General features: G+C 53.3%; 8 protein-coding genes and 1 pseudogene across 19 annotated transcripts; 5 read left to right on the top strand and 4 right to left on the bottom strand.

The window, feature by feature from the left end:
* Window positions 1-7,920: 7,920 nt before the first annotated feature.
* Padi3 (peptidyl arginine deiminase 3) lies at window positions 7,921-30,761 on the bottom strand. The gene is made up of 16 exons (XM_021631279.2): window positions 30,649-30,761; window positions 23,912-24,092; window positions 22,810-22,882; window positions 21,427-21,488; window positions 20,718-20,835; window positions 19,942-20,067; window positions 18,317-18,495; window positions 17,868-17,971; window positions 17,668-17,779; window positions 16,001-16,108; window positions 14,635-14,786; window positions 13,333-13,477; window positions 13,134-13,236; window positions 12,062-12,141; window positions 11,192-11,317; window positions 7,921-9,540 (listed from the first exon to the last, which is right to left on the bottom strand). The coding sequence occupies exons 1-16, from the start codon at window positions 30,738-30,740 to the stop codon at window positions 9,307-9,309; spliced, it is 1,995 nt and encodes a 664-aa protein (XP_021486954.1). The 5' UTR covers window positions 30,741-30,761; the 3' UTR covers window positions 7,921-9,306.
* A 3,735-nt stretch (window positions 30,762-34,496) lies between these two features.
* On the bottom strand, window positions 34,497-66,019 carry Padi1 (peptidyl arginine deiminase 1). Its single transcript, XM_021631203.2, has 16 exons — window positions 65,809-66,019; window positions 53,350-53,530; window positions 52,467-52,539; window positions 51,800-51,861; window positions 50,583-50,700; window positions 50,369-50,494; window positions 49,297-49,469; window positions 49,105-49,208; window positions 48,052-48,175; window positions 47,691-47,798; window positions 46,454-46,605; window positions 40,966-41,110; window positions 40,033-40,126; window positions 39,410-39,489; window positions 37,826-37,951; window positions 34,497-35,394 (listed from the first exon to the last, which is right to left on the bottom strand). The coding sequence occupies exons 1-16, from the start codon at window positions 65,898-65,900 to the stop codon at window positions 35,161-35,163; spliced, it is 1,992 nt and encodes a 663-aa protein (XP_021486878.1). The 5' UTR covers window positions 65,901-66,019; the 3' UTR covers window positions 34,497-35,160.
* Window positions 66,020-113,868: 47,849 nt separating this feature from the next.
* Padi2 (peptidyl arginine deiminase 2) lies at window positions 113,869-154,363 on the top strand (the record flags this gene model as incomplete). Its single annotated transcript, XM_060379169.1, has 17 exons — window positions 113,869-114,068; window positions 124,307-124,490; window positions 125,744-125,816; window positions 131,608-131,669; window positions 133,642-133,759; window positions 134,397-134,522; window positions 138,304-138,369; window positions 139,411-139,589; window positions 140,116-140,219; window positions 140,980-141,091; window positions 142,905-143,012; window positions 145,278-145,429; window positions 146,248-146,392; window positions 147,146-147,239; window positions 149,357-149,442; window positions 151,244-151,372; window positions 151,714-154,363. Coding segments are annotated over 17 exons (2,172 nt in total), but the record flags the coding sequence as incomplete, so codon positions are not given.
* Window positions 154,364-166,155: 11,792 nt separating this feature from the next.
* On the top strand, window positions 166,156-183,900 carry Sdhb (succinate dehydrogenase complex iron sulfur subunit B). The gene is made up of 8 exons (XM_021628780.2): window positions 166,156-166,323; window positions 172,083-172,216; window positions 175,718-175,803; window positions 177,700-177,836; window positions 178,516-178,632; window positions 180,707-180,808; window positions 181,985-182,107; window positions 183,721-183,900. Exons 1-8 carry the CDS (start codon window positions 166,252-166,254, stop codon window positions 183,772-183,774), a joined length of 825 nt encoding a protein of 274 aa, XP_021484455.1. The 5' UTR covers window positions 166,156-166,251; the 3' UTR covers window positions 183,775-183,900.
* Window positions 183,901-189,142: 5,242 nt separating this feature from the next.
* Window positions 189,143-208,526, top strand: Atp13a2 (ATPase cation transporting 13A2). 4 transcript variants are annotated; one of them, XM_021628923.2, is made up of 29 exons: window positions 189,143-189,337; window positions 193,968-194,062; window positions 194,161-194,343; window positions 195,159-195,217; window positions 195,305-195,419; window positions 195,662-195,735; window positions 196,660-196,737; window positions 196,876-196,945; window positions 197,644-197,778; window positions 197,866-197,932; window positions 198,053-198,184; window positions 200,769-200,924; window positions 201,970-202,080; window positions 202,159-202,205; window positions 202,290-202,478; window positions 203,104-203,310; window positions 203,732-203,827; window positions 203,908-204,067; window positions 204,174-204,294; window positions 204,417-204,541; window positions 205,133-205,293; window positions 205,409-205,525; window positions 205,608-205,687; window positions 206,257-206,409; window positions 206,507-206,603; window positions 207,252-207,475; window positions 207,562-207,713; window positions 207,876-208,045; window positions 208,128-208,526. In XM_021628923.2, the coding sequence occupies exons 1-29, from the start codon at window positions 189,328-189,330 to the stop codon at window positions 208,263-208,265; spliced, it is 3,522 nt and encodes a 1,173-aa protein (XP_021484598.1). In that variant the 5' UTR covers window positions 189,143-189,327; the 3' UTR covers window positions 208,266-208,526. The 4 variants fall into 4 exon arrangements, with proteins under 4 accessions (XP_021484598.1, XP_021484701.1, XP_021484541.1 ...); XM_021629026.2 differs by having other exon boundaries at window positions 195,659-195,735; window positions 207,950-208,045; XM_021628866.2 differs by having other exon boundaries at window positions 195,659-195,735.
* A 2,220-nt stretch (window positions 208,527-210,746) lies between these two features.
* Window positions 210,747-215,866, top strand: Mfap2 (microfibril associated protein 2). 3 transcript variants are annotated; one of them, XM_021629494.2, is made up of 9 exons: window positions 210,747-210,875; window positions 212,870-212,933; window positions 213,618-213,704; window positions 213,900-213,926; window positions 214,039-214,119; window positions 214,220-214,273; window positions 214,855-214,942; window positions 215,101-215,174; window positions 215,361-215,866. In XM_021629494.2, exons 2-9 carry the CDS (start codon window positions 212,891-212,893, stop codon window positions 215,462-215,464), a joined length of 558 nt encoding a protein of 185 aa, XP_021485169.1. In that variant the 5' UTR covers window positions 210,747-210,875; window positions 212,870-212,890; the 3' UTR covers window positions 215,465-215,866. The 3 variants fall into 3 exon arrangements, with proteins under 3 accessions (XP_021485169.1, XP_060235150.1, XP_060235151.1); XM_060379167.1 differs by lacking the exon at window positions 210,747-210,875 and adding an exon at window positions 210,912-212,402; XM_060379168.1 differs by lacking the exons at window positions 210,747-210,875; window positions 212,870-212,933 and having other exon boundaries at window positions 213,639-213,704; window positions 213,900-213,939.
* A 720-nt stretch (window positions 215,867-216,586) lies between these two features.
* Window positions 216,587-260,395, bottom strand: Crocc (ciliary rootlet coiled-coil, rootletin). 7 transcript variants are annotated; one of them, XM_021629310.2, is made up of 38 exons: window positions 260,118-260,251; window positions 253,706-253,727; window positions 252,754-252,895; window positions 250,818-250,972; window positions 246,660-246,845; window positions 246,489-246,572; window positions 246,354-246,415; window positions 246,108-246,273; window positions 245,690-245,796; window positions 243,591-243,827; window positions 243,129-243,225; window positions 242,587-242,670; window positions 242,072-242,305; window positions 241,412-241,611; window positions 239,523-239,705; window positions 238,340-238,484; window positions 237,298-237,444; window positions 236,762-236,992; window positions 235,931-236,124; window positions 235,541-235,668; window positions 234,382-234,551; window positions 232,451-232,630; window positions 231,727-231,861; window positions 231,272-231,415; window positions 230,627-230,865; window positions 229,204-229,363; window positions 226,612-226,779; window positions 225,352-225,718; window positions 222,378-222,547; window positions 222,154-222,274; window positions 221,762-221,925; window positions 220,356-220,571; window positions 219,777-220,001; window positions 219,231-219,380; window positions 218,818-219,018; window positions 218,559-218,690; window positions 217,836-218,012; window positions 216,587-217,129 (listed from the first exon to the last, which is right to left on the bottom strand). In XM_021629310.2, the coding sequence occupies exons 4-38, from the start codon at window positions 250,950-250,952 to the stop codon at window positions 217,043-217,045; spliced, it is 5,826 nt and encodes a 1,941-aa protein (XP_021484985.1). In that variant the 5' UTR covers window positions 250,953-250,972; window positions 252,754-252,895; window positions 253,706-253,727; window positions 260,118-260,251; the 3' UTR covers window positions 216,587-217,042. The 7 variants fall into 7 exon arrangements, with proteins under 7 accessions (XP_021484985.1, XP_060235148.1, XP_021485089.1 ...); XM_060379165.1 differs by lacking the exon at window positions 260,118-260,251 and adding an exon at window positions 255,804-259,176; XM_021629414.2 differs by lacking the exons at window positions 253,706-253,727; window positions 260,118-260,251 and adding an exon at window positions 260,280-260,395.
* On the top strand, window positions 229,644-230,246 carry LOC110543113 (interferon-induced transmembrane protein 2-like; annotated as a pseudogene).
* Window positions 260,396-264,293: 3,898 nt separating the features above from the next.
* Window positions 264,294-276,910, bottom strand: Necap2 (NECAP endocytosis associated 2). Its single transcript, XM_021629632.2, has 8 exons — window positions 276,776-276,910; window positions 273,432-273,532; window positions 272,000-272,104; window positions 271,828-271,909; window positions 270,699-270,807; window positions 268,256-268,433; window positions 266,030-266,114; window positions 264,294-265,430 (listed from the first exon to the last, which is right to left on the bottom strand). Exons 1-8 carry the CDS (start codon window positions 276,865-276,867, stop codon window positions 265,382-265,384), a joined length of 801 nt encoding a protein of 266 aa, XP_021485307.1. The 5' UTR covers window positions 276,868-276,910; the 3' UTR covers window positions 264,294-265,381.
* Between the last annotated feature and the right edge of the window lie 2,316 nt (window positions 276,911-279,226).

The raw sequence follows: 279,226 nt of genomic DNA, 5'->3' as shown, positions 1-279,226 counted from the left end.
CGGCGGGTGGCTGGGGCGGGGTGGACAAGTTCTAACAGGGAGCACCCCAAGAAGGTGTGTCCCCGGAGCACAGGGTGTCTGAGGGGCTGTAGAACTGGGGTTTTCATCTTCTCCTCTGGCTTCAAATCAAAGGCTTTGCCTGAGTGAGGAGCCGGCTGCAGGATTAGGCAGACCTGAGCACTCGGCCTTCCTCCAGCGTCCCCAGTGCTAGGTCCCAGGATGTGTGCATGGCGGAGATCACAGGCGGGGCCAAGAAAGGCTCCCAGGTCCAGCCAGCTCTACACAGGAGCTAGGACCAGGGCCGCTTCCTGGCCTTCTGGACTCGCTTCCTGAACCATACTGGCCTCGAACTCACAGAGGTTCACCTGCCTCTGCTTCCCCCAGTGCTGGGATTACAGCGCACCACCGAGCCCCGCTGGGTCCGTGTTTCTAATGGCAGGAGGGAGCCCTCCCAGAACCCGAGACACAGAGAGTGAGCACAGAGAGGCTCAGGGTCACACAGCAAGTCAGAGGGACGGCTAGAATCTACCTGAAGTCTTTCCAGGAATCGTTTTTTCGATTCCTCGTTCTTTCCCTCTGCCTCTCCTTGTCAGTGGGGTGAGCAGAGCAGATGGCCTTTGAGCAGGTGTGAGGGTGCTGACGGCATTGCCCATAGTAGGCTGTTTTCTGCGGAGGGCCAGTACAGCTGTAGTATAACCCCCTGCAGGAGTCAGTCTGTCCTTCCACCACATGGTCGCCGGGCTCTGTGGCAGACACCTTTGTCTGTTGAACGATCTCCCTGGCATGATTTCTGAGCTAGCTTCTCTCATTGGCCAGCATCCTCTAAGAATGCTCTGCTGCCTTCCAGCGAGTCCCAGAACATGTCTCTGCCTCCCGAGTGCTGGCATTCAAGCGCCTCCCTCCACCCTTGGCCTTTCCTTCACATTATGGACCTGTGTGAACCGGCAAGGGGTGTGCGAGCCTGTCCGCACACGGCTGGAAGTCTCAGGGCAATGTTGGTCATCTTCTACTTTATACTGACACAGGCTCTGTCCTCAAACCCGGAGCTTGCTGATTGGCCAGCAAACCCTACGTATCCTCCTGTTGCTGATTCCCCAGGGCTGGGGTCACAGGCCGGCTTTTAATGTGGGTGCTCAGAATCCAAACCCAGGTCCTCAGGCCCGGAAGGCAAGAGCTTTATTGATTGAAGTGTCATCCCAGACTTACCCACTGGTTATTGAGAAGCACGTGTATTTAAGAAGCAGTGTGCTGGGCAAGGGTTTTGTTGTTGTTAAATAATAATAATAATAATAATAATAATAATAATAATAATAGTATTATTATTATGTGATGGAGGCAGGCATGGAGGCCAAAGGACAAATTTGTGGACTTATTCTCCCCTCCCACCTCTACACAGGTTCTGGGGATCAAACTCAGGTCGTCAGGCTTGGCCACAAGCTCTTTTTCTCACTGAGCTGTCTTGCTGACCCATTGTCAGATGGTGGCTGCAATCTCTCTGTCTCCTCACACAGGGGGACTGTGTTCTTTAGCCTGTCCCTTTTGATGGAGACTTCAGATTTACAGCCACTCTTCCAAATACCGATTTGTTCATCTCCACTCCTGGAAGTGGGATCGCACAGTCAGGCGTTTGCTTTCCAGATGATTCTATCAAACCACACGCACCTGCCTGAGCCCACTCTCAGCCATCCCTGTTTGTTTGGTTTCTGTCTCCAAGGTGTCATTTGCCACTGCTGTCTCTGCTGATGAGACGGATAGATGCTTCAGACACTGGGCTTCCGGCGTTAATCAGGGCAGGCCTGGCGACTTTGAAGATTCACCCCTGCTCTTTGGCTGTCAGGACGGAGATTGCATCTCTCCAAAGACAACTTGAGGGCTGAGCCAGCAGCCTTCAGAAATAACATTGGCACCTGAGCTCGAACTAGGGGCGGGTTTTCAGGCAAACATAGACACCTGGACTTTCCTCAGTCATGCGTGGGTGATCCTCTTCCTGGATGTATTTATTTCCCTAGTGGGTTCACGCCCAGCGGAAGGCTGCCGGGCAGGGCTGGGCTGCACAGTGGCCGGGTGTGGCTGCCACTGACCCCCAGCTCCTTGGGTGCTGCTGGCTCTTCAGAGCTTCCGCTCCATCTCCCAGACCTCACCAAGTGCCCCATGGTTGAAGCAGGATCACTTGGCATCTGCAGCTGTCAATCGAGGGGTAGAACGAGCAAGCTTCTGGTAGTTACAGAACTCCTGAGTCGTGCGTGCTCACACCCTTGACTGCCGTCCTGCTCTCCCAGGGGCAGGAGCAGGCTGTTTGTACGCTGTCCTCCCGTCTTCCAGGTCTCAAGGATCCAGGCCTTGGCTTCTTTGTCATGTAGTTGTTACTGAACTTGGGGTCATAGTCTATGTGACCCAAGAAGCCAGGCTGAGCGCTGTCCCCACCCCACCCCGCCCCATCTCAAGAAGTCAATTAAAACAACCACATAAATAGCAAAATGCAAGAAAAAGAGATTTAGTCAATGTGGCTACATTGGGAAGGAGGCCAGTGAGAGGCAGTGACCCTCTCAAGTCCATCTTCGGGGTCCTAAAGTGAGACCGAAACTTAAATAGAGGGCTGAAGGAGTTGGCTGAGTAGATAAGGGCGCTGGCTGCTCTTACAGAGGACCTGAGTTCAGTTCCCAGTACCCACAAGGAAGTTCACAATCATCTGTAACCCCAGCGGCAGGGGATCTGATGCCCCTTTTTGGCCACCTTGGGCACTGCACACAGACACACAAACATAAATAGAAATAAAATTGAAAGGATCTTTAATGTTTAAATAGAGGGCCAGGAATCCACACAGCTAAGCATGGCATGGCAAGGCATGGTCCTGCCCACAGCTACTCTGTGGTTGCCTGGGCTCCCATTCCTTGGTCTAGAAACTGCTTGGCACTGTGTGAAGTCTGTTACTGGGAAACAAGGTATGCCTCTGGCTGCTGCCAGCTTTTAGGTTTTTCCTCCCATCATCATGAGATACCCAGGGTGAGGAAGCGGGGGAGGGACCAGGGGTGGATTCCAGTGTTGGGGTAGTCCACTGTTTCAATAATCTGATAGTCATATTGAGGGACACAAGTGCCTCTTTAATTTTTTTTTTTCTTGCAGGCCAGTTACATGTTGATGGCTGATATGCAGTCCCCGAGTGCAGAGAACATTCCAGGGCGATTGGCTGTGTCCTGAGCTCCAGGTGACCCTCTCAGCTGCCGGAAAGGTTTGACTGTAACAACGCCCAGCGAGAATCCAGCTGCTGCTCAGATCTGATGGTGGAGACAGAGCAGCAAGGCCTTGTTCAAGCAAGGCCTCATTCATACAGCGCTCTTACCTCAAAGGGTGATTATTCTCAAAGGGAGATTATTCTGGGCTGAGCATGGTGGTGCACAGCTTTAATCCCAGCACTTGAAAGGCAGAGGCAGGCAGATATCTCTGAGTTTAAAGTCAGCCTGGTCTACAGAGAGAGTTTGAGGACAGCCAGGGATACCCAGAGAAACCCTGTCTCAAAAAAAACAAAAAACAAAAAAAAAGACAAATTTATAAATCAAGGTATCTTTCAAATACGCTGGCGGTGCGAACATAGGGTGGCCGGTTATAGAAGAGGGGGAGCTCTGCCACAGGCTTCAGATGCTGTCCCACGGCATTCTGAGTGCTGCGCTGGTGGAGGCTGGTGGTTTGTCCCCAAAGGCTTCAGCAATGGTCACGTAGGTGGGTCACATCAGACGGTAGCGGATGAGGAGTGGCCGCCCTGAGCAATAAAGGTAGCCCCAAGATAATTTTGCTCCAGACGCGTTACTCCAGGGGAACTGACACGCTCTAGCCTCCACGGACACTTGCAATCGTGTGGTGTGTGTAAGCTCACGCAGGCACACTGTGCCGGCTGGTTTTAGGTCAACTTGACACAATATAGAGGTGTCTGAAAGGAGGCAGCCTCAGTTGAGAAACTGCCTCCATACAATCAAGCTGTGGGGAATATTTTAAGTCAGTGATTGATGGGGAGGGCCCAGCCCATTGTGGGGCGTGTCATGCTGGGGGGGGGGTCCTGGATTCTATGAGAAAGCAGGCTGAGTGAGCCATGGGAAACAAGCCAGCAAGCAGCACCCCTCTAGGCCGCCTCTGCATCAGCTCCTGCCTCCAGCTTCCTCCCCCGTTTGAGTTCCTGTCCTGACTTCTTTCACTGGTGCACAGCGAGTGATGTGGAAGTGTAAGCCCAATAAAACCTTTCCTCCCCAACTTGATTTTTGGTCATGGTGTTCCATCGCAGCAATAGAAACCCTTGTGCGTGCACACACACACACAATTTTAAAAAATTAAATTAATTTTATTTTATGGTCATTGGTGTCTTATCTGCATGTATCTGTGTGAAGGTGTCGGATCTTCCGGAACTTACAGACAGTTGTGAGCTGCCTTGTCGGTGCTGGGACTTGAACCTGGGTTCTCTGGAAGAACAGCCAGCGCTTTTAACCACTGAGCTGTCTCTCCAGCCCCTACATATATATTTTAAGAAATAAAAAAAATTAAGATTTATTTATTTTGGGTGTGTGTGTGTGCACGCATACACGTGCACACACTCAACGCTTCTGGGGGCCAGAAGAGGGTGTCGGGTCCCCCTAGAACTGGAATGACCAACGGTTACGAGCTGCCTGATGCTGGGAAGTGAATCTGGGTCCTCTGCAAGAGCAGCAAGGGCTCTTAACCACTGAGCCATCTCTCCAGCCCCAAAGGAGGAGGAGGAGAGCTGGGAGAACATGGCCGTGGAGAGAGAGAGAGAGAGAGAGAGATGGGGAGTCCAGCGTGACTCACCCACCGTCCCTCTTCCCCTCTCCAGTGCACTTGCTGTCACCAGGGGAGAAGTTTATTGACACAGCTGTCTTCTACCCACACACGAGGGACTCTTCCAGCCTTGGTATGGCTGGGATTGTTAGTATGTATTCTTGCTCTGCTGGGAGGTTCAGGCAGATGGCCCTCTGCCAGCCCAATCCCAGAACCTCTCTCTGTCAGCTGCCCAGTTGCCCACTGCCTGCCCCAGGCGAGGCTTGATCTGCTCACATGTGCACTCCATCTTCTTATCAGTCACCATCTCTTAAAATTGCACAGTGCATCAGGAGGATGTGTCAACACATGGGAACCTTAAAGGATATTAAAGTGAAGTCTGTGCAAATGCCGCTCAGCTAAAGAAACAAACAGCCTTTAGGGCTGGAGAGATGGCTCAGAGGTTAGCAGCCCTGGTTGCTCTTCCAGAGGACCTGAGTTCAATTCCCAGCAACCACATGGTGCCTCACAACCATCTGTAATGAGATCTGGCGTCCTCTTCTGGTGTGCAGGTGTACATGCAGATAAAGCACTGAACACATAATAAATAAATAACCCCCCCATGGTTATCTCCCAGACTATACCCTTCCACCCCCAACACAACTGTGCACGCTTTGAAGCTATTATGCCCTTGTTTTTTTGTTTGTTTGTTTGTCTACGGATTATAGGTTATTCTTTGGATATGCCTTTGCATTGAAGAATGGATACTGTAAGACTCTCTGACTTGTGTCTTTAATGCCAGGCTGTTAAGGGGATTCATCCATGTCACTGTGTGGGGTCATTACCACCTGGCATTTCAGCCCATGAGTGTGTAGCAATGTCGTTACGAGCTCTACAGGTAGTAGGAATTCAAGTTTTTGGTTAACGTGACCACTGTGCTGGGTTTAGTCACGTGTCCTGGGGAACAAGTTTAGAGTTTTTCTAGTTACTCACATGAATTGCCTTTTTAGAGCAAAGTGTGGCCACTGCCAACTTCACTGGGTAGCAACAGGCCAATTTTCATGGTTGTAGCATCTCCTGTCTCAGCAGCCATGAGACCACAGCTGCCCCACGTTCTTGCGTAACCTCTGCCGCTGTGTGTGGCTGCTTGTCTTCTCTGCAACTGTGGTTGCATTCCTTGCTCATTTATCTGTCTATCTCTGTCTGTCTGTCTGTCTGTCTGTGTCTCTTCCTGGTGTGTGGGAGGGTTGGGGGTGGGTATGAGTGTGACGGTGAGAAGACAGTCTTCAGGAGTGGATTCTCTCCTTTGCTCATGTAGGTTCTGGGGATTGAACTCAGGTCACCAGGCTTGGTGGCAAGTGCCTTGACACCTCGCCAGCCCCCTTTGGGCCCTCCTGAGCAGTGAGTAAATGGACTCAGGCCTGGTAACAGTGTGGTTTCTTGGAGAACAGTGGTTCTCAAACACTGGCATGCTTTTAGAGGACCCGTCAGAATACAAACAGGGGCTCAGTGGCTAGAGTGCTGACCTGACATGTACAAAGCCCTGGTCCATGCCCAGGACTTGGTAAAATCCCAGCACTAGGGAGGTAGAGGCCAGAAGATCAGAAGTCAAAGGTTATCCTCAGCTACACAGCAAGTTGCTGGGGTCCAGCAGATCCTGGGTCCAAGTAAATCAATAAATCCCCAGGCTTTCTCACTGAGCTGTCAGAGTGGAAAACTGTGTCCATGACAGTTATGAGGTGGGATAGCCTGGGAGGGAAGGGACAGGGCCCTCATCCAGCTGGGCATAGGAAACTAAGAAACAGATATGTTGGGTTTTTGCTGTCTGCCAGGCTGCCATACTCCTTAAAGAACACAGACGACCAGTGTCCCTCCCACCTTTAGAGGAAGTGAGGCCAGACCATGAGCAGTATCTCAAAGCCACAGCTATAGAGTCATTAGAGTCATAGCTGAGGACCTTTCCCTGCTGGAAGTCTCCCCTCGCTGAGACTCCTTGCATGACTGTGCAGAAGAGTGAACAGCCTTTGGAGCCAACTACATCTGATTTTGTGTTTTGTTTTGTTTTGTTTTGTTTTGTTTTTGTTGTTTTGTTTTGTTTTTTTACTTAATTAATTTTTTAGGATTTCAAAATTTTATGTGTGTGCTTGCCAGCATGTGTGTGCAGCACATGTGTGCAGTGCCCAGATAGGCCAAAAGAGGGCAACAGATCCCCTGGGACTGGATTTACAGAGGATTTGCGAGCATGGTGTGGGTGCTGGGAACCAAACCCAGGTCTTTTGCCAAAGCTGTGAATGCTTTTAACTGCCAAGTCATCTCTTCAGCCCTGGCAAACTGTGTTTATGGCTTTGTTTGGTTTGGGTTTTTTGTTGGTTGGTTGGTTTTTGCTGTTGCTTTTTTTTTTTTTTTTTTATGACAAGCTCTCTCAGTTAAGCAGCCCTGGCTAGCCTGGAACCCACTATGTAGACAAGCCTAACTTTGAAATCATGGAGCTCTGTCTGCTTCTGTCTCCTGAGTGCTGGGTTTAAAGGTGTAGGTCACCATGTCTTCCTCCTCCTCCTTCTCCTCTTCTTCCTCCTCCTCCTCTTGCTCCTTCTTCTCCTCTTTTTCCTCCTCCGGTTCCTCTGTTACTTCACGTTTCATCCTTCCCCCCACATAGCAGCAGTTCCCTGGGTGGGTGCGAGGGGACCTCTTAGATGCTCCCAGCAGTCCCTGGAGACAGACACCAGCACTGTCTCCATTCTACTGAGGAGAGAAAACTCCAGAGAGGACTTAAGTTACATAACTTGCCCCAGGTCACACAGGTAGCGAACAGCATGGCTAGGATGTGTATCTGGCACCGTCTGATCTGTTGGCCTGCGTCACAGGCAGGGCCACTCACTGTCTGGGACACCTACAGTATGTCTTCCGTACATAGCTAATGAATTAAGGGAGTGAGGACCAGAGGCTCCTGGTTCTTCCCCATCCACAGAGCTCTCCTGAGCAGGGAGCAGAGAATGAGTGGCAAACAGAACCTCAGCCTGGGGCATTGGCACATCGGCCATTTCCTCCCTCGTAAACAGGAAGGAAGAAGAGATGGAAAGAACCGATTCCCCACACAGGACAGCTTCTGTCTTCAAGCTGAAGAATACATATTTTTTAAGATTTATTTATTTACTGTGTATAGAGTGTTCTGTCTGCACGTGTGCCTGCACACCAGAAGAGGGCAGCAGATCTCATTATAGATGGTTCTGAGTCACCATGTAGTTGCTGGGAATTGAACTCAGGACCTTTTGGAAGAGCAGACAGTGCTCTTAACCTCTGAGCCACCTCTTCAGACCCCTGTCCTCAGGGGTTATTGAGCCTCAGATTCCAGAGGAGTATCTAGGCAAGGGACCCTCTCATTTTAATCACCAAAGAAAGGCAAAGGTTAGACGCACGGCATTTGTGCTACTGTTTACTGGCCAGCTGGACCCACAGAACACACATCTTGAGACAGCCAAGCCCCTCCCCTCTCCCTGTATGTGGAAAGGTTCAACTGTCCCACTGAGTCCTGCCTTCGAGGAGCCTGGGGTGGGGTTGCCTGGGGTGGGATTGCCTGGGCCTCTACTGCGGGGCCGGGAGTTTAGGCAGAAGGCACAGGGCTAAGTCAGCCAGTGGCCTCTTCTCTCACACAGCTCCCAGGCCAGCTGACCCTCCTCCTCCAGATGGCGGGACTCCCGGGATCAGTCTCATGTCTTATGAAAGACACTCCCGTCTTCCTAAGCTTCAACAGCCATCCAGTCACATCACTTCCAAGAGGGTTTGGACAACCAGATACCCAGGCCTCAGATGATGGGGAGCTTGGAAGGCTAAGAGATAGCTGCCATTCCAAAAGCATGGACAGGCACCCACTGTGTGGCAGCTCACAGAGGCACCTACTGTGTGATAGCTCACAGAAGCACCCACTGTGTGATAGCTCACAGAAGCACCCACTGTGTGGCAGCTCAGGCTGGGTGGGGCAGAGCTCCGGTCCTTGCCAGGAGCTTATATGGGGAATGGTGGTCACACTTTGACCTGAATGGACCCCGGGGGTGTTTCCTGGGGGTGGGAGGGGTAGACTCTCTTGTCCATGTGGAACACAATGACTTTACAACCAAAAGCTTCAACTGGCCAAAACAGAACCCCCAGACTTTCCGCCACAGGAAGTACAGGTCAAGGCGCTGATGAGATAATGTAGCAACCCTTCTAGACTCCCAAGTGGATTTACCCATAGACAGAAGCATTTTGGACTGTGTGGGGATGTTATTTTGGGGTGTCCCCACCAGTAACATTCATCCACATGAGAGATCTTTAGACACAAGGCCCTTCTTTGAGGGGCACCAAGAGGATTCATGTCTGGGAACAGGACGGGCTGCAGAAGAATTCGGGCACCTTGAGAGAGGCTTCTGAGGGGCATGGGTCACCCTGGGCACTCAGTCTAGAGACTGGCAATCTCTTAGTGTTAGTTGCTCTGGGGTCTGTCTCAGTCTCCATCTGCCACTGGGCCCACGCCCCATCCCAGGGGAAGGGTGGGGGATGGGTGGTGGCTCAGGGCTCCATGTGCCACCACTTGAAGGCGAAGGGCTCCCGGCGCACGTTGGTGCCGCAGTGGACCTCCCCGTGCAGCATGTGGTAGGGTGTGAAGTCATCAATGAAGGTGCAGTGCAGGCCCAGCGGCTCCAGCAGGGAGCGCACCTTCTCCTCCAGGCAGCAGCGGCCATTGACGATGGGCCCGAAGGGCTTGGGGATGCCCAGGTGCTTGCCCAGCACCAGCATGTTCACCTGCGGGAAAGCGGGCACCCAGGTCAGAATCAGGACGGCAACATCACCTTCCCACCCCGGAGGCCCCAGGACAGCTTGTCTCCAGGTGGCCCGGAACACCTCTGCACGCTGGCTGGAGAGCAGCAGGGGATCAGACGCCTGCCGACCACATCTGCCCAGCCCAGCCCTGCGACTTCAGCCACCGCGCTCCTCACTGGTGGCCTGTTGGTGGCTGCCGTGTTTGTGCAACGGAACCCTGACCTCCTAGGCTATCTCTGATTGGACCAAGTTGAACAGCTGGCCAGGACGAATTGATCAGATTCTGTCTCCCAGGAAGTTAGAGTTGACCTGGGAGGAGTTTCAGTTTTTGTCTATACAGGACCTGCCTCTCATGCCCGTGTTCACTGTGGTCATTTGAATGAGCATGGGCTCCATAGGCTCACATATATGAATGCTTGGTCCCCGGCTGGTAGAACTGTTTGGGAAAGGGTAGGAGGCGTGGCCTTGTTGGAGAAGGTGTGTCACTGGGGGTGGGCTGTGAGGTTTCAAAAGGCCCACACGGTTAACTATCTGCCTCGCGCTTGCGGTTCAGATGTAAACACTTAGCTACTGCTCCAACGCCATGCCTGCCTGCCTGCTACCATGCTCCTTGTCATGGAGGCCACGGACCCACCCTCGAAAACCGTAAGCCTCCATTGAATGTTTTCTTCTAGACCCTGCCTTGGTCAGGGTGCTTTGTTACAGCAGCAGGAAAGTAACCAAGAACAGCAAAGGGGAGACAGAGGTGGGGGAGGGGAAACAAGCCGAGGAAATGGTGTGGACACAGAAACGGGAGAGCTCCAGGCCATGCTAAAGGCTTGCCACAGCTGTCCCCACCCTCAGATGTCACAGTGGCCTTGTGTCAAAGCTGCAGCTGGCCGAGCCAGCTTGGGTGGGCCAACACAAGAACCTCAGCCCTTGCACAAACTTCCGGGAGCACAGAGCATTAATTACACAGCTGCCCCAAGTGTGCAGGAAGGAAGGGGAGCAGAGAAAGGCTTTGCAAGCAAGGGCAAAAAGCCAGAGAGGGAAGGAAAGGAGGGCTGGGTCAGGGTTAGGATACAGTGGATATGAGCCCTGCGGATGGTGAGCAGAGAGGCCAGCTGAAGACCAGGCAGCAATGGTGACCTACCCCCAGCAGTATGTTAGAAGGCAGCCATGACCCTCCCTGTCAGTCAGGATTCTTGAGGGGAGCTCCAAGTGTTGGGGTGTCTGAGATGCACAATTAAGGTTTACAGACAGCAGAGAGATAACTGGGACATATCCTCAGAGTCAGGAGGAGACGGTCCCCTCACTGGAGAACAGGGACCGCTCCCAGCCATCTCTGTTCCCCATGGGACACATGCTTGTGTGTGTTGTGGGCAGCAGAGAGCTGGGAGGACCAAATCAGGGCAGAACCCCTTCAGCTCCTGGGTGAAGTCACGTGATCTGCACACATGATCACATGCAACCTTTCTTCATGCCCTCAGATGTCAAGTGGGTCCCTTCCCTGCACAGCCTGGGACCCTGATCTTCCCCACCACCATCCCTGGTCACCGCAATTCCACACACGAAGGCAATCAAATGCCCTCCCTTGGAAGTGAGACTCAACAGCCTTGTCTGAGAAAGCCCAGGTGCTGGGTGAGGACCTCACCAAGTCGGGGAAGAACGCCACGGCCTTCCTCCTCTCCGCCTTGAAGAGTTGCGGGATGTCGATGATGTCACAGTCGGCCAGACCCAGCTCCCGCTTCAGCACCTCACGGTTCCAGTCAATGCAGCTCTGCAGGTAGGCCAGGGACCACACTGGAGAGACCTCGGCAGCATGGCTGAGGCAGGTGCTCAAGCGCCCACCACCAACTCTACAAACCCTACCTGCCTAGATCCCACCCTCCATGTCCTGTCTCACTAGCTATCCCTGAGCCAACACTGAGAACATGCTATCCGAGACCCTGACTTAGTGACTGCATTCCACGCATGGTGGCTTAAGATAGGTTACCAGTAAGTGTGTGTATATGTGCGTGTGTGCGCAGTAACCACAGAGGCCACCAGAGGGCATTGGATCCCCAGGCCAAAGGTAACGTCATAATGTTGACTTCCCCAAGTTCTTCAGGTCTATGACCACTCTGCACTGGGCTGTTGGCCACAGCCTCACTGTTATTCCCCATCTGCCCCCTTCTCGCCACCTCCCCTGCCACCCTCTGGCTTCGTGGGTTGCAGTGCCTTTGCCACTGGTTTTCCCCGATCCTTTCCTCATTTGTGTCTTCACACCGTCCCAACTGCAGGGGCATGACAGTCAATACCCTCACTGCAGACTCTGACATCCTTCCTGGGGACGAGTTACATCTATCTCAGTGCTTACAGCTGCCTGTGTTTCTCAGATGCAGACAGGCTCACCCCCTTACTTCTCCCAGGTTAAAGGAGGGTCTGTTTCCGCATGACCGACCTTTGGTGGACTGTGGGTCCTGGCCTGGACCCCAGCCCCATCCACACCCACCTCCTACCTACGGCCCCATGACCTTTGTACCTGTGCAAACTTATTAAAGTTGATAAGGTTCTGGTTGGAAAGGACCTGATTGATGGAGATGGTCTTGACACGCCTGTCACCTGTGAAAGAGACGGAGAGGCCTGGGGGCTAGCACAAGGGTCCCTCTGGGGCGATGGCTTAGGGAACACAGCTGCTGGTTTATTTTCTGGCCCCTGTGCTGTGCTGGGGGCAGGGGAATTGGGAGCAGACTGGAGCGAGGGCGTCCTCCGCCTCCCATGTGGCCGAGAGAATCTAGGACTTTGGTGCCAAAAAGGACTTTATTTTATTTATTTTTGGTTTAACGAGCCAGGCTCTCACTGTGTAACACAGGCTAGCCTCACACCTGCATTTCTCCTGACTATCCTGAGGGTTGGGGTTTCAGGCCTGCACCATGCCCAGCTGTAGCCCAGCCCACCCTGCCCATCAAACTGCTCCACTGAACAGTGAAACACAGGCTTTTCATTCAAACAACAAAACAAACAACCACAGAACAAAAACCAAAAAACAATCTCCCACCAAGTTGCCCTTCAGCTGCCCCCGAAAGGGCTGTGGACGCCTCCCCAAGCCAGGTCTCTATCGCAGGTGAGGACAGCAACTACACTTTATGATGGCCGGGGATAGAAGGCATGGCAGCTGGGGCTTCAGAGAGCAAGGCAGAGGGTGGCAGAGAGCCCGTTCTAGGGGGACAGAAGGCCGGCAATGGAGGTTCATAGATCTGTTAGACTCCACTTAATAACTCATCCACACTCCAAACCAGCCACCAAAGAACACTGACCCTGGGCTCCGGGACCTTCTGAGCAGAGGCCTGATGGGACATCCCTGGCCACACCCGGGCACACCTGGCTCTCACCTTCTCCACACCCCTTGCCCTGCACCTGCCACAGCCCTGTGCCCATCATAGCCGGTGGTCACCAGTGACACAGGGTGTCACATCAGGAGGAAGCAGTCCTGAATTTTTGGGGTACCATCTAGTTTTAGAATGCTCGTTCCTTTTGGAAGTCATGGTGTGCTCACTTCAGGAAAGAGACAATACATTGCTTTTTTGGGGGAGTGACTTGACACTTTTACTCACCAATGACCCCCTCGAAAAGGAGGGCCCTGCCATGGCCCCATTTCTGTTTTTCCTGGAACAGCCTGAAGCAGGCAGCGGGGCTGGCCAGGAGGAGCCGGAAGCCCTGTGTGTGGAGAGCAGGCACAGCTGAGCTCACGGCCTTGCGTGCCCACGGGCCCCAAACTCTCAAAGCTGCCCAGGCAGGCCCACAGGTCCTTACCTTCCCATCCGGAGCAGGAACAAAGCTCAGAAACTCATCCACGTGGCCCACGGCCAGCCAGTCCACGAAGAGCTCCACCAGGGGCTGCACCTTCTGGGCATGCAGGAAGTTTCGCACCACCTGGGTGACCCTGCGGCCTCTCGACCTGGGCAGGGGTTAGGAAAAGACACCAAACTGAACAGGCGCTCCAGAAGAAATGGATGTCCGGAGGGCAGCTCTCCGCAGCACTTGCCGCCTGAACGCACTCCCAGGCGGAGTGGCACAGACCTCACCTTCCAGGCTGGAGGCTGAGGCGGGAAGACTGCAAATTCAAGGCCGGCCCTGGATAGACAGTGACTTCCACGCCAGCCTGAGCTACATGGCAAGACTTTAATCTCAAGACCTCAAAACAAAACACTCTACAAACAGGAAAGGACAGTGAGTGTATTTAATATTCCACCCAGGGAGACTTCCGAGTAAGCGCAGGCTGCTTACAGTGAGTCCTCAGAACTGTGCTCTCCAGGAAACGGCTCACCCCACACCACCCTTGCTCTGTATCTCACATAGCTGAGTAGTTCTTCCCAGAGCTAGCTCACACCTCTCTCGCTGCAGCCTCAGTTTCCCAGATGCCAGTGGGAGAGTGGCTTTCACGGCCCTGCCATTTTCCGTTCACGTCCTTGCAGCCCACCCACCCTTCTTCTGCCTTGTGGAACAGAACCAGTGGTGCGGCCCCAACATCCTCTCTCTAGCCGGGCTCTGGGTCCATAATTATTTTAGCTCATCCGTTCTAGCGGCTTCGTTCAGCTTGAGTGTAAAACTGGACTCCCCTTATCTATCAGCAACTTGTGTCAGGTGCAGAAAACCCTACCTCTGCGTGCGCGTGCGTGTGCGTGTGTGCATGTGTGTGTATGTGTGTGTGTGTGTGTGTGTGTGTGTGTGTACAACAGGGCTACTGTTGTCTCAACCCACATTTCACTCAATTCCTCTCCTGCTCTCAGAAAAAGACCTAACAGTAGTAATTTCCACTATAGTACAAACAAGCTTTAACCTAAATGATTTTTTTCCTTCTATGTTCTCAGGTGATAACCCTCTCTTATCAGTTCCATATATTTATTTCACAATCAGAGGACTTGTCTAGCCTCTCTGGGCCCCTTGAAAAAGGAAAGGGTTGGATTTAATGACATCCTAGGTCCCTGCAGGCTCTGGCCTGCTTCGCAGGTCCTATCTGATATCCTAGAGGAAGCTCAGGCAGTCTGGAGAGCAGCCTGCCCAGGCGGATCTCCCCCAGGCCCACCACCACCATCACCACCCAGAGCCTCTTACCCAGGCAGGTTGCCCCCAATGAGGATTCTCCCCAAGGGGTACTCCTTCCCATTGGCCACCACAGGTGGGCTGACCTCCAGGTTGCCGAAAGAGTCCAGGCCACTCACAGAACTGTCTCGAGGTTCCCGAGTCACGTAGCCGAAATCTGGACCCTGGTGGGGAAAACTGAGTCAGGCAGCGGCAAGTACCAGGAAGAGCCTGAACTCATGTGATGGGCTCTGAGCTCTTAAAAGACGGCACGGGAGCAGCCTCCCATTCTTCAGGTGGGAATACTGGGTCAGACATGGGCTCTGATCTATTTTTTTTTTTAATATTTATTTGTTTATTATTTATATAGCATTCTGCCTGCACGCCAGAAGAGGGCACCAGATCTCATTATAGATGATTGTGAGCCACTATGTGGTTGCTGGGAATTGAACTCAGGACCTTTGGTAGAACAGTCAGTGCATTTAACCTCTGAGCCACTCTCCAGCCCATGGATCTGGTTTTTATGTCACATGTGCAAAGGACCAAAGTTGGGAAGCAGTCAGTCCCCAGGGCCGTGGTGGACCTGACAGGCCAGTGTCATTTTGCCTGTCACAAGCTCTACTCCCCCCCCACCCATTAGACATGGAACCTGAGGCAACAGGCTCCTTGAACTCCACAGGCCCTCCTGTCAAGTCCAGCCCAAGGGGACCAGAGACTGGTGAGGAACCTCATGGTCTCTCTGAAGGAATTCAGACATCACTGAGGGCCAAAGAGTGCCTGATGCCATGTGATCCAGTGACCCAGTGAGGAACCCATCCCTTATGGAGCTAAAGGAGTCTCCCCTCTGTGCTCAGGGCTCCTCTGCGTTCACCCTCAGTCTGTTTATCCTAAGAGCCAGCACACGCTCACAGAACTCCAGGCTCCCTCCTCGGCAGGCAGCCATCACCGTGACAATGCCAGGCTTCCTTCATAAATGCCTGTGAAGCTATTACTGCAGTTGAGGAAATAGAGGCCCTGAGAGGGACGTTAAGTCTGACAGTATCACACAGCCTGGGAATGACAGCCAGATGCTCTGATATCAGGGCCCTCAGGTTCTGCCAGCTGTGCGACCCGCCTCCCCCCCTCACCAGCAAATAAAAACACACAGTACTCTGTCTCATTGGAGGCACAGATAAATGGACATATCAGCATAAGTCTATCCCATATAAAGTGTGGGATAGGCTTATGCCGTAAGACCCTCCTCACCTCTTCACAAACGCCACTGGCCCTCTCTCCGACAGTCACTGGCCAGCCTGCTCTCGCCCACAGAACAAGCTTCCGAGGGCTATTCCCTGTTCACCTCGGTGTCCCCTGGGGATGTGTGCTCTCCGTCTCCAGGGACGCCATGCCCCCCACTCACCAGAATCCTTTTGTAAGGGAAGCCCTGCAGCTCCCCATTCCTTGGGGAATCAAAGACCACCGGCAAGGTCTTGTGCGGTGCCTGCACGTAGCCCAGCTCCATCTCATCCTGCCGATGGGGAGAGAGACCATAGCTGTGGACGGCCAGCAGCGCCCCCTAGTGCTGGGCACTGAGGCTCTCAGGGAGGCTGGCTCCTAGGGGTGGAGCATTCTCGGGCCTTGGATGTGGGGAGCCAGCGAAGAGAATGGGCTGGGGTTTGGTTGCCTATGAGACTACGGGAGTCACATGGGAACACAGGAGACTACAGACTCTGGGGTGTGCCCGTGCTGGGACAGGCCAGGGTGGGTACAGAGATAGATGCAGAGTGGCCGACACACGGGGCCACCCACTGAGCATGCGTCCGCTCCCATGGCCTCCAGGCTAGCCATGAAGTTAGCAGTGCTGATGGACCTCAGAGACAGGGATGTCTCCTCCTCAGAATGCATAAGGAAACAACAGCCCGGAATGCATGATGGCACAGCGAGACAGCAGCCTGCTGTGTGCCAGGCCCTGAGCTCTTTATGAACACTGATTCCTCTAATCTCTATGACTCACCCATAGAACACCCTGTTATCACTCAGACGGTGAGGGTCGAGAGAAATAGAGAAGGCCAGCTCTTTCTTCAAGGGCACGCAGCCTGGCAACAGCAAGAACCTAAACTCCAGCTGCGTCACTCCAGGATCCTTCCCCGAATCACCTCACCTCACGGGGCTAACCCTAACCTCTCGGAGCTAGAGTCTAGCCGAACGGGAAACTCCATTCACCCCAGCGCTTGTCCCTTCCCAGAACCACTGCCCTGCCCCAGGGAGCAAAGAGGCTCTGCCTTCTGCCTCCTCCTCCTCCTCCTACCTATCCCTGGGCCTTCGCACATGCTGGTCCTCTGCAGGACTCCCCTCCCCCTCCCATCCCACCGGGTGACTGGCAGTTCTGAGGTCCAGCACTGCCTTTGTCAGCACAGTGGGTGTTCATTGCATGAGCTCATCAGCAAACACCCAGGGATGCTTACAAGAGGCCAGAGAAGATGAAGTGACGCTGTGCAGGGCCTGGGGGTGGGGTGGGGAGCGCCTGGGAAACAGCAGGGAATAGTCCCCACATTCCCGGGACCATCAAGTCCAGCTCACAAGAGGCCCCTTCCCAGCCTCTCCGTCCTCCCGCCTTTTCCTTTGAGGATCCTCCCTTAGGGCTTTCCACTAGAAGTCCCACACCCTGACCTCCTCCCCCCCATCCATTTCCTTCGCAGGACAGTAAGGCCTCCTCCAGTCCCCTGTGGGACGCTGCTAATCCTTCGCATCCCGGACTCCGGGGTCCTGGAGCAGTTATTCGGCACAGCGGGGCTTCCCAGCCCCTTGCTGTGGATACACTGGAGCAGACTGTACCCTGTGGGGTTTACCGAAGTTCTGGTGACACTATGGGACTGTAGGTGCTAACGGCCAGTCCTTCCCCCTCAACCACAACGTCTCCAGACGCTGCCTAACGTCCCCTCTTAGCTCGGCTGCTGCATGGCGGGAGTGCATGGCCTCTGTCACCTCACTCAGCAGCCTGAGGGATTCTGGGATGAGGACTCTGTCTGGGGTCAGGGAGCCTCGGTATCTCCTTGCAGGATGGTGTGGCTGGGGGCTGCCCGTTACCTGGATCCAGCGGTCGTTTCTGTTCTCTGCCTGAGGACAGATGGTGAGCCTGCAGCCCGCCTTCCTGGCCAGCTCCTCCACGGCTTCCACGAAGCACGTGTTATTCCTCACCCTGCGAGCAGTCGGGGAGGAGGGGGGCACTCAGAGCCAGGGCCCAGGAACGGCGACGACTCCAGGGCGAGGACGCCACCCACACTCACCGGCACACGTACACCTCCAGGGGCGGCAGGGTGCTGGGCGTCATGATCCAGGGCGCCACTCGGAACACCACCGTGTCAGTGAAGATCGGGGTCTCGGAGAAGTCCTTCGAAGGAGGGTCAAGATAAAGAGAGCCGGACTCGCGAGTCCAGTGGCTGGACGGGACTTCGGGTACTCTGAAGCCCCTCCCCCAGGGTCCTCAAGAACCACCCTGGTTTGGGCTGTGGCTGAAGCTCATCTGGTAGAGTGCTTGCCTAGCATTCGAAAAGTCATGGGTTCTGTCCCCACCACTGCATAGAGAGGGCATGGAGGTATATGCCAATAATCCCTTGGCTTTTCTAAAGGATGGAGATGCCCTGTAGGGTCATGAGAGAGAGTGAGGCCTTTAATTCCAGCTGTGCCCACATCTTCCTGGAACAGAACATTCGCCTCACCCTCTGCCTACCCTTACCTCATTGGAGTCATCCAGCAGGGTGACATGGAAGGAGATGAGCCCCGAGAAGCCAGCATCAGGGAAGGAGAGGCCCTCCACGAAGAAGCGCTCCTCATAGCCGCTCAGGCGGGGTACCTCGTATGACATCCTGTCCGGGCCCAGAGCACACCTATAGGCCTCACAGGAATCCTCTGGACCTACGGGAAGAGGAAACGGCCCTGACGCTTGGGCCGCTCAGGAGATGTGAACGTCTCGGGAGAGCTGAGCCCTTTCACCCAGCCACAAGGCAAACAGCCCTTGGTCTCCTACCCCCAGCAAGGAGGAAAAGGGCACAGTGGGGAAGGGCACTCTTTTCTAAGGGACAAGGTTCACCCTAATGCATCATGTACCTCCAGACATCTTCCCTATGGGAACATGCAGACAGGAGCTGGAGAAACAGCTCAGTGGCTAAGAGGGCTTGCTGCTCGCGGGCCCTGCGCCCATGCTGGAAGGCTCCAACCACCTGTAACTCCAGCTCCAGTGGACCTGATCCCCTCTCCTGGCCTCCATGAACACCTGCGCCTGTATACAAGGATGTCCACAGGCACCACTACTTAGCCACTTCCTCCTCCTGACGCTGACTCCTAAGATCCAGCTATGGAAGTACTGAAGTCCAGCAATCAAAAGCCTCCTTTGGCTCACCTAATTAACATACCCAATCAAAATTAAACATGTCACCAGGCCTGGTGGTGAGCCTTTAATACCAGCACTTGGTAGGCAGAAGCAGGCGGATCTCTGAGTTTGAGGATAGCCTGGTCTACAAAGTAAGTTATAGAACAGCCAGGGCTACACAGAGAAACATTGTCTGTGTGTGTGGTGGTGGTGGGAATAGAGAAAGAAAGAAAGGAAAGAAAGAAAGAAAGAGAAAGAAAGAAAGAAAGAAAGAAAGAAAGAAAGAAAGAAAGAAAGAAAGAAAGAAAGAAAGAAAGAAAGAAAGAAGAAAGCCCACTTCCGGGGTGGGAGTGCAGAAACCCATTCTACCAGCTACAGGGATGACGGCACAGTCAAAAAAGTGCTTGATGTACAAGCTTGAGGACCCACCCAACTTCTGTGCCCAGAGCTCATGCTTAAAAAGCTGGTGAGGGACTCTGTCTCAAACAGAATAAAACAACAACAAAAAGACAGTGCCTGAGGAGTGACAGCTGAGGTTTCAAACTATATGCATATACACAATAAGGGAAGGAAGGAAGGAAGGAAGGAAGGGAGGGAGGGAGGGAAGGAGGGAGGGAGGGAGGGAGGGAGGGAGGGAGGGAGGGAGGGAAGGAGGGAGGGAGGAAGGAAGGAAGAAAGAAGGAGAGGGAGGAAGGAAGGAAGAAAGGAAGGGAGGGAGGGAGGGAGGGAGGGAGGGAGGGAGGGAGGGAGGGAGGGAGAGAGAGAGAGAGAGGGAGAGAGACCAACTGGTCCCCACCTCTGACTGCATTGATGCCCAGGGCATCAGCCGAACCCGGATGATGAGAAGATGAAGTGACGCTGTGACAGGGATGCTGGAATCTCCCCAGCACACCACTCAGAAGAGCAGGTGCCGAGGGATTTGAGACACGGACACCTGACAGACGACACACATCTGCCCATGGCCCCTGGTTGGGTGCTCGGCATGCACTTACCACAGACATGGAAAACCCGTGCCCGCTCTGCATCACAGCTGGAGGCGTGCAGGATAAGTTTGTGGTCGTCAAAGAGGGCTTCAGGGCCCTGGGTCCGAAGGACCATGAGGGACATATCTTCCAGATCTGTGAAGCCAGACAGAGGGTGCTGACTGACAGCTGCTCCACAAGGGTGTCAGGGGCCGGGACTCCCAGCCTCAGCTCACGGAGAGGCTAGAGCCCAGTGGTGTGGACGAGAGAGGCGTGTGCACACGGGACACTGCCCTGGTTCCTGTCCTCTATGTGGCCCAGGCATCCTCATCCCGGAGCAGAGTTGAGGGCCACCTGGGCGCCTCACTGAGCAAGCCACACAGGTCAGAGATCCAGTGGGAAGGGGTTGGCAGCCCACAGAGTGGATGTGCGATTCGGGGGACCCTCCTGACCTGTGAGCCTCAGCACCCTCCTCTCTGAACTGGGGTAACAACACGTACCCCCTTGCACGACTAAAGATCTTGGGAGGGAAAGGCTTTGCACACAGTAGGTACTCAAACAGTGCTAGCAGCCCCTCCTCTCCTGTAGGAAGAGAATGCTGGGGCGAGCGCCACAAGCGCTGGGGATGCCAGGAGAGGCAGCTGCCAGCCTGGGCTGTACCCTGAGGAGTCTCACGGTGCCCCTCCCTGCCCTCATTCTGCCCCTCCCCTGCCCGCCTTCAGAGCCCCACTTTTTGTGGGGACCCCTGTGGGGTAACTGAGGAGGGACCCCGGGTGCCTGCAGATGCGCCGCCCCAGCATGCTCACCTTGCAGGCAGCGCACATGTTCATCACAGTTATCTTGGGTGTTAGAGCTCACATCGTCCCGGTCACAGTTCACCAGCAGGATAGCTCCATACCCGTCAGGGCCCCACACCCACTGCCTCTGTCGGTGAGAAAACACAGCTGGCAACAGGCTCCGGCCAGGCTCCCGCTCAGTACTCGCTGGCCAGCCTCCTGAGCCCTCACACTGTCCTGTGAGGAGTCCACCCTTCGCTGAAGCAGCCCTGCTCAAGAAACATCGGTGGCACCAAGGCCGCACGAAAGACCTTCAATCATGTCTTGAACAGTAAGCTGCTCTTTCCGCCCAGATCTGGGTCCTCACATTCATTACCTGTGAGAGGAATCTGCTTGCTACCTGTATTTATCAGTAAAGTTTTCTTGGGACACAGTCTCATGATTAGTTTATGCATTAAGTGGCTGCTTCAAAGAAGCATAGGTCACAAGGCCTAAGACATTTACAATGTGGCATTTATTTATTTATTTAGGTTTTTTTTGAGACAGGGTTTCTCTGTGTAGCCCTGGCTGTCCTAGAACTCGCTCTATAGACCAGGCTGGCCTGGAACTCAGAGATCCACCGTCCTCTGCCTCCTGAGTTCTGGGATTAAAGGCATGCGCCACCAACGCCCAGCAAGACTTTTATTTTATTTTACTTTACCACCTGCCGCCTCTGTCTGAGGCGCAGTAGAAAGCCCACCTTATCCACGAAGCTCCTGTCCTGTCGGTCCTCACAATTCATGTCACAGTCCAGGGTGATGTCTGTTGGGGAGGCAGCAGGAGGTGAGTCTCCATGATAGACCATGCATTCACCTCAGCCATCTGGGCCAGTCAGGTGGGTGCCATCCCCAGGAGACACCCAGAGGTTGGGGTCCTGGAGTTTCCCATCCTTGGGCAAGGGGGAAAGGCTGGTGGGGGGGAGGGTAAGACGAAGAATGAACCAAAGGCTTGCTCCCTCAGGAAGCTCCTCTTGATGGTTCCTGTTCTGAAGCCCCCCGGCCCTTGCTGTGTGGGACACAGCGGCACCGCCCCCAGGTGTTTGAGGACTGTATCAGTAAGCTTGGATGTGGGTGTCGGAAGGACACAGGTGTGAGGGTGGCCTCAGCCACCTCGCTGCCCAGCCTGGGAAAGCCCTGCCTCCGCATCTACTCTCCTGCCCCTGACTTTCCCGCTGGAATCCCTTACAAACGCCAACAGTGCAGTGCTTAGAGTGCCTACGGGGTCAGAGCCAGCCTATAAAATGGGCTTAGTTCTTAAAGGGGGCAGGGAGAGAGCTCAGATGATTTTTTTCACCTCCCTTGTGACAGGGATGCTGGAATCTCCCCAGCACACCACTCAGAGGAGCAGGTGCAGAGGGACTTGAGACATGGACACCTAACCGACTACACACACGCTTTGCCCCTCGGGCTCAGTTAGAAGCCGTATAGAAGGTAGAGGGAATAGTCAGCGTCAGGGCCACTGGGCGGGGTGGCTCGGATCCCGGACTCAGCGATTGCTGCGTCAAGCGCTTCTTTGTAGTTATTCATCTAACGTGCACGGTTGGGCGTGTGTAGCGATTTTTGTTTTTATTTTTAAGACAGAGTCTCACTATGCAGCCCAGGCTGGCCTGGAACTCACAGAGATCCTCTTGCCTCTGCCTCCCAGGGGTGGGGTTGAAGGCTTGTGTCACCACACCTGGCTTCCATCTTACCTTTCCTGGAGCTCAAAGATTCAGCTAGCCTGGTTAGCCAGCAAGACTCCAGGGTCCTCCTGATTCCCCTCCCAGTGCTGGGATTACAAACGTAGGCCACCCTGCACCGCTCTTACCTGGGAGCTGGGGGTTTGAACTCAGATCCTCTCACTTGTTCAGCAACCACCTTACCCTCTGAGCCATCTCCCCGGGCCTTTCATCACACATATTTGCCTGAGTGTGTTTGTGTGTGTGTGTTTTTATGTGTGTCTCTGTGAATGTGTGTGTGTTCATGTTTGTGGGCAAAGGCCAGGATGTTATTCTACTGCAGATCTGCATGCCCTGCTCCTAACTGCTTTCATCCCCAACCCTGGCAGGGCTCCCTGGCCACACCCTCAGCCCGGCCCGGCTTACCCACACAGGTGAGGTAGAGTACCGCATAGGCCAGGGGCAAATGCTCGTGGCTGGAGTGGTAGGCTATTTGCACCTGCAGAGAGACATGCCCAGTGTCACATATGGACAGGCCCGTGGTGGGCAGGGACAGGACCCTCACAAGCCTGTGTCAGCTCCCCTTTAAGCTCCCCAGGGTCACGGTTTCCCATACCTTGGTGCATCTGTAAAGCAGGCACCATTCGTCCTGCACCCATGCAGACCTGGGTTCTAGTCCTACCAACAACGACCTGGACCTGAGCCCAGCATCTCTTAGCCAAGGCCCTGTGCCTGTCTGAGCTGGGGGCTCATCACAGCTGGTCCGGGCTCGGTTCCCAGCCACCATTAAGGGTGAGGACAGCGGTGGTGGCATTGAGAAGGCGGTGCAGGCAGTTTAATCACTGACCCTTTGATCTGTTCCTCGCCCTGGGACATGCCCTGCAGACACCCGTGCCAAGCCGTCCAGGCTCTGACATGCCCCTTCATCTGGGTCACGGTGTCAGGGCCCTGTGGAGGCCACCTAACCCTCAGTATGGGAGCCCCAAAGTTCTGCACCAATATTTCAAAGGTGAGGAGGGGAGGGGAGGAGCGCCTACAGCCTTCCTCAGTCCTACGGGAGCCCAAGAGCTCAGGATGAGAGCCCTAATTTTCAGAGCAGCGCGAAGGGCCTCCGAAGGCTGGCAGGTCCCGTTGCCCAGCCCCAGGGACTCTGTGATCCTCACTGACTCAGCTCCTCACCAGGACTTGTGACTTCAGATAAGCTATATCTTCTCTCAGCCTAAGTTTCTTCCTCTGAAAAAATGGGCTCATTGAGCTCGGGGCAGACACCAGATTCAGAGGGCCACAGAGGTCCGACCCAGAAGGACTACAGTAACTCCTCCCTTCATGGGAGCTGGTTAAACGGAAGATGCTCAGGGTCCATCCCCCCTTCCCTGGGAAGTAGGGCAGGAGCGGCCCCATTCTTCAGACTGATATACAGAGGTCTGAGGACGTACAGCCAGGACAGGGATTCACACCCAGCACTGTGGCCCTCAGGCCGAGTGCTCCCCACCCCCCGCCGGAGCTGGGCCAGGGGTGATGAGCTCACGTGACTGTCGTTGAGGTCGTTGCTAGGGGAGTTCATGACCACGATGATTTCCAGCCCTTCGTTGAAGCACCACCGCTGGGTGTCAGCTCGCTCTCGGCTCCTCTCCATGCTGGCAGACACGTAGATGTCCACGCCAGGAGTCCCGTACACCTCAAACATGTCTGTGCCCTCAGGAACCGACCTGAGAGGACAGGGGAGCGTGGGCCATGTGAGGGGGCTCAAGACCTATGCCTCCTCCAGGAAGCCTTCCCCAGCTACCCTGGCCGCTCATCCCAAGCTATGGGAAGCAGAGCCCGGGGACCACGCAAACCCGTGTGCACTCTTGCGTCTAAGTGCTGAGATTCCAATATCCCATCACCATCCAGCTCATTTGGGGCCGGTAATCATACACACACACACACACACATACACACACACACACACACACACACACACACACACACATACGTGTACGTGTGTGAATCAAAGGATGGAGGAGTCAGATATGGAGTCAGAAAGACAGACATGGGTTGGGCATAGCGACACATGCCTATAATACCAGCACTTGGAAGGCAGAGACAGATAGATCTATCGTGAGTTCAAGGCGAGCCTGATCTACATAGAGAGTTCCCAGGACAGCCAGAGCTACATAGTAAGACAAAACAACAAAGGAAGGAAGAAAGGAAGGAAGGAAGAAAGGAAGGAAGGAAGGAAGGAAGGAAGGAAGGAAGGAAGGAAGGAAGGAAGGAAAGAAGCCAGAAAGACAGACGTGGGAGCCTGAGCCAGGGAGGAAGTGCTCTCTCTTGGACTCCAGGGAGCACCTCAGCCCCACTTTCAGAGGCATCTGGCTTCCAGTAACCCAGGAAGCTGGTCAGATTCCCACAGCAGACCCAGCGCCATGCTTTCCTTCAGTCCCGAGTCCACCACAGAGGGCCAACGAGCCTTGACAATTTCCTGATGAGCAGCTCTTTGGCTCCGAGGCCCCAGTCACTCCCTGGCCCCTCCCTAGGCCACGCTAGGAGTTGCTGGGAGTCCCTCGGGAAGCTGGAGACCAATTGGCCAGGAGGAACAGGCAGAATACACTACAGCCTTGGGAGAGTCAAGGGCTCAGTGACGCTGGGGCCCAGTCAGCAGTCAGGTGAACTTGGAGCTGGGTCCCCTTTCAGCCAGGTGACCTTGACTAAATCACAGAGAGTGTGGGATAATGACACCCACTTGGCCAGGCTCTTGGGAAACCAGGAGGCTCAAGTGTATTAATAGCCGCGAGAAAGCTTGGAACACTCCTGCCCGGGATAAGGAAGGTGCTATTAAAATGAATTATGGTGCAGGCTGCAGGCGGATGGAGACAGCTCTGACGGCGAGCTGGGGCGGCTGAGATGCATGTGAGGAAAAGGGGTTTCCCGCCGGAGACTTAGGAGTTCAACCTTGGTGACTTGTTTTCCATTTTATCCTAATGAAGCGGGGGAACCAGCGATGGTTCTTGAGTGGGAAGGGGGGTGATGCAAAGTGATTAAACTCGTGTTCGACGCACTCAGGAAGCCCGGGTTCAAATCCTGGCCTTGCCCTCAGTCCTGGAGGGTAGGACACAGCCTCCTCAGGGCTGCAGTCTGGAGTGACAAGGAGATGGAAGGAGAGGGTGTAGGTGTGAGGCACTCCCAATGAGTGAAGGTCACAACCTTATTTTCCTGCCGGGGAAACTGAGGCAGTCAGAAGGCACCCAGACCCCCTATCCATGATGCCCCAACATAAAAGCTGTGTATAGACTGGAGAGATGGCTTAGAGGTTAGGAGCACTGGCTGCTCTTCCAAAGGTCCTGAGTTCAATTCCCAGCAACCGCATGGTGACTCACAACCATCTCTAATGAGATCTGGTGCCCTCTTCTGGTGTACAGGCACACATGCAGGCAGAACATGGTATATGTAATCAATAAATAAGTCTTTAGAAAGCTGTGTGTGGGGATGGCCAAGGTGTCTACTTGGAGGAAGAACCTGGGTCAGAAGCAGCAGATCCCCATTTCCTGGAAGTTAGGCAATGCTCTTCCTTAGTCAGGCCACCACTGATCACCTGAGTTTGATTCCCAGGACAACATGGTAGAAAGAGAGACCCAACTCTTGAACCTTGTCCTTTGACCTCTACATGCACAAATAAATAAATAATGGAATTTTTTTTTTTTTAAGTGGGCAGCCATTGAAAATGGAGACAGCTCATTTATCTTACAGGTGTCTAGTGCCCGGAACCTGTGGACCAAACTCCCGGTGCCGGTGGCACTGCAGGGACCTGGCCATCAGTCAAGGCTTTCTGACGGTTACTGGTGCCCAAGCCTCACGGCAAAGGGGCTGCTTAGAAATGCTGGCCCTGAGTTCCCACTGGGAGTGCAAGGATGACTTGGGGGTGAGACTACCCCATCCCGGGTCCCGTCAGCCCGCTCTTCCCCTGCCCACTGTGGAAAGGACACTGGTGATCTTGTTAAATGAAGCCGTCCCGGTAGGAGGGCCACACTATCGTCTCACTTTGGGGGAAACTGAGGCTCAGGAGGCCCGAGGTCAAGCAGGTGCTAATCGGCAATTCCGGGTCTTGCAGCTGAGCTCTTTCCTTACTCCCATGCAAAGCCGGCCTGACGCTTCCCTTTTTAGGCTACTGTTCAATGCCATCCTCACTTCCCAGGCAAAGCTGACCTGACGCCTCCCTTCTCTGGCTGCAGTTCTGGCCTCCACAACAAAACTGATGAGAGGTTCCGATAGTTAAAACAGAAAAACAAACAAACAAAAAAAACAGACAACGTCCCCTCAGCGCTGGCCTGTGGGGACAGAGCCCACAGTCTAAACAGCACAGGCTCTGAGAGGTAGTTTCAAGGAGAACCCTAGATCTCCCTTCCTTGTCGGCTTTGCTCACACAACTAGGCCCAGGAAACCCTGGGCCCACTGGACCCCACATCTACCGACTCTGCTCTGGCCCGGGAAACTGGTGACCACCCTGATACTTCTCCAAAGACTGAGTGGCTCTAAGACCCCCTAACCAGGTCCATGCACAGGATGGTCAGAGGAGCGGGCCCTGTTGTCCAGGAGGCTCTAAGGCTCTGAGGCTCTGAGGCCTAAGAGCAAGCAGTTTCTATGCTAACCCATTAAGTTACCTTCCAGGAAACTGAGGCCCAGGGAGGAGGAGCCGGTGTCTCAGGATGGCCCAGCCCTGGAGACACCAGGACCCAAACTCAAGGCTTTTTCCTGGCTCCATCAGACATGTCATGGGTTCCTTGAGTTGTCTGCCCTCCCAGCTGGGGAAGCGGTGTCCAAGGGCCTCAGCGAATGAGCTGGGCCAGGTTTTTTTTGTCTGTTTTTGAGGGAGACCCAAGCCGCAGTGAGGGAGATACTGGTGATGAGCCCCCCAACCTCAAACATAATCGTGTGCTTCACCACTGCAAGGCACCCCAGCCACACCCACCTGAGATTCAGAGCTAGCCTGGTCATACTTTTGGGGGGGCGTGGGGGGGCAGGAACAGGGTCTCATTTTTTGATAGGGTCTCATGTAACCCAGGCTGGCCTTGAAGTTTTTAATGTATCTAAGGATGACCTTGAACTTCTGATTCTCCAGCCTCTACCTCATTTGCCAGCATATCTGGTTTTTATAGTCCTAGGAATCAAACCCACGGCCTTCACCAGACGTGTGAAGGAAGCCCTCTATCAACTGAGCCCAGAGGTATACTCCCACAAGACTCAGAGGTGCCACATCAGTGGAGACAGTTCAGAGCCGGTGGGTGTGACAGCTCACCACCAGGTGTGTCAAGGGACAGCCACCTGCTCCCTGAGGAAAGCTTCCACGGGGAAGCTATGGCAGCTTCCCATTGATGAAGACCTCCCTAGTGCACCTCAGTCATGGCCTCCCCTTCCGGCTTTTCCAAGGGCTGTTTCTGGGTCTCCCTCCTCAAGGCCAAGGCACCCGGGCTGATTCAAGAGAGCTAAGAAGCATGCAAACACCCGTGACCTCTGCAGCCACCCCGTGACCTCTGCCCCACTGCAGCCAGGCAGACCAGACCCAACTCTTCCGGCCTTTCCCGTATATACGTCTGAATACACATAAGTTCCTGGTGTTCCACCAGCCCCACAGGACCTTTGGAATTGGGTCCCCATCACCGGACATCACGGGCTGTTTAGGTCTCAAGGCCTGGTTTCTCTCTTAGCTCATCTCTGGACCTGGGTAAGTCCTTGCCCCCACCAGGCCTAAGTTTCCTTATTCAGAATAAGGGGTGGGTGAGCCCCAGAGGGCACTGCCGGGCCAGCCTGGTTCCCAAGTTCCAAGAAGCAAACTTTCTTTCTCTGCCTCCAAGGCTGAAGTTTCAGCCCCGAGAATGGTTCGTTTGGAGCTGGCGGAAGCTCCTGTGTCTCACAGACAGACCAGGCTTGCCTTCAATCCCCTGAGCATCACCGTGCACGTGAGAAGTAAAGATGACTAAGTACTTCCAGGAGCACAGATGAGGCCTGGCATCTCCCCTTCCTTCCCTGGCTGCTCAGAAGCTGCTCCTGGTTGCCTCTCACCACGGCCAGTCAGGCTCTGCTGAGGGTTCTCGCTCCTGCCTCCTCCTTCAAGGCTCCTCTTCCAGGAAGCCTACTCTGATCGCTCGGCTCATGCTGACTCCTCTTATCATTTAGTCCTCCATCTCCTGGTGGGGCTCAGGGGCTGTGCCCTAGCCAGCTGGTGCATGGAAGGTTTGGGAACACTTGAGACTCTGCGCAGGCTAGGTGCAGACCCGTAAAATGATGGTGATGGTAATGGTAATGATGGTGATGGTAATGGTAATGATGGTGGTGATGGATACCACAACAGAATGCTTTCCATATTGTAAGCATTGGTTTATATTCTACGTACCATCTACATCCTCCTCCTAAGTGTCCCTGAAGGAAGGACCAAACAGTTCCATGTCCCCCTGCCTCTCTAAGGTGCTAAGGGCTGTGTGAGCTTTGACACCTTGGCTGACCTCTCTGGGTCATGCTTTCCTCATCTATGAAATGGTGAGGATGCCCTCACCCTTTGGCTGTGGGAAGCTCGCTTAGCTGGGTAAAGAAGCAAAGATGCTGCAGGCCACTGACAGCCTGGTGCACCATCACGTCACTGGCCCACCACCTCGCAGAGCTAGAAGCGGAGAGTATAGGGCAAGTGCTTGCCAAGATGAACCAGCCAGAAGCAGGGCTGAGCCCCTGGTTTGTAGGCCAAGGCCGGGCTCCAGGAAGAGCCCTCCAAGATGTCCATTTTCGCTCTCCCTTTCTAAGACATAAGTCATTTCTGCAGCCCCACTGGACAGCCAGCCCCCTGTAACAACCATCTTCCTTCCACTTCTGAGAGTCCCCAGGGCTGGGCATACACTAACCCTCAAAAAGCCCATGACGAGTGCGTAAATAAATAAATGACTGAGACACTCCATTTCCCAGGGTGACTGGCCATCGGGGTGTGTGGACATCCTTCTAGAAGACCCCAGAGCCCTATCACCATCCACGGCTGTCCCATCCCCAATCTTCTGGGTAAACACCCACCATGGCCCTAGTCAATCAAGTCAGCCCCAAACAGCTGCTTGCCTCTCACCAGCCCATCCTCCATCCTCAAAGGCACCACCTCTGAGAGGAAGAGGAGGAAGAAGAGAAGGAGGGGGAGAGGAGCAGGAGAGGGAGGAGGAGGAGCTATCCCCAGCTCCCTGGACGGGTCAAACCAGAGCCATATCTACCCAATGCACACAAAGGCACCTGGGCAGTGAGTCACTCTCGTGGGCATGCAGTCCCGGAGCGGGCCATGGCGCCAGGCAGTGTCCACCCCCTCCCATCCTACCTGCTTCTTTGGAAGCCACAAACTGCCCCCTGCACAGCCCACAGCCCACCTACCCCCAGCCAGGCACCAGCTCCTGGTATGCAGCTCATCCCAGACTTGCTGGTTTCCCGTGATGGGCAGCTCACTTTCTGTCCTCCACACCTCAGGCCTCAAACCTCTGTGCTTCCAGCCAGGTTCACTCCACTTTTTAAATGCTTACTTCTGGAAGCTTGTAGTCAAAGGGTTTCAAACTTTGGCCCCTCAGGCACATCTGACGATATCCTGAGACGGTTTCCTTTCGGCTGACCCAGGAGGGGTAGGGGCATTATTGGCCAAGGACGACTCAGTCCCATGGGAACTTCTGGTGTCCTGGTGCTGAAGCCACATCCAAGAAGCGGGCAGGAGGGTCTGAGGGGTGGCACCCTGACCCCAACATCCTTGGACTCTGTCCCCTTCTCAGCCTCAGTGCTGGGACTCAAAAGCCTAAGGAACCAGCCTCATTCCTACACCCCCTCCACCCAAACCACCCTGTGCCATAGAGGCTCAGCCTGGCATAAAGCAGGCACAGTACAGAGGTGGTGAGCAGCTGGTGAAGATGGAACGGAAGCCCGGGGGTCCAGTGGTTGAGCAGCTGGACATGGCGTTCCGAGGAAGTCTGCAGTGGGCTCAGAGCCCAGCTTTGCCTCCTGGTGACTGTATGACCTGGGCTGATGGCTCACCCCCTCTGTGCCTCCTTTGCACTTTGTGACCAACATCGTGTGAACCCGGCTGACTACAGCAAAGGACCCACTCTTGGGCACTTGGGCCCATGAGACACACTTGGAACACCAGTGAATTCCAAGGTTAAGACCTCAGACTAAGCACCCAGACCCAACCCGTCCCCTGAGGAACAGCTACACAGCTCCTAGGGGGGGAAGGCCCAGGGGCTCGGCATGAAGAACCCCAGACCCTCCAGGGCCAACTCTTACCCATAAATGTCCACGATGGTCTCAACGCCCACCACACACACAGCGCTGGTGGGGTGTTCCAGGGACACACGTACAATCCTCTGCAGGGACATACCGGCCTAGGATGGGGGCTCTGGCCACCAAACCCAGCACTAGCCAGAGGTCCCCCTGGAGGTGGTTTAAAAGTCCCCAGCCCCACCCCTCCAGCCCAAGGTGCAAGCCCATTGGCTCTAGCGCTAGAAGTCTAGCCTCTTCTCAGAGGCCGAAGAGCCAATCCCCTCTTCAGGATTGGCTGGAAGGGCTCTGATATTTGCATAGGGAACCCGTAGCTCCCACCCCAGGGTACCCAGGGAGCTAATTTCTAGCTGGAAAGAAAGCGAGTCCCTACAGGCGCTTGGCCAGCACATCAGGGATGGATGGGGTGGGGTGGGGGTGGGGCGCTGGAGATGGGCCGTGCGGAGGAACACAGGGCTTTGTCCAGGCCCTTCTCTGCTCTCTGGCCTCACCTCTTTCCATACTGCTGGAAGGGCTGCTAAGAATGCAGGTTCCCAGTAGTTCCAACCTGCTGCAGGCAACTGGATTCTTCATGCAAGCCTGTGAGAGATACTGGTCATACTCCTTTTCCTCCTCCACTTCTCCTCACCTACCTGCCTCTCTTTTCTTTTCTTTCTTTCTTTCTTTCTTTCTTTCTTTCTTTCTTTCTTTCTTTCTTTCTTTCTTTCTTTCGAGTCTTAGATGTTCCAAAGTCACTATGAGGCCTAGGACAGTCTCGCACTTCTGACCCTCCTGCCCCCGGAGTGCTGGGATGGCAGGTCTGCACTAGCTTACTCCGTTGTGTCCAGTGCTAGGGATCAAATCCTGAGATTTGTGCTTGCTAGGCATGAGCCACGTCCTTGGCTCCCACTGGCCTTCTTCCCCCCACCCCCCGCCTCCTTTTTCTTTAAAAATGTTGTCTCTGCATGCATATTGATAATTTTTACATTTATGGAGGTGGCAGTGTGCATGTGTACCACGGTGCCTGGATGGAGGCCAGAGGAGTCGGTTCTCTCCTTCCACTGGGTGCACGCCAGGGTAGAGCTCAGGCTGACAGGCTTGGTGGCAAGCACCTCTACCCATGGGGCCATTGTGTTGATCCCCTGACTGCCTTAATTAAAAGCCTGGGTTGTAAGACAGGACCGGGCTTCCTCCCTGCCTCAGGGGCTTCCTGGCAGCACGTCACTCCCCCCCCCCCCCCCATTGAGCAATGGCTGCCATGAGGCTGATGGAATCGCGGCTGGGCAGGACTGACATGGATCTGGGCTCACTCTCCTGCAGGCTGTTGCTGCTGATGTTGGCGGTCAAAACCTCCCGAGGGGCAAGATGATACAGAAGTGAACGGTGGTCAGGAGCCAAGAATGTCGAGGCCCTCTTGTAGGTGGGGAAACTGAGGCTAAGGGGTGTGTGGACAGCAAGCAAGAATGAGGACTCTGGGAAGAGGAGGCTGGGTTCAGGTCAGGCTGCACCATGATGAGGTCGCATCTCTTATCCTGGGGCCTCAGTTTCCTCACGTGTAGAAAATGTGGCCAGTCACCTGCCCTGGCAGAGATAATGGCTGTGGAGGCTCAGAAGTGCTGAGCAGAGGCCCTTTCTTCCTCCCTGTGGCTGCTGTCCCCCCAGGGCAGGGCAGGGACCAGGATCTGCTTCCCAGGGTCCCCCATTTGTACCAGCTGGAGGATTTGAAGCCTATGACCATCCCTCTGCAGTAGTTCAGTGTCTGGGAAGGACATTCCCCAAAGCAGCCAGGGCCCAGGGAAGCTTGTTTATAGCTGTTAAGTGGCTGAGTTGTGGACTCAGCTTTAGGTAAGAACCAGCTTTATCTATCTATCTATCTATCTATCTATCTATCTATCTATCTATCTATTCATTTTTGTGGTTTTTTTTTTGAGTCAGGGTTTCTCTGTGTAGCCTCTGTCCTAGACTCACTTTGTAGACCAGGCTGGCCTCGAACTCAGAGATACTCCTGCCTCTGCCTCCCTGAGTTCGGGGATTACAGGCAGGCGCGGTGTTCTTGATAAAGTCCCATACAGTGGGGAATGGGTGGGGAGAGTGGGGAACCCCCTCCAAAATGCTGACACGTCATGCTGGGGACATGATGAGCCTCGTGCCAGAGCCTAATCCTCCCTTTGGAAGTAGATTCTTTCCATCACATCTCTCCAGCTTGGTACCAGCTTTTAAACTGCGTTTTATTTTTGTACACATACTCATTGGTTTTGTGTATGTGGACATATTCATGCCAACGGGCATACATGGAAGTCAGAGGCCAGTTTATGGGAGTCTGTTCTCCCCTTCCACCATGTGGGTCCTGGGAATTGAACTCAGGCCATCAGGATTGGTACCAAACACCTTTACCCAATGGGCCATCTTGCTAGCCCAGTACCGACTTATAGAAACAGCCCCATGGTTCATCCAGGCTTTTACGTGTCGACTGGAAACAGCTTTAGTCCATAAATGAAGTTAAGGTAAGTGTGTGTCCAAGAATACCATCTGAGGTCATAGCAAGGCATTTCCAGGCTCCTGAGATCGGACCACCAAGGCTGGTTCGTTTCGTCCCCCTCTGCTAGCAGGACCCAGGGCCTCCCTGCCTCTTTTCATCCTCCCCGACAGATGGAAGATAAAAGCCAAGGGAGGAGGAGAGGAAGAGGCGGCTCCCTCTTCCCAGATAGCATCTCAGGCACAAAACTGGAGAGAGAGTGTACAAGTGCCAAGCATTCTGTTGAATCAGCTGCTGCCCGGCACTCACCTGCCTCAGCCCAGGAAGCTGCTCAGCTGACAGGGGCTGCCTGTGGCCTGCTGACACTGAGCCTAGGGGCTAGGCTTGCCTCTCCCTTCATCAGCCCAGAAACAAATAAGGCAGCCACTTAAAGAATGCACAATGATATTTTTATTGACCAGAAAGAGTGGGGCCAATCACCCAGGACCCCAAACAGCCTGGGCAGCAGCTCCGGAGCACCCATCATGTGACCCTGAAGGCCTGCTTACATGCTCACCAGGGCTCTGCAGTCTCCTCTCCTTTTCAGAGATCAGGCCCTGCCCCCAACCCTTCTCTCCCACTTCCTTCTTTTTCTCCTTCTCCTCCATGGCTCAGCCTCGGCTGGATCATGACCATAGAGGAAGGTGTTGCTGTCGGGAGTCTACAAGTGGGGTTTCCGGTCTGTAGAACCTTCTGGAGGGGAAGAGCCAATTCTTATCTGGCCACGTCCATCCTAACAGTTCCACAGAAGCCTTTGCTCACTGAGTGTCCACTGGCTGCAGAGTGACAATAGCTGCCTCAAGTCTGGGGTCACAGCGTGCCAGAAGTTACTGAAAAGTACACAGGCAGAATCCAGCGGCCTGTGGCGGCTCCTTGATCAGAGGAGGAAGACGGGACGGCAGGCCTCGGCCAGCCATGCCCTGCAGCCGGATCTGCCTGCCTGCTTGCCTCCACATGCCTCTGTGACCTCACCCACTGCCTATGAGCCTCCAGGGCAGCTGTCTGTCCAACCGTGGGAGGGGGACACAGGCCTGCCATGGGGTTTACTGGGGCAGTGCAAGTGTTGGGCAGGGTCCCAGGCTGGGCAGGAGTGTGGGCCCGCCCCTCCCACTGCCTGCAGCAGGTTAGGGAGTAATTGGAGACTATTAGAGGAAATTAAGCCCCACCTCCAGATGTAACTTAATGGCCTGCCCCACCCTCTCCTAACACCTGGGGCCCCACCCCCTTCACATCTGGACCAGCAGCCTTCAGGTTCAGGGGCCCCAAACGTCCAGCTAGGAGTCTCAGGCTTCCGGGTCTCCCACCCCCAAGATGGGCAACCTCTTTGCCTTCCTGGTTCGACTTTCCTGCCCACCCCTCCCCAACCCCACCCCCACTTGCAGACTTCCAAGGGCCTCCCTATGCCTCTCAGCGGCTTCCAACCGGAAGCACCAGGTCTTATAATTAAAGGCTCCCCGGACAAATAACAAGCGTCCAGCAGAGGACCTCGAGGATGGAGTTGGCCATTAGAGGGGCTTTTGTGCCTGCTCCTGTTCAAGGACTGAGCTTTCCTGTCCTTACTTGCCTACCTAGAGCTGGCTGATCGGGCCAGAGGGTCATAGCCTGAGGTCCCTTAGGGAAAAGGACACCCCAAATCTTCCTTTTCATGTCACGCAATTCAGGAGTCATATGGAACCATGGTGCCCTCACCCCAGGGTCCAGGCATGGTGGGCATTTCTCAAACAGCTCCAAAGCCATTTTTTCACAGGCTCCAGCAAGGTGTCCAAAGAGAGGGAAGCAACTCAAAGTGAGGCGAGCCTGTGGGGGCCATGCCGTGAACAGTCTCAGCTGCCAAACTTGACCCTCTGGGGGCCGTGGCTGGGAAAGGGAGAGGGAAGAGTGATGCAGAAGGATGGAGTCCTCCTGGAGCTCAGCTGACCACAATAGCCAGCCAGCTTTCAGGCCCCAGGAGGCTGGAGGCTGGTCCGTGTCCTTTGCCCTGGGACTCTCATCAACAGGGCAGCAAGGGTGGTGGCCCAGCAGGCTCAGGGAGCCGAGTTCCACCACCTAAAGGTAAAAGGTTTTCTTCGAACGTTAGTGCCGCAGTGAATCTCCCCCAGCAGCTGGTGGTAAAACAGGAAGTCATCAATAAAGACGCAGCGCAGGCCCAGCGGTTCCAGCAGGGAGCGAACCTTCTCCTCCAAACAGCAGCGGCCATTGATGAGAGGGCCAAAGGGCTTCGGGATGCCCAGGTACTTGCCTAGGACCACCATGTTGACCTGAGAGAGAGGGGGGGGGATGAAAAGCCCTGCTGGCTGTGAATGCACCACTCCCCTGGCTTCCTTCTGGGCTTTGGCTCTGCTGATCCATCCTCACCAGAACCAGGGATTGGTCAGGAACTGGCATCTAAATGGGGGTGGGGTATGTGCCCATCATAATTTGGGAGTTGTAAGCAGGAAGATGGTGATTTTAATTAGGGCCAGCCTGGGCTACATAACTAAAACATATACATATCTTTAAAAAAATGTTAAAGGTGGGCTGGGGTTGTAGCTCAGTGGTGGAGCAGTTCCTTGGTTCCTCATAACTGGTGCTTGGTGAACGCTGTACCAATGGCAGTCACCCCCTCCTCTCACACCTCTTACACCTCTCTCTCTCTCTCTCTCTCTCTCTCTCTCTCTCTCTCTCTGGTTTTTTAAGACAGAGGGCCTCTGTGTAGCCTTGACTGTCCTGGAACTCACTCTTTAGACCAGGTTGGCCTTGAACTCACAGAGATCTGCGGGCCTCTGCCTCCTGAGTGCTGGGGTTAAAGGGGTGGGCTACCACCCGCCCAGCTTCTTCCATCTCTCAGACAGTTGTCATATTGTAACACGTTTGTTACCTTCAGAGTTTAAATGTACAGAACTAAATGTCTTCACTGTGAAGACTCAAACCCAGGACAGATGGCTAACTGAGGTGCCTATTTAACGTATCAAAGTGGACTTGGCCATCAGGTTCTCCCAGCCTCCTCCAGGCCCTACCTCTTACAGGATCCTTCTGACTGGCACACCCTTGTCCCCTACCCTGAACTCTCCAGCCTAGGGCCTAGGCTACTCTTCCCTATATAATCCAGCCATTTTGGTTACCCAGCTCCTTTTAAAAAAATCTACCTTTTACTCTCCCCTCCCCCTCTCCTCAGAGAGCGCTGCTCAGGGTCATGTCCACTCTGGGATGTTCCTGCCTCTTGCTATGCTCTCCCTCCCCCATATCTACAATAAACTTTCTTTCCACCATTACCTCGGAGCAGTCGTGTCCTTCCTTTTTATTTCTTTTTTTATCTATTTCATTACCCAGCTTGCTCAGCTCCTCCTAGCAGTCCTGTTAGTCCTCAGCACTTACTGAGAGTCTGTGCATGCCATAAACATTGTCCCTACGCCTCATAGCCCCCCCCCCCCCCGGCCCAGGCTGTGGTTCAGACAGGGTAACTAACATTAAGGGAGGTCACAAAGGTTTGTTGCCCACTAGATGCGCTGGAATGTGCATGTGTGGGCGGTGGGGAATGCAGGGGGTCAAGGGGCAGGGAAAGAAATAAGAAGCCACGTTTATTGCCATGGGCAGGCCTCCCTTCTAGGAGTCAAGAGTCACAGCCCAAGGTCATGGGCTTTAACCTTAGCCATGTCCCTCCTACGACAGGAACCAAAGTCCAGAGGTCAGTCCCTCAGTGTTCAGATGTGAGCAGCTATTAGCCTCATGTGGCTGTGTAGGTTAAAACCACTTCCTGTCTCTAGTTGTCCTCTGCAGGCCACACGTGGCACACCATGTCGTCCCGATGGCTTAGAGGATGCCATGTTACGCTGCAGACTGCCAGAGTGCTTTCCCAGCAGGGAAAGCCATAGCAGAAGGCAGAGCTTCAAGCCGCGCTGTTCAGGAAGAAGGATTTTACTCCCTGGCTCTACCAGTTGTTAGAGGGAGCCAGAGATGCCGTGAAACACCCTGCCGTGCCCAGCAGCTGGAGGCTCATGGGAAAAGCTCCCATTTCTGGGGAATGGTTCCCTGCCAGCCCGGAGGCTGGACCTCAGGGACAGACAGGAACTTGGGTACCCCCCACTCCAGCCTGCACATCCTCTCCCTACCTCGGTTCTACTCTTGTTTCAGGAGAAGCACCCAAGCTCAAGGCACTTCCCACTCCAGAGCACACGTGTTCCTGAGGGCCTCACCCCATATCCTTTGCTGGCAGGAAATGGGCTGGCGAGACGGCTACCTTGGTAGCATCACTCAGGCCTCTCCCAACTGTGGGTGTGGGCTGTTGGCCTTATCTGGGTGTCAGTTGCCTAGTGGCTACTGTTTGTTCTGCCTGCAAGGAAGTGCCTACAGAGAAGCCCCTTGTAGGAGCCTCAAGTGAATTCTAGAGTGAGCCTTCAGACAGAAGGCAGAAACATCCATGTCTGGGATCACAGACGTACATGCAGGCAAAACAGCAACGCACACAAAATACATACGTACGTAGGTAAATAAATCCTTTTGGAAAATGAAAGCCCCTTGGGGGTGGGGCTGGCCTCCCCATTGTGGGGTGCCTAGCAGCCCTCCTGGCTGCTGCCCACCAGGTGCCATAGGCACCAGGTCACTGTGGCTGTCAGAGGCACCCCAGGGCATGCACCTGCCCCACATAGGAACTGCTGACCCAGCTGTCCCTGGGGCAGCCCCTGTGTCCACCCGTCCACCTCGGACTCTCACCATGTCGGGGAAGAAGGCTTCGGCATAGGCTCCCTTCAAGAAGAAGAGCTGTGGGATGTCCACGATGTCGCTCTCCGACAGGCCCAGCTCCCGCTTTAGCACCACCCGGTTCCAGTCGATGCATTCCTGGGCAGGAGGGATGCCGCGCCCCAGGACAGAAGAGTCTAAGTGCCTTGTGCTTGCCCGCAGCCCTCAGCACCTGTGGGCACCCCGGGCCCCTCAAAGGTTTTTCGAGAAAGAACTCAGAGCTGCCCGAAGTGGGGAAACTGAGGCTCAAGCATGCCCTACTGCACAGAGTTAACAAAAGTTGAGGCGTGGTTCCAAATGATCCTGCCACTTATTACAATTTTTAAAAATTATTTTTATGTATATGGGTGTTTCGCCGGCATGCGTGCCTGTGTGCTATGTGCAGAGCTGGGGCCAACAGAGTCCAGAAGAGGGTGCTGGGTCTCCTGGAACTGGAGTTATAGATGGTTGTGAGCTGCCAAGTGGTTGCTGGGAATTGAACCTGGGTCCTCTGGAGGAGCAGCCAGTGCTCTGAACTGCTGACTCCACTCTTTAGCCCTTGGTTGCATTTTTTTTTTAATTTAATGTATAAGGGCCTTATCAGCATGTACACCTGCACACGAGAAGAGGGCACCAGATCTCACTATAGATGGTTGTAAGCCACCATGCGGTTGCTAGGAATTAAATTCAGGACCTCAGGAAGAGCAGACAGTGCTCTCGGCCACTGAGCCATCTCTTCAGTCCTTGGTTACATTTTTAAAAAAGATTTATTTATTTATTATATATAAATGAACACTGTTTTTATGCACAGCAGAAGAGGGAATCAGACTCCATTACAGATAGTTGAAAGCCACCATGTGGTTGCTGGGAATTGAACTCAGGACCTCCAGAAGAACAGCCAGTGCTCTTAACCAATGATCCATCTCTCCAGCCCCCTTGGCTACATTTTAAAATTGTGGTGTGTATGTGTGTGTGTGTGTGTGTGTGTGTGTGTAGGCATATGTGGAGTTCAGTTAATTCTTTCCATTATGTGGATTCCTGGGATCAAACTCAGCTCATTAGGCTTGCCACTAGGAGCCTTTACCTACGAGCCACTTTGATGACCCCTGTCATTTTAGCATACTATCCCAACCACCGTGAGCTGATACTGCCGACCCACCGTAGCCATCTAGGTAAAGTCCGTGGCTTGGTGCAGAGGGACGGAGGGGACTCTTCCCTTCACTGAGCCAAGCACACACACAGGGCAGGCACTGTCTTTGGTGAGCCCCGCCCCTTCCCAGACCTGTCCCACCTACTCTCTGCACAGGGTCCCTCAAGACCCCATATCTCTGCCTCTCACATTTACGCTTCTGGGGTGAGGCCTTGGATTCACTTCCGTGGAAGTAGACTGTACCCCAGAGGCAGGCAACTCCACGAGTCTGCTGCGGCCTGACGGAGGCTAGCCTATCCCTGACTCTGCCAGCCCCTGAGGACAAGGCCCCGTCCCACACTCTCAGAAACCTGCAGGGCAAACCGGGGCTGGGTCCTGTCCCCGACACCCTGGACCTTGCCACCACCTGGCCACAGACCTGTCCTCACCTGTACGTGTATGCTGTCCCTCTTGAGGTGCTTGTCGGCTAAGATATCGTTGATGCTTCTCTTCATCTTATGCTTGAGGCCTGTGAAGGACAGACTGTGACTTCAGGGGCACAGACAGTGTGTGACTTCAGGGACACTGCCCGGAGCCTCCCTGCCTCACCAGTTCAGGCCTGCAAAGCTAACAGAAGTAGGAAGGAAGAAGAGAAAGGCCGGACACTTGAGAGGCTGTTTCCAGCGGCAGCCAAGGCCTGTCGAAGGTTCAGAAATGCTGGGCAAAGGGCTCCCCAGTAGCTCCCAATGGGAGGCCGGCTTGCTTCCTTGTTGATCTTTAAAACCACAATAGGAAGCGTGATTGTCATTTTCAATTAAGAGAAGGGAGCCGGAGGCAAGAACTCACCCTCTGTTGACTCTGCCTCCAGCAAGTGTTGAGCCCAGGATTTGAACCCAGGGAGGCCCCCTGTACCTCTCCCGAGGTCCAGCCTAGGAGCTACACCACCATCCAAGGATCTGGGGTGACCCTGTGGCCCCTCAATTTCCCTCCTTGCCCTGGGGCAGCGGTAGGAAAATGCCCACGGATGGTTAGGTGGCATGAGGTGGCGGGTGACAGAGTCGCTGGCACTCACCTTCAAACTGCAGGGCCTCGCCATAGCCCTCCTCCTTCTTCTCCTGGAACAGCTGAAGGCAGGCACTGGGGCTAGCCAGGAGCAGCCGGAAACCCTGCCACAGAGCACAATACATGGCTCAAGGCATGGATTTGTTCGAGGCCAGAGACCTCCAAGGACTCAGTTCAGGAGCCTGATGTGCTTTGGGCTTTATTCTCCCCCCTCCCTGTCCACCCCACTCACCACCCAAGTGGTCCCGCTCACAGGCCATTTTTGCACAAGGGTCTCCCTGCCTGGAATCCTGCTCACTTTGCTCCCAGGAGGCTCAAAAGATTCCTGCCTTCCACCTAATCCAGGTCTCTCCCTGCTCCAGCTGCTCACTGTTCCTACCCTCCTCAGAGCTCCTCTTGCTGGACCAGAATCACTGCACGTGCGCGCACCCCCCCCCCACACACACACCTGGCAGTTCTGCTCATGAGGTCTGAGGGCTGCTTTCTTCCTACCCCTCTCTACAAGGCAGTGGAACTCTGTGGCCAGTGTAGAGACCGGAGCCCACACCTGTTTAAAGTCCTCCCCAGCCACCCATAGGTTGTATGGACCTGAGTGAAGCTGGGTTTCCTTATCTGTAAAATGGAGGCAGTAATGGCCCTGTTGGAGGGTTACATGGGTAAAAAGTGTGTATGAGTCCAGCATACAGTAGGTACTAGAGTCATATCTCCAACTCTAACTGGTGTCATTTCTGATTCTTAGGACCAGCAGGAAGCACACAGTGTCCTCCTGGCCAGAGGCTTTTACTCCTCAGGGAAGCACAGCCTAAGCCTCAGGCCATGCTGAACCCACAGGACTGAGCTGGCGGCATTACCGGTGCCCTGAGGTCCGCCCCCCCCCCATCAGGCTGGATGGGGCAGAGGTGACTCAGTTGGAAGTCCGTGGGCTGGTGAAGCAGGGGCACACCTTTTGGTCAGAAGTGGGGACGAAGGTCATAAACTCATCCACGTGGCCCACAGAAAGCCAGTCGGAGTAGAGTTCCACAGGCGCCTGCACCTGCTGGGCCTGCAGGAAGTCACGGACCACCCTGGCCATCCGACGCCCGCTGGACCTGCGGGGGAGAGACTTGGTCAATCTCCCTGTGCCCCTCTGTGCATCGCGCATGCCCTCACAACCAGAGGGGAAACCGAGGCTCAGGGAGCTATGGTGACTTAGTCTTGGCCACACTGCTGAGAGAGGCCAGGGCTAGACTCCACCGATTACAGGCCCAGAGATTTGAAGCCCAAGCTGAGGCCACTGGGAGTGAGGGTGGAAGGACATCCCAGGAGGAGAGAGGCAGACACCAGTGGCCAGGGGACAGGTGGGGCATGGCAGACGCAGGCCAGGCCAGGGTCAGGGGTCAGGCTTGGCAAGAGGTGGAGCTTGTTTGAGTGAGCCCAGCCAATCACCCTGTGGAGTCTGAAGACTGCATGTTGACGGAGTCTTACTCATTCCAGAGTGTGGGGATTACACACTGCCTCTGGCATCTGGGTTCCCTACTAACCAACCCCCAGAAGTTCCTGAGGCAAGATCCAGCATTTCCTAACCACCCTTTAGCCAAGGAGAGTGCAGCAGGAACCCTCCTCCAGAACCTCCTCACGTAACGGAGGATGGCTTTGAACTACTGACCTTCCTACTTCTACCTCCCAAGTGCTGAGGTTACAAGCATGCAAGACTGCAACTGGTTTCTATGGGGCTAGGGATTTTACTTAATGATTCAGGATGTTACCAACTGAGCTACATCCCTAGGCCCTGGTCTCGGCTTGGGCTTCAAATCTCTGGACTAGGATCATTAATGTCTGGCCTTGGCCTTTCTCAGCAGTGTAGACCAGGCTGCCTTCTCAGCTCTCCAAGCCTTACTTTCCCCTCTGGGAAGGAGGACCCACTCAAAGGGTTATTTTATATAAAAAGATCCTGTCCCCAACCAACCTTCCAGCTTAAGGTCATGTCACCCACAAGCTCGCTGACCTGCTTCCACTGTGGAGGCTCTACCCTAAGTAAGAATCGATGTGGCCCTTCTTTGTTCTCAGCAACTGGAAGCCTTCTTCCCTGGGTGGCCAGTGGCCTTGTCCTATTCTTGATGCCTGTCTCAAACTTGATCCTTTATGCTGTATCCAAAGGGAGGCTTTTAAAAGTCAGACTATGGACCTGGAGAGATGGCTCAGTGGTTAAGAGCACTCTCTTCCAAAGGTCCTGAGTTCAATTCCCAAGAACCACATGGTGGCTCACAACCATCTATAGTGAGATCTGGTGCCCTCTTCTGGCACACAGGTGTATGTGCAGGCAGAATACTGTACACATAGTAAGTAAATAAATTGTTTTTTTTTTTAAGTCAGACTGTCTCTCTTCTGGTTGAAACCCTGGCACCACTCCTATCTCACCTCCAGATGGCTCCTAAGTACCTCCTTCTGATTTCCCCATTGCCCACTCTCTACCCAGCCCCACCCTGGCCCTGACTCTCTTCTCTCATACTCATTCTGGTTTCCTGCTGTCCTCTGAACTTCCTAGACACATTCCTCCCTCAGGACCTTTGTACCTACTCTGCCTTTCCTCTGGAGTCACAGCCTTCTCCCAGCATCTCATGGCTCCCCTCTTGCCTATTCCAGGTGTAACTCAAATCTTGCCATCTTTCTCTGAGGTTTTGACGAATGGCGGTCACATCCCAACCCCCCTCACAGCTTCATTTTTCTCCATGGCACTGGTTACCACCTAAAATACTTATTTGCCTAGGTCTCAGTCCTTGCTTGGATGCGTACTCTACCGGACCTTAGCCTAGGGGTCTAAGCGGTTTCCTGCTCAAGCCCCAGCCTCTCTCATAGAACATTGTTTCAAAAACACTGGCAAACTAGGCAAACGCTTTGGAGCAGCTGCCTAATAGACAGTCTAGAGGCTTCAGAGGCAGCTCAGTTTGCACAGTGCTTGCCTGCCATGCATGAGGTCCTGGGTTCAATCCCTGATACCACATCTACGGGATGTGGTAGCACACAACTGCCTCCTGAGAGGAAAGAAAGAAAGAAAGAAAGAAAGAAAGAAAGAAAGGAAGGAAGGAAGGAAGGAAGGAAGAAAGAAAGAAAGAAAGAAAGAAAGAAAGAAAGAAAGAAAGAAAGAAAGAAAGAAAGAAAGAAATTGAAATTGGAGCCTGGCACAGACAGGCTTGACAAGGGCACAAATGAAGCTCCTGGTTGGAATTGTGGGTAGAAGGCAGGAACCACATTCTTCTGGCCGTTAGTTTAATATAGCATGGGCTGTTTTGAAGGCTGAACAATGAGAAACAGTCCAGCAGGTGTAGGGCCAGGCCTCTGCACTCTCCTCCAGGCCTCTCCCACCCTCCTTTCTGGAGGCTGGGGCAGAGGAGGCGGTCCCCGCCCCGGAATCGGCAGATTGGGCTCTGCAGCATCACCAAAGCCAACACCAGGGGGCGGAATTGTTCAATGCTCTGAGCTCAGGAGTGGAGAAAGTTTGTTGGGTACCTACTGTGGGCTTAGCTTAGGCTCCTCCACTGCTACATCCTTTAGTCCTCAAGATCATCTTGAAGCTGGGAGGTGGTGGCACATGCCTTTAATCCCAGCACTGAGGAGGCAGAGGCAATCGGATCTCTGAGTTCAAGGCCAGCCTGGTCTTCAGAGTAAGTTCCAGGACAGGCAGGGCTACACAGAGAATTGCTGTCTGGACAAACCGACCAAACAACAACAACAAAAAGATCATCCTGGGATGCACATACGAAAGCAATGTCACCATCTGAGGGTCACCTTACTCTCTTTCTCATCTCGTGCCTCATGGGCCTCTCTTTTCTCTCTCACCTTCATCCCCTATGTCCTCCTGGCCCTGTAAACCCTCTGGCGCATTCCTACCTCAGGGCCTTTGTAACAGCTGCTGTCTTTCCCTGGAACCTTCTCCTTCTGAGCTGTCAGGCCTGGAACTCTCTTCCTTCAAGACTTCATCTCCCTGTTGGATTCTTACCAAGGTTGAGGAGACAGGTACTAACTACTGTGTGCCATCCATAGAGTCCTCTCCCAGGGCCGAGTCTAATCACAAGGCAGCTCCATGAGGCTGGGGCTGGCACTGTCCCCATTTTACAGATGCTGTGGCTCACTGGGACTTATTTTGTTTTTAATGGCAGGGTCTCACTGTGTAGCCCTAGCTAGTCTGAAACTCACAGAGACCAGGCTGGCCTGGAATTCACAAGAGATCTGCCTGCCTCCACCTCCCGGGTGCTGGGATCAAGGGTGTGCGCCACCTGCTGGGATCTTGAAGGTGGCCTGCTCTGGTCTGCCAAGGACAGATGTCAGGGAGGACACAGGACAGCAGCCTAACTTGTCAAATCCTACATCAGGACCCAAAGAGGATGCCTGGATTTGCGCTGTTCTCTAACCCTGTGGCTTCACACCAGTAGCCTTCCCTCTCTGAACACCAAGGTCTCATTTGTCCACCAGGGGCCTTATTCCTGTTTTTGTTTGTTTGCTTGTTTGTTTAAACTGTTCACAGACTGATGTACAGCTCCTGGGTTAGTCACAGCCAATGGGCACCTGGAGACGCCTGTCTCCCTTGCAGGCCCTTGATGAGAACCTAGAAGCCCCAGAAACAGTCTCTGCAGCTTGAATGGGGAAGAGCCCCTGACTGGGACAGATGTGTTTCCTCCACCCCGACTCCAAATCTGTGTGTGTGTGTGTGTGTGTGTGTGTGTGTGAGGTGTCTTCCTCTATGGCTCTCCATCTTGTTTTGGGAGACAGTGTCTCTCACTGAACTTGGGGCTCACTGTTTCTGCCAGCTTGGTTGGCCAGGGAGCCCCAGGGGTCCTCTTGTCTCTGCCTCTCCTCCAGTGCTGAGATTACAGATGTGGGCTGCAATGTCGGCTCATTACCACGGTGCTGAGGATACAAACTCACCCTTGCAGAGCAGGCACCTTACCCACTGGGCAATCTGGCCAGCCCCAAGGGAGAGGGCCTTTATGAGGCCCATTCTGGAGCTGAATAAAATGAGGCATGGCACATAAAAGAAATCATTTGTCTAAAGCACATGAGCATTGCCCACTCGTCCTGAGAACTGCCTTTTCTGGGTGCTGGTTTTTGTTGTTGTTTTGCTTAGTCGCCCCCCCGCCTTTAGTTTGTTGGTTTTGTCTCATTTGTTTGGGTTTTGGGTTTTGGAGACAGAGCCTCACTCTGCAGCCAAGGCTGGCCTTGAACTCATAATCTTGCCACTTTAGCCCCCTGAGTGCTGGGGTCATAGGGTTGTACCACCATGCTCTGCACCCATAGTACTTTCACCCGTGTCTGGCATGTGACCCTAAATTCACCACTGACTATTTGCCGGACCTCATGGTGAGCACTGGCTGAGCGGCACTGTGGGCATGGGACCCCGAAGACTCACAGATTCCTCCCTGAGGACCTCCAGGCCTGAAGCCCAAGCTTTGGCAGGACCAGCCCTAGGACACCCTCTGAGGTGGGTGTCCAGCAGGGCCTCTGTCCATCTCCAGGTATCCTCAGCCCAGTGCAGCAGGTCCAGGCACCTAGCTTTGTGCCTCACGTGGTACCAGCAAACCCCACCTCGTCTGATTTAGCAGCCGCAGGCTCTCTGCCTCAGGCTTTGTGGCCTTCCCATAGCCAGGGGTCAGCTGGGGCTCAGAGGGCAAGTTGAGGCACACCCCAGGATCCACACCAACCTCCACAAATGAAAGGGGCATCCAAGGTTTGTGGTGGGGTGAAACCCCTGTGGGCTTTAAGGAGCACACCTCCTCTAGTCATGCGGGGGCAGGGAGGGGCCCCACTCCGCATGGTGAGCAGACATCTCCATTTGTCTCAGCGTCAAACCAGGCCCTAAACTCCTTGTTCTCCACCACAGTTGGCCACCAACATGTTCTGCCATGAGGGTACCGGGCCAGCTGCTCGCTCAGTTCCAGCTACCTGTTCTGCCTTGGGGCCCTGCCAAGGTAGGACAGGAGAAATTTTGCCTTCCCTATGTCTGTCCCTGTTTAAATGGCAGAGGGTAATGTCACCGCCCAGCTTGGCTGACCTCAGGCAGGTTAGCCGAGGATGGCCTTGAGCTTCTGGTCCTTCTGCCTCCACTCACCCCAGTCTTAGGACCACATCTTGTGACACCTCTCTTGGCTTACTTCCTTCAAGCTGGAGATCAAACCCGGGGACTCATGCACGTTAGGCGAGCCCTGTCATCGGGGCTCACCCCCAGCCTCTGACATGCTGCTTTATTGTGGTAATTACGCTTATCAGACTCTGGGCCACTAATTTGACCCTGAGACCTTATGAGCCTTAGGACAGTCATTCCCATGGGCTAGAGAACACCTTCCAGTCTGGGTTCGGTGACAGTCACTCCATGGCTCTGGAGAGAGCCTCCCAGTCTGGAGAGCCTCGTGGGTGAGCTCATTGCACCCTCCCACACGGGCACCCCCCAGGCCACTCACTTGGGGAAGCTGCCACCGATGAGGATTCTGCCGAGGGGGTACTCCCTGTTACCCACCGTCACCGGCGGGCTCACGTCCAGGTTGCCGAAGGAATCCAGGCCAGAAGCGCCTGCGTACTCGATCTCCCGGGTCACATATCCGAAGTCAGGACCCTGGGAAGATGGCTCAGGAGGTAAAGAAAGCCTCTCAAGTTTGATCCCCAGCACCCACGTAAAAGCCTGGCGTGGTAGCACACACTTGCAACTCCAGGGACGAGAGGTGGGGTAGACATGGGGGAACCCTGGCACCTACTGGTCAGCTAGCTTAGCCTGACTGGCCAGCCCCTGTCTCAAAAAAACAAGATAAGCGGCTCTTGAGGCGTGACATCCAAGGATGACCTCTGGCCTCCACGTGTGTGTGTGTGTGTGTGTGTGTGTGTGCGCGCACACACGCACATGCACACACACACACACACACACACTCAGAGAGAGAGAGAAGGGGGGAAATACACCACACATTAAAACTTGTGAGTTGCTCAGGAGTCGGGGGGCTCAGGACTCCAGATCCACCCAGCAGCAGCTTCAGCCTAGTAAGCCAAGAAGAAAGGAGCAGCCTGAACCCAAAGTGGACGGAGGCCGAGGCTCACAGAGCCAGGAGCCAGGGTCCTCCAGCCCCCCAGCCCCCGCTCACCCTGGAGGAGGGGACACATGTCCCACATACTCACAGGAGAGAGTGCGGCCAGCTGCCAGGTACAGGGGCTGGGCGGGCACCCGTTAGGATTTGTGCACGAGTGCCAAATTGGCCCACTACTTGGGCAGGTGCTTAACCTCTCAGAGCCTCAGTTTCCTCAGTAGTGAAAGTCAGAGGGCGATGTTGACAGCAGCACCCATGGCTCAGGGCTCAGGGCTCAGGAAGCGGCACAGGCCCTGGTAAGGTGTGCTCACATTGCCCCTCAAGGTCAGGGCTGGCATTTCTGTTGACTCCCCACTGAGAATGAGCCCCTGACCAAGAACATTCCTGTTCTGTCTCTCCCAGGATGAAGAAGGTGTAATGGAGTGGGTGTCTATTTGCATGTGATTTGCATTCTATTTGCATCCTCAGATGGACCCTTCCACCCACTCTCCAGTTTGCTGCCACCACCCCCATCAGTCTCTGGACTCTAAAAGACCAGTTGAGGCTCTCCCAGGGTTCCCAGGAGAGGAGCCACCACACCCAACCTCCACAGCCACCCCCCATGCCTGTGTACTTGGCCACACACCAGAATCTTTTTAAGGGCGAAGTCCCTCAGACCTCTGTTTCTCGGGGAGTCAAAGACTACAGGGAAGGATTTATGAGGGGCGTCGATGTAGCCAAACTCCATCTCATCCTGTGTAAGGAAGAAAGATCTACAGTAGGCTTCCTCTTCAGGGGCTTTCAGAAAAGACAACCCAGATTGGGGGGGAGGGGGCGGGACTCCATCTAGAAGAGCCAGCCAGAGCCAGGACTTCTGGAGGAGCCTACTTCTGGAGAATGGCCCCCAGTCCTGAGTCAGGCAGGCCCATGTCCCCAGGCTTGGCTCCCGTCCTCCCAGGCGCCCATCACCCACTCACAGTCTTTTTCTGGGTCAGCCTGGTACCTACCTGGATCCAGCGATCGTTGCGATTCTCTATCCGGGGAACGACCACAAGTTTGCAGTTGGCCTTCAGGGCCAGGTGGGCCATATCCTCTAGAAACTTGTCATTGTGGCCATGAGCGTCTGTCACGCTGCAAGGACAGCGGCAGCAACTGGGACCAGAATCCAGCTGTGTCGGGCCCTGTGTCCCTGAGTGCTGAGCTTCAGATCCATTCCTACCCTGGAGAGCCTGGGGGCTCGGGGGTTGTGGGTGGGGATTCGTGGCCTAAATCACATCAGGTGACCAGCATGAACAGGGCAAGGCCAGGCTATGGCGCCCAGGGGCAGGGTGTCTGAACCAACCTAGGTGGTCTAGGGTGGCTATGGGGGTGACCTGGGGTTGATGTCACGGATGCAACGGGCAGAGCAGCTTGGTGAGGACTCTGAGCAGATGGGCCGGGATGCTCCTGGCTCCAGGCAGAAAAGTAACCCTGCTTGAGCACATTGGCCACATCTTGCTTCACATCTTTGCATTTAGCTCAGAGGAGCCTGTCTTCACTCCTACGTGTGATATCTCAAGGGCTGACCAGCAGAGGCCACCAGACACCAGTACATGGCAGAAGGACCAGGACAGCCAGAATAGGCAAGGCTCACAGTGGACCCTGTGGCTGGGTCCTTAGGTCCTCAGAAGACACAGAAGTGTTTTCAAAAGGTTGAGGCCAGGTCCCCATGGTCCCTGGCACATACCCCTTGAGGCCCCGCCAACCAGATTCTGTTTTGATTTGTTTTTAAGACAGGGCCTCATGTAGCAGAGGCTGGATTTGAACTCCCAGTCTTCCTCCTTGTGCCTCCCAAATGAGGGATCACAGGCCTGCATCACCACACCTGGCCCCACTACCCAGATTAAATTCAAGGTGTCTGAGCCTGTATAGCAGCCGACTTAGAGCTGCTGCTGTTGGCAGAGGTGACATCCCCTGTGGCCCCATGGCAGCTCAGGGCTATATGACAGCATCCCCGAGAAAGGCCAGCCTCACAGCGTTATCACTTATTGGTTTTGGCAAGGCAGGGCCGGGGGGCTCACCTGCACACATACAGCTCCAGCGGCGGCTGGGTGTTGGGGGTCATGATCCAGGGGGCCACTCGGAAGGTCACACTGTCTGTGAAGAGTGACGCCTCGGAGAGGGCCTGGGGGAGAGGAGTGCTCAGAGCCTTTGTGGGTTCCCGGCTGCCCTCTGTCCCCGACCCCACCTCCCAGCCACAAAATTGTACCCACCTCCGTGTCTACTAGGCTGGCACTCAGAGAGACCAGCCCTGAGAAGTTGGTGTCGGGGAAGGTGAGTCCTTCCACGTAAAACTTGATGTCTCTCTCCCCGGGACGCCGCTCCACCTCATAGGACTGATGGTGGGGGCCTAGCACCTGTTTGTAGTTGGAGAGGGAGGTCCCACCTAAGGAGAACAGGGTCAGGCCAACGTGGGGACAGGGTCAGACTGGTGGGACAGGAGGACAGGAAGCCTGTGGCTGGAACCTGGGCCTGAAGCATCTCTTGGGGGGGGCGGGGGGTTCTGCTTGAGTACCATTCTAGCTCTGTGACGCAGAAGCTGTGTGGCCTCGGATCAATGCCGCAGCCTCTCTGAGCCTCAGTTGAACTGCGTAGCAGATAAATAGAGAAAAGCATCTGGCCCAAAAGGTGATGATGATCCAAGCACCTGTCCATGGCGCTTATGAACAAATTATGCTAAATAAGGGACATCCATCGATTGACAATTACGTAGCCACAAAAAGCAAGGAAGTGACCGGTGCGTACCACACAATGGGTGAGTCTCATTTGTGGTGACAGATGATGGGAGTGGCTTCTCACGGGTTTGGTTTTTACTTGAGGTGATTGAATACACCACCACTGAACTGCACACCAGGCCCCTGAGGCTGCAGTTCTGATGAGTAAACTCTAGCAATTCAGCCAGGATTTGAAGCCAGGACCTGGGCCCCAGCCTGTAAGGTCCCTGACCCTCCCTGCCTACTCGGATGGGGCCATCAGACAGCAAGAGTTCGGTGCAGGCAGACTGGCTTGAGGAGCCAACAAGTCATGTGGGGTCAGGGAGGACCTTGGTGCCCGGGAAGCCTGGCTTGGAACTCTTGCTCTACCCCCCGTAGCCCTGTGACAGTGACTGCATGTCTGGGCTTCCATTTCTCCCTCTGCGCAATGGGACCAGCAGTCCGGGGCACCCATGCTTGGCTGTCATACTGTTCCCTGACAGAGTAGGCATGACAGCCACAATGAGTTACCAAAGGGTGACAGAGGCAGAGAGCCATGGAAGGACAGATGTGACAGGCCGCCACCGCTCACCCCGGGCACAGAAGACCCTCAGCCTTCTGGAATCGGGCAAAGACGTCTTCAAGAACAGCTTGTGGCTCTCAAAGAGCTCGTCGGGGCCACGGCAGCTCAGCACCATTGGGGACATATCCTGCAGGTCTGGGAGAGTGGCTTGTGAGACAAAGGCCCCAACCAAGACCCCCCTCCTTTCCCTCCCTCCTCGCCTCCCATGCCTGTCATCGCTCACCCTCCAGTGACCTCAGATGGCTGGCATGCAGGTCTTCCCTGGACCCACGGACAGCGTCTCTGTCACAGTTCACCAACAGGATGGCCCCGGAGCCCCCGGAGCCCCAGCGCCAGGTTTTCTGTGGCACACGGGAAGGCTTGGGTTAGTCAAGCCTGGGGATTCTGGGAAGGGGACTAGACATGGCATGAGTTGGCTCAGTGGTTAGCTCAGAAACTTTTATATTCTGGTTTCGTGTAACGATTTCAAGAGGGACCATGGGCACAAAGAACAGAACTCTCAGTGAGGCTTGGATTCAGAGACATCCACCTGTGGGCCGTGGTGCTGCCTAAGACCCACTCTGACCTCCATGAAGAAGACTCCCTCATCCCAGCATTCTCCGGGGCCTGACAGCCACCAGCGTCATACCAGTCCTTCCAGGCTGTGAACAGAGCTTTCTTGACTCTGGGTCACTACTGTCTCCAACACCCTAAATCTTTTCTCCATTTTTGCAAGAAAGCAAAGAGAAACTCCGAGACCGAACAGTTAATATTCAAACCCAGGACATCGTAGGACCTCACGGGTCCATGGTTTGCTTCCATGGCACTCTGTGGGGGCACTCTTGCCCACCCCACTGAGCAGACACCCCCTTGTGCTAGGGCCCAAGACATGGTTTCGTTGTAGCCCTCAACTACAATCTCCTCCATCAACCTCGTGGGGTCAGTGACCCACACAGACGTTCAGGTGCCTGGTTCTGCCTTGTCCACAGAGCCTTGAGATCCAGGCTGCCTCTCCGAGTCTTTCCCTGAACACGGTAGCTCCTGTCCCTGTGTGAGCTGCTACACGCTTCCTGTTGGACAAAACCATTCTCCTCTTTATTCTCCGTGGCCTAGCTGTAGCCGAACACCGTAGCCCCCTCTACCAGAGGGAGACCAACCAGTTATGCAGCAACCTTCCATGAAGCACCTGCCATGTACAGAGGTCCAGATCAAGCCCCCTGAACAGAAACGGCAGCAGGCAGAATAAGACAGACCAGGAAGGGTACGTGTTTTCCCAGCAGTCACACAGCATGTCTGTCACACGGCCTAAGCCACTGCTCACTTGAGCCAGTTTGGCTATCCTTCCACGGACAGAACGGATCCTGGGGTTGGCTGCTCTTCCAGAGGGAGGGCTGTCTGCTGCCAAGATCACCCAGGTCTCTGCCTGTCAGCGCCATACTCTTGGGGTGTCCGGGGTCTCACCTTGTCAACCGAGCCTTTCTTCGCCTTGCCTGTGCGGCCTGTGTCGGCATCGAGGGACACATCTGTGAAGGACATGCGGGTCAGCTGTCTCTGTGATGGTGGCCCCGCCAGCTTGACTCCCACCTCGGCTGATGAGGACCCGCAGGCCCAGCTCTGGAGACCTGACATTCGGGCACCCATGTGCTGGTCCCTGGGGCTCTGGCTAGAGTGGCAGTGGCGGTTCCGGTGTTGGAAGGACCCAAGTCACTGGCTTGGCCATGTGCACTGGGTGGCTATGTCTTGGTGACCCTGGGTTTCTATGTCACATGGAGGGGATCCTGTAGCCACTGGGAACCTATGATCAGGATCTGTCATCAGAGGAGGCTGCCATGGGCTCTGGGTGAAAGAGGCACATGGCTTTTCATGGTTCTAGGTTGGGTGTCGGGGATCCAGAGACGTGTGGGAGCCCCTCCCATGAGGAAGCCATTGTGGCCCAAGCCCATAGCAGTGACATTTCTAGACCCGGCTGGCCCTAAGCATCTCAATCCGTAGGTCCTGGAGACGTTTGGTGTTCCCAGGAGGCAGAGGGGAGAGGCGGCTGGCTGAGGCCTTCCCCTCTGAGGCCCTACAACCTTCAGTCACCTTCACCACCGTCCAATAGCTACCACAGCCAGGCAGAAGGACTCACCAACACCAGTGAGGTACAGCACGCTGTGGCCCAGGGCTCCAGCCTCCTGTGACTCGAAATATGATACTTTCACCTGGAGGAGAAAGTCAACCCTGAGGAGGCAGGATAGGGAATAAGAGAGACACACCTACAGCCCCCCCCCTTTAAGCTAGAGGCTTTGGGCCCAGGGTGGAGGCAAAGCTATTTGGCAATTATGTCCTGGGGTACTGTTCCAAGGCCCCAAGCAGTCTGAGGAGAAAGGGGGGCTACAAAGCTGGATATGGTGACTCCAGGACATTCCAGAATATGAGAAGGACAGACAGAGAGGGACCACTGTCCCTACTGGCCTAGGCAGCTTGAGACCTTTCTTGGCACCGTTCATTCTCTGTTCGGAGGGAATGACAGCCCTGATCCTATTGTCATAGTGAATTTCAGGACTTTTGCCAAAGTGCAGATGCCCACCCCTACCCCACCTGCCCCATGTGACAGGATTCCTTCCAGGGAAGTGTGTCACAGGCAGCCATGTGCAGAGCCACACACAGGCTCTTGGCTCATCTCATCCCGGAGAAAGCTGTGGGCCAGCAGCTGAGGGGACACTGTGTGGGGGAGACGCCAGGGCCAGCAGGGAGCTGCCAGGCAGAGGTGGCTTCTGATAGCTGTGGAGGCTTGACTGGGTGTGCTGGGCCCCTGCATGAGTACGGGTGAGTGTGGCCATGGAGTCCTGACTGGGGAGCACAGACATCATGGGCAGCTGGAGGTATGTGGATCTGAAGGGTGGCCAGGTTGTCCCCATGTGCTGTGTGGTGTTGGGGTGCATGAGGTGGGTCTGTGACTCTGTGGAGCTGTGTCAGGAGATGATAGGACATGTGACATCATCCAGGCCCAGACTCTGAGTGGGGCTTACCCTGAGGTCATTTAAGTCCTTGCTGACTGTGTCCACCACCACCACCACATCCACGTTGGCATCCAGTGGCCAGTGGGCCCGGCCTGCAGGCTCTGGCACCCGTGCAGGGTCGTAGACCATGTAGATCTTCACCTCTGAGCTCCCAGACACCCCAAAGGTCTTGGCACCCTTGGGGACATCACTGTGGAAAGGGAGGGAGGAAGAGACCGAGGGTCTCAGAGACTGGCCGTGTGAGGTCACTGGAATGCCAGCTGTTCAGAAGGCATCCCTCACCAGTGGGGTGGGAGAGGGCCCTGCCTCCAAGTCTCTCTCTGCCCCCACATGGTCCTTCCTGCTGGTTCATGAAGACACCTGGCTGCCCTGTCTCAGAACCTTCATATGGCTGAATGTCCCCCCGAACCTCCATCTCACACGCACGTCCACAAGGCTCACAGCCCCAGACTTTAGGGCTCTGTTTAAATGTCCCCTTGTCAACAACCCTGCTCAGGTGGTTAGGGTTAACTGTCAGCTTGACACATCTGGGAATCTGGACCTTAGAGCATGCCTACGGGGGATTGCCTTGATTCATTAATTGACACAAACAGGTTAGTGAGATGGTTCAGCAGGTGTTTGCAGCCAAGCCGGATGATCTGAGTTCGATCCCCAAGGCCCAAAAGGTAGAGCGAAAGAACTGACTAAAGGGAGGAGGGACTTATTCGGGGTCAAAGTTCAAGGTGCAGCCAATCATAGTGGGGAAGTCAAGGCAGCAGGAGCTTGCAGCAGCTGGCCACATCTGTCCAGTCAGAAGAAGCGAGCTCAGGCCCTCCTCCCTGCAGTTGGTTCATCAGCCCCGTTGTTTTATCACAGCAATGGCAAAAGAAACTAACACACACCCACCCCTGCCAGCTAAGGCCAGTCACCTTCTGCCCTTCCCTGCTTTATCATGTCCAGCTGCCCTGCTCACTCAGTTCCACAGGACAGCCAGTTTGCCGAGCCAGCTGCTAGATCCTCAGAGTGTGGACAGGGCCCTCAGCAGCCATGTGGGGAGGAACGAACAGACTCCCACTTTCTGCCAACCCTCAGGGGTCCCCCAGGGCCATCGCACTGGAGTGGGGTGACAGTACCCACGGATGTGGGCCCCACAGAGCAGCTTCTCTCTGTCTGCCTGGCACCCCATACTCAGCTGGAGCCCCAGATCTCTTGGCTCGGGAGAGACAGGGAGCCGTCAACCTGCTGGGCCCCTCAGCTGCTGGGCTACCTGCTTGGGGTCCTTCCCCAGCCACTGCTTCAGATGGGGCAGACTCGGGCTATGGGGGACCCAGAGTCAAGCCAGCAGGGCCCTGGGGAGAAGTGTTGCCCATGGACTTGACAAACGCTAGCTGCCTGCCTCTGTGTCAGGTACTAGCTGGGCGTCAGGCTATGCAAAGCCCTCCTCCCTGAGGAGTCATCAGAACAGGGGGCCACATGTGCATGTCTCCCGCCCAACCCATCAGTGCTCCGGGGTCGACCACAGCGTCTCACGGCTGAAGACAAGTGCACTTACTGAGGTTCCCCCCGCCCTGGCCACACAGACAAGGTGCAAGGTCTTTCCTCTTCTTCTCCTGCCTCTCCCCTTTCTTGGACCCCTGAGAATCCATGCAAGCAAGCCTCTGGGAAAAACCCTTCCACAGCCCCCTTCATAGTCACCCTGTCTCCACCATGTAACTGTCTTCACTGACAATAATGACGATGGCCACAATCCAGTCACGCTCTATGGATCGCCACAGCCCCACTCTACTGATGAGGCAGAAGCAGAGGGGAGAGCCAGAACACCTGAAGCCTCCCCTGACCACCCCAGAGCTTTCTTCACTCTGCACATCCATCGCCATGGAAACATCCCATTCCCTCTGCTTCTTCCAGGTGTCCTCATCTTTTGATTTAGAGTGGCATTGACCATCAGGGACCCACCCACCCCCATCCATTTAGAGTGGCTACATCCTTCTGAAGCCTTATCCCCATGGCTACTGCCATTCTGCCCACGTGGCTTGGGTCCCCGGCTGTTCCTCCTCATCCCAAACTGGCCTTGAGGTCACTAGAGAACCAAGGATGACCTTGAATTCCTGAGCCTCCAGCCCTTGAAGTGAATTTGTTCAGATATCGGCATGTACAAGACGCTGTCCCCTCCCTGCTGGCTGTCACTCTGACCTTGCCCCTGGAGGGTGCCAGCTCCCAGCCCTCCGCAGTCTGCCATCCCCAGGTTTTCTTTGTTGTCAATGGCACTAGCATCCTTGACAGCTCCTTACCCACCCACCTCCCCACCCACCCATGCTTCCAATGCAGCTGCCTCCACCAGGCCTCAGCCATCTCTCTGGATAGGTCCACTGTGTCATTAAAGACCAACCAGCCATGAACTGCCCTGCCAGTACCCACAGGGACCTCTTCTGAATGCTCCCATGCCAAGCGCCCATCCCCTGGGCCTTCTGCACCTGGTCCCCTCGGCCTTCGAAGCTTTGGTCCCAGGCATATTTGGCTCAGCCTTCCCTCTGCCAGCTGCCTGGCAACTCCAGCAGCTGCCAAGGCCAACTCCCCACTCGGTTTCAGAGCCATGTAGTGGAGACAGTGGATTGTCTGGATCTGTGGCCACTGACCTTGAGTGTGACCTTTGACACTACCTGACTATTGAGTGTTCTCTCTCTCTCTTTCTGCAAACTATTGCCACCTTCACCTTCTCCCTCAGGGCAGGTTGCCTGTCCATCACGTGTATTCTATCACACCTAGCCCTACCCAAGCTTGTCCCTGGCCTGGGCCAGGGGTGTCACCTGCATCCCCACCTTCCCTTCTCCCTCACACCCAACTCATGCACCTTCGAATGTCACCCATTCTCATAACCACTGCTCCCTTCACTCTCACCCATCTGTTGAGCACCCTCTACAAGACAGTTCTTACCTCCTTACCCCATGGCCTCTGGAATACACCTCCTCCCAGGCCTCAGCCCTCCTTCCATACCCAGGCCACTAGGTTGCTCCAGACCCAGTGCCCTTTCCCCTCTTGCTTCAAACATCCCCAGCTGGCTGTGAGCTCCCAGGCTCTGCTCGCTTTCCTCCAACCCAGCCTCACCAATGTATTGTTTGCTGCCCCACTCCCAGGCCCGGGGTTAACAGCCTTCAGGGGACACGTAAACGTTTATTCTAAAATTTATGAACATAAACAAGGTACAGTCTACAGCCATCACATTGTATGACACTCCCCATTAGTGAGTGCCTTGTCAAGTCTGGAGAACCCATTTCTCCTCACTGTGGCTGACTGTGGCTGCAGCTCCTACCATAATTTGACAAGGCTGTGGTGTCTGTCCCAGACTGAACATTATCTCACCACTCTGATGGGTGACTTGACTATGGGTTGAGATGTGTGTGAAACAAAGGTGTCTCCCTTCCATTTGAGGCTCGCGCAGTTTAGCAGAATCAGAGCTGAAAGGTCCGGTGGTTTAAATGAGAATGCCCCCATAGGGTCATATATTCAAATGCTTGAGCCCCGGCTGGTGGAAGGATTAGGAGGTGTGGCCTTTGGGGAGATGTGTCATGGGGCTGGGCTTGGAGGCTTCCAAAATCCAGGCCGTTCCCAATTAGCTCTCACTCTGTGTTCTGCTTAAGGATCAGGATGTGAGCTCAGCTACTGCTCCAGAGCCGTGCCTGCCTCCTGCCTGCTGCCCGATGGCCTGGTTTCACCCTCTGAAACCAGGAGCCCAAAATTAAACTTTCTTGTATAAGTTACTGCCACAGCAATAGAAGACGAAGGATTCACCTTTGCTTTCCAGCTAATCCCTCTGTAAAGGTGTTCTACCCCTGTCTGCCCACCCTCACAGGGAGGGACAAGTCAGTGGCTTCCCCTAAGAGGCAGCTATGGGTAGAACGGGCCTGCTGGGCCCTTCCTTGGGCCATGCAGGGGCCCATCCAGCTCGATCTCATTGTCTTTGTGGTTCTGGCCACCCTTAACCTGTCCATGTCAGTGGCAGGTGCTTAGGGAGGTCCCAGGGGACCAGGCAGTGGAACCATGATTATTTCTTGTGGTGCCCGAGAGGTGGTGGGTTTTGCCAGGAGGGTGCTGTGTGTCCTCAGATTCTCATTTCCTTGGCATCCTGGCCCTAACCCTCCTAAAGCCTTGGCCATTTGACTGGCACTACGGGTGTGTGGGTGGGCCATGAGTTAAGTGACGGCATGTGAGGAGCTGGGGTAAGGCTAGGAGATCCACAGTGGGATCTGCTTCCTGCTCACATCATCACCCATGCTGCCTCTCTGTGCGGTGTCTTTCTGGGAAGCTCCTGGCAGTGTGAAGTCCCCAGGCTCACAGTCAAAGGAAGCCTCCTGTCTAAACCGAGGGGACAGGCCTGGTGGTGCCTTCCCCTAAGCCAAGCGTTAGAGAGGCAGAGGCAGGCAGATCTCTGAGTTTAAGGCCAGCCTGGTCTGTAGAGCCAGCTTTAGGCCAGCTGGGGAAACACTATGAAACCTCATCTCAGAAATAATGGGGAGGAACCCAGAGCTGTACTGGTCATTTTTTGCATCAAACTGACACAAGCTAGGGCCATTTGGGAAGAGGGAACATCAGTTGAGAAAAGGCCCACTTCAGCTTGTCCTGCAGGCAGGTGTGTGTGAGCATTTTTGACTAATGATTGATGTGGGAGGGCCTAGAATATTTCGGCCGTGCCATCCCTGGGCTGGTGGTCCTGAGTGCTCTAAGAGAGCAGACTGAGCAAGCCATGGAGAGAAAGCGAGTAAGGAGCACTCCTTCACGGCCTCTGCATCAGTCCCTGCCTCCACGTGCCTGCCTTGAGCTTCTGCCCTGACTCCCCTCAGTGAGGGCCGTGAGGCCTTGACCTCTATAGGCAGCTCCTCACACTCCTCCCTGTAACTAGCAAACTCTTCCTTTTGCCAGACTGTGGCAAATAAACCCTTTCCTTGCCAAGTTTCTTTATCACAGCCATAAGAACAAATGTGAACAGCGGCCATCACCACTTCCACTGCCGTTCTCCAACCCAAGCCGCCATCTTCACCTTGGTGTCCGCTATCAGCGTGAGAAGTCTCCCAAGCCCCCTGCCTCATCTCTGCTGGGGCAGGGGCATGGTGTCTTTTGCTTCTTCGAGACCCACCTCAAATGGCAATGTCTCCCTGAGGTAAGGAGTAGCCTCCTCAGGGTGTGACCTCTGGTCCCGGACCAGTCAGCCTTGGGTTTATCTCCTCCACAGAGGGGCTGGTGAGAACCGGGGGAGGGGGGGAAGTGCTGTAAAGAGTGCCATGATTGGTGGTTGCTGTTGTCAGTCTCCTCTGCCTGTGCCACCTGCCCGGGCCTAGCACCACTGTTCCCCTCTCCCTCCGCAGGCTCACTGGTCCTGTGGGGCCTCCTGCCTGGTGTCTGGAGGAGGACCAGCCAAAGCAGCAGTGGAGGCCGCCAGAACCGATAGAGTCCTTAGAGAACACCAAGGGGATATGAGGATGGAGCTGCAAGATGGAGGTTGAGACCCTGCCCACCTCAGTCTGCCCGCTCACTCCTGCCTGCCTGCTTCGGACATCTGTCTGGACTGGTGGAGGTGAGGGGCTTCAGGCGCCTCATTTAGCTAAGTGACCTCATCTCTCTTTCATTCACAACAACCCTCTCAGGCAGGCATTTCTGTCTCTATTTAACAGATGAAGACCTCTTCCCAGAGATGTCTCCCTCAGATCACAAAGCAGGGAGCTTTAAGTTTAAGCACAGTTACCTCCTGTCTCTCCTGTGGCTGATGGGACAAGGAGCGTGTGACTAGAGCACACCCTGCTGAAGGGAGGGACAAGATCACACAAGAGGATGCAGGAAGGACACGGAAATGTTGACATTTCCTCGAAAGCTCCTCATGGGAGCCAGGCTGGGGGACCAAGCAGGAAAGCCAGGGTCCCTGTCTCTGCCCCCACCTGAAAACTGTCTCTGTGACTTTCTGGCTCTGAGAACAGTGAGCATACACTCTGGGTCACAGTGGCCCCGGTGCCCAGCCCCCACCCAGGCAGGACTCAGCCAGAGCGCTTCCCGGGACAGGCAGCCCTTCCCCCACACCTTCCCCTGTAATTACATTTTCTGCTGCTAGGCTGTGGACCTCTACTTTTTGTAGAGGTCTTTCAGACCTCCCCCAACCCCCTAGCTCTGCAGCTAGGAAGCTTGCCACCTGTTCTCAGGAGGAGGGGGAACAGGACCTCTGTGCCACCCACCCGCACCTGGGCATCGCCAGGGCTTGTGAGAGGGAGCGGAGTCCCTGAGACAGGAGGTCCATGCGGTCTCGGGGACTAAACCAGGGAAGGCCGCAGGTCCAGGTGGCCGGAGCTGATGACGGGTGGCAGGTCAGACCCTGCCGCAGCTGGCAGGCCTCCAGGCTGCCTGCCCCCCAAAGCCTCTGATCCTGAGAGCCAGTGGCGCTCCCGTTAGGACTCCTCACAGCTCTGCCCTAACATCCTTGTTGTACTGTGTGGTGTGTTCACCACGGGACACAGTGAAGAATGGCACCTGGAGGAGACACCATGGTTCCTGCTCTGTTCTCCGACTTCACCCTCAGCCAGCCGCCTGTCTAAGTTTACTATGCAGAGAGGATGCCCCAAGCAGTCATACATGAGGCTACACGGTGCAGAGGTGAGATTCAAGCCTAGAGCATGTCCACAACCCTGCTCCCACCCCCACACCCCCTCACACAGACTCTGCAATCCAGAGATCAAATTCCCAGAGATCGAGTTCTCCTGCGATAGAGCTTGCAGAATCTGAAATCAGGCAGACATAGGTTCAAATCCCAGCCCTGGCAATTGCAGGCTCTATGACTTCAGACAGTCTCTCTCAGTCTCTCAGTGTTTTGGTTTCTTTGCAAAATGGAGATCATAGTCCTCTCTGCCTTGCGAGCTTGCTGTGAGAGTTAACAAGCGTTTTGTGGGAGGCACTCCCAGCAGTGATGGTCACTGCTGCTACTAAGAGTCCTGAGAGGCAGGGAGGGCTGGGCACCACACAGGAAGAGAGACAGGGACCCAGGGATGAGAACACTGCTGTGACTCCTCCCAGCAGACCAAGGGTCCAGACTAGGTGTGCCACCCCACAAACCAGCATCTGCAGGGGTGATACTTAAGACGCTGGCACGCAGGAGGCAGAGGCAGGAGGACCAGGCATTCAAGGCCAGCCTGGATCAGTAACAAGAACCATCCTAAAATAAACAAGTAAATAAAACCAGGGGCTGGGGAACTAGCTCCACTGGCAAGTCCTTGCAAGCATGAAGACCTGAACTCAATGCCCAACACTCACATTTAAAAACCTGGGGGTGGGCTGGAGAGATGGCTCAGTGGTTAAGAGTGCTTAGCGCTCTTGCAGAGGACCTGGGTTCAGTTCCCAGCACTCACTAGGCAGCTCACAACTGCCTGTAACTCCAGTTCCAGGGCGTCTGATACCTTCCTCTGATCTTCTTGGACTGCATGCATGTATACACACATTCCTGTGCATGCACAAAAGAGCGCATGCACACACACACACACACACACACCCTCTCCTTCCCAGAAGACAATATATATCCATTCACTGAGAAAAGCAGGTGTGAGTGTGTGCCGAGTGACGGGGCAGGGAGGTAGCAGGAGGCCCTTCAACCAGATCTGGGGAGGGGGCCCTCAATTGAGAGATGCCACTCAGACACCAGCCAGCCTCGATGCTCTCCCTCTGCCCTCTTTTAGCTGTTTGGAGCTGGCAGGGGTCACAGAGGGCCGTGGCTGGCCCGGCACCATATTTACACACTTCGCTAAGGTCTGCACCATATAGGGTGTGGCCTCTCCTTCCCAGAGATAGTGATCGGTGGCTCATGGGCATCTTGCACCACCCTGTCATTGCTCACGGCAGGCTGCCTAGCAAGCCCAGGAGGATGGCCTGAGACAGGCAACCTCCCCACACTGGATACTGGGGCTCGGGTGGCAGCTGCCACTCCCTATTCCTCAAAGCAGGGGAAGAGTGAAGCCTGAGACCAAAGCACCCCAAGAGAAAGGGCCCTGATTTAAAGGCAGTGCAGCGAGTCACATTCCCCTTGCCTCCAAGTAGGTCTGAGGCCTGTGGGTGATGAAATTCCTCATTAGTAAAATGGAAGAACTAGGGATGCTGACTGTACAGGCACACAATATGACGTCACCCCCCGGCCTAGCTAGCCTGAGAGAAAGCGAGCTCAGAGGGACTAAGTGACTGGCCCAAGGTCACACAGCCTGCAAGGACCAGTAAGACCCCCAGCTATCCTGTTCTGAGAAGCCACCAAGTTGGCCACCCTTGGGCGCTTCCTCCATTAGTGCAGCCCAGAATGGGGGAGGGGAAAGCTTAGCCCTCCTCTTTCCTCACTAAGTCTAGAGGTCAGGTCCACACTCACCCAAGTCCAGAGCCTTGGCAGCCAACCTGGCTCACAGCAGGCCTACTGCCCCTCTGCAGAGTCCCCTGTGGAGTAGGGACCTACCTTCACCCCAGCCTAGATAACACCATGCCCAGAGACCTAAGCCAGGAACAGTTTGGTCAAATGTATGGACCCTAGAATGGCTGGGGTCCTGCCCTGGGGCCCAGGGTGCACTCAGAGGACCAAACACAGATCTGTCTCTTCTACAAGGCCAACTTTACCAGTGTTCACAGGTCCCAGCTTTCTCCGTGCCAGCCCCAGACTTGCGTGCTACTGGCTAGCGGCTTTGGAATCCTCCTGGACTCTACCACTTGTCGCTGGGTTCCATCCTTGTCCCCTCCAATTGTATAGCGTCCTCTTCCAGCTTGGCAGTCTCCCCATCCCACGCATCCTGGGGGTCTGGACCACGGGTGGAGGGAACAGTGAAGGAGGACACACCCATCAGGAGGATGCATTCTGATGGTAAGGAGGCATCCCCCTCCAGTTCCTCTGTTCAGGATGGCAGGTGCTGGACCTGGCTGGCCACAGCCCTTCCCTGCCTTGTCCCCAGACAGGCAGAAGGATTTGGGTCCAGGAGAGAGAGAGAGAGAGAGAGAGAGAGAGAGAGAGAGAGAGAGAGAGAGAGAGAAAACAAGGGCTTGAATGTTAAGCTGCTGAGAACCCAAGAGGAGAGGACCCAAAGGCTTGTGGGTGCCAGAGGGATGGACCTCCAGCCAGCTCAGCGTGGTAGGTAGCAAGCAGGTGCTGAGGAGCTGTGTCTGTGGAACCAGGGGGAATAGCCCTCTGAGGCCAATACCAATAAAGGGCCTTCTGTTTTGACAGTACCAAAGATTGAACCCAGGGCCTCCTGCTCTACTACTGAGCTATCTACCCCCCCCATCTCAGCCCCTAGGTCTCTTTGCACCTTTTAGTTTTGAGACAGGGTCTCACTCAGTTGGTCTGGCTAGCCTCAGATTTGCAATCCTCCTGCCTCAGCCTCCTAAGTGGTGGAATGACAGGACATCCCCACATCCTGTCCGATGCCAATGCTCTATGCTGTGATGATACCCACTGTCCATCCACTGTCCCACCTCTGGTAGCCCTCAGGCCATCAGGGAACCCAAATGGGCTTTCTTCTCGGTGGCCTCACATAGTCCGGGAGCTCAAAAATGTAAGCGTCTGAGTGTCACCTCCACATAAGGGCACTCACTCTTCCTCCTGCAGGTACAAGGACAACAGGCTGGAGCAGTGAGAGAGGGTGCCCAGCCTGGTCCCAGCGGCGCCTGCAGCCTGTCAGTCCCTCGAATTAGAATCCCATCAATCCTATAATTACCTCCCTGGCCACCCAGCCCAGCTCTGCCTCCCCATCCTCCCGTGAGTGCTGAGAGCATTTACCTAAAGTCAGACAGACACACCTCGGGGCACTGTTGGTTTTGGACTTCAGGAAAGCCCCAGAGATACCCAGGCCTGGTCCTTCCTGTAGCTCATCTGAGAGGCTCATGATGACCCATACTCCTGTGACCCACATCCCAGAGCTCTAGGGCCTGAAGATCCTATTTAGCCTTGTGGAAAGGGAGGTGAGGGTGTTGATGTAGCCCCACTGGGGTGAGGGTGTCAGGATGCTGAAGTAGCCTATTGGGGATGGGAGTCAAGGTGGTGAGATAGCCCACTGCAGGATAGGCCTCAGTGTGCTGAGATAGCCTATCAGGATACGGGAGTCTGAGCTAGCCCAGTGGGGGATGGTCTACCACAACTGCAGAGTCTGGTTGCCCCACGGCACACAATTAACCCCACATACAATCTTTTTTTTTTTTTTTCAAATGGCCAGGCCATATGGCCCCTGGGAGATTAATCACTTCCTCTAACGTCACCTCATACACCATCACCTGGAGGCTCAAACTCTGGGCAGCTCAGGTGACCGGCACACCTCACACTTGAGGGGCCTTCCCAAGGCTTATCAGCAAACAAGTCCAGTTCTAAGCCCCTTGGTTGGCCTCAGCTGGAGTCAGTCACCAAGCAGAGGGGTGAGGTGGGGAGCCCCAAGTTCATCATTCATCATCAAGTGTGGCCTGGATCCATCCCAGCCCCAAGGGAAGCCTGAGGCTTCTGGAAACCACACCTTTCCCTACTGCCATTGCCTTCTGGCCAGGAGAGCCCTCCTCGGTGTCACAAAGCAGACCCTGGGTAGCTGTGATGCTGGTCATCACTCAGGGTACAGAGTGAGGCTGGAGTCCTTCGCAGAGCCAGTCAATGGACACCTCATCCAAGGCAGGTCCTTCTGCCTTCATCTGCGCTGGCAGCATTGCAGGACTTTCCTACCACATACCCTGTGCTGTCCTTGTCCCCTCCCCCACCTCTGAAGAGCAATGGGAAGAACAGATGTGGGAGGTGCCCACCGCTGGCACAGCCTCTCAGTCACCTGCCACAGAAAGGGTTCTACACATGCCTGTCTCATTTACCCCCAACCCATGATGGTGGTACCGATGTGTACCCATTGACTCCAAGAGGCAGAGGCAGGTTCACAGAAGAGCAGTGGCATGCCCAAGGCCATACGTCCAGGGATCAAACAGGACCAAGATATATGAGCTGTATATATGACCTCCATGCTGAACCTCACAGGGTGCCCAGTTCATCCAATCGGCATTCAGAGCACAGGGCAGTGAGGAGCCAGGGGCTCTGTCCGAAAGCTCCCTGCCCACTGCCTTAGTAGAGTAACGCAGGGGTGAGGTTTGAAAGGACCTTCTAGAAACAACCTTGTCCCTAGGGGGGAACAGGGTCCTGGAATCAGGCAGGTGGGACCCAGGGACTCCTCTACCCTGATAACGGTGTCAAATCACATCTGCCAGATGCAGTGCGGGAAGGCTGGATTCAGCTGAGCTTCAGCTAAACTGCAGGCTGCAGGCTCAGCTCACGCCATCACTAAAAAAGTTATTGGGGGCTGGTCCCAGGCTAGAACACTTGCCTAGAATGCATAAAGCCTCAGGAAGCACCAAGAAATCCTCCGTCTCTATCTCTGTCTTTCTCTTTTCATTCCCTCCCCCTCCTCTCCACTCAGTGGACTCCTTATCCATTAAATCTAGAATGCTACGCTAAACAGACAGGAGTGGATATGATCCCACTAGTCACATAGGTCTGATGAGACCAGCCCGACCTCCTGTTCCTCCCATCTCTGTCACCGGGACCCTACACTGACCTTGAGACCGGGACAGTAAGATAAAGCAGCAGAGCAATTCAGCCAGGCAGCAGGTATGGCATTTGCCCACCTGGCTGGGTAAACACAGGGACTGAGCCTCAAGGTTCAGATGGTGCTGGAGGAGCCCCAGCTTTCAGCTCCCTACATAAGACACCCCCACCTAGAGATCCACAGACCCCAGACATCACCATAGCCAACTTTCCCAACTTCATGGGGGCTCACAACTGAGGCTGCACCAGGACCCTGCATTCCTGCAGAGCCAGGACAGGGAAGATTTGGGCCAATGGAGGAAACTGATGTCTCAGCTATCCTAGTTAGATGTCACTATTGCCACTGTCACTACCACCGTCATGGCCTCTGTGACGGTCACCATCACCATCACCGCCACCATCACCATTATCCTTGCCATCATCATCATCCTTGCCATCATCATCTCTTGCCAGCCCAAGTCCCAGGCTTCAGTCCAGAATTGCTTCTTAGATTAAGTCATTGAGTTATCCCTTGGCCACTCCCTCTTAATCCCAGTCACTCTGGTTGTCCCTGGCTGGCCTCCAAGGGTCAAGATGTCACATGCACACCCCTAACCGCAGAGAGGTGGAAAATTGGCAGGACACGGAGGGGAGGAAGGGGGGCCTAACCCAACCCTCTTCCCTGGCTCAATCCCCAGTTCCTTCTACTGCTCCATGGGAAGACCTGCACGTAGAACCAGGTCCCAGGACTCAGGGTCGTCTTCTGAGGACACCCTCATCTAGGGATTGGACCCAGTGTCCTGACCCCAGTGCACCTGAGCAGACCCCATTCCCCTCCCTCCTCAGCCCTGAAGCCAGCTCTGCCTCCACTGGTGTGCCAACATCGCCCTTTCAGCCCCCCTTTTGCCCACCCCCAGCTAAGCACAGGGGAGTCTCCCGGCTCTCACCTGCGGACATCCACCGGCGTCTCCACGCCTACCACACACACAGCGTGAGCAGGCTCCCTCGGGGACAGTCGTACAGCTCGCCGTGGGGCCATCCTGGGCCCAGCTCCCAGCCTCCTGGTTGGGTCAGCTTGGGTACCCAGCAGCCACAGGCCCCGGCTGCCTCCCCGGCTCCCCGGCTCTTCTCGGGGGACACCTGGCTGCTGGGTAGGAGCGTGCGTTCTGATGGGCTGGTGCTCTCTCCTCCCTTTTTAATTTCACCTTGCAACCTGGGGAGCCTGCCTGAGCTTAGTCCCCACCTCCTGGCTGCACGCCCAGTCACCTAAGTCATGGGCTGTCAATCTAGGAGGCTGGGTAGGAGGTGTCGGAGGCTCTGTGGGGGTGTGGAGAGGACCTGAGGACACCCAGGTTCGGCGGCCAACAGGAAGCTCACGGGGTCCCTAACCTTCCTACTTGTAGACTCTCGGTGCCTGAGCCCACACTGTGACAGCCTTCATGGGGGCTCATGCCAGGAACCAGCTAAATAATCTGTAGATCCTGTCTCCTGTGTGCGGCGATCCATTCTTCAGGGTCAGCTCAATGGAGGAGCACTGTGTGGTTCAAATCCCAGCCCTGACACTCAGAGCCACTGAGGGCAAACAGCCACTTAGGCTCCCCTTGACTCAGTTGCCCCATTTGTGTGACAGCTGCTATAACACAGAGACCTCATCTGTAGGGTGAGAGTTCAGGGCAGCGGACAGGGGTTAGCCTGGTCTAAAAGATGTGCTGGTGGCTATTCAGGTGTCTAATCACATTGCTAGCGAGTGGCAGAGCGGCCTGCACACAAATCTGTCATACAATGAGGTGATGCCCTGGTGCCCGGAAGTCAGAAGGCACAAATCAGTAGGTAATCACCTTTGAACCAGCCATGGGGCAGGAGGGGCTTGACCAGAGCCTCAGAGTGTTAGGTCAAGACGCCCTGGTTCCCTACCATCCCTTCATTTGCATGCCTTTTGTTTGTTTGTTTTGTTTTGTTTTTTTAAGATAGTATTTCCCTGTGTAACAGACCTGGCTGCCCTGGAACTCGATTTGTAGACTAGGCTGGCCTCGAACTCACAGAAATCCGCCAATCTCTGCCTCCCGAGCGCTGGGATTAAAGGTGTGTGCCATCATGCCCAGCTCACTTGTCTTTCATCCCCCAGTGGCCCTGTGAGGAGGGTCGGAACTGTCCTGCTGTGATTGTAGAGAATGGAGGCTCTGTCCGGTGTCTCACCCCACCTTCCCGCAAGCAAAGAGCAAAGCTCTTTGGTGTCACATGTCTACGATCTACGATCTACACAAACCTGTTTGTGTGCCGTCTTGAATGTCATTTTCTTATTCAAGGAAATGTATTCCTCTAAAGTTGAAAATGAGCCGTGGGAAAACATGAAGAAAATAAAAGTTACATAGAGCACGTTTCTGTTCATTTTGATATATATTCTTCTGGTCATGTGTGTGTATCTGTGTGTGACACAAGCACAGACGTGGAGACTATTGAAATGGTTTTGTAATTTTACTTCCTCCCCTCCCTTCCTCTTTCCTTCCTTTCTTCTTTCCCTTTCTTCCTTCCTTCGTTCATTCCTTCCTGCCACGTAAAACTGGGTGTCATGGCAGTGAATGTCTACAACCTTGACAGGAGGATCAGGAGTTCAAGATCATCCCGAGCCTTATAGTGAGTTTAAGGCTGGGTTTCCAACAGGAAAGGAAGGAAGGGAAGGAAGAAGGAACAGAGGGAGGAGAAGAAAAGAGATAGGTTCTGAATGTGTGCGGTGATGGTTCCTGCGATGGCCTGAGCTCACAGGTGTTGCTGGGCTCCTGCCCTCGGCCCCTGGGAGAAGCAGAGCGGGCCAGGCTCCCTGCTCTGAGGACTGGACAGTCCGGGACAAAAGAGAGGCACGTGACATTGGAGGGTTGCAGGCTCGCCACCCTCTGGGCAGAGCTGTCGGTGCCTTGGCCCTGGGATGTCAGTGGAGAGGGGAATGGGATTCTGGGAGTATCTCAAAGACAACGCAGCTGACGACATCCGCACATGAATTGGAAGTGACATAGGAGGAAGAACGCAGGGGTGGCCATGGCGTTTAGGGTCCAAGTAACCAAAGGGACGGTATATTGGTTAGATGGATGGAGAAGGGTCCAGGGGTTGTCTATTCTGTCGTAAACATGGAGAGGGCACACCAGGACTGCAGATTGGAGAGGGTGGGTGGCATGTCCCCTTCATGGTGAGGAGCAGTGTCTGGAGCCACAGGGCATGCCTCCCAAGCAGCAAACACACAACCATGAGTCCATAGGCAGGGGACAGCAAAGACAGAGAGAGTCATTTCCTGAAGGAGGGCTCCCTGCCAGCCCAATGGAGGGTCCTGCCCAGGGACTGTTAGCCTGGTTAGGAAGCCAGGAAACAAAGGAAAATGCCACAAAGGTTTTTGTTTGTTTGTTTTGTTGAGACTGTGTAACCTTAGCTGTCTTGTACTTGCTTTGTAGAACAGGCTGGCCTTGAACTCACAGAGCTCCTCCTGCCTCTGCCTCCCTGAGTGCTGGGATTACTGGAGTGTGTCAATGCACCTGGCTGCCACAAAATTTTATTTGGTTCCTTTTTCTAGAATGATTTTCCTTGCTTCCAGCACACCTGAGTGTAGTATTTCTGACTTTAGAAGATCATTATACCTAACAGGTATCAAGGCTCTGCCTAAGCTTACCGCCAGCAGCAAAACTTCAGCCGTGGCCTTTCCACAACCCTTCTCCAAGCCAAAAGAACCAGGACCCCAGTCATTTTGTCGAAGCCCACCTAACAACAGAAAAGTGTCTATTCCTATAAATAGAGTAAGGAATATAAAGTAAGTTTGTCCAAAGCCTAGAGGCTTCCACTGAGGAAGATTGGATGGATGGATGGATGGATGGATGGATGGATGGATGGATGGATGGACAAGTGGATAGACTAGCAGAGGGATGAGTGGACAGACAGATGGAGGGATGAATGAGTGACCAGATGGATGGATGGGTGGATGAATGGGTGGGTGGATGGGTGGGTGAGTGGGTGGGTGGGTGGATGGATGGATGGATGGATGGATGAATGGACAAGTGGATAGATGAACAGAGGGATGAGCAGACAGACGAATGAGTGACCAGACGAATGGAAGAATGGATGGATGGACAAGTGGATAGACTAGCAGAGGGATGAGTGGACAAACAGATGGAGGGATAAATGAGTGACCAGATGGATGGGTGGGTGGATGGATGGGTGGGTGGATGGGTGGATGGATGGATGGATAGAAGAGAAAGAGGGTGGGGAGAAGAGGAGGAAGGTGGTTGGTGTATAAGAAGAAGCCATCTGAAAGACGATGGCAATGACATGACGGAGTGGCAGCGCTGGTGACTGTGAGGTCTTCCGTACTGGTAAACGCAGATTAGCCTCACCCTGTGCCGGGCAGTTTATAAGACTTCCGTGTATTCACTCATCTGGCCTTCCCAGCAATTCCAGGTGCTAAGCTGCAGCCAAGCCTGAAGACCCAGGTTCAGACAGATCATGGCCTGGCTGTGCTCTTGGCCAGGATGGGCAGGGCAGGGAGCAGCAGGACCTGGTTTCTCCAAGGGATCGCTCTCAGGCTTGAGGGAAAAGAAGAGCTGTGGAGGCGTGGGCAGGGGTATGGTAGGAGACACTTCTATCTTACAGAGGCTTTTTGCACACAGGCCACCTTGCCTCTCCCTGGGCTCCTGGTCATCCACAGATCCCTGCCAGGGGGGCATTAGGTCCTTGTCTCCTGTGTGCTAAGCACCTGTGTTGCCCAGACAGGCTTCATGAGCATTCTGAGCACTCATCTGTGCTGCTTTAGAAAATAGCATACACTGTCATTATTTCTCATTGAAGGAAACCCACTTGTCTCCACTGCAGTCCGCTCTGCACCCCTCTGTGACCTTCCTCACCCCTCTTCCCTTTCCTTCTACCTGAGAACATTTCCTGAAAGACACCATGACCTACCCACAACCCACAAAGTCACATCCTGCATACCTAGGCTGTGGTCTCTTTGAACTTGAGACTCCAGGCTTGATGGGTCAGATCTGGGAGGAGCGGGGGTGGCTCATGGATGGTGACCTCACCACCCCCTCCATAGATGGAATATTCAGCTCAGAGTTCCTGTCCCGGCCAGGGCAGCTGCCCAGGAACTGTGGGGCTGAGATATTCTTCCAGCGTGGCCCACGAACAAGTGGCGGACATGGCAGAGGAGTGGGTGTCTAGTTCTGGGCTCTGACATCCATGTCCCATTTCCTCATCCCATTTCTTCACTAGATTTGTGGAGTGATGATTATTGTTCTTGGTGCTGGGGGTACAACCGGGAGTCAGACCCTGCTTTTGTGGGGCACAGAGTCAAGCTGTACACACCGTGATAGTCAGGCAGTAAGAGAGGAGGATGAAGAATGAAAGGGGTTAGGGGGAGCCTTATACAGAGGGTGGTGATCAGAGGCAGCTTGGCTATAGAAATGACTTAGGAATAAGTCAGAAAAACAATAACAGCAGCATACACACAGACACACATAGACACAGACACACACACACACACACACACACACACACACACACACACCATCTTAGTAAGTTCCAGGATGTTGCTAAGTTCAGTGAATATGACTCCAGTCCCTATAGGGTCCCAGCTCCTGTGTGTGGAACAAGATCAGAATTCTCACCCAGGAGGCCTTTCAGGGCTCAGACAGGCTGTTCAGATGAGAGGAGCTGCCAAAAGAAATGTGATAGGGCTTGGTGTCAGCTGCGGCTCAGGGACACAGACTGCCTGGGCTGACCACAGTTATTCCCTAAGAACAAACCCCAATACATGACAGGCAGGTGTGTCATGGGGTAAGGTTAAACCTGTTTCAGAGGTGATGGATGTCTGTGAGGTTAGGTTACCTGGGGCTGGGGAAGCTCTGACAACCAGCAAGGCGTAGGAATGGCCAGTCCAGGCCTTCCGTTGAATCTGAGGCTGCGCTGTCACTGCCAACCCCAGCTGTGCACTCTTCCAGCCTGAGGGTTACACCCCTGGCTGTGTTTTGGCTTCCCCAGGGCAGCTTTCAGGGCGGGACATCCACAGAGCCCCTAGCTCCAGACCCCATCCCTTCTCTGTTGTCACCTCTTCTCCTGTGACCTAGGGGAGCTGCAGGGACAGCCCCACCTGCTTCCTGCTGCCCCATCTTTGTTCTGGAAAGATCCTCTGGTGGTTCAGGGTCTCTGGGATTATTTTTCGGTCAGGTTAGACAAAGCTTGAAGAGAGCAATGACTTTCTCAAGGTGATGTAGGAGAAGTCACAGGTAGCTTAATCAGGACCCAGCACGTTCATTCATTCACTCACTCACTCACTCGCTCATCCATTCAGCAAACATCTAGAAGGAATGTGCTATTTACAGGTGTCACCCTCAGAACACAGAGTTCCAGACAGTGGATGAGGGTTCCCAACTCTTGTTCGGGTCTCCCAGGTACCTTTCAACCTCTTTCTGCACCACTGTCCCCCAAGGCAGGGTTCAGGGCCTGCTGGTGGGCTGGGGAGGGTCCTCGGGTGCTCTGACTCTCTAGTCATGAGAAAGCAGGGTACCCACCAATTCCCTCAGAGCAGGGGACCCTGGGGCTAGCGACTGTAATGCCAGGAAGCGGTGAGGGCCACAAAGCCACGTGGCTCTGTCAGCCCTCTTCCCACAGAGGTGAAACCCCAGGCCCAGCTCTCTGCTGACAAGCACCTGAGGCCCATGCGACAGCAGCAACAGTGCTAAATGATACCTTTGCCGGGCTCGGGTGCCAGCTGAGCAGGCACGAGTATGCTGCCCTCGGGGGCTTAGGATCAGGAGTGTCAACCCACAGGTGGCCAACTCAGTGACCTCAGATCAATCAGCTCCATCCCGGCCACACTTGGTCTCCACATCTCTGAAAACGGTACTCAAGGGCTGCCTGGGCCACATCTTCAGTCTCCCCTTCTCTCAACCGCAGACTCTTAAGTAGTTTCCTGCCAGCCCAGCTTCTCTGCCTCCCAGGTTCTCTTGGTCACAGGCCTTCCTTCCTCTTCACGTTCCCCTGTCCATCACCGTCACCCTGACCAGGACACCACCATCTCTCTGTGACCTCAGCAGCTCCTGGTGGCCCAGGCCCCAGCTTGCTGTTGTCCAAGCATGTCATTCCTCTGCAGAAAGCCTCCTGAGTAGGTGGGTCCTACTGGGTAGCCTCCTCAGACGTGGGTCAGTCGGTGGAATGCTGGCCCAGCATGCCCGAAGTCCGAGGTTCAATCCCCAGAACAGGGTATGGCGGTGCACACATGTAATCTCAGCACCCAGGAGGTGGAGGAAGGAGGATCAGGAGTTCAGGGTCATCCTCAGCTACATAAGGAGTTTGAGGCCAGCCTGGGCTTCATGAGCCTCTATGAAACAAATGAGAACAAAAAATGAAAAAACAACAATAAAAATAAAATAAATATTTTCCCCTAGCTCTCTAAAGTCCCAGGATGGAGAAGGTGGCTGATTGGGAAGCAGAGAGACTTTGGGGCCTGGCCAAGCCAGGATCCTGGGCACATGACCAGGTTTCTCCATGACTCCTAATCTTCTAAATTTCTCCTAATTCTTAAAATCTTCAATAATGCACAAATTTAGAAACATACATTTCATAGTGGCTAGCTTATTGCTGACACTCAGGGAATTAGGAAATGCAAGCTTGACCTGGCATTCATGGCCCCCAAGATCCCCTCACTGATCCTCCCGACTGGGCACCTGATCTACGTCCCTCTGGGCCTTCCTGCTTCCTCCACTGGAGAACGACTCCTTGACCTGGGGTTTCCATGAGTTTTATGCCTTCTGGTCCCCAGCACACGCTCATGCGCGCGCGCGCGCGCGCGCGCACACACGCATTCACACACACACACACATACACACACACACACACACACACACACACACACACAACGCCTCCACCTCTCAGCCCTTCACACATCCCAGAATACTCAGCACATCCACTTCCTTGGTGCATGTGCTGGCTGGCTTTGTGTCAATTTGACACAAACTATGTGTCACCAGAGAGGAAAGAGCCTCAGCTGAGAAAATGCCTCCATGAGATCCAGCTGTAAGGCATCTTGTCAATTAGTGTTCAATGGGGGAGGGGCCAGCTCATTATGAGTGGTGCTATCCCGGGGCTGGTGGTCCTGGGTTCTATAAGGAAGCAGGCTGAGGAAGCCATGGACAACAAGCCACTAATCAGCACTCCTCCATGGCTTCTGCCTCCAGCTTCCTGCCCTGTTTGAGCTCCTATCATAACTTCCTTCAAATGATGAACAATGATACAGAAGTGTAAGCCAAATAAACCCTTTCCTCCTCAACCTGCTTTTGGGTCATGATAGTGGGTTTACACTGACATCCTAGGACAAATGATTTTGGAATTCCTACAGAATATACCATTAGGACTGTATTCCCCCCACCCCCAAATGAGGACATTAAGTCAAAGGACAGAGAGTCAGAGAGAGAGACAGAGACAGAGAGACAGAGACAGAGACAAAATGAATTCACTATGGAGTTTACCTGTATGGTAGATTTAGCTATGAGTTCCCTAGTAGACCAGGAAAAAGAGAAAGTAGCATGGATTTCATGAATCATGGTATTCACAAGGTAAAACTAAGCCAGTTGAGGCAGAGAGCCCAGCTCTTCCTGACCTAGACGGCTGACTCTGGGCGGAGTTTAATAAATGGATCAAAGGTGCATCCTGAAGCACGTGGTTTGTGGGAGCCGTACAGCTGCATCGGGCCTGACTCCCAAGCTTATCTGGAGGGCGGTGTCTGTAGACACATGCTCTGCTCCTTGAGAGGCCTTTGTTTTAAGCAAACTGCTGGGTAAAGAGAATATAGCAGGGACTCTTGAGAGTCTGTCCTGAGGCTGGCTCTTCCCTGAAGCTGCTAGGGCAGAGGCCTAGGCTCAAGGGACACCCCGCTGAAACATTAGCCCAGATCCAGCATCCTCCACTGACTCGCTCACCCGGAACATCATTCAGAGTCACAGTAACTGCTGGGCATCCCTTCAGCACAGGCTTTACGTGTCACCTGGCCCTTCCATGAGACGCGCTCACCTGCCTCATGGACCACACGGACACAGGAGGCCTGTGTGACTTGCCATAAAACACACAGCAGGGGAGCTGGGCATGTGGCTCAGTTGGCAGGGCACTTGCCTAGGGTGCGTGACGCCCTGGGTTTCATTCCCGGCATCCTGTAAGCTCGGTTCCATGGGGAGGGCTCTGCCTGGTGGAGAGGTCCCAGGGAGGCCTGGGCTCTTGTCTTCCACACTCTACGCCAGCCTCCTGGACAGACTCTACATCGTCAGAACAAATCCACCAGCTTTGTCAGGGGTACCAGCCACTCCTGATCCTGCTTGTTGGGCCGATTAAAATTGATTGTCAACTGTGAGGGATTACCTACCTTAGGTTAGCTAAACTCTGTGTAGGCTCACTCTGTGTAGGAGTCACTCCTCTCCGAGTGAGAGTCCCAGACTGAGTAAAAAGAAAGAGAGAGCTGAGTGAGTACTCAGATGCAAAGTGACACCTGCCTCATTTCAGATGCTGTGCCTGTCCTGCCAAGGTGGAATAATCCTTAGAATGTGAGCTGAAATAAAGACTTCCTTCCTCCTTCCTTCCTCTTTCCTTCTTCTCTTTCTTTTTTATTCTGTTTTGTTTTTCGAGACAGGGTTTCTCTGTGTACCCTTGGCCATCCTGGAACTCACTCTATAGACCAGGCTGGCCTCGAACTCAGAGATCCACCTGCCTCTGCCTCCCAAGGGCAGGGATTAAAGGCGTGCGTGGCCGCCGCCACCGCCCAGGTAAGCTTCCCTTTCTTGTTGGGTGTTTGGTTGTAGCAACAAAGAGAATGACAATGCTCTTGGCAATCATGACCGAGGGCAATCAAGGTGTCTTTTATTCCATTCCAACCACAATTATTAATACCAGATGCTCTCAGATCCCACGTCACACTTCAGGTAATGATATCCGGGTGACAGAATGGCCAGGGCAGGGTTCAGGAAGCTTCAGGATTCAGACAGCTGAACCTCTGCAGATGAGAAATCTAACAACTTGGGAACAAGACTGTCCACGCCGACTGGGTGGCTGCTTCAGGTGTCAGTCTGAAGAGGGCCTGTGTACACACGCCATGGTCAAGGATACATCCCACTGGAGCTGAAGCTGCCAAGGGACAGAGATGATCAGGCAGGCTTTCCTGGGAGGTGACCTTCTTATTAGTGCCAAGTCAGACACAGCTTTCTTAGAGGATATGCTGAGCCCCAAGCTCCTGCAAGGGTGATGGGGAGTATGGGTAGGGTAGGGGCTGGCATGCAGGGACGCAGGCAGTCTTGTAGTGTTCCTTGACAGTCCTAGTGCATGGTGACACCTGGTACAAGGACAAGCCCTGTGCCTGGCATTTCTGTGTGATGGGTGAGCTCACGGGTGTTGTTTATTGGCACAGATAAACCATTTATCAGTTCGTAGCTCGTGGTGTGCTGGTAGACGGGTGCTGTTTGCCTAGATAAACAAGGCGGAGTCCTTCTGCCGTGGCACTTGCACTCAACATGGAGTAACTCGAGACAAACCGCTGCTCTGTAAACCATGATAACTGAACGCAAAACCAGCCTGAAAGCCCCCGAGGTGTAGAGTAGGCAAAGCCCATTGTTCTCACCCATGTCAACCGAAGCAAGACAGTGACTCCTCAAACCCCCACCGCACAGAGGGCTCCTCCCATTTTCCTGAGCCACCCACCATTTATTCAGTGGGTTTTTCTTGGACACCTGCCTTGAGCCAGAAGTTGATGAGCGAGAGCTGGTGACAGCCTGCTTTCAGGGTATGAGGGTATCCCATGGAGGCCTTGGGCATTAATACTGGTACGTGGGGGGGGGGGATTGCTGCTGTTGTTGCAAGTGTGTGCAAATAACATAATGAGCTTGGACTAATGTAAGGGGGCATGGCTGCCCCTAAGGCTGTGTAAGACAGTGTCTTCCCAATGATGCTCTTCCTTCTTCTGGCACCGTCCCCCAAGTCATTGGCTTTGTCTGAAGTCCACCCTTTCCGGTTACAACAGGAAGGCTCACAGGCACCAGGCTCCAGGGCCCTTACATCAGCCATTAGCCCATCTCCCCTAATAGCCTTGACCTGGCTGAGTCCCTGGGTTTAAGGGGTTAGCCTGGGACTGAATGTGCCACAGAAAAGGTCCCAATGGCTGAGCCAGGAGGCTCATACACACACCAAGAACATCAGAAGAGGATGCTAAGAGATAACCCGGAGTCTAAATGGAAGAACTGAAGGTTGGGACTAAGCATGATAGGGAGGCCCTACCCTACCCATACTCCCCATCACCCTTACAGGAGCCTGGGGCTCAGCATATCCTCTAAGAAAGCTATGTCTGACTTGGCACTAATAAGAAGGTCCAGAGAGGGTGAGCAATTCAGCCAAGGCCGCACTGCCCATTTCCTTTCTCCCGTACCTGAGGACAGATGGGCACAAGGTTGAGGGAGAAGAATACAGGCCAGTGGTAGGGCAGGCAGAACCAACAATGGACAGAGTATGGGCCCAAGGACAGGCACCCCTTGACAGCCTCAGCCTTCTGGGGATGCTGTGGGCCCATCTGCCCATGGGGCTGTTAGGGACACCAGCTCCACATCTGGCCCAGGTACTAGGGAGCTGGCATGACACACAAAATGCATGTTAGTCCCTCTGTTGGCCTCTCATGGTCCACCTCCCTCAGGAAGCCTTCCCAGCTGTCCCTGGCCCTCGGGAGATAGTCTAGCCTTGGAGCCAAACCCACAGGCCCTGCTATAGAAAACTGCTGACTTCAGCCCCATTGCCCCTTCCCAGCAAGACTTCCCATTTCACGGGTGGATTGGGACAGGGCCAGCTCAGACAAAGCCGGCTCTTAGGAAGAAAGCCATCACTTGAGATCTTGTGAGAGCAGAGCAGGAGCAATACGCTTCGGGGGTGAGGGGTTCTGTTTTCAGGTGAGACAGTTTGCCCTGTGTGGGGTAAGGTTTTTGTTTGTCGTTAAAGGATAAGTTCCTGTTTGTCCTGTGTTACGTCCTTACTCGTTAAGGTTTCTATTTGCAATTATGAATAAGTTCCTGTTTGTTAGATATGATGTAAACTGATAAACATGTTTTGCAGCCTACACTAAACTTCCGACCCCGCTCACATGGTCCATAGTCTATCTAACCCTTGTTTCTTCCCTCTCATGGCATCTTTCTATCGACGTATTAACAGCCAACTCTCTCTGTGAGCACTTTCTCTCTCCTTTGAAAAGGACCTCAAGAGCCAGCAGGGGCTGCTCTCCTGACTTAGAGTGAGGCAGCTGCTCCGTGCCTGATGCACTTTAAGCAAAAAGAGCTCACTTCGATTGGACAATCTCGGATTCGGACTTTCTTGTTGCAGTTTTCAGGTTTAAGACTCTCACGGGCATTCTGAGGCATCAGCCAACCACTGGGTAGCAGCCACTGCCTTTGGTGGACAATGCCTCCAGACCTCCCCCCATGCCCTGGGCCTTGACTCCTGGGGAGTCATGTCACCTGTGAACAGAACTGTCCACTTAGCCCTACCTCTCCTGGCCCTTCATTCCAGTGGCAGTAGGTAGAAGGAATGGGGGATAGGGGACAGGTAGAAGGATCGACTGGAAAGCTGAGGCGGAAATGAGGGAAGCTCAGAGCGCGAGGAAGGCAGAGGCAGACAACAGCTGGGAAGTCACGCCAGAAAGAGTGAGGCTCAGAGATGGGGTGGTGACTAGCTCTGGGTTACATAGCAGGCAGCTGCAGAGCCACCTCCCCTGGCACAACGCCTGGCTCCAAACAAAACAAGGTAAATCTTATTAAGTCTCTGGCAACGTCTTATCAGATGGGATCGGCTAAGACCTTAGACCTGTCAGCACATCCTGCCTTCTGTTTCTCCTCCCCGCCTCCCGCCTCCCTCCGCTCACTTGCTGGAATGGGCCCCTGGGCACTGCCCAAACTTGTCCTCTCCCTGTGGAGATGAAGCTGGTCCCAGCTCATGGCAACGACACCTCCCCACCCCTGCTGTCCAAGCTAGGCCACCCATGCAGAGAGGGTGAGAGGCAGGTGGCTGTCATTACCCCCTCAATAGTGGAACCAGGAGAATATGTCTCAGCTCCCCAGCTCCTGCCTTCTGGAGGCAGAGAGGGGCCTGATCTGCCTTTGGCATCTGCCCGGGTGCACTGTGTCTCTGGCACTCTGAAGATAGGCACATTTGTAGTGAGAGTCTAGGTTTCTTTACAAATCCAGGTACATCATGTTATGTGAATGTGTTTTTGTTTTAATCCTGGGTGTGGTGTATGGGGCTGTTTCTGTTTGTCCACAGGTGTTAACTATGATTGGCTCATGCTCTAGGAAGGGCATGATTTCGCCAGCTGCACATAGTTTATGTTTGGGATTCAGGGGACTCTTGGGAGGGCATAAATTCGAGAGCCCCAAAAGGGGCCAGGGGGTGCTTTGAAGAAGAAGGAGGCTGCTGAGTCCCCTATTGCTGCTGGTTTGTCCTGCTGCTGCGTTTGCTATTGCTGGCTTGCTGAACTTCTGGGTACCCTGACAACAAGGACTGGACTTGCCCTAAGGAACTATGTCCCTTTTCAGCAGGAAATAGCTTATAGAGGTCTATGTCCCTTTTCCCTTCTAACCTTCTTTCTCTCCTACCTAGTGTTGGAGGGTTGGAAGGGATTAGGATGGATAAAGGTTGGAAGAAAAGTAGAGGTATAAGAACGCAATAAAATAGATAAAACAAAATATAGCCACATACATGTAAGCAGGAGACATGGGATGCCTGCTCTGGCTCACACGGATGACATGGTACAGTCATCACATGCCAAACCCCTGTTCCTGGCACTTCCGGGACTCTCTCCCCAGATGTGTCCCTTATGCTCTACTCTCCTTCTTGTCCTGGAATAAGTGAGAAGCAACTCACCTTCGGCCTCACTCACTCCACGCACAGCCAGACCTGAGGTGCACCAGGCTGGGACAGGGACGCTCTAGCAATGTCTCCTCAGACATGACAAGCTCCTGCTGGGCCTCAGTTCTCCTGCCCACATCTCACAGGTACAAGGATACCTCCCTTGACCTTCACCTCGCTGGGCTTGGAGACCTCCCTCCTCTCCTCCAAGGGTCAGGCTTCCAGGCCTTTTGGGAGACTGAATTCCTGAGGGGAAGGGGTCATCGAGGCAAGGGTGCTATGATCCACCTGCCTCTTCTGACCCAAGAGCAGTGCTTTGTGACCTGTTGCTTTAAGATAGCTCACCACAGGCATGTATAGAGAGGGGTGCCAGGCCCTGCCCAGGGCCTCATCTGCACTGGGCATGTGCCAGCTCCTCAGAGACCCTTGCAAAGCCTCCACTCTCCACAGCTCTCCTGACTCAGCCCATTGAGCCCCAGACACCAGGTTCTGCAGCCAAGGCTTCCGCCAAGCCTGGTAGGGCCAGCCTCCACACCCTCCCCCCTAAGCTGAAGAAAGGGGCAGGTTAACAGAGCTTCCTTCTAAGATATGTGAAGGCATGGAAAGCTTGCTTCTCAGATGGAGTGGGATTCAAAGTGCACGGGGCTGTTTGTTTGTGTTTGGTTTTTTTGTCTTGTTTTGTTTTGTTTTTTTGTTTTTTTTTTTCAAGACAGGGTTTCTCTGTGTAGCCCTAGCTGCCCTGGAATTCACTCTGTAGACTAGGCTGGCTTCTAATTCGCAGTTTCACCTGCCTCTGCCTCCCAAGTGCTGAGATCAAAGGTGTGAACCACCACTACCCTGCTAAAAAAAAAAGCACAGGGCTTTTAGGCAGAGGCTAGCATTGCGACTCTGATTGCAGCTAGCTTCCCAGCTGCAAGGCCTGGGCCTCTCAAAGCCATGTATCCACTGGGTCTCCTTCAGAAGGCCCTGTGAAAAGCATCCTCAGCCTTGGAGAGAGGAGGACAAGGTTGAAGGAGGCCTGCAAACAGAAAAAGAAGAATAGGCTGGCTTTCCCAGACGGTCCAGCTCTGACCCCTGTGCGGGAAAGGATCATTGGCTCGGGGCTAACTGTTGAGCTTACTGTGATTTGGATCCTAAGTCTTCTCTAAAACCTCCTGACTGTGGGTTTTGGTGGCGGGGCCTCTGGGAGCAATGGATCAATGGGACTCTTACCCAACTGATTGGTTAGTCCACCTTTGGACTTAATGGGCTGTTGGGAGATGGTGGAAGCTTCAGGAGGTGGAGCTGGGCTGGAGGAACTAGGCCACTGGGAGTGTGCCCCTGAATCGGGACAGCTGTCCTGGCCCCCATCCTCTGCTTCCTGGCCAGCCTGAAGAGTGTGGCTAGTGTGGTCACAGGCTCCCTGCTTGTGATGCTCTACCTGGTCAAGGCAGCCAAGAGGTGAAATCTCCAGAGCCCTAAGCAAAGATCAATCTGTCATCCTGGAGGTTGCTTTCTAAATGATGGTTTATCACAGCCATGGAAAGCTGAGTAACCAAGGGTGCAGGGGAAGGATTCTACTCACCCCCAGACTGGAGGGGGCTCTCTCAGTAAAAACTAGTGTCTCCAAGAGGTTGCTGGGAAGAATATAGGGAGCCCTGGGTCCTAGTTGTGGGACCCCCACAGACTGATGGGGTCCATGGTCTCTCTCTTTCCTTAAGTTTGTCTTTCTTTGACTCTCTGCTCAGGGAAGCCTTAAGTGGCTACTGCTGAGACCTGTCCGGCTTGGACTCCGTGAGACTAAGGGAGATCCTTCCCTTCCCTCTCCCTAGGAGCACCCCAGCCCCAGTGCCACTCACCAGAATGAGGCCAGTCCGACTGGGGCTGGGGCTGAGCACCCACAGCCCAACCCAGGCCTGAATCACCCGACCTGATCTTGGCCTCCAGCACAGGAGCTGAGGTTGCCAGCCTGGCCGGGCTGGGCAGGGCAGCACCCAGCTCAGAACTACTGCTTCCTGTCCCACTTCCTCCAGTGCATGTGTGTGTGGCTCCCTTCTCCTAGACACCGGAGCACTGATCCAAGTGCCAGCCACCTACACAGCACTCGGGCCTCCTTGTGTGCTGTTCTCACTGACGGGGGCGGTGTGGGGAGTGGCAGCCTAATGGTGGAGGCCGAGGTCCTCGGAGATCGAAGGCTGAGTGTCCAGAAGCCTCCTCTCTGAGATAACAAAGCCCGGTGCTCTTAAGATTCTTGGTCCGATGGACAGGACTCAGGCCTGGTCCTTTGGAACCCTCCTAGCTGACTGAGAGGAGACAGTCACAAGGCCTCGTCTCTAGGCATCCATGGGCTGTCCTCATCATGCCTGTAGGCTGCCTCTGGGCAAGTGTGGTCAGGGTCGGGAGCGAATGCAAACCAGGGTTGCCTGGGAGACGTGCTGGGGGCCACCTCCAGGACAGACAGTCCCTCCCAAACGGCACAGCCAGTTGTCCCGTGCTCTCCCGTGCACACAGCCAGCCAGGCATCCACTTTCCTGTTTCCTGGCAGAGGAACCAGACCTCGAAAGAGAAGACACAAAGCCAAGGCCACACACCAAGGCCCTAGTTTTACCACCACAGGGAGGAAGAGCAGCCAATTACTCAGGAAACTGGTTCCCTGTACATTTGGCCCAGAAGTCTTGAGCTGCCTTCTGGGCACTCTCCGCCGGGCACCCTCTGCCCCAGTGCCCTGGAGATGGCCTGCCTGGGGCTGCCTGGAGCTGGCCTTTCCCAACCCTGTTTGGAAAACACTTTTTATTTGAGGGAGGCCTGCTGCCTCACCAGGAGTTTATGAGCCTGGTTTATGGGTCTAGTCCAGAGAGCCTGGGGCACAGCTTCGGCAGTGCCAACAAAAGTACCCACTGGGGTGAAGCCTGTGCTCTGACCTGAGCTTCTCCGAAAGCCAAGATTAGGGATGAGTCAGCACATGAAAAGAACAGGAAGGACCAGAGACACGTAGTGACTTACTGAGGTCACACAGCTCGGCAGACCTTGGCTCTGATATCTGATACTGCTCCCCGTGGCCTCTGGCCAGGACTCTCACAGTGCCAAGGCTTGGAGAGGACAGGCCTTTGATGCTCAGGATGCCAGTACGATTTACACTGAGGGCACTAGGGGCCTTGCCTTTTATGGGGCTGAATTCCTGGTACTGTAGGAAGCAGCCCCAGGACCTTGGCAAGGCAGGGTTTGGGGAACACAAAGGCTCACACCACCCCTCCCTGAACCAGTCCCCAGGTCCTCTAAGATGGCCAAGCTGTAATATGGTGGAAAGAGAAGGAGGCTACTGCATACTGAGGCCCTCGAGACAACAGCCAGGGCAGGGCGCTGGAATGCCACCCATTACCTCCTGGAGTCTGCAGCTGCTGAAAGGCCATACAGGTGTGCAAGAGGACAAGGAGGTTCAAAAACGAGCAGACACGTCACCCAAGGTTGCATAAAACCTAGGTGGGGGAAGGGGGCGAGTGTTCTCATCTGCTTCCAAAGACCACACTTGTTTCTCCATCTTCCCCTTAGCTCCCTCCTCCTGGAGCTGCCTGCACCCCCCCCCCCCAGAAGGCTCCAAGCATCCTGTCACACCCGCTCACTGGCTCGGTCCTCAGGGCCAGATTCTCACAGCTGGCCTTGTCCCCAGCTTCACCTCTTCCCTGGACCCCTGAGAAGCTGCAGACAGATGTACTTGACCTTGGACCCCTGAGAAGAACGGGGCAGACAGAGATACACTCGACCTTGGGGTTTGCTTGAGCCAGAGATTCCCAGGGAAGCTCAGGGCAGCAGGAGGGGTGGGGTGGTGTGTGGTGTAGGGGGATGTGTGTGATTCATGGGCCAGAACACACAGGCCAGGAAGGGAATCAGACTTGGCTTAACTGAACCCTGCCATGTATGACCTGCTGTGTGACTTTGGGTGTGTAGCTGGCTCTTTCTGAGCCTCATGGCAGAGGCATGAGCCTCTCTATATCCAGGGAGGGAAGAAATTGGGCATAGCAGCACATCCTGGCAATCCCAACCCTTGGAAGGCAGAAGCAAGAGGATCACAAGTTCCAGACCAGCCTATATTACATGGTGAAACCCTGACACTCATTCGTACAAACGAATGAAATTTTAAAAATTGAAAAGAGAAGATCACAACCAAACAATAGGCAGACCCACAACCACACACGCAATAGGCAGACCCACAACCACACAATAGGCAGATGTGGGGGAGTCTTGTGGAAGAGTAGGGGGGAGAGGATTGAGAGAGCTGGCGGCATCAAGGCCACCACAAGAAAACCTACAGAGCCAACCAGCGCGAGGCCATGAGGGCTCCCAGAGACGGAACCACCAACCAAGCAGCAGCAGGGGCTGGACCTAGGCCTCCTGCACAAAGGTAACGGATGTGCACCTTGTTTGACATGTAGAGCAGGGGCCGCCTCTGACTCTGCTGCCTGCCTTTGGATCCCTCTCACATAGCTGAGCCGCCTTGCCTTGCCTCAGTGGAGAAGGTGCACCTCGTCCTGCCTATTGTACCAGGGTGGGTTGGTACCCATGGAGAGGGCCCCCTTCTCCGATGATAAGGAGATGAGGGAGTGGGGGAGGGAGTTGGGAGGGTAAGACTGGGAGGAGAGGAGGGAGGGAGGCTGCGATCGGCCTGTAAAGCAAATTTTAAAAAAGAAAAGAGGAGACAGGGAGAGAGCTGGGCCAAAGGTGTCTCTGCGGCAGGGACACACTGGTGACAGCTGTCAGTTGCAGAATCACCAGTCTCTCAGAGGAGAAGGCGGCTTGGTGGGGCCTCTTCCACAGACAGGCGTGAGCCGTCAGCAGCTCAGGAGTAGGGGGAACAGAGGCCTGGGGTGGTAGCTCAGTTGGTAGAGTGCTTGGTTGGCATGCATGAAACCCTAGGTGCCAGCCCCAGCACTGTATACGTGAGGCATTCTGGCCTCTTAGAAGCCACCAGGCTGCTGTGGCTCTCAGTTTCATGTCTTTGTAACCCATCCCTTTCCCTTTTCTCAGTCTCTTGTATCCCAGGCTGGCCTGGTACCTTAAACTCCCGGCCCTCCTACCTCCACATCCTACGTGCAGGGATGGCAGGCGTGTGCCACCACACCCAGTTTTATGAGGTACTGAGGAGAGAACTCAGAACTTCATGCATGGTAGGCAAGCACTCTCTCTATCAAGCAAGCCACGTTCCCTAGCCCCAAGGGATTGGTCGTTGCTTTTATTTTATTTTTAAAATATTTTAGAGATTCTATTTTTATCTTACGTGTATAATTTTTTACCTGGATTCATATCTATGCTGCACTTGTAAAACCTGGTGCCTGAGGAAGAGGGCATTGAGTACCCTGGAACTGGAGGTTCATGGGAACAGAGCCTAGGTGATTTGCAAATGGCAAGGGCTCTTAACCGTGGAGCCATCTCTCCAGTCCGTGCTTATATTTTCTTCAGTGCTGGGAATTGAACTCACAGCCTTGTACACTCTAGGCAAGCACTGAACCACTGAGCTACATGCCAGCTTGTATGCTCTCTTGTTAAATTCCTTTATTGGGACCTTCTCTCTTTGCCCAGGGATCCATTCTAGATATTCATCAGTTTCATCAATCTTCTATATTTTGACTGTAAAAGAAAACAACAACTTTTTTTCCACCAATTTCCATTTTAACAAACGTCACTCTCTTCTCTGGGTTCGTCTTTCAGTTTTCTTACCTTCCCAAATGCTGGGCCCATTCCTTCTCTTCCTGTCCTCACCCTTCCACCGTCTTCGTCAGCACCCACACCCCCACACCTGTGCTCTCCTGACCGTTTTTTTGCTGAGCGCATGCTTTCCATGCCATCTCTTCACCGCTGCTCAGTCCATAATTTCCGTCCTGCTCTCTTCTTTGAAGAGAGAGCTATTTCAAAGGCTGCTTTTGACATTTCCAGGCAGATGGAGTTTCTTGCGGTCCTACTGAGCTGCAGGCTAATTTCAACAGAGGATGTGGTCGGGATGACACGATTTATTTCGGTTTTGTTGGAACTTGCTTCGGCTTTCAAGGCTGTCCCACACCCTGCTCGTGCCTGACGCTGAGGAACCCTCATGTTGCCTGGGTAGGAGTTGTTAGGTATGTTCACCGAATCTTCTGGTTATAACTTCTCTGTTTGTTGAACCCTCTACTTTTCAGTTATTGAGACACACGAAATACTACTGTTTCCCCTGCTATTCTCACAAGAACTGGACCAGTTGATTTTAGCTTCATTTATTTATCTATGTTTTGCATTTTTATTTCGTGTGTGTGTGTGTGTGTGTGTGATTGTATCTTTTGAGAAATCAGCCCATTTCATCTAACTTGTCAAGTGTATATTTGTGATCCCTTTTGTGGTACTGAAAGACGGGGAATTAAGGGGATACAGGATACAGGATATGGGACCTGTAGCCACCTAGAAGACACATCTCTAGGCACTTCTAGAGATGCTGAACTGAGGAGGGCCGATCTGTCCTGAATGTGGGTGGCACCATCCGCTAGGCTGGGGTCCTCACCTACGTAAAAAGGGAGACAGCGAGCTGAGTACCAGCATCCATCTACAGAGATGACTGCAGATGAAATGTGACCAGCTGCCTCATGATCCCGACACCGTAACTTGCCACCATGTGGACTGCATGCCCTCAAACTGTGAGCCAGAATAAACCTTTCCTCCCCTCAGAGCAACGAGGAAAGTAATCAATTCGAGAGAGGTCTCAGGTCACTTTCTCAGGTCTGAGCCACCATCCTATCCGGTGTGTAAAGCTGCTGAAAGGGAAGCTCCACCATCATGGGAGAAGAGACTCGAGATGTCTGCTTTAGAAACCAGTCTGGCAGTTTCTTCTAAAGTCAGACAGCCTTCCCGGCATTCTCCCAACTGGTTATTAACCCAAGCTCACCTGAGTATCAACATGGTAACAATCTCACTCATCCTAAAGAACAGAGAACAACCCCCACATCCTTCAACAATTGAACAGATCACGCCACCATCCATCCATGTAGTACCAATGTGCACGCACACACACACACTGTGAACGTGCCTCTGCTCTCCTGCCTGCCTGGTCATGCACTTTCAGACCCCTTGTGCAGAGTTCCAAGCCAACCACGTAAGTGCCATCAGGAACCTCAAAGAGAGACAGTAGTGGAAAGGAGCACCCCCACCCCCTTTAAGCCTCCACACATAGCTGCTCCCTGGCTTCCTGGAGATCACATCGCTTTTCTAGAGTGACACTAATGGCCCGTAATTAGCTGGTATAAAAGTGATGCACAGAAGGCAGCCAGCTGGGCCCACAGGCAGACAGGTGGTATCCTGTGACTCACCGCACTGCTGGGGAGCAGCAGGCCTGGCCCAGGGCGCCTGTGGCTGGCCAGACTTCTGAGAGAGCCCAGCAGATCTGAAGATGTCCCCAGCGTGGGCAGTATCACAGTCAGATCTTTGAGAAAGGGCTTGACTCAGTTCTAGTCAGCATCCACAGGGACTCAGGCCCAGTTCAGAGGCTCAGGCCCAGTCAGCCTCACAGGGACCCAGGCCCAGTCAACCTCCACAGGGACCCAGGCCCAGTCAACCTCCGCAGGGACTCAGGCCCAGTCAGCCTCCACAGAGACCCAGGCCCAGTCAGTGTCCACAGGGACTCAGGCCCAGTCAGCCTCTACAGGGACTCAGGCCTGTGGCAGGGAACAAAATCCACACCACCATCCAAATCACTGGCAGCTGAGCAGGTGGGGCGCTCTTGGAGACCAGACATGGAACCAAGCCCTTCACCCACAGGACTGACCACGTAGACACCTCCCAAGCCTCACCTGTCTCCTGGGGCAGTGGGAAGGTCCAATTAGCCACTGCGTAAAAGGCACTTAGCACCTGCTGCCATTATCATTAGCCCACCCCCACCCATTTAACAGGTGGAGCAACCCAATGCTATTAAGGGACCATCCAGAGTCACACTGCTACTGGGTTGTGAAATGGGTATGCCACGGTCTAAAACCTCACAAGACGGCCTGCCTGGAGCAAAGCCTTGCTCTGATAGAAGTGTTTAGACCTAGACCGGACTAAAAGTATAACGAAGACATCACCGTGGCTCCCCTGCGTGCCTCCCACGTGAGAGTTTGGCCATGATTTTAAACAGCAAGGCTCCCATTCACTGCTGACCCCCTCTTCACTGTTACCCCCCTCTCCTCACTGCTACCCCCCTCTCCTCATTGCTACCCCCCTCTCCTCACTGATACCCCCTCCCTTCACTGCTATCCATCCTCGTCCATATTTGCTTCCCACACTGAAAACTTCCTCCAGAGAGCCCTGCTTGGTCTTTCTCCCACCTTCCTTTCAAAGCACAGAAGCTTTGGTTATGTCGCAGGGGTAGGACCCTGTTGCCCCTGGCCTCTTGTAGCTGATGTTCCAGTAGACATAAGAAATGATGAAACTTTTATTAAAGCAGGGAACTCAGTTTCAAACTGTGATTCCATCCGTGAAAGAGTCAAACAGAAAAGCCTCCTGGATAAACGTACGTGGAAGCTGAAGCCTCGAGGTAAGAAGCCCCAGACAGTGTCAGGAATACTTCGGGCTGGGGAGAAAAGATCATGCTCAGGCCTTGGGGCAGAAAACCAACTTGAGGATTTAGGGGATACTCGAGACCCCAGGAACAAGGAAAGTGAGAGAAGAGGGGAAGGAATTGGAGTCAGGCAGAGGCTGGGTCATAAGCAGCCTTGCCCCTAGCTGAGCCTCCAGGGAGCAGACCTCTGCAGTGGGCACCATGCAGGAGGAGGATGCTGAGAGGAAGAACAGGAAAGAGGGAGATGCGGGTCCTGGAGGCCCTGATGGAAGCTGGGACAGGATGAGGGCAGTGAGGTGGCAGGAGCTGGGCGGTCATGCTCACGAGGACCCAGACTTCCTTACCTCATTCTGCTCTTCACTGTGCCCCCTCCGCTCTAATCCCCTAGTTCTAAACACCTCTCCCAGGAAGCCTTCCCTAATTCTTCCACCTCCTGGCATAGAGAAGACTCTCCCAGAGCTTCACACACCCTGTTGCCCGGCACCACCCTCCCAGCTACAGGATTAATAGCTTTCAGCTGAGGATGGAGCTGAGCTTGGAGAAAATGCCTCAGATCGGGGGTTAGGACAAGCTGACTCCAGAGGGGCCCCGTTTCCACAGAGTTTTTTAGTGGAGGCCTTGCTTCACATCAGGAGACCCTAGGTTCTGTCTCCAACCCTGCGTCAGTCCGGCATGGTGGACCACGCCTGTCGTTCCAGCGCTCAGGAAGGAGAGGAAGGCGGATCAGAAGTTCAAAGTCATCCTCTGCTCCAAAGCAAGCTCAAGGCCAGCCCCTTGGTGCCCCTCCAGCCACAGAGGTGATGGTTCTAGCTGCCATGCAATCTTCTTCCTCCATCACCTGCTTCCTCAGTTCTCTTAAGCTCAGTCCCAAGCCTGCCCCCAAGACCAAAGAATCAGTCACAGCTCTATCCCCAGGGCTCCCACCTGGAAAAAGGGATGGGTGATGGAGGTAGGGATGGAGATGGGGGCGGGGACGTAGCATTGACAGTGGTGACGGAGGTGGGTTGGTGAGGATGAGAGAGTGCGGATGGTGACAGTGATGAGGGAGGGTCACGCTGCTTTCCTGAGTGCTTACCGGGATCCTGGAGAGGCGCTAAGCCCTCGACACCAATCCTCATGCCAGACGTATGAGGTAAGAGTAATTGTGTTAATAATGGGTAATATTTACCACTTAGTGCATAGCAGGCGTTCTCAGAAGAGCTTACAAGTGTCAACCCATTCAAGGCAGGAGCCATTATGCACTCTGGATGCTAGATGAGGAAACAGAGAAATTTAACAGCTCACTTGAGGTCTTCCAGCCAGTTATTTGAGCTCATGTGCTCTGCTCCCTGTAGACAAGAGTTGCCTGGAACCCTGAGGAGCAGGCAGGGTGTCTACCTTCTGGATAGACTGGGAAAGACATCATGATGGAGGCTCTACCAGCCCAGTCTTAGGGCTTTGAAATTTCCAGGTGTGGAATGAGTTCTTGTCACGCCCCGGGACATCCCCGCTGCCATCCCTCATACTGCTCCCAGGCTCACCATGATGCTTCTCCCACCATCATGACTCTCATTGCTCTCCCCATGGGCTCTCAGTCAACCTGTCCCCAGCCCATCCCTCTCCAGGGACCCTCTCAGAGATGCTGTCCTCCAGGAACACCCCCCTCACACTCGCCGTCTACCACACCAGGCCCACCTGGCTGAGCTGCCAGCATAGCTGCTCCCTGTCACCCTCATTTGGGACCTACATCACAGTGGGAGTGACAGACCCTGCTCCCTTCCTGCTGGGCCGGCTCTCAGGTGTCCTGTGAGTTCCTTCAGGGCCAAAACCAAAAGCTTATAATTAAAGGCAGGGCTGGGCACTGCTTCCTGGGCATTCCACAGATGGGCCAGTCTCATGAGCATGGCAGCATCCCCTCACCCCGTCCTCATGGGCAACTTGCTACTTGGGGAGGCTGGGGCACTATAGTTAAAGGGATTTCTCCACACTCACCAGGTCTGGAGCTGGCATCAAGTCTGATAGTCTGGTCCCTACAGGTAGTCACTTCTCTCAGCACCAGAAACCCCTCTGGGCAGCACACGGCAGCCGCGTGGTATGAACCCCGACACTGCCAGGCCCACTCACCACTAGGGACAGCCCGAGAAGCTCCGTTCTTTAGGACGGGCTCTTCTAGCAGGGTCCTCTTCATGACTGTGGTGGACACTGGCTTACAGTCCCATGGTCTGCGTGGCCCACAAGACCTCAGGGAACTGGCATGTCTGACAGATGCTAGCTCGGACACATCCTCAAGGCCAGGTCTGAATCAAGGTCCAAAGAGTCCCTGCCGCTCTGCCAGACTATAGTCAATGTGGACAACAGCATGCAGGCCCGGTCCTGACCCACCCAGCACTTCCTCCCTCTCCTCCCCGTGGGCCCTCTGGATTCATGAAGATGCCCACGGCATTGATTCCATCCCACAGGCACCTACAGTCCACAGATATTTACTGAAGACCTAGAACACACCATGTCTGGAGCCCAGGACAAAAACCTATGAGATACACACAATACCAGGTCCTTAGCACAGTGTCCCAGTGGCACCTGGCCATCGGTCCCTTAGAGATGTGCAAAGACCCCAGTCATGATGGAGTTTGAATCCAGACCTAAACAAATCAACCCGCCACATCTGGATGATGTTCTAAGAGGCAAAGCCCATGAGCGGCTGGGAGAGACAGCTGGGTCCTGTACCCTGCCAGCATGAAGAGGGAGACAGGGCAGTCACACAGGGAACCTGGAGCAACACTAACCCAGGGAGGACACAGGTCATGATGTCAGAGCCTCACAAGGACCCCATGGCTTTGACAGCAAGGACATCCTCCGGGGGAGGGGGGGTTGAGAAGGAGCAGCCTGGGCCACACAGCAGGAGGCATGGGGGAGGGGGAATAGCTCCAGCAGCTGGAAAAGACCCTGCACCCCTAGGCACAGTCCTGCTGGATAGTGCTGAGTCACTCTCCACCGGGGCCCAAGCAGCTTCCTTACGAGGCCCCATCCATCCTCGTGACCAGCCACTCAGGCACTCAGCAGTTACTCACTGACCAGAGGCTAGAGCTGTGGAGATAGGCCTTGACCTTGGCTCCCCACACCCCACCCCATGCCTCCCCCAAAGGCAATTCCACCCCAGCCACCTCCCCCACCGTCATTTCTTCTTTCCTCACTAGAACAGGGCCCAGCCTCCTTGTTAGAGGCCCCCACTCCCAGGCAGAGCTCAGCCCTTTCTCTATACTGGCACCCCAGAACTCTGTGTGCCTCTCAGAGAAGTCCTGCCCCCAATAGCACCAGGTTCTGTCACCATGGGGACCTGAGCACAGGGCGCAGGTGCAGGGCGCAAGGCCAGAGACAAACTCTGACTTTCAGCCATGGGACCCCAGGCAGTCTGCTACCCCCTCCCCGCCCCACCCTTCACTCTCACCTCTCACCCCTCAGAGCCTGTAACCACCACCTGCCTTAAGGAGCTGGTGAGGAGTGACGTGATGCTTTTGGAGTGTTTAACTCAGGCCAGCCCCTGGTGAGTGGCCCTCAAATGGGCGCTGTTATCATCACAAAGGGATCGTGAGAGAGTGCCACACCTCAGAGGTGCCCAGTGCTCTGGTGAGGTCTGGGAGGTGACAGGGATGGAGGCCCTCTCCAGAAACACGCACTCCTGGCCGGTCGGTGCCCTGCTCCCAGCAGGCGGCAGGTCTGGCCTACCCCAGAGCGTTACAAGCAGGGCACCTGGAACACCTTACTCTACCTCACCTGTGAGAGCAGCAGCTCTCACACAGCAGGTGATGGGTGGAGCCAGACCCGTCCTCCTCACCTTCCACATAGGTGCTCACAGAATCATTGTTTGCTGAGGGACTGGTCTGTGCTGCCTGTTTGACTGAAAATGTCATGTTTCCGCCTGTGGTGATACTGTCACAGATGGAGGGAGCCGTGTTTCCACCTGGGTTCCTGGGGAGAGGGTGAGAAGGACATTAACTGGTAGGTGTATTCAGAATCATCACCCAGGAGACAGGGGGAACAGCTTGGGTAGGTGGAGGAGGAAGCCGGCACTGGGGACTCCACAGGGACCTCAGTCACACTGAAGAAGTGTCTGGCGCTGCCCTCTGCCCAGAAGTGGCCTACACAAAGGAATGCATGTGGTTGTCCCATTGAGAATCCTTTCCCCACATCTGTGGCAACTGGTATAACCAGGGTGTATCCAAGACATATGAGAGTAAGTGACAAGTATGGTTTCTCCATTGTGTACAAGAAAGGAAGAGAGGAAGGAAGGAGAAAAGAAAAGAAGGAAGGAAGGAAGGAAGGAAGGAAGGAAGGAAGGAAGGAAAGAAAGAAAGAAAGAAAGAAATCATTTCATCTTCCCCCTTTCCTCCCTCTTCATTAGCTAGAATACAGATGTGATAAAAGGACCTAGGCAGCCAGCCACTTTAGATCATAAGGTAGGAGACAAGTATTGAAGAGTTTAAGTTAGCCTGGGTGATTCCATTTTGAAATGGGGAGCCATCTTGACCAGGAGCTGAACTCAGGTACCAGGAAATATCACAGAATATGTACTTGGCAGAAAACAAAGTTAACTCTCCTAGTAACAGCCTCCAGGAAATACCACAGAATAAATACCTGATAGAAAATCTCCCTGGCAATACTCAATGAGAATTGGTTGGGAAAATTCTCCCCAATGTTCTAGATGTAGTTTAGAAGAATGGCAATTGTGATTATGTAGAAGGTCACCTTGCCCCTAGGGCTTTTACCCAATCCTGTAACGTCAAGGCATGAAACCCCCTGCTTGCAGTTTTTCCCTTTAAAATCCCTGCTCACCAAGTGCTCGGGTCCCACTTCTCTACTGCTGCATCAGTGAGACTTGGGTCCTGAGTTCAATTGCTCTTGTAATAAAGCTCTCTTGCTCTTGCATCAAGTCATCTCCTGGTGGTCTCTGAGTGTCTCATGATCCTGGCACAACAGTATAAAGTGGGTGGAGCAACAAGAGGGAAGGAGCACCTCAGTCAGCTCCCTCATAGTTCTACAACATATGTCCCACTCTAGCCTGGCCTTTCTTATTAAAGCCATCTTCTTTCTGATCTTTGTGACAGCAGTTACTGACAGCTGACTGACAACCCATTTGGAAGAATTATTTGCTACCTCTTCCTTTTTTTAGAAAAAAAAGTGTATCTGTGCTGGACAAGTACAGGTTTTTGTCCTATTCCCTAAACAGTGCAGGACAACAGCTCTCCCCACAGAGTCTACTCTGGGCTTGGTAGCCTGAACCATATAGAGATGTGTTCTGGTTAGATTTATGTCAACTTGACACAAACTATAGTTTATATGTATAGTTTGTGTGACTACATCTGAGAGGAGGAACCCTCCTCTGAGAAAATGCTTCCATAAGATCAGAGCAAGACTGTGGAGCATTTTCTTAATTGGTGATTGATGGGGGAGGGCCCAGCCCATTGTGGTGGTGCCATCCCTGGGCTGCTGGTCCTGGGTTCTATTAGAAAGCAGCCTGAGAAAGCCATGTGAAGCAAGCCAATAAGCAGCACCCTCCATGGCCTCTGCATCAGTTCCTGCCTCCAGCTTCCTGCCCTGTTTGAGTTCCTGTCCTAACTTCCTTCAGTGATGGACTGCAATGTGGAAATGTAAGACCAATAAACCCTTTCCTTTCCAACTTGCTTTTGGGTAATGGTGTATCATCATAGCAATAGTAACCCCAAGACAAGATACTTTATGGTTTTCAGTCTTTGCAAGGACAAGGGTTAAACCCAAACATTACAGTGTTTCACAGAAAGGAGACAGGCCTGTTGGGTTTCAGCGTTTGTAGGATGCCTACAAGTATCTCCCACGGAGAGAGAGGTTAGACTCCATCCGGGCACCCACACTAGTACCCACCTATTCGCTGAGGCACATCTTCTGTTCTCCATCACGTCCTGATAGATGTGTGTATGAAAATCGAGGTGTTAGGTTATTGTGTTCCTGTGCAAAAGCATCGGACAGCAATGACAAAGCCAGAAGGTCTGATCTGGGGCACTGCCATCCCACACACAGTCTGTCACCACTAAAACCATCATCAGCACAGCACACGACCGTGTTTGGTGTGTGGTGGGCTTGGGCTTCCCAGGACGTAAGCTCAAGGTTGGGAGAAAGGACAAGAGCAAAATCCAACCAGTTTCTTGTAGCCCAGGCTGGTCCAAACCCACTACACAGTCAAGGACGACCTTGAACAGCTGGTCTTCCTGCTTCTACCTCTGAGCGCTGGGATCACAGGTCTTCACCACCGCCTGGGATTGAGCTAGGCAGTCTCTCTACCAACTGAGCTGCACCCCAGCCAGCTTCCTTATTTTAGTACTTAAAATAGTGCCTGTCTGTCAATTGGTGGAGTAGGGGGTCCCCTCTGAGGATAGGAGAGGTTTTATAGCACAAGCCTGTAGCCAGGCTCTGTGGTTCCCAGACAGGAGGCAGGAAAAAGGTGGAGAGCAGGGTGTGTATCCACCATTACCCCTTTGATGTAAAGTCACCTCTCCAAAGGGAGACCCCGGCCATGGGGATGCTCGGGCGGTGTCTCAGTCAGGGTCTGTGAGAGGGGAAGGGCTGCAGGTGTTGTGGCCTGGGCTGAAGCTGGATTCTCACAGTCACACACCTTTAACTGGGGGTGGGGCAGCTGGAACCTAAACACAGGCATCTTCACCCAACCACAAGGCCATCTGCCCCTAGGGCGTCCTGCCCTGTCCTGCTTCACCCTCTCATTCTTCGGTATTAGCAAACATCTTTGTACAGAAAGCCAAGGAATGGCTGGGCCAAGGAGTCCCCGTTTACAGGGAGGGAAGCCAAGGCCCAGAGAGGAGAGAGGAGCTCAGCCTTAGTGGGGTTAAGGCACAGTGGAATGGAATCTAGACTCAGTGTCTCCTTTAGGGGGCCCTGTCCCTGTCCAGAGACGAAGTCCCTTACAGACCTACACACACACACCTGTCCACATGGCATGTCTCAGAGGGACACAGCCACAGCAGAGCTGCCCTTGCCTTTCCCTGTGGCCTCATCCCAGAATGCAAAAATCATTACTGGGCTCTCACCCTCTGCCTTCCTTTCCTGGAAGGTACTCAGGGCAGCTGGTGGGGAAAGTAGAACCTCAGAACCCTGACTCACTCTCCACCCCAGTCACCGGGAGCAATTTGGGAAGGACTAGCCTCTCCTGGAGCCAGGAAGAGCAACTTCAAACAAAAACCGCAGGCAGGCACAGCCCTTTAACCAGGAGGTGGTTGCCATGCTACTGTGTGTGACCAGAGAGGCTACGGGAGCTACCCAACAGTCCTGGGGGCTTCTCCACCTTTAAGCAGCTTTGGGAAGGCCATCACCCATCTGTGGCAGCTGCAGATGTTCCTGTGACACTTTCAGTTACCGTGACAACCCCTTAGGCCTCCAGCTACAGGGACCTGTATCTGCCTGGCCTATCACTGGGTCCCAGGATGAAGCCAGGTGCATGGCGGACACCTAAGAAATGGGGCGGCGTGAACAGCCATTCTCTTCTACTTGCTTTCGCAAGCCTCTCCCCTTGATTCCGTCCTAACGATTTGAACTCTCATTCAATAGATGAGGGAATAGGCTCAGTCAAGGCATGCACACGCGCTACTTACCCATGAACTGGCCTTTCCAGGTTTTATCCTCCTTACCTCCACTGTCCCCACCCCCACCCCACTCCAAACTCACACACCAGTGTCCACAGGCACTGCCAGTCAGGTTTCCTCCTTATAACCAAGAAGCCAAGAAAAGCACCCCTGAAGAGGAAGTGGTAGCTGGAAGGACACGGAGCTACTCCTTCTGAATTCACCAGCTTGGTATTGTAGGAGGAAGGAAGCCATCCCTCAACCTCAGCCCCTGTGCTGACCTAGATCAGGCCAACCCACACATCTCAGTCCTTCTGGAGACAGATACCCACTAAGAGACAGACAGATGTCCCAAGGCAGGACACAGACAGATTGGTACCAACACAGTGTCATTCCTGTCATTCCAAAGGTTTTGGTTTTTTGTTTTTTTTTTTTAGCCACCAATGTTTTGTTTTTTTATTTTGAATCTAGAGACAGTCTAGGTCAGCGTTTCTTGCACCCATCTTAAGAACACAAGAAGAAAATCTGCCTGAAGAAAAGAGCTGACATTAAAGTCGTAACTGGGTACGCACAAGCTGCTAGATCAAGCTGTGCCTGAACGTCTGGCTTTCCAGTCCCATGAGACAATAGATACCCCTCGTGAGCTGAGCAGGGTTCTCTAAACCTGGCTACTGCTGAACAAACCCTAACAAACCTAAGCAGCTTTAAGCCTGACTCCACACCAAACACAGTGACCGTCTTACAGGGATCTCAAGACTCCTCTTACTGTCTGAGTATAAGGTAAAAAACAAAACAAACAGGAGGGGAATCCTGCTTTCCTCCAGCCCCCTTTACACTGACACCTCCCTCCACAGCTCGGCTTGGAGCAACCAACACCTCAGATGCCAGTGCCCAAACCCCCAGACAGCCCAGTAAATGAAGATGCTGGCTGTGGAGGTGGGGACAGCTTCCAACTTCCGCCTGCCAGGAGCCACTGCTCTCTCTCACTTAGGACCTCCTGCCTTTAGCTAGCCTGGGAGAGACAGACTTTCCAGGGCTCTCAGTCAGTCTGTCTCTCCGCTGATCTCCTACCTCCAGGACAGCTATGATGGTGTCTCAAATGGTGTCTCAGTTTTCAGAAGCTCATTGTCAAGTAAAAAGACTCCTGAGACCACTTTCCTGATCCAGCCTGTACATATCAGAACCAGAACGGAAGAACCTGGGGAAAGGGGCCACTGCTTCCGGGCTGTAGAGATGGGGGCAAGAGGGGGACAGATTGAATAACTTCTCTGACCTAGGCAGAATAATAACCCAGCAAAGAGGTCCACCCCTAGCTAAATTGGTAGACTCTTTGCTTAGCATAAGTGAAGGCCTAGGCTTTTAAACCCTAGCAGCACTTCTGCTAAATCTGGTAGCCCACGACACAAATGTCAGAGAAACCCTGTCTAAACAACAACAATAATAATAAACAAACCAAACAAACAAGCAAAGACTGAGTACCTTGATGTCAGGGAGATCACCAAGTAGGCCCAATCCAACGATAGGAGGTTTTAAAAGCAGAGCCTTTTCAGGGTGTGGTAGAGAGGCAAATGCATGTTGGGTACCAGTGAGACTCAGCTGTGTTCACTTTCAGACTTTCAGGCTGCACACCAGGATGAGAAATCTCTAGAAGCAGAGAGAGGGGTCTGCTGAGAGGACAATACTGATTTTGTCAAGCTCAGCAAGACCCAAGTTGGAATTCTGACCCCTGGGACCACTACAGAGCAAATCTGTGCTTGTTTATTACAACAGCCATAGAAACTGGCACGGGTGCCCAGCCTCACCTTCCCACTAACTCCCATGGAATCCTACAGGGCCCATGTGAGCTCAGCCCCAACTCTACCAAGCCTGAAGTTCAAATCCAGGCTTCCAGTAGATGTTTGCTGCCGGGCAGCCCAAGGGCGCGGCCTCTGCCTGCTCCTAGACCAGCCATGGAGCCCAGCACCACCTCATTCTTCCTTTGGACCTTGATCTTGAGCCAGGCAGAAACAGTAAGGATTAAGAGAGAGCTCTGACAGGGACTGGGAGGAACGAGGGCCAGGCCAGATGCCAACTGCTGCCAGACTGCTGGGGTAACTGGATCTGTCAGGATCAGACCCTGAGCCCAGTTGCCCTAACGAGCTAGGCTCAGCCATTTGTCCCCAATATACTAATTAAGCATAGAAGCAGCCAGGCAAAGAAGGGAGAGGTTTATTCCATGTGGCCACTTTGGGCAGAGAAATTAAGAAGTCTAGTTACCCTCTCCACATCTCTTTCTGGTTCCTAAAATGAGGTATAAATGGAGGGGGTTGTGGGGAGATAGCCCAACAGGTAAAGGCCCTGACCCTCCCATGTGCACAGTGGGTGGTCTGAGTTAAATAGAGGGACAAAGACATTCACAACTAAAGTCCTGGGCAAGGTGAGGCCCTGCACCATCCATCCTTGGGTCAGCTTGTCTGTCCTGTAAGGTGATCTGGCAAATTGTCAGAGGGTTGCAGAATCTCCTCCTTAAGGAGCCTTCAGCCTTTTCCTTCTCCCAGCCTGAAACTGCCAGGGGAAATTTGAATTCCTTGGGGACAATCACATTTTCCTTCCTGCCAGGTCAGTTACGCTGGGGGACAGAAATGAGTGCTTCAAGGAGCAGCTCTGGGTACCTTCTCCTTCTGGCTGTGGGATGCCTGGGGGCAACGAGGCTCAGCCTCAGTTACTAACCTGCACAATGGGGAAAACCATTGCTGAGCCATCTGCTCTTGGAGGTGCCATTGCAGTGTGTGTGCTGTCCCCCACGCCCTCTCTTCCTTTCCTCCCCTCCCTTCCCTCCCCCCCACCACTATGGCCGAAAAAGGGAGTAAGGAGAGGGCTTCACGCTTCCCAGAGCTGTTTATGAAGCGCTAGGTAAACAAGCCCATAAAATAGTTATCAAAGGCACGCCTTTAGTCCCAGCGTTCAGGTGGCAGAGGCAGGTGGATCTGCATGGGTTCAAGGCCAGCCTGGTCTACAGGGTGAGTTCCAGGCTAGCCAGAACTACACAGAGAAACCCTGTTTCACAAAACAAGAACAAAGAGAGAGAGAAGAAAAGTGATTTTGCTAATGAAAATACAACAAAGGCAAAATGTTTTTGTGTCTCAAAAATCAAACAAACCAAAAACTAAAAAAGGGGGAAAATGTGGTTATCAGGGTTAGAAAGCCAGGAGTGCACCGAGTACTCGGGAAGGCTGATGTCAGCTCCGGGGGCCCCGCCTGGGCACTGCTGTCTCCTCTGACCACTCCCGGGATCGTGTAAAAGCCCCAGCACACAGCTCAGCTATCAGGAAGAGGGAAGGGAGGGGAGCTGAGGTCTGAGGGACAGGATCCTAATCCCCAGGAAAGAAGGCTGAACAGGACGAGCAGAACTGAGTGCCCCAGGGCCCCCTTGGTCCCAGACTTATTTGTGAAGTCCCTATTTTGGATGAAACAGTGTTTATAGTTTTTTGGTTTTTTTTTTTTTTTCATTTTTAGGTTGTGTTGGTCCATCAGCTTAGCCTGCATCACAGCATTCACTGATGTGATGCATGTGTGTATGCGCGCGCACTCGAGTGTGTGTGTGTGTGTGTGTGTGTGTGTGTGTGTGTGTGTGTGTGTGTATGCACACTGTTATTGGTCTGTGCTTTCCAGAGGAGGAAGCCACATCCTGGTGTAAGCCAGAGTAACACAGCAGGAGTCGGAAGGCCAGAGCCTGGAACTTGGGACTCCAGCACGCACATTTGTGCTCCTCGGCTCTGGGGGTCTTGCTAGGAGGCAGCGTGGCTCTGCAGGTCTTACAGGGTTCCTGAGGCTGCGCCTCCAACCAGGTGACTCTGAAGGGATGCACAATGCTGGTCCTAGGAGGACCACACTTGTTGAAATGCCCAGGCTTTCCCCAGAGCCTGCTCACTACTTATTCTCACTTTCTGGCAGGGCTGGGGCATCAAACCCAGGGCCTTGCGGGTGCCAAGCAGGTTCTCTGTCACTCTAACCCTAGCCCTGTGATTAGCAAACTGAGAGATGAGATTTACGTGGGTCTTGAACTCAGAGTTCAATTCTTAGAGCCATGGGATGGGAGTGTCCAGGGGCATGTCCTGGGGTTGGGAAGCCCAGCTTCCCCTGGAGGACCACTGTCCTGAGAAGCCATCTCTCCTACAAGTCCCTGCCCTGGACCAGAATGGTAGCATTAGTCACTGCCATCCTCACAGCCAGCACTGATCCACCTTATCCCTGCTAAGTACTACTGCCAGCTCACACCCAGGCTGCCGCTGGGGTTCGTCACGGTCACTACCGGGCAGGTGACTTCTCCCGCTCACCCGACATGAACACCCCCACCCCAAATTCTAGGACTTCAGAAGGGAGGCCCCGCCCCCACCCACACTATGCCACAGCAAGAATGACATCATTCCCAGGTCACACCAGGGAAAACCAAGGCCCTGTAGGAACTTCCACACGGTTGGCAGAGCTGGACTCTTTGCAGAAGCCCAGGAGAGTGGACCCCACTGTTCTCTCTCTTCAGCTAGAGACTATAGGAATTTTCTAGGGACCAAACTCAAGCCTCACAGCTTAGCCTACATCACAGCATCCACTGAGTGTCAAACAAACGAATCTGGCCCTTTGAGGGATAACACAGAAACCCACGGTGAACTGGTAAAAGAGGAAAGATTGTGCTCTAAAGACTTTAAAAGTGAGGGAAAGAACATTCTGGAATTTATAGAAGGCTCTACAGCCCTTGTTGTTTATGAAACTCATTTTTTTCATTTAAAATATTTTTTTTTAAATTATGTATACGGATGTGTGTACTTTGGGGTGCAGTACCTGTTGTGGCCAAAAGAGGGCATCAGGTGCCCCGGAGCTGGAGTTAATGAGTTGTGAGCGGGCTGAGCTGGGTGCTGGGAACCGAACTCAAATCCTGTGTAAAAGCATTATGAGTTTCTAACTGCTGAGCCACCTCTCCAGCCCCATTCATTCTTTCTTTTGCTTTCACTTTGGGAAATGAAATCTATTTTCCACATGAGCCCTGGGGACGGGCAATGTGCTTGCACACTGCCTTTACTCCTATGAGATGCCGATATGATCCTGTTTCCTGGGTAAGGAGATGAGATGGCACTCCATCTACCCAGGGCTGGACAGAGGTGGGGCTGAGATCCATGCTCAGCCCTGTGCTTCGCTTCAGCCTCGTAGAGCTGTGTCTCTAAGGAGGGCTTTTGGTGCTGTGGTCCTGATGCTACCTTTAATATCATTGACTTGATCCTTCCCATGCCTGGTCGGCTCCAAGCCTCTAGGGCCAGGTTCATGCTGGAGCTGTTGGTGGATCTCATGCTGCTGAGGGTTCCCTCTGAGGCGGCCAATCTCTCTCTCTGTTTCTGTCTCCTTCCCTCCCTCATTCTTTCCCTCCCCCTTCCTCTCTCTCCTCCCTCCTTCCCTCCTCCTTCTTTCAGCACCAGCTACCCTTGAACTCATGGGCCTCCTGCACATTCCCCAAATGGTCAACCCAGTGTCTCTCTGGACCCTGCTGTGTGACCCCTGGGGAGGAACCTTCCAGGCCTAGACCACAAACTCTGCAAGAACTCTCTCATGGAACCCTCACAAACACTGAAAGGGTGTCCTTTGGTTGTCCCCAAGGAACAAGTGAGGAAACTGAGGCCTGTGCATAGTAGCTCAACTATCCAAAGCTGTGAGGTCTGGTTGGGAGTAGGGACACTTCTGTGGGCTTTTTGCTTTTGAGAGTGCAGTTGAAAGGGTTAAGTTAGCAGAACTAACTCTATGTTGATTCTCAGACTCCGTCCAAGGTTAGCTTGTCCCTGGAGTACCTGGGTTCCCGCCCTTAAGTTCTGAGAAAAAAAACCACAGAATGTTCTCAGCAGCTTGCAGCTAGACACAGCAACTGAGGCAGACCAATAAAGATGGGATCAATTAAGAAAACAAATTGTTCCCAGGGTCACAGTGCTCCTCTTGGCAAGCTGCTCCTCTCTGTGGTTTGGCCAGATGCTGTCAACCAACTAGGTCAAAGTGCATTTTATTCCTTTACCCTTTGTCCAATTATGTAACGCTAAGGCTTGGAAGCCCCTGCTTTCGGGTTTTTCCCTTTAAAAACCCTGTTCCCTTGGAGCTGGCTGTCAGTCTCGAAACCTGCTGTGCAACAAGGATTGTGACCCAAGCTCAAGCTTCAATAAAGACCCTTGTGTGTTTTGCATCAGACTTGTGTTCCTGGTGGTCTCTTGGGGGGAGGGTGTCTTGTGATCTAGGCATAACACAGTGACCACTGGCAGGGCAATATAGGGCAGGCAGGCTTATAAAAGTGACTGGAGCTGCTATGCTGGGTGCCTTCTGTTTAGATAGATTGTCACCAGAGGATAGATTGAGGTCACTTAAGGAGAATGTGACATTTGTGTCTGCTCTCTCAGGCATCACCAGTTGCAATTCCGAATCATCCCCACATGCAGACATGAAGAGAAACACACAGACACGCAGACACATACACATAGACGCACACAGAGACACAGACACAGAGATACACAAAGACACAGACACACACACAAATACACACATTTCTTCCAATATTTTGTAGGTGAACAGTTTCTTGGCCTTGTATTTCAAGGCCTGGATGACAGGGCGAGTCCTGGGTTGTTAATGGGTGTTCTGGCAGGTGCTCCACTAGGTCTGGCTTACAGTCTTTCTTTTCCAGCTCCCTAAAACGTTAAGTTCCCCTTTCACTCTTACTTCCAACTGTCACCTCTCACAAAGAGTCGTGGGTTTCTTTTCCCTGTGAAACACGCTGCTTTTGGTTGTCACTGTTGTAACCTGCTTAACCTCTATAGTCCCTCATTGAGACCTGCTTTAGTTCCCAGCATAACTGTGGCTCCTCTGTTAATACCTGTTGTTGCCTTTAGCATGTCAGAAGCCATTTTGCCTCCACATCTCCATTTTGATCATAAAATGAAATTAAGTTCAAGTTCTCAGGCCTTCTTGCCGGAGACCAGGATACAATTCAGTACATCAATGCTTGCTGCTTAGAATAAAACAACAGGTGATAAACGCATGTTCTGCTTGAGTTAAAGACGAAAACAACCTGCTATGTTCCTTATTCCCAGAAAGCTGGAAAACCCCCAAGAGCTCCCCAGCCAATCAGCTCAAAGTGCTTTGTCTAGCTGCCTACATACAACACAATACACTTGGGACAAAATCAATTATGTTTAGCTAGTCAAAATGACGTAATGCTGCTCAGCTCACTTCCTACACCTGGTTAAATGGTTGTTTGGTTACAGTTTTTTTTTGTATAAAAAAACCTGCCTTAGAAACAGTCTGGTCATAGTCTGGCTCCTGAGTCCAGATTAGGGGCCTGACTGGTCAGTTTTTGTTAAGTGTTCAATAAACTTCCATCAGTCTGAGTCCAGTGTCTGAGAGGTCAGTGTGTGGCTCCTTCTGAACCCATAACAGTCACAGCTTCTTTTCTCTTTTTTTCTTTCTTCTTTTCCTTCCTTTCTTGCTTTTCTCTTTGATGGAGTGTCCCCTTCAGACTCGCCATTCCCTGGAGCCCACGATGCCCCACAGTGCCCGGTGAGTACACACGGGAGACTCTGGTGTTCCAGCAGCATCTGTGGATAGGGAGGAAACACACCTGAACATAAACTCCTTAAATAACAACATGCTTGGGGCTGGAGACATGGCTCAGCGGTCAAGAGCACTGGCTGCTCTTCTCGAGGACCCTGGTTCAGCTCCAGAGCCCACAGGGAGGCTCACAGCTGTCACACCTCCACTCTCTCACCCTCACAAAGACAAACACGCAGGCAAAACACCAGTGCACATAAAATAAAAAAAATAAATTATATACTTAAAAACAACAACATGCCTAAGCTGTGATTCCAGAGAAGCCTCCAGAATCCACCCGAGGACTCTCTGAAACTGGCTTTTCAAGAACAGACTTGCAGACCTGGGAAAGCGTCTCGGAGGCAGAGCACTTCCCTGACATGCACAAGGCGCTGGGACCACAGGGAAGGCGTGGTCCCGCGTGGTGACACAGGCAAGCAGGTCACAGTTTCAAGCCTGGGCCGAGAAAAGAAAAATGACCGGTGCCCTGTGGCTAAAACCACGTGCCGCTTTTCCAGGGGACTTCTGCTCAGCAGCCAGCACCCAAGCCAGGCAGCTCACCACTGCCTGGAACTCCAGCTCCAGCCATGTAGCACCCTCTCCTGGCCTCCACAGGTACCTGCATCCACGTTCACACACAATAATAAATACAATAAAGTGTTTAAGGGACCGGTGAGGATAATGAGATGCTTAAGTAATAACTGACAACATGTGCAACTTTCATTAAATCTTGAAAATGTTGCTAGATGGGACTTGAACCCAGGTCCTCTGCAAGAGCTGACAATGCTCTTAACTGCTGAGTCATCTCTCCAGCCCCATCTTGACATTTTCTCTGGTATTTGGGAAGCAGTGTCTTGTATCTCAATATCTCAGTATTATTCACTATTAAAACAAACAAACAAACAAACAACAAAACAAAGCCAAGGGAATAGGCGGGCTGTTGTGGCACACATCTGTAATCCAAGCATTCTGCAGGCTAAGGCAGAAGACGCCAAACTTCTGGCTAGCCTGGGCTTCAAAGTGAGCTCCTGTCTTTAAAATAAATAAATAGGAGCTGGAGACATAGCTCAGTTGGTAAAGCGTTTGCCATACATATATGAGGACCTGAGTCTGGCTCGCCAGCACCCATGTAAAGAGCCCAGCGTGGTAGCAAGCATTTGTAATCCCAGTACTGGGAAAGTGGAGACAGGAGGACTCCTGAGGCTCACTGGGCCAATGAGAGACCCTGTCTTAAAAACCACGGCGGGGGCCAACAAGGTGGGTGAAAGCAATTGTTCCCAACCCTGGCAAGCTGAGTTCCACGCCCACAAAATGAAAGCCAGGCACATGACAGAACGTACACTCTCAACACAGGAGAGGCACACAGGAGGATACCTCAGGCTAGCTGGCCAGACAGTGTAAACAAATCAATGCGCCTACACACGTCTCCAAAAAATAAGGTTGAGAGCTGGAGAGATGGCCTAGTGGTTAAGAGCATTGGAGCTCTTCCAGAGGACCCAGGTTCAATTCCCAGAACCCACATGGCGGCTCACAACTGCCTGTAAGTCCAGTTCTAGAGAATCTGGAACCCTCACACAGACATACATGCAGGAAAAACATCAATGCACAAAGAAAGAAAATGCACAACATACCCAAACTTCCGGGACACAATGAAAGCAGTGCTACGAGGAGAGTTCATAGCACTAAGTGCGTTCGTGAAGAAACTGGAGAGATCTCATACTAGCAATTTAACAGCTCACCTGAGAGCTCTAGAACAAAAGAAACAAACTCACCAAGAGGAGTAGATGGCAGGAAATAATCAAACTCAGGGCTGAAATAAATAAATTAAAAAACAAAGAGAACAATACAAAGAATCAAGGAAACAAAGAGCTGGTTTTTTGAGAAAATAAACAAGATCGATAAACCTTTAGCCAAACTAATTAAAAGGCATAGAGACAATATCCAAATGAAAATGGAGACATAACAATAGACACTGAGGAAATCCAAAGAATCACTAGGTCCTACTTCAAAAACCTGTACTCCACAAAACTGGAAAATCTAAAAGACATAGATAATTTTCTTCGTAGATAACACCTACTAACGTTAAATCAAGATCATATAAACAATCTGAATAGACCTATAACCCCTAAGGAAATAGAAGAAGTCATTAAAAGTCTCCCAACCAAAAAAATCTCAGGGCCAGCTGGTTTTAGTAAAGAATTCTACCAGACTTTCATAGAAGAGATAATACCAATACTCCTCAAATTATTCCACAAGATACAAACAGAAGGAACACTGCTAACTTTATTTTATGAGGCCACAGTCACCCTGATACTTAAACCACACAAAGACTCAACAAAGAAAGAGAATGTCAGACCAATTTCCCCCATGGACATTGATGCAACAGTACAATAAAATACTCACAAACTGAATTCAAGAACACATCAAAAAGATCATCCACCATAATCAAGTAGGCTTCGTCCAAGGATCCAAGGATGCAAGGATGGTTCAGTATATGAAAATCCATCAATGTAATCTACCATATAAACAAACTGAAGGGGCTGGAGAGATGGCTCAGTGGTTAAGAGCACTGTCTGCTCTTCCAAAGGACCTGGGTTCAATTCCCAGCACCCACATGACAGCTCACAACTGTCTTTAATTCTAACAGATCTGACACCTTCACACTAACATGCATAAAATAAAATTAAATAAACTATTTAAAAAAGAAAAAAATAAACAAACTAAAAAGAAAAAACCCACATGATCATCTCATTAGATGCTGAAAAAGCCTTTGACAAAATCTAACACCCCTTCATGTTAAAAGTCTTGAAGGGATAAGGAATACAAGGCATATACCTAAGTACACTAAAGGCAATATTTAGCAAGCCAATAGCCAACAGCAAATTAAATGGAGAGAAACTTAGAGCAATTCCACTAAAATGAGGAACAAGATAAAGCTGTTTACTCTCTCCATATCTATTCAATATAGTGTCTGAAGTTCTATCTATAGCAAAAAGACAACTAAAAGAGATCAAGGGGATACAAATTGGAAAGGAAGAAGTCAAAATATCTTTATTTGCAGATGATATGATAGTATACATAAGTGACCTCAAAAATTCTACCAGGGAACTCCTACAGCTGATAAACATCTTCAGCAAAGTGGCTGGATACAAAATTAACTTAAAAAATAATTTGGTAGCCCTCCTATATACAAACAATAAATGGGCTGAGAAAGAAATTAGAGAAACAGCATACTTCACAACAGCCACAAGCAATTTAAAATCCCTTGGTGTAACTCTAACCAAGCAAGTGAAAGACCTATAAGACAAGAACTTCAAGTCGTTTAAGAAAGAAATTGAAGAATCAGAAGATGGAAAGATCTCCCATGCTCATGTATTGGTAGGATCAACATAGTAAAAATGGCCATCTTACCAAAAGCAATCTCCAGATTCAACATAATTTCCATCAAAATTTCAACACAACTCTTTACAGACCTTGAAAGAACAATACTCAACTTCATATGGTGTTGTAGTAAATTAAAAAAAAAAAGTGTGTTGGGCTACTTAATGTTATTAATTAGCCCTAAGATTATTGTGGTATTTGCTTGTGTTCTTCATCTGGGCCTTTCCATGCCATTATTGGAGTCCTTCCTCTTGGCTCATGTGGTTTTTTTCTCCACGCTAACCCACCGTGGCACCCTTCTTCCTCCTCTCTTTCCATCTGTTTGTCTGTTTCCCGTGATTCTCTTGAACTTGATGCCCTGGGAACCTTAGTCACGCCTATCCTGCCCAGGTATAGGCTGTTTAGTCAACCAATCAGGTATGTTTTAGGCAGGTTTACAAAACAAGGATAGGCGTAACCAGATCTCGAGGGCCAGCATTAGAACAACCCCCAACAATATAGAAAAACAAATAGCCCAGGATATCTAAAACAGTCCTGTGCAATAAAAGAACTTCTGGAGGTATCATCAGCCCATATTTCAAGCTGTATTACAGAGCAATAGTAATAAAATTTGCATGATATTGGCACAAAAATAGACAGGCTGATCAATGGAATTGCATTGAAGACACAGACATAAATCCACACACCTATGGACACTTGGTTTTTATATAAAGAAGCCAGAAATATACAACGAAAAAGAGAAAGCATCTTCAACAAATGGTGCTGGTCTAACTGGATTTCTGCATGTAGAAGAATACAAGTAGATCCATATTTATCACCCTGCACAAACTCAAGTCCAAGTGGATCAAAGACCTCAACATAAAGCCAGACACACTAAACCTGATAGAAGGAAAAGTGAGGAATAACCTTGAACACATTGGCTCAGGTGACAACTTCCTGAACGGAACACCAAACTGTTGATCTCAGGCTCTAAGGTCAACAGTTAATAAATGGGGCCTCATGAAACGTGCTTCCCACCTGTTGGCAGCTGAACGTGGTCCCCAGCTCTGGGGCTGGAGCCCAGGTGTCCCGCAGTCTGGCTCTGGTTCCCATTCTGCTCTTTGTCCATCTCCACCCAGAGCCTGCCCTGCCTCCCAGAATCCCCATCAAGGGCTCCTCTTCTCTCACCTGGAACTTCCTTCTTCCCTTCACCACACAAGCCACGTGACCAGGCTGTGTCCTTCGTCTTCCTGAGGAGCGGCCACAGGCCCCCTACACAAGGCCACCTCAAGCCTGCGTGTTAGTGCGTGTCTCAGAGACTCAGTGTTGGCATCCAACAGATGGGGAGAACGAGATCAGGTAAACACACAGGGCTTAGTTGGCCCTAGAGCCAGGTATAGAAGGGATCAACAAGAGGACACCTCAGGAGCCCCCAGACCTGAGCCCTGTGTGATCACAGCAAGTTCATGGTCTCTGCATCAAGCGCAGGGCCAGTGGGTAGGGGAGGGGCTGAACCCGAGCCCAGAAAGCAGGGATGATGTACAGCTGGCATGGGGGAATCCAGAGAGAGGTCTGAGGGCTTCTGCCACCAGGCAACCCCTTTGTGCCACGAGGACAGCCCAGCATTTCCCCCCAGGTACTGGCGTCACAAGGGTGGGAGTGTCAGTGGTCCAGCGCACTAAGTGCCTAGGACCTCTGCTCTGAGAGAAAGTCAAGGACGCACACACGGAGAAGTGTGGAGAGCTTACTGAGCGCCCACTGTTAGCTCGGTGCTGTGCTGCCAGCCATTGGTCTGGTCTGGCCCAGGTCCAGGTCCAGCCTTGAGTCAAAAAGTGTAACGAGACAGCCAGGCGGATCCGGGTCTGAGTTCAAGCTCTGCTACTTGCTGACTGTGTGACCCTGTGCAGAACACACCTCTTCTCTGAGTCGGTTTCCTCCTCTGGAACTAAGTGTAAGAGAGGGAAATGGCCAGGAATGGTGGTGCACACCTTTAAAGGCAGGAGGGAAAAAAAAAATCTGGGCAGTGGTGGTGCATTCCTTTAACCCCATCACTGGGGTGCAGAGCTCTCGGAGTTCAAGGCCAGCCTGGCCTGAGCTACACAGAGAAGCCCTGTTTTGATAAACAAAAAACACGTCAGGAGGCCCTCTGTGAGTTCCAGGCCAGCCTAGTCTACAAGTTCCAGGCTAGCCAGGGCTAAACAGTAAGACCCTGTCTCAAAGAATTTCTGTTTTCCTTTAAGAGAAGAAAAGCATGGAGTCTGTACAAGGCACAAGAGTCTTCCTAAGGCAAAGAAAGCCCAAAGAAACAGTTATGCTTGGATGTTTTCATGACAAGTTCTGAGGAGAAGAGATAAAAAGGACAGGACGAAGTTAGAGAGCTGGGGGTGTGGGACCTGTTAGGGCAGAGCCTGCTAAACCCCACCCCCACCCCCTACAGCCTGGCTGAGCCAGGATACAGGGACCTTCCCTCCCCTGGGCTTCCATCCTCTGCTCTGGGGCCTGACCTCTGATGCGAGGTTCAAGGTTGGCAAATAGCTGGAGTAGTCCCGCCCATCACTGACCCAACGTTATCTCTGCTCCAGTCTCTCCCAAGGGTGGTCTAACAAGCTGCCGGAACCTCATCGTTCTGCCCGAACCAAGAGATTCCCAGAATCTCTTTCCTGGGAAATAAGTCCCTCCCTGGGGCTGGCCCCAGGTTTCCTCCTTTTCTTCTCCCAGCCCACGACACTGGGGACTTTCCAGTTCTTTGGAACCGAAGCTTCAGTAGTCGGATAGCCAAAGGGAGAGTGCGGGGCACCGCTTTGGGACCCTCTTTCCTCTTTCCTCGTTCTCCTGGCCACCGCCATGAATGTGACTCCTCTGGGTGCCTCACCTACCTGAGCGCAGACCATGTTCATAAAAGATGTTTAACCTGAGCTCACAGCTTCAAGCAGTGGTCCCCACCCTTCCTAATGCTGCGGCCCTTTAATACAGTTCCTCGTGTTGCGGTGACCCCAACTATAAATTATTTCATTGCTAGTCCAAAACTGTACTTTTGCTACTGTTATGAATTGTAAATATCTCATGTGGGACCCCCTCCCCCCAAGGAGGTCGCAATCCACAGGTTCAGAACCACTGGATTAAATCGTTTTTTGGTGGGAACACAGCTTGGATAAACTATTCGTTTTGAAAGCCAAAGGGAACTGCCCGGCTATTCTCAGCAAGAAAGCCTCAAGGAAACCAAAGCTGCACCTCGATGGCCACGAAACAACTGTGGGAGTTAAAGTGGAGTCACCCACTCCCTATTTCCTGCTGACTCAGGAAGGGAGGTGCCAAATGACCCGAGGGACCAGGGCCTCTGTGGGCTGCGCTCAGTGCTGTACATGCATCAGCTCCCTTCATTCTCATAACATTATGTATAGAACTTTCAACTCTCACCTTTATAAATGGGGAAACTGAGGCACAGGAGGGCACGGTTGGCCCGGGACTTCAAATCCAGGCTCTTCTGACTTTGAAATTCTAAGTTGAGTCTGGGTCTTAAGCTCTGCTCCCCTGTCTTCCTGAAATTATTATCCTGCTCCAAGGAAGCTCTTCCTCTGCTCTTAGGATGGCTTCTTGGGTTCCTGGCGCCTCCTGCTGGCTGCGGGGGTCCATGGCACCCAGTCGAAGCTTCTACTTGGCCGAGGGCTCCAAAGTCTCCAAGGACAGTTCCAGAAAGTTCTTCCATCTCCACACTGTCTCCGTAAGCTCATCCAGCTGTTCTACATGGCGGTTGTCACCTGTATGTCCCAGGCCTGTCCCTAATTAATTAGACTTTAGAAAATGAATCAATATCCCAGACTCACAGGAAAAAAACACTAAAGTAATAGAATGGGCCTACAGGTCCTGACTCTACTGGCCAGAGTGCTGTGTGACAGAAGTCAGCCAGGTCACTGGGTCCCTCATTTGGTTCTCAGTTGATCCTCTGACCAGAGAGCGGGTCTCACCTGAGGGACCTGGCATTGACCTGTCCCTGAATCCCAACCCAAGCCCCACGGAGCAAGAGGACCTGGGAGTTAAAGGAAGGTGTCAAGCAAGGTCGGACAGCGGCAGAAGGCTTCGTCACTAAGAACACCGGCTCCGGCGCTCTAAAATGGGGAGCTCGCGCCACCTTGTGGCCATCATCTCTTTCAGCCTTGGCTGGACCTCATTTCCCTAAGTACCTTCTTGGCCATGGATGCCTGGTGAACTGCAGGGTTCGGTTCACTCCTTGTCCGTGTCGTCCCTGCCACTGCCTGCCCCTCTGTTACCAGCCAACCAGTTACCCATCCCTAGGAAGGAGGAGAAGTGGCAAGGCCAGGCCTGCAGGTCCCTGGCACAGCCATATTGGGGACAATGCCTGTCTCCATCTCCAGTCTGCTCTGGTCTCCCGCCAGGATTCCTGCCCACACAGGGACTCTCCTCCAGTGAGGTCATGCCATCATCATATTCCAGAGCTTTCCATGGCTTCCCATGACCTTAAGAGAGAGCCCAAGTCTTCTCACAGGACTCACAAGACAGAGCCAGGCTGTCCCTCCCACAGTGGACATTTTCAACTGTCTAGCAGTCAGAAGTCCCCTTTGGAAAAATCTTCAGATAAGTGTCCATCTGCAGAGCAAATAATTATGATCTGGTGGGACTGTTGTCTCTGTGGCAGGCACAACAGACTGGGCAATTTGACACCCGTCATTTTTATCATCAGCAGTCATGCAGCCTGGGTACTACGGATGTTTTCTTTATAGGGAAAAAAAAAAAACAGAAAGAAAATCTCTAAGCCAGCCTGAGCAGGTTGTCATGACCCAAGCAGTGTATTACCAGCTTTTAATAGTCAGAGTGCAAATTGACATTAGGCCCAAGAAAAGTATTCAGGCCAAAGCTGCTGCAGTTATTATTTAAATTCTGCCACAATACAATGTTCATATGTTATATATCTGTATAATTTATCTAATCTTGGTATTTTTTTATTCCTTGGTTATATGACACAGAGGCCTCCTATGCGTTCACTTTTCTAAGAAAGAGCGGTCTTAATATTTTACTCTTTTATTGTTTATCCACACCATTCTTTGTCCATCAGTAGGAGGAGGAGGCTTTTAACTTGACCTGATGCTAACTTCTCTAGCCTACCAGACATTGTTTACCTTCTTAAGTTCACTTTGTTCTGACTATCTTGTTCCTAAGTAAGTGCAGGGGCAGATGTGCCAAGAGAATCTTTGAGTCTGAGGTCTCTGGCCTAATTATTTGAGTCAGAACCTCCAGGGTGTAAGGAAGACCTTCAAGTAGGGCCAGATAAGGACATCACCCTAAAAGCGGGGGGGGGGATATGGTCGGGACATTCCTGGGGAAGCTTAGAAGCAATGTTCCTGGGAGAAGGGGTAAATTATTCATAAGAAAATTTCCATCAATCCAATATCCCCAAGTCATACAAATAATAAAAGACCCCCAAGCATGCGACATATAGAGATCAAGGCCAAAAGAGTGGGAGACTGTACCACAGTGATTGCATCACTAGGCTCAGCTTTGTGCTTTATGATTTTTCACTGTTCCCATTAGACTTGGCTGTGCGAGCTCCCCATTATGCCTTTACTGTTAGGTCCTGGATGGTTACAGTTTTTCAAATTTTCCCTAGTAACCAGGCATAAAAACAAACAAACAAAAAAAATCCAGTCTTGCCTGTATGATGTCCTTGGTGAGCTGTTCATATCAAAGCAGGATCATCGATGTCTTAAGTCACCTTAGCAGGCTTTCCAAATACAGGAAGAGAGCAACCCCACAACAGAGCACCTGGCAGAGGAGGCCCTCCAGGCCCAGGCTTTCTGGTTCCATATTTGGCAGGGGCGGTATTGGAGGAGGGGGTCCGGGACTGCCACTTCTGGGAAATGATCAGATCTAAGCCTGCTCTTTGCTGGCACTCTCCAAAAGGCACTGAGAGATGCCGTGTGGATTTTCTAGGCTCTGTGGGAGCAGCAGAAGCAGCCATAATGTGCAAGACCTCCGGCCCTCAATCCACCAACAGCTGTGACCACTTCAGCTATTTTAAACCCTTGGGCTCTGAAAGCTTCTAGCCCATCAAGCCAGGCACTGGGCCCAATGGGGTGAGCCAGAACCAGGTCAGAGCCCTGAGTATGGACAGGGGTGGATTGCATAAAGGGGGGGGTGGCTTTGTATCATGAGCCTTGGACCAGACTCTGCCAGCATTTTCTGAATATTGTCTCATTTAATATAATTTTGTATCTTCCATCATGCTGAGGGATTGCCTGTGAGCTTTTCGGAAGTAGGACCAGCCACCCTCACCCACTAAGCCCCTGCCTGCACACCCTGCGTCCTCTCCCAGGGTTCTACTCTGCCACTGTCAGGACCTGTGCACCCCCAGGTTAGTTCTCCACCCTCTCTGTGCTCTCTTTCTTCATCTCCAAAGCGGCAGGGTTCCTGGAAAGATAAAATAACATAATTCTAATACATTGGAAAGTGCCACTTGGGCGCAGTGTAAAGGTGCAGAAACCGTATAAGCAATGGGTCCACGCTGTCATTTCTGCTCAGCCTTTGCCTGATATTGTCACAACCCTGGCTCTACCGTGACTCCCTTGGGGTTTGGTTGAGAGGAGATATGTCCTTGTCCCCACACTGGACCCCACTTACTTGGTGGGAGGGGTGACAGAAAGCGCTCATACTCTGCCCCTCCTGGAGGTGGAAACTTGCTTACTTGCAGAGGGATGCTCAGACCCACGCCTACCTCTGAAGGGGAGGGGGTCCCAGTCTGGTGCCCCCTGGATTTTTTGCCCCTCGTGCTGCATCCTGATTGGAGAAAGCTCTGCCAGGGACCAGCAGCTTCTCACAGGATCTGAATGTGAAGCCTTTTGGGGGGGACAGTGACCCCTCTGGCTGGGACTCTGGTCCTCTCCCTTCTCCGCCCACATTCCTCCCAGATCCCTGATGCCCAGGGACAGCTGGGGTCCTTACTATCTCCTAATTTGGGCATCTGGAGGAGAAGGATGGAGTTAAGGACTGGTCGGGTGTGTCTGGGCACTAGGTACCCATGAGAACACCCCTCCCCCCGTTTATCTCAGGGCACTCCTTACAGGATCTTCCGTCAGCCCCCCTCCACCCACCCTTCAGTTTCCATTCCCATGACAAGAAGCCACTTCCTCAAACGCTGCTGTTTACTGCATAGCCCCAGACTTGTGCTCAGAGAGAAAGGGCACGGATGGGGTTCAGGATGGTTCAGACCCCCCCCCACTAGAAGTCCATGGTGCACGTCGGCCTTCCAGGACCATACACTGACCTCTACCTTGGCACGCCTTTTGGTGTCCCAGGCTGGGGCCCTAATCCTCTGCCCTGTCCCTGTCCTTCAACCGGGCACACACACCGTCGCCGCCACCGGGAGCCACCTAAATCTCCATCCATAAACACCGGTCAGATCAGTCCTCTCTCCGCCAGCCCTCTCACGCTCCATCCGGGGTCTTCACTGACGGCTCAGCCTGCTCACCATGGTCTGGGGCAGCCAGAGTGCACTCCCAGATCACCCCTGAGAAAGAGCCGTTCCAGGCTCATGCTGCCCCTCTCACGCCTGAGCTTAGCAATGTGGTCCCTGCCAGGAGCAGGTTCCTCCGACTCCACCTCACTCCTTGTCTCCCACGGCACTGTGTATCTGAGGCGGGGGCGCCCAGCTTCCCAAGGGTGTTCGGGGGGGCTCCTGTCCCATCCCCTTGTGTTGGCACTATCTCCAAGAAGCCTCAGGTTTCCTCTGAGGAGCTTTTGCTGGCCCCAAACTAGCTCTGCTTGCACCCTTTGTTCTCCTCCCACCCACCCCTGTCCTGTCCCTTCGGCTGCTCCTGCTCTCGTTTTCTTGCCCCTCCGAGTTAGAGGTTGAATGGGTCCAGAAAGGGGAATTTGTTGAATAAAAGACTGGACAAGCCAAACGTGGAAAACAGGAATTGGCAACTTGCGAGTAGTGGGCGCTGAGAGGGCGGGGCCAGGCTTGACGGACGGGCTGCAGGCCCACTCCAAGAAGAGTCCGGCGGACAGCCACGCCCATGCCACGCCCTCCGACTGCAGCTTAAGGCCGCCGGCCGCACAGCGGCGGGCGCAGGCGCAGCGGCGGGCTCACCTGTAGCAGGTGTTCGTTCCCGGGAGCAGCGCAGACGTGGGTCAGCCCGCTGTACCGGGAAAAGATGCGGGAGCGGACAGTGCGGCTGCTGTACGGGAGCCGCGTGGAGGCGGTGTACGTGCTGGGCACGCAGCTCTGGACCGATGTCTACAGGTGAGCCCAGACAGCGACTCACCTACCCTTCACAAAGCCGGAGAACTGGACCAGGACAGCCTGGCTCCAGTGCCCCAGCTGCCCCTCAGTTCTAGATTCTCCGAAATCCAGAGAACTCCCAGAAAACGGATGACACCCAGGCAAGTGTCCATTTCCACGCAATCCTGAGGCCCTCTAAGACACGCAGACACAGCCCCAGTCGCAGCCCCCGCCTTACCCCTCTAAGGCTGTTCCCCTTTATCCTAGCTTTCCCATGCCTGGTCGCTCCAGCCCCTCTCCCTGGGTGACCTCGGCACGGCACGCATGGGCTTTCTGTAACACGCCCCTTTCATTTCCCCCAGCCCCTCCTGACTCACCTTTCACCCCAGCCCATGGCACTGTCCTCCACCAGTGGACTTCCTAGCCCAGCAAGCAGAAACACCCTGGGAGGTCGGGGACTGGCTTGCTCAGAGAGGCGCTGCCCACATGGAATGTGGCCTGGGACTTATCCGATTTCATCATCCTAGGGGCTGCCGGTGGTTGCCTGTCCCCAGGCACTAGCTGTGAGCTGTGTCCCTAAATGCCTTTCCTGACTTCACCCTGAGATCAGAGAGGGGTCATTTTCTACCCACTGAGGCCCTGGGAGCTAGGACCTGTCCACCGCCATCTTCTCTGTCCGCACACTTAATGGGGGTTTGGGGTACTTGAGACAGCGGGGTGAAGGAATGGGGCTGACAGTTTCCTGCGCCCCAAGGAAATGGGTGGAGTGTGGTGTGGGACCTAGGAAAGGTGTTGGGGAAAAGGAGTGGTGTGAGCAGCCTGAGTGACCACACTGAGGTCTGATACACCATTCTGTGCTCCAAGTATTCTAAATGGTCTCCGTTGCCGGAGGTGGGAGAACTTTGTGCTGGAAGGAGGGGCATGTGGTATTCTGAGATGGGACCCTGAGCCGGTGATCTGGGCGGACGTGTCTTCCTTGTACCTTGTTCCCAAATCATCCTGACACAAAGGCACCCGACTCTCCCAAGCCTTCCCAAGCCCACCTGGGTGTCTCCCTCATGCTCTCCCCACCCGCTCTCCTGTTCCTTCCCAGCGGCGCAGCCACTTCTCCAGGAGGCCCTAGCCCTGCTGGTCTCAGCAAGCCTGCGTGCGACCAGGCCCCTCTCTGCTCCTTTACCTCTCGACCTCAGCCCCACTTGCACTTCTGAGCGAGGACCTCGGCGGTCCTGCAGATAGACCCCAAAGGAGGACTGGACTAGAACACAGGGGTGGAGTATCTAGGCGCCAGTGGCCTGGGAGAGTGCCCATCTCTCCCCCCTCCTGGATCTGAATTGGGCACTGCCAAGGGGTAAGCTAGGATCCAGAGAGCTCAGGTCCCTAAGCCACAGCTGTCACCATGCCTGTCTGCTTGCCGGGGCACTCTGAGTACTGTCTGAAGGGCTAGCATGTTGCCTCTGCTGGGGGCTAAGGAGCAAAGGGGGTCCATGGTCAGGTCTATGTCCTTGTCCCACCCTGGCAGAGAGAGGCCTGGCCTGGTGGGGGACAAGAGGGCAGGTGCCCACCCTTGCTGTTCTGTACAGCACCGGCCTCAGCCAGGACTCACAGTACTGAGACTGTGAACACCAAGCCAGCACAGCCTACCCAAAAGAATAACCTTCCCAGCATAACCTTCCCAAAAGAAGCTGAATGAAGGCCATAGTCGTCCCTGTAAATGTGGTGGTGGTCTACATTTTAAGACAAGTTAACCAGGATTGGTGGTACACACTTGAGTCCCCACACCCAGGAAGCTGAAACCAGAGGACCAGGAGTTCAAGGCTCACTTAGACTGCATAGTGAGTTCCAGGTCATCTTGGGCTACATAGCATGACCCTGTCTCAATCTTCCCCCCAACACATGCATGTGTACCTCCAAAGAAGAAAAATGGCCTTTGAGCACTTGGGAGGCAGACAGGAAGATCTCTGTGTGTTCAAGGCCAGCCTGGCCTACACAACGAGTTTTAGGACAGCCCAGGACTATACAGAGAGGCCCTGTCTCCAAACTCACCCCACCCCAAAAAAACTAACAAAAGTAGTTTTTTTAATATTGGGGCTGGAAGCTGGTTGTGGTGGTGCATGCCTTTAGTCCCAGTGCATGGGAGGTAGGGGTACACATGGATCTCTGTGAGTTCGAGGCCAACCTAGTCTACATGGCAACTTCCAGGCCAGTCAGAGCTACCTAGCAAGACCCTGTCTCAGAACAACAAAGAGAAAGGTTGGGGCGTAAGAAACGGCTCTGAGGGTAAAAGCATCACTTTGTAAGCCTGAGGATCTCAGTTTGAACCCTTGGGTCCCCTGGAAAAAGCCAGCAGCAGCTGGCTGTGTGCTCCTGTGCTCTGTGGAGGGCCACAGGGGGCTTTGCCAGTTCCCAGCCTAGTTCCAGGTTCAGTGAGAGACTCAGGCGAAGAGTATCAGCACAGGACGCCCAGCATCCTCCTCTGGCATTCATATACACTTGCCACACACATCCCCTCCATGTTTGTGTGTGTATAACACATACGTAAAATGTTAGAGAGATGTAACGAATGCTCATGCTAGATCTTGTTAAGGCCAGCATGTCTAAAATGCCGTCGCTGGAATACTTAATGGAAAGATGGTTCGTGGAAGCTGACGTTCTTTCCCCTGTGAGACTCTGTTACCCTCAAAGTTCATCTGGAGTGGGCTGCTGTCGCTCTGCACAGGCCCCTGCCGACACCTATGCTGGTGGCCACTGTCCTGGACAGCCCGTGCCTGTCACAGGGATCCACAACCTCTCTGGGTAACTCTGCTGAGGTGACAGTTCTGAATGCGGTAGCATGATGAGTGTTCCTGCCTCAGTTTACCCAGTGTCCGTAGCGGTCACTCTCCCACACGATATGACAACCAGAAAAGCGCCTCCTCCAGACAGAGTCAGTTGCTCCAGAGAAGGAAAGCCATAGTCAGCTGAGCTCATGTGTCAGGCAGAAAGGACCCTCCTCCATCAGGGCATGACCAGTTTCTGCAGGGACAAGTCTCCTCTCGGGTGGACAGGAACAGGACGGGTCAGTGACAGCTTGAAACTAGCTTGAAACTGCCCCGCTTTGTTCTGAGCAAGACCAGAAGATGCTCCTTGACCATCCTTGTTTGCAGAATGAAGAAAAGGAGGCTCAGAAAGAGGAAGCCATTTGTCTGGTGACAACCAGGACCTAGATGTAAGCCATGCAGCCCAGAGCTCATGCTTCCTCCTCCACTCCACCCTATGCAACCCCTGGCCACCCTCCCCCCGATGGAAGTCCACTGCCCCTGAAACATTGCTGCCCCCACCCAGCCCTCTACTGCTCACCAAGCCCTCGCTGGCTGAGACACAGGTCCCGGCTCAGGCCCCCACAGGATGCTGCCGCCACCCCAGGTCTCTGAGTGGGAAGCTCTCATTCTGTCATCAAGTCACAAGAGTGAAAGGGGCAAGCCCCCCCCCCCCCGTAAGGGTGCAGGATTCCTGGTAGGAACCGCCCTGCTGGCCCAATGCCAGTCCCTACCACTTTCTCACGCGGGGTGGGGGTCTCTGAGTGGAGGCTGCTTTGAGGAACAATAGAAAGCGACATTCTTGCTGTTGTTTTATTTTGTTTTGGCTTTTAAAGATCTTAGTATTGGGCTGGAGAGATGGCTCAGTGGGTGGGACCTGAGTCCCAATGCTGGCACCCACAGAAAACCCCAGTGCTGAGGGAGCACAGGCAGATGGCTCCCTGAAGCTCACTGGCTAGCAGCCTAGCTCCAAGGTCAGTGAGAGACCCTGACTCAAAGAAATGAGGCTCATGCCTTTGATACCAGCAGAAGGGAGACAGAGGCAGCTGGATCTCTGTGAGTTCCAAGACAGCCAGGGCTGCAAAATGAGACTCAGTCTCAAAAAAAATTGAGAGAGAGAATAATGCAAAGAGTGATAGAGCAGTAAGTACACCCAATGTCCTCCTTTGGCCTCTGTGAGTATGCACATATAAGCACATGCACCCACATACATGCACATACACACACACACACACACACACACACACACACACACGAGAGAGAGAGAGAGAGAGAGAGAGAGAGAGAGAGAGAGAGAGCGTGCCATTATTTACTTAATATTGCTCCCCCCTAACTAACATTTCCTGAACAGCCAGTGGCATTCCTAACATGTACGTGATCATTTCATATGCATTTGATAATTTGCACACAGTCAGCCCCCTTACCCGTTAGCATCCTTGTTAGCGCCTGTTTCTCCCTTGAGGAACCTAAAGTCAGACTGCATTGGCTAAGGAGTGGTGGGGGAGCAGAGCCCAGGCTGCCCTCCACTTTCCCAACCCGTCTTCCTGAGACTCGTTTTGGGCATGGCTCCTGGCTGCCCATTTCCTTAGAGAATCACTGTGGGTTATGGGGTGAGTGAGGGAGTGCAGCCATTGATGATTGCAGACTGCCTCGCATGGGGAGCTTCCCACCTCCATCCTCAATAGACAGGCCCTGTTGGATGGGTCCACGGAAGGTCAAGGGTATGTGGCAGAGCTTGGCAGAGCAGCGGCGCTAGCTGCCGAGTGAGTGACGACAGAAGACATTGGGCCAGGTCTCGTGGCCCCATAAATTAGAACAACACCTACAGCCCTGGGCCCAGGACAAGAGGCGCTGCCAGGAGGTGCTTGGGACTCAGGTTTCAGGCTGGTGCCAGTGATGGGAGGGCTGAGGGAGAGCCTGGCACCCTGTGTGCCAGGCTCACAGTCCCTTCATGTAGTGGGGGTCAGTGAGGCTCTTCCTCGCTGACATCAGGTTAGGAAGGATAACATAGTCGCAGGGACTCATACCTCCAAACACCAATGTTTAGGGGTGACCCTCTTCTCTCCTGTTCACCCACAGCCATGCTGGACCCAGAGGCTTGACAGGCCCATGTCAGCTCACCTCAGTCACCCAAGAGTCTAGGACACCCTTGGCTGTCCCCCTGACTATTGAGGTCCCTAGGAGCCTCTCATTGATCTTTTCTGAGTCCTTACCTAGAGGACCATGGTGAGAACTCCGACCTGTGGACTCTCCCAGGCCTAGGGCTCACAGAGCTCGCTCATGCCCTGCCATCAGGGTCCTGAGACCTCTTTGAAGCAAGGAGGCATTCTGTATAGATCTCAGTGTGCCCGTCTGTGAAATGGGATGGGTCAGGCAGGCCATGTGGGGTTGTGTAAAGTATGGATTGAGAGCCTGTGACCCGCAATGGTAAATTCTCTGTAAGCTGTGGTTGTGAATCCGATTGGGTTTATTATAGTATCACCCATCACGATGAACCACAGTGACTGCCTTCAAAGTGCTCATGAGACTCATGGGAGAGACATATTGAACACTGACTAGTATTTGGGGCCCTGGCTAAGGGGGGGAGAAAGTTGATGGATCAGGGAAGACTTCCTGGAAGAGATGGCAACTGATCTAGGTCTTAAAAGACAGGTGAGGGCTCAGCACACACAGAGGATAAGTCCCGTGGGAACAAACCCACCTGGCAGGAAAGTGAGGCCCGTGGAGACAGTAAAGAAGTCATTTCAATGACCTGGAGTCTAAGGCGGAGGGCCAGAGAGCAGGAACAGGGGCTTTGAAGGCCTCACTCAGGGGCTGGATGTTGTTCTGTGGGTAGGAGGGGTCCTGGAAGGGTTCTGAGGAAGGGAGACACCAGAGGCTAGATTGTCTCTTCCCTGTAGAGGGGCTTCGGGCCCTGCACCCTGTGACAGAGGCTGCTGGGGACACCAGGTAGAGGAGGAGGCCAGCTATACACACATGCCAAGGCCTGCCTCCACCAAGCCTGCCTAGGCCAGTGGCCAGCCCTCGGGACACTGGCCACCACCACAGTGAGCATTAGGTGTGAGGCCTGGGCTGAGGTCTCCCTCCCTCTGCTCCTCTCTGTCCCTGAGGTGCTCACCAGGCTGGCACCCACAACTCCTCCTTCCAACTCCTCCAAAGTCCCGAGGGCAGGATGTCACACCCCGGCTGCCAGGAGCTGGGTCACTCCAAGGATGAACCCCGGCTGGTGTTAATGAGGCCCAAGCCAGATGGGCAAGCCAAGAGCCAGGGGCCAGCAAAGAAGAGGCACGCCACATCGTCAAGTGTGGAGCTGTGGGCCTCCTCAGCCCTGCCAGGCTATGGCGGAGACCTTCCGCCACCATCTGAGACAAGATCAGTCAGGCCTGGTGGTTCCCTGAGGCCACACTGCCTTTGGGAGGCTGGCCACAGGTGTGCCTAGCCATTTCTCTCCATTCCCATGGCCACCAACCAGCCCCAAGCCACCATCACCGCTCCGTCACGAGCTACCCTCACGGACTCACCCACACTTCCATTGTTTTCTTCTGAAATCCCTCCTTGCTTGCAAGCTCTTGGTGATTTCCCTCCTTCGGGAAAAACACCAGTTCCACCATGTCTGGGACCTCTCCCCAGAATCATGACCAGCCCTCCTCCCTGAATGCATGCTCGCTGGCACACACGCAGGCACACACACACACTCACATCAGGCCACGCTCACCTTCTTCTCACTTCTCAGCGTCAGGCCTCCTGGTCCCACAGCGTCAGGGCAAGACGGAGTTTGGAGGAAATCTTCTTGGGCCAGAAGTGTGCCGCTCTGTCTCTGTAGCTGACACGGAGTTCCAGGCCCACGGACTTCACTGTTTCTTCCAAGAGTGAAGTTTAGACTCTTAGTTTAGACGTTATTTTCTCAGAGACTCTGCCTGAGAGCCCCCACCATCATGCCCCCGTATTTTCGGAATCCGAGACCTTCACATGTTAGGCGAGCACACTCCTGCCAAGCCTCGTCCCCAGTCTGGCAACCCGTGTCTCTCTATTGCAGTCACCGCTGTTAACTGCGTCATATACAGAGTTGTTCTCTTTCACTAGAACACAAGCTCCGTGAGCCAAGAGGATGTGGTATCGTTTTAGCCAGTCTTTCCTTGGCACCCAGAACTCTGCCTGGTACGTGATAAGCGCTCAGGAAATGTGGGTCGAGTGAATATCGTGGAGCCATGTGAGCAGGCCTTCCCACTCCAGCCCCATCTCCAGCAAATGTTTTTATGTACAGTGTGCCTGGACTAGGCCAGGGCTGAAACAAAATGAGGAAGAAGATGTTTGTGTGCAAGCATGAGGACCTGAGTTCAAATCTCCAACACCAGCATAAAGGCCAGGGCAGCAGCATAGGTCTGTAACCCCCAGCACTGGAGAAGGAAGACAAGTGGGTCCCAGGGGCTCGCAGTCTAGCCCAGACCATCAGCTCTAGGTTCAGTGAGAGACCCTTTCTCAAAGCTAAGGTGGAAAGCGATATAGAAAGACATCCAGCATAAACCTTTGGTCTGCACATGTACAAACACGTGTGTGCACACACACGCAATTAATACATGTATAAAAGTGTTCTGATACCAGCTGGAAAACCAATCAGAAATTATCTGTTTACTGTCACTCCTGGGTGCTGGGACACTGCAGACAGGGGTCTTAGGACCAGCCTCCTGTCTCATGCATGCTCTCCTTAGACTCTTTCCAGGAAGCCAGGAGGTCAAAGCCACCCCACCTCATTCCTTTCCCTCCCTCGATACTGTCCCCCAGCCTCTAGGGACCCCAAGCCATCCATAGACCCAGGCTCTCCAGTTTCTGCAGAGAATTCTAAAAGGATCTTCCCCGGGGAGGAGGCAGCTAACGATCCACACGGGACAATGGCGCCTTTGTGGCCTCTGCCAGGGCTCCAAGAATAGCTGTTTGCTCAGCCTCAAGCAGGGCTGTGGGAGGCCTGGGGCCTCGGAGCTCTGAAGTGGCCTGGGTGTTAACCCACTAGATGCTCCTTTGGTTCCTTACTGGCTTAGAGGGATGAGGGTGGAAAGCGGTGCGGTGACAAACGGGGTCCTGAAGGACCGTGCTTCCGTTGTGGTTTGGAGAGCACTGTCATCTCAGAAGAACCATGCGCAGAAGCTTGAGGTGAAAGTCGGATGAAGTGGTCCTGGTTCAAGGAGGGCGGGCCTCTAGCACCCTCCATGTGATTTCAGCCAAAAGACCAAGAACGGATTGCTTGCCAGGCAGTGGTGGCACACACCTTCGATCCCAGTGCCAGCCTGGTCTACAGATGGAGTTCCAGGACAGCAAGGGCTACGAAAAACCCTGTCTCAAAAAAACAAAACAGAAAGAATGGCTTGCTTGGCAGCCTCTACAGAGTCCCAGCCGCCACCATGGCCCACCTCAGGGCTGGAACTACGAGACTGCACTGCGGAAGGTGACACCGGTGTTCCTCAAGCTGTGGCCCAGTGGGCTCAATGTTCATTCCTAGGCCCCAGCAGCCTCTGTTTGCACAAAGCATCCAAGCTGCCATGGCTGCCGCTCCCGCAGCAGCTACATTTGAGGGTCACAAGCTTAAGCGCTTGTTCAGCCTGGGCCCCTACTGCATCACCAGCCACTCTGGTCTCACCTGGCCCTGACAGCTGGCAGCCTCTGAGGGCATAGGACCCCTAAGTCTGCAGGCATAGAGGGGTGGCAGAAGCCCTGAAGACTTAAGTACAGGCATGGCAGCACAAGCTTGTGATCCCAGCATTCCCAGCAGAGGCGTGAAGGTTGGGGCAGGTTCAAGACCAGCCTGGTCTAGATAATGAAATTTCAGGTCAGGCAAAGCTATGTATGATGGAGACCCTGTGCCCAAAAGCAAAATAATGATAATAATAATTAATGAAGAGGAGGAAGAAGAAAAGGAGAAAAGAAAGAAAAAAGGAAAAGGAAAGGAAAATGCCCTGAACATTTAAACAGTGCCCAAATGTATTCTGAGCTCCCTGGACCTCAGGCACTGCCCCCAGAGCAGCAGCTATACCTTTGAGACATACTCAGGCCTGCATTGATGTCATCTCAAACCCCACAAGAATCCTCCCAGAGCCCCCTGACTCAATGTGGTCCCTAGGGACCTTCAAATCAACACTGTTAGCTCTGGCACCTCCATGCCCTGGCACCTGCTGCCATGCACTCATTCTTTCATTCTCCCACTCACTTCTTTTTCTTTCTATTTATTTTATTATTTTTTGTTTTTGTTTTCTGAGACAGGGTTTCTCAATGAAGCCTTGGCTGTCCAGGACTCACTTTGTAGACCAGGCTGGCTCGAACTCACAGAGCTCCACCTGCCTCTGCTGCCCAAGTGCTGGGATTAAAGGTGTGCACCACCACTGCCTGGCTCTCTCTTCACTTCTTAAAAGGCCACCATTCATATTTGATTAGAACCCCTGGCACTCCCACGTAACCTTCACCATCTCCTAAAGGTCTCTACCCCATTGGAGTTAGAATGCCAGCATATAAACTTGGGGGAACATAAATTTCAGTACCTAGCAGCCAGTGCCCTTCAGTGTGGAGGAATTCCAGGCCTGGGGATCTTTGATACAGAGCCCTCCCTCTCCCCTACAGGGCCTGGTTCCAGGCTCCATCCTGACAAGTCTCCAGTGACACGAGGCAGGAAGTGGGCTTCCCAGCTCTACCTTTGGAGCAAAACCATCCCTCTGTGTAGGCTTGTCACTCACTCTGTAGAGCCTGATGCTCCCAAAGCCACTCACCCATCTGCAGAGGCATCAAGAACCTAGTGCGAATTCAAGGCCTAAAATGGGGGTGTGGCTCAGTTGGTAAAGTGCTTACCTAGCATGGCCGAGGCTCTGGGTTCAGTCCCCAGCTTGGCACTATGACACAGGCCTGTAATCCAGCCTGTGGCAGTGGATGCAGGAGAATCAGAAGCTTAAAGTCAGCCTCGCCCACGTAGCGGATTTGAGACAGGCCTGAGCTCCAAGAGACCATGTCTCAATAATCAATCCATCACTCACTCACTCACTCACTCACTCAGTTAATCAGAGCATAAGTCAAGAGTGGTGTTACATGCCTAAAAACCCCAGCACTGGAGAGGCTGAGGTAGAAAGATGATGATTTGGGGGTCACTCTGACTGGCATGAAAATATCCTGTCTAACAAGAACAAAATTTTCCAGTCCTAAAACTGAAGGCATGGTTGAGTGGCACAGTGCTCGCCTAGCCTGCCCAGGTTCGATCTCTAACAAAGCAGAGACAGACTGACTGACAGAGACACAGAGATTTCGGGTCCCTGGACTCCAGCTCAGCAGGTACAAGCCTGGCCGAGGCTTCTGTGCCCTTCCAGGCTCCTGCTGCCAGCCGGTCACGGTAGCAAGGCTGGGTACTCTAGACCTCACAGCCTGGGGGGCCCACCCCTCTGAGCTCCTCTGCCCAGGCTCCCTCCGACCCTCTATTCTTTCTTCCTACAGTGCGGCCCCCGCGGGGGCCAAAGCCTTCAGCCTGAAGCACTCGGAGGGGGTGAAGGTGGAGGTGGTGCGCGACGGAGAGGCAGAGGAGGTGGTCACCAATGGCAAGCAGCGCTGGGCCCTGTCACCCAGCACCACATTGCGGCTCAGCATGGCCCAGGCCAGCACGGAGGCCAGCAGTGACAAGGTACCATGACCAGAAAGACAGTGTCCAGGACTGAGGGAGCCCAAGGCCATTGGAATCTCGGGGGCCACAGTAGCCTGAGCCATAGAAACGGGGCAAGCTATAGAGTCCTTTCCGGTCCCTAACAGCTCCATCAGCAGAGCGGGGAGGGGTGGGGTGATCAGGCATGGAGCTGCAAACATGTAACCCCGGCACTTAAGAGGTGGAGGCAGGAGGATCAAGGGTTCAAGGCCTGCTTTGAGCAGTATGGGGCATACAAGACCCTGTCTCAAGAAATGAGAGCTAGGAGTCAGAGGGATGGCTCAGTGGTTAAGAACACCGGCTGCTCTTCCAGAGGACCCTGGTTCAATTCCCAGCATCCACATGATGGCTCATAAACCCTCTGTAACCCCAGTTCCAGGGGATCTATCATCCTCTTCTGGCTTCTGATGGGAAGGAGCGAGGAGGGAGGGAGGGAGGGAGGGAGGGAGGGAGGGAAGGAAGGAAGGAAGGAAGGAAGGAAGGAAGGAAGGAAGGAAGGAAGGAAGGAAGGAAGGAGCGAGGAAGGGAGGGAAGGAAGGAAGGAAGGAAGGTTCAGAGAGCTGAAGGAACATAAGCTGAGGCAGGAGGACTGCTGCAAGCTTGAGAGCAGCCTCAGCCTCTTAGTACAAAGCTAGCCAGAGCTATGTGGTGAGAGTGCTCCAAACCAGACATGTGCAAAGAGAAGCCCGGACCTGGGGTTCACACTTGTAACCTCAGCACTTAAGAGGCAGAGACAGGAGCATTGCTGTGTTGAAGTTAGCCTGGGATAACAGCAAGTCCTGTTTGTTTTTTTCTTTAAACAAAAAAGTAGCTTCTCAGACCCATGGAATGATTGGAGACTGTATCCATAGCAACACAGACCTCACTGTAAAGTGGGGCACTGAGCAGTAGAGGTTTGCCCAGGTGATGTAGTGCCCACTCTGGGCTCCATCATGAATATTACTCTAGGCCTGTTGTCACCAGGCACCATCCAAATGAGCGAGTTCCTGGGGCTTAGCTGCAGCTAGGCACAAAGTTCAGTAGGCATGAACCAGGGAAGCAAGGGGATGTGCGGGGGCACAGGTCAGGAGGGAGAGGTGCATCTCAGCAGCCCAGGGGCGCTTCCTGGAGGAGGGGCCCCTGTGTTTAGAAAGGACTGACAGGCTGGGAGGTAGGGGGTTCGTCCTGGTCTGTTTCTCACTGTGACCTGTGACCTCGGCCCTTCTCTCTTGTCCCCACGTGTGCCGCTCACCAAGGTCACCGTCAACTATTATGAGGAGGAGGGCAGTGCCCCCATTGACCAGGCTGGGCTCTTCCTCACAGCCATTGGTGAGTTGGGGCTGGGGTTTGGGTGTCTTCTCTTTGGGGGACCTGGGACAATGCTCTGGGCAGGTTTCGGTGTGGCAGGCTGGCCGCTGGAGCAGAACATGAGGTTCTTGTCCAGGGAATGGGACTCCTGTAGAGGAGGTATGGATGGAGTCTCCACCTCAGGCTCTGTAGGATGCAGAGAGAAAGCAAAAAGGCCCACATCCTGTACACACTCACACAAGCATGCACGCGCGCGCGCGCGCACACACACACACACACACACACACACACATCGCAGCCTGGAGACTCCAGGAGCTTCCACCATCCCTGACCATCCTCACTGTCACCCAAGCCCCAGCCTGGGGTCCTTAACTCATCCGGACCAGGCTCTTCATTTGGTCCACAAAGGATGGTGTGGCCCAGAGAGATTAGGAAACTTATTGACAGCCGCACAGCAACAGTGTGGCAAACTGAGTCCCAAACTGGAACTAGTTGCCTCGCTTCCTCCCCTGCAGGGCCCTGCCCTGGTGTCAGGGACACCCAGTCCCTGATGCAGGTGAGGTTTCAGTTTATTCCCTGTTAATTATGTTTTCAAGCTAGAAGGAATCCAGAGGCTCGTTCTGTCCACGCAGCGGTGGTTAAACATTGACGGGGTGGGGCCACCGTCCTAACAGCGCTCCCTGACTCCTGCACACTGAGCTGAGCTAGGACTAGGCTGGGTGCCTTGATGAGAAGGAAGAGGAAGAGGAAGTAGTAAACACAGAACATTTATTGAGCACCCACAGTATACCATGCCCCAGACAGTGATGCCTACCCACCAAGACACCGATCTATCCTTTTCAGCCATTGCAAGGAGCAACACTAAAACTATACCCGTTAAGCAGATGGGAAAATTGAGGCTCAGTAAAGGCAAGACAAAGCTGCCTGGGTTACAGCTAGAAATGGTTGATAGGTGACCGAGTCACGAATTATCTTCACTCATCTCATTTTCTGAGGATCATGAACCATCCCCTGAAAACAGCTGCTTCTCAGTGAGACCCTCCTTTCTCTTCAGTCTCCCGTGGCCCTTCAGAGGGTGCAGGACTCTTAGGGGCAGTGCCCTCTCCCTTCTCAGAGAATCTCCCCATGGGCCTGGGTGCTGCCTACCCTGTCCTTCCCTCCGCACCGGGGGTGTCGGGCTGGGAAGGGCTTGGGATGGCAGGGAGGTTGGGGGGAGTTGTAGCCTGACTCCCCAGTGTGCTAAGTCTTGGCATGTGACTGAGCAGTGCGTGCAAACACACAGCCCCCACCTGGCTCAGATGACCGCCCCCAGGAAACCCAATCCCACAGAACCAGGGAGACCTGAGGACAAAGGCGGGGAGGGCAGCGGCCAGAGACCTGTCAAAGAAGATGGCCCGGGCTGGCTTACCTCAGGATGGGCACTGAAGGGACACAGGCAGAGAGGTGGTAAATGGAGGCAGCAGGTCAGGCTTGTCCTCTCCTCCCCTCCCCCCGCCCCAGACCCAAGGCTGAGCCCAAGGTTCAGAGGGAACTCGGGTTTGGCCCTGGTGACACCTAACTGCACGAGGCAAAGAAGCTGCCAGCCCTCCGTGGAATGTACTGTTTGCCCTCAGGGGAGGCTAGTTAACTGCCACCAGTCCAGGAGTTCACGGGACAGTGAGAGGTCCCTTGGCCCTCCCAAAGACAGAGAGGAGAATGAAAGCTTACCTGGATGGGAGAAACATTAATCAAGCGGTTTGTCTTCAGCTCTAACCATCATTTTGAGACCAAAAAGCGGGCAGTGGGGTGTGCAAGATGGCGCAGCAAATAAATCCTGATGACCCGAGTTTGAGCCCTAGAACCCACAGCGGAGGGAGAGAACCAGCTCCTAAGAGTTGTCTGCTGACCTATCCACACATGCCCCCCTATGGAGTAAAGATTAGTAATTTTTTTAAAGCAGGAAAGGCTGGGTGTGGTGGCACACTGGTAATCCCAGAATGTGGGTGACAGGTACAGGAGGATCAGGATTTTGAGGCCAGCCTTGGTTACATAGCAAGTTCGAGGCCAGCCTGGGCTACGTAACACCCTCTCTCAAAAATACATATAACTGGGTAACGTTTAAAAAAAAAAAAACAGAAGTGGGGGGAGCTGGAGAGATGGCTCAGTGGTTAAGAGCACTGGCAGCTCTTCCAGAGGACCAGGGTTCAATTCCCAGCACCCAGCACCCAAATAACAGCTCACAGCTGTCTGTAACTCCAGCTGCAAGTGTTCTGACAACCCATGCAGACAGACATGCAGGTGAAACACCACTGCACATAAAATAAAAATAAATAAATCATTTAATTTAAAAAAAAAAAAAGGCAGAAAGGCAAGCAGGACTGGAGACACATACCTGTCTTCCCAGCTGCTTGGAGGCTGAGGCAGGAGACTGGATCCCAGCCTGTCTGGACTAAGAAGAGAGTTCAAGGCCTGTGGTAGAGTGCTCAGCCCAGACAGGGCATCCTCTCCCAATCAAAGGCATCCATTTCATTGTAAAAACCAGGCTGTATGAAATCCCACTTAAGTTACTTCTGTTTTCTGTTCTGCTGTCGAGAACCAGTGGCCCACCTGACCTTCTCACATTGGCATTTCCACTCTGAGAGATTCGAAGCAGCAGCTCAGAGGCAGGGAAAGGTCCTGAGACTCTAGGCCTGACCCCACAGGCCACTTCTGTGTGCATCTCACTGGGGCTGCCCCAAGCCCACATTGAACAGAAAGAGCTCTGGCCTCAGAGCAGGCAGGATTTAGCTGTGGCTTTGCCTCCTCTGTCCACCTCATGGTGATCTCACACCAACTCCATCACCCCCAGCCTCAGTTTCTCCAGCTGCAAAAGGGGGGTTTGCAGAGCACTCTAGCATGGTGCTTTCAAGAATTCAGGGAGTGGAGTGTGCAAAGGGCTTGTGCCAACACCCCGGGTGCTGAGCTGAGGCCCCCTTCCCCCTTCCTCTTCCTCTCTGCCTGGAGGGACTTCATGCTGAAATACGGGAACAAACCAGGGAGCCCCTGGCCAAACCTCTATGACTGACCCTGCTGTGTGGCCCTGACTGGCAGAGCATGCTCTCTGGGCTTCACTTTTCCCCAGCTATAGATTTTCCTGGGGAAAATGGAGTAGGGGGAGATGATATTCATGTGGGATGGAACAGTCATGTGTCCTGCTGAGGTCCTGGCGGAGGGACAAGACACATCCAGTGCTTGTCTCCCCTTTGCACCTTGGGTAAATGTTCTACTCACCCTGAGCTTCCCCCAGGCCCAGCATTGATGCTTTCAGCATTCAGGACAGGATGTTTTTCCTCTGCCGGTCTCCAGGGCCCTTCACACTGCATCCCAAGCTCCTGGGACAAGTAAGAAGGCCAGGCCAGCACAGCACAGTCCTCAGGGATGGCAGTTGGCCTAATGCAGCCACAGGCTCTGTGTCTAGGGCAATGGCCTCAAACTCAATCCTATTGACATTTCCCGTGAATCTGCCCCACACCCCGGGTGCCACCTGACACCTTGAGGCTATTTTAGGTAGCTGAGGCAGGACCCAGAGCCTCTGGGCAATGTCTGGAGTCCAGAGGCTGTAAAACAGGTGTGTTTCCCTCCCCATGGGGAGGGCAGAGCTCAGAAGGGCTATTCCAGCCTCTCTTTCTTGGCTGTAGACAGCGCCCCCATTAGAGCCTGGGAGAAGGTCCAGAGGATGGCTGGTAGCTGAGGAGGATAGAAGGCAGTGGGGTGTAAGTTGACCATGGGGACAGTGGTAGGTCCTATGAGAACTGAGAAGTACTGTGGAAAATGGAGAGGAGGTGGCTGAGAGTGAGACTGTGAAAACACAGATTTCACAATGGGAAGGTGGCAGATCCTTCAGAGTAACAAATCAGGAGACAGGCTGGGTGTGGTGGTGGTGCATGCCTTTAGTGCCAGCACTTAGGGGCCAGAGGCAGGGGGATCTCTATGAATCTGAGGCCAGCGTGGTCTACCCAATGAGCTCTAGGACAGCCAGAGCTACAAAGTGAGACCCACCATAAGAAACCTCAGTGTTCCCTTGTGGCCTATGAATGAAGTCACATTTATAGGGCTGCCATGTGAAGATGTGGCCGGTGACCTTCAAGGGAGCAAATGTTGGGACTGTAAAGGAGAGATTGGCTTTTGGACACCGTCCACATATGATGTCAGCCAGTGTCAGCCAGGGGTCAATCGGATCAGTGAGGAGAGCAGATGTCCGGAGTCAGAGGCTCCTGCAAGAGGACCACCCTGCTCCCTGAGGACTTGAGGATTTAGGTCACTTGCTGGGTGGCCTCAGATTCCTGGTTTGGGTGGCAGTGTGGGTCTGCTCGGAGCTGCTAGAGGGAGAACAGGCCTGGAGAGTGCCAGCAACTGGCAGAGTGCTGTGTTCAGGGATTGAGACGTGGCAGGCTGGATAGTTGGTGTAGTTGAGAGCCAAAGTCAACACTGTCCCTTCACCTCGGCCTCTCACTGCGGTTGGAGGGCCTTTCCTCTGCACTGCCAGCCCAGCCTCCACCATGTAGGTGGACGCTGAGCGGCTCCAGGGAACCTGAGCTTGCTCCTTCCTGAAATGGGTGTGATTGTATTTCTCTCCAGGGCCATAGGCCCCTGGAGAAGTCCGGTACCACGTTGCAGCAGGTATTCCAATGAGGTCATCAGTGGGATACCTTGTGGCAGGTCCAGGAGGTGGAACACTGGAAGATGCCTCATCCCAGTACCTCACCACAAAAGCCATGGTCGGGTCAGTGGGAATTGAACTGTGAACAAAGAAGGCACCTCAGTGGGACTCTGGACCTCCTTGAGCTTATCCTCCCTCCCAATGGGTGTCAGGACCCCCCTCCCACCCATTCAGGGGGAAAGGGTACCCCCCAAAAGGGGGTGCATTCCTTCCCACCTCGCTTCCACCAGGGTTGAAGTCATAGCATGAGACAGGCTCACTCAGGCAGCTCAGGGCCTGGCCTCAACACATCTCACACTGAATGTGTTCCCGTGCCTCCCCACCATCACCCCACTCTCCTCCTGCAGCTACTACCTCGAGGCAGTTTTCCCTGGGCTGCTAGGCAACCACTGGAAGCGTGAGGGACATACCTGGCATCTTACAGGTGGCACCTGGAAATGTCACTAAACACCCTACGCCCAGAACAGCCCCCTACATGGAGTCACGCAGCTCGGAGAGTCAGTAGTGCCGGCTTTTGGAGCTGGTACAACTGCCATAACCAGAGCCCCATGCTGCAGATGAGGGAATTAGGAGCAGAGAGAGGTTGTGAAAGCTGCCCAAAGTCACATGGCTCATAGCCAGAGAACCAGACTTCCAACCTAAGACCATCCCCCGGCGAGCCTTCTCTCTGCCCCACAGGCTCCACATAGCCTCTGCGTAAAAGGGTCTGGGATGCTGAAGATCTTTTCCCCAGCAGAAAGGGTCAGCAGGGATCCTGCCCCCGGATCACCTACCTGGAGCTGGCATCACAGGCTCCCTTAGATGGACAGGCGCTGGAGACATGCTTTCTCAACAGAAATAAAATGAGGAGAGAGAGAGAGAAAGCTAGAGACAGAAACACAGGCAGACAGGCGTGTGTACATAGCTGAACCCTCGTTCTATTAGTACTACCTTGTGACCTTAGGCTGAGTCTCCCACGCCAACCAGGGTTTGCAGGGACCCGCCCTCTCCCAGAGCTGTTGGTGTCCTCTCAGGTTCCCTGAAGGTGGTAGCATGCCACCGAGTAGGGGGGCTGCCCCGCTTCCCACCGGGCTCCTCCAGCCTCACCACACTGATCGGCAGGCTCTTCAAGTCACACTTGTCTCTTGTCTGCAGAGATCTCTCTGGATGTGGACGCGGACCGGGATGGAGAGGTGGAGAAGAACAATCCTAAGAAGGTTAACTCTCCCTGAGGGTGGGCTCTGTCCCGACCCTAACATGAAGGGACTTCCGGGACATTCCAGGGACATGCATGGGGCATCCGGCCAGAGCTGTCCACCAGAGAGGTTGGCTACCATTTCACTGGGGCAGGAGGCTGAGGCTCAAAGCAGGCTGCAGACACAGCGCTGCAGAGATGGCCACAGGCCGGCCAGGCTCCCTGTAGGATCAGCTTTCCCAGCATGGGTCACGGAACTGATGGGAGGATTGCGGCACCTAAGGCAGAGGCTGCCCGGGGAAGCCATTTGTTCCCCTGTGCCTCTACTTTTAAAATTAAAGTGGTGGGGGGTTGTGGTCGCAGATGCCTTTAATCCCAGCATTCAGGAGGCAGAGGAAGGCCTGGTCTACATAGAGAGCTCTAGGGACCCCCAAAGGTATATAGTGAGACCCTGACTCAAGAAACTAGATAAATATAAGTAAAATTAAGGGAGGCTGGGAGAGGTGGCTCATCCCTGTCATCTCAACCCTCAGATGTTGAGTGATTGTGGCCAATCTGAGCAAACCCTGCCTTAGGACATTAATAAATAAACAAACAAACAAAAGAGGTGCTCTATAGAGAGAGCTCTTAAAGACAGATTGTAAGTCTTGACAGTCCTGTACAGAAGGCTCAGGGAGCTGAGAATGTAGCACAGTTGATAGCGTGCCTGCCTGCAATGCAGGAAACCCTGGGCCTGCTCCCCGACATCCATCCTTGAGCTAGGCAGTGTCATCCAGGCCCTTAGTGAGAGTATCTCTACCTGGACCAGTGAAGTGTTCGCAGTGTCTTTGCCACCTACGAATACCTTTTACATTAGCCAGTAGTGGTGGGGCATGCCAGGCATCCCAGATCTCAGGAGGTAGAGGAAGGAGAATCCAGAGTCCTTGAGGCCATCCTCTACTCTGTGGTGAGTTAGAGGCCAGCCTGAGCTATGTAAGACCCTGACTCAAAACAACAACAACAACAAGGGGCTGGAGAGATAGCTCAGTGGTTAAGAGCACCGTCAGCTCTTCCAGATGTCCTGAGTTCAATTCCCAGCAACCATATGGTGGTACATAACCATCTATAATGTGATCTGGTGCCCTCTTCTGGCATGTAGCTGTACATGCAGATAGAGTACTCACATACAGAAAATAAGTAAATCTTCAAAAAAATTAAACGACAACAAATTTATCTCTTATATTCAGGCTCAGAGAACAACAAAAGCCTAGAGAGAGCGAAGTTCAAGGAAGAATGATGTGGGTGACTACATTGTCACCATAGTATGACCTCAGTGCTCCCGAAAGAACATATAAAGAAAGGACAATATACCGAGCAGGGCAGGTGTCCTGAAGATCAGAAAGGCTCCTTCAAGGAGGTGCATTGAGTCTAAGTAGACCTGACTGGGAAAGAGGGACCAGCATGGCAAAGGCCTGGGAGTCTCTGGGGTCCAGAAGGACGTTCATGTGGGTAGAGCAGAGCAGGTGGGAGAGACCAGATGCAGAGGCCATGGGTCTCTCCACTTCCGTGAGAATCCGGGCTTTATCTGAGTCAGCAGTGAGGGCTTCGAACAGGGAAGCGGTGTGGTCCAGCTGGAGTCTTCTCCGGGCACTTGTAGCAGGCTAGAAAGCAGAGCAAGGTGCCGGCCCCCGTGGGAGCACTCAGCGCGTGTCTGGAATCGGTCACCTCAAGCCTGTCCTAGAATGTCAGTCCCCGCCACCATCTCTGCCAGGCACAGTCACCTCACACCAGGGCTGTGGCCTGCATGCCCTATTCAGCCTTCCTGTCTCTCTGTGCTCTTGGGTGATCCTCTGGGTCCTTTCCGGGCACTGAATTTGGGAATCAAGCCTTCCAGGTCCCAGCTGCCGTCCCAGCGGGCAGGAGCTCTTCCTCACCACGTCTACCCCTCAGGACCTCTCAGAGCTGCAGCGGGCTGGGGCCAGGGATGCCACTGACCTGTGTCCCTGCTGTTGCAGGCGTCCTGGACCTGGGGCCCTGAGGGCCAGGGGGCCATCCTGCTGGTTAACTGTGACCGAGACACACCGTGGTTGCCCAAGGAGGACTGTAGTGACGAAAAGGTCTACAGCAAGCAAGGTGCCTTGCTCCCTTGGGTCAAGGGGTCATATTGCGGGACAGTGGGAACATGGTGTCTTGTCCCGGGCAGGGCAGAGGGTAAAGCAGGAGTATAGTTGGGCCCACAGGGGATAACAACTCACATGTTCAGTACTCAAAATATAAGACCATAAATACAGTTCAGCTGCGCCTTTTCTGTGCACAGGTAGAGAAAAGCCTGGAGGGCCAGCAAGATGGCTCAGTGGGTAAAGACACTTAAAACCAAGCCAGATGACTTGAGTTCAACTCCTGGGACATACATGATAAAGAGAGAGAACGAGCTGTTCTCTGGCCTACACACACCTACACAGTGGCATGCAGACAGACAGACACACACACACACACACACAAATAAATAAGTAAAGAAAGAAGGCAGGAACTCTGAGTTCCAGGCCAGCCTGGTCTACATATGAGACAAAAAGACTAGACAAAAGGAAATTCCCAAAGGGTTGACCAGGTCTCCCTGGTGCTGGAGGTAAGCACCTTTCCCTTAGGTCTCTCAGTAGTTACCACGATGCATGCATGATGGAGGCGGGGTCCTTGTGCTGGTGGCAAGAGTGAAAGCAATGGGAAAACCGGCTCCCACAGGGCCCTTCTCGTAACCTCTATCTACCTACAGACCTCAAGGACATGTCTCAGATGATCCTACGGACCAAGGGCCCTGACCGTCTGCCCGCCGGATATGAAATAGTCCTCTACATTTCCATGTCGGACTCGGACAAAGTGGGCGTGTTCTACGTGGAGAGTGAGTGATCCCCAGCGCGCACATATACCTTTGCAGCCACTACTCTTCTCCCTGCCCGGGTGCCCGGGGCTGTGGAGTGCACAGAGACTCACAGATACCCATCTCTCCTCCCCCTTGGAGATCCAGTGTCTACATACTTCTTTCCAGCGGCCAGGGAAGGAAGGGCCTTTGAAGTCAGGGTCCTGTTACCTTCATGATACCTGAGGCCAGATAGGCACATCTTCCGTGTGGTGTCTGGCATTTCTGACTTTCAAAAGTCCCTGGAGATGCCGTGGCTGCCCCTCTTCATCCTGGTGGTGACTGGGTATCCTGGATGCCACTATGTAAGAACCATACTCTGTGTTGGAGCTGGTCATCTAATCTGCTGTGCTGTAGAGCCACCCGGGTGCCAATTCAGCAAACGTGACTGTCCTCTCACCCCCACTGCCCTGGAGGAGTTGCCCCCTGAGTGAGGAAGGCTTGTCAGAAGACAGGGAACAGATCAGGTCCCAGAGACTGTCGGCACAGAGGATGCACTGGCTAGGTGGGCCAGAGAGGCCTTTCTGGGAAGTGACATTTGAGATGAGACTCAAAAGGAGCAAAGAAAAGGAGCTGGTGAGGAGCGAGCCAAGCAGAGTCACAGTGCACAGAAGCTTGGAAGAGGCGACCCATTCGGTGGTTCGGAGAACAGAAAGACCAGGCTAGTGGGTTGTGCTGGAGAGCGGAGGTGAGCCAGCTAAGCTGGGAGGGCCAGAGCAAAGGCAGGTTTGTGGCTTATTTTCAGTGCAGTGAGGAGTCACCTCGGAGGTTTTGTTTTGTTTGTTGAGACAGGGTCCTGAGGTCTCTAGCTCCCTATGTAGGGGAGGGAGGGTGACCTTCACTTTCTGACCCTCCTGCAGCCACCTCCCAGGTGCTGGGATTACAGCTGTACATGTCCACGATCATGCCCCATGATCGGGAGCTGGTGATCAAACCCAGGGTCTGGTACCTGCTGGCCAGCCACTCTATAACTGAACCACATCCCCGGCCCCCCAGAGGGTTTTGGGCAGAACCACTAAAATCCACCCATGTGAAGAGTCCCGTCTGTAAAGCATGCTTGCAGTTTGTCCAGCAAATGGGGCCTGCTGTCTGGAGGCCAGGCCCTGAGCCTCACCTTGGGAATCCTTCTGGATAGACCCATTCCAAACAGTCACTATGCAGGTTCCTCACCTCAAGGAGTGACTTAGTTGGAGACCCAGTAGGCAGAGACTCTAGGATGCTAGCCTTAGGCTCCACCCTGGACTCTGACCTCTGGTTAGAATGTCAGGCTGGCTCCACTGCCCCAGGGAGCTGAGAAGTAGATGTTTACATGGCCGAGACCTAGAGTTGCCATGCAGCAGAAGGGGGCAGAAGGGGGCAAGAAGGACCCAGCCTGGACTTTGACTCAGCCTTGGCATTGACTTGTGGCTGAAAGGGACATCCTAGCATTCTCTAAATGTTTCTTCGCTTTGCTAACAGAAGTATACTCAGGGCTGGCTCCATTCGCACCTCTCCCTTTGCCATTTGAGATGAGTCCTGAGCAGGCAAGAAAGATCTCCTGCTGTGAGCGGGCGAAAAGAGCATCCCCCCCCATGTCTGAGCTCAGCCACCATCCTGCAGGCAGGGTGGCTGCTGGGTCAGGGACTGCTCCCCCGGTCAGTTTCCCTCTAGGTGTATCTTGGTTGCATTTCCTGCTCCTCTGATAAAATACTCTGGCAAAAACAATTTAGAAGAAAAGGGGTTGATGCCATCTCACAGTTCCAAGCTGCTGTCCACCATAGCAGGGAAGTCACAGCAGTAGCCTGGCTCTCCTTTTTATTCTGTCCAGGGTCCAGCCCATGAAATGGCGCTACCCACATTAACTCACCTCAGTGTTTTTCACAGGCCACCCTGACCTAGACAGTTACCCCTTTAAGAATTCCTGTCCCCAGTGAGTCTTTTTTTATCAAAGGGACAGTCTTTTTTTTATCCCCATTTTTATCAAAGGGACAATCAATGGGGGGGAGGGGTTTACTCTGAGTCACCAAGGCCCAGCAAAAAAGACAACAGATTTTAATCTTTGGTCCAGTATCCCTTTCTTCCATGTGAAGATATGGGGCATTTTGTCAGAGTTTTGGAGTATTCTGTGTATAATGTGTCATGTTACTTTGGGGGAGACAGTTCAGTTCCCCACAAGGCCAGGAGTTAGGCTCTGGGATCCCTGAGGGCATAGAGAACACTGGGGTCCTCGCTGTCATGCTCCCCGAAGCAGCTGGCCCGTGGAAAGCTCTCAGTAAAACCATAGTTATGGCTTTGGTTGGAATTATGTGAACTGGTGGTCATTATGATCAGGGTGGACAGAACTCTCCAGTGCTCCTTGGAAGACCTAGAGACTTGCTCCTCCAGTCTCGGGTTTCCCCAGAATCTCTAAAATTGGAGTCTTACCTTCTACAAGGACACAGTAACTAACATGTGCCCATTTGTCCAGCATCCCCCTGGTTTTTAGCACTGGACGTCTTCATGCCAAGACACCCTTCCATCACAGGCATGCTGAGACAGACGGTCACACTATCAGTCTCATTGCAACTGGAAAGGTTGTAGCAAATCAGACGACATGCCAGGGCAAATGACTGAAGCTCAGGAGAGGCCAGGGGTGGCTGGGGGCCATTCAATAGAAGCACATTGTTGGTGCCTGCAAGGACAGCCAGCCATGCCAGGGGTGGCAGGACCTGCACCAAGTTGGGGACCATGACCAGCGATAGAGGCTCTTTGAAACAAGGGCTGTGTTGTTCCAGCCTGAGATTCAATCTGCCCGGAGCTGGCGCAAACTGCCAGCAAGCAGCCCTGAATAGAGATGCTTTGTGAAACACAGGGCTCAGCCTACACGGGGAGGAGAAAGCCTCCAGGCGCGGTGCAGAACACTCCTCCCACCAGACCCACCCGCCTCGCCTCTGCCGCAGGCCCAGTGAGAGCCTAGGGAAACTTGATAACTTCAGCTTCTGCAAGATCAGGTGGCTTCTAGCTTTGACATCACTCCCATGAGCACAGCTGAAGTGCAGCCTGTGTCATGTGGGTACCGAGGGTAGCAGAGAGTAACCGTAGATACACACCTGACTGGATCTAAGTGGAGCCGGTTTTCTAGGGCACCAGCCGGTGTCCTGGGTGAGAAGGATGTCACTTTCTGTGCTGGCCTGTGATAGGGCACTTAGAACCTTCAGGGTCAGGGTGTGTGCATCTTTAATGTTCAGCCCTGCCTCCGGGAGGCTGAAATGCCACTTCTGTGCCTTCCATCTGGAAGGCACTGGCTGGCAAAGTGGAGAGTGATGCCTAAAGGGGCACATTCACCACACCTGGATTCTCCTCCCGGTACCCTGAAGTCCCAGCTGTGTTACCCATGGTTACCTGTGTTCCCAAGGTTACTAAAGTCATTGATGCTGTGTCGTCTGTAGTGATCCTGTGACACAGAGACTATCTGTGAGCGATTGAGTGTGACCTGTTTGAGAGGTTAACGGAATTCACAGAAGGTTTGTAACTTGCCAACGAGGTCTGAACTGATGTCCCTCTAACTTGGGAAGTCAGAGGTCACCTGTTCACGGTGTCATTCAGAATTCAGGTGAGCACACTGTCCTGAGGAAGGCACTGCCTCAAGCCTATGTTTTGGGGCGTTTTGAGGGACACTGGCCTTGACAGTTTTTAGCCCTGTTTACCGGGAATGGTCCTGTTCAGTGCGCTAACCCTTAGGGAGCTGGTCATTAGGCGATGTCGTTGTTGAAATTGCTGAGCTGAGCCTGATCTGCTCTTCCAGCTTTGCAGGGCATAAGGAAGCTGCTTCTGGGACTGTGTAGGGCCCTATCTCCGGGCCTTTGCCAATGCAAGTATCTCTTCCTAACACATCCTCGCAGGCACCCTGCTGCCCCACAAGGGAGGCTTAAAGCCACTTCCCTCTGCTCAGAAGGCTCCGCTGCCTCCCTGCCCTTCCCCGCCCTGAGTAACAGTCTAAGATGCTGCCTTTAGACGCCTCCACATCTGCTCTCTTACTATGGGCCCAGCCCCGCTCTTAGACACAGAGGCTGCACCATGACCTTTGGCTCCCTGAAGGTCTTTGCTCATGCTGGCCCAAGTAACTCAATTCTTGAGCCCTGGGCCGGCCCTGAAATCCCCTGTGGATCTCTCCCACGGGCTGATGGGAACCGTTGTTTTACTCAACAGACATTTATTAAACATGATTACGTGCCAGACAGGCAGCTGGCCTGGCAGGGCTGTCTCTCACAAACATTTGTGCAGGCTGCAGTGGGGAAGGCCCACACCAGACCATGGCTCGCTCACTGCGGGTGCACAAAGGACTCCTTGACAGGGTTAAGGACACAAGTCTTCCAGGCAAAGGAAATAGCGCTGGAAAGGGCTGGGAGTTTCACAGGGCAGGAGTGCCTTCCTCCAGAGAGCCACACAGCACGGCTTCCGTGATACAGAGAAGAATTTCTCAAACAAACAGCACACTTCTGTTGTATTCACACCAAGAGGACAGGAACTTGGCATTCGGAATTAGACATGAATTGGAGGCCCTGCCCAGCCGTCTCTGCTTTCTGAGCCTGTTTCCTCCTCTGTAAAATGGGAATAACACCTCCATGCTATACTAGCCATGCCGTTCCGGTCTGCACTCATTTCCTACACGCCATTCCCACAGCCGCTCATTTTCCAGATGAGGAAGCCAGAAACCAGCCGGCACACGGCATGCCGAGACTATGGCAGTGACCAGCTTGCACCGTCCTGTGGTGTTTTCCATTTGTGCTTTTCTCTCTGTGTCTAAAAGTCAAGTCACTCTGCCCCTTGCCCCCGTCCGGGAGCTCCCTGACCGAATAGGCTCCTCTCCTAAGGGGAGAGGGTCCTAACGTGGGCCACCCCCCACCCACAGACCCGTTCTTCGGCCAGCGCTACATCCACATCCTGGGCCGGCAGAAGCTCTACCACGTGGTGAAGTACACGGGCGGCTCTGCGGAGCTGCTGTTCTTCGTGGAAGGCCTCCGCTTCCCTGACGAGAGCTTCTCGGGCCTGGTTTCCATCCACGTCAGTCTGCTCGAGTACATGGCCGAGGTGAGAGCTACAAGCCTCCCCTGCGCAGCGATGTACGTCCCTGCCTCAGACCTGGGAACTTCGAGGATAGGAGCGAAACCTTCCTAACCATGGGACTTTGTGGTCCTGTGACTTAGTTTCCCCGTCTGAAAAGTAAGGATTGTAGTACCATCTACTCCAGGAATGGGTTGGTACACGCAGGAATCCCTGGTGTGTGGAGCTGGAGAGGCGGCTCAGCAGTTAGGAGCGCTTGCTGATATTCCAAAAAAGTGGAGCTCATTCCCCAACACCCACATATGGGCAGCTCACGTCAGCATGTAACTCCACCTCCAGGGATCTGGGACCCTCTTCTGGCCATCATGGGCGCCTGCACACACATTGACATATACACACAGAAACCCAAACCCACACATACCCATTTAAATAATACTGCCACAGCTCCTAGCACACAGTAGGTGCTCAGTAAATGTACTGTCGTCAGCCCACTGAGAGGGGACCACAGTATCCAATGTGACTCTCTGGTGCTCCTCCTCTCTCCCATGCCCAGGGCATCCCGCTGACACCCATCTTCACAGACACTGTGGTGTTCCGGATTGCGCCATGGATTATGACCCCCAACATCCTGCCTCCCGTGTCAGTGTTTGTGTGCTGGTAAGGGTCAGGGATGGTCCACACAGGCAGTGTGGCAGGGTGGTGAGGAAATGGGCTTCCAGGTCAGACTGACCTAAATCCATTTCCTGTCTCAGCCACTTAGCAGCTCTATGACCTGCAACAGTTCAGGTGGCCTCTCTGTGACTCGGTTTCCCTGAAACACACATACCCCAGTCTTGCTGTGAGGACTAAGATGATGCCTCTGCATCGATGCCTTTGTCCTGGCTCAGGCTGGGTGCCATCTTTCCCCTTTCCCTTCTCACTCTTCAGCCCTCTACTTGGTGGGGCTAGGTTCCTGCCTCGCAGTGGTACCTGGCTCACTCATTTTTGCTCACTCATTCAGCAAAATTTTACTGAATGTCTGATATGTGATTGCTTAGTGCAGCAAGATGAGGAGGGGGGACAAGAATTATCTACATGTGTGTGACTGACAGCTCCAGAAGGGGCGGTCTGCCCATCCCCACCCTTCATGCCAGGGTCTCCCATGTTCCAGGCTTACCACTTTCTAAAGTCGAGGGAGAAAGAATTAGGGCCTTGAGCATATGGGCTGAGAGGTCCGTTCTTACTCTTATTATTAGTGACCTTGACAAAACTATGTAAGAGGGTGGGGTTATGTGGCCCATGGCCCCAGTGGTCTTTACAAAGTAGCTGTGGATACACATGGGATCCTTATCAGCACAACCCAGTCCAGAGGGCCAGCAGCAGTGGCACTGGTCCCCCCTCACTCTTCTCCTGCCCTCCTCTTCTTGACGCTCCTCAGCATGAAGGACAATTACCTGTTCCTCAAAGAGGTCAAGAACCTGGTGGAGAAAACCAACTGCGAACTGAAAGTTTGTTTCCAGTACATGAATCGCGGGGACCGCTGGATCCAGGTTAGGGGCCCGTGGGCGGCCATCGGATCCAGGGGAGGGGTCTCAGGGGTGGGATGCAGCAAGGGCTCCGGCTGGAACAGACTTGCTGGGAACAGCCTGGTACCCAGCTGCCTATGTGCGTGCATTCCTCTGTCTGCTCAAGCGCACAGAGACTTGAGAGAACACGCGTGGCTTCTGGTGGCAGCCTAGACATTTCAGCATCTGTAGCCATCCTTGGGGGCTGGTATAGCCTCCTGGGGAGTACTATATGGTGGCTAAAAAGAAAAGGGCCAGTCTGTGACTAAATTTACAGAACAAGTTTGGGTTGTGTCTTGGAAGGAAAATTTAAAGACATGGTATTTATATTTTTAAAATGAGATCAGTGTCTCAAAGAGATAATTGGGTGACTCTTGTAATGGACAAAGGTAATCTGTTAGAAGATGCCCTGCCATCCTTTGCTTGTTAGGGGAGAGCTGGGGACCAGGGTCAGGCTGGGAACGAGATGTACTTACCATGACACTAGGCTCATTCATGTTACTTTTGTGTTCAATCTTTTTATTATAGCCGAACAGTGGTGAAACATGTCTTTAATCCTGGCACTCAGGAGGCAGAGGCAGGCAGGTCTCTGTGAGTTTGAGGCCAGCCTAGTCTACAAAGTGAGTTCCAGGACAGCCAGGAACACACTGAGAAACTTGGCCTCAGAAAGAAAGACAAACAAACAAAACATAAATCTTTTAACGACATTGATTATTAGGGACTGTGCACACATCACAACCCACATATGGAGGAGGTCAGAAGAGAGCTTGGAACAGTTGGTTTTCTCCTTTTACCATGTGAGTGCGGGGGTTCAAACTCAGGTCAGCAGGAAGTTTACCTGCTGAGCCACTTCACTGGCCCTCTGTTTTGATTTTTGAACCAGATTCCCACTCTGTGGCCCAGGCTGGCCCTCCACTCCCAAACTTCTTGCCTCTGCCTTCTGAGCGCTGAGGTTTCAGGAGTATACTGCCTACTTTATCTGTTTGCTTGTTTTTTGGCCTTTTGAGACAGGGTTTCTCTGTGTGGCCCTGGCTGTCCTGGAACTCGGTGTATAATAGAATTTGAACTTCTGATCCTCCTGCATTTCACCTCCCAAGTGCTAGGATTACACACACATGCGCCCCCCCCCCCCCCCGCTCAGAGTATGAAGTGCTGGGGCTTGAACCCAGGATTTCATGTGTTGGCTAAGCACTTTTTACACCTGGGTTACATTCCCAGACCCTGGTTTTGTGCTTTGAGCTTTTTTTAAAAGCCAGGTTGGGGCTGGAGAGATGGCTCAGCGGTTAAGAGCACTGTCTGCTCTTACAGAGGTCCTGAGTTCAATTCCTGGCAACCACATGGTGACTCACAACCATCTATACTGGGACCTGGTGCCCTCTTTTGGCCTGCAGTTATACATGCAAATAGAGCACTCATATATATAAAATAAATAAATACATCTTTAAAAAAACTAAAATAAAATAAAATAAAAAAACAGAGTGTAAAACTGGGTGTGGTAGCACACGGCTTTGGTCCCAGCACTCAGGGAGGCAGAGGCAGATGGATTTCTGCGAGTTTGAGGCCAGCGTGGTCTACTAAGAGAGTCTAGGACAGCCAAGGATACACAGAGAAACCCTGTCTCAAAGACAAAAACAAACAAACAAAAGAACAGGTTCTCAATACGTAGCTGAGGCCGGCCTCATACTCTCTAGCCTCCTGCCTCTGCCTCCTGAGAAATGGGATTACACCCCCCTCCATCACTTCCCAGACATCTCTGGGTGCTGCTATAGCTAACAGCTCTCCTTATTCTCCCCCACAGGATGAAATAGAGTTTGGCTACATTGAAGCACCCCACAAAGGCTTCCCAGTGGTGCTGGACTCCCCTCGAGATGGAAACCTGAAGGACTTTCCCATTAAGCAGCTCCTGGTGAGATGATAAGGGACACGTGGGGATGACAATGGGGACCTTTAGAGGACAGCATGGTCAGGAGATGTGTGGTACCCAAAGATAATTATTCTTCCACTCAGGGCCTCTGTTTTCTCATCTGCAAGATGAGTCAGTGGGGCCTGAGATCTGATGCATTCTCTAAACTGGGACAATTGCCTTGTGAGAAATGAGAACCATGAGAGGCAGAGCAAGGTTCGGGTCCAGAGGCCTTGACTCCTGCTGCTGCCCCAACCCTCCAACTTATAGCTAAGTAAGTTTCCAAGAGGCAAGACAGGCGTCTGAAGATTTAAGCATTCATTTGGGACTATTTGATGTGAGTCTCAGTAAGGCTTATTACAGCAATTTGACTCCTCACCATCCCAGGAGGCCATTATCACCCCCACTTTGTGGCCTCAAGCCCTGTGGGGGCCTGAAATGTGCCTCTCTGCCTCCTCAGCCTTCAGTTTGAGCCAGAAGTTCATGTGGAGCATGTTATAGAGACAGCAGCAGATCTGGCTGTCCCATGAGGGACAGACTGCAATAGATATCAGGCCATCCAGAGGTAACCTGCCCAGGTCCCCTCTGGAGAGGTGGCAGAAGCAGTGTGTGAGCCTCATTCTGGAGTGATGGAGGAACATGGTCTGTACAGCACCCCCATGTCAGAAAGGGGACCTTGGGCAGGCTTCTGAACTTTCATGAGCCCCCGGAAAACAGGAAGATGTCGCTCAAGGTTGTTACTCAATCAGAGACATGCAGAAGGCATCAATTCTGTGCCTGATCAGTGGCCATCATGGTCTGGTTTCACTGCCTCAGCCTGGAGGCTGCCCTCTGTGGGCCTCCATGTGGGGGTACTGCTCATTTTCCCTGTCACTGGAGGAGGGGCCCATCAAATTGACCACCCCAGAGCTACCACAGGCAGCAGCAATAAGAATGGAGCTCACAGCCCTGTCCTTTCTCTTCCCCTGGGCTCCACCTGTCTTCAGTGTTCCAGACTGGCCTGGGACCAAGGCCCGGCCGACTTGCATTGTTCCTGGAGACCAGGCCAGGACCGGCTTTGTGCTGCGTGCCTGCCGGTCTGTGTGATGCTGTAAAGCCCTAGCTGCCACCTGGGGCCAGCTCACACATGGCCAAGGAGGGGGCCCAGGCGAGAAAGCGCTAAGCTCCTGATGCCATTGAAGGCGTGCCTGTCCCTTGAGCCTCTTAGCTGAGGCAGCATAAGCCACATCCGCCTACCACACAGCGTTCTTGGGTTAGTTGGTTTGGTTTTTTTTAGGTCAGGAAAGCTACTCCCTGCTCTAGTATAAACTCCCAAACAAGGTCCCAAACTCCCAAACAATATATATTTTTTATCAAAAAATAATTAATGTATGTATATAAGAAATCTTAAAATCTAGGGACGGGTGGGAATCTTCCCTTCTTGCACACAAAATCCACTTTACTGAAGTGCTATATACTAAGGACCACGAGGCTGACCGTGGGCTTGATGGACAGGTGCAGTTGTTTGGATGGGTAAGGGATGAGTGGATCAGTCAGCTGTTGGTAAGGCTGCAGTGACAAACAAGCCCCAAACCGTAGTGACTGACAGTAACCAGTCTCTGCTGCTCTGAACAGCCTGATGATGCGCTGTGTCTCTGCATCCTCATTCTAGAGCGACAGTACAGCCTGGCTGAGAACTGCCTTTCTCCTAGTATGGGGAGAAGAGAAAGTGAGCAGACACAAGCCAGAGCGCTGGCCAACCTCCCATCTTGCTCATGTTTCATTGGCCAATGCAAGTCGTGTGACCCTGAGTTCTTTGTAGGGAGACGTCAGAAGTCATTCACAGTGGGTCAGGATGCACGGAGCTCTCTCCGGGCAGGTCTAGCAAATCCCTGGAGGATCATCAGTCCGCTACTAAGAGGCCCGCGGCCTCTTAATTGGAAGCCCTTTCACAGAAATGGAAACTGAGGTTTAGGGAAATTCTGAGATGGCCAGGAAGAACAACAGAACCGGGAGGCCAGATCTTGATATCACCTTGGGTGCCTGTGCCTAGGGAGCAGGACCCAGTCAGAGACAGATGCACGCTCATCACACCCACACTCACTCCAACACCGTGTCGGACTCCCTGCTGGCAATGAGCCACCTCAGGTAACAGCCATCCTTAAGGCTGCGACTCCAGGTCGACCGACTGCAGGTGGCACAAGGGCTGTCACCAGAGGATGGCGGCTGGGAAAGGGGCATCCCGGCTGTCGCAGGCTAAAGGCAGGTGTGTGCCCTCTCTTTGCCCAGGGCCCGGATTTCGGCTACGTGACCCGGGAGCCCCTCTTTGAGACTGTCACCAGCCTCGACTCCTTCGGGAATCTGGAGGTCAGTCCCCCAGTGACTGTGAATGGCAAGTCGTACCCGCTTGGCCGGATCCTCATCGGGAGCAGTTTCCCGCTGTAAGATAACCCAGGGCAGGTCTAGGGGTGGCAGGCACAGGGGCACGACTGTCTCTTGAGGGGGGTTTGTGTCTGGAGTGCAGCTAAGGGAGACATATCCCCTTCCACAATGCGATGGGGAGGGTATGTGGTGAGGTGTAGGCCAGGTGGGGAAGGGGTGTGGGAGCCTGGCAAAGGCACACTGGCAGAGGAGAGTAGAGACTGGAGGTTGACTATAAATGAAAGAGGAGAAACAAGGCATGGCCCAGCCTCACAGGCCTGAGTCCCTGGCTCCATCGGCTGTCCACAATAGCCATACTCTGCCCAGCCAATGAAAAGGCAGTTTCTGCTTTGACCTAAATAATTACTGGGAGAAAGTGAGCCGCCTGGAACCTGAGGTCACCCGAGATTTGAGCATCAAGTCCCTCTGACCCGCATGGAATGTTCTATCTACAGGAAGTGGGTGATGACCATTAGCCCACACTCTCCCAACTCAGTGGTCCCTCATTCACTCAGCAGCTACTTCCTGTCCCTCAGTGGAGTGCGGAGCCCTTGTCCTGCCTCCCAGAAGATGATGGGAGTCACAGACACATCAAGTCCACGCTAGGCATGGAGGCTGCCTCAGCTGCTCACGGGCAAACTCCTGAGCTCATAGCCCTCCACATAGGTGTGACAGTTCTCAATTACTCTTTCAGCCTGGGTTCATGCCTTCTGCCTGAAGCAGGGTCTCAGCCTTGCTGGTACCACCCAGATCTGGCCTGGGCTCCAGATGCATCCTGGGGGGTGCTCCGGTGCAGGGGCACAGGGTAACCTGCTCCTCTTCTCCAACCCTGCCCTAGGTCTGGAGGCAGGAGGATGACCAAGGTGGTCCGGGACTTCCTGCAGGCCCAGCAGGTGCAGGCGCCTGTGGAACTCTACTCCGACTGGCTGACTGTAGGCCACGTGGATGAGTTTATGACCTTCGTCCCTATCCCAGGCAAAAAGGTAAGCTGATCCCCAAGACTAGAGTGAATTCACAGCCAACAATCCATGCGCTGCCTGGACTACCAGCAGAGCGTGGGGTCCGGAGCAAGAAGGAAGTGGCTACAGTTGGGTCTATGATGCTGTGGCTACAGTAGGCAACTTCTAACCCACAAGTCCAGAAGATCAATATTTCCACGTGGAAGCAATATAAAAATATATATTGCTGTGCATTGTATGTACGTGTTCCTGAAGTGGGTGAGTGGGGGTGTTGCTGTCTAGTAAGATGGTCAATTAAGCACCATCTTGCCTTTTGAGTCTCTCGCTAATCCTGGAGCTCACCAATTGGTTAAGCTGGCTGGCCAATAACACCAGGGATCCACTTCTGCTTGCCCCTCCCCTCTGTCTTAGCTACTATTGCTGAGAAGAGACACCATGACCAAGGCAGAGGGAGGGAGAGGGAGACAGAGACAGAGACAGAGAGAGAGGGAGAGAACCTGTGAAGCACCTGGGCCTGGTGTGGGCTTTTGAAAGGAAAGGAAAGGACTGGCTGCTAGCGTGCATCCTCAGGTTCTCCACAAACCGACTGTCCCTTTGGAGAAGCCCCGCCCTTCCATGTACTTTGACATGCTGCTGCTGCCCAGGATCAGAAAGAGACATGGTCCTAAGACAGACAGACCCTCTCAGGAAGCCGGTGGCAATTAATTGCTGTCCCTCTGGGGTCCTGGCCGCCTTCCCCTCCTGACAGTGTCCCACCCACTGGGGCATCTCTTGCAGGAATTTCGGCTGCTCATGGCCAGCACCTCAGCCTGCTACCAGCTCTTCCGAGAGAAGCAGAAGGAAGGCCACGGGGAGGCCGTCATGTTCAAGGGTGAGTGGTCACGAGCCCTTGACAGGCAGCCCCACAGGGCCCTCAAGAGGACCTTGTCTTTGCCCACCCAGCTCCACCACCAAACCCAAACCAAAGAGCACACATGGCTGCAGTTAGTTGCAGAGTTGGTAGAGCGCTTGCCTAGCATGCACAAAGTCCTGGGTTCAGTCCCCAGCACTGCAGGACCCAGGCCTGGTAGTGCTTGCCTGCAATCCTAGTACTCCCAGGTGAAGGCAGAAGAGTCCTAACTTCAAGGTCATGTGACCCGGTCTCAAAAGAACCAGTCTTGGAGAGGGAGCAAAAGACCCAGACTACCACATGATCAGCACCCAGGAGCTTGTGTTTTCAAAACAATGGGATGGAAGCCAGTGGTCTTACACTCTTAGACCAAGCCACTTCCCCTTCTGCCAGCCCTCTCCCCCACCCCCAGAAAAGTAAGGAGGGGAGAGAAACAGTGCTGATGCTGGCGGCACAGGAAGGAAACGGGTTTCTGCTGATACCGTGCCTCTGCGCGGCCTGGAGAGAGTCTTCGTCTCCCTCCTAAGTGGGGCAGCCCCAGGGATGAGTTTTGCGCTTGAATTAATCATGAGAAAGAGAATCAGCTAGGGAAAGCCGCCAGCCAGCAGGGTGAGGGAGGCCACAGCACCCCTGTGCTCCCTTACTGTGGTAAAATATACATAACATATTCCACATTCGTCATCTTCACCTTTTACCATCCAGGCTGTTACAGTGTTCAATAACAATCAGTACTGTCTCTGACCCACTCAGCTCTTTTTTTCCTTAAATTATTTTTTGCCACATCTGAGGCTAGTATCCTGACACTCACAGTCCACTGGCTAATGCTTATGAGTTGTCCTCTATGTCCGAGGAGTGGGACTAAAAGTGTTGCCGGTGTCAAGGACAGATCCACTTAAGACTGCCATCCTAGCCGGGCAGGCTAGGGAGACAGACTGTGAACGAGATGTACTTACCACGCTGGGTTCTTTTGTGTTACTTTTGTGTTACATCTTTTTTATTATAACTCGGCAGTGGTGGCACACACCTTTAATCCCAGCACTCGGGAGACAGAAGCAGGTAAATCTCTGAGTTCGAGGACAGCCTGGTCTACAAAGCAAGTTCCAGGACAGCCAGACCTGTTACAAAAAGAAAATGCTGTCTCCAGAAACAGAAACAAAAACTCCCACCTCCCATTAAAAAAAAAAAAAAAAAAAAAAAAAGACTGCCATCCTTTGGTGCTAACCTCCTGATGTCAAATTTGTCCTGGGTTGGCAGGCATGAGGCTCGGCTCTCTAGAAGCTCTGTTTCTATCTTAAACTTGCTGCCCACACACCCCATGGCTAGAGGTATCAATGTCATAGGGACACAGAGAGGGCTGTGGTGTGGTGGCAGCTCAGGCACAAGGTTCCCTGGCCCTGGTCACTTTGCTGCTGCGGGGCCAAAAGTCTGAGATGTGTAGAGAGCTGGAGGCTCTTCCTAGATCAAGCGAAAATAATGTATAATGGTCTTAGCACTCAGGAGGCACAGGTGGCCAACCCACGCTATCAAAAAAATTAAAAGGAATAAATTTTAAACAAAGATATGGGTTCGCAGGGCTGCTGTCAGCCTGCATGTGTGGCTTCTTGCGGTGAAAGGAAGCTTTCAAGAATCATGGAGCCTCTATGGCTCAGTTTCCTCACCTTTAACAGTGGTAGCTACCTCACGGGGACACGGGAAGACTGCTAAGCTAATGCACATTAAGCATTTAAGAGATTGCCTACTAGGGCTGCTGCTTATCTAGTGTATATGAGGCCCTAGCTGCCAGCCCTGGCATGGGCACTCGGTGTCACTCTCTGACCCAAAGCCTCCGGGCTGTGGTGCTGGAGTCAAAGGCAGGCTCTCTCCAGGGCAGGTGCCTGACCCTGGTCAGCTAGTAACATTCAAATGGGGCACCCAGGTGTCTGCTCCGCCTGCCAGAGAGAGCAAGATGCCTACAAGCTTCCTGGTTTAGAGGACATGGAGTGAGTTTCCCTGGGTAGAAGGAGATTACCCTCCACCCCACCCCCACTCCTCCTACCACCTCCACCCCACCCCCACCCCAAGCAGCTAAGATTTACTGTCATCCTCTGACCCCATAACAGGCCTGGGGGGCATGAGCGGCAAACGCATCACCATCAACAAGATCCTGTCCAATGAGAGCCTCACGCAGGAAAATCAGTACTTCCAGGTGCGGGGGTGGGGGGTGGAAGGGTGAGGGGGTAGGGCTGGGGTGAAGGGGGGTCGGCAGGGTCCAGGTGCACATCTGCCTGTCCTGGCAGAGGCTGCTTCTATGGAGAAAGGTCAGGGGCTTGGGGCTTCTGGCCCAGGGGGACCTCCAGGAGCACCTGATGGCTTTGCTTGCTGTGCCTCTGTGCTGACAGGGGCAGAGGGCTCAAGTAGCTGCAAGCCCAGCAGGAGACTTGGGAACGCAGTTGTCCAGAGGCGGCCATCTTATCTTTTGAACTGCCTTTCTCTTGCTATGAGGATGCGGGTCGTAGTGGGCAGCTGAGTCGGGCAATGGCAGTGACGGGGCGGGCTGGAGTGTCAACACAGGGTCAGGCAGAGTTTGTTCAACGTTTATTCCAACCCAGAGCCCTGCTGCTGTGTGGACTTCAGGCACAGGCTGATCAGGGCTCCAGCTTGAACAGCTCTGTGTTGGTTGGTATGGGCAGGCGCCCTCATGGCTGCAGAGGTTCAAAGCCTCACCCCATCCTCAAAAACAGAGCTCTTAGATGCCCTGGAGCGTTTGAACAAGAGCTTGCATCTCACTCTGACTTGGTTCAAGCTGAACTGATTACTGTAGACAGGACGTTTCTGAGCATCAGTTTGCTTAATCCTAAATCACTGTAAAACCCTGGTTTAATCACTGAGGTGGGAGGAAGTGGCAAGGGACCACCAATTAGCTCTTACCTGAAGGTCACAGAACCTGGTACAACCTGGCCTCGGCAGCGGTGGAGGTGGGCAGCTACAGAGGGCCCATTGAAGCTGAACCAACGCCTCACTGAGTGTACTGATCTCTCTCTCTCCATGATCCCTGTGAAACAAAGACACACCCCCCGCACTCCTTAATAAGAGCTCTGGAGCAGCAGAGTATCAAAAGCCAGGCACTTGATCTTTGCAAAGCCCAGACCGTAGGTGCAGTTACCGACAGCCCAGGAGAGCAGACCCCTCCCCGCTTCCCCCATTAGCTGAATAAACAGGAGGACACAGTCTTACCAAGTCACCTGGGTCTCTGCCACTGAAGTTTGTCTGGTTTTCAGCGAGGATTGTGCTGAATCCGGTCTATTTATGTTCTGTGTATGTTACAGTTGTCAGTTACATGGCTGTCAGGTCTGCCAGTCGCTAGGTGAGCTCGTCTGCTAGCAATTCTCTTCTGTAAAGTTCAAGTTTTTTGGGCGTGTGTGTGGATAGGCTAACAGAGCTTGGGGGTGTAGCTAGAATAGCAGGCATTAGTAGGAGTCCAGTGTTTTCTGTTCATTTGTAGCTGGGCCTCAAGTCACTTTTGAAAATGGACCATTATCCTGGGTGAGATAACCCAGAAGCAGAAAGACACACACGGTATATACTCAGCTATAGGTGGCTATTAGCTGTATAATAGTAGGATAAACATTCTAAGATCTATAGTCCTAAACAACAGGGAGGATCCTAGGGAAGATGCTCAATCCTCACTCAGAAAGGCAAATGGGATGGACATCAGAAGAGGGAGAAAACAGGAAACAGTACAGGAGCCTTCCACAGAGGGCCCCTACCCTGAAAGAAAGACTCTACCCTGCAGGGTATTGAAGCAGATGCTGAGACTCATAGCCAAACTTTGGGCAGACTGCAGGGAATCTTATGGAAGAAGGGGGGCTAAAGGGGACAGGAGCTCCACAAGGAAAGCAACAGAGGCAAAAAATATGGGCCCAGGGGCTCCTGCAGAGACTGATGAATCAACCAGGAGCCATGCATGGAGAGGACCTAGACCCCCTTCTTTTCCTCCCCTCCCCCAGCGCTGCCTGGACTGGAACCGTGACATCCTTAAGAAGGAGCTGGCACTGACTGAGAGGGACATCATTGACCTGCCGGCTCTGTTCAAGATGGATGAAGACCATCAGGCCAGGGCTTTCTTCCCTAACATGGTGAGACTTTCTTCCCTGACACGAGGGACTCCAGCCCAGGCCCTCATGCCACACCCAGCAGGGTAGAACCAACCAGCTCCAGAAGTGCCTGGCTGAGTTGCTCTGTGTCCTCACCTCTCTGGCACTTGCCCTCTATGAGAACCTCCGTTACCTGCTAGGTCCCCAGACCCTCTATTTTAAGAGATCGGAAAGTACTTTGCAAAATGGCACAGCACAAATCAGGCATACCTCAAAATCTGTGCCTCAGTTTCCCCACCTCTAAAGAAGGATCCAGATAACACCCCTTGCATAGGGCTGTAACAGAGGCTTGACACCCATACAAACACTCGCTCCCCTCCCAGGTAAACATGATCGTGCTGGACAAGGACCTGGGCATCCCCAAGCCTTTTGGGCCCCAGGTGGAGGAGGAGTGCTGCCTGGAGACGCACGTCCGGGGCCTGCTGGAGCCTCTGGGCCTTGCCTGCACCTTCATCGACGACATCTCTGCTTACCACAAGTTCCTGGGGGAGGTCCACTGCGGCACCAACGTGCGCAGGAAGCCCTTCGCCTTCAAGTGGTGGCACATGGTGCCCTGACTGGCAGGGGCCCCAGCCCTCCCTCCAGGTCCTGCCTGTGCCCCCACGTCCTACTCCTTCAACAAGTGGGTGGGATGGGAGGTATTTGTGCCTTGCGGTCCCTGGAGAAGGGCCTCGTCCACTGAAGCCACCACAGTAAGCCCAACCATCCCCCCTCCAAACGTAGCTGGCTGGACACATGGCTTTAGTGTGCAGAGCTCTGGCAGGGAAGACTAGACTTCAACAAACCATGTAGTCAGACTGTTCCCCCAAGAATCCTCTACTCCAGGTCAGAATGAGGGAGAAAGAAAGGAGGCTCTCCCGGCACCGTGCTCTCATGTTCAAGGTAGACCATAGGGCCGGGACTTTGAACGGTACCGTCATTTCAAATTCTCCTCCCTCAGGGCCTCCAACCATTCATTCCTTATGTCTTTCACCCTCTCCTAGCTTCCTGTACACACTGAGTACGCACTCCCCGAGGGTCCAATCGTTCAGCTTAGACTCTCCCGGAAATAGATCTTAGCAGAGGAGAGTTCTTCACTGTCTGTGGATGCAGGCTGCCTAAATTTGGGGGGGAGGGGGTTGGTCCAAAGTTCAGTATATAAAGAGGCCCCTCCCCACCTGCCAACGCTATTCCTTTTCTCTTGCCTGGTCCTCAACTCTCTGGCCAGTCCATGGGCCCTCTTGCCACCATCCTTTCTATTCTGGACTGTCTTTCCTATTCTGGACACTGCCCCTCCAGACAGCTATACTGTTCCTTTGCCCCCAGCCAGATTCAGGCCTCCCAGGGCCCGAGAAACAACCTATTCCTTCTCTTGGATGTTTGCCCCAATATCCAAGGATACTGGCCAGGCTCCAGCCTCAGTGATCAGTCCCCAGCTAGCTACTGGTCTGGAGGTAGAATCCCCCAGCGCACTTTCCAAAGGCCTTCCATTCAGATACAGGCAAATTTAATCCCCTCTGCTTCAGTTAGAAAGGCCTCCAGGAGCTGTAGAGACAGCTCAGCAGTTAAGAGTGTTTGCTGCTCTTGAGGAGGACACAAGTTTGGTTCCCAATACCCACACTATCTGTAGCTTCCCTTTTCTGTCCCCCGCCCCCAGGGCACTATACACGTGTATACATACCCTTACACATAAACACAAAGAAATGTTTTAGGGTCTGGAGAGATGGCCCAGTGGTTAAGAGCACTTGCTGCTCTTACTGAAGACCAGAGTTCAGTTCTCAGCACCCAAATGGTGGCTCATAACCACCTATAACTCTAGTTCCAGGGGATCCAGTGCCTTTGTCTGACCTCCCTGGGCTTCTGCACACAGATGGTACACGCGCGCACACACACACACACACACACACACACACACACGAAGTAAAATAAATAATATTTTAAAAATACAATATTTTTTTAAAATAAAGAAGGTCCTTTAAGGCCAAGAAGACAGGAAATATTAATCCTACTTTGAAGGGTTAGACACTCCCATTGTATAACCAAAGAAAGGGTTACAGACCTGCATCGTTAGGGGAACAGGATTTTCACCTTGGATTATGTCCTCAGCTATGCAGGCAACATTGGTTGTATGTTACTGAGCAATGGACACAGACTTGGACTCTGACAACACAAGCTAGCCATAGACTCGCTTGTCCCCAGCCAGCAAAATCCACATTTAAACGGCCACCCTTTGCCCTTGCTGTGGTGGGCTCTTCAGAAGCACTACCCAGTATATTCAAAAAGCACTCAGGACACCAGTCACTGCCTTCAAGAAATGGGGGTGTGTCTTCTGCAACACCCTTCATTAGTTGGGGCTACAGTACTATGCCCATCAGGCCCCAGAGCCTTCAGAGCTGTCGTCCTCTGTATCTGGGGACAGTAGTTCCTGCCCTTGAGGGTAGAGCCCCAAATCCTGTCTCCTGTCCCAGAGCAGAAAACACAGGCCCCTCCCTGAGGGAGGTGATCGGGAGACACAGGGTTTGTCATGTGTAGTGTTCAGTTAAAGTGGCTTTATGGCTTTTATTTTTATCTACCCCGAGAGGAAGTGAGCACCTCCCACACGGAGGCCTCTTGTCTTTGTAGATTGTGCTACAGTTCTTCCTGGCAGCATTGGTTGTTTCAGAAATTGCTGGAACCCCAGGACTCAGGCACTGCCTGTCCCATCTCACCCACCCAGTGTGACTCCTCTGAGCATGGATGCCTCCCCCCAACCCCTGTGGACGCCTTGCTCTTCCCCACCCCCACTTTCTTTAACATAGACCTAGATGCTTCTGGGCTGCACCATTTCCTGTTTCAGTGTGGATTTTGAAATGTTCTGTGAGGGGCAGAGGGATGGCAAGAAGGTGGCGAGAACCAGGCAGTTTCAACTTCCTGGAAAAGAAGCCAAGATGGAGCCTGGAAAGTGTTTGGGGAAGAGCCAAAATAAGAGCAATAAAATAAACCATCCAAGGCGAAGTTATGTGGCTCTGGGTGTGATGTTCTTTGCGGCTTCCTAGACATGATCACAAGTAATGTGGGTCATGTGTGGCCCCTGTGGTCATGAAGCTCCTACTGTTCTGAACATGAGGTCTTGATCCTCAGCAAAATCATCTCAAGGACCTGAAACACCCCTCTTCCACCCACCCACCCACAGATCTGTGTGTCACACGGCTACTACCCAAGGTCATGACCAATATCCACAGTAAAGTTTTAAAGGTGAGTTTCCCCAGATGCAGATGGTGAGGTGAGCGTTTGGGAGCCAATGGGTTGTTAGGAATGTGCCTCCAAGAGAAATGGAACCAGAAACTGGGGAACAAGGCGTTGAAAGGGAAGAAGCAAACAAGGTGGAATTTCAGGGGCCCAGTTCATCCCAGTACCCCCTGTGAGCTCCAGCATGTGGATGCACCCTGAAAGCTTGATTCCCATGGAGCTCAGATCTCTCTGCCCCGGGCCAGCATGACACTAACCCCGGTAGCTTTGGTACTTGATGGGGAGAACCACCAGTAATCCACAGCTTCATTAAGACCAGGGTGGGGGTTGGGTGGAAGCTGGAAAGATGGCTCAGTTATTAAAAGTGTTGACTATGCTTCCAGAAGACCCGGGTTTGATTCCCAGCACCCACATAAGTGGCTAACTACCACTTTTGGCCTCTGTTGGTACACGCATGGACATGCACTCAGGTACATACAGATAAATAAATACTATTGTCAGGGTCTGAGAATCACTGAAAAAAGACCCCAGACTCAGGTAGTATGCAAAAGCAAAGAGGGCTTGTTCTGCAGAAGTTTCCAGCATGCAGGGATCGCCATTAAAGCAAAATGGCGACCCAGAAATAAATACATACTCTTTTTATAGACAGTTAGGAGCTTTGTGTGGTAACTCTTGAACTAGTTGGCCAGGAATGACATAGGGGCATGAGCTGATTCAGGATTGGCTGATTTTTTAAGGATTTTCCCTAGTTACTGGTGACTTTGTTGACTCATTGATGTTTGGCTTTTACTCATGTGTCAACCTTTAATTTGATTGGTTAGGGCCAGCTGCACTTTACTTTGGGAACAGCAAAGCTAGAAAGTGTTCATAACATAAAGTATTCATAAACATAGCTTTTGGTCACCTTGACCTATAAGCTGATTTGTTGTCCTCAGGTTATGGTATTTCCAGGAATTCTTTGTTTGAACTCCAAGAAACAGAAACTCAGGCCTAGTAAGACAACATGGAGAAAAGAAGCCTGTCATGGCGTCAGATTAGCCAAACAGACACTAAATCTGCTTATTCAAGTAGCAACCATGCCCAATCAGAAGAGATTAGGGCCATCTGGAATGGCGTGCCAGTAGACTCCAGACCCCTCAGTTATTGGGGTTGGCTAGTGTCCATGGAGGTTACTCCGATTAGAATTGGCTGGCTTCTTGGAATTAAATCCTCTCAATATAATAGATCTGTGTTTCAAAAGAGCAAAAATCAGCTCAGGGAGATAGCTCACCAGGTAATGGGGCTTCCTGGGAGCATGGCAACCTGAATTTGGTCTCTGAAACTACCATAAAGATGGGAGGAAAGAACTAACCAGACAAAGTTGCCCTCTGACCTCCACATGCATGCCATGGCACATGGGCCATGCATAGTAATGACAATAAAGAAAAAACTTCTAGCCAGGCATGATGGTGGATGCCTTTAATCCCAGCACACAGAAAATAGATATGAAACATGAACAGCCCTTTTCATTTCAGAAAGTCTTGCCTAAGCTATGGCCATCACCATGTCAGGGGAACTTTGGATATGTCACCATTGTCCACCGTCAGGATGAAAACCCTCACCAATTTGTGGAAAGAAAAAAACCATGACCCCTTACCTCTGCCCTCTTTCTCCTCATAGGTCCAGGATATAACTTGATTCTGTGTTTTAATGTCAAAGGTTGCCTTGCAGGGAAGAAGAGGTCCTTGTTCCCAGTTTTCTTTGTTATCATCATTACCATCACCACTTGTATGCTACAAATGATGTGCATACGAATTTGTATGTAAATATGCATACATGTATGTCTATGCACCACATGCATGTAATGCCTGCAGAGACAAGAAAAGGGCATTGGATCTCCTGGAACTGGAGTTACAATTTTGAGCCACCATGTAGATGCTGGGAATCTAGCCAAGGTTCTCTGGAAGAGGAGCCAGTGCTCTTAACTGCTGAGCCAACTCCAGCCCCAGGGCCATCTTTATTACAACCCTGCCATGACCCAAGAGATCCTCAACATCCTCAGGTCCACATGCCAAGACCCCTTCCACAGGCTCCTGCTCTGTAAGGATGCCATCACCTTTCTGTTTCCTGTGGATGGCAAACTCCAGACATTTGGTCAGTGCTCACAAAATCCATGTGGATGAAAAAGTGAAGCATCTGTTCAGATGCCAATAGGAGAGGGAAGATCAGTCTGTTTATTCCTTTCCTAATGTTAATCCCAACAATTCAAGGAGAACGACCGATGACCCAAATCATGGCCAAATTAACTGAAGAAAGCAATTAATGAAAGCAAGCTTTTTTAAATTTGTGTACATGGGCTGTCTCTCACTAAGGTGGGGTTCAAGAGGTCAGCATTAGATATGAGGAAGACAAAGTTTTTATAGTTCAGGGTTAGGGGTTTTCCAAGTGGGGAAAAACAGGCGAGGTTACAGGAGTGGGAGATAAGCATAAGTTGACTGTAACAACATTTTGAAGCAAAGATGATTGCAAGGTGGTTAGATCAAGGTAGTCATAAAAACAGGCAGTCATAATAACCTTTGAAACAAAGGTAGGGTTGCCAAATGGTCATTACAACTTTTTGAAACAAAGGCACAGTTGCCTTTTCCTGGAATGAGCTGTACAGAACCATTTGTAGTTAAGGTTACAGATTTGGAGTTAAGGTTCCTGGAGCACAGCCCAGTCCTTGAGAAACAGAGGTTTAATCATAAACAGGAATGAGCTTAATTTGTTCTATAATGTGGCTTTTAAGTCAAAGATGGAACTGGTTCTTCACTCATTTTCTGTCTTTTATTTATTTACATTTTGTTTTTGTTTTTGTTTTTCAGACCAAACACAGATTTATTAAGGAAAGGTGAAAGAGAACTCCCCAGAGTGGGAGAGGTTCTAAATGAGAAATATGCTTTTATTTCATTTTATTTTTTGGTATTGGGGTTTGAACCGAAGGTTTCACATATTCGAGACAAGTGTTCCACCACTAACTGCCAGCCCTTATATCTAACTTTCCTTTTTTTGTTTTTATTTTTCAAGACACTGTTTCTCTGTGTAGCTTGGCTGTCCTGGAATTCACTCTGTAGACCAGGTTAGTCTCCAGCTGAGTCCACCTGCCTCTGCCTCCTGAGTGCTGGGATTAGAGGTCTGCATCACCACCATTTGGCTTTCTTTTTCTCCCCTTCTTTCCCTCCTTTCTTTCTTCCTTCCTTCCTTCCTTCCTTCCTTCCTTCCTTTTTTCCTTCCTTCCTTCCTTCCTTTTTTTTTCTTTCTGCTTCTGAGAGAGGATCTCTAGCCCAGACCAGCCTTAGGCTCCCTATGCAGGCAAAAATTATCTTGAACTTCTGATCCTCCTGCCTCCACTTTCCAAAAACTGAAATTACAGGCAGGTACCACCATGCCCAGTTTATACAATGCTAAAAACTGAACCCCAAACTTTGTGAATGCTAGCCACATTCTCAACCCCAAATACTGCTTAAACACTTTTTCTTCTTGAGTCTCACAATGTAGGCCAGGCTAGTCTGAGGCTTTCAGTTCTCCTCCTCAGTCTTCCACTGGATTATAGGCTTGCACAGCTCTGTTTTAGCGTGCCAAGTGCCCCATAGGATGTTGTCTGCAAGCAAATGACTTTGTGATTCCTACAAAGTCCTGGCAGGCAGCAGAACTAGGAGCAAAGCAGCTCTGCATAGCTCAGCCTGTGCCCAGAGTAAGATGACGTCTCTTAGCCCTGAGTCATTCCTATCCAGTCATCCTTTCTTCCTCAGCACTTCCTACACCTCTATTGTGTGCACAACCAGAATGTTGGTATGGTTTTTCATCTGAAGCCAGCCACCTGTGACAATACACACAGGATCACTCAGCACAGGATCCAGGATGTCTGCCCTCCGGGACATGAAACCTGTGCTCACTCTTAAAGGAGCTAGCCAGCCAGGAGCAGAGGCAGGCTGACGGTGAGGACACCTGTGTCAAATCAAACAGTGAATGCAGCATGAAGACTGTGAGATCACATACACCTGTGTACAATGTGCACAAGCTCATGCACACACACACACACACACACACACACACACGTTAGGCAAGCTAACTGGTAATCACTGTGTGATTGCCCCTGTGCAATTAACCAATTATCAGCCTTTTCCCTAGACACTCTGTCTGTTTGTTAAAAGGAACTCATCCTATGCTCCTGCAATATAAACTGCAGCCATTCAGGGGATCCCAGGATCCAAATACAGGGAATCCCCTGAAACTTGAGGCAGCTGCAGTCTCGTAGTCAGTGTGGAAGCCTACAGGAATATCAATTTCATTATTGTCAGTTTTCTAGGAGACCCATTTTGGGTGTAAGGTTACGTGTGTGTGTTCTTGGGTGTGCACAGCTGCCCGTGTGCACAGAGGTGAGAGGTCAGCCTCACTGTCGTGTCCTCAGCAGCTGCCCACCAGCTTTTTGAGTGAGGCAGGGTCTTTCACCGAGAGCTGGGATCAAGGATGCTACACTGGCTGGCCAAGGAGCCCCAGGAATCAGCCTGTCTCTCCCTCTGTTTAGGGCTAGTACTATAAGCATGTCCCATCATGTGTGGGTCCTCATGCTTCTGTGGAACGAGTTTACTGACTGGGTCACTGCCCCATTTTTAAGAACCTGTCTGGGGAAGGATCAAACCATCGTATGTCCCATTTAATTATTCTGAAGCAGACCTATGTGTGATAACATCACAAAACCCCAAGACCCAGCAAGAGACAGAAAAGTGACAGGCTGTCCAGTGTGCAAATCACCCTGGGCTTCTGTAGAAACTGGTGACAGCAGTGACCTCGGAGAAAAGAGAGTCAAGAGTGCCCCCTGGAGGGCTTTAGACTATGTTAAACTATGTTACTTGAATTTCTTTACACAGCAAGAACTGAGCGGTGTATATTTCAGGTGTGCGTGGTGTAGGCCTGTGTGCTCGTATGTGTGTAAGGTCAGAGGTTGATGTTAGAATGTCTTCCTCAATTGATTCTTCACATTAGCTTTAATTGCATTTATTTTTTTTTTTTTCTGTGTGTGTAGGCGTGTGGTTGTGGGGTCAGAGGACAGCCTTGTGGGACTCAGGTCATCAGACTTGGCAGCACATACCTTCCAATTGACCTTTTTGAGACCGTCTGTCCCTGAACCTGCTGCTTTGGCAAGACTGGCTGCCCAGCAAAGCCCCAAACTCTGCCCACCTCAGTGCCCCCAATGCTAGAGTGACAGATGAATGAGCACAGCCAGGCCTGGCTTCTATTTGAGTGTTGGGGATTCGAACTCAAGTCCTTATGCTCACACAGCAAACACATTACCCACTGACCATGCCCCCAGCCTGCCATATGTACTTTTGGAGGGATTAGGGGTGGGGTTGGAGTCGGTGTTTCTCCGTGTTGCCCTGGCTATCCTGGAGCTCACTGTGTAGACCAGGCTGGCCTTAAACTCAGAAATCTGCCTGCCTCTGCCTCCCGAGCGCTGGGATTAATAAAGGCAAACACCACCACAGCCTGCATATGTACTTTTTAATGATTACCAAAACTGGCTGAATCCCGTGGCCTATTATTTCTGTTCAAGTCTTCCTGCTCTTTAGCACAATCCATGTTTCCTACTGATAGGTGGCTCTGCTTTCCTCCCCTCAGCTGGGTTTCCCTCCATCACTTCAGACAAAGAGCTACCAGGAGGATTAATCCTCCCCCGTGGCAGGACTGATTATCTCCGTTCATTTTACTGATGCACAGAGAGGTTTTGTAACCTTCTCAAGACCACAGAGCTGATGGTTGACAGGACAGCTTGAATTCCCAAACTACTGTAAGACCTGGGGTCTCACAGCTCAGGAGTTCAAGATCGCGCCCTTCCCAGAAACTCCCCCCAGACCACGACTTGTTGCAAAAGCAAGAGGTTTAATTTAACCATTGCACAATGGGGTCACCCCTGCCGGTCAGCAAAGAGTGGCACCGGGAGACAAATGCTTTAGGTTTTTAAAAGAAAAATTGCATGAAACTTGAAGTTGCAGTTTTGGCAATTTAGGATTGGATGAGGAAGCTATAAAGTAAGATAATTGGTTAGTCTTAGGTGCTCAAGCTTGGCCAGTCCTGCCAAGTGTGGATGCAGCTGCAATTGAAGGTGGGAGTGGTTAACTCATCCTTGAAGACTGGGGCTGCGGACTTTTGGCTGGAGGTCAGGAGTTACTCAGAAGAAGGATTGAGGCCGTCTGGGTTGGTTGCTAAGAAACACTGTCTAGAAGACAAGGGTCTGGTCGTTCTTTTTGCGGAGTGAAGGTCATTGCTTGCTTGCTTTTTTTCTATCTGTCCTCACAGATAGGGTCACATTTCTCCATTCTCTGGAAAGGTACTAAGAGGCTTTAGCTTAACCTGAACTTAAAACTCAAAGCTATTACAGGCTTTAGAAGACATACAGGTTACAAAGTTAGTCTAACCCTTTCACTACACGCTTGACCACTCCCCCTGCGCCTGACAAAGGCAACTGGCCTTTGACCGTCCGCATCTCTGACTGGTTTTGCTTCTGACTTCCAGCCACCCCGAACTGAAAGAATATTCCCCATTGTTCGTGTTCACATTTCATTTGCGGGGCTCTGCCTCTGATTTGAAAAACATTCAAGAATTCAGGTTCAAACGGAAGAAGGCGGACGCAGCGATTGTGCCGCGTCAGCTAAGCACGCTTGTCTGGGCTCAGCCGGAAGATCAAGTGAACCGCTAAGGTTGCGGGTATGGGGGCGCTGCTGGCAGGCGGGTGGGAGTGTGCAAGGGTGCTGACCAGGTGGATGGGCGCCCGGGGTGTGCTTGGTGCTAGGGTGGGCCACTTGCTAAGCCCCAGCAGCTGAGATGACCTAAGCTGTGTGAGCCGCCAGTCTCCCGGGAGCAGGGGTGGCTCGTGACTCTTCGCTCCAGGAGTTAATTCCATAGAGAGTGCTCGTGAAATGCGAGAAGCCTGTAGCCCTATTGCCTCACTCCCGCTCAGAGAACGTACTTTGAGAAGTCTAATTATACAGTGGGGTTTGCACGGGATGAAAGAAAGGGGTTTGTTTAGATAAGCCTTTTCTGAGGGCACGTTGGCAACAGCTGGGAGAGAGGGCTGGGCGGCGCTGCGAGCCGGGAGTGCCCCCTGGAGGTGCACCCGAGTGACTGCAGCCCCCACTTTTCTCGCCGGGCACCCTGCCCTCACGTGAAGATGTTGCCCATCCTGCAGTGTGAGCGGGTAAGCACTTGGCCGTTTTTTTTGTTTTTTTGTTTGTTTGTTTGAGACTCAGCAGCCTCAACAACAAATGAAGACCCAAAAATCCCCGCCTTGTGGGTTTGCTGCAATGATTATGGAGTAAATGTAGCCAAAGGGTTTGCTTAGGGCCATCATCCAGGAAATCCTCCAGGTGTGGATGCTATTGGTGCAGCCTCGCAGCACCAGCATCCTGAGCATGGCAGGGGACGCCATTCGGTGACCTAGAAGAAGGGAAAGGGCTTCTTTGAGAACCAGGCAAAGCAGGGAAGGGGACAGGAGATGGGGAGGTTGGCGTTTGCTCTGCCGGTTCTGGAACTGCAGCTTTCATCTCCACTTCTTTCTGGAGCCCCCTGATACGATATGCAATGAGTGTACCCCAGAAGTAAAGTGTCCCAAGCCAGAAGGTAGAGATGTTCCCGAAGGAGTCTGCCTCTTGCCAAACTCAGAAGCCACAGGCCTGCTTGGATGATTGAGCCATAGGAGGGGCTTCTGCGGTAACCCCCCAGGGTTGAGGGGACCCCAGCCTAGCCTCTCCGTAAGGGTACTCCGCTTCATGGAGGGGTGTGCTGAGTCAGGTGGCAGCGTGGATGCTGGTCGAATGGTCATCAGACTTGCTTTTTCTCCCTCCCTGACCACCCTGGCGCTCTCTTTCCTTCTATTCTGTTTCCTGAAGAGGCACCTGATGCCCTGATGCACCTCAGAATTCTCTCTTGATGGCTATAGGGAAGCCAAAAAGGGCTCATGAAGCTAAAATGCAAAGGAGTGAAGGGCGAGGCTTGGGACACACTCACTGGGAGAGCACTGGCCTGCCACAGATCCCTGCAGCCAGCTCCCAGGAGTACTAAAGAGTGGCGTCTTTGCTTAAAACATTCTCATTTGATTTATCGTGATCTTTTTAAGAAAAATTTTTAGATTTATTTACTTTATGTGTGTGAACATTGTGTACATCCAGTGTGTGCCTGATGCCCTTGGAGGTCAGAAGAAGGCATCAGGTCCCCTGAAGTTGAAATTATAAATGGTTGTGGGCCACCAGGTAGGTGCAGGCACCTGAACCCAGGTTCGGGGGGGGGGTGTAAAAAAGAAATAAGCACGTGTTCTTAAGTGCCGAACCATAGCTGCAGCCCCTTCAAAATGAACTTTTAAAAACATTAAATACCCTGGTCCTCACCCTAGTGGAGGCAGTGCACCACGGTGCCCGAGTCTCTACATGTCCCCTGCTCTCCGAACACCCACCTCTCCCTCAATCTCTTCTTTCCCTGCCACAAGGGAACGGCTCGCCTTTCTTATTCCCCACTCCTTCATTCAGCCAGTCCACCTGACTGTATACCTACTGTGCGCTGACACCCCAAGCCAGGCGCTTAGGAATTGAAGATTAATTTGTTCATCCCGAGTGTTTCTCAGCCATGTGCTGCGGTGCAGGCCACTCTGGACGTGACTGTGAACAAGAGACAAATCCCCACCTTGGCCCGGAAGCTTCTTGCAATCAACATAGTCACAAAGAATTCAGAAGCCAAGTAGAATCCAAAATAGATTATACGATCCTCAGCTAAGTAACTAAGGGAGGCAGGAGGATCACAAGTGTGAGGCCAGCTTATCCAGCCAGACCCTGTCCCCAAACGAAACCAAAAAGAAAGAAAGAACAAATTCAAAACAGATTCACAGGGAGCAGTAAACTTGGTGAAGAAAGTAAAATAGAGTGAAGGGGCCAGGCCTTTAAAATGTTCCCAGTAGGGCATACAGATATGAAAGCGGAACATTATCAAACCTGGTGGAACCTGATGGCCTGTGTAGAGGGCATTTTATTGAGTGGTTGAGGAGTTATTTTCTAAGGAAGGAAAAAGTTGGATCTGAATTTTTGCAAATGGCTGTGAAGAAGGAAGAAGCAGGCAGGTGACTCACGTCTGTAACCCCAGCACTCAGGAGGCTTGAGCATTCTGGGCCAGCCTGGGCTGCCTGATGAGATGAATAGGAATAGAAGGATAAGACATTCCAGATCGAAGATATGGAACTGCACAGAGAAACCAGAAAGGAGGGGTCGCAGGAGCCTGGAAGCTGGGGTGGTAATGGGCGAGTGCTGAAATGTAGAAGGAAAGTGGGACCAAGGATGATGCCAGCTTTCTAGCATGGATGTTGATGGATGGTGGTGCTGATAAGAGTGGAAATGTGAACATCTCAGGCCACAGGTGGGATGACTGAGACCAGCTGAGTTAAAAGGACTGAGGGTGTCCTTTTTTTTTTTTTTTTTTTTTTTGCTTTCTTTCCTTCCTTCCTTTTCTTTCTTTCTCTCTCTTTCCTTCTCTGTGTAGCCCTGGCTGTCCTGGAACTCACTCTGTATCTGTAGACCGGGCTGGCCTCAAACTCAGAGATCTGCCTGCCTCTGACTCCCAAATGCTGGGATGTGCCACCACTGCCTAGCACCCTTTTTCTTTTAGGAGGGTCATGAGACAGGTTCTCAGTATGTAGCCCAGGCTGACCTGTAACTAACAATCCTCCCCACCTCTGCCTCCTGAGTGCTTAAAATACAATCTTGAGCCATCAAGCCCAGTTTGGTGTTTGTTTGTTTCACTTTTGAACTCAGTTTTTAGCCTGGAGGAAGAAAGAATTCCTCAAGCAGAATTCCCACCCTAGGTTGCCCAGATTTCCTAATACTCAAAGGCTGTCTGCAAATGGGGACAGTGATTCCAACCCAACAGAGTTGTTGGGAGGACCAGGGGAGACTGTTGCTGTAAACACATTTGCAAGCGATGAGGTGAGGCTCTGTATAAACACAGGGCGCCCAGCAGAATGTCTGATGAAAAGCAATACATCACTCTCTACATGGATACCAACCAACCACAATCCCCACAGTCTATGGCAAGGACACCTTGGGGATATAAGTCAGAAAGAGACCACAAAGACCATGGCATCTGTGCCTTTCTGGAATCCCAAAGTTCAGGGCGGAGGTAGAGTCACCAGGAATTTATTATCTCTCCATAACACTGAGCTTCCCAAATCCCCATGAAGCCCAGGAATGATGTGCCTACAGGGCGTGTGGGCACACTGGCACCAAAAGCCCCTTCATAAATCAAGGTCTCATTGCTGGCCACAGACTTCTTTTTCCAAGGTGACCTGGGCAAAAAGTTAAATGGCAGCCACTCACGTAGGGGTGGCATCTGTCTTTGCCATGATGGCTGAAATGGCTAAGAAGTCCAGTTCTCCAGAAATACTGCCTGTTGACACTCTGGAGGAGTTTCAAAGAAAATGGCAGTTTTCCTAAAACCTCAGCCAATTTGGGTAGCCCAAAAATGTGCTGGGGCAGACTGGAAGAGCCTATCCCAGTGCCTAGCCAACCCCCTGGAAAGTGAGGGTGACCTCCCCCGTGCCATCTGTTGCACAAGACAATCATGTCAATAACAATTTTACATTAGCCGGTCCAACCCCTACTGATTCAGGCAAGGACAACTACAAGTCAGAGGTCCAGTGTCACATGGCCTTAAGAGGAGCAATTAAGGTAACCACCAGGGGTTCAGGCCTCCCCACACCCCCTTTAATGAGGCCGCCTGGCAGGGAAGCCGGGTGCAGGGACAAGGCTCAGAAACTTGGCCCCGTCTAGCCATTCCTCCTGTCATCTTAATTTCTCCAGTGGCATCTAAATGGCCCAAGTGAGGAAACCAAAGACTATAAACAGTGTCCTTCCCTTGCCAAAAGTGAGCGAAAAGGAATAAAACCATTCCTTCTGGAAATAAAGGGACCAGCAAAGTCACTGGGTGCCTGAAGAGATCAAGTGACCTGAGACACCAAAATCACACATGCCCAAGGTCGTCAAATCTTAGTCAGAGAGACACTGAGAGAGCCCATGAAAAACGCTGGGAAGAGCAGTTCGGGTGACTATAGGAAACAAAATTTGGGGATACAGCTCAGTCGGTAGAGTGCTTGTCTAGCCAGCACAACCAGGCATGCTGGCACACATCTGTAATCCCAGCACTCAGCATTTCTTTACCGGCAGAAAGATCTCAAGTTCCAGGTTACCTCCTTGGTGGACAGCCTAGGCTACATCACCCCCCTTCTTGCCTACTGTCTTCTTCCTCACTCGCCCATCTCCACCTTCGCAAGGGAAGAGAGGTTAAAACCACGGCCGCGGGCAAAATTGGATAGCTCCGCCCCTTCTGGTCTTTGCCCCGGCCCTCCAGGTTGCCTTTTCTCCCTCCCGCCTCTCAGACTCCAGAGAAGGTCACCTTAAGAACCTACGAGGACAGTGGGCATGCGCCCCGCTGACAGCTGCTGCGCGTGCGCGCTATCCGTCCTCCGTTAGGAAAACCGGAAGCCGCCTTCCCCTGTTAGCGCTCAGGCGGCTAGCGGACTTGAGGGTGAGACGCCCGCTTCCCACCGCGGTGTTCGACGGGATGCCGGAGGGTAGAGGGTGGGGCTGACGTTAGGAGGCAAGATGGCGGCGGCGGTCGTGGTCTCCTTGAGGCGCGGCTTCCCGACAACCGCTCTCAGCAGAGTCAGCCTGCAGGTGAGCCCCGGCGCCGCGGTTCAGTTGGGAATCGTGCCAGTCACCGAGGCTGCCTGGGTGGAGAGGCCGCGGAGAAGCAGCGGGAGCCCGGGTCCAGGCCTCAGTCGAGGACTTCTCACCTGCGCCCTGTCCCGAGCATCCTGTCCAGATGGCCATCCCGCGCCTCGCCGTAGCCGGAGAGTTGCGGCCAGGCGGAGGTTGGAAAAGATCGAGGGAAAGACAGAGGTCAGGGAGGGCAAGCGAATTGCTCAAGGTCGTATGTTGGTACCCAGAATCAGATCCAGATATCTGGACTCGACCTGCGCTGTGTGATGCAGGGAGGCCTGCGGGATGCCCGGGCGATACCCTGGAGGCCAGGTCGCACCTTGAGGTTAGGCTAATCTGGCTCCGTAAGGTCGGAGACGGGTGAACTCTGGAGGGCACTGCACTTGACTCTCAGGGGAAAGGAACGGTGGAAGAAAAACGACCCAGCCCCCGAAAGATGAAGACAGTGGAAGCCTCCAGGCGAGACTCGCTTCTCTAAAGCGTGTTTCTTCAAGGGTGTGTAGCGGCACTGATCCCGTGCGGTTTTCATGGGATGACAGGCAGAGCCCGGGGCTGCTTTTGTGTGTACTACTGTGGTAGCTCTGTCATAGGTCTCCCCACACGCCCTGTATCCTCCAGAAGCGGCACACTGCAGGTGTGCTTTCTCAGTGGCAGCCGTTAGAACGGCAAGAGAAAAGACCTTTGCTTATTTAAGGGACTCAGCTCAGTCTGCTTACCCTTCTGGGCTCCTGGACAGCACTTCCAAGATGGGCAGCAGAAACTCCGACCTTCTTGGAGATTTAAAACTGAGCCTCTCCATTAGCCCCCCCGTTTTGTCTTGTTTGTTTGTTTTGGTTTGGTTTAACTGTAGATCCAAGGGCAGGTTTTGCTGTGGGATTTTTAGATTTCTTTTTTTAATTCATGTGTTTGAATGTGTGCTTTCATGTGTGTATGGACACAGTGTGCTTATCTGGTGCCTATGGATATCAGAAGAGGGAGTTGCATTCCCTGGAACTGGAGTTACAGGTGGTTATGAGCTGCCCTGTGAGTGCTGGGAATTGAACCCTGCTCCTCTCCAAACTGCTAACACATCTCCAGCCTGTGGCAGTTTTGTTGTTTGTTTGTTTGTTTGTTTGTTGACAGGGTCTTTATGCAGCCTTGGCTGGCCTGGAACTCAGAAATCTGCCTGCTGCGGTCTCCCAAGTGCCAAGATTAAAAGTGTGTGCCACCATGCCCGGCCCTGCAACAGCTTTTAAACAAATACTTGAAACCCCTTTAGCACAGATTCTGGCACATGGTTAGTATATGGAAATATTAATTCCTCTTGAATTTACTTGATCCCTCTCATCTTAAAGTGCCTGTTGTGACTGAATAACACAGTACACATTCGACCATCATGTAATCCCAGCTTTCTCCAACCTACCAGATATAAACCTGACAAAGCATTTTCTCTACGTCTCTTTGTTTGTTCTTTGTTCAAGACGGTTTCTCTGTGTAGCCCTGGCTGTCCTGGAACCGGCTCTGTAGACCAGGCTGTTCTGGAACTGGCTCTGTAGATCAGGCTGGCCTTGAACTCAGAGATCCGCCTGCCTCCCCAGTGCTGAGACGGAAGGTGTGCCACCACCTCCTGACCTATGCATCTCTCTCTGAATGGGAAGGATAGAGTTAGGTGCACTGACACACACCTGTCATCCCAGCACTCTGGAGGCTGAGGCAGGAAAATCCAGAGTTTAAGGACATACGCAGCTGCACATGGAGTGAGAGGCCAGCCCAGGCTACTTAGGACACTGTCTCAAAGAACAACCAAAACAGACAGTGCCTACCAGAGCCTTAGGCTGATGTCCCAAGTGTTTGGTTAATGAGTCTGTTTTTGTTGTTGAGAATTTCATGCATGAGTATTTAGATAATTTTCTCTCTTCCCATGCTTTCCCCTCCCTCTCATATTCATGACTTCTTTAATTATCATTGCTGAATATATACATACACCATCCCTAGTCCGTTTATACATACATGTATCTACACATAACATATATGAGGAACTCTTTGAGTTCCTTCTATATAACATGTGTTTAGGGCTGAGAGCATGGGATTGGATTTGTAAGGACACCACCAATTCATGCCAACATTAATAGGAGAAATTCCACAGGGCTTCACCCCTAATTGAAGAGCTACAAGTGGCTGCTGAAAGGGGGTGTGTGGGTTTTCTCAAGGGAGGAGTCTCCTGATAGGTTATCCAGTTAATTATTCTCAGCGACCTTGTCTATCAGCCTCTTTCCACTTGCTGAGGCAGCAGTGAAGTGTAAGAGCCCTGCCAGGAGGAGTGAGTTCTAAGGCTCAGACTGGGCTTCCTGGAATGAACTGCAGGAAAAAGAAAGAGAGAGAGAGAGAGAGAGGAAAGAAAGAAAAAGAAAGGTCTGTGTTAGCATTTCAGGAGAGGTCTTTGCCCACCTTTCTAAGGGCAGTAAGAGTGAGTGAGAGAGGCCTCCTCACTGTGGGAAAGTATATTTGTATTAAAAAGTACCATCCCAAGCCCTGTAATGAGCCTGCTGTGTTGCTATGAGCTGTAGATTCAGGTTCTGGGTCTCCTGTGCTTGGTCTATAAATGTTTAGCTGGGATGGGCTATTAGTAGCACTGCCTTATTTCCTCATCTGGACTGTGAACTCCAGGAGGGCAAAGCTGCCTAGAATGCCCATCTGCCAGTGAGAATACTACAAGGCCAATGACTCACTAGATTGAGGTACAAATATGTTCACAGTCTCCACTCCTAGGGGACTAGCTGGCCCCTGCATTAGGCAGTTTACACAAGCGGAGGCTGTAACTGACAGCAGGAGCAGGCACATGGTGGTTGCTGGGGCTGAGGAGTGAGGATGAAAAGGTGGCCGTGATGGAATGGGTGGCTCTAGGGCTCCTGGGAGCCACTCTTCTGCATCTGATGTCCATGTCCCTAATGCTATACAGCAGTTCTGCTGGGTATTTTCATCCCAGGAGAATCTCAATACTATCACAGATGCATGCAGTCTATAATTTTTCCAGAATAAAAGATTATTGTGTGTTATCTATTTTGTGTGTAGGGGTACACAGGTGCCTCAGTGTGGATGTGGAAACAAGACAACCTTCAGGATTCCATTCTCTCCACCCTTACATGAGTTCTGGGCATCTAACTCGGGTTGTCAAGCTTGGTAGCAAGTACATTTTTCTACTCAGCCATCTGGCTGACCTGGTTTTACTTGTGTCTTTAGTTACGTATATACGCATGTGCATGAAGTTGCCTATAGAGTCCAGAAGAGGGTGTAGGATGCCTTAGAGATGGAATTACAAGTGGTTGTGATCAGGTTCACTGCTGAGCCATCCATCTTTCCAGTCCCCAGGTTTTGGACTTTTTTGTTTTGTTTTGAGACAAGATCTCACTATGTACTATGTAGCTCTGGATGTCCTGGAACTCACTATGTAGACCAGCCTGGCCTAGAACTCACAGAGATCCGTCCACCTCTGCCTCCCGAGTGCTGGGAGGCTTCATAATGCTGCACCTGTGCCAGCTGTCCCAGCTCTCCCAGGTTACTTTTTAAAGCCAGACAACTCTACACATACATAGTAACTGGTGTGACTTCTCCAAATTTTGGGGACTGGGGGAGTTCCTCTGTGTATCCCTATTGCCCTGGAATTTGCTTTGTAGACCAGGCTGGCCTCAAACTCAAAATCTGCCTGCCTCTGCCTCCCAGATGCTGGGATTAAAGTCTTGCACCACCACTGCTCACCAAAAATCTCTATGTTGAGTGAAAAGCTGGTCATGGGATGATGATGAAGAAAAGACCTTTTTAGGATGGGTGAAAATTGTCTGACTATGGTAATACTACCATCCTCTACTACAGAGTACTTTTATGACCACATGAAGGGGGGCGGGTCAAGGAGATGGCTCAGCAGGAAAAACTCTACAGGCCTCATGGCCTGAGTTTGGTTCCCTAGAACCCATGTGAAAGCTGGCCATGAAGGTGCATGTCTGTATTACCCCCAGCATAACCCAGTCATTGTTGGCCATCCCTGCTGATCCAGCCCTGGGGAGTGGAGGCATGAGGGTCCGAGTTCAGGGTCACCTTCCCCTGTGTAGCTGCTTTCGGCTAACATGGGAAGCATGGGGCTCTAACTCACGGGGCAGAGATTTCATTTTGCTGAGATGTAGCAGAGTCATCACAGCAGAACTTGTTTGTTCCCTAATTTAATTTGTGTTCCGATTCTTTGTTTTGTTGTGTTTTCAAGACAGGGTTTCTCTGTGTAATTGCCTTGACTGTCCTGGCACTCACTCTATAAATCAGACTGACCTTGAACTCATAGAGATCCCCCTGCCTCTGCCCCCTGAGTGCTGGGATTAAAGGTGTGTGCTACCATCCATGCCCACCTTGTGTTCTGACATTCTTTGTCTTTTTTTTCTTCGGCAGATTTTTTTTTTTTTAGTATGAAATTGCATTGGGTTTAGGAGGGGTGCTTTCTTTTCTTTTTAAATGCAGGGTCTCAACCTCATCTGGCCTCAAACTCATAATCCTCCTACCTTCACCTCCGAGGTGTTGGGATTTACAGGCTTGTGCCACCATCCTCAGATCTGCGCCAGTTTGAATATGTTACCATGTTGCATTTTTGTTTTTTATTTTGGTTTGCTTTTTCAACAGGGTTTCTCTGTGTAGCCCTGGTTGTACTGGACTCCATCTGTAAGCCTGGAACTCAGAGATCTGCCTGCCTCTGCCTCCCAAATGCTGTGATTAAAGGCGTGCACTGCCACCCTGGCTGTCGTGTTTGGTTTTTTTAAAAAAAACAAACCTTTTATTATTATTTATGTATGTATGATGAGGGAGGTGGCACATGGCACAGTGTGGCTATGGAGATCAGAGGGTAACTTCATAGTCAGTTCTCTCCTCCGCCTTTACATGGCTTCCTGGGATTGAACTCCAGTTTGTCGGCTTGCACAGCAAGCCATCTCGCTGGCCACAGCATCTTGTTTTGATATCTGAAATAGCTTTCTGACTGGTCTCTTCAGATCTCATGTAATAAGTCTCCCTTTTAACTCTTGTTATCTCACACACAGACACAACACAACATTATGTCACCACCATGATTGAAAGTTGTGTTGGTTGGTTGTGTGACACACACCTGTAATCCCAGTACTTAGAAGACTAGGCAGGAAGATTGACAATTTAAATCCAGTCCAGACTGCATGTGAGACCATTTCCCGAATGGAGTTGCACTGCTCTCCATGGTTCTCGGGTAAAATGAACCCACATCCTCACATCAGCCTCCCGCATCCTGGCAGACTGTGGCTCATAGATACAGTGATCGCCTGCACACCCTCACCCCTGCTGTCCCCTCTGCCTTCTAAATTCTGCTCATCCAGCTCCAGTTGAGGCCCAGTCACTACAGCCCGTGACCCCTGCCTTCTGTCCAGATGCTGGCTTCACCTCCTGAAGGTTGCTCTGTGTACTTTGTCATGCATGTTCCATCTCACTGTGGTCACCACTTTGTTTTTTCTGTGACATGAAGGTTCTCTCTGTTTTGCTAAGTTCTGTGTCACTGGCCCCTGGATCCACAGCAGGCATATCATGGGGGACTGATGTCTTTTGGGTGTTGGCTACCATACCCTCCAAGGACGCCATGTACCAGGGTGTGTGCACCCAGTAATACATTTATCACGCCAGCTAAGTGCAGAAGTGTCTTGCAGTTTTTAACATTTTTCTTTTTCCTTTTCAAGGTCCAGGCCTGCCGAGGGGCACAGACAGCGGCTGCTGCAGCTCCCCGAATCAAAAAATTTGCCATTTACCGATGGGACCCAAACAAGACTGGAGACAAACCTCGAATGCAGACTTACGAGGTTGATCTGAATAAGTGAGTATGTGTTCTGGCCAGGTGCTTGGTAAGGAGGGGGTGGGAGGGCTTGCGGGTTAGTTCTGAACTCTGCTGTTATTGTGGTGCTGGGGACTGAACCCACGGCCTCATGCATGTTCAGCACCCCGTTTACCGCTGAGCTATGCCCCGTCTCTGTAGGAGAGCTTCTCATTTGATGTGGGGATATGCTTTTCAGGTCGTGAGAGACATAACAATCTGATTCTCTAATGTTTTGGAATTTGTCTTCTGTTTTTAAAGTCAGGCAGGTGTCCAATTAGGAAATAACCAGAAATCAACCAGTCTCAGTGGTACACACCAGTGATCCCTGCACTCAGGGAGGCGGAGGCAGATGGATCTTTGTGGGTTTAAGGTCAGCCTGGTCTACAAAGTGAGTCTAGGACAGCCAGGGCTACACAGATAAACCCTGTCTCAAAAAACCTGTCTCAAAAAACCTAAAACAACAAAACCAAAAAAAAAAATTTTCTTCCTTGTCTTCTCAATCTCTCTCTTCTCTCTCTCTCTCAAGACGGTCTTTTGTTTCCCCGGCTGATCTTGAGTTTACTGAGGAAGATCTTGAATTTCTGATCTTTCTCCGTATATCTCCCCAATTCTGGGGTTCCAGGTGTGGCCACCATACCTGCTTTATGAGATACAGAGATGGAGCCTGTAGCTTCATGCATGATGCGTAAGCACTCTGCCAACTGAGCTACATCCTCAGCCCAAATCACACTCTTAGCTCACTGTTGTGTTACAGAAACATTAAGAATATTGACAGATAATTGGAAGATAAATTTTTTTTTTTTTTTTTTTTCAAATCAGAGCTGGAGAAATGGCTCAGAGGTTAGGAGCACTGGTTGCTTTTCCAGAGGTCCTGAGTTCAATTCCCAACAACCACATGGTGGCTCACAACCATCTACAATGAGATCTGGTGCCCTCTTCTGGTGTGCAGGCAGAATGTTATATACATGATAAATAAATAAATCTTAAATTTTTTTTTCCCCCAAATCAAAACTCGGTAAGCTGGGCAGAGGTGGTACACACCTTTAATTCCAGCACTTGGGAGATAGAGGCAGGTGGATCATTGTAAGTTTGAGGCCAGCCTGGTCTGCATGAGCTACAGGACATCCAGGGCTACATAGTGATATTCTGTCTCAAAAAAGAAAGAGAGAGAGAGAGAGAGAGAGAGAGAGAGAGAGAGAGAGAGAGAGAGAGAGAAGCCTCAGTAATGTGTGGCTAAAATTATAGAACTGAAAATTAAGGCTTCCCTTAGTTCCCTTCCAGTGATAGTAGAGCAGGCATTCATCAGGCTGACTCCAGGGAGCAGACAAGAATGACTGAAGGCACTGGGAAGTAACTGGCTTGAGCAGACATTTGGGAGAAGGGGATTCAGTGAGTGATAGATCTCCATGAGGTCAGACCCCAGCCTGCAAGGCCACAGAAATACTAAAACTAGGAAAGCAGAGAACATGGAAAGTATAGGGACCTGGAAAGAATCCAGGAGGAATCTCAGATTCTGTTTGAACCTCTTTCCAGTCTTGAATCTGCCATGGTGATCACCATGCAGTAGAACATTCATACTTCTCAGAAGAGCTTGGTGGGATGTAGGACTGCTAATCACACAGAGATCCAGTGAGGGAGGCACACTGGCTAGGCCTGTAACCCAAGCTTATCCAGCCAGGACTACGAAGACCTTGCCTCAAACAAATGAACAAACAAAACAAAAACAAATTTAGAGGCTGAGGAGCCAGCTCAGCTGGGAAAGTGTTTCTGGGCCCACATGAAAATCTAAGTTTGGTCCCCAGGACACATGGAAATGTGGAGCATAGTTAATGTGCTTCTGTTATCCCAGCACTGCAGAAGCAGAGACACATAGATCCCTGGCTGGCTTTAGCTCCAGTGAGAGGCCCTGTCTCAAGAGACAGTGCTTAAGGATCAGTACCTAAGGTTGACCTCACTTCCACATATACACTTGCACACAAACACACACACACTTTTTTTTTTCAAGGGGGCTGGAGAGATATTTCATCAGTTAAAAGCGCTTGCTCTTTTAGGGGATTGGAATTTGGTTCCTTACACCCATGCCAGGCAACTCAACAGTCTGTGGCTTCTACCTCCCTCCCCAGGGGATCTGATACCCTCCTCTAGGCTCTTTAGGTACTTCACACACTGACATACACACATGCAAATATATAAACAGAAAAGAGAAGAAGCAGATTTGTAGTTAAGTAAGACAGTTGTTGGAGAGTGCTGTCAATCACATTTGCCTAATGAATATTTCATACCAAACAGTAACAAAATGTGCATTCCTTTCAGATGGACAGGTATGCTCACCATGACTTTGGGCCACAAAATAAATCCCAATAAATTTCAAAAGTTCACACTCTTACAGGCTTACTCTGACCATAGTGCAGTAGTGGTACGCGCCTTTAGTCCTAGCACTCAGGGGGCAGAGGCAGATGGATATTTGAGACTTGAAGGCCAGTCTGGTCTACAGAGTGAGTTCCAGGACAGTCAAGGCTATACAGAGAAACCCTGTCTCAAATGCACACCCCCATAAAGAAAGAGAGAGAGAAAGAAAGAAAGAAAACGCGAAGAGTCGTAGTAAATTACACATCGATGCAGAAACCCCAGGGAAAATAGGAACCTACCTGAACTAAGTGCTGATGAGAACCGTGCAGCACCTGAGAGGCAGCAGCTGCTCCACCTGGAGGCTGCCAGGGGAATTCATAGATCAGGCACTTATGGTTTGAGGGGTTTTTTGTTTGTTTGGACAATCTCCAGTTTGAGATTAGCCTGGATCACAAAAAGAAAAGGCTTAAAACCAGTCATCTAAGATTTTACCTTAAGAAGGTAGGAAGGAGGCTGGAGGTACAGCTCAGTGGTGCTTAGAGCTTAGCACTCAGGAAGCCCCAGCACCACAGAAACAAGGCGAAGGTGGGGCCAGGCACGGTTATGTGCACCTGTTATTCCAGCGACTCCTTCGGGCCCAGTAGGAGGATACAAGTTTGAGGCCAGCTTGGCAGTGCATTGAGACCCTTTTAAACAAAATTAATGAGGGCTTGGGATATAGCTCAACAGTACAGCATTTGCCAGGCTTATGTAAGGCCCTGGGTTCAAGCCTCAGTATTAAAAAAAAAAAAAAAAAAAAAAAAAGAGGAAAAGAATAACAAAGCAAAGTTGGGCATGGTAGGGCATTCCTTTAGTGCCAGCACTTGGGAGACAGAGGCAAGCAGATCTCCATGAATTTGAGGCCAGTCTAATCTACAGAGTGAGTTCCAGAACAGCTAGGGCTACACAGAGAAACCCTACCTGAAAAAGAGAGAGAGAGAAAGAATAAAGAAGTAAAACTATGCAACAGTTAAACCTTTGAGCAAGTGAAAAAATAAAACTCTGGTACTAATGAAGGCTAAATGGGTCATGCATCCAGGTGTCCTGACCATTGTACGAGAGTGAAGTAAGGATGCTGACCTTAAAATGCAGCTGAGTTCTTTTCCCTGGCAGGTGTGGATCTATGGTGTTGGATGCTTTAATCAAAATTAAGAATGAAATTGATTCCACTCTGACTTTCCGAAGATCATGTAGAGAAGGTAAGCATGGCTTTCATGGTCACTAGACCTTGACTGGGGTCCTGACCCCAGAGAGGTGTGGCTGCCACTGATGGGGACTGTGGAGAGCAGCTGCAGCACCGCTAGGTGACCTTGCTGCTGTGCCTAGTACAGCTTTAGGGATTGCCCTGGCTGGGGCAACAAGGACATGGCGAAAGGGTAGATGCACAGACGCGTAGAGGGAAGCGTGGGCCAGGAAGGCTGTGCTTGCTCTGATGGAGGGCACCAGCCACAGCTACACAACCTAGAGCCGCAGTGTGTTTGTTAGGCATAGCACAGGGGTGAGGTTAGCTAGTGTGGGTAGGAGGTCTCTGTAGAGGAGCAATCTTAGGTCATCGTGGTCATTGGAGAAGAGGAAGCTGTGGTTGTTACGCTGGTCAGTCATTTATAAACATTCATTCAGACCAAAGGAAGGCTTGGCCATCCCTCTGAGCCTCACCTTGCCATTTCCATGTGTCTAAGGCATTGCAGTCCTTGTCACAGCCATGCCCATGTCCACACAGGACCCCTCTGATCCCCACACCTTGCTGTACCTCAGCATTTTCATGGGATATGACTTCCACAGTTTGAACTGTGATGCAAGTTCTGATTTCCCCTTAGGAGCTTGTCTGGAGGTTCCTGTAAATCATGGTTCCTGTAAATCATGGTTCCTGTCAGCCACCATGAGCTTGCCAGCACCAGTGAGGACAGGCTCACTGGCATTTGCAGTGTGAGCTCTTTGTTTAGCAAGATATGGGAGTTTCTGGCTAAGGCTTCCCCAGACTTGGCTTGTCACGGGGTGGTGTGCTCATGCTGAACTGTTGAGATAGTGAGAAGACAGCTTCCTGCTCCAACAGATAGGATTTGTTCTGTGTATCTGAAAGTATATAGCTGAGGGTGTGGAGCACTGGGGTGGCAGAGGCAGGCAAATCATTGTCATACTTAAGGCCAGCCCAGTCTACATTGCGAGTTCTAGGCTACATAGTGAAACTCTGTCTCAAAAAAGAGAATGAAAAGCCAGGCTGTGTGAGGCACACCTTTAACCTAGCACTTAGGAGTCAGAGGCAGGCTGATCTCTGTGAGTTTGAGGCAAGCCTGGTCTATAGAGTGAGTTCCAGGACAACCAAGGCTACACAGAGAAACCCGGTCTCAAAAAACAAAATCAGGGCTGGAGAGATGGCTCAGAGGTTAAGAGCACTAGCTATACCTCCAAAGGTCCTGAGTTCAGTTCCCAGCAAGCACATGGTAGCTATACTGAGATCTGGTGCCCTCTTCTGGCATGCAGGCACACACACATACAGAATACTGTATAAATAATAAATAAATAAATAAAATATTTTTTAAAATCAGAAAAGAAGAAAAGTAATTGCTAGTGATAATACAACAAAGGTAATATGTTTTAAAATATGATTTTAAGTAAAAATCGGTTTAATAATGATTTTAAAAAAAAAAACTCAAAAGACAAAATCACAGGGTGCCCTGAAGAGTGGCTGGCATTTCTGGCCATGGTGCTTGTGACCAGAGCTGTTGTGTTCCTCATAATAAAGTGGTTGGGAGTCTATGTGAATGTATCATGTGGGCGTGGGGGTAGGCCTGCGGAGTGGCGGGACTCTGCAAGGAAGGACATGATGTACGCTGGGAACCAGACGTCAGCACAGAAGCAGTACCGCTGTCTGCCCAGCTGCTCACTAGCCTTGAAACCTGGGATAAACAAAGACGGAAGAAGCTGGCTGGGGGGCTTCGGGGGACTGCGGCTGTAGCTTGCCTGGCTCAAGTTTGAGTTCTAGACAGCAAAGAGAAGGGAGAGAAGGCATATCCTGTGTCAGCGGAACTACTGGTGGTGGTCAGCGTGGCCATGAGGAAAGGACTAAGTCTGAGGTAACCTGGTATCTCTCACAGGAATCTGTGGCTCTTGTGCCATGAACATCAATGGAAACAACACTCTGGCTTGCACATGCAGGATCGACATGAACCTCAGCAAAGTGTCAAAAATTTACCCTCTTCCACACATGTATGTGATGAAGGATCTAGTCCCTGTGAGTCTGTGGCTCTCCCGTCTGTTACAGGGGCGGTGTCCTGCCATGTGGTCTTCAGAGCAGCTAGGTCCGGGTGTTCGCAGCTACTTTGGTGGACCTGATAGAATGATCAGACAGTCCCTGTGTTTATGGCAAGGAGAATTCCACAGTATCCCCAAAGACATTAGGAGACCCCGTTCCCAGGTCCACACCAGTGTGGGGAGTGTGAGTGCAGTGTCTGAGGGACAGGTGACATGCCTGGAGACCCTGAGGCTCAGCTGGTGGGTTTTTTTTTGGAAATAGGGACAGCCCAGAAAGGGGGGATTTGGCCATAACTGCAAAGAATTCATGTGGAAGATGAGTGGGAAAGCGACTGTAGTTTGACTGTGCCCTGAGTTTCCCTCCCTCTGCTGGCTGGGCACCTTCCCTGGCTTGAGGAGAAAGAACTGCAGTTGTCATGTCTTCAGCTGGTGTGGACAAGGTTTCCCAGCTGTGTGGCTAACACTGACATGGTCCCTTCTAGAACCTTTGCCTGTCTCCGCCACTGAGAGTTTTGCTTCTGTTTGTTCCCCTAGAGGGAACAGGCTCAGTGAAGTGAGATAATAGCATGCTGGAAGCTGAAGGCCCTGGCAGAAACTGATCCCTCTCCCTCTCCCTCTCCCTTTCCTTTCCCCTCTCCTTCCCCCTCTCCTTCCCTCAGGATATGAATAACTTCTATGCACAGTACAAATCCATCGACCCTTATCTGAAGAAGAAGGACGAGTCTCAGGAGGGCAAGCAGCAGAATCTGCAGTCCATCAAGGACCGCGAGAAGCTGGTCATTACTTAAACCTACTGTCATGGTTTGCGGGGTTGCTTTCTGGAAATCAGGAACAGGAGGGTGACACAGAACACTTAGTGTGTTCTGAAAGAAACTGGGGAGTATCCGACCCGAGGGGAAAAACTGTTGCCAGGCTGTGGGTGGAGCTCAATGGCAGAGCGCTTATCTGCGGTGGGAAGCTTGGGGTTCTGTTTGTGGCAGTGTGGTGGGGGGGCAGGACTGGAGGAGAGCCTTGCTGTCTCTTCCTAACTGTGCTCAGTCTGACTCTGTGCTTGGTACTGGCCTCCTGGAGTTGCTGTTCTTGGGTCTAGGCCAGTTTTTTTTCTTTTGAGATGGGGCTGTAGCACAGGCTTATCTGCCTGCCCCCACCTCCCGCATGCCACATCTGGTTTCTGCACTGCTAGGGAGCCATCCCACAGTTTTGTGTTTATACAATAAGCACTCTGCCAGCCGAGCCCCAGCTATAAAATCCTGAGCTATGAAACTTTGAGTGGAGAATTCAGCATCCAGCTTTCCAGCTCCTTCCCTCTCTGATTGGCAGGCACACTGGTTCTGCTGGTGGACGGAGCCCACTTTAATTACCTCCTTCCTCTCTGTGCCCCTAGACTCTGACCCTGCATGTGTTACCAGTGTCAGTGTGTGAGTGCTTAATGGATTCTTTCATCTAGCTTCTTCTTCCCCATAAAGCATTAAAGTCACAGAGAGCACGCTGGTCCATCATCATGGGAACGGTCAGTTAGTGATGCTACAAGTCCATGAGCATCTGACAGCTGAGAGTGTTCATGAGGGTGGCACTGTGCCCATCATCATCTCTACTTCCAGCATAGTCTTGCACATTCCAGTCCAGGCCAGGCATGCATGCCTCATGGCCAGCAAGCATTGCTTGAGGTGGCTTTATTAGGAAATGAAGGCCTCTGATCATAAATTCCTAGCAATAAAGTTTTCCTCATTTAAATGCCTACATGGAGCCAGGCATGGTGATTCATGCCTAAAATCCTAGCACTTGGGAGTCTGAGCCTGGAGGATTCTCATGAGTTCAAGGTCAGCCTGAGCTATATAGTAAATTCCAGGCCAAACCCAGGCTAGAGAGTCTCAATAAGTACATGTGGACATATACACACAGCAGCATGAAGCCAGGGCTATATGCTGAGGTAGGGGTCTTGCCTAGCTTGCACAGACCCAGAGTTCTGCCATTTGCATGGCATTTCTTAAGACACTAAGTGTAGCAAATAATTGAAAATACAGTGAATTACTTTTCATTTTTTTGCATTCATTTGTGTGTGTGTTTGTGTGTCTAGGGATGCAATCTCAGACCTCCTATGTACAGAGGAGAGTTTGCTGCTGAGCCACTTCTGCGTCTGGTTTATGCCACATGCGCTCTGGTCGTCCCACTACTGTTGCATAAAGACTGTTGCTGCTCTCTCCCCACAAATCCGGTCCAGGCAGCCAGCCATCTGCCTCCATCAGGGCTTTCTCCCTTGGCTGCCCCTGTGCAAGTAGACCCCCCTGCTTTGCTGCTTGTTGCCAGAATCAGAAATCCCAACTTGTTAGGCACAGAAGTCTTGAGGCTGTGCGACAGGTGTACAAACACGATGCCAGGAGCACGTGGGCTCAGGTGCCCTAGTTGACCCCTCCTCCTTCCCTGGAGTTCAAGGTTCGGTGTGTGAAATGTTGAAGGCAGCTTAGGGTGCTATTTTGGCCCCATGAGGACTGCCTGGCTAGACAGACACTGGACAGACTGCCTGGGAGCCTCGGTGCCCCTCACTGCAGACTGCACGCTGGTTGGGAACTCCTCATTCATGGCCCTTTAAGTCAATGAGGTGTTGTTGATTATCCAGTCTACATGTATTATTGGACTTCAGGCCCCTAGTCTGTGATCCAGCACTTGGGAGTCTGAGCCTGGAGGATTCTCATGAGAATTCTCATGGAGGATTCTGCATTTTATTACGAGATCTTTTTTGGGGAATCTGTTATACTGCCACAAACCACCCTTAGCATTTCACCAAGAAAGCGCACAGGCAGGCTGGCCCTCCACCATGTGCTGGTGTCTGACTCCTCTCTCTCCACACAGGACGGATTGTATGAATGTATCCTGTGTGCCTGCTGCAGCACCAGCTGCCCCAGCTACTGGTGGAATGGAGACAAGTACCTGGGGCCTGCAGTTCTCATGCAGGTCGGTGCCCCTAACCCAAGCGGCCAGAAGTCCTCAAGGGCGGTGGCCTGCTGCAGAAGGAGTGTCCGGTGCCACGCAGTGCAATGGGGAAATGCAGCGCATTGGGCTCGTGTGGCTCTCAGCAAATCTGAGGGCCTCACCTTGCTGTTCCCTTTTGTGGGGAGGACCACCCCAAGGGGAGGGACCCACTGTACAGCAGGTGTGAGTGGATCTCCAGGCTGCAGGCTGTGTGGGTGGGAGGAGCATCTTGAGGGGCAGCTGCTCATCAAATGGTGGGAAGCTGGGCTGGAGCTGCTTAGAAAGAAAATATTTTGTCTTTGTTGGGTGTGCACAGCTCAGTGCAAAGAAAGCCTGTCCATTTCCAGGAAGCTGCTTATGTGGTCAGTGCTTTTCAGAAAGTGTTAAGCAACTCAGAAGACTACTTCATGTTTCTTATTTTCCTATTAAAAAGAACGTTAATATCTGTGTGACCACGGAGGAGTGTGGCCCTTGCCGTGTGCGCTCAGGTGTGCCCGAACGTGCTGCTTGTTCCCTGAGATCCAAGTTGTTGCAAACCACACAGGGCTCAGTGACATGGCTGGAACTGTTCCAGGGCTCCGTAGTAAACCGTCGTGAGGTCGTTGGCCTCAGGGCATGTGTTGTTTGACAGAAGATAGACAAACTGTCCATGATGGGTGTGGTAGCCCAATATGTCTGTAATCCCTAGCATTTGGGAGGTTGAGACAGGAAGATTATAGGTTCAAGGCCAGGCTGGGCTAGACCTAGCCTTAAAAAACAAGCAACCCAGGCATGGTAGTGAATCCCTATAAATCTCACACTCAGGAGGCAGAGGCAGGCAGATCTCTGAGTTTCGGGCCAGGTAGGGCTATACAGTGAGACTCTGTCTCAAACAAAGCATCCGTTTATCAGTTGCAGGTTCTAGCACAGGCAGGTACTGTAACTAGAGGAAAAAGCATTTAGCACACAGCCCACCCTCACTAATTAGAACCTGGAACAACATGAAATGAGCTGATGCCCAGTACCATATCATTAAGCACCGAGGTACCAAGCATAGGGCGGATCAAAGGCTCATGGCAGTCATGGACACACAGGGTTAGGAGCCTTCCTGCAGGATGGGCAAGAACTACAGAGCAATGGCAAGGCCACTGACTCAGCTAACCCGCCCTGCTTTCCCAGGCCTATCGCTGGATGATCGACTCCAGAGATGAGTTCAAAGAGGAGCGCCTGGCCAAGCTGCAGGACCCTTTCTCTCTCTACCGATGCCACACCATCATGAACTGTACAAAGGCCTGCCCCAAGGTACGGGCAGGAGTGAGACAGACAGGGACTGGAGTGCCTGTTGTCTCAGTTGGAATGGCTCAGGAACTGGAAGCCAATGCTGTGGGAGCCAGGCTCCCTCAGCTCATGTCACAGCTCTGGCCACCAATCTGCTTCAGCCAGTGCCACAGGTCTCTCTTCTCTGGAGAGCTGCTGTGGGACTCAGAGCTTCCACCTCCCTCATCTTCACCCTCTCTTCTCATTTCTTTTCTTGTTTTGTCTTAATTGGTTGGTTGGGTTTTTGGCTTTTCCAGACAGGGTTTCTCTGTGTAGCTCTGGCTTTTCTGGAACTCTCTCAGTAGTCCAGTCCGGCCTTTAATTCACAGAGATCCTCTCACCTCTGCCTCCTGAATGCTGGGGTTACAAGTGTACACCACCACTGCCCAGCTCCCATTTCTGAGAGAACTGTAGATTGGTTGCCTTCTCATTTGGTGCCACCATGCACCTATCAGCCTTGGCCGCTGGGCATGAAGAGCAATGAGGTATGACCCTGGCTGCCCTTGAGGTAGGCACTGAGCAGCAAGATAGGAAGCTGGAGGGGAGCCACTTAGCAGTGACACTTAGCTGAGATTTTTCAGAACTTCTTGGAGACCTCTGGCCAGCCTCTCAGCAAGTCTTTCAGACCCACGTCCGGACAGGTTATGGGTGTGCGGGAGGGTGTGGCTCTGTGCTGTTAGGCCAGCTGTGCAGCACACAGGTCCTGCCTTTCTTGTGCCACACCTCTCTGTACCTTTTCACCTGTGTACTTTGGAGATCATTCTGTACTGGGAATGTGACGAGCCTCTTCTGCCTCTCAGGTTATTTTCTTCTCCCCCCCCCCTTCTTTCTTTAGTACTTTAGTTTCTGGGTTATTCCTCTAACATGAGAGGGCCCTTCCCCAACCTCAGATAACTCTAATTTTGCTATGTACCTGACATTTCCCTCCCAGCTTTTGCAAGCCTGCACTTAGTAGGGTACTTATCAGTACTGAAAACAGATGTTACAGCTGTGGAGCTGTGGAGCTGTGGGGCCATGCTCTAGCCAGGGCTGCTGGTATTGACCAGTCAGACTGAAGATGGGAAGTGTTCCCCAGAGTTGTTTCTTCCCGTACGTTTGAGAGTATATAGTTTCAGGGCTGGAGAGAAGGCTCAGCAGTTACAAGCACAGGCTGCTTTTCCAGAGGACCCAGGTTCAATTCCCACAGGGCAAGTCATAGCTAACTGAAACTCCAGTTCCAAGGGATTCAACATCCACACACAGACATATGTGCAGGCCAAACACCAATAAATATAAAAAATAAATTATATATTAAAAAAGAGAGAGAAAGAATATAGTCTCTGCAGTCGGCAATTTACCGACAGCAGTAGAGGTTTCTGTTGAATTACTGACCTTGGTCTGTGGTCCTGAAGAGACACCACCCTGGGTCAGAGTGCTGCCTGCCCTGGGTGTGTTTGCCTGCGAAGTCAGCGCAGCAGAACCCCGGGGCAGGGCTTTCCTCTCTGAGTTTGTTGGCTTTTGAGGGTCTGAATCTGCATATCCCCCCCTTCTGGTAAGGGTCTCAGCTACCTTGTTTCCTCCCATCACACCTGGTACTGACGCTCTTCTCTTTCCTCCAGGGTCTGAATCCAGGGAAAGCGATTGCCGAAATCAAGAAGATGATGCTGACCTAGAAGGAAAAGAGGGCGTTGGCCTAACCCTCTCCATGCTGAATGTGGCTGTCAGTTCTGACTTGAGTCCCTTCAGGCTCCTGGATTTTCCATGAATACAGCATGTATAATAAATATTTTAAGAAATAAGTAGGTGTTACTCTACATTATTAGCAAAAACAATCCTGTACCATTTGCTTGCTGCTAAGGACTGGGAAGGCACCAAGGGAATCCTTGTCCTCGAAGAGGTGGGCAGGGCTCCAGACCTGAGCCCTGGTGAAGATGGAGGGCAGCCAGGGCTGTGGCATGTGCCCAGCATTGCATTCACCTTGCCCTTCTGTAAAACAGGACCCATAACGACCTTCTCACCTGACATCTCCCAGTTTCAATAGTATTATCTAGCAGCCGTGTGCAGAAGCCCCCTGCAGTCTTCAGAACCACATACCAGCCAGTCTTCCCGTGCCAGGGGGGTGGGGGGGAGGCTTGAGCTTCTTCCAGCACACAGCAGTGAACCTGACCAGCTGCAAGCTGGTAGAGAGGCTTTGCACTGCAAACCTGGGTTCTCCACCACAGCTGCCCTCACCCTGCTTCTTACCATACAGGTAGTGAAGCTGGGCAAACAGTACACAATAGATGGGAAGAAGATCAGCCGAGGCAGGAGGCTCTGAGCCAGCCTGGGCTACATAGCAAGTTCCAGGCCAGCCTGGGGTGCATAATGAGATCAGTCTATGGAGAAAATAGGGAGGAAAAGTGAAAGGCCTTTGAATTCCCCGTCCTGCATTCTCCTGTGTTTGTTCAAATTGTGTGACCATCTAAAACTTCCTTCAAGCTAGGTGTATTAACTTTCTTACTCCATGATAGGTGATGGTAGTGGATGCTATCCAGTGAGTGTAGGTGCATGCGTGTGTGTGTGTGTGTGTGTGTGTGTGTGTGTGTGTGTGTGTGTGTGGCATTACTTTCCATCCCAGCATTGGAAACCACCGATTAACAAATTTAACTATTCTTGTGTTGAAAGTTCCAGGTCCCCACTTGCCCCAGTAGACCAGACTAGAGGTCAAAATGGATTCACATTGTCAAAGTTCTATAACACCTACCAGATGATTCTCCCTGACCTGACTAGGCCAGGGAGAAAAATCTTGACTTAAGTGATCACCTGATGTTCCCCAGGTGATTACCTGGTGTTCACCAGGCAGCCACTTTCCATCACCCTGTCACCCTACAAGAACTGTAACTTTGAAATAATTCAACAGACAGGGAGGAATGTATAACCCCCAAATCGACTGCCACAATCCAAAAGAAACTCCCACTCAGCATCTCGTAATTACTTTATGGAGTGAAGCATCACTCAGTTCTAGGACTTGAAAGCTGCCAGGTATGAACTCTTAGGAGGAAGAGCCAGGGGACCTTGAAGCCTTACAGCCAGATCATCTGGAGGCATTTTCTCAATTGAGGTTCCCTCCTTTCAGATAAAAGTTTGTGCATCATGTTGACATACAGTGTGTGCGTGTCTGCCCATGCTTATGCATGCCCTGTGCCTGGGGAGGTCAGAAGAGGGAGCCAGAGCCCCTGGAGCTGGCATTGCAAGAGGTTGTGTGCAGCCCAATTCAGGTGCTGAGAACCAAACTCAGTATTCTGCAAGAGCAGCAAAGGCTCTTAACTGCAGAGCCATCATCTTTCTAGGCCCTTTTCTTTGATTCCCCTTCACCCCACCCTTTGGTTTTTCAAGACAGGGTTTCTCTGTGTAGCCTTGGCTGTTCTGGAGCTTTGTAGACCAGGCTGGCCTTGAACACACAATCCTCAGCCGAGGAAAACACAGTTTTCCAAGCACTGAGATTATGTCCAGCTACAAAGACTTTTCTGATAAACTAAGTCCTGAGCAGGATTTTGACTTATGTGTGTGCATGTATGGAATTTACAAAACAATACTGTGGAAGGCTTCAAGTCTCCCTGGGACTGGGCCACCCAACTTTTCTCACCTGATGTTTGGGCAATTGTTGACCATTTGTGCCTCCCTTTTGCTCCCTGTAAAGTGGGAATGGGTGGCATTCAGAATGTGACTGAGGTCTAAGAATAAACACCAAGGCATCGTGATTTACATAGCTCAAGCACACCATAAACTCAGTGTCGCTGACATGTCTGAAGTACCCCTGGTATGAGCCATACGTGGCACCCTGTGAGCTCAGCCTGTGACCACAGGATTGATAACCTCAGAGTTTTGTCCTTGAATTTTGTTTTTTACTTTGTGAGACAGAGACTTACATAGCTCACTTATGTAGGCAAGAATGCCCTTGAACTCATCCTCAGGTTCACTGCCGTGTCCCACCACACCGGGTCTTAGCAGGCTTGCTTGTGATCAGATTGCCTGCTTCATGCATGCTGATCAAGCACTGTACCAGCTGAGCAACAGGATCTTGCTATGTAGCCCAGGCTGGCCTCAATCCTCCCACCTCAGCCTCCTGAGCTAGAATTACTGGGCATGAGGCACCATGGCCTGGCTTCAAATTTCTGTCTTTGTATGGGAAGCTAGATAAGAATGTCCTCCTCCCCTTCACTGGCTACTGAAGGTCCCAGGGATTCCTTTGTTCAGCTTCTCTCCAGCTGTAGTAACCCCACTTTGCTGGGTGTTCAGACAGCCATAGTCTCGCTCAGGGGATGTCACTAGTTGGAAAAAAAAAAAAAAAAAAAACCCTTGGTTGTACACATCCATCGAAACTGAAGAAATTGAGAAGTAAGGCTGTGCTCTGGGGTAAACTGCCAGAGTCAACGGTTTCACAGCCTTCTGCAATGTGAACCAGGCATGGGACATCCCCCACGAGAGCCCCTGAAGAGCAGTAACCCCAGAGAGGACGATGCTGAATCAGGCCTGGCCCATGTGACTGGAAACTTCAGCTGTGGTTATCTGGGGGGAGAGCCCTGCCCACAGCCTGCCTGTGAGGACGCAGTGTCGGAGCCACAGGTGACTCTGGCAGGTGGGCAGGGCCTTCCACATCCTCCGCTGTTTAGAAGGATGCACTTGTCCCATCGAGGAGAAGGGCTGAGCTGCCACCAGCTTGGCTTTTCCGCAGATAGCTTGGGATGGAGCCTGTGTGGTATCAAGTGGTTTTTCATGGTACAGATAATGCGACAAGCAACTTGTCCCCACATCCCCTCAGCCTTCAAGGCTTCTAACCCAGCTTGAGGATCTCATAAATGTTTCTGGACTCTGCCATGCACCTACTATCTCAACAGTGAGGCTCCGAGGGGGAAAATTACTTTTATCCCAGCTTTTGAGAGACAGAGGCAGGCAGATCTCTAGGAGTCCAAGGCCAGTCAAAACTACACAACTAGTTTTTGTTTCGATAAGTATAGAAAAGTTCACCCAGCTGGACAGCAGCTAATGCTCCAGGGCTTTCTCGGGACAGCCACTTCACCAGCCAGGGCCAAACCTACACCCCCACCACTCGGCGTCTGGGTTCCCTGGAAAGGTCACCCGCTACGCATGGGGGTGAGGATGGAGATGGGGAGAGACACATGGAATCTGAGAGATCACACAACTGATTCCTACTGGCAACGTCATCTACTAATAAAGTCTTGCTTGACCCTGTAAAGCCAATCCTGTGTCTCACATGGCCAATAGGAATGCTCTGCTACCTGCTCTACCCAGCAGCCAGCCCCGGCTCAGTAAATGGCTCCACTGTCCCCCAGTTGCTCAAGACAAACCTGTAGGCACATCTGAGTCTCACATCTCCACACCCACATATCTGGTCAACAAGACCTTCCCACACAGCCAGTGTTCCTGGAGATAGCACTGTCAAAGCTCCTACTGTCTCCACAAAGAGAGCTCCCCCATCATAGCTCTGGGCCCTTCCAGCACTTTCTGCAGTCAGTTGTTTTGCTTGGGGGCCCTTGTGTTGCTGTCCAGTAGTTCCCACCGGACCCGGCCTGCTGTTCCAGCTCCTAGAACTCCCTGACCCTCCATGAGTTCACAACAACAAGCAGCTGATACTGTGGACCCAGAAAGGACTACTCCGGCTCCAACTTTCCCTGGCTTACCCTAGGTCTCTGACACACCATTACCTCTGTAACTCTTCTGTTCAGAGGTCATTAACCCCAGGGCCAGGGGGCACTTTGGCTGTGACTGTCACTATGGAACAGTGTGATAAAGGCTGGAGGCAAGTCTCCTAGGCTTTTTGGGGTCTTCATTTATCCCTCCTGTGCAGGGGTCATGCTTCTAGGCTTGAGGGCTGGGTCCTGCCATCCCTTTGGCTTTTCTAAGGCTTCCGGTGTATCATCACAGCCAGCCTCTATGCAGGCACCGTTATGGCTATATCTGACCATGGAGTCTCTGGCAAGCGTGACCTTCCTCTCCTGACACTTATCCAGTAGTAGTATCAGGCTCTGTCACGGGCTTTAGATGAGTGTTCTCATAGGGTACTAACAACAAGCAAGCATTTGCTATCTGTCATTTCACAGGCCAGAAAAAGAGGTCCAAGCTCAGAGGCTCAGGGGGCAAAGGCATTTGCTGCCAAGCCTGAGGACTTGAGCTCAATCCCTGAGATCCACAGGGAGAAAGAGGAAAATTGAGCTCTGATCTCCACACATCTCCACACAGGGGCATGCATGTGCCCCTCCCCCACATTAATGTTACCCAGGGAGGTTAACCGGTACAGCCTGGAAGAGACATCGGCAGGCTTGAATCTACATTCATAATATACTTAATTAACTACTGTGGTGTGCACCTGGGGCTGGGTGTTTATGGACTGTTTCCCTCTGTCTACTTTCACCTTCTGTTTGTCCATTTTCCATTCATCTGTCTATTGTACCTTTATCTCCCAGCATGCCCCTCTGTTTCCCAGCCAGGCTGTCTTCCTGTCTGTCTTTTTGTCTATTCTGTCTCCCAGCATATTGGGTTTCTGTTTGTCTGTTCTAACTGCGGACTGGGTCTCCCAGGCTCCCACTCTGCCTGCCTATTTGTCTGTCTGTCTGCCTGTTTCCTCTGTGGTTGTTCTATCTGGGGGCTGTCCCAACTGGGTGTCCCAGCGTCTCCCTCTGTCTGCTCAACTGTCACCTCTCTGCCTCTTTGTTTGTTGCCTGCCTGTCTGGTCTCCCAGCTTGTCTCGTTTCTCTGTTTGTTATGTCTAGGATTTGTCCCACCTGTGTCTCCCAGCGCCCACTCCGTCTGCCTGTATGTCTGTCTACCTGTCTCGCAGCCTGTCCGTTTCTGTCCATCTGTTCTGTCTGAGGATTGTCTCTCCCCACCCCCGCTTCCTACCTCTACCCCCTCTCCCCATGCCCCTACTCCCGCCTCCACCCAGCATCAGGAGCTCAGAGAGCTCCCGATGGAGGCCAGACTGGGAACTACAAGTCCCGGCGGCCCGCGCGGCGGCGGCGGACGTGGGTGCCGCGGATGGGCGGGGCATGACGGCCGCAGACTGACTGCGGCACTGTTCGAGTCGCCGTCGCGTTGTGCAGGTGCCGACGAGCCCGGCCCCCACCCGAAACTCGCCGCAGCCGGCGCCCCCGACCGTGCCCCGGGGCCTCGCACGCCGAGCCCAGGCCGCGGGCCGCAGCGGCCGGCGATGAGCGCGAGGAGCCGAAATGAGCGCAGGTGAGCGGCGGCCCAACCCGGTCCTCCCTTCGGTACTTGTTCTCAGGCCCCCAGAGAGCCAGATTTAGGATGCCATTGCGCACACCCTGGGCCAGGGGGTCGCTAGGGCCGAGGCGACCTGTCCTCCCCACCCCTTCTGAATGCATTCGACCCTTAGTGACAGATCCGGGCGAGGGGCGCGGTGCATCATCCTGGGGCCTCTCAGTAGCACCCGTATGTGCTGCATGAACAGGGAAGCCAGCTCTCTGCGGTGCCTGGATGGAACACCCGAGGCACAAATGCACTCCTGACCCCAGCCTCAGGTCCCCACAGAAAGCTTGTCAGTGGCCTTATCCAAGGACCACACCCTGCATGGCCCCCATACCAGGTTGAGTGTCTTAGGCTAGAGCCAAAATCCCACCAGATGCAGATAAAGAAGCTTCTAGACCCCTGCTACCTGCTAGGTGCTGGCGTGCCCAGCCCCCAGTTTCTGTCTCTCTCGGCTTATCTCTGGCTCTGGCCAAAGCTTCCATCCTACAGTGCCTTAGGGGAGGGAGGGAAAAGAATAGGGAGTCGAGGTTACAGCTAGTGATAAGTGTCACGCGCCAGAGCCTGGGACTGCACCAGTTCCCCGTCTCTATAGAGTCTTAGAAGATAACCCAAGACTCCCAGGCGTACACCCTCCCAGCCTGATGGAGGCCAGGAGGAGCCACCAGAAGTAGATGCTGGGGCCCTGGGCCACTGTCAGATCAGCAGCAGGAAGCTGGGTCTTCCGCAGGAAATAAGAGGTTCCCAAATAGCTTTGACTCTGCTCTACAGTGTTGGTGCGGCTGCCCCAGGGCTGTGACCTGACTCAGCCCCTGTCTCTGTCGCCCATGGCTGTGTGTCTTTGTATACGTTGGTCGGTCTCTCTTGGCATGCTTTTCTTGGGCTTTGTGTTTGTGGTGCTGGGTATCAAACCTGGCTCTTGTGCTCTACTCTTGAGCTGTATTGCAATCTTTGGGTTATTTGTTTGTTTATTTATTTATCATTTAAATGGTTTTACTAGTGTTTGGGGGCTGGTTACAGAAGGTGTGAGCCACCTAATGTGAGTGCTGAGAAGCATATTTGGGCTCTCTGGAAGAGTAGAACGTACTCTTAACCACTGAGCTGTCTCCCCAGACCCTATTTTTATCTTTTGAGATTGGGGTCTCATGTAGCCCAGGCTGACCTCAAATGCAATATGTAGTCAAGGATGACCTTGAACTACTACTCCTTTTTCCGTCTCATCCGGTGCTGGGATTACAGTCATGGACAACTAAACCCAGCTCTCGTTATTTTGTGAGTACTCGCACACACACTGTGCCATCCAGGCATGGGACTCAGGTCATCAGGCTTGTGTAGCCAGTGCCTTTACCTGCTGAACCATCGACTCTGCCGTCCTTCCCCCATTTTAATTCAGAATCATAATCGGTGCTTTTCACAGGCAGCTGGCTGTGAGGATGAATTAAAGGCCCTCCCTGTTCATCACAGCCAGATGCTCCCATTTGAGGTCACATGACTCAGGGCCTGAATTTTCACAGCTCTGTTCCTCGGTTTCCCGTCTTTGAGGGGAACATTTCAGCAGTCCCTGGGACGATCTACAGTGTTGACACTGCTGCCCCAGAGGCCCTCAGGCTGCCTTGGCTGTAACACAGGAGAGCTGGGACAGCTTACATTTTTCATCCCCAAAGCCCACAGCCTGTGTAAACCAGCTGAGGCTGCCTGACCGGTGAGTTCTGGGACACCTTCCCCTGACAGGTGAGCTGTGGTTAAGCCTGTCCAAGTGCTTTGAGGATGTCCTGTGTGCCTGTCAGGCAATGCACCCCTGGGCGTGGCCCTCCTGGCTGGTGGCCCTAGAGGTTTCCTTAGATGTGACTTCCTCCTGTGAGGGAGGCTAGCTCCTTTCCCCTCCTTACCCCAGGCTGCCTGTGAGCATCCTTGTGAAATAATGGGTGTGTGATAGAACTTTCCAGATTAGATCCTGGGGGCTGGTGGTAAAGAGGAGGCCAGAGACACAGGTGGCTGGGGGGCCACATGGCTCCCGGCTCTGCAGTGTGTACGTGTGAGTTCATTCATTCATTCATTCATTCACTCCATTCCGGCTGTGAGCCTATGAGCGAGGGTGAGAGTGAGGACAGTAGGACTTTGAGGCTGACAGGCCCATTTCCAGTCTCCAGACTACACCCCTCCCCTGGCAGAGCAGCTATAGGAGGCTCAGCTCTTCCTACAGAGCCACGGGCAGAGGCCACCCCTCAACACTTGGAAGGCGGAATCGGGTCATGTGATTCACTCAGAGTTGGCTCTGTGGCTTCTTTATCAGTCTGAGCCCTATCCAACTGGAGCCCCAAGTGCCTCGAGCCATGGAAAGGAGCTGATTGGTGTTCAGGCCTGGAGGCCAGCATCTCTGCAGGTTTCTGGCTGGGTGGTAAGAAAGGAGAGGCCAGCCTGGGAAATGGGTCAGAGGAACAGCCACACCCTGATGGGAATCCGACCCGCCTGCTCCTGCCTCAGAGACTTCAGCCACCCTCCGTGGCTAAGGCTGAGGCACACTCCTCTCTCTCCATTCGCGCATTGCTGCACACCTTAGAGATTGGAAATGGAAGCCCAGAGAGGCTTTATGGGTGCCTGCTTTATGAATCACTGCTGGGCAGAGCGCGGAGTTGATGATGGAGACGTTAAATGTGGCTCCTGCGCAGTGTACTTCCCCACACCTGTTTTCCCAGCCAGGAAATAGAGACGAAAGTACCACCTACTGGGTAGGGTTGTGTGGAGGAATAAACAGCTGACTACAGCTTGGTTGGCCTCTGAGCCCCTGAGATGCTGTTTCCCAGCCACCTGGGGAGTGGGGGAGCCTGGCATTGTAGGCAGATGAAGGGCTCTAGCAGAAAAGGCAGTTGGCACATAGCTGCTGGTGGGCAAGGACCTGAGTAGCTGCTGGTGGGCAAGGACCTGAGAACCTCCTGCAGAGCCTCCTGGCCTGGGTTCAGCTTCCCTGTGTTCCTTGGGGACAAAGGAAAGAAATGATGTTCTTCCTGGCTGGCTCCACCCTCATGGCAGGGGCTGTCTGTCCATCGGTGGGTTCCCCAGAGGGCAGCTCCTGCCTGGAGCACAGGGCACTGTCTGTCAGTCATTTCTTTTTCCTGTGGAAGGTTGGAGAGGGCCCACTGATGGGCTCTAGTTCAGCTGTTTTCTGGGTCCTCAATTGAAAGAGGACTCAGGTGGCGCAGCGCACATCAGTTCCTGGCTGTTCCCTGTAGGTGTGAAAGCCCAGGACTCAGGTTCTCTGGCCCTGCCCTGTGCCCTAACCCCAGTTCCTATGTGTGGGCATCTGTCCTGGGATTAAGAACGGCTTCAGGCGTATGAGAAATTAACTCTTCCTTCAGTCCTGGTAGCCATGCTTAGACTTATCTCTTTGTTTTGTTTTTTTTTCCAGACAGGGCTTCTTTGTGTAGACGAGGCTGGCCTCAAACTCAATAGATTCACCTGTTTCTGCTTCCCAAGTGCTGGGACTAAAGGTGTGTGCCACCACTGCCTGTCCTAGATTTGTCTTTATATGAGACCAATAAATTCATTGTTTAATTACAAAAACAAACCCAGGCTGGAAGCAGCCTGTTTGGGCTTGCTTCCCAGAGCTCCCATATCATCGCTGTGCAAACTTGGGCAAGTTACTTCACCTCTCCTTTTCCTTTCAAGTGGAGAGAGGAGGCTGGGAAGATGACTCAGTAGGTGAAGTGCTTGCTTGCTGTGAGAGCATGAGGACCTGAGCTGGGATTCCCCTGCGCAACATCAAACAAGCTGGGCGTGGTAGCACACATCTGAAATTCCAGTGCTCTGGGCACAGAGGCAGGTGGCTCCTCAGGCCACTCCGAAGCCAGCCAGCCTTTGACTAATCGGGGAGCTGTAGGTTCAGGGAGTGACCCAGTCTCAAATGAAGTAAGAAGAATAATAGAGTCAGATTCCCAATGTCAACATCGGGCATGCGTGTGTGTGTGTGTGTGTGTGTGTGTGCATGTGCATGTGCATGTATGTGCGTGTATACCTGAGCCTGAGCCTGTACGTGCTCACACAAAGCACACCTACACACAAAATAAATAATGAAGAATAAAATGGCAAGATACCTGAGGCCACACATGATTAGCCATCCAGCCTTAAAGGTGAACAACAAGCCCCGCCCAGCTGGTCAGGACTCTGATGGTCTGGGAGACACCGAAGGAGCCTCAGCCTATAGGGGCTGAGCAGTAAGAGTAAGGGACTGAGAAGTAAGGGTGCTGTGACTATAGCAGCTGCGAGAGGAAAAGCTGGACTTACCGGAAACTTGTAGAAGCACTCCTGCCCTGGTGGGACCACAGCCCTGCAGATGGGGAGGTGAGAGGAAGGGGGGAGCCACCCCAGAACCCTGGTGCTTGTCCCAGCCCCTGACAGGATCAGTCAGTTCCCAGGCACAGAGTGACCAGGCTTGCCAGGCTTCAGAAGGAAGAGGAGGCCTGGGGGTGTGGCCTGGTGCTGGGGTGTGCTTGTCTGGCACTGTGAGGGCCTGGGTTCCACCCAGCACCGAAAACCAGAAAAAGCAATGCGCCGTCCATTCTGCGACCTTTCTCCTTTCTGTGACCTTTCTCCTTTCTGTTCACAGACAGCAGCCCGCTCCTGGGCAGCACGCCCCCCAGCTATGGGACCCTGATGACAGGGACATCAATCGATCCCCACAGCTCCTCAGTTTCATTCGTGGTAGGTAGAGCTGGTGGGTGGAGTGGCCCTTGGCCCGCCCCAGGCCTCTGGCATCCGCTCTGCCCCTGCTTCAGCGGCTCTGTGGCCTGCACCCACAGAGGCTCAGCGGCTACTGTGGCAGTCCATGGAGGGCCATCGGCTATCACGCCGCGGTCTGGATGCTGGCCGGGATCCCTTGGCTGCTATTCCGCTGGAAGCCCTCGTGGGGCGTGCGCCTGCGCCTGAGGCCATGCAGCCTGGCCCACGCCGAAACACTCGTTATAGAAATAAAAGACAAAGAGGTGAGTGGGACCACCTGGGGCAGGGAAGGGTAAAGGGCTAGTGGGGTGTTCAGCCCAACCACCGCTGGCCCCTGGAGGTGGGTGGGCAGGAGGCAAGCCTTCGTCCCCCTGTTTGTGCTTCAGCACCGCAGTCTGGGCAGTGTGACAAGCAGGTGTGGCCCCCGCTAGGCTGCAGCTTTTTTAGTTTTTCCTTTAGAAAACACTTTATTAGCCGGGCACGGTGGTGCCCACCTGTGATCCCAGCACTCGGGGAGGCAGAGGCTGGCAGATCTCTGTGAGTTTGAGGCCAGCCTGGTCTACAGAGCGAGTCCAGGACAGCCAAGGCTACACAGGGAAACCCTATCTTGAAAAACAAAACAAAACAAAACAAAAAAAGAAAGGAAAATACTTTATTAGTTTTTTTAATCAAAGCCACTTAAATAAGACGTTACATAGAGCTGGAGATGGCTCTAAATGGGGGCTTTAGTTAGGGTCTCTACTGCTCTCAGCCAGAACTCAAGGAGGAAGCTGGAGGCCAGAAACGGAAGCAGAAGCACCATGCTTACCAGCTTGTCCCCAGAGCTCCCTCAGCTCAGTGTGCTCTCTTCTACCCTCAAGGAGCACAGGCCCAGGGGTGGCACTGTCCCCAGTGGGCTGCACCCGCCCACACACTCATTAATCAAAAAATGTTCCACAGGCCAGGCTAATGGGGCATTTGTCCCACCTGAGGTTCCTACTTCCTGAATGACTCCAGCTTTGCCTCTAGCCGTGGGACTGGCCTGGAAGGATTGGGGGAGGGCGGGGTCTCACAAGGTTGAAGTCACACTGTATTCCAGGGTAGCTCCTGGCAGCTCTTCACAGTCCAGGTGCAGACTGCAGCTGTTGGCGGGGGCAGGTGAGACAGCGGGTGTCCCTTCCCAGGGAGGAATGGGAGGTTTGGGCCACTCTCAGAGCTTTGGAGTAACTCCCAAACTGTCCCCAGCCTGGAGCTGCCCCCACAGGTCCAGGGAGAGGATGGCCGGAGCCAGGCGGCCGTGGGAGTAGTACCAGAGGGCACATGGGAAGACACCACCCACCTCTACAGGCAGAAGGAGACAGTGAGTGGCCAGGCGGGCTCTAGACCTGGCCTTGCCCATCTCTGGGCATCCGGGTCACACACTGCGTGGGAGGCCTGGGCTCAGGGTTCTCTTTGTCCTGCTGGCTCTCTGTCTGGGATGCTGTCTGACCTTCAAGCTTCTCCTTCCTGGGATGCTGTCCCTGTATCTACCCCACCCTCTGGTGGATGCCTCCTGATGCCAGGCCACCTCCCACTGGGCTCTCCTCTCCCACCCTGAAGCAGGTGCTGCGCTATTACCTCCTCCAAGGCCAACGCTATGTCTGGATGGAGACCCAGCAAGCCTTCTGCCAAGTCAGGTAGCGGCCCCAGGCACGGCACAACCATCTCTAGCGGGAGGGTTGTGCATGATGGGGCCAGCCTAACCCAGCCTACCCTCTGCTGCTCTGAAACCTTGGGCAGCTCATTAAGCCTCAGCTGGGAGCTGCTTCCTGTAAGAGGGGGTGAGGGTATGTCTCATCTCATAGGGTCATTTAAGGTCCCTGACAGGTACCACACCCCAGGCTCGGACTCCCATGGCGTGCTTGAGTTGAGTCCCCTAAAAGCAGAGTGTTCCAGAAGAGGTTGAAGGAAGCTTTGGTCTAGACAGTGATGGCACTGGGGAAGTGGCAGTGGAAGGTGCCAGACCTTGTTACCACCAAGAATGCCAGGGATATCCTGGACAGTGCGGGGCATGTACCTCAGGGATGGTGGAGTCATGACCCTTCGGCTCCCAATCGTGAGGGCTGTGTGCTGCCCCTGGGGAGGTAGATTCAGCCACACATGGGTCTTTTTGCCGTTCATACATCTTATCCTCACACAGCCAGGACCGTCCTCGGGTAAGCTTGGGTGTTTGCAGGGGAAGAGGGGCGCCACCAGCCTTTGCTGCATGGCGGCCACAGGAACAAAACTCACTGCCATGCTTGTCACTTAGCATTGGCGTCATCTCGGCCACCCACAGCCTCGTGAGGTGGGTGTGTCTGCTGCTCCCATTTCGCAGATGAGAAAACAGAGGCACAGAGAGGTTAAGGCGTCACGTGTGTAAAAAACGTTTCTGTCACTGACCATAGTCTACCCATCGCCCCAGTGCTATCCTTCTGTAGAGAGGTGGTTTGTGGCCTAGTCACAGGAATGGATAAGCTGAGTTCGCTCCTCAGGGTGACCAAGAGGGCCTGACAGCCTGCTGAGGACGGGGTTCAGAGCTCAGGCCCCATCACACAGTGTTCCCTCTCCACCCTCGGCAGCCTGCTGGACCACGGCCGCACCTGTGATGACATCCACTGCTCCCGCTCCGGCCTCAGCCTCCAGGACCAAGCTATGAGGTATGTGCTGCCCTGGCCTTGGGCCCACATCCTGCTCCTCCTTCCATGCTTCCGTCTTCCAGTTGGTGCCTCCTCGGGGGCGTTGGTTTGCCCAGGGGTCTCTGACACCCTGGCACAGTTCCCTGGCCTCCCTTACAGGAAGACTGTTTACGGCCCCAACGTGATCAGCATTCCTGTCAAGTCCTACCTGCAGCTACTAGTGGATGAGGTAAAAGACCCTGGTGTCACCCACAGCAGCTTATCTGAGTAGGGGTCAAAGACAAGCAATCTCAGACCCTAGTCTCCTCAGCCAAACATTCCAGGTTAAGGATGGAGAGGGTCCATTGGGAGCCTGGGCCAAAGGAAGGGCCTAGCCTGCAGGGGCCAGAGGCAGAGCCCCGGAGTCAAGCTCAGCCTCGAGCTACGAGGCCTGCCCCAGAGCCAGCCCTACTCTTGTCCTGTGGCTTCCGGCTGAAGCCCCCTGAACAAGGACTGTACAGTCTCCTCAGCCAGGAGGAGCCTAGGCCTCTGGGCAGGGCAGGATACTGCCAAGGTCACACATAGTCAAAGGGCTCACCTCTGCTCGGAAATCGTGTCCCAGCCCTCTACAAAGCACAGCCTGCCAGTCCAGCACTGTGGGTTTAGGCCAGTGACTTACCACTCCTGTGCCTCACTCAGTCTCTGCTTTTGGTGGGAGCTCCACCTTGTGGAACTGTCCTCGACACTCTGTGGCACTGAAAAAACATAGCAGGGGTCTGGCCAGTCTGGGGACAAATGCAGCTCGGGGCTGTCAGGTAGCAGGGGTTGGAAATGGGCCCAGGCAGGAGACTGCCTCAGCTTTGCTCGGGGCGGCCTCCCAGCTCTGTCTGCAGTAGCCAGGCTGCCCCAGGGATGGGGTGCTTATGCTGTCTCCTCCCCCTCTGCCAGGCACTGAACCCCTACTACGGCTTCCAAGCCTTCAGCATCGCGCTGTGGCTGGCCGACCACTACTACTGGTATGCCCTCTGCATCTTCCTCATCTCAGCCATCTCTATCTGCCTGGCTCTGTACAAAACCAGAAAGGTGAGAGTGAGCGGCCTGGTGGCACTCAACAGGGCGACCCCAAGGGGCTGCCACCCACTCAGCTCTCCTCATCCCTCCGTCCCACAGCAAAGCGTGACTCTGAGAGACATGGTCAAGCTGTCTGTGCGGGTGCGGGTGTGCCGGCCTGGAGGAGGTGAGGAGCAGGGAGGAGAGAGGCTGGGAGCATAGGGGGAGGTGAGGAGGAGGGAGGCTGGGGGACAGGGTGGAGGGGCAGCAGGGCAGCTGACCCTCACTGAACCCCACCTATCCACAGAGGAAGAGTGGGTGGACTCCAGCGAGCTGGTGCCCGGAGACTGCCTGGTGCTGCCCCAGGAGGGCGGGGTGATGCCATGCGATGCCGTGCTGGTGGCTGGCGAGTGTCTGGTCAATGAGAGCTCCCTGACAGGTGAGCCAGCCTGGCTTGGCACTTGCTAACCCCTCTGCCTTTAAACACTATGCCTCAGTTTCCCCACCTGTAAAATGTCGTTGCCAATGGTATGTGTAACTCTCTGTCTGTCAGGTGGCTTACATTCTCCACCATGCAGGAGGATGTGGCGCATGAAGCAGGGTCCCTGCGTGTACCCGCATCTCTTCCACATGCGCTACTACAGCGCCTTCAGCTGTGTGCATGGGCTCACTATCCTGCTCGGGTCTGCTCCCTGCGCTGTGGACGTTTGTCCACACGTATGTAGGAGACAGCCATGGTGCCGGGGGGCAGGGACGGGTGGGCCCTGATGTGTGCAGTGCAGACCGTGCCGCCATGAGCAGCCTTAGCTGTGTTTCTCTCGGGGTTTATAAGGTCAGTGCAATGGCCCGGTGCAGGGGCTCACACCTGTGAGCTCAGCACTGGGGGGGTTGAGGCAGGAGGATCACTAGGTCCAGTCCAGCCTGAGCTAACAGTATGAAAAGTGTGTGGGCGGTTGTTTCCAAGGAAAGTTCTGTCTTGTGGTTTGTGGTTGTTTTCGTCTTTGTTGGTGCTGTATGGCACTAGCTATGCAGTCCAGGGCCTCATCTCGCCTGTGTCTTAATCTTAGTCACTTTTCTTTTCCCTTTTTCTTTTTTGGTTTTTCCAGACAGGATTTCTCTGTGTAGACCTGGCTGCCCTGGAACTGTCTCTGTAGACCCGGTTGGCCTTCAACTCACAGAGCCCTTCCTGCCTCTGCCTTCCGGGTGCTGAGATCAAAGGCGTGCGCCACCACACCTGGCTCCTTTGGTCACTTTTCTATTGCAGTGACAAAACACCCTGACCAAGCCAACTATAAAAGAAAGTGTTTAATCGAGCTCTCGTCTCCAGGGGGTTAGAGTCCATGATGCCAGGGCAAGGCACGGTCTAGATGCGAGCCTAGATGCGAGTTCACATCTTGATCTACAAGTAGGAGGCAGAGAGAGAGAGCTAACAAATGGCTGGAGTCTTTTGAAACCTCAAAGCTCACCTCCAACCAGGCCACACCTCCTAACCCCTCCCAAACAGTTCCACTGACTGAGGGCCCAAGTATTCAAACCTGTGAGCCTCTGGGGGCCCTGCTCACTCATACCACAACAGGTTAGTACTCCACCACTGAGCTACACTCCCCATTGCTTTGTTTCCATTTGTATTTCAGCCAGAGTTGCCCAGGCTGGCCTTGAATTTACTCTGTAGTCCTAGCAGACTTCAAACTTGTAATCCTCCTGCCTCAGCCTCTTGAAACGCTAGGATTACAGGCTCTGTACCTCCACACCCAGCTTTGAGTTTTGCCTTTATAATAAGCTAATGAAAGCCAACATGAGTATAATCCCAGCATTCAGGACGAAGAAGCAGGGTCACCTCAAGTTTGAGTCTAGCCTAGACTACATGATGAGACTCCAAAACAACCACAAAACCCTCAGAAATGGGCTGGAGAGATGGCTCAGTAGTTAAGAGCACTGGCTAGTCTTCCAGAGAAACTGGGTTCAATTCAGTGCCTACATGCAGCTCACAGCTGTCAGTTCCAGGGCATCTGACACCCTCACACAGACATACATTCAGGCAGAACACCAATGTCCATAAAATAAATTATAAAAAAACTCTCAAAAGTGAGCAACAGGACTAGGCATGGTGGCATACACAGGTAATCCCTATACTTGGGCAGGAGGGATCAGTAGTTTAAGGTCATCGTCTAGATAGTAAGTTTGAGGCTAGCCTGGGCTACATGAGACTATGTGTCAAAAAAAAAAATGAAAATAAAAAAGCCTTCTGGCCTCTGGCCCTCCATGGCCTGACCCACCCCTCCCTCATTTTAGGGATGCGACGCAGCCTGGGCCGCCCTGGAGCCCCCTAGAAATATGCATACCGTAGCTGTCCAGTAAGCCTGTGCTCACAGGAACTCCGTAAAGGATTCTGCTTTGCCAGGCAGGCTGCCCAGGGCTTTGTGGAGCTGACAACACCCCCCTTGCAGATGTCCTTATTAGGTAGATAGGAACTGAGCATGGTGGCACACATCTTTAATGCCAGCACTCAGGAAGCAGAGGTGGGTCCACTCAGGTGGATCTGTGAGTTCGAGGCCAGTCTGGTCTGTGTTGGGAGGCCCTTGTCTCAAAACAACACAAAAAGTACGACGTGGCCAAGTTTGATGGCTCACACCGGTAATTCCAGGACTCTGAAAGCTAAGTCAGGAAGATAAGTTCGAGGCCAGCCTCGTTACATAGCAAGACCTGACTAAAAATCCATAAAAATAATGTGTTTGTTGTGAACTAACTCCGGGAGAAGGGCTCCCCAAACCTTGACCCCCAATATGTCCACATAATTTTCACTAGCTGGCCCAACTACCCAAAGGAGGTTCCCAGTAATAGGCTGCCTCCCCTCTGGATTGTCTCCCGGTCTCAGTTGCCCTCTCTGGCCTATTTCCCTCTTGCTACCCCCCAGTTACAGAGTTAGGTGTAGCTTTGGAACAGCGGTGGGCAGCTCTTAGCTCTGCGGCTGGGAGGGAGTGCCCTGAGGACCCCTCGTGGACATCACACCATGTCCCTCCCAGGGGAGAGCATCCCAGTGCTGAAGACAGCCCTGCCAGAGGGGCCCAAGCCCTACTGCCCAGAGACCCATCGGCGGCACACGGTCTTCTGTGGGACCCTCGTTCTGCAGGCCCGCGCCTACCTGGGGCCCTGTGTCCTAGCGGTGGTGACCAGGACAGGTACATATCTGGAGGTGGGGAGGAGCTGTGACACATGGCAGGACAGGACCGGAGCCCAGCCCCACCCCTGGCACTGTGGGGGTTTTACTAGTCCACCGTTGAGCCTTTATGTCCCACCTATTTATTTGTTATTTATTTTCTGTGTGTGGGTGTTTTGCTGTATATTTGTTTGTGTATATGCATGTTGGTACCTGCAGAGTCCAGAAGAGGGCATGGGATCTTTTGGAACTGGGGTTAAAGATGGTTGTGAGCGGCCATGTGAGTGCTGGGAAATGAACCTAGGTCCTGTGGAAGAGCTCAGGACCAGTGCTCCTAACTGCTGAGCCATCCCTCCGGCCCTCATGTCCTCATTGTATCAGAAGCTGGGCAGACTGTAAGCAAGCTTCCAGTGCTTGTAGGTGTCCTCCTGTGTGTGTGTGTGTGGGGGGAGGCGCATCTTCATTGTAAATAAAGACACCCATTTGAGAGGCTGTCCATTAACCCTATGGGCGGACTCACCCAGCAGCTGCTGGTGGCTCGCCTTTAATCCCAGCACCTGGGAGGCAGAGGCAGGTGGATCTCTATGAGTTTGAGGCCAGCTTGGTCTATAGAGGAGGTTCCAGGCCAGCAGGGGCTACATAGGGAGACCCTGCCTAAAATAAAATTCTACAGAGGCTGCACGCTTATAATTTCAGCTGCTTGAGAAATGGAAGCTGAAGGATCAAAAGTTGAGTTCCAGCCTGGGCAATCTAGTGAGACCTCCCCTCCCCCAACCTCCCCTGTCAGAATAAGAAGTAAAAAGTGCTGCGGAAAACTACAAAGATACTCAATAGGGTACTTGCCTAGCAGAATGAGGGTTCAATCCCAGGACACAGGAAGAAAACAATAATTAAAAAAAAAAAAAAAAGCAAAAAAATGGGCAAGCCTTGCCAGTTGTCATCTGTGACCCCAGTCCAGATGATGGCTGGCCCTGTGGATGTTATCACCCCAGGGTACAGGCTGTTGGGGGGAGTGGGAGGAGCTTGCCCTCACCCTCGTCCTCCCTTGGCTCCCTGTGTGCCCTTAGGGTTCTGCACAGCCAAAGGGGGTCTGGTGAGCTCTATCCTGCACCCGAGACCGATCAGCTTCAAGTTCTACAAACACAGCATGAAGTTTGTGGCAGCGCTGTCTGTGCTGGGTGAGTGGCTGCCTCCCTCTGCTGCCAGGGCCAGCCCGGGTGGGTTGAGCGTCCGGCTTACCTTTGCTATCTCCCCAGCTCTGCTTGGCACCATCTACAGCATCATCATTCTCTACCGCAGCCGGGTAAGCCTGAGGCTGGGCGGGACTGCCAGCTCTCGGGCCCTAACCCAGCCCGGCTCCGCGTTCACGCTGCTTCCTGCCCACCAGGTGCCTGTGAACGAGATTGTGATCCGAGCCCTGGACTTGGTGACAGTGGTGGTGCCGCCCGCGCTGCCAGCCGCCATGACCGTGTGCACGCTCTACGCCCAGAGTCGGCTGCGGGCACAGGGCATCTTCTGCATCCATCCGCTGCGCATCAACCTGGGGGGCAAGCTGCGGCTCGTGTGCTTCGACAAGGTGGGCTGGCTGGCAGCGCCTGGGGGGCTGGGCACTTCAGCAGCTGCCTGCTGTACCCAGACCCCCACCCAGGAGTGGGAACGCTCATGGGCCACCCCAGCTCATGCCTGGCAGATAGATGAACCATTGCGGACCTGCTGTGCTGCGCAAGCACATGGTCCTGCAGTCCAGGAGGGACCAGCACATGGCCACTGGTGTATGTGGGTGGGTGGGTGGGTGGGTGGGTGGGTGGGGGTGAACACACCAGCACAGCTCTGTGTGGACAGCAGGTATTAGCCCAGAGCTGCACTGATGGGTATGGCCAGTTTCTCCTTCTAGGCACTCCCGTGTGGAGTTGGGGGGAACGAGGGTGTGTGGCTCTGTAAGGACACAGTGACCCCGGGACACACTGAGCAGTGGTGGAGGCAGGGAAACCCCGGTGTGCAGCGCCTGAGGAGCAGAGGCTCGTGTTGATCATCGGGGCCGTGAACTGAGAGGGAAGACGGTCAGGCGCCAGGAGGGGTGTGGAGGTTGGCGATGGCAGGACACAGGGTCAGAGCAGGCCTCCCGCCGCACTTGCCTGGGTGTGGGGGCTGGCTCAGCAGAGGCCTGACTCAACCAAGGACTTGGCACTGTCCCCCTGCAGACAGGCACCCTCACGGAGGACGGCTTGGACGTAATGGGGGTGGTGCCCCTAACGGGGCAGGTGTTGCTACCACTGGTCCCAGAACCCCGCCACCTGCCCATGGGGCCCCTTCTCCGAGCACTGGCCACCTGTCATGCCCTCAGCCAGCTACATGACACGCCGGTGGGCGACCCCATGGATCTCAAGATGGTGGAGTCTACAGGCTGGGTGAGGAGGCCAAGAAGGCCAGCCCCCTGCCTCAGGCCAGCTCGGCCTAGGGAATGTTACCTTGTAATGGTCTCTGTCCCCTAACGGTCTCTATCACTCTGGCGTCACTGTCAGTCACGGCAGAGCCTTGTGTTGAGCGTTTGCTATTTGCTGGCGAACCACTGGCTACACCCTTTTTCCTCCACTACTACTGTGGCCTTAGCACAAGCCTGAAACCTGCTTCCTCGAGCTAGCAGTAACGTCCCCGAGATTATTACCCAGCATCCCCCAGTGGGACAGCCAGAGTGTGGATTTGAGTCTGCACAGATCCAAAGTCCATGTTACCCATAACCCTGCAGTCATGAGGTCTTCCATGCGCCTAGTCCTGCTGCCCCATTTGCCAAGGTTCTGACTTCCAACCTTTGTTTGCCCCCCAACACAGGTGCTGGAGGAGGGCCCGGCTGCAGATTCAGCACCCGGGACCCAGGTCTTGGCAGTAATGAGACCCCCACCCAGGGTGGCCCAGCAGCAGGGAACGGTGAGCTGTGGGGTGACTGGGCCTCGGGACCTCCGAAGTGGGCTCCTCAGCCAGCCCCAAACCTCTTCTTCCACCTGTAGGCGGAGCCACTGGAGCCAGTCAGTGTCCTCTGCCGATTCCCCTTCTCCTCTGCCCTGCAGCGGATGGACGTAGTGGTGGCATGGCCAGGGGCCACCCAGCCTGAGGCCTACGTCAAAGGCTCCCCAGAGCTCGTGGCCAGCCTCTGCAGCCCTGAGACAGGTGAAGGGGGCCAGGCCCAGAGGCCACCCTGGGTGTAAGCATGGAGTGGGGTGGCTTCCAGCCTCTGATCCGCCACAAGCCCTAATTACACTGCCTCTCCCCACAGTGCCCAGCGACTTTACCCAGGTGCTGCAGAGCTACACAGCTGCTGGCTACCGAGTTGTGGCCCTGGCTGGCAAGCCACTGGCCATTGCACCCAGCCTGGAGGCCGCTCGGCAGCTGACAAGGTGAACCCAGCCCCGGGGTGTTTGGAGGGAGGTGCTGAGCCCAGGCAAGTGCCCCTGTCTGGACAGTGGGAGAGGGCCATTGATTCCTGCCTGACCTCTTACCCAGAGATCCCACCCTCTAGGGACACCGTGGAGCAGGAGCTGAGCCTCCTGGGGCTGCTGGTCATGCGGAACCTGCTGAAGCCGCAGACGACCAAAGTTATACAGACCCTGAGGAGGACGGGCATCCGTACCATTATGGTGACAGGTATCATGGCCCCGGGGATCTGTGAGGAGGACACAGCCTGCCCTGGCCTGGCCAAAAGGTGGCTTCCCGGCATTCCCTGTGCAGCATCTTTTTGGAGCCAGCCCCTTTCCAGTCTTTTCACAGTATCCATGACGTGTCATTGTCACCCGCATTTGACAGATGAGGTCACTGGGGCTCAGAGTGGAATGAGTTCCTAAGAGCCAGGTGGGGTGTCAGCGCAGCTCTTGACCTGTTGGACCACCAGGATGTCACCACTCTGGGTTCTCGTAAATCGAGGATTCCCTCTGGAGTAAAAGGGCCCCAGTGGGCAGTCTGTCTTTCTCACACACGCCAGTCCTGCACTCACTCACAAGCACACATACTCGGCGCCCCATCCGTGCAGCCACATGGGAAGTGCACCGCTGGATTCCGCCCCCAGTCGCTCCTCTGAGTCTAGTGGCTCCATTTACACTGAAGAAACAGGTCTGGGGACGTGGCTAGTTTGCCCCGCTCAGCCGAGGTCGACGGTACTCATGGATGGTTTACCTGTAAGGGTTAGGGTGACAAGGCTCCTGGCCGGTGTAAGATGCTCCCCATGCCTCACTCCCCTAGGGGACAACCTGCAGACTGCAGTCACCGTGGCCAGAGGCTGTGGCATGGTGGGCACCCAGGAGCACCTGGTTCTCGTCCACGCTACCCACCCTGAGCACGGCCAGCCCGCCTCCCTTGAGTTCCTGCCACCCGAGCCCTGTGCGGTCTGGAACGGGGCCCAGGTGAGACAGACCCGCCAACTCTGGCTGCTCCCTGCCCGTCGATGCCGTGTCCCCTGAGCCCAGCCCAGCTCTCCAGGGAGGGAAAGGCGGACTGACTGAGCTTGCTGATCCCTAGGATCCCATCAAGGCCACAGGCTATTCCGTGGAGATGGAACCCCAGCCCCGTCACCTGGCCCTCAGCGGGTCCACTTTTGCTGTCCTTCAGAAACACTTCCCCAAGCTGCTGCCCAAGGTAGAGCTGCCCAGGGAGAGGCTTTGTGCTGCCCGTCTCCACACGCCAGGTGATGTTCCAGTCCTCCCCTCTTGTGCCCCAGGTCCTGGTGCAGGCCACCGTCTTTGCCCGAATGGCCCCGGAGCAGAAGACAGAGCTGGTGTGTGAACTGCAGAAGCTTCAGTGAGTGCTGTGTGCTGGGGCGCCGCAGGACCAGTGGGAATGACAGTGTCCATCTGTCCCCTTCCCTCGTCGGGCATTAGCTACCCTTCACCTTCCAGAAGCACCCAGGAGCCGGGCATGCTGTATGCTGGCATATACTATAATCCCAGCATTTGGAAAGCAGAGGCAGGAGGATGGCAGTTAGTTCAAGGCCAGTGTGTGTTATGTAGAGTGATTCACACAGGCAAGCAGAAAACCGGAGCTGAGGATGTAGTTTAGTGTGCTCCAAGCCAGCCAGGGGTACCTGGCAAGGCCCTGTCTTAATAATAAACAAACAAACATACAAATAGAAAATAACACATAGGTTGGGCTGGAACATAGGTGGTAGAGTACCTACCTAGTGTTTAAGAGACCTTGGGAGCCATCCCAAGCCTGTTTAAAAAAGGAGTGCCCGGCCAGGCTGTCCTGTATCTGTTGTACCAAAGCTAATTACATCCATTTATCACTCCGTCATTCGGCTTGACTCTGATAGCCTGAGGAGGGGATGGGATTGTTTCAAAGGCCATAGCTACTCACCTCTCTTCTGTCAGGTACTGTGTGGGCATGTGCGGAGATGGTGCCAACGACTGTGGGGCCCTGAAGGCAGCTGATGTGGGCATCTCGCTGTCCCAAGCAGAGGCTTCGGTGGTCTCGCCTTTCACCTCCAGCATGGCCAGTATAGAGTGTGTGCCCACTGTCATCAGGTAAGGCAGGCTGGGGAGGGAGGGAGGCAGGGCTGGGGAGGGAGGGAGGCGGGGCCTGTCTGCAGCCTGAGCCCCTGTTGTCCATCTTTGCCCCTAGGGAAGGCCGCTGTTCTCTGGACACCTCGTTCAGCGTCTTTAAGTACATGGCCCTCTACAGCCTGACCCAGTTCATCTCGGTCCTGATTCTCTACACAGTGAGCAGCAGTAAAGCCCCGACCCCAAGCCTGCTCTCCACCAGTCTCCCACCAGGGGGAAATCGGCGCAGTGAGGCCAGGAGCCCAGCGCCTTCTAGGACATATGACTCTTGTCGTTCGCCTGCCACGACCCAGGCAGTGACACTCATGTGGTTCAAAACCACTGGATACGGGTCCTGAGAAGTGGGGCCACCGGTGTGTGCTAACAGCTCTCTCTAACTCCCGAAGCTCCCAGTCTCTGTGTGTGTGCCTCTCAGGTGCTACACACGGGAGAATGAGGCAGAACCCAGGCAGAGTGACCTAGGGCCTTCTCTGGCCCTGCTCAGGGCAAGCCTCCCCTGACCACAGGGGTGCAATGGGCCGGGTCCACATCCACCTCAGAGTCTCCATAGAGCAGAGGCAGTGTGGCCCCACAGGCAGCCCCTCTGCCCCGCCAGTCTGGGTGTCTGCTGTATGTACATCAGCCTTCCCAACATCAGACGGGGCCACAGAGCACTGGGACACGCCTCCTTCATCGAGCTTGAGGTCCACCTGTGTCAGCTAAGGATGCTGGGCCGGACAGAGCCGGAGGATCCTTTTCCAGGCTCCGTGAGGACCGGGGGCTCTGCAAGAGCTCATCCTCAGCTTCCCTTCTCTCACCCGCCACAGATCAACACCAACCTGGGAGACCTACAGTTCTTAGCCATCGACCTGGTCATCACCACCACAGTGGCAGTGCTCATGAGCCGCACGGGCCCTGCGCGGACGTTGGTGCGAGCCCGGCCACCAGGAGCCCTGCTGAGTGTGCCTGTACTTGGCAGTTTGCTGCTGCAGGTGGCCTTGGTGGCCGGCATCCAGCTTGGGGGCTACTTTTTGGTCATAGCCCAGCCCTGGTACGTAGCGGAGTCCCTTGTACCAGCACTGTCCCTGCCTTTAACACCCCTCATTCCTTCCATAACCCCACCGCCACGGTCCCCAGGTTTGTGCCTCTGAACAGAACTGTGCCCGCACCCGACAACCTGCCCAACTACGAGAACACAGTGGTCTTCTCCCTATCTGGCTTCCAGTACCTCATCCTGGCCGCAGCCGTGTCCAAGGGGGCACCCTTCCGCCAGCCGCTCTACACCAACGGTGCTGCCTCGTGGTGGGGTGGGGCTGGGGCTGAGGGGGTGGCCGCTGGAATGGAAAAGGGACCCCGAGTAGAGTGTGGGTGTGGGTGTGTGCGCATGCGTGTGTGCACATGCATGCATCCCAGGGCACAGCGCCATTGCTGACAGACTCCCCCACCCCCAGTGCCCTTCCTGGTGGCCCTGGCGCTCTTGGGCTCTGTCCTGGTGGGCCTCATCCTGGTCCCCGGCCTCCTGCAGGGGCCTCTAGGACTGAGGAACATTGCGGACAGCTCCTTCAAGTTGCTGCTGCTGGGTCTGGTCGCCTTCAACTTCGTGGGAGCTTTCATGCTGGAGGTAGGCCCTGAACTGATGGAAGCCGTGGAGGGAGGACCCAGGCCCCCACTGTCCCTCCACAGCGTTCTCTTACCCTGTGCAGAGTGTGCTGGACCAGTGTCTCCCAGCCTGCCTGCGGCGGTTCCGGCCTAAACGGGCCTCCAAGAAGCAGTTCAAGCGGCTGGAACGGGAGCTGGCTGAACAGCCCTGGCCCACTCTGCCCATCAGCTCCGTGAGGTAGCGTAGGCCTACAGGGCATGCTGGACACTGGATCCCCCTGCCCCTGAGCCGTAACTGGACCCGACTCTAGAGACAGTACCCACCATCGCCTCCCACAGCCCTGAGGTTGGCAGTTGTCACACTCCTGCCCAGACACACCTGCCTGGGAAGTGCTGATTGTTGGCCCCACTTCAGACCATCCTGTGTAGACATAGCAGCTACTGACTTAGGCAGAGCTGCTGTCAGTGTAGCAAATAAAGTGGTGATTTTCCTGCCCTGGCAACGCTGGTCATGTAATGTAGGCATTGTGGTGTGTCCTGCTGCCCAAGTTCCATGTTCACCCTTCCTGGTCACACTGGTCCCCTCTCTGTGAGTGTCCTTTTCATCTGACAGCATGCTTCCCAGTGTGGGCGGCATACACGTCACATACAGCTTAGCCTCCTAGTCATGCTATCTGGTGCCCTATAGCTGAAAGTCCAACCCCGCTTTATAGATTGCCGTGGCTACACTGAGGCTGAGGTCACAACAGTGGCTGCACTGAGGTTCCCTCTTCCCAGCTCTCCTACCCCAGCAGGAGGGAGGAGCCACGTACTTGCCTCAAGAGGGGGCTTTGTAGAGCCTGAGAGCCACCTCACTGGTGGCCTGTCCTCTCTGGCTGCCACTCCCACTTCCTGGGATGTGTTTGTGGTCTGGTTCCTCAGATAAAGGCAGGCTCTAAACCCAGGTCTTCCAGCCAGAACCACAAGCCCTGTCCCCTGGGAAGGGTGGGTGCATCTGATCTCATCCCACCGTGGGCGGCTGGCCAGGCTCCTCTGCCCTGGAGACGCAAGTTGGCTTGGCTCCTCGGCGCAGGGAGGACAGGAAAGGAGGGCTGCTTCCTCTTCCTAGCCGCCTCCATCCACAGGCCACTCGTAGCTCTGGGGATGTTGGGGCAGGCTGGGCTGAAAAGGCAAGCCCTGCACCTAGAGGCAGCACTGTGTGCTGTGGCTGGACAAGGTCAGTGTCTTAGTCACTGTCCCATTGCCGTGAAGAGACACCTCGACCACAGCAGCTTTCTAATTTTTTTTTTTTTTAGACAGGGTTTCTCTCTATAGCCTTGGCTGTCCTGGAACTCATTGTATAGACCAGACTGGCCTTGAACCCAGAGACATCCATCAGCCTCTGCCTCCCAGGTGCTAGGACTAAAGTCATGCACCACCACCGCCTGGCCTGACCACAGCATTTTCTTATCAAGAAAAACGTTTAATCGGGGCTGGTTTGCAGTTTGGAAGTGTAGTCCATTACCACGGTGGGAAGCATGGTAGCACGCCAACAGACGAGGTGCTGGGGAGGGAACTGAGAATTCTACATCTCGATCTACAGGCAGCAGGAAGAGCGAGCACTGGGCCAGGCTTCGGCTTCTGAAATCTCAAAGCCCACCCCAACCCCAGACCCTGTTCCCTGCTCTCATGACACATTTCCTCCAACCAGGCCATGCTTTCCTCCCCGCGCTGCCCCCCCCAAGACAGGGTTTCTCTGGACTCACTTTGTAGACCAGGCTGGCCTCAAACTCAGAGTGCTGAGATTACAGGTGTGCTCCTCCACATGGGCCTATGGGGGACATTTTCATTCAAACCACCACAGTCGAGATGCCAAGGTTGAGTAGATTTTGGTGATCCTCCACAGGGCCATTGGGCAGGCACGTGCCCAGCCTCAAGTCCAAAGCAGAGAAAAAGTGATGTCTCAAGCATAGCTTCTAACTCTGGGTGGGGGATCATCCAGGAACACAGCCCTAACCCTAACCCTCACCTGTGGGCCAGGGGAGTGGGCCGGAGCAGCACAGATTCTAGCCAGTACCTTGATGGTGGTGGCTGTGGGGCCCCAGTTTCCCCTTTTTGTCAAGTACAGAAGGCACCATTTCTGCCAGGTGGATTCCCTTCTCTACCCAAGTGGAACAACAAGAGACAGGTGGCGGGCACCCCAGAGATCCCACTCCCTAGCTGACAAAGTCCCTGCTATATTTTAGTAGCTACACAGAGCAAGACAGTGCAGGTCATTCAGGAAACTGGGGTCCCTTGAGAGCTGAACTTGGACTTCCAAGATAAGAATTAGTGTCTGGGGCACTGTGGGCAGAGGGAGGCTAAGGGAAAAATTGTGGGGCTCTCCCTGGATTGAGGTCAACTCCCAGGGTCAAATCAGACAGTGTTGGGTGGTTGTCAAATAGGTTTTGGGGATTTGTGAAATTAAGACTTGGGTGTTTGTTGACTATGATCTGCCCTAGGTCATATTGAGGAGCAAAGGAAGGAAGGAGAGAAAGCAAAGGAAGAAGAGAGAAATGGCAGGAAACAAGCAAGGCTTCATTTCTAGCCCAGTGACCTCTGGACTCTGGGTGGAGAGGCTGAGATCCTTCCATGAAAGGGGGTGACCAGCCTTCTGGCTCTACTAGTACCAGGCCCAGACCCAGATCTAGCAGCATTGGGGAGGGGCCAGAGCCTCGAGGGTGCTTCGTGGCGGTGGTGACGGCACGCTCTAGGACCCAGCGACTCCGGGCTAAGGGCGGGCGTGGGCCTTGGGGGCCGTAGGGGGGCTCTGGCTGCGGGGCGGCAGGCGGCACTCTCAGCTTCACTAGAGAACCGTGCAGGGGCCCCAACAGGTAGGCGTGGGCTGGGCGCACCCAGGGGTGTCGGGACGCCACGCTCTGCACTCCGATCCCTGAGGGAGGACTGCGGGGACCCTGGCCCCGGGATAAGGAGCGGATGCTGAGGGGGCATCTGGCGAGTTGGGGGTGCAAGATAGGACTGGAACTTAGGGTTCACAAGAGATGGGGTGCCAGGGGACAGGGCGGTTTTTTGTGCTCCCCCCTCCAGTGTATGGGATGGGGAGGGCGGGGCAGGGGTCAGACACAGAGACAAAGAGAGACCCGAGGTGAAGAGCCAGCCAGCGCCTCAGCAAGTTTCCGCTGCTGATTGTTCCCAGCTGTGTGGCAGGACTGCAGCATCTGGAGGGGCCCCTCGGTCTGAGCCAGCGAGGGGGCTCCGGGTCCTGGCCCCCCAGAACCACAGAGGAACCGAGGGAAGGCCGAAGTTGTGGAAAGGGCCAGAGGTGGGGCAGAGCAGCCATCCCGACTGTTCCGTGTCCCCTGGGAGCAATTCATTATTCTCTTCTTCATGCCAGAACTAACCAATGAGCCCCATTCCCAGCCATATGCCTGGGCCTGGGCGAGAGTGTGGGAGGAAGGCTCTGACATACTGGCGGCCACTCAGTGCCTCTTCAGGCACAGGGACTCTGCTCAGCCTTCAGTCTGTTGGGACCTGGCGGCCCCCTTCCGTGAGGCTGCCCAGAGTTCAAAGAATGGGAATGTGGGGAGCCTGGAGCAGCGGTCACCACGGGAAGGATATGGGCCTCTGGCCTCCTAAGTGAGATATCTGAGATGGGCAAGGTAGCAAGAAACCTCAGGGCTGGGGAAACTGAGGTTCTCTGTTTCTGCACTTCCCCTGTTCTCCCCCTTTCCTGGGAAAGGGGAGTATCCTGCATCAGAGTTGGGGTTCAAGCTGTGTGGAAGAACTTTCCATGCTGGGGTCGGGAGTCCTCGGGATGGATGAGCCTGTGGGCTCACTGTCCACTGAGGAGGACTGGGCATTGCCAGCCGACTCCAGCCAGCACTGAAGGCTGGACCCACTCAGGAGTTCCTGGGTATTAGGAACTTTGTGCAAGGCATGGACCAGTGCCGTCTCCAAAACTATGCTCCATTGTCATGTCAAGGGTTCTGAACCAGGAGCCAAGTGACCTCACCTCTCCCCGTTAGCGTGCTGGGAGCCAGAGACACCCTCATCTCCTCCCCATGCTTCCTGCTGCTGCAGACAAACAGGCCTCAGTCTCGTGCGTGTGCGTCTGTAGTGAAAACAGCCAGGTCTTGGGAGGCCCGGACCTGGCAGGAGTTGGAGTTGGGAGCCCTGCCCAGCCCTGGCTGCTCTGGGGGCTCCTGGGGCCTGCATGCATGTGGTTTCCTGCTGAGCGGCATGCTCAGGGCCCAGAGGCTAATTGGGAGCAGGTGGCAGGCCTGGCAAATGCTGCTGAGTTGGTGGCTGGCTGTGGTATGGGCTGGGCAGGACTGGTACCCGGAGGATGAGCCTGAGGTCGCTGGACTTCACATGGCATATCAGAAGGTGATGGGCCAGAGGTGAGCAAGTGTGCAGAGCACAGCCAGCTCAGGGTGAGTGGTTACAGCTGTCTCCTCAGGGAGCAGCATCTGTCCATTTGGTAAATTAGGAGCTTTGTTTTTTTTTTTTTTTTTCCAAGACTGAGTTTCTCTTTGTAGCCCTGGCTGTCCTGGAACTCACTCTGTAGACAGGCTGGCCTCAGATTTAGAAATCCACCTGCCTCTGCCTCCAGTTTTGGGGTTAAAGGTGTGTGCTACTGCCTCCCAGCAAGACCCAGTCTTTAAAGAAAAAAAAAAAAAGTTGAGCCCTGGAACGTGGTTTAAAGCCCCTCATGGCACAAGCAGGGACGTGGATGTCCCTTCCCTGCCTCCAGATGCCGGGCTCTGAGTGGCCCTTGCACAGACTGAGCTCAGGGACAGAAATGTGTTCTGCCATCCTGGGCTAGCTGGGCTGGCACGCAGCTGGCTCTCCTTTCCTCCCCCTCCAGCCGCCACAGCCTCCTCACTCCATGGCCATGAGAGCTGCCTGCCTCTTCCTGCTGTTCATGCCTGGTAAGCAGCTGGTGGGGTGGGGCCCACGTGAGGGTCTGTCTTAACTTCATGGCCAAACTCTGCTGCCCAACTCCTCACCCTGCGTCAGGCCCGCACCACACAATGAAGGAGCCTCAAGGCAGGAAGCCCAGGCACTGGGTGCTAGACCTAGTTGGGCTCTACCCTTCTGTACAGTCCTGGCTTTAGAGAGGGTCTTATCCATCACATGAGGAGAGCTCACTGGGGACCAAGGCCCTGCCAGACCTAGGAGGCACCGAACATGACCACATTGACTTCCTACTGTGAGCCAAGTACTAGGCTACAGCTGTGAGTTAGGCGGACACACCCAGCCCCCACGTGGCCAGACTAGGGAAGAAGCAACTATCAGACAAGCTGACCTGGTAAATTTCAGACGGTGTTGAGTGCTATGATAGAAACACAGAGCAGGGGAGGTGGGTCAGGGATAGGCCCGGCAGCCCTGGAGCGGGCCTGGGAAGAGGTCTGTGAAAGGCTCAGAGGCAGACAGGAGCGTGAGAATTCCCTGAGCAGCCAGGAGGCCGTCCAGGGCAGAGGGGGCAGGCAAGGGCAGGGAACTGACCCAGGACCCAGAGTTTGAATTCTGTGAGTCCAAGTCAGGCTGTAAGGTTAGGGCAACCACCACCTGCTTTCTCTTTGTCCTTGCAATGTGACCCCTCCCCTCGGCAGGCCTGCTGGCTCAGGGCCAATATGACCTGGATCCGCTGCCCCCGTTCCCGGACCATGTCCAGTACAACCACTATGGAGATCAGATTGGTAAGAGATGAGCCCTAGTGCGGCCATGCCAAGGCCTACCTGCCGATCCCCCATACATGTGGGTCAGCCCCATTTCTGTGGGGTGATAAGGCATCCCAGGGGCAGGTCCCTGGCTCACTTGTGACCCCTTGGCCCCACGCTCCTGGGACCATGGACTGCCTGACCCTGCCCATTTTGTTCCCTTTTTACTTCCAGACAACGCAGACTACTATGACTACCAAGGTAAAGGTCTGGGGTAGGACGGCAGGGCTGGCAGCCTGGTGGGGACTGGTGGGTACCTTGCAGGGGAGAGTGAGCAGACGCCTCCTTCCGACCCCCCCCCCCTCCACTGCAGAAGTGAGTCCTCGGCCCCCTGAAGAACAGTTCCAGTCCCAGCAGCAAGTCCCACAGGAAGTCATCCCGGCCCCCACCCCGGGTAATGCTGTCTCCCTTGGCCCAGCCCTGAGACGGGTGGGTGCCCCTTACCCTGACTATCAGACCCCTCCTGGTGACCCCTGCTTATCTCCCCACACCAGAATTGCCAGGTGCAGGGGATCTGGAGACTGAGCCCACGGAGCCCGGGCCTCTTGGTAAGAACCCCGTGAAAGCTGGAGAAAGCTGGCATGGCTCCCGGAACAGGAGGGCCTTGCGCTGGGAGTTGGGTTGAGCAACAGTGGGATGCTGGGGGGGGGGGCTGGCAGACATGTCACTAGGCAGCTTTGGGCTAGCCCACCCTGATCCCCACTAGCATCTGACCAGAGCCTAGGCTAGCCCACCCTGATCCCCACTAGCATCTGACCAGAGCCTAGGCTAGCCCACCCTGTATCCCCACTAACATCTGGCCAGAGCCTAGGGGGGAGCAGCACTGTGCTGGTTCCACAGCCTGGACTGGGTGGTGCCTGTGGGCAGGTGAAGGAGGGCCAGCAAGCCCAGCCCGACTGAGTGCCACCCTGAGAGGAGGGCCCTGAAGAATCTGAGCCCAGCCTGTGTGTGCGGAGTTGGCTACACAGTGGGGTAGCTGTCCATTTGTGTCCCAGCTGGGGTTGTGACTGTGTATGGTGTGACGCTGAGCGGTCCTGTGCTACCTGGGTGCTTGATTTGTGTGGGTATCTGGGCAGCCTGAGGGTGCACAGGGACCCAGCCCTGTGAGCCTCCCCGACTCTGCCCTCAGACTGCCGGGAGGAGCAGTACCCCTGCACCCGCCTCTACTCTATCCACAAGCCTTGCAAACAGTGTCTGAACGAGGTCTGCTTCTACAGGTGAGGGCTGCGGGGGAGGGACTCTAGGGCGGGAAGCTGTGGAGGCACAGGCGCTGAGCCTTCACGTGGGGCTCAGCTCTGGGGGTGGCCTGTACTCCTGGGCTCTCCCAATGGGAGCAGGTGAGGGTGTGGCTGACAGCTCCCTGGTCATCCCCCAGCCTCCGCCGGGTGTATGTCGTCAACAAGGAAATATGTGTCCGTACAGTCTGTGCCCATGAGGAACTTCTCCGAGGTAGGAAAGCCTCCACCCCTTGTCCTGGCAGCACCCACCACCCACGTCTTTACCTGGCCATGTTCTATCTATAACGTTTGGCAGGGGTTGTGCTCAGACCCATTTGTAGGATGCTGCAAGCTCCCCCGCCTCCATCATTAGTATGGGGTAATGGGTTCCCATCCTGACTTCCCCTCCCTCCAACAGCTGACCTGTGCCGGGACAAGTTCTCCAAGTGTGGCGTGATGGCCGTCAATGGCCTGTGCCAATCTGTGGCTGTCTCCTGTGCCAGGAGCTGTGGGGGCTGCTAGAGTGGAGCTGGTATGGGATCTGAGCCCTGGACGAAGCTCAGATCCACCTCAGGCTCCGCCTGACCTGGTGCTTTCCCCATCCTGCCCTCCCCTTCATCCCGGGCATCAGTGTACTGCTGTCCTGGAAGTGATTGGAGCTGCCTCGGGCCCCTCCCCAGCCTGTGGCCATCCCTGAAGTGGGGGCTCCTGACTGTCCGGTCTCCACCCACTAGTGGGGCTCATGGAAGGCCCCATGTGGAGCCTGGGGTTCTCAATGTGCCTTCTCAGTGCCTTGGGGGTAGTCCTTCCTTCTCAGTCTCCTCAGGTAGGCTGTGCCCTCACCCAGCTGGTCTGCTTGGATCTCCTACACTCCCAGGCATGGACCAAGTCTGTTTTATACAAAATAATAAAGTTTTTACAGAAGACCCATAGTCGTTTTTGGGTCCAGGGACAACTTCATCACCGCCGGTCCCAAGAAGAGGCTACCCCACTCCTTAGAAGGGAGTGCCAGGTAGCTCTGCTTCTGTGTCCCACACCTACTTACTCCAGCCCTGGCTTCATATGACCCACCCAGAGGAATGGACCCTGTCACTCCCTCCCAAGATGCAGCTCCCCATGTGAACTCGAAAACATTTCCACTTCACATGAACAGCACAACCACTGTGCAGTGCTCCCCATGCTGTCCCAGGTACCCCTCCTGACAGGTCCCGTAGGTAAAATCACTGTCCCCAAATGACAGTGTTAAGTGACCACCCAGAGGCTCACAGCAGTGGGCGCCAAGGGCAGGGCCTGGCTATGGGACTCTGAGAGAAGAGAATGAGCAGAGCAGTCTTGGAGATGCTGAGCTCTGTGAGCCTCACTGTCGCCACACCACGACAAGGGTTCCTACTCCACACGTGTAACTCTGCCACACAGAGCAGCTCTGCCCAACATCGCTCGACAGAGCCAGGGCAAGACTGTCTGCCCCAGCTCTACCCTGTTACCAAGCCCTGGCATTATCCAGAGAGGGACCTGAGCTCGTGGGGTGGGCACAGCACCATCTGCTGGAGAGGGACCCCCTCAGGCCCTGTGAGGTTGCTGAGCCTCTGCCCCTGCTCTCCCGAGCAACCCCCAGACAGAAGAAGCATTTGTATGTACAGACAATTCTAGAAAACAGGTCATGTTACAAAAAGCATAGGAGTTCTCCACAGTTAACAGCATAAAAAGGTACAAAAATACAAGGGCTCTAGGTTTCCTAAGGAGCTTCCTAAAAGGACTCAAGGGTGAGCTCCCCAGAGGAGCCCCACTTAGGTGTCCTTTCTGGGGAAGCTCTGCCCTACTGCTGGCAGAAACAAGCTCTCTCCCTGACCCGTGGCAGGGTCAGCCCAGCAGCAGAGCCTTGGGCCATCAGCAGGCTCTTCTAGGAGAGGGCCCAGGGTGGCACAGGTGGTGTAGCAACTCTGACCACCTGTGTGACCCCAGCCACAGTGCCCCCTTCATCTCTGCCACCCCGGCTTCCTCAGACAGCACTGTGGTGACCAGGCCCTGGGCAGGCTGTGCTACAAAGGGCCCTTCTCTCGTGCCCAGGGGACTCTGCTCAGGATGCTGGCTAGAAGGGGCTCATGTCTCTGGGGTGCCAGAGGGTGGGGAGACAGATCCTGAGCGCCTTCGAAGCCCCTGCTGCAGCTGTGCCTTCAGCACGGACACCTGGAGGAGGGAAGGACCCAGTCAGCAGCCCGGGCCCAGCTGACTGCAGAGAACCAGAGCTGACTAGGGGTGGCGTGCCACCTGCTGCCTCAGAGTGGGAAAGCCTGTGCTCATTTTGCCCATCCTGGCAGTTAGGTGTCTGTATGCTATGCACCCTTATCCCGTCAGAGGCTCGGCCACGTGAGGCAGCTCTGCCCAGCATCACTGCACAGAGCTAGGACCCTGTGTCCACTCCCAGCTCTGCCATATTATCAAGCTGTCTAGGATCCCTAGCACTATCCAGAGGGGACCTTGTCCCATGAAGCGCCAGAGAGAGGCAAGGAAGAGCTGGCGGGGCCTGACTCTAGCAGGAGTGGGCCTATCCAAGCAGCTAAGCTCTGCTCTAGGCACAGCCAGAGGGCCCTAAGTGACCTCACTGGCCAGTAAGCCTCAGGTCTTGGGCTCTTAACAGTGTTCCTGGGCAAGCGCCCCTTCTCTCCTGGGATCCCAGGTTGCTAAGGCAGCCGTGCCTTGGAGGAGGGCCTGATGGCAGAGAGCGAGCCTGAGGCCAGGAGACACTGGGGCCGAAGCAGTATCTCTCCAGCCATGGCTGGTACCAGCATCGATCTTTCCGGCCCTTTTCAAGTTACAATGGTCATGACCGGCCCTCTCCTCCAGCCCCACACTTCAGCCCAGGCTCTGTCTTCTCCCAGGGAGGCCCTCGTACCTGCTCCTCCAGCCCAGAGACTCGCTGGCGGTGGGCTCGCTCCCGCGCTTCCAGTGTGCGCTCCGTCTGCACCTGGGCACTGCGCAGGCGCTCAACCTCCTGTTGCAGCTCCAGTTGCTGCTGGTCTGCCTCCAGCTGGACCGGATTGTGGTTCCGCTCCAGGGCTACCACCTGTGCCTACAGACAGGGGCTCCCATCAGGGTTCAAGCCTGGTGTGCACAGTGGCATGCGTTCGTCCCTTACCTCACTGGCCCTGACAGTGGACCTTCCAATCCTGGCTCAGGGTCCCCAGTGACGCCCACTCAGGCAGGCATGCACTTAAAAAATACTCCAACAGTGCCTGGCCTCCACACACCCAGGAACGAAAGCGAGCCTGTTTGCACGGAAGCACACATGGATACAAAAGCACGATAGCCTAACATCTGCACGTGTGAAAACACTGACACGGACACAGGACACGCTCCACATGAGGTTCATGCTGTACCCATAAGCAAGTGCCCACGGACACTCAGATTTCCGCACATCCATTGCACACGGGAATCACAGGCTTAAATACTAATGAGCCTCAATGTCTCTCTACTGCAGGGGAGCAACCTGCTCTACTGCAGGGAAGCACCCTCCCAAAGGCTCTAGGCTCCCCTGCTGGCATATGCACCCCCCAGCTTCTTGCACTCCGCATGGGAATGGCGCTGGGGACCCGGCCAGGGGAGGGGCAGGGATGACCTCCAAATGCTGGACCTGCTGTTGGGTGTCGGCCAGGTCCAACTCAGCCCCCGTGAGCGTGAGGTCCAGGCGGCCCTTCTCTGCATTCAGCCGCAGCGTGTCCTCGTGGCTTCGAAGCTTCTCCCGCTCCACCTGGTAGAATATGGAGTGGAGGGGCTCACAGGGGGCTCGTAGGAGCCGCTGTCAGGTGATCTGACATCAGGAGAGGTGGCACACTGGAGTCACAGGAACCCTCCCCCCCCCCGGCAGAGTAGGCCACCTTGTCCAGCGTCTTCCTGAGTGCCACACGGTCCTTGTCGAGCTGCAGCGCTGACCGCTCCACCTCACGCTTCTCGGCCTCCAGCTGGGCCAGCACGCGCTGCAGACTGCCCAGACGCTCCTGCAACAGCCGCCGCTCCTCCTGAAGCTTCTGGACAGAGCGCAGGGCCATGGCCTCGCCCTCCTGCCGCTGTCGCAGAACCTGCACCACAAGGCAGCAGCCATCATCCCACTGCACCTCAGGGTGACCACTCACGGAGTAGCTGACAAGGCCCGCGTGAGTGTGGGTCAGATGAGCCAAGGTTCTTCACTGGTGGTGGGGTCAAGGTTTGGGGTGAAATTGAGAAGGGTTCCCCACCCTATGCCAGGGGCCACATGGGGCACCCCTGTAGACAGAGGCCCTCCAGGCCTCACCTGCTGCAGCTGCTGCAGCTGGCCTTCAGCATCACCCCGCTGTAGCTCCAGGTTGGCCAGCTCACCCCTCAAAGTCTGCACCTGTTCACCCAGGGAGCTGCTTTGCCTCCGAGCTTCAGACAGGGCCTGCCTGGCAGCATCCAGCCGTTCCTGGGAGACAGATTGCCAGCCTGACCAAAGGCTTCCCTCTAGTCTCCAGTTCTCCGGAGGTTCAGAGTCTACCCATCGGGAGGATCAAGCGCCTAACTGGTCCTGCCTGTTGCCAGGCATGTCCAGTGACCTGGCTGATGGTGACAGCCACTCACATCCTGAACTGCACCTAGTACCTCCACTGACAGGCTTCTTCTCTCCCTGGGAAGCACCCCCCTCTAAGCTTCATGACTGACTAGTTCCTCTGACTCGCTCCTACCTCAAGTCCTGTTCTCGCTGGTCCTCGGGATTCCTGGCTGACAGCCCCACTAGCTGACTGTCAGGTCCCTCCACAGCTGCTCTTACTGCTAACTCTCAGTGGAAGAACCACATATGCCAGACCCTGGAGCCCCAGACCTGGAGCACTTGGCGGTCATGTTCACAGGTGCTCAGGGCCTTCTGCAGGTGCAGATTCTTGTCCTGGGTGCTGGCGAGGCTGGCACTGCTCTGGGCCAGGGCATCTGTCAGGCTCTGCACCTTGCTCCGCAGGGCCCCCTCGCTCTCTTCCACCTTGGCTAGTGCCCCATTCAGCCGCTCCACCGTTAGCTGCAAGGTCCCTGCCTTCACCTCACTGTCCGCCACCTGTCAGGGAAGTAGAGGACGGTCAAGGGTTCTCTTCCTGCTGTGATCTCCACCATGATTGCTACCCACGCTCCTCTCACCTCTCTCAGGGCCTCATCCATACTTCCCGTTGGCATGACCTCCCACTGGCTCAGCCTACTATAGCCTGGCCTCACTAAGGGCTAACCACCCTATCCTGAGCCCTGTCAACTTGGCTTTGTGACGGGCAAGGACATTACCACTCTTGAGATGAGACTGTCCATCTCTGAAACCTGAGGGTGAAAAGGCTTGCCTCACAGAGTTGGGAGTTGTGCGATGCCCGGAGAGAGCCCGGCACAGGGCATGCAGGTGTGGCTTAGAGGAAGAGGGGCCCACCTGTCTCTGCAGAGAGTCGACTCGATCCTGGAGGGCCTGAGCATGGGCCTCACGGTCGCCCAGGCCAAGGCGGCTGCGCTGCAGCTCGCCTTCAAGAGCACGCCGCTGCAGCTCCAGCTTGATGGAACGGCTCTCGGAGGCATCCAGCACCTCCTTCAGCCGCCGCTTGTCGCTCTCCAACTTCGCCTCAGCGGCCTTCATCTTGCTGACTTTCTCCTGTAGGTAGCAAGGCTCAGCCCCAACGCCTGCCCACCCCTCCCCACACTCCTCTGCACCATTCGGACAAAGTAGGATCAGCCTCAAGGACTGTGTGACCCAGGACCAGCCTGTCGCTGCTGAGGCCTCAGTTTCCCCATTTATCACAGGCTGAGCTGATGTAAGGGTCCGAGAGCTCTCTTGTTCAAGTGAAGTGTTATGTGAGCCAGGATGCACTTTTCCACTCTGGCTCCCATTCATGTTTGTACTGGGAGACTGGTCCAGAAGTGGCACTACCTGGGGACTCATAAGATCCTTGGGGAGGGGCTGCAGAACGTAGACGCTGGACCTGCCCTGCTCCACAAAAGGGCTTTCCAGAAAAGGGTGGAGCACAGCTGAAACCGGAGCTGAACCTGGCAGCTACTGCTGAGGAGCGGGGCCGCTCAGGATTCTAATGAATGATTCCCCCTCCCCGGCTCAGGGCTGGGTGAAGGGGGTTGCAGAGTGGACACAGGACAGAAGGAACTTGGGTCCATTCAATCCACACGAGTGCCCCAGAGACTCATTGGTCCTGGGTGTCACTAAAGCCTCCTGCTTCGTGCTTCTTCAAGCCCCTCCCTGCTCTGTCTGGCCTGGAGGGAAGAGGGGCCCCCACTCTGGCTCTCACCCAGCTTTGTTCCTGGCCTCCTCCCAGGCCCCAGGGGCTGCTGGGCCGAAAGCCAGAGCTGAAGCTGCAGACACAACAATACAGCTCCAGCTTTGTCCCAGGCAGAGGCAGGAGTGCGGGGGTGGGGGCAGCCAGATAGAGCAGGGGGCTTCAGCTGTGAGAGGCTGGACTGTCATCACCCAAGGCCCAGGCTTCTGGCCCTGGACACACAGACATGTGGAAACCTATACATCAAAGACTGTACCAGCAGTAGTGCAGAGATACAGGGCCTGGCCAAAAGCTTATGGGTGCTGCCTCTGTGTACCAATTGCAGGTGACCCTCACCAAGGGGTGACAGTTGGACGGCAGGCTGTTCCAGGCCAATTCTGACCCTGCTATCTGACTCAGGCCCAAGCCCTTCTCCCCGAAGCACTTGAACACTCAACAGCGGCCTAGAGTCTGCTCCATGGAAAGAGCCACAGACTGTCCCTGTAGGCTGTGACTCAGGCAGAGGAGCGCAGAGGACGCTGGCGCCTGCCCCCACGGGCCCACCACCCCTGCCTACCTGGCTGGCTCGGAGCTCGCTCTCGGTGGCCTGCAGGCTCCTCTCCAGCACTGCTACCTGGTCCAGCGTAGCCCTGCACTCCCGCTTGCTACGTCGCACACTCTCTTCCTGAAGGGCCAGCTCTGCCTGGGCTCCGCTCAGCCGCCTGTCTGCGCTGCGCCAGGCTGTAGCCACCACCCAATCCCATCAGGCGTGGTAGGCCCAGGCCCTGAACCAGGCCAGGAAGGCCCGATCTGTAGCCCACCCGCTCCAAGCTCTGCCTGTTCCCCAGAGGGTCTGTAGGTTTGGGCCCTTCAGGGCTGCCCAGGGAAGGTCTCTGATACGGATTCCCTAGCCTCCCACCTCAGCTGCTAGAAGTGTAAGAGGGCAGAGGGCCCTGGGGGGAGACTCGCCTTCCTCGCTGTCGGCCACCGCCTTCTGCAGCTGCTTGGCCCTTGAGACTGCACGGTCTCTCTCTGCTTCCACCTCAGCCAGCTGTTGACTCAGGGTGCTGGTCTGGACCTTAAATTCATCCTGTAGCCCCAACATAGAGGGGAGGGGAAGACCCTTGCTCTCCACCACAGCTCCTTCTTTCCTGGGCCCTGGCCTCCCCACCGGCCATCTCCACCAGCCTCACCCGCTCCCGCTGGGCACTCCGCAGCTCTTGCAGAAAGTCTCGGAGGGCATCGCGCACAGCCTCTGGGTCCAAGTCTGGAGGTGCTGGGGAGGTGACGGGCCCTGGAGATGGTGCCTGGGACCGAGGGCTATATTCCAAAGAACTGGGGCTGCTGAGACCATTCCCGCTTCCTGAAGGGAAGACCCAGTCAGGGACGCACAGGCACTGGGACACACAGGAACTAGGCGGTGATGTAAGCGCTCAAGGTCCCTCCCGAATTATGGTGCTCATTAGCACAGGAGCTTCCCTGGCACAAAGCAAGCCAGGTCACCTTCCTGCCTAAAGGTGACCCCTCCCCTTTTATTGTTTTTTTCAAGACAGGGTTTGGTTTCTCTGTGTAGCCCTGGCTGTCTGGAACTTGCTCTGTAGATCAAGCCAGACTCAAACTCAGAGATCTACCGGCTTTTGCCTCCCTAGTGCTGGGATTAAAGGCATGTGCCACCACTGCCCAGCTCATGCCCAACTTATGCATTCATTCATTCATTCATTTATATTTTTTCAAGACAGGGTTTCTCTGTGTAGCCTTGGTGGTCCTGAACTTGCTTTGCAGACCAGGCTGCCCTCAAATTCACAGAGCTCCGCATGCCTCTGCCTCCTGAGTGCTGGGGTTACAGGTATGTGACACCACATCCAGTTTTAGTTTACGTGTATGTGTGTGCCACAATCCTGTCTGTGCCGTGGAGCCAGAAGGTAGGATTAGACCTCTGGAACTGGAGTTGAGGGCAGTTGTGAGCTGCCACGTGCGTGCTGGTAACTGAATCCAGGTCCTCTGTACTACCTTTCCCTCCCTGCCCCCCCAGACCTCTGTGGGGCACTGCTCCGCACATCAGCCCTACCTGCCTTGCATTTATGGTTTCCTTTTTCGTTTTTAACAAAATATATATTACTTGAAATATTACTTTAGTCTTTGCTTTTTGCTCTGTAGGTGTTACGGATGAGCCCTGGGCCTTGGGCATGCTAGCTAAGCACTCTGCCCCAAGCCTCTCTCCCTTTATTAGATGGGGGGAAAGGGGGGTGTCTCACTATGTAGCACAGGCTAGACCCGACTTCCTGCCTGTCTTCTAAGTGTGAGGACTATAGGCCTCCAGGTCCAATTTTATGCAACGCTGCGATCTAACCCAGGCCCCTGAATGTGTCAGGGGGCACTGAGCCAGCTGAGCTAGTCCTGCCAACCTTAGCCATTTTAAAGACATGATCTGGGAACATGGATTACATTCATGCTATGGTGCACTGTCACCTTAAATCTTTTCATTGCTCTTGTATCTCCCCAAATTCCCCATGTTGAACATGACTTCATTTGGAAACAGGTGGCTGTAGGTGGGTAGTTATAATGTCACACTGGAACGGTGGATCCCCCCCACCATTGTTGTCCATTTACACATATGTATGCATATACACACATACAAACATATACATACATACATACGAATAGGAGACCCAGATGCCACGTGACCACTGGAGTTGTGCTGCCGTGGACACATTCCACCCGGTACCTTCAGATGGCCCTCAGATCCCTCAGCCCTCAGACTTCTAGCCTTTGAACGGTCAACACACGTTTCTGCCTGTTGAGCTACCACTGTCGCTGACAGCTAGCCCACTGTCCCTAAGGAATCTACCAGATGCTTCAAATGCCTTTGAAAATATTTCAAAACAGCCAGGCATGGTGGCTTACGCGACTTGGGAAGCTGAGACAGGAAGACCGTCCTGAGGACAAGGCCAGCATAGCCTGCGCAGTGAGTTCCAGGATAGCCTAGAGAGACCCTGTCTCAAACACTGAGACAGAACAACGCGAACATGGGACCTGAACTGCGCGCATACAGACCTTCCCCGTCAATATTCTCCAAAGAAAGCGAGTCACGCGGTTTGTATGTGCATGAACTAGCACAGTGCCTCAACGCCTTACAGTATCTAGGTAGATGTGTGCAGGTTACACAAGCCTGTACTTTCACCCACAGCCTTGTTCTTGGGGAGACAGGGAGTCTGCATTCTCTCATGGATACTGAAGGGTCACAGTGCCCTGAAAGAGCGGTCCTGGCCAACTAAGATAACCAGACAGAAACCAGTTTTTGAAGCAGCAGCTCTCACTGTCTCCTCCCTAGATCTCGGTGACCTTGAACCTGCTTGCTCATTCTATGGACTTGTCTGTGCTAGGACTCACTGATGTTTGTCCTTCTTTACTGCCACACTCCATGAGTAAGTGCACTGTTCCGGGCTGATTTACATTGTATCATTCCTTTTAATGGCTGAATACTATTCCACAGGATGGATACACTACACTTTTGCTTATCTATTCCTGTTGATGGTATTTGGGATGTTACTGACATTTGGCTACTGTGAATAACGTTGCAATAGACTTTGTCGTAGAAGTGCCTACCACAATCCTGTTTTCAGTTCTTTTAGCTATGTACTGCTGAGTGGGAATGCTGGGTTTCCTGTCAACAATTCTACTATCAACTTTTTGAGGAACTGTGTAGCCCTGGTCGTCCTGGAACTCTCTTTGTAGACCAGGCTGGCCTCAAACTCGGAGAGCCACCTGCCTGTGCCTCTCGAGGGCTGGGATTAAAAGTATGGGCCACCCCACCCCACCCAACCCAATATTCCTTCATAAGAACTGGGTTTGCTTTCCAGCACCCAAACGGCAGCTCACAATTTAATTCCAATTTCAAGGGATCTAATGCCCTCTTCTGGACTCTCCAACACCAGGCACACACACGATGTGCATACATACGTATATACATATATCTATGTATGTGTAAGCAATCATACAAACACATAAACTAAAACAAAGAAGATGGGCTCAAGATGCAGAGAAGGTAAATGACAGTAGGAAGCCCTCCCTGACAAAGCTACCCAGGCACCCGGATGACAAGGGGTGTGCCCCTCTGGGGGTGTGTCCATTCAGAGAGCCCTCAACAGCATCCTCGGCCACACTTACCGCCACCGCCGCTGGGAGCCTCCCGCACTGGCGAGCTGGACACTCGGCCCAGGCCCAGGCCCAGGCCCAGGCCCCGGCGCAGGGCGGAACGCAGGCCGCCCAGCTGGGCCTCAGCCACCCTCCGCTGGGCATCCACTCGGGCAAGCTCGGCCTCCAGGCCCTGGGCCCGGCCCTCGGCCGCGCTGAGCCGCAGCCCCAGCTCTGAGGTCTCGGCCCGCACCGCCTCCAGCCTCAACTCCAGACTGCGAGCCGTGTCCAGCTGCTTCTTCTCGGAGCCTCGCGCCTCCTCCAGGGAGCCCAACAGGCCTCGCTCACGTGCTCGGAACTCAGCCTCTTGCTCCTGCAGCTTCCTCTGGTATCCCTGGAGCTGAGGTGGGGGTAAAGTCGGAATCACAGGCTGCCCCTACCCCCACCTGGCCGGCCTAGTGCCCAACACTCCGGGGACCACACTGTGCCTTAGAGGTCTCCACTCTGGGAGAAAGGCAAAGAGCATCCATTAGGGAGGGGGAACTTGAATGTGCTTATCTGTCCCAGATGTTTATGTCTAATGTGAGGTTAGTAATAGCTGTAAGGCTGCTCGGTGGTGGCAGAGGCAGGCGGGTCTCTGTGAGTTCAAGGTCAGCCTGTCCAGGACAGCCAGGGCTGCACAGAGATACCTTGTCTCAAAAATCCAAAACCAAACAAACAAACAAACAAGACAGTAACACCCATGGTCCTTTCACTAAGGACGAAAGGAGGAGACAGGCCTAAGGGACAAGGTCCTTTCACTGTGAGGAGACAGGCACTGGGAAGGTAACAGTGATCAGTCCAAGGCCACACAGGTGGAGGCCATCCATTACGGACTCAAAACACAGGGAACGCTGCCCTCCTGTGAGAAGGGACACCTCACAGTTCCACAGGGAAGGCTCTCCCCTCACCCCATCCTCCCTGAATACTACGTAAGCACTCTGACGCACAGAGTGACCACCAGTCACTCTAGAGCTGGGGGCTATGACACTGGGCGGATGCCTGGACCTTTATGAGCCTGTCTGTCTGTCCTGGCAAAGTGGGGCTAACATTCCCCACCTCATGGATATGCTGTGTCTTCAGAGGCGCCCCACGACCTTTTGCGGTCTGCACACTTTCAGCCTATAGCACTTTTGCTTGTTAGTGTTAAGACAACTGACTGTCAGGGGCAGTGGCCTCAGCATTCTCCTCTGGAGGGAAGAAGGCGGACGGTAGGCCACCCTCCTCTGGCCAGCCTAGCCCCTGCCCAGTCACCTCCTGCTTCAAGGCCTCCAGGCTGCTCTCGCCCTTCAGCAGCTTCTGCCGCAGGCTCAGCACCTCTCGCCGGCTCTCCTTCTCTGCCCGCTCGCCCAGGGCCATGCGGCCTTGCAGCTCTGCCAGCTCCCGGCCCAGCCTGACATTGTCGCTGTCCAGCGTCTTCATCTGTGAATCAGAGCAGGCAGGGGAGTCAGCTGGGCCCTTAAGTTCTGCCCAGTGCTGGCCCAGGAGTCTCTTGGGATAGGTTAACCTAGGAGGCATCACCTTAAGACTCCATGTGCATGGGAGCCTGCTCTGGTGAACTCACAGAGTTCCGGTCGTGGCAGAGCTCATATGCAACTTAATGGGTGAAGTGTGGGCAAGAGCAGAAAAAAGGCTGACTTGCTGCCCAGCCCAGCCTAGACACTACCGCTGGCAAGCAGAGCGTCCAAGGTCTCCCTCACCTCTCCTGAGGTAGCCCAGGAGTGCTGTGCATCCAGCTGTTCTAAGCACTTACACCAACTGGATTAACCTTGTCTCTGTGTGTTTAAACCTGATTTAATGAAAGAAGCCAGGCCAGAGTGTGGGAATGACTTGCTTCCCTCCTATACAGCCCACAAGCAGCAGACTGGGTTCCCAGGCAAGGGGAACATGAGGGTCTGTTTCCTCCTGGGAGCAGGGGGGCCGAGGTCCACCCACCCACAGGCACAGGACTACAGCAGGTAGCCTCACCCCGCCCCCAGCAGGGGCCTAGCACAGGTAGTCCACGCCTTCCAAGGGCTGCTGAGGTCATTTCTCAGGAGTGCCACCCATGTCAGAGCATCGGTCTCTGGCTATCATATGCTGTCTCACTGCACACAGTGAGACTGCTTCCTGTTCCTTGGGCCTTCTAGAGTGGGAAGGCCTGACCCCTCCAGAGTGTGGACAGTGCTTGGTACATAGCAAGCGCTTGATCAGGGCTGGCGAGTGATGGGAATGGAGGTCTAGTCAGAGGCCAGTACCCTACGGCCTGCAGACAGTTCAGCCATTGCCTGCCGCTAAGGCAAGAAGGACGGCTCTTCCATTTTCAAACAGTAGAAAATGGCTCAAAACAAAACAAAACCACAGAGAGAAAAGCAGTATTTCCTGACACATGACAATTACATGAAGTTCAAATCTGTGTTCGCAAAGTGACTGCAGCACCCCCCACGTGTTCATGTTCTACCTGTGCATTCCTGCATTTGCATGTGTGTGCATGCGCATGTGTCTCTCATCTTGTGCTGGGGCTCAAACACGGGGCCTGTGCACACTCGGCAGGCACCCTGCCACTGAGCTGCACCCCCAACCTCTTATGGATACTTTTCTTTTGAAAATTTTTACTTAGTGGTTTTTATGCGTGTGAGTGTGGTGCCTGCGTGTCTGTTTGCACACCGCATGCGCCTGTGGAGGCCGGAGAGGGTATGAACGCCCTGGGACTGGAGTTACAGTTTTGAGCTGCCATGTCAAAGCCAGGTCTTCTGGAAGAACTGCAGCTTCTCCGACGGGCTGAGCCATCTCTCCAGCCCCTTCCATTTCTTGGCAGTCACCGACTTAGTGAGTGAGAGCCTTGCTGGTTTTCCTTTCTTTTAAACGGGGTCGCAATAAGTTGAGACCACTCTCAAACCAGTCTTGTAGCACAGGCAGGCCTTGGACCTGTGAGCCTCTGGCCTCAGTCTCCACAGTAGCTGAGATTACACCCACCCACCTCAGTCTCCACAGTAGCTGTACCACCATGACCAGGTTATGGCTGCTTTCTTACAAAGTAAGGTAGGGAGGGATGGAGACAGTCCATTGCCTGTAAGAGTAGAAGTACCTAGCTCTTGGCTCAGTACAGCTTGCCTGCCTGACTCAGTTTTTGGGAGCTATTTATTGCTCAGGTTCCTTTAAAACTGGGTAAGATGCTGGGCCTCCCTGTGGGGACGCCTGAGTGTGAGTGTGGGACCGTGCAGAGCTTCCACACAGGTTCATGGGTGGAGGAGCCCTCAGAGCCTATCTGCCCTACAGCAGTTTCCTCTGAACTAAAACACTTTCCGGGAGGGAGAGGAGGCTCCGAGGCTCCGGAGGTAAACAGAGCCTTTCAGGAAAGTATGGAAACCTGGAAAGTTCTCAAAAGCCCCTCCCAGACTTATAGAAGAGTAAACAACCAATGGAGGAGGGGCGCTGAGGAGCTTCTGGAGCCTGTCCAGCTGCCTGAAGCCACAAGGAACTCCCAGGCTGCAGCCTTTGGGAGTTGTTGCCCATGTCAGGGTGGGTTTTCCCATGATGCAGCCACCTCTGCACCCTCCCTGCTCCGTAAGTGACCCCTCAGCCACACTCCTGCTAGTACCCCCACCAAAAACTCACTGGTTCATCGAGTTGGACTTTCGGTGCAACCATTACTTTGGTCTGCTGCGGGTTCCCTTCTGGGCTGAGTAGGAGCATGTGCGGGGTGTGCGTGTGTTAGTGTGTTAGGTCTCCCCAGAAAAAGTCAATCACACTACTCATCCATGAATGCCAAGGTCAGGCAAAGCTCAGGCCTTGCCTTTACCCACAGTGGCCCTGTCCTCCAGAGAGGGTGCTGCTGGCCAGGGCCTGTGGAAGGGCAGGACACACCTGTCGCCGAAGCTCTTGCAGCTCACGCCGAGCCTCCAGCCGGGACCTCTCCACGTCCTGCAGCGAGGCCCGCAGCTCTCCAGCCTCCTTGCCCACAGCTGTGCGAGCCTCTTCCAGGAGGGCCAGCTTCTGCTCCTTGTCCTCATTGGCAAGCTTCAGACTGCAGAGAACAGAAGGTAGAGGCTGTTCTGGGACAGTGGTCACAGCTCTGCGCTCAAGGCTCGCCCTGGCCCCGAGAAGAGAGGCCCCATCCTGCCCCAGCGCAGCTTTACTGCCTGCCCACAGGGCTGTCCTGGCACTGACCCTGCAGGGCTGGGGGCAGGCCCTTGGCCAGGAGAGAGGGGTACACAGAAGCTCCAGGTGAGGCCTGAGTGTGACCCAGCCCCCTCTGCGCCACCTATCCCTTCTCTGTGGCGGATAAGACACCAAACAGGAGACGTTGCGATTGTCCCAGGGTCAATACCATGAGCCACAATTCCCAAGCCTTCTTGCCCCCCAGTGCCGGACTTCCTCCAAGCTATGAGAGGATCAAAGAGGAATATGGGGTGACAGAGCTGGGGGAACCCCACAACTCAGCTGTTGTGTGAACCATGGTGATCAACATGCCCAGAGAGGTCTCTGTGCCCGACCATGTGGTCTGGTCCCTGTTCAACGCACTCTTCATGAACTTCTGCTGTCTGGGTTTCATAGCCTATGCCTACTCAGTGAAGTCCAGGGACAGGAAGATGGTGGGCGATGTGATTGGAGCCTAGGCCAATGCCTCCACTGCCAAGTGCCTGAACATCAGCTCCTTGATCTTCAGCGTCCTTATGGTCATCATCTGCATCATCATTGTCTCTACCACCTCTGTGGCAGTCTTTCAAGCCTTTTCACAAAGAATACCACATTCTGGATTCTAATCCTGCCCTGTGCTCCACTGTCCACATCTGACCCTACCCCTGTGCTGAGGCCTTGACCCTACGCATTTATTTGCAAATGTTACCTTCACACGTCTGTCCGCTGTGGATTCAATAAAGTGTGCATAGTGGCAAAAAAAAAAAAAAGACCAAACAGGCCCCCTGCCAGGCTATGCTTATGGATCAAAGCTCACCATCTACACAGTTCCCTACACCATGGGTGAAGTGAGGCTCTGGGGCAATGTTTAGTTAGAGCAGAAGTTCTCAACTTGGGGGTCACAACCCCTTTGGGAGTCAAAGGACCCTTTCCCAGGGGTTGTATACCAGACACACTGCATATTAAATATTTACATTATGATTCATAACAGTAGCGAAATTAGAGTTATGAAATGGTAACAAAAATGTTTTATAGTTGGGTGTTCACCAACCATGAGGGACTATATTAAATGGTCGCAGCATTAGGAAGGTTGAGAACCACTGAGTTAGAGGATGGGGCCTGGGAAGCCGGGCTCTCTCGGAGCTCTCACCTGATGCGCTCACTCTCGGCTTTCTTCACAGCAGTCCTCAGCTCCTCGTTGGAACGCCGCAGGGCCTCACGTTCCTTGGTGCCCTCACTCAGACTGCGCCGCAGCTCGCTGGCCTCCCGGCAATGGGCATCACAGCCCTCCTGATTGTCCCGAACCTTGCGCTGCGCCTCCAGCAGCTCCCGCCGTAGCCCATCACGGGTGTCCTCCAGCAACCGCAGCTGGGTCCTCAGCTCCTCTACCTGTGGGCCCACGATGGGGTGAGGGGCCCTCAGGCTGGGGCCGTGGCAGGAATGGGCTTGTATGCCACTTTCTTCCCTGGCTAGGGGATGCTGTGGTCCCCACACTGCCCCAACACCCTCATCTATGGTGGATGGCTGGCCTCAGTTAAGGTCTGGGACAAGGTACGATGGACTCAGCAGGGCATGAACCTGAAACAATTTCCAATGAGTCTCCCAAACCTCCCTTGCAAACATCAGGTGCTTAATAAATGTTTACTGCCTCCTATTTGGGTTAGCCTTGGGTTAGCCATTGTCTGTCCCCACTGCGGGAGGACTCACAGGCTCAGTCCCAGCACACAGGCAGCAGCACTCCTCCACACTCACGCAGGCACACACGCTGCCAGGAGAGAGAGCAGCGCCAGCTCACCTCTCGCATACAGGACTCCCGCTGCCGGCCCAGATCCCCAGTCTGCTCCTGAAGCTCCTTCACCTCCTGGGCATGGGCTGCAGTGGCCTCCTCCAGCTGGGCCCGGAGGTCTCGAAGTTCGGACGTCAGGGCATTCACTGTGTTCTGAGGCGGTCAGGAGCCTCACACTTAGACCTGACATAGCCTTCAACACCCACCCTGCTGCACTGCCCTACCCACCCAGGGCCTGCCACACCCTGATCACACTTCAGTGCCCTGAAGCCGGCCTCTCTACACTAGTCTCACCAGGGCGGACCTCGTGGCCTCCCCCCCCCCCAGTTTGGGGTCCAGAAGGTAGGGCTGGACCTTGCCCACCACCTGGAAGCACTCCCCAGGGCAAGGCCAGGCTTCCCACTCTGACAAGCACCTCCAAGCCAAGCTGGTTTCCCTTTGGATACAGGCCACTGCCTACCTACCCGGTCCTGTTCCTGCCGGCTCTGGGCATCGCGCTTCTGCCGCTCCATCTCCAGAGAGATGGCAGCCAGACTATGCCGGGTCCCCATCAGTTTCTCAGACAGGGCAGTCTTCTCAGACTCCTTCAGGGACAAGGCCTAGGAAGAAGCAAGGGCTCAGTGGGTGGCTAGTCCTTCCTCCTTGCCTCGCACTGTGCTCAGTAGCAAGCACTGTCCCTCCACAGGTGACCCAGGGCAGAGGTGCCTGTTCATTCCCTGTAGCTCTACAATAGGGTTCAGGAGCAGCAGTAGGAGCCTGTGTGTGGACATGATCTACAGACCTAACTAATGCCTCCATTTCCCCAGGACAAAGACTTTCATGATTGGCCAAATATAGACAAGAGCTGTGGCTCAGAGAGAATGTGGTTTTCCCCGGGGGACAGAGCAGATGACTACAGTCTGCCCTGCTCCATTACCGTATGGAAAACCAAGAATTAACTATTAGGAAGGGTCAGCAAGCTCCTGTGGGCACAGGCCAGAGGCATGCTGCCTGAGGGACAGGAGAATGTGCAACAGCTTGCCTTGTGTCACTGTCACAGCCACTGTGCACTAGGCCACCAACTCCCCTGTCCTGCAGGCGAGAGAGCTAAGGCCCAGGAGGAACCCAGCTGCTTCCTGGACTCCTGGCTGGGTGGGGACTTGCTGGACAGAGCAGGGAGAGCCACAAAGGCCGCCCAGGCTCACAGACCTGCTGCTTCTCGCTCTCGGCCAGGAGCAGGCCCTCGTCCCGCTCCTGCTGCAGTGCAGCGATCTCCTCACTCAGCTCCTCCTTCTCAGCCTCCATCCTTGCCAGCAGCTCCTCTCGCTCCTGCTGGAGCTGGCCCTGCAGCTGGACCCGCTCTGCCTGCAGCTCCCGCCATGCAGACTCCTGAGAGACAGATCAGGACTGTGTGACACACTAGGAGGGGCCCTGAAAGTCCTTTGCAGACTTCAGGTCAGAAAAAGGCCCAAGTACCCCACAGCTAAATGGCAGGGTGGGTGACCAGGTCATTGTAGGGTAGGGCAATGGAAGCTGTTACGAGGTCACCTCAGGTCTGTGAATGGAGCAATGGGGCACAGCAGCCTGAGCTGGGGACAAGAACCCTCCTTGGGGAGGACGGAGCAGCAGCTACTCAGGTAGAATGCAGAGGACTAGGCCAGGAGTGTACCCTGGAGGCCTTGAGGGGAGAGCAGGCTGGAACCTCACGGAACCCTCAGTGGGCCAAACATAGGCCTGGTCACTGGGCCACACCAGGTGAGCTATGGAATTGAGGTCTATGGGGACAACAGGAACAAAAACATTCTGTGCTTTATTTCTTAAACTTTTAGATTAATTTGTGTGCATGAGTGTCTGTCTGCATGTACGTCTATGGACCATGTGCATGCCTGGTGCCTCTGGAGGTTAGAAGATGGCGTTAGATTCCTTGAGACTGAAGTTATGGATGGTTGTGAGCCATTGTGTGGATGCTGGGAACTGAACCCAGATCCTCCAGAAGAGGAGCTAGTGCTCTTAACCGCTGGGCCATCTCTCCAACTCTGTTCAGGCAGCTAGAGGGTTGTAAACAGTGACAGAACTCTGGGCCCCAGACTGCCAGAGAAGGAGGAGAGAATACAGACTTGGGGTACACATAAAGACAGTTAGAGCCAGGGATCATAGATAATGGCTCACTGGAAACATGACCCAGCCCAAGGAGAAGATGGCTTTCTTGGGCTGAGGGCATTGCTTGTCCTCTAGACCGTCCTGAAGGGTGGTGCACGAGGCCTTTCTTCAGGTGCTGCCCTGCCACCTACTGGCCATATGTGGTAATTCCCACCCAAATCCACGGAGGCCCAGGGGACATCTCAGGACTTTAATTACAGGAATCCTGCAGGGGGAACAGGAAACTGTTGGAAGCAGCCATGTCTAGGCTAGGTTTCTAGAGACCCCTGTCGTGGGGAGCACGCTGTAGAGCACCCCAAGTAACAGGAACTGACAGGAAATTTAGTGCTGGTTGCTACGCTAAAACCTGCATTCACAAGAACCCACAACAGTCTATCCCGTTTCTATGGGTGAAAAAAATGAAAGCACAAACAGTTTACATGACATCAGTGGAGTGAGACCAAGATCAGACACAACCTCAGGAAACATAAGCACAGACTCAGTGGTCCAGGGACTTCCCTGGGATGCCCTGCCCTGTCTTTCCGGAATCTTAGCAAACATAGAAACACGGCTTTCTACTGTACATCTGTTTCGAGACAAGGCTTCACCAAGTAGCCCTGGCTGTTCTAGAACTATGTAGGCCAAGCTGACCTCAAACTCTGAGATCTGCCTGCCCCTGCCTTCTGAGTACTAGGATTAAAGGTGTGCACCGCCATGCCCAGCCTGCTTTCTGCTATATGTAACCCTGGCCTTGCTCCAATGACTGTGGGTCTCCACCAGGCCCACCAGGACTGGACCTAATTTGGGGCTTGGAGCTCTCTATATATGATAAAGACAACTCACTCCCACAGATCTTCTCAGCTGTCCCCTGAGCCTCTATGGCAAACATAAAGTCCTATTTCACAGATGTGGAAACTGAGGCAGAACATGACAGGTGCCTCCCTGGAACACAGAGACAATGAGGCCCAAAGCCTTGCCTACTCCTCCCCAGCTGACCGAACCTTTTCTCGCTGGAGTCTCTGAAGTTCCTCCTCATGGGCTGCCCGCTGCTCCCGCAGAGAGGCCTGCGCCTCTCGCTCGGCTTGCACTAGCTTCTGGGTCATCAGCTCCTTGTCCAGGGCCGCTTTCTCTTCGGTGGCTGTTACCTGCTGCCGCAGGCCTGCCAGCTCACCTGCACAGGAGGGATGGCAGGAAGGCAGGGCTGAGTCACAGGCTCCCTTTGGGCCAGCAGCCTTGGGCCAGATGAGCCACATGGGCAAATCAGAGGGAAGAGAGCTTGCCAGGCACCTGTGCCGAGTTGCCACTTGAGGAAGGGGCTCTCTCCCTCTGTATACCAGTTTGCCACATGGGCTCTCTGGCTGTGTTCCCCTCGTGTACAAGGGACAAAATTACTGGTGAGAAGGGCTACCCTGAAGGAAAGGATATCAAAAGTACAGTGACTCCCTTACTGACATGCCGGCTGGGCCAAGCAGCTGCTGACTCTCCATATGCCGCAGCACATCACAGCCTTTGAATGTTAATGTAACCTCACCCTCGTCAAAGATGACACTCTGAGACCAGTAACCTCTCAAGCTGTCCAGCTTTATGGAGTGTCTCCATTAGTGCCAACAGCCCTCAGTGAGGGGCAAAGGGGAGGGTGTCCCAGCTGCATCAGTAAGGGTCCTGGCGTAAGCCACTAGCACTGCCCTCCCTGGGTCTGCCTGACTCGGGAAGGTCAATTTCCACGATCCAAGCAGGGGCTGAGCTCCTCTGCTGAGCTGGAAGGATTGACTTTAGAGAGTGGGGAACGCGTGGGGACCCTGGGCTGGGAGCATAGGGCTGAGATTCACAGAAGCAGCTGATGGTTCTATGGGGACCTCAACTCTCCAGCCTCCCTGATGACGAAGAAGCAGCAGCTACAGCTGGCACTTTGCCAAGGCCTCCACACACTCCTTCACCTCTCCTGGAAATAGGCTAGGCAGGCGGGCATCCCTGCTACCTCTGATGCCAGAGAAGCTGACAGCTCAGAGAGGGAAGGGCCTGTTTAGGGAGCCATGTGCCAGCTCAGGACAGTGACCCAGGTCAGCCTGAGCCACGTGCCTCACCTAGGTCTCCCAACCTCTTCGAGATGCCAGTATCTACAGATGAAGCCTGGCAGGTCCCCAACCCAGACCCTCGTACCAGTCAAGGTTTCCTTGGCGAGCAGCAGGGCTTGACCATCAGCTTCTAGCTGCTCCCGGCGGGCCTCGAGCTGAGCCAGCTGCCTCTGCACATCAAACAGGCTGCTCTCCAGGGCTTCCTTCTCCAAGCTGTAGCACACAGTCCCTGAGGCCTTGGGACTCAGCCTTCCCAGCCCCAGGAAACTGTGGGTCTCAGGGCGTGCCAAGTATGAGCCAGATGCCAGCCTACCCGCCCAGCTAGACCCAGGCTCCCTAGGGAAGGATGCACCTGAGCTAGGCTGTGTTGGTAAGCCTGGCTCCTAAGTGACTGCTCCTCTGGGTCAACCCCAGGGTGTGGCTGGCCAGGATATGGGCCCAGGCATGGTCCCTGCAGGCAAAGCCCACACCTTACCGTAGGCGAATGGCCTCCTCTGACAGGGTCCGGCTCTCACGCTCTGCTGCTGCCAGCTGCACAGCCAGGCCAGCCCGCTCCTTGGCCAGAGCCTCCTTCTCCCGGGCTGAGCGCTCGAGTGCCTCCACCTGCCGCTGTGACTCCCGCAGGGCCTGCTCCAGCTCCTGGTCCCGTCCGCTCAGCTGCCGGGAGAGCTGGCCACCCCAGGGACTGTGAACAGCCGCCCTGGCTGGTTCACCATGTAGCACTCTAATGTGGGGGTCCGGTCCAGCCCTGGCCTGGCAGCAGGAGGCTACAGTTTGAGCGCAGGCTCTGCACTGATATGCCTAGGCAAACCCTAGCCTTTTCTACACCTGCAAATGCATGCATGTGCAAAAACAAAGGCCCTAGTCACTCACTCCACCCTGCAACCAAAACTTTCTGAGAAGCTGAGCACAGCAAAGAGCAAGGAGTGCAGCTGTCTAGGCTGCAGGGAGGAGCTGGAGCTGCACCTGGACCCCAGGACACAGGCTCCATTTCAGGCCCCAGAGCCCTGGAACCCTAAGCTGCCTTCTGGCTGGGTAGTTCTAGTCCCCCGAGTCTCTGCTTTCTTCACATGATGGCTGTTCACCAAGGCTGGCTAAGAGCCAGCACATCCTCTAAGGGGCAGAAGCCCTTAGCCTCAGAGACAGACAGGGGCAGAGGCATGCTGGGTATAATAGCTTGTTCGAGGCCCTTAGCTGGTAGAGGTGGGTATGAACCCAACACGCATCTGAGCCTACAGCTTATCCCAGAACAGGACGTGAGTGGCCAGGAGCCCCTACCCACACATCCACATGGAGCTCTGCCCACCTGGGCCAACTGCTCCTGCAGATGGCTGCGCTCAGTGCGCAGTGCAAGGAGCTGCTGCTCCAGCGCCTCCCGGGCCTGCTCAGCCACACACAGGGAGCCCTCCAGGCCCTGCCGCTCCACCTCCTGCTCCAGCCTCAGCTGCTCCAACCGTTCCTGCTCCTCCACAGCCAATGTGGTGGCATGCTCTGCCTGCTGCTGTCTGCCCAGGAGCGCCGCCTTTTCCTCCTCTAGCTGTATGGACAGAGATCTGGAGGAGTAAAGGAACGCTCCCAGGACCAGGATGCCCCCTCCATCCCTCCAATGGTCACAGCTAGTCCAGGGGAGGCTCCCTAGGGTGAAGAAAGGGCATCCGTGGTGCTGAGAACAAAGCAGCAGAATAGAGCCTGGCCCTAGAGTATCCTTCTAAGATGCACAAGACAGAGACAAAGAAAGATGGGATGAGAGGTAGCAGGATAGACAGGGCAGGGTATGGGAGCCTGGCATGCCTCTGTGGTGTCTCCCTGGTGGAGGGGACATGGGGCAGGTGCACAGTATACCTGGGCAATAAGGCGGTTTAACTCCAGCTTGTCCTGAGCGAGACTCTCATTGAGGGCACCCAGCTTGGACAGGGAGTCTCGCAGCGAGGCCTCCTCTGTCTTCAGCTTGGTCATGGAGAGCTCCAGCTGCGCTCGGCCAGCCTCGGCCTGCGGTGGGGACAGGGAAGCAGCAGTTGGGGAGAGATCCAGGGAAACAGACCCTCACAGGCCAGGTTGGGGCTAAAGAGAAAGGGCTGACATGAGTCAGGTAATTCCCATCAAAGGCCTCAGCCTGGGAGGTTGAAAGACAGCTCATACCCTAGAGCTGCTCAAGAAAGGACAGAAAGGCAGAGGCAGGGTCAGAAGAGATTCCAGGTGCAGCCTAGGCTGCCATCATGGAGAGCCTAGGCTGCCAGAGTAGGATAAGCACTTTCCAAGGACTCCCAGCACCCCCAACTTCCTAACTCCCACATCCCATTTCCATAAAAGGACCAGGTGACCCCGAGCTTCAGGCTCTGATCCCAGGAGCCCCTGAAAAAGCAGGGATCTGTGGAATGGGTCAAAGTCAGACTGTGGTGCTAGGGAGATGGCTCAGTGGGTAAAGCTCTTGTCACTCAAGCATAAAGACATGAGTTCAAATCCCCAGAGTCCATGGACAAGCTGTAGGCAGAAGTTAACAAGTATAACCCCACCATTCCCACGGCAAGATGGGGGCAGACAGGACGATCCTCAGAAGCTCAAGATCTAGCTAGAGTAGTAGACACAGCAGGGACCAATGAAGAGACTTAAATAAGGTAGAAGACATGAATGGACACCAAGGCTGTCCTGACTTCCAGACAAATGCCACAGTGCATGCACACACTTACGTACACACACACACACACACACACACACCGAGAGAGACAGAGACAGAGAGATTTAAACCACAGTAACAAATAGCTAAAAATAACAGTCAGTCCATAGCCAGAGGAAGGGGTCAACAACATGCTAGACAGCAGCCTGAGGTAAGGCTAGTCTGTGGCCGGTAGGAAGAACCGTGAGTTGTGTGGCTGACAGGACTCACCTTGTTGAGCGCCTCGGCCACCTCTGCCTTCTCTGTCTGCAGCACGTCCCTCTGCAGTATGGCGCAGCTCAGGGCCTCCCGCACTTCCACCAGCTCCTTAGCCAGCCCTGAGCGCTTCACTTCCAGCTGCTCCAGCTGCCTATGGCTGTGCGACAGGGGACTCCTGTCACTCTATTGCTCTGTGCCCCATGCAGCCCACAGGGCCAGAGCGGACACTGGCAGGACCCCAAGGACAACCTAGCCCACAGCCTCAGCTCTGACTCTGGGGATCAACTGTCACATCTGTGAAGCCTTGTGCCACTGTGGTGCCACACAGGAGGTACTTCAGAAGGTGCCTGCTGCCCCCCCCCCCAAGGCTTCAGGAACAACTCCACACCTACGAACACCAAACACCATTCCTGCTTGTGCCGTAGTAGGGTGGAATCCTGGCTCTTTTCTCAGCTGTGTACCCCAGGGCAAGTCTCATGGTCACACCCCTGGTGCCTCAGTTTTACTATGTTTAAAAATGGGGCTGCAGAGCTGGCTCAGCAGTTGAGAGCACTAGGGGCCTCTTCCAGAGGACGTTTCCAATTCCCAGCACCCACATGGCAGCTCACAACTATCTGTAGCTCCAGTTCCAGGGACTCGAACACTCTCCTCTGGCCTCCATGGGCACCAGGCACACACACATGTGGTGCAGAGACAGATATGCAGGCAAAACCGCCACACAGGAAAAGAAATAGCATAAAAGACAACTATCTACAAAATAAAGACAATTCTTTCTAAATCATAGTTATGCTGAGGGCTGAGCCTAACATGGTCTCTGGCACTTGGCATTATTATTACCACTGCTGTATAATGACAATTAGTGTCACTTTTTTTTTTTTTTTTTTTTGAGACAGGGTCTCTCTACATAGCCCTGGCTACCCTGGAACCTGCAGAGCTCCACCTGACTCCACCTCTGAATGCTGGCATCAAAGGTGTGCACCACCAGGCTAAGCACCTTAAGTTTCTTAGATGAGGATTATTAATCTTTACGTGCTGTTTTTAATCACTCGAGGCCTCTCCTCCTGTTCCCACAGTGACTGCGCTTCAAGTCTCAATTTTCTGTAGTGGGGCTGGTTAGAAGGCCCAGGACTCATGGGTGCTATCTCCCCCAAGACTGCACTGCAAAGACTCTGGTAGGGAGGTGGGCAGGGCCCACCTGCGGTCCAGCTCTCTGCGGGCCCGGGCGCCCTCCTGCACTGTGTCCTCCTGCTCCTCCTCCAACTGGGTGTGCTGCCGCCTCAGCTCCTCCTGGGCAGCCTGCAGCTTTTCCAGCTCCTGGCGCAGCTCCGCAGCCTGCTGCTGGGTCACCTGTAGGCTGTGGGCCAGGCTGCCCTTCTCCCTATAGGACAAGCAGAGAGGGCAGGGGGCATTTCTGAGGCTGCTCTCCCCCAGGGAAAGTGGCTGGACTGACTACTCTGACCACATCCTCTGTCCTCCAGGGCGCTGCCTCCAGGAAGCCTTCCTCGACGCTTCCCACAACTGACTCATCTCACTCATAACATCCAGCACTGAGAACCTGGCTCTCCCTCTGCCCTGCCTGTATACCTACGGGCCCAGAGGAATGGATGGAGATGCTGCTGTCCCCTGAAAGCACCCCAGCAGGTGGAAGAGGCCAGGGCCAGGCTCCTGGACACACAGGCATCTAGGTTGGCCAAGAACCGCCCGTGTCACCTATCACCCTAACCCTGGCAAGCCAGACAGAGCTGGATGTGATTGAACCCCAGAGCCTTCCCACTGCAGGGCGCAGCAGCATGCCTGTGGTGTGCCACAGAGGAGGAGGAAGCCACTGGGAATGCCAAAGGCTTGCAGAGAGCTGCCCTCTTCCTCAGCTCCATCGTCCCAAGCAGAGACTGCGGCTCCTCTGTCAGCTGGGGTTTCTAGATCAGGCTGAGGGCTGCTCACCTCTTTACTAGAGTGCATCCCCTAAATATGCTAAACACCAAGGTGGAAAACAACTTGTGGCATGAAAACAGAATACAAAATGAGGTTCTCACTATGGACAACCTATTTAAATAGCCCAGTTCCTTCCCACAGGATGAAAGCAAAGGCTTTCATGATGAACTGTCCTGCCCCATCCATCCACTTCAGAGCATGAGTCTGGAAAGGTCTATATAGCCCTGGCTGGCCTCAAACTCAGAGAGATCCATCTGCATCTGCCTCCCAAGTCCTGGGATTAAAGATGAGCGCACCACCATGTCTAGCTTTACTGTTTTTACTTTGAAAGAGAAAATTAAAAAGTAACAACAACAAATTTAAAAACTACAAGTGCTTAAAGGAAGGATAATGTCTCTTTCAAAAAAAGTATTACATTTGCAATTACATTTTTGTGCTGTGTGTGGGAGTGTGTGTATGATGTGGCACATGAGTGGAGACCAGAGGATGACATGTGTGGATTAGTTCTTTTGAGCACATGCTGCTCTTGCAGAGGACCAGCCGATTCTCAGCATCCACAGTCACCCGTAACTTCAGATCCACAGGGATCTAACTGACAGCTCTGGCTTCTAGGAGTGCACATACCCTCATGTACATAATAATTAAAAAAAAAAAAAATCTTTTCTCTACCAGCCAGGTGTGGTGGTGCATGCCTTTAGTCCTAGCACTTGGGAAGCAAAGGCAGGCAGATCTCTGTGAGTTCAAGGCTAGCCTGGTCTAGAGAACGCACTCCAGGACAGCCAGGGCTGCACAGACTGTATTGAAAAGTATATAAACAAACAACAAAAAACTGTCTCTAGAATGGCTGGGATGTAGCTCAGTGGTAGAGTACTTCCCTGGCATGCACCAGGCCTTGGAGTCATTTCCAGCAAGAGGCAGGCAACCAACCAACCAACCAACCGACCAACCAACAGAAAACAGTTCTGGGCAGCACTGAGCGCAGAATTCTGGAATGTTCTATGTAGCAATGAGGGAACTTGAAATGTGACTAGGATAACAAGAACTGAATTTTTACTTCCTTGAAAACTAGGTATTTCTACCTGGCTGGCCCTTCTAGCGGACCGGGCCTGCTTAGCTAGGCCTAGCGCCTCCTGCTGGCCCTAGGCCCCCCACCTGCTCAGGAGCTCGTTGGCGCTGCGTAGGCGCTGGGCCTCTCGCTGTGCGTCCTCTTGGGCCCGAGCTGTGGCGGCCATCTGGTCCCGCAGGCGCTGGAGCTGCTCTTCCAGGCCGCGCCGCTCGCCCTCGCTATCGCTGAGCTGCTTGCGCACGGTGCCCAGCAGGTCTTGGCTGGCTTCATAGCGCCCACGCATGTCCTGGGGTATGGGGGTGGTGGGGTCTGGAAGAGCCCACTCACTCTCTCCTAACAGCTCCATGGCACTGGGCACGCCTGGGCCAGCAGAGGACACCTATCCACTCCTGTGCCCTCAACCTCCCCGCTTTAGGGCAACTCCAACCAGTGTCCAAACCACCCAAGAACACCCCGCCCCTAAAGGCTGACTCCGCCCATAAGGGCTCAGGCCCCACCCCCTCGTGTCTTCTCTTGATCCCGCCCCTGGTTTCCAAGCTCTCCTTATCCTAGGCTCAGATTTCCCCTTAGACTTTTCCTGAGGGTCCTAGCCCCTCGGGGCTCTAGCCCCTTTTCTGAGGCACTCCCAGCCACCTAGGCACTTCAGGCTCAGATTTTCTCTAGAACTCAATCTCAGCAGCAGTTTCTCAGGGCCCCAGTCCAGACCCCAGGGTCCCTGGCTGTGGAATGCTCAGGCCCCTTCCTACCTGGACCTGCAGATGGCGCTTGTGCAGGGCAGAGTGGATCAGCGTGAGCGTGGAGGAGTCAGAGCAGGCTGGAGACAGGCCTCGGCGTGGGGACCGACCTCGACCCGGGGAGAAGTGCCGCGGTGGGGTCGGGGTCCGCGGGCCAGAGAGCCCCCGCAGGCTGCCATCAGAGGTGTCTCCAGTGCGCTCTGAGCTGCTGAGTTGGACGCCACTCTCTGTGTCCGATAGGGCTGCCTAGGAGGCGGGTCAGGAAAGGGGAGCTGGGGTTAGCGGGTCACAGTTGGGAGTGAGGCAACATAAGTCTTCCTGAGTCTATATCCACAGTGTGCAGCCCGCCAGGCAGGGCCTCCCCTTCACTGCCCCTCAGGGTCCTCACAGTCTCACAGGGGCTAATGAGGGCAAGGCTCCGTGTGCCAGCAGAGGTCTGCAGCAGCCAGGGTGCTGCAGCCACTTCCAGTACATCCCAAGGCTGGGGGGAGGGGCTCAGAAATGTCTGGCCAGCCCTGTGACCACACCTGTGCCAGGTCCCTAAGGGTCTGCTGCAGGCCCTCTCCATCCTCAGTGTCCATGGCTGCCTGCTCCTGGGTCCGCAGAGACTCCTAGTGACAAGAAAGGTTGGTCACAGTTATGCCAAAGTAGCAGTAACAGCCACACCCACAGGCCTGCGGCCCTCACTGAACAGATGAAGCACAGAGAAGCACAGTTCCCCGCCCCAGTCATCTGGCCTAGTGAAGAAGCCCAAACCTTGCCCCACAAGGTGGGGAGCCCAGTGCCTTGGGTGCCTGGTGGGGAGGTAGTGGCTTTCCCTGGGAGCCCAAGTCCTGACTCCCCAGGTACTGAATTGGAGAGACCCTTGGGCTTTAGCTTCCTCAACTGTGTAATGGCTTGCTGGGAGGTGGAAGGGCACAGAACAGGTGAATGTCACTGTGCTAAGCCTGGCATGCACTGTGAGGACAGCACCCGGTCTGCGTGGGACACTCAACATGGCCCAAACAGCCTGGCCCTCAGCCAGTAGCCCTGGGTATGGCCAATGCCACATGCTGCTGCTGCATCTCACCAGGGCCTCCAATTTGTCAGAGAGGGTCCTGTTGACCTGATCCTTCTCCGCATTCTGGTTCTGAAGGTGTTCCACGGACAGAGACAGCTCTGTCACCCTGGAGGAAGGAGCAAAAGAGGTGAATGGAGAGCCTGCCCCAACTTCTCAAGCTCGCCAGCAGAGGGCCTCAGTGGTTCCCAAGACTGAACTAGGAACCTAGGATCTACCCAGCCCCCTGGTAAGTCACTTCTTGCCTGGGGCCCTCTGATTTCAGAGACAGTTGGCTGTCTCTCAAGAGAGAACAGAGGAAACTCATCCAGGAGACAGGAGTTGGGTCCCACCTGTCATCAGAGAGCCTGCATTGTGTCTAGACCCCAACCCTCTGACGTCAAACACGGCACCTGGGAAGCGCAGCCAGGCACCTGGGAAGGGCCCAGCCCTGAGGAATACACTCCCCTCTGCAGCTCCAGATGAGCCACCCACCTGGCACTCAGATCAGCCTTGTCTAGGTCACTCTGCACCTGCAGCTGGGCCAGGTCCTTCTCCCGGAGCAGCTTGGCCCGTAGCTGCTCCTCCAGTTGGGCCTGCAGCAGTTTTTCTTTCTCCAGAGCTGCCTCGGCCCGGCTCTCAGCCCTCTGCAGGCTGGCACTCAGTCCCAGGCCCACCTCCTGGACAGCCCGGGATGTCCGGACTAGCTCCCCTCCCAGCTGCAGTAGGTCCCTGAGAGAGAGCAGAATAAGGGGGTAAAGGGGGTTGGGGGTACAAATCAAGAAAACTACACTGTGAAACTACCAGAGTGGGGAAACAAAGGCACATAAAGCCCAATGTGGGTGAGGCTGTGCGGAAGCTGGCCTTCCTCCACACAGCTGATGGAAGGGCTAGTGGGTAGGGCCACAGTGGAGGGCAACTAGGAAAAGCCCTGAGAAGGACGAACATGTGGGCTCTTTGCATCATGACGCATCTTCCGTAGGCCTGGCACAAGCAAGACAGATGACTCATGGTGGCACAGCACGAGTGGAAATCCTGATGATGCCAGAACATCCATTAAAAGCAGGAACGCACGGGGATGGAGAGATGGCTCAGCAGTTAGGAGCACTGGCTGCTCTTCCAGAGGACCTGGGTTCAAGTCCCAGCACCCACATGGCAGCTCACAATTGTCTGTACCTGCAGTTCCAGGGGATCTGACACCCTCACATAGACATGCATGCAGGCAAACCACCAAGCCACATAAAATAAAAATAAACACATTTTTTCGGGGCAGTGGTAGCATACACCTTTAATCCTAGCACTTGGAGGTAGAAACCAGCGGATCTCTGTGAGTTCAAGGACAGCCTGGTCTACAGAGTGAGTTCTAGGACAGCCAAGGCTACACAGAGAAACCCTGTCTAGAAAAAAAAAAAGGCGGGGGGGGAATCGCTATTAAATAAATAAATGATGGTAGATCCAGTCAGTGGGTCCTACAGCCAAGAAAAACCAATAGGACAGCTACTCCTGATGTCAAACCTCCCAGGCAAATGAGCAGAGGGAAGGCTTCTTCAAGAACAGCGAAGCTGAGCCACAGGGCAGCACATGCTTGCCACCACGGTTCTCGGGAGGCAGAGGCATTCCAGGCTAGCTTGGTCTACAGAGTGAGACCTCTTGGGGGGAGAGGGGGATACTGCACTGCTAGAGTCTGAGTCTTGCTGAGACTCAGACAGTCTACAGCTGTAGCCACAGAGCTGTGCCAGGCTCACCCAAACATGGGACAGCAAAAGCTATCTACAGAAATCCCTGAGGACAGCCGAGTTTCATGAGCAAATAGGAGGCTTAAGAGAAAAAATGGAGAAACAAAAAAAAAAAAACAAAAAAAAAAAACGCTTAGCCAGATATTGGCTACACAGACCTGTAAGAAAAAGATTCAAGCACTGGGCTGGGCCATGCCTCAGCTGGCAGAGGGCTTGCCTAACACATCCAAAGTCCCAGGTTCAATTCCCAGCAGTACAGTAAACCCACAAGACAGCAGGTGCCTATAATTCCAGCATACAAGTGGAAAAAGGAGGATCAGAAGTTCAAGGTCATTGTCATCTGTGTAGTGAGTTCCAGAACAGCCTGGAATATATAAGACTCTAAGTAAGAAAAAAAAGATTCCAAAATTTAAAAACCTGCTGTGGGTGGTAATAGACACCTTTAATCCCAGCACTCAGGGGGCAGGTGCAGGTGGATCTCTGAGTTTGAGGCCAGCCAAAGCTGCACAGTGAAATGTCTAAAAAAAAAAAAGTTTAGTCACATTTTGTGAATATCTATGGTGCCTGATTCAAACAAACTATAAAGAAAAAAAGGGAAGAGGGCTTCAAATCTGAACCCAGCTACTCTGCTATGTGACCTGAGGTTACTCAACCTCTCTGATCTCGGTGTGAAATGGGGAAGTAGGACAGCTTCTGCCTCAGAGGGGCAGTGCAGGCTAGATGAAATACCATAGAAAGAGCGTAGTCCAGCTGAGGCCCAGCAATGCTGACTGCCTCTCTTCCTGCAAGCTGCCTCTGCATCCCCCAGAGGCAGCTCAGGGCAGCATGCACCCCATGCTCCCAGCAGCCAGGCCTTACCTCTCTGTGCCCGTCTTCACCTCGCTGACCAGCCGTCGGAGCCCCATGACCTGTCTCCAGAGGAGGAGCAGGCGGCTGTGCTCACTGCTGAAGTAGGCGTTGAAGGACTAGGGAGACAGACACTGAGATCACTGCTGCATTCCTGCCCCAGCACCTGCCCTGCCAGTGTGGCCGAGGAAAGGACTGAGGGCCAAAGAGCACCCAGGGCCTGCTCAGGCCTCCCAGCTGCCAGTGTGACCACGGTATGGCTGGTCACTTAACTACATGAGACAGTGACAGCACTGCACATCGTGAGGAATAGGAGAAACGGCTCAGGGCATTTGTAATCAAGGCCAGCTTTCCCATGATGGCCACGACTACCGCTACTATGATCACCTGGTCAGGCTCCCTGTCCCTCTCCCTCCATGATCTCCCTCACCTCCTCCTCCCGCCTCCATGCTGCCTCCCTCTGCTCCAGCTCCTTGCAGCTGCGGGTCCAGTCACTGGTCACCTTGAGAATGTCCTCACTCAGAGTCTGGTTGGCCATGTTTGCCTGGTCCAGCTGCTCTCTCAGCATGGCATTCACCTGGACTAGGCTGGCACTTCTGGGAGGGGCAGGGGGCACAGTCAGTGGGCCCTTGCTCGAGGGCCCAGAGGCCACCCACTGGCTGGGCCCCACCCTCACCTCTGCTGCTCCTCCTCCAGGCGCAGAAGGGCGCTGTCCAGGTCCTGGCCGTGTTCTGTGTCCTAGGTGAGGAGGAAAGGAGTCAGGACAGGCAAGAGGAGGGAGGGCCTGTGCCTGCCCCTCCCTGACACCCACCCTCAGTTGCTGCTGCTCTAGCTCAGTGGACTTGTCCAGCAGCTGCTTCTCCAGCTCCGAGCATTGCTTCTTGTACTGCAGAATCTGGCAACATGTAAGAAGCGGTGTGAGGCCAGGGGTGGGGCCCAAGTGAAGCAGAGTGAGGGCCGGGTTGGGGTGAGTGGCCCTGACCTTGGCCTGCAGCCGCTGCACTAACTGGGCCTGCCGCTGCTGGCCCTCCTGGTAGGCCTGCAGCTTGCGCCGGTAGGAGGCCTGCTCCTCCTGCAGCTGCCTCCGCAGCTCCACGCTCTGCCGCACCAGCCCCCTGGGCTCCTCCATCTCCAGCTCCACAGGCTCCAGCCGCAAAGCCTCCTCCATCTGCAGGGAAGGGCCTTTGGTGAGAGTCCCGTTGCTTCCTGGGAGGTAGGCCCAGGCCTCTTCAGGAGACACCAGGTTGGGGGCTGATAGCCTTGTACTCCAAGGAGCAGGTAGGCCCAAGATGGAGTGTACATGAGTATGAACATGAGCATACAGATGAAGCAGGCATGGACACAGACAGGGCAATGCACACAGAGGCATACAGAGCATGGCACACAGATGGGACATGCTTGGGCACCCAGGACAGGCACACAATGCAAACATGGGAATATATGTGGGGTGGGCAGGGGCACACATTGATGAAGCTAGAATGGTAACAAAGACAAGGTGGACTGTGGGTACATAGAGTGGGCATGGGCACACAAAGAGAGCAGGCAGGGGCACACAGACAGGCCAGGCACAGGCACACAGAAGAGACAGGCATGTACATGAGCAGGTAGGCCTGCCTCATGTCTGCAACCATAGGCACCTGGAGTCGGACTGTAGAAGTACCCAGGCCCTCCGAGCATCTGCCACGCCTTCAGAACACTGAGCCTGCCCACTATGGTTTATGCCTCAGACTGCTGCCATGCTGCCGTGACTTCCCAACCCTCTTTCTTCCCCAAGGCAAGCTCACGAAAGCCTGGACTTTTGTCCTCCTTTGGATTTTAGTACCTAGGACATTGGCTGTGAGGTGGCATGGCTCATACCCAGGGGATATTTGAGACTGCTGAACTAAAGTGAGCGCACGTGAATCTATTGAGAACGGAGGTGTCAATATGCATAAAGTCTGAGCTTACAGAGGCACCAGTAACACATACAGGCAGTCTCAAACATCCCAGGGTGATGCAGATGAGCCCCAAGATCTTATGTGCCCCACCTAGAATTTGTCCCCTCCCACCCCCATCCCCCCTCACCTTACAGGACCCTCCCCTGTCTAGTTTCCTTCACTTCAGACATGGTGCAGTGTGCCACCCTTGGACCCCATGGGCACAGAGGAGGCCTGCCCACTAGCCCTCTCAACCCCAATCAGATGCCTGATAGTCTTGGCTACTCTTTCTGGGGTCCCTCAGCTTCTAGCTGTCGGGGAAAGGGGCTGAGGGCGGAAGGGCCAAGGATGAGCACACTTAGGGTCATAAACACACACCGGGGACTGGGGACAACCAATGGGTGATCCCCAGCCTAGCTGGCTGATGCCAACCCACACTTACTATCCATGTCCCAGTACCCAGCTGACAACCAGGGCCCTCAAACACACATACACACAAGTTAGGGCCACCACAGGAAGGCCAGCAGGAGAGGAGGCCTTTCTTACCCACACTAACCTGAGGTCCAGGCAGGGTCAGTGGCCCTCCAGACCTGCACTAGCCCAGTACACCTGGTGGATGCTGAGAGCCACCCACAGCAATGCTGGTGGGTAGGGTGACTGTGTCCCCTGGGATGACACCAACAGGGAGCAGTCAACACAGCCACATGGGTCTGTATTGTGAGCTGAAGGACAAAGGCTCAGGCCACTAAGGGAGGTGGCAACGGGAACTTTCTGAGTCTATGGCAAATATCTACACAGAGCCCAAGCAAGCAGAGACACAGGCAGTGCCCACATCTGTCGAATAATCCTCAAATGTGTGTGTAGCAAGCGTCAGTGAGTATGCCTCGCACATGGGACCCAGACGCGCTGGGAACGTGCTGACATTTAGCGTCTGGACCTTCTCATGCTCCAGGGTAAGGTACGTCTGGACGTGGTCTATAGGGTGGTGCAGGCATTATGTCCATCTGTCTGTACCAGGACATGTGTTTGTGTATCTACATATCCAGAGGTGTGGGAATGATATAAGCTGGTGGGTGAGGGGAGACAGTCTGGGCTCCTTGGGTCACCGGTGGTGGTAGGGACCTCATGCATGTGTGAGAGTCTTTGTGGGCCGACAGATGGCTCTTGCTGGCCAGGAGATAGAGTTGGTGCTGAGGTTGGTTACTGTATGTGGCGGGGCTGTGACAGTGCTGTGCTGTGACCTAGGTGCTGCTGTGTCAGCGCAGGACTGTGTGCTGTCTGTGAGTCTGAGTGTATCCAAGTCCTGGCTGTCCTGGACTTGCTCTGTAGACCAGGATGGCCTTGAACTCAGAGATGTCCCTGCGTCTGCCGCCCAGTGTGAAAGGCATGTGCCACCACCATTTGACCAGGTTGGTTTGTTTCTATGTGTTGTGTTCTATGTGGGGTCTAGTTGTGGCCTGTGCGTGTGTGTGACCCTGGTGTAATGTCTTCTGTGGTGTGGGGGGGGGCTGGTCGGTTACCAGGGACACCACCCATTTCCCCAGTGCTCATGCCAGGCTCACCTCTCTCCACAGACTCTGCCCTCTACAAATAGCCTTTCAATCTGAGTTGCAATTCCAACGGAAAGGAGGCTGCTACAAGGATGGATGAAAGTAGTTTACAGTCTCCCTTAGCAACTGCTGCTCTCCAGCTCCATTAAGCTCACTAAACCCGGTTGCTATGGACACCAGGAGAACTCGGCAAGTCTATTCTCTAGAGCCAGGGGGTAAGGCCACTGCCTCTTTCCCACCTACCTCACCTCACACCTGTTTCTTGGGGACACTGAGGTATACTATGACCTGAAAGTTGTCCTCTGGGAGTTCAGCCTCAGTCTTTCCACAGGACATGAAATGAACAGAGCACAAATCCTGACTCTTGTTCCACTATGCATCCTAGAGGGATGCACGGTTTTAAGGATGAGAACAACCTCATTAATTGCCCCAACCTGTCTTCCATGCCAGAGTGGCCACAGGGCACCTGTCACCTGCAGGCACAGGCTGCAGTATCAGGGAATGTGTCGTACAACCATAGCCCTAGACCAACGGTCTCTGTCCAGCTCCACCACTGACCTTGGGCCTAGCATGCTCCTCTGCGGGCCTCAGTTTCTCCATCTGCTATAAGGCGATTGCTAGATTCTTGTGCTCTCCCCCTCCAGGAAAAGTCTTCAATATAATTTTCATCCAACCTCCAGGTAGGGTCTCACCCAAACTGTTTCAGGCACAGAACACTTAGAAAACCAGGCTATTTGTGCCAACATATGAGGGGAAGATCTGAATGGACACAGCGCCTCAGGCCCCCTGCAGACCACACAGAAGAGAAGGGACCTCCCACCTATCCTTCCTCTCCTTGTCAATCAGGGGGCCATGTGAGCTTCAGTTGCTGGAGCTGGCACCTAAAAGGCAGTCCCCAGGGGACTGGCACTGTGTCTTGGGCCAAGAAGGGTCTAACGAACCAACAGGCTGGTTCGGGCCCATTAATAGTACCAACCCAGTACTCCTGCTATCCTGTCCTTCTACCCCCTGCAGACTCTAAGAAACGAATTCTGTGGTGTCCTTAAGGTTAGGGGGCCACCATGGGGGCCCCACGCTGCTCCTTAGTAAGCCCTAACAAGTCAGAGGCTTGTCTGAGCGGGCAGACCAGGACATGGGCACACCCCACTACCAGAGGGTGTAAAGAAACACAGTACAATACACCGTGTCCATACAGACACGGCCTCCCATAGCACTACAGCAGCCAGCAGGCTCTCTGCCCGCTCCCCAAACCAGGGCAACACACAGCCCTGGCCGTGGAGCAGACACCAGAATTCTTGTCTTAACTGGCTGTGTGACACCAAGCATGGTGCTTTGTCTCTCTGGGCCTCTATTTTCTCTTTGATTAAATGGGTATTACCAATTTGGGTATATTAAATATACAAAACTCAGTATATTTTAGGCACAGTGTAGGCATTCCATACATGCTACTACTATTATGACCAATGTCCCCAACCATCTGCACACACACACTCCATCCATCCTTCACCTAAGTCTTATCAACCTTCACCCACCAACTCCCCGAGGTCACCATGAGCTCGAGGCCATTCTGGTTGGCAGAACTGCAGTCTAAAGCAGGTGCCCAGCCTTACATGGTCTGTGGGCCTGGTCAGGGATTGCCCTACCCGACCCAAGCCCGGCCCCAGCAGCACTCACCCTCTCACTGGCGGCATTGTACTTGATTGCAAGCTCATCTCGCTCCGCACGACTCTGGGCCAGCAGGTCCTCTACACGGGACAGCTCCTGCCGCAGCAGCTGGTTCTCCTCCTGCAGTGACAGCAGCGAGGCCATCTCTGGGACCTGGAGTGGGGCTGACAAGGAACAAGGGGCTGAGGCTGACTTCTGCCTAGGGTGGGGATGGCCCCTGAAGGACTTCTACTTATTTCTGGGACAAGACGCTGGGGAGGGACCCTCTGAGAAGTCTGACTGAGTGTGGCCAAGAAAGCCGAGGAACAGGAAGGTTGGTGAGAGAGGCCAAGAGAGATTCGTGTAGAAACAACGTCAGCTGGTGTGGCCACATCCACAGAACATGCAGGAGGGAGGCTTTAGGCAGGAGTCTAGAGAATGTCCCACCCACCCTGGGGACACAAAGTTCTGAATTCTTGTTCCTTCCTTTTCTGAGGACTATTCTCAGGGCCTCAACTTTACTCATCTGTTAAATGGTGAAACAGTAATCAGGCCTCACCAGGAACATGGTAAAGCCTTACTCTAGGGCAGGGCTTCTCATAACTTTGCTTTGTTTCCTTGTTTTTGTTTTTTGAGGTAAGATTGATTGCCCTACGTTGCCTGGGCTGGTATGGAACTCATGATCCCCTCAGCGGCCCCCCAAGTGCTGAGATTTCAGGCAAGCACCATCACACCCAGTTCTCTCAACACCTCAAAAACCAGGGCTTAAGACAGTACTGGGGTGTGGTAGTACACGCCTATTATCCCAGCACTCTGAGAGGCAGAGGCAGGGGGATCTCTGTGAGTTCGAGGCCAGCCTGGTATACAAAGCAAGTCCAGGATAGCCAGGGCTACACAGAGAAACCCTGTCTCAAAAAAAAAAAAAAATCTTAACAAAGACAGTGGTGGTCATCTTGCATACTGACCCTGAAGAAGATGGGCATACACTGCAGCCTTCTAGCCATGGAGGAGAGGGGGGAGGTCATTAACCCCTCGCTCCCCCCCTGCCCCGACTCTGGTGACTCTCAGCATCCCTGGTCCAACTCAAAGAGACTGCAGCATCCAAACAAAGAACAGGAGCAGAACAGCTACCAGCACTCCATGCCCCGCAACCAGCCGACCTCATGTGCAGACACTCAGGCTGCATAACCAGGTCATGCACACCACACACCAGGGCCTGCAGCCATCAGCTTTTGTGCCTAAATCATCAAGCCTTTGCAAGGGCCCCGCCCCCACCCCTATCTTAGTCTCAGACAGCTCACACCATCCTGGTAGGAAATGTAGTATTTGGTGTTCTAATCTGAAGCAGTGAGCAGGGAGGGTTTGCACCACCCTCCCCTCCAGCTGTGCCACGTGGGGAATAAATAAAAGAAATATGGGCAAACTGCATCTCAGCGCCCATTTTCTCCTCCGTAAAGTAGATTCCCTCCAGCTGGGCATAGTGGTACATGCCTGTAATCTTAGAGGCTGAGGCAGGCCTGATCTACAAAGTAAGTACAGGACAGCCAAGGCTACACAGCGAAACCCTGTCTCAACAAACAAACAAAAAGTAGACTCCCTCCATCCCTCCATCTCCTGTCTCCCTTGTATGTATTGAAGAAGTAGGGGCAGGGGCTGGGGACATGGCTCAGTGCATACATAAAGAGCATTTCCTACAAAAACATGAGTATCTAAGTTCAAATCCCAGCACCCATGGAAGAAGCTGGGCATGGACCTCCAGGCACCTGTAACCTAAAAGCTAAGCGGGGAAGAGACAGGAGAATCAGAGGGACTTGCTTGCACATACATGCTGTGGTATATATATGTCCAAACACACACACACACACACACACACACACACACACACACAGAGCACTGCTCAGCACTATCTGTGTCTATTGCTGCTGAGAAGGGAGAGGGGACCCTGGACAGGATAGGGAGGTGGCACCTGGGCTCTCAGGCTGGGAGAGGTTGCGGGTGATGATCTCCCTGACACAGGCAGGCTGGCTGGCACCCTGGGGGTCCTGGGCTGGGTTCTGCACACTCAGGCTCTTCTCTTGGTCCGGTTCCAGGACACAGCTCTCCAGTGTCTGTGAGAAGAGAGTTTTCAGGGACTCTAGACCCCTGGCTTCTTGGCCTGAGAGCTGGGTAAGCCCTAGAGAACTCAGGAGCCCCCATATCTGGAGGGTAAACTGCAAAGAGGCCTGGCTAAGAGTCTCCCCTGGGTCTGTGGCCCAGGCAGGGCATGAAGGGCGGAGAGAGAAGTAAATCAAAGCCACAGTAACTCAGGAGCCACACAGAGACAGACCAGGCTGGGGGTTAGGAGATGGGGTAGGGGGATGGGTAGCGTTCCAGTCCATCTCCCACCATTGGGGGGGGGGGAGGACCTTGCTGTGCTGAGGCTAGTAATCACTAAAGGAGGGGCCCTTCCCCCACTGCCGCACACTGGGATTAGGGAGTCTTAGCAGTTGGCCTGTGTGGCCCCCTGGAGCTGTGGATTGCAGGCCGATATACCTACCCCACACCTCTCTCCACTCACCCACCCCTCACCACTCCTAATGGGTCAGTTATCCTGATCTGCCCTGCCCTAAACAGGGTAGACAAACCCCCAGGACCCACCTGGTTCACAATCTCCAATGCCAGCTGGGCCTGCAGGGATTCTGCCAGCCCTCGGCTCATGGAGGGGGGTCTGTGGATAACCCGCAGCCCCCCTCCCCAAAGCACGAAGTCCGGCTCAGCTACATGCGACCATGCACTAACACACCAATGACGCCAGGCTGCTGGGCTGAGCGCCCAGCAGATTAAGCTTAAATCCGGTGGTGCCCCCACGTGACCATGCAGGGAGTGGGGAGGGGTTCCGATAGGAGAGGAGTGGGGAGAGCACTGAGAAGCAGAGATACCTGTGAAGGATGGGCAGAAGCTCTGGGGTCCAGCCAGCACCGAGGAGCAAAGACAGCAGAGGAGGGCAAAGCGGGGAATGTGAGTGGAAGGTAAAAAGGGAGGGGACAGATTCCCCCCCACCCTCCACCCTCCCCAGCCTGTGGGTCCTGAAGACTTCCAGCCCAGCTGCCAGAGGCGGGAAAGGCCAGAGTCCCCAGTCAATGGATCATCTTCCCTGACCCAGAACGGACGGGCTCACGTGGTTTGCTCAGAATGCATCCACACACCCTACAGGTTGGGAAAGCAAAGGAAGCTCTGACAGGGCTATGGACTGAGTCCCTCCAAACCCCACCCCCAGCTGTGTCCAGCATCCTCCTGTGTAAGAGCTGGTATTACTGGTGCTCCCTTGAGCTGTCTGGGAGCAAAGCGTCTGCCCTGCCTGTCAACAGCACACAGCAGAGTGCCGGTTCATAGAGTGAAAAGTAGGTAAACACTGTTTTCACTCACTAGAAAGCACAATGTGCACAGTCCCTGGGCCCCAGAGTCCAAGAACTGCCCTCCGTGCAGCAAGGAGGCTTTGAGGCACACTGGTGAGGGCCTGGCATTGCTGGCTTGCTATGTGTTAGCAGTGTGACCCTGGACAAATTACCTCTCTGGGCCTCAGCTTCCTCATGGAAGTCTTCATGGGAATTAAAATGTGCTGAAAGCAGGAGGGGTTCGAAAGCACGCAGAGCAAGGGTGAGCTCACCGAAGCTTCTATTAGCACTACCTGCTCCTGCTCTCCAGGTCCCTCGGTTCTTGAGCATGTCTATCTGCGCTCACCAAATCCTCATATCAGCCCATTTCCAGCTGAGCAAAATGAGGCTCAGAGGGGTGGGGAGGTCTCACCTATGCAAGGTGAGAGTTGTAGAGAACGCTAAGCCTGAGGTTCACCCCCACTCTTAGGCCAAACAGCCTCCCCAAAATGCCCAAAGAGGAAGGCTGGGCCTCTTGTTCTTCAAGACCCGATGCTATGTCCAGGTCAGACCCAGGGATACAACAGGTGCTGAATAAATGTACATCAGTCCAGACTGGATCTCCCCTTCCCAACAAAGGAATCCATCCCGCAAACGGAAATGCAGGAAACACGGTACACCCGGCCAAGAAGGTAAGTGCCACCAAGATGCTATGGCAAACTATCCAGATTTCCAGCAAATCTAAACCCATGACCAGAGAGCTGCCACTCAGCACTGCCCTTCTTCCAAAGAGTCTCCACAGCGCTCCTCCAGGATGCAACACCCATAACCAGGCCAGGAAGAGCCTCAATCACCCTGGGCCATGATGTCCAGCCCCTAGGTGCCCAGCTCAGCACAGATGAGATCACAGATGGGCTTGGAGAGTGGAACAGAATCATTTTGTGTCTCCCACAACCAGTGTCCAAAAGATCGATGCAAAGTGGCAGGAGGCTAGACCCTGGATGCTGGGAAATACCAAGCTCACCAGCGTTGCTAAATCCTGTTGAGTGTGCACTGCTCTGCTATCTGCAGCTTCCTTCCAAGCCCCAAGAGGGTAGGAAGAAAGAAAGGGAGGGAGGCAGGGAGGGCTCCGCCAGCCAAATTCCTCATGGGAATCTGATTGCTACAGCATCACCTACTGGGGTTCTAATGTGGTCTGCCCCTTCCCAAACTCAGGGTGAAATATGGTCCCCAATGGAAGAGTTCAGAGGTGATGGGCCCTTTAAGAGGGGATTAGGTCAGAGGGATTAATGCTTGACTCAGTACTTTAGTTTACTTATATCACAGTGTGGCTTGAAGGTGTGGTAGTTCAGATCTGTAATCCCAGCACTTTGGAAGCAAAGAAAGAAAAATCTTGTGTTTAAGGACAATATGGACTGCATTTAAGGACAATATGGACAATATGGACAGCACCGCACCGTTAAGAACGCTGGCTACTCTTCCAGAGGGGCTGGGTTCGATTCCCAGAATCCACCAATAACTACAGTTCCAGGGGAATATGATGCTTTCTTCTGGTCTCTGCAGGCACCAGGCATGCAGACATGGATGCAAACAAAACTCACAGGTGCATAACAGAACTTAAATCTAATCAAGCATTAACAAAATCAGTAGGCAAATCACTTACCACAAAAACATGAGGACTGAGGATCTGATCCCGGGGAATATGTGAATGAATACAGGGTAGGTTTGCTAGCTAGTTTTATGACACAAGCTAGAATTATCTGAAAAGAGGAAATCTCGGTTGAGAAGATGCCTCCATAGGATCTGGCTGTAGGGCATTTTCTTAATTAGTGATTGATGGGGGAGGCCCAGCCCATTGTGGGTGGTGCTATCCCAGTGCTTGGGAAGCAGAGGCAGGTGGATCTCTGAGTTCGAGGCCAGCCTGGTCTACTTAATGAGTTCCAGGACAGCCAAGGCTACACAGAGAAACCCTGTCTCAAAAAAACAAAACAAACGAACAAAAGCAGGTTGAGCAAGCCAGTAAGCAGCACTCCTCCATGAGTTCTGCATCAGCTGCCTCCAGGTTCCAGCTCTGCTTGAGTTCCTGTCCTGACTTCCTTCACTGATGACCATGATGTGGAAGTATAAGCCGAATAAACCCTTTTCTCCCGTAGTTGCTTTGGTAGTGTTGTTCACAACAGCAATAGTAAGCCTGACTAAAACAGTAGGTATGCCCACCCACCTGTAACTCCAGCACCGGGAGGCAGAGAGGGGCTCCTCAGATCAAACTGTATAGCTAGAGCAGCTGACTCCTGACCTTGGTTCAGCAGGAGACCCTGCCTCAGTAAACTAAAAGTACTGAGGAAGACATCTGACATCAATCCCTAATGCAAACATGTGTACCCACACATATGTGAATACACATGTACACACTGCAGACACGTGCACATGTAAAACTTTTTAAGTGGCTGTTAAAGGCTGAGCCCAGCCCTCTGCACTCCTATTAAGTTTGTCTTCTGTCTTCCCACAGCTTTATTAGCCCAAGCCCCTTGCCAGATATGGTCACCCACTGAAGGCCTATCCTTCAGCATCCTGAGTTAATGAACTTCTTCATTTGTAAATTACCTCGTCTTAGGACTGGAGAAGTGGCTCAGTGGTTCAGAGCACTTGAGGCTCTTGCAGGGGGCCTGGGCTCTGTTTCTAGCACTCACTAGCTTAGTTTGACACCCTCTTCTGGCCTCTGTGAGCACCAGGCACAAACGTAATACATATATGCAGGCAAACACTCATACACGTAAAACAAAAATCAAGAAAAAACAAACCTCTCCAGTCTTGTGTATTCCATATAGCAACAAAATGAACTGACAGCAAGTGACCACCATGACGCTAATCTTGGCCAAGCCTCCTCGTGGGTGGGCTTTGTCACCTTACACCAGTGACTTCATCCCTCTTCACCCCAAGTCTGTTTTCCTTTCTGTAGAATGGGGTGCCAATGGTGCCTGTTACCACCAGAAGGGTGAAAAAAGCTGTGCCCCTGAATACGTACGCCGGATAGGGTCAGAGAAGGCCAGATAGAATCATGTGGTCAGGTTCTGTCCAGTAGAATTAAGACAGAATATGTCGCTCTGGAGTAACCAGTGACTCCTTCCCAGGAGGAACTGCCTCCTTCCTTCCCTGTCAACTGGAAGGAGGTAACTCCAGGGGCCAAGAGGATGCCAAACCACAAAGGCTTTCAGTCCTTGTCCCATTCCATAGGAAGCCACCTGCCAAACACCCAGCAGGACATCATTTGTAAGCCTCTGAGGTCTGAGGGTCATGTGATCCCGAGCTAGTGTTACCTTAATTACTCCTGCAGGCAAACAGGGGCAGGTGTTGCCTATTGTTGCTGCAGTTTGCTGTTCACCCCATTCTTCTTAGTTCCTGATGACTACTGCCGGCTTTACGTCTCACTTCCTGACCCTCAGCCACTGTCTAGACGCGTAAGCAGATCCTTCGCACTCATTCCCTTACCCACTCTTGTTCAAGCTCCAAACCTACTATTTGCCACCCCTTGCCAAAAAGCTCGACAATTACCCAGGAGTCCCAAACACAGCAGCTTTTCCTACCACTTACCTGCTCATTTTCTCTGGCAACTGACTAGAAACCTCAGGAAAAATATTGAACCATGCGACCATGAGCTAGGCACTGTGGTCTGTATACTCCACGAGAAGGTACATTCTAGCCACGTCACAGATGGTGACCCACAACTCAGTGAAGGTAAATAACGTGCTCAAATTCACAAGCTCTGAGGAGTTCGAAGCCACAGCTTCAGGTCAGCCTGAGTCTCCGGGTCATTTTGTTTTAGTCTGTTTCTTTTTTCTTTCTTTTCTTAATTTAGTATTTATACAGTATTCAGTATTCTGCCTGCAGGAAAAAAGGGGGCACCAGATCCTATTATAGATGGTTGTGGTTGCTGGGAATTGAACTTTGGAAGAGCCATCTCTCCAACCCTTTTGGTTTTTTGTTTGTTTGTTTTTGAAACAGGGTTTTTCTGTGTAGCCTTGGCTGTTTTGAACTCACTTTGTAGACCAGGCTGACCTTGAACTCTCAGCAATCTGCCTGCCTCTGCCTCCCTGAGTGCTGGGATCAAAAGCATGTGCCACTACAATAGTTTGTTTTTCAAGACAGGGTCTTAAGCATGCCAGGATGGCCTCTTATTCACTATGTAGCACAGAAAAGCCTTAAGGTTCTTCTAACCATCCAAGTGCTGAGATTATACACTGCCATAATTATTCTGTCCTGGGGATGGAACCCAGGGCTTTGTGCATATCAGGCAAGCACTCTACCAACCCAGCCCTTTTGTTTCAAAATTTTAAATAATTTTAAACAGCAACAACTGCCATTATGTGGCCCTTGCTATGTGTGGTCTCTAATGTATATTACATAAGCCACTGCTTCTCATGAACTGCTAAAATGGCTTCCAGGGTCTCCTGCTTCCTCTCTGGTCTCCCACCTCTACTCCACTCCATACAGTGAGATCCTGTCCCTCTCTGCTCAAAGCTCCCCACTTTTCCCAGCCTGAAAGGCCTGAGCTTGGCCCCAGCCCTCCTGACCCACAACCTCAGTTCCTTCTTTCCCCTCCATTTAGTCACACTGGCTTTCTTGACTCTTCAAACACAGCAGCCATGCTCCCACCACACACCTTTGCACCTGCCATCCTCTCTGCCTGAGACCCTCTTCCTCCTCCTCTGCCCAAGACAAAGGAAGTGCTGCCTGGAGATCAGCATCTGGGAGAGCTGGCTTGGACCTCCCAGTTGAAGCGGTCCTTGCCAGTAGTGATTCACTGCTTACACTGCTATCTGTCCGGAGAGCAGGGACCAAGTCATCTTTGTTCATTCCCACATCCACAACCCAAAGCGCTCCGTTGTTGAAGAAATGAACACTGAGCCGAGCAACGATACAGGCTGAACATCCCTAATCTGAAAATCTCAAACCTGTAAATCAGTGCCACAAGTGGTCCATACCTAACTTCATGTGACAAACCACGGAACACCAAAGATGTATAAAGCTACTGCAGGCCATGTGGGTAAGCGAAGCCCCTCCAGTGCATTTTGCTTTGATTTGGGTCCTGTCCCCACAAATCTTTTTATGTATATGTACGTATCAAAAAAAATTGTTTTAAATGAAGGACTTCTGGGATATTTAACCTGAACAGGAAATTAAACGAGGGTGGGGGATAATCCCCTTAACTTTGGCTGAAGATGCATAAATCTCAGCCGTGCTACACAGCAAGGGGTCACAAGACACCAGTAAATACTAGGGGTCCAGGCCAGGCCGTGCCCCCAAGGGTTAAGGGTGCCTACTCTTCGAAGGACGACTCAATCAGGAGGAAAGGGGTACATGAAGAGAACGCGTGCTTGGGAGTCTCCCCAAAGAGCCACTGCATAGCCTCTGCTAGTCTTGGAATTGCTTTGTGGACTCAACAGGAAAACAGGAAATCTTAAGTAGACAACGGGTATTTCCAAGGCCTCTCTCTGAGGGTTCCCACTCTCCAGACAAGTTCGGACATCTGTCCAGGGGGCTGGCTGCGCAGATCTGGGGTGGAACAGACATCCCTTCAGACTTGGGTTTGCAAAAAGCCTGGAAGGTGTCTCCAAATTCCAGCTCCAGTGCCGTTGGCTGGGCCCATCCTGAAAATCCCTGAGTGGAGACCCAAATCTCCGCACAGGCTCCTGAGGCCTCCCCATTCTGGACGGCCCAGTGATCCCACTGGGCCTCCGTTTGCTCGTGCACTATGAAAGCCTTTCCCGCCCAACCGAGATCGTCTAAAGGGAAGAGGAAGAGCAAACCACCGCAGGGCCGGGCCGGGCCCTCAGGAGGGCACGGGCAGCGGCTTACGGCTGCCCGTGTCCTTCCCGACTGCTGCGCCCAGTGGAGCCAGGGCCCCCCGATGAGAGGCTTCTGGGCCGCAGGCCCCGGGCCTCAGGCCCCAGGCGGGGAGACTCCAGTGGGGACGTACCGCCGATGCGTTCTCTTCCCGCCTAGACCTAGCCCAGCCCAGTCCGAAGGGGTCGCCGGGGCGCTGGGAGACCCCAGGACACCCACACCGCTCCAGCCCGCCTCCTGAGCCGGGCGCACCCGCCCCGTCACCGCCCCGCGCACGCGCGCCTCGGGTTCCTACCTTCGCGCGCTGCAGCCGAGGCCGAGCGGGCACAGCGGAGGGGCGGGACGTGCGCGTGGGGGCGTGGTCGAAGGCGTGGCGACGCAGGAGGCGGGATTAGAACGGCGGGAGGGCCCGGGCAAAGGGAAAAATCTCAGCGGCGCGGGGTAGGAAGCGGGTGCTTAGGACATGGCTCCAGTGGGCGAGGGCGAGACCCAGGCGGAGTGAGCGCCTCCTGTTGGAGAAAGACGCTACAGGGTGGAGCGTGGGAGGAGGGGGTGGGGGAGGGTGGCCAGGCGTGCGCTCGCTCCACCGTAAAGCAGGCGAAGGGGCGTGGCTGAGGCGAAGCAGAGCGCCCGCGGGGAGGAAAAAGGCGCTACGGGGCGGAGACGTGGCCAGGAGGCGGGGCTCAACCGGGGGCGTGGCCGAGGCGGAGAGAGCGGGGCTCAGCTAAGAAAAGCCTCCAGTGCGGGCCGATGGAGTCTTGCTGTTGCACCAACCTTAATTTCTCTGCACCAACCAGAACTCCATCGTCGGGAAGTGTCCCAGTTGCAGGGGCCCATTGAAGACTCTGTGTTCTGGCCGAAGACAGCGACCCTCCGGGCCACAGGAGCAGTGCCCGAGGCTTTAAAAATCTGACCCCTGGGAGATCCTTTCCTGATGGTTGAGTGGTCCTGCTGAGCACTCTGCCCTATATTCGCTTGTAAAATGGTGGTGCGGACTGCGGGGAGGGCTGGCTTAGTGGTTAAGAGCGCTTATTCTTGCAGAGGACCTAGATTCGATTCCCAGAACCCACCCACATTCATACAGGCGAAACACAAACACATAAAATAATAATTAAATCCTTTTTTTTAATGGTGGTGCCCTGATTGCTATCATCCTGGAAGCTCATCTGATTCCCCTAGATGGAATAAAACTGAGAACCAGATCTGAACATCTGCTTGCAGGTCTTCTGTCCGTGTCTTCAGAAAAAGTACCTTGGTTCTAGCCTGACTCTAGAATTGAAGGATGGAATGTTTGGCTTGAAAAAGTACCTTTACCTTTATGGGTTTGCATTTGGAAGAAAAGCATTCAGCCAGCTTTTTTCCAAATGGCACAGGCACTCAGTGAGAGGCAGGCAGACCTGAGTTTGAGGCCAGCTGAGTCTACATAGTTACTTCCAGAACAGCCAGACCTATATAGAGAGGCTCTGTCTCAAAAAAACAAAACAAACAAAAAACTCCAAAGAAAATAATAAGCCAGCATTTCAGAAACCCCAGCCCAGTAGAGCACACCTAAATCCCAGCAGCTGGGAGGCAGAGGCGGACTTGAAGATCAAACGTCATCTTTAATTACTTAGTGAGTTTAAACCCTGCCACGCAGAAGAAGAGGACACACGAACATGTTGACTTGAGCTGGAGGGGGTTCAAGGGTGAGGACCCCTTGTTGCTCAATCATCAGAATGGGAGTTTGGACCTCAGCACCCACAAAACAAGCCTGCTGCCAGCACACACTGTTAACTCCAGCTTTTCCAGCTATAATCATGCACACACACATAAACACCTTTTTTAAATGTTACTTAAAAATAGTAACTATGCTCTATCTCTAGGTACTTGTATGACAGTTCATCTCCTAAGTGTAAAGTGTAAATATTATTTCTTTGAAAAGATGGCATATTGACTGTCTTCAAAATTGAAATCAAGAAGTTTTCCTTTTTTTTTTTTTTTTTCTGAGACAGGGTCACACACTGTAGTCCAGGCTGGCCTGGAATTATTTAGCCCAGGTTGACCTCAACCTTGCATCACCTTGCCCAGCTTCTGTCCATCTATCTCTGTCTCTAGCCACCTGTAACAACCTGTGAGATGTAGTTTCCTATGTCTCTATAGAGAAAATTTTACATATTTGCCCTTCCAGTGCGGAGCAAAAGAGCACATACCATGCAAGTATGTATTTTGGGTTCTGTCAATGCTGGGGCATGACCACGGCTCTGCACATGCTAGTCAGCACTCTACACGAAGCTCTGTGCAGTACTCCAGGCTTCTTTCTTAGCTGCCCAACCTTGACACAGCTTAGTGATCACTATATAGCACACTTTAACTCCTCTTCCCCAGGGATCTAGTGAGTCACTGGACAGATGTACATTTACGTAACTTCTCAGCAGTAGGTATGGCTTCCATTCATAGTGTGTGGAGGAGTGTCTCTGTATTTTCAATTGTCCATCCTGTGCCAGCAGAGAGCGAAGTGTTAGCAGGATGTTCGTATTATTCGTTTTGTTTTATTTTATTTTTTTGAAATAGGGGTCTGTGTAACTTTGTCTACTTGTTTTGTAGACCAGGCTATCCTCCAACTCACAGAGATCCTCCTGCTTCTGCCTCCCAAGTGCTGGGATTAAAGGCGTGTGCCACCCCCACCCCTCCACCCCCGTGCTATTGTGATTTCTATGGCCCATCACCAGGCCTTCTATTTTGTAAACAGCAATCTAATAGATGTGTCAGGTGTTGGCTCACTCCTGATTGGTTGTAATAAAGAGCTGATGGCTAATAGCTGAAGCAGGAAGTGAAGACAGAACTTCCTGGAGAGAGAGGGATGCTGGGAGAAGAAAGCAAATATGGAGATTTGGAAGCAGATGTAGGGGACAGACAGACAGACATAAACAGCAGCAAAGAATTAACCACACGGTGGGTAGAATAGTCGGGTTAAATCTAGATGGTAGCTGGGAAGCTGCCCAGCTAAAGGCCTAGGCTTTAAAGTATTTAAAAGTCTTCTTGTCATTATACCACTGGCAGGTCTGAGAAAGTCCCTCTGTACTCAGCGGACACTGCTCGTGCTGTAGCTCACCCCAGTGAGGCCTTGACAAACATCTGATGCCCTCTGCTGGCCTCTGCGGGCACTAGGCAGGCACACAGGTGGTGCCCAGATATACACAAAGTCAGAATATCCTCATATACAAAAATTTAAAATAAAGTGGAGGGCAAATTGAGAAAAAACACCTGACATGCAGGAAAAAAAAGTGTAGTGGTCCTAGTGCCAACAAGGGGACAGCCTAGATCCAAAGCCCGCATCGGCTTCCAGAAGCCAAGCCCTGACCTCAGAATACTTTTAAAAATCAAGTGGGGCAGGAGAGATGGCTCAATGAGGACCTGACAGCTTTTTCTGAGGATCCTGGTTCAGTGTACATCACCTACCTGAGGACTCACAACTGTCTGAATTCCAGTCTTGGGGAATCTGACACCCTCTCCGTCCTCCTTGGCCACCAGGCACACGTGCTTTACAACCATATATATTTAAGTAAACACCCAGACACGAAAATACACAGAAAATTATGTGTCTGTGTGTATCCATGAGTGCGGGTGCTCAGGGAAGCCAGAGGCTTTGGAGCCCTCAGAGCTGGACTTAAAGGCAGTTGTGAGGTGCTGCCTAGGTGCTAGAGACCAAACTGCAAGAGCCAGGCCCTGCAACAGTCTTGATATCAGGTCTCACTAGGTAACCCATATTGGCCTAGAATTCACCATCTCTCCACCTCCACCTCCTGAATACTGGAACTGCAGGTGGGTGCCACCACACCTGGCAGATTTCTAATTGAGGGTACCCTATTGTAGCCATCCCAGTTTTCAGCCTCCATACACAGACGGCATTCACCCAGATGGGCAGTGATGTGGCCCCTTTGACACACTCCTCATGTGTTCAGCGGGTAGGATCCCGCAGCTCTGCTCCTACCTCCCCTGTGCTGGTTACCACACACTATGGCCATAAATCTGCCTTTTGTCCTGAGCCTTCAGACATTAGCGTTTCTTTGTAACGTTTTTTCTGCCTGGCCTGTGTGCATGCACCTTTCACACTTGGGCTTGTGTGGGGTCTGCAGAGACAAGGTTCTCCACTGAGGTTCTAAGACACAATCAGTTTCCAGTGTTCTAAGCCAGGAGGCTTAGGAAAGTCTCCTCTAGACATGCTGAGGTACTGTACCTCAGGGTAACAGGATCAGGGTCTCTGAATGACAGGGTGCCTGGGCACCCAAGAGCTGAGCAGCCACACCACCAAAAACACATCCATTTGAGATGTAGTACACAAGTAAAAACGTTTATTTATTTTTTCATCTTTAAAACTCTGGTCCCACGAGGTCAGCACAGTCTTGACCCTTCAAAAAAGAAACCTTTCAACTGAAGGTAAGGTTAAGTCTATAAAGAAACTTGAGCGTGAGGTTCACTGAAGAGACGGCAATCTCTTATGAATTAATCCTGATGGCCTGGACTTCCAGCTGACAGAGCTCCTTCTGTCAGTCTCTGAAGGAAAACAAACAAACAAACGAGACTGCCTACAGACACGTCCCTCCAGGAGCCACCGGGGGAAAAGTCAAGTGGGCCCGCTATACCATGAACCTGTGAGCCCGAGCAGAACCAGAAGACAGGCGCGCTGGCTCCATCTGTGTTGCTTCAACTTCCCCACAACACTGCCCAACTGGCTTCCAGAGCCTGCCCCACCAGAGGAAGACATGAGAGCCAGGTGTGCAGGCGGACTCCCACTGCTTCCTGCGGGGCTCAGGCGGGGAGAAGAGTGTGTCAGCGGGTCCTTTGCAAGGGAACATTAGTGCGGGTCAGCATATTAGCAGAGCAATGTGTCAACATTTTCAAAAAGCTGTTTAATCCTTCCGGTGACCCTGACAGCCCACTCCACTGCAGCTCAGAGACTGGCTGGCAGTCAGGAAGGCCTCCTCTGGAAGGCATCGGATGGCTCCTATGACAGAGTGCAGGAAGTCCCCTGCCCAACAGTGAATGTGGGATACCTGCCAACCCAAGAGGCAGAACTGAACCCAGGCCACAAACTCAACCTATTTTGTGCTTTGGGGGCTGCGTTTAATAAGGGTCCTTGATGGAAGAAGTCTGGGTCCCTCAGTGAGGAGGGTGATGGGTGTGGGAGCCCTGGAGTGTTTGCTCCTGTCTTCTGGCAGTGCAGCACCTGAGTCCCAGCAACAGTGTGGCATGGTGCCAATTCACTGCTTCTTGTCAGTCAGGCTCAGGTTGTCAAGAGAGCCTGGCAAGGAGAGGACAGCGATGCCCCAGGGGCCAGCCAGGGAGCACTTTGCCTCCTTCCTTGGGCCTGGTGTGGCAGCTCCTTCCCAGAAATCAGCTGAGAAAAAGTTGGGCAGGTCAAAATTGGACCCAGCCAGTGCCTGGCTGAGACTGGCTGGAAGGCGTCCTGTAATGAGAAGACAGGGAAGGTGGCAGTATCAGCTGTTGCAAGCAGACAGAGTGGACATCTTTTTGGGTAGGAGGAGCTTCGAGCAGACAGTCCCCAAATAGCCTGGAGCAGCAGGTGGCAGATGTGGCTCAAGAATCCAATCTGGCCTGTGTGAGGATTTTAGCTGTTTCTTTACAGAAAACAGACCTGTGCTGACACCGCAGAGCCTCCCACGTACCCCTGACAACGGGAATCTGGCATCTTTCCACAATGACCTAAGGGCAGGGCTTAAAGCTCCAGTGAGGCCTTGCCTCAAAGGTTCCCTGAAGATGATCCAGGCCTAAAACCTATGTGTTGATTCTTGACTCGGGATGAAAACTTGACTCACTTGATGAGAACCACACAAGTTTGTGGATGGAGGTCTCAGGCAGTGGGAAGCAGTGAAAATCCTTTAGAGGCAAAGAGGGCAATGCCACCCAAGGCAAGGGTTCTCTGTTCTGTGGCTGCCATGAAAATGTGCAACCAGAGCTGGTCTCCCAGCAGGCTCAGCCAACAATTCCAGGGAACTCAGAGAAACAGTTCTGGCCCCACCCAGCCCAGAAAGCTACCCTCCTCACCCTGGGGATTTGGTGAAGTCACCCCAGACATCAGCAGTGGCAGCGGCAGCAGGCTTAGATTGTGGCCAGGATTCTGCAGCACCTCCTAGTCCCCAAGTTCAGTGAGAGGGAGAAAAAGAGACAGGGATGTCAGAGATGTCCTTCTGGTGGCCTTGCTAACAAGTGGCCAGTCGTATGACCCCAGGCAGCTGAGACACAGGGAGACATGTTTTGGGGACCAACAACTCCAGAGAGCCACATTTCCACCACCTTTCTCGTGGGCCCTTGGTGGCCCCTAGAGAGAAAGCAGGAGTCACACACAAGGTAGATGGAAAAGTGCCAGGGAACAACACCTGTGTTGTGCCCTGCTGTCTGGAGTGAAGAATGCCTCCCCAAAGCCCCCTCCAGAAAGCCTGCAGCAACGGGTGGATCAACTGCCCAGACCCCAGGCCACACACTGCCAGGGAGAGGCTTCCAGTCGAGCTGAGCCACACAGAAGCCTGCCCTGCACCTCTCTCCACAGAGGCAAGCCTCCTCGGCTTCCTGGTGCCTTTCCTATGCTGCCAACAGCTACACTGTCACATCTCATCTGCTCTGGGCTGCAAAACCAGATGACACCAAGGTCCCCAATGGGGGTACCTCACAGTTCGCCGAGTGCTAAGTGTATTGTCTCATTTGAACCTCACCACAACTTCTAGGGAAGGTCAGGCCAGGATTAGTTGCGAGACTGTGTAGATCACTTGAGTTTGAGTTCTCATATGGTTGGTAGGACTATTTCACAGGCCAGAGTTAGCTCATAGACCTGGCATGTTCAGCTCAGGCCAATGAGTAAACCTAGGCTGGCACCCAGTGAGAGCTCACAGTGGTCAGCATACCATTCCAACTGTGGTACGTGGCATAGCTCAGGTGATCTTCACCATAAGCACCATGACTACCCCATTCTACAGATGGGATCACGGAGGCACTGAGAAGGCCACTACGAGCTCAAAAACAGTGAGCTACAGTTTGAACTCAACCACCATAACTCCAGAGCAGACAGCCTCAACAGATGGCAGCTGGCTTACTGTCTGACATCATCTTGTTTGTGAACATGTTTACTGCAGGCCATGAGCACATGGATGGAAGCCACAGAGGGCAAGGGCTCCATGCTCTCCAATTGGTCCTGACTTAAATGATACTGGATTAGGGTTTTCAGCTTTATTACGGTTATGACGGTGTTAGGTGCACGCTCCACTTGTTTATCAGAATGTTCCTCTATCCCTCCTAAGTCAAGGGACACTTGTCTTGTGATGTCTCTGGGCCCTAGTCATCCACATGCACTCAGACAGGGCCCAGGACCTGGGGAAAGGCTGAGACAGACACGAAAGCCCTAAGCATTCAGACTGCTGCTCCTGTCTCTAGTGATGCCAAAGCCAGTGGTCCTACAGGCACACTCTGAACGAAATGCTAGAAGAACAGTTCCCTGACACCAGGCGGAAGCTAACTCTGGCACTTTCTTGGTCAACTTCACATGGCTGAGGGTGGGAGCCTGACCTCCAAAGAGAGGAGCTGATGTCCTCAACTCTAATGACCAGGGACTCAGGAAGGCTTCCTCCCTAGATGCTTTCACTCTAAACCTGCTGACAGTGCTGTGGAAAAGCACTGGTGACACGCCCAGCCTGGAGAGGAGGAGGAGGGAAAGGGCTCCTCCGTGCAGCCCGCTAGGAGAGGTTCTCCGTCTGACAGCACCTGGCGGTGCAAGGAGGAGCTCACACTGGATCCCCTCCTCCCCCGTGGCTTCTCCTGCTCACAGTGGCTAACGGCCGCACCTGGCCCAACTCTCTAAGAACAGCACTTAAAGGTCCTTCTACCTAGAATGCCAACACCCCTGCTCCAGTGGCCTCCCTTCACAGTCCCAGTTCCTCTGGAGGGGCCCCCAAGGGGAACAATGCTGGCACTAGTGATCTGGGCCCCATACATCTAGCCTGTGCACTGTGGTTCACCTTTCCCACATGTGAGCACAGACCGTTGAGGACACACTGAGGCCCAGGCACCCGCATACTGATGGCCTCATGGTCACTGCCTCCCAGAACAGGTACTCTGAAGGGGAAGGAGAAAGGCCAGGGAACAGAGGAACTTCAAGTGTATGTGACAGTGCCACCATCTAGTCACATGCACCGGTACAAAGCAAGTGGGGAAAAGGGAAACCTCATCACCACTGGGGACAAAGTTGCCAGGTCTGGATGCAAAGGTCACCCCAGCACTCACCTGAACCAGAAACAACTGCTGGCTGAACCAGAGAGCCCCCCCCAGACAACTGCTCCCCGGGAGGAGGGATAAGGATGGGGGTCTTGACCCCCGGAGGAGGGGGAAGCAGGCTCAGGCCTCCTGTGCTGGCGGGCCTGGCTCTTGGGGTCCCAGCTGCTCCTTCCTTCTTTCTCATGTTCTAAAGAGAAGAGAAGAATGCAAATCAGCCTTTGTGCCAGAGTCACCACACACTAGAAAAGCCAGGGAGACCTCCAGTCCTCAACACCTGGACAGCCAATCTCGGTCCCACACAGCAAGCTGAGCTAGAAGAAACCTATCCCAAGATCCCATCTAGCACCATATGGTCAGGAGTGCGTAGGATCTCACTTCTCATCACGAAGTACAGGTTACAACCATACACCATTCCACCCACGAAAACAGCCTGGGTATGGACTGGACAGCGCAGCCAGGACATTCACGGAGGGGCAAGGGAAGCCAGTCAGTGTTCTGCCGAAGCATCCACAGGCATAGACGGAGCAGCAAGGGGTTCTGCGGCCCCATCCTTAGACATCTGTGCATAACAAAGACTCAAGCTTGGCCATTCACAGCAGCAGCATCTGGAGCTGACCCCGATGGAGCCCCCCAGTGTCCATCCTCAGTGAAAACAGATCAACTGCATGTGCCATCACGGAGGTGAACAACCACAGCACACACGGGTAACTCTTACAGCATGACACTGAATGAGGGGATCAGATATGAAAGAGATTATGTCTCCCACAAACTCACAGAAGCGAAGGATAGACCCAGTCCAGGGCACTGGAAGGCAGGGCAGGGCAGGGGCTCCTAACCAGCTCAGTCTTCTATTCCTGACCTAGGAAAATCCCATGCTCTTAAGTATCGTTTCTGTGTGTGTACATGTACGTGTGTTCATACATGTGGCGGATGGTGCACGTGAGTGTGCAGGCCAGAGGTCAACCCTGAGTGTCACCTTCAGAAACACCACCCACCTCCTTAAGTCTGATCTCTTACTGACCCGGCACTCACCAGTTAGGCAAGGATGGCTGGCCAGTGAGCACCAGGGACCCTCCTGCCTCTGTCTCCCTAGGGCCGGGGCTATAAGCATGTGCTTCCGACACCGGCATGTGTTGTCCTGTGACATGACCTGTCTACATGGATCTTGAGTTCAGGTTCTCACACACGTAAGGCGAGCATCTTACCAGCAGGCATCATCTTCCCAGCCCGTGAGTTTGGTTTTGAAAAATTCACTGTCCTGCATTTACCATCTGGGTACTTTTCTGTACGTGACACTTCAACACAACACGATAAAGCAGTAAGCACTGTGGGTGAGCCAGAAACCAGCACGAGCCACACTGATGGAGACAGCAGCCCCTGCTTGGGAGCACAGCAGCAGTAGGGGTAGACGTCCCAGCACCCTCTACATGCAGCTAGCTGGGCCAGCTATGTCTAGCTCTCCTGTCCCAGCCAAGTCCCCTCCTGTCCCTGGGCCTCAATCTTTTATCTTTTAGAAAGGGATATGCTGAAGTCGGATGAGAAAATGCCTGAAAACACTACCTGGCCCACAGCTGACGCGCATTAAAGGTTAGTTTCTTCCAAGCAAGAGAAAGAATCACAGTGCCACCAGTCCACTGGGTTGGACTTGTGTTTTCTCTCAAGGGCCAGCTGGCCAACTTCAAGGTCCCAAAGCATCACCAGCATGAAGCAGGAAAGAGAGAGAAACGGTGAGTAAAGAGGAAAAGCATTATTTCAGAGTCACACACTTTCTCCAAACAGATCCTTGATTCCCCCAAATGCCTCCCAACACCACTGCCCCCTCCACTCTGGCAGCCAGGAAGAGACCTCTTCTGGGTCCCCAGTCCACCTTAACCTACTCAGCAAGAGCTGGTGGGGAATGCTGAATGCAGAAACACACAGGAAAAAGACTCCAGGAGCCAGGACAATACCACCAGCAGAAGCGCCCAAGACTCCCAGCATCCTCCTTGATGCCTTCCAACCAGGAGTGCTCCCAGACCTTCCTCATGCAGAGACAGCTTGAGATAAGCACACTGATTCTCCCGACCCACTCCAACAGCCAGGGTGGAAACACCAGTGCTAGTACTGCCTGCCCACCTTCTGCTCCCTCAAGCCTACCCACAGGCCACTGCTTCAGGAAGCCCTCTGTGGGCTCCTGCATTATGGGCCATGCATTTCTCCTCCAGAAGCCCTAGCACCAGGGCATGCTGTGGTCATAGAGTCTGTGCTGCCATTCTGCCATCCCACCTGTACACACTCAGCTCAGCCTGGAATGCCACGGTGACCCCGGCATGAGGTCAAACTGCTGGATCCATTCTGGCTACACAGATGGAACTGGACTATGAAGGGTTTGGAGGGTTGGGAAGCTTTGGGCTGGCTGCCTTCAAGAGTCACAAAACCACAGCCCACACAGCCACGTGAGGGTGGCACTCACTGCGATGTTGATCTTGATGGTCTGGCCCTCCTTGAAGCCCAGGTCCAATTTGGGGCCTTCATCTGGGTTCTGGGCTTGCTTTGCAAACTCACTCTGCTGCTTCACCCACCTGGGGAGGGCCAGGAAAAGAGAGCTGAGGCAGGGACAGCAGCTGCTGTTTCACCTACAAGGTCTTCACTCCAGGACGCCTGTGCGGAGGCCAACTTCCCAACCAAGGGTTTAGATGCCAGCTCTGGTGCTGCTATGCACCAGTACAATAGTTTAGAGCAGAGGTTCTCAACCTGGGGACTGAGACACCTTTGGGGGTCAAATGACCCTTTCACAGGGGCCGTATAAAACCATCAGAAAACACAGATATTTATATTATGATTCATAACAGTAGCAAAATTAAGAGTATGAAGTAGCAATGGAAATAACTTCATGGTCACGGGATCACCGTAACATGAGGCACTGACTGAAGGGCCACAACATTAGCAAGGTTGAGAGTGGCTGCTCTAGAGTTTAGTTCTTAACACTGAGAACTAGGTAAGCCCATGCACACATAGCACCCAGGAGGTGTGAGCGCCGCACTTTTCCCTCTAGCTCCTGGCATGGCCGGTGCCTCTGGCTCCCACCTGGACACTCCTATGCGCTGAGATAGACAGCTGCCTAAAAGCGAAGGGCAGCACAGTGCTTCCTGCCTACCTACAATGCTACTAGCAGCCACTGGGACACGGGTGTCCACACAAATGGACAGGCACTGTCCACCTACCTGCAGTCAGAGGCAGAGCCTGGAGGGTGCCCATCCTTTCATAAAGGGCACCAAAGCTTCTGCGATGTGCCCTGGAAATGTTGGTCCCTCTTGTGACATTATAAAGGAGCAGACCTTTAGAGCCACAAGAGCCTTACAAGGACTCTGGCAGCTCAGGGGCTGCTGAGGAAGAGTTGGGACACCGAAAAGGCTAGGCCAGCTGACATAGGTGGCACACAGCCTTGGGGAACAGGAGAGCAGAAAAGGCAGCCTGGAGGTGGACTGACAGGCTGCCAGCGGACAAAGCAGTCACTGGACAACTTAACCAGGAAGAACAGTTTGTCTAGGTAAGAAGGGAGGAGAAGCAGGAGACAATACAGGTCCCCAAGAGGCACTCACTTGAAATGGTCCTGTAATGCCACATTGAAGTCAAAGGCATCCCCTCGGTCTCCAAAGCCAATCCCAATAAAAGCACGTCGCCCTGGGGGTGAGGGTGGGGGATGACATCCATCAACCTCACGTTTCCGGAGGCAATGATTCTACATAGAAGACCCTCCAAACCCACTCATACCGTTTCCATCTTCAATGCGGACAACGAAGTACCTGCTGGAATCAGTCACACTCTCTACAGCAGTGCCAGGAAACTGGTCCACTGGGGCCTGTGCGAAGAGCTCTCCTGTAAGGACAGGGAGAGGGGGGTGAGCCTGGGCCAGCCCCTCCAGCCTGGTATTATGTACTAGGGCTTTCCTGCTGTGAGCCACGTCACACCAGGAGAGCTAGACAGATGGGCAAGGCCTACTCCAAGATCCAACCAAATCTATGCTTGCTGAAGGGCTAATGCCAGCACGAAATGAAGGGAAAACAGAGTCAGAGAAGGCTTACAGGTGCCCACAGTGTCAACAATTTTTACTTGACAATTATTTCAAAATCAGACTGCTTTAAAATAGCCCCCATCTCTGGCCCTTGGGAGGAGGAAGAGGTTGAGATAGCGTCTTATTATCTGCTATCCCAGAACTGGCCAGGCAGAGATCCACCTGCCTTTGCATTCGGATGGGATTAAGGCCATGCCCAGCCTTGGCTTTTCGTAAAGATTAAAAGTCCTACCTACTCTGGGCCTCCATCTCCACACAGTAGCCCCAGGGGAGGGCCGCCACCACCCAGCCCAGCAGCTTCATCCATTTGTGTAGCTGGCACAAAGCCTGAGGGCGATGGGCCCAGCATAGGTATGCCATGCCTCAGAAAGGATAAAAGGAGCCAGCAAACCAGCAAGCAGAAAGCAGGGCACTTATGGCCCCACAGTAGAGTCTAGAGCATACTAGCTCAGGTCAATCTCAGAGACTAGGCAACAGGACAACCAAACTGCACCCTTGTGCTGTAGATGATGGAGCTCAGTTGTTACATGCTCGCTCACTCAGCATTCGTGGCTTTGTTTCCCAGCAGGCCATACAGGAGGCATGGTGGGGCATGCCTATAATCTCTGTTCTTGTGGAAGGAGCAGAGGTTCAGGGTCATCCTTGGCTACACAGTTCCAGGCAAGCCTGGGCTAAATGAGACTCTGACTCAGAAACAAAGAAAAGGTTCCCATGTGTATGAAGTGTCACCTTGTAGCTGGGTTCCCACAGCTATGGCAAAGACCACAGGTCCAGGAGCCTTTATGGTAGGCTCTGAGCTCAAAGGTATGGGAATGGTGGCCTCAGCGTCTGATCAAACACACCCTTGATATTTGAGAAAATGTGTCCCCGTGTTCTGGGATTACAAGCATGACCGCAAGTGTTTTAGAAGCAGCTGGGTCACCAGCAATGACCTAAATGAAAACTGATGGCCCTGCAGCCTGCAGCTTCTTATCGATTTAATATACCCAGTTTAGGACACTGGCATTTAGATCACCTAGAGGCCTTTATCTGACAGTGGTTCTGCCATAGCGCTGAGCAGCCTGGCTTGGCCAGGGCAGCCTCTCTCTCTTCCACTGATAACTTAGCCCAACCCATGCCCTGTGCCTTTACCTGAGGTCTTGTCCTCCAGCTTGATGTAGGCCACCTTCCCTTTTGCAGTGATCCGCAGCCGGCCACTCCACGAAGGCTGGTCCAGTTGCCATTCCGAGGCCCTATGAGGACAAAAGACACTGAGCCTCCTGCTCCATTCCTCCAGGGCTGGGAACGAGAATGGGAAGGATTGCTTGCTCAAGAGGACAGTTGGCCGGCCTTTCTGTAAAAGCAAGGGCGGCCGGTAACTAACATCTTCATGGGTCACATGGCCTCTGCTGGGCGACTGGACTGTTCCGATGATGTAGCGGAAGACAGCGGAAGAGCTGCTACACATGCTAACGCTGTGCCAAACCAGGGCCTGGTAAGATGGCTCGACAGGTAATGGCAACCACCGCCAGGCCTGACAGCCTGCTTCTGGTCCCAGAACTCCACAAGGCAGGAGAGAACCAGCTCCCACAAGCTGTCCACTGACTGCCACTTACACAGCAGCACGTGTACAAAGACAGATGCACACGAATAAATGTAATTAAAACACATTTTTGTTTTTGTTTTTCCTGAGATGGAGGTCTCAATGTGTAGCCTTTTCCTGGCTAGCATGGAACTCCCTTTGTAAACCAGGCTAGCCTTAAACTCACAGACAGCCACCTGCCTCTGCTCCCTGAATGCTGGGATTAAAGCCATGTGTCATCATGGAACCTGAGTGGTAGATGGGAAGAAGTGTGGCCTCCATGTTGTCTTCTGAGCTCCACAGAGATGTGACAGGCCTGTGCCCACACACATACACACACTCAATAAGCAAATAAACATACTCTACCTGAGGAACCAAGTTCAATTCCCAGCACCCACATGGCAGCTCACAAGGGTCTGTAATTCGTGTCCTAAGGGATCCCTGTGGTCTCTTTAGGAACCAGGCACACATGTGGTACACAGACATACATGCAGACAAAACATCCATACACATTTAAAAATTAAATTAACTTTAAAAAGTAAATTTAAAAATAAAAATAAAAACTATAATAGTTACATTAAAAAACTACTTTTAGCAAGCATTTTTCTCAACATGGCTGTATCTCAGTAACTAAACAAAATCTGAAACTTGTAATTTTTATATTATGAAATAGTCTTCAAAATCTCCAGTCCTTGAAAGTTGTAAAAAATATTCTTAGCTTCCAGGCATTCAAAACCACAAGCAGTTGTAGCTTGCCGACCCCCAATCTGAAGACCACAGTCCTTCTCCCAAGTGGGATTTCCTTTCCAGTTTCCTTTCCTGCCTCCCAAGTGGGATTTCCTTCCAGCAGCTAGGGGCCTATTGTTTCTGCTACGACACTGTGATAGCACGCTGGACAGACTGACCAGCTGAGCCCTGAGACCATGTTGGAGGAAGTACAGAGGGCACAACCTTTGGTAGAAAGAGCTTAAAAGTGCCTGCGTGGGCTGGAGAGATGGCTCAGTGGTTAAGAGCACTGTATGCTCTTCCAGAGGTCCTGAGTTCAATTTCCAGCAACCACATGGTGGCTTACAACCATCTATACCCTTAACTGCTCTCTTCTAGCATGCAGGTGCACATGCATATAAAGCACTAATGTAAATGCATAAAATAAATAAATAAATAAAATCTTTTAAAAAAAAGTGCCTGCTTGTACAGGAGAGAGAACAGAGTGGTTAGGAAACATATTCTCAAATGTATTTCAGGCAGGAAGAAGCACAAGGAAACAAAGATGCTCATCAGTGCCTTCTTCGGCTCCTTTAGCAATAGTGTCCTACTTTAGTAGCAGCAGCAGCAGCAGCAGCAGCAGCAGAGAAACCCCTAAACAGCAAGCACCCTGGGTATTTCCAGGAGGTTTTTCCGGGAAATTACTAAGCAAATGTCAGCTCTCTAGAACTCTAGCTGGTGGCAGCTGCTGCAGAGCCATGCGAAAGCAGACCCACAGCTAACAACGCAGCAGCGGCTCAGTTTCTGTTCCTCTCCCTGACCCAGCGGGCTTCAGACTCAGGCTAAGGAGGGGCCTAAAGGTTAAGTGCAAGGCTGGCAGTTTCTTCCATATCAAACAAGCCTGGCTGGATACTTGGTGACCCCACCCTCTTGAGGGCCAAGAGGAGCTAACACTAGCCTGCTGAACAAACACCCAACAGATCTGGGTAGGCAGCCATCTCTGTTTAGGTTGCCAGTCTCCAGTTTGATAGCAGAAAGGAAAGGGAGCCAGTGGGGAGATGGTTCTGCAGGGATGAGCAGGAGCTGAGAAAACCTGAGGACCTCAGTTTGGATCTCCAGAATCTCAAAGCCAGATGTAGCTGCAGGTATCTGTAAACCTTACACTGTGTGGGGCAGGGCAGAGAAAGGAGGATGGGTGGGGCTAGATGAAATGGCAAACTCCACACTCAGTTAGAGAACACCTCAAGGGGGTAAGACAGTGAGAAGGCAAGACACTTGCTGCTCCTCTGCTAGCGTGAGCGTGGACACGCACACCTACAGACACACAAAAAACGCGCAGGCAGTTGTGGCTCGGTGACCTGGGATCCTGTTATCTTAATATATTTCAAAACTATAGCACAGGCACAGTAAGACGCCTGTTCAGAAAATTTGCCATGAGCCTGTGACACTCTCATAAAGGGCAGATGAAGCTGGCATTCCAATACACCTGTGGTACAGGCTACCAAACAAGCTAGATGCCCCGCTGCCTTCAAGAGCCACCCTTCCTAAGGAGCAACGACCCATCGCAGGCCACAGGCCACATCAGTCATATCTGAAATGCCCTTTTCAGAAAGCGCTTTTCATCTTGTTTGGGTAGGGAGTGCAAACAGTACGGGAGGTGTCCGACTTTGGTTCACCTCTCCTAGAACAGAGTTCTGGGTTCCCTTCCAGAGGCACTCCGTGCGTTTACCAGCATGTGTGTTTATTTGCCTCAGGAGACGCTTACTCAAGACAAGGGCGGTGGGGTCCTCCCGGCTGCAGTAGGTTTTGTTCAGGGGTGAAACTGAGGTCAAGAAAGCCGGAGCCAGGCCCCGGCTCCCTGGGCTTCGCGGGACAGGTCCCTCAGACGGCGCCGGGTTCCCTCCTCTGCCCTCCCGGTGGGGATTCCCGCGGGTGACAGGGTTTTCAAGGATCCCGTCAAGGCTGTCTATCAGTTAGCGCTGTGGCAGGACCTGTACGTGGACCCCGCCGAGGGAACCCGCAGCCCTCTCGGGGCCTCGGGAACTGGCTGTGACGGTTGCCCCCGTCCCGCTGACGCTCACGGCCAGCGAGCCCTCCGGGAAGCAGCCACGGAGCTCCATCCCTTCCGCCCCCCAACGCGACAGCCGGTCCTCGGTCCCCCGCAGTGCATGCCGGGTGGAGTGGGAAAGAGCAAGCCAGAAACGGTCACCTGTAGCCACGGTTGGTAGCCCGCGGCGGGATGCGGTAGACGTGGACCTCTGGCTTGACACAGAGAACCGACTCGTACTCGCCCTCCTCCATCTCGACTGCCAGAGCTCACCGGACTTCCGGCTTCTTCCCCGCCTCCTCGGGACCGGAAGTGACCCCGTTCTGGATTGAGCAGAGGCTCCCGGTCCTCGGTCGCTCCCGAGTGCCCTCTGTCGGGCACTTTGGATCAGAACACGAGGCGATTAATCCCTGGCTTTGCACACCCCGAAAAGGATGTGGTGCAGATCAAGGCCTAATCCCAAAACTGCTTGTGGTTCAACTCTATACCCTAGGCCAGACTGGCTGATTTGCGAGAGGCCCTGCAGCCTCATCCTCCTCAGCTGAACGTACTCCTCCCTGCTAACCCCAGAAGGCTCTCAGAGGCTTCTGAAAAAATCGGCCCCACCATCCTCCACATTTATTATAACCTACTATGTACTAAAGTGGCTTAGCTCAACAGGAGAAATCAAAAGTTTCTGGGTATTTTAGTCACTGTTCTATTGCTGTGAAGAGACACCATGGCCAAGCCAGTACTTAGAAAAATCATTTATTTAACCAGGGGCTCGCTTACAATTTCAGAGGGTCAGTCCATGCCGGCGAGCATGGCGGCATGCGGGCAAGCACGATGCTGGAGACGCAGCTGGAGACGCAGCTGAGAGCTTTACATCAGAGCTTTACATCATGCTCCTGGTGGGCACGGGTGGACCACGACACCCGGGGGCTGGGAGTGGGGGAAGACAATGACAACAGTGACGGGGTCTGGCCTGTGCTTTTGAAACCTCAAGGACCATTCCCACCATCACACCTCCTCCAATAAGGACACACCTCCTAATCCTTCCAAACACTTCATCATCTGGGGACTAAGTATGAAAATATATGAGTCTAAGGGGAGCATTCTCATTCAAACCACCATCACATTGGGGGAAACACTGCATGAGGTTGATCGATTGTGAAAAGCTAGAATATCACAGATTGGGAGCCAAATTGATTTTGAGCTTTCTTGACACTCTGAGTAACCATTTATTGCCCACCTCTGTGTGTGATTTAAAATTCTTGTGACTATTAGGTAAATCCTTTTGGAAAGCACAAACCTCAGCTTGTACCAATAACAAGGCTAAGAATGCCATCTACGGCCAATAACTGACATTTCCCTGCTTTGCTCTAACCCTCTTGCCTGAAGTCTCCACCAACGGTTTGAAAAAAGCCTTGATTTGTAACTTTTTCCATTACTGTGGTAGTTTGAATGAGAATGGCCTTCACAGGCTCATATATTTGAATGCTTGGTCATTAGGAGTGGCACTAATTGAGAGAAACTAGGAGGTGCGGCCTTGTTGGAGTAGGTGTGGCCTTGTTGGAGGAAGTGTGTCATTGGGGGTGGGCTTTGGGGTTTCAAAAGCCAAAGTCAGTCCCAGGGGTTCTCTCTTCTTGCTGCCTGCAGATCAAGATTTAGAGCTTTCAACTATTTCTCCAGCACCACATCAGTCTGCATGGATGCCATGCTCCCCAGCATGGTGAAATGGACTAAATCTCTGAAACTGTAAGCAAGCCCCAATTAGGTGTGCTTTTTAAAAAAGTACCTGTGGCCAGGGTGTCTCTTCACAGTGAGAGAACACCGACTAAGACAGTCACTATAAAAATGTCATGAAATTTCCAGCTCTTACCATACCTTGGAACATGTACTTGGGTAACTTGAATCTGTGTCCCTGAGCCATGGACACTTCTATTTGGCCCCAAAACAGTCTCTTATTTTCATTGAGTTGAGAGTTGTATTTTAGAGCCTATAAAGTGAAGCTTCATAAAATGAATCATTTTAAAAAGAATCCTTTTCCTCCAGCCAGGCGGGGTGGTGCACACCTGTAATCCCAGCACTTGGGGAGGCAGAGGCAGGTGGATCTTCGTGAGTTTGAGGCCAGCCTGGTCTACAAAGTGAGTCCGGGACAGCCAAGGCTACCCAGAGAAACCCTGTCTCAAAAAAAAAAAAAAAAAAAAGCCATGATTGAAGGTTGAATGCGATGGTATGCCTGCAATCCCAGCATGGGAAGGTAGAGGCAGGAGGATGGCTATAAGTTCTAAGTATCCTTGTCAGCAGTGAGGGGACAGAGATGAAGTTCCATACTGTCACCCTCAGGGGCTCTAGGAGTTCCCCTAATCTTTTAGGGACCTCAAAACAAGATTTGTGGCTTCCGAAAATAATTTTAGGAGGACTTGCCAGTAAAATGAAGTCAAGTTGGAGATTTTACTAAAGATATTTTAATATACTAGGAAGTGGTGGTGCATGCCTTTAATACCAGCACTCAGGAAGCAGAGGCAGGTGGATCTCTGTGAGCTCTAAGCCAGCCTGGTCCACGGAGTGAGTTCCAAGACAGCCAAGGCTATCCAGAGGAACCCTGTCTTGAAAAACAACAACAATAAT

This window comes from Meriones unguiculatus, chromosome 3 (assembly GCF_030254825.1).
Source record: "Meriones unguiculatus strain TT.TT164.6M chromosome 3, Bangor_MerUng_6.1, whole genome shotgun sequence".
Lineage (NCBI taxonomy): Eukaryota > Metazoa > Chordata > Mammalia > Rodentia > Muridae > Meriones > Meriones unguiculatus.
Note: the sequence above shows the minus strand (reverse complement) of the source record. Positions and strands in the feature narration are given on the sequence as shown.

Excerpts from the sequence above, each read along its gene's own strand:
- Sdhb (XM_021628780.2), top strand. The coding sequence starts at position 166,252 with ATGGCGGCGGCGGTCGTGGTCTCCTTGAGGCGCGGCTTCCCGACAACC. Across the intron at positions 175,804-177,699 it reads CCGAAGATCATGTAGAGAAG|GAATCTGTGGCTCTTGTGCC; the intron begins GTAAGCATGGCT and ends TATCTCTCACAG. Across the intron at positions 180,809-181,984 it reads GGCCTGCAGTTCTCATGCAG|GCCTATCGCTGGATGATCGA; the intron begins GTCGGTGCCCCT and ends CTGCTTTCCCAG.
- Mfap2 (XM_021629494.2), top strand. The coding sequence starts at position 212,891 with ATGGCCATGAGAGCTGCCTGCCTCTTCCTGCTGTTCATGCCTG. Across the intron at positions 214,120-214,219 it reads CATCCCGGCCCCCACCCCGG|AATTGCCAGGTGCAGGGGAT; the intron begins GTAATGCTGTCT and ends TCCCCACACCAG. Across the intron at positions 214,943-215,100 it reads AACGAGGTCTGCTTCTACAG|CCTCCGCCGGGTGTATGTCG; the intron begins GTGAGGGCTGCG and ends GTCATCCCCCAG.
- Padi1 (XM_021631203.2), bottom strand. The coding sequence starts at position 65,900 with ATGGCCCCACGGCGAGCTGTACGACTGTCCCCGAGGGAGCCTGCTCAC. Across the intron at positions 47,799-48,051 it reads GCAACGATCGCTGGATCCAG|GATGAGATGGAGTTTGGCTA; the intron begins GTAGGTACCAGG and ends TTCCTTACACAG. Across the intron at positions 39,490-40,032 it reads CGAGGCCCTGCAGTTTGAAG|GCCTCAAGCATAAGATGAAG; the intron begins GTGAGTGCCAGC and ends TGTCCTTCACAG.
- Necap2 (XM_021629632.2), bottom strand. The coding sequence starts at position 276,867 with ATGGAGGAGGGCGAGTACGAGTCGGTTCTCTGTGTCAAGCCAGAGGTC. Across the intron at positions 273,533-276,775 it reads GCTACCAACCGTGGCTACAG|GGCCTCGGAATGGCAACTGG; the intron begins GTGACCGTTTCT and ends TTGTCCTCATAG. Across the intron at positions 266,115-268,255 it reads AGCAGTTGTTTCTGGTTCAG|GAGGTGCTGCAGAATCCTGG; the intron begins GTGAGTGCTGGG and ends CTTGGGGACTAG.
- Crocc (XM_021629261.2), bottom strand. The coding sequence starts at position 253,484 with ATGAGCCGAGGGCTGGCAGAATCCCTGCAGGCCCAGCTGGCATTGGAG. Across the intron at positions 250,973-252,753 it reads CTCCCAGCCTGAGAGCCCAG|CCCCACTCCAGGTCCCAGAG; the intron begins GTGCCACCTCCC and ends GTTCCTTGTCAG. Across the intron at positions 237,445-238,339 it reads TGGCCGAGGCGCTCAACAAG|GCCGAGGCTGGCCGAGCGCA; the intron begins GTGAGTCCTGTC and ends TCCCCACCGCAG.
- Padi3 (XM_021631279.2), bottom strand. The coding sequence starts at position 30,740 with ATGTCCCTGCAGAGGATTGTACGTGTGTCCCTGGAACACCCCACCAGC. Across the intron at positions 22,883-23,911 it reads ACGACCTCAACGACAGTCAC|GTGCAAATAGCCTACCACTC; the intron begins GTGAGCTCATCA and ends GTCTCTCTGCAG. Across the intron at positions 20,068-20,717 it reads ACATGTGCGCTGCCTGCAAG|ATCTGGAAGATATGTCCCTC; the intron begins GTGAGCATGCTG and ends CTGGCTTCACAG.
- Atp13a2 (XM_021628866.2), top strand. Across the intron at positions 196,946-197,643 it reads TGCAGCTACTAGTGGATGAG|GCACTGAACCCCTACTACGG; the intron begins GTAAAAGACCCT and ends CCCCTCTGCCAG. Across the intron at positions 202,206-202,289 it reads TCATTCTCTACCGCAGCCGG|GTGCCTGTGAACGAGATTGT; the intron begins GTAAGCCTGAGG and ends CCTGCCCACCAG.